This window comes from Trachemys scripta, chromosome 6 (assembly GCF_013100865.1).
Source record: "Trachemys scripta elegans isolate TJP31775 chromosome 6, CAS_Tse_1.0, whole genome shotgun sequence".
Classification (NCBI taxonomy): domain Eukaryota; kingdom Metazoa; phylum Chordata; order Testudines; family Emydidae; genus Trachemys; species Trachemys scripta.
Genome location: NC_048303.1, coordinates 70848423 through 71092930, shown reverse-complemented (window position 1 = coordinate 71092930; position 244508 = coordinate 70848423). Strand labels below are relative to the sequence as shown.

The 244508-nt window shown below is 42.4% G+C and overlaps 2 protein-coding genes and 1 long non-coding RNA gene across 10 annotated transcripts in view; 1 reads left to right on the top strand and 2 right to left on the bottom strand.

Moving 5' to 3' along the window:
- Positions 1–1040: 1040 nt before the first annotated feature.
- DMXL1 (Dmx like 1) lies at positions 1041–153067 on the bottom strand. Of its 4 annotated transcripts, XM_034774425.1 has the most exons (45): positions 152981–153067; positions 131183–131308; positions 121269–121346; positions 119705–119783; positions 118711–118843; positions 113767–113833; positions 109284–109459; positions 104904–105093; positions 100194–100362; positions 97072–97284; positions 92781–93034; positions 91993–92677; positions 91200–91321; positions 90347–90436; positions 89934–90036; positions 88224–88340; positions 82951–83178; positions 79338–81038; positions 78140–78250; positions 75089–75258; positions 70639–70736; positions 65552–65717; positions 64242–64494; positions 61191–62287; positions 60690–60881; positions 54192–54268; positions 53885–54012; positions 52702–52950; positions 52150–52263; positions 38827–39005; positions 34764–34891; positions 34293–34378; positions 33411–33612; positions 31469–31586; positions 28714–28776; positions 25600–25686; positions 16261–16382; positions 15984–16125; positions 13737–13797; positions 13161–13288; positions 11175–11267; positions 10652–10743; positions 8375–8427; positions 3871–4088; positions 1041–3492 (listed from the first exon to the last, which is right to left on the bottom strand). In XM_034774425.1, the coding sequence occupies exons 1-45, from the start codon at positions 153065–153067 to the stop codon at positions 3268–3270; spliced, it is 9270 nt and encodes a 3089-aa protein (XP_034630316.1). In that variant the 3' UTR covers positions 1041–3267. The 4 variants fall into 4 exon arrangements, with proteins under 4 accessions (XP_034630316.1, XP_034630317.1, XP_034630318.1 ...); XM_034774426.1 differs by lacking the exon at positions 28714–28776; XM_034774427.1 differs by lacking the exon at positions 52150–52263 and having other exon boundaries at positions 3268–3492.
- Positions 153068–177364: 24297 nt separating this feature from the next.
- On the bottom strand, positions 177365–183651 carry LOC117878971. 2 transcript variants are annotated; one of them, XR_004646154.1, is made up of 3 exons: positions 183519–183651; positions 179789–179876; positions 177365–178740 (listed from the first exon to the last, which is right to left on the bottom strand). It is a non-coding gene; the product is annotated as an uncharacterized LOC117878971 (long non-coding RNA). The 2 variants fall into 2 exon arrangements; XR_004646155.1 differs by lacking the exon at positions 183519–183651 and adding an exon at positions 183196–183493.
- The window catches only part of DTWD2 (DTW domain containing 2), a 187690-nt gene continuing 126773 nt past the window's right edge, over positions 183592–244508 (top strand). For all 4 annotated transcript variants that reach the window (XM_034773752.1, XM_034773750.1, XM_034773751.1 and 1 more), the window contains exon 1: positions 183592–183772. In XM_034773752.1, coding sequence (XP_034629643.1) covers positions 183624–183772 — 149 coding nt within the window. In that variant the 5' untranslated portion in view covers positions 183592–183623. The remainder of the gene's footprint in view (positions 183773–244508) is intronic.

The following is a 244508-nucleotide window of genomic DNA, read 5'->3' as shown; positions in this document are numbered from 1 at the left end:
AAGTCAATGGGGCCCTACAACCTGTGGCTTCTTTTCCTTCCTCTGGGGGGATCGCTTGGGAGTCTGTCCCCCTCTATTTGTTGGTTCTTCATCATGCTGGTTACTGTACACCGAATTGACTGTCACTGGAATTAGCTCAGACTTTAGAATCATGTGAAGGGAGAAATTAGGGTCTGAGGGAGAAACCCCCTTAAAGACCAAATATTGTAGTAACCAGCCAACTTGGCATAAAAATTATGCACAGGATGTAAGAGCTAAACATACATGTATGTTTCCCATATTTGAACATAAATGTGTTTTGAGGGAAAACAGTTTTTCAAACAAGTTGCCCCACTAATTGCTAGCAACAGGTGGCAGAATATGTATGTAGAATGATTTAAAGTTACTAACAGAGAAGAACTCTGAAAAGAGAGCTAATTTCATGCCCAGTCTGAACTGGACTAACATTAGAGTTATCCATGTGTCCCTGGGGAGCAATGATGGTTCAAAATAAATTGTTGCCATTATTTTTTTAGCTGATTTCTAGTCTGACATGTTTATACCTGGAAACACTTGGCTGTTTTCTTAACTATAAAAATATTTCCTTACTGAGGTGCCAACATGAAGTAAATAAGTGGTGGTATTGTTTAGGCTCTGAAAATTTTCACTTGTAGCAGCTTTGGTGGAATTAGAAAAATCTAGAGCAAAATACAATTACCAGTTGTGGTGTTCAGCATATACAAGTTGTGGGTATTTTAATTGTTTTAAAGCTATAAAATCTTGCTTATTGAAGTTTATAAAAACTGTTTAAAGCTTACTTTAAATTTAATCGTTTTAGCTTGGGAGGATTTTTTATTTATTTATTTTTTAATTATTTATTATTATTGTTTCGGGATAAAACTTTAAATGTTATAAATAAATTTGCAATGAAAAGTAATTAAATTGCCTACCTTTTTCCTCCCCTCTAAAGAAAAAAAAATTGTTTTGTCTGGCAAAAGAACACCTAATACACCGATTAACATATGTAACTTGCTTTTTTCGTAGATTTTTAAGGCCAGAAAGAAAGTGACAGTGAAGTTCAACATCTGAATGACTTCCATATCAAATCTGCTCAGTTTACAAGTGAAAGGATGGCTTTCCCAAATTGCCAATGCACTAAACTAAGCTGGGAATCTGAAAAGTTAAATTACATTTTCCTGGTTTGCAATTAGCTAAAGTTCTGCAAATGAAATTTAGGCCCGAATGGTGCAAATACTTAATTATGCACAGATGAGTAATCTCAGTTAATTCAATGAGGATGTAAAATTATTCACATGACTAAGCATTTACAAGATCGGGTTTTAATTGTGTTAATGGATGAGCCACTGATAGCTATGTGGGCTTTATGATTCTAACAGGAATAAGTATTACCAATATATTGGTCACTAAGCAGATACAATAATGCACACAGATCTACAGAGTAAGATGGTGCCATTTTAAGTCAGCCACTTCTCTGTTCTGTCACTGTACTGTAAACTCAGTGTCAATCCATGAACAAAATGTTAGTGAAACTTTAATTATTCTTCCTCATATTAAACAGCTGTAGCAATTCTTTGAAACGCTGCCACAGGTTTTTCCATAGCGCAAAAAAAAAAAAAATTATCACTGTATTGCACAATTTGTAAGTGCAGGTTATGTGCATAAAAACCATCTTAGTGTTCACATGGCAATTTGCTAAACATACATTTAAAACTATAATACAATTTACAAAATCTTTTTCAACAATTCTACTCTTAAAAGTATCCTGAGAATATTACAATGTTTATTTTACAAGCCCTTCATTTCTATGCTTTGTTTATCCCCTCAGTTGGACAAGTTTATTTTACATGAAATATTGTTGCTGTATTTTACTATTTATCTTTTAACAAAACAGTATACCATTTTCATTTGAGTAACTAATCAGCCTCATATCTAGCCTAATTATAAATCAAACTTTCTACATTTTTGAAATAGGCCAGGAAAAGTAACGTAAAATAATTTCAGAAACAGTTTTAGCTTGTTAAAAAAGATTCAAAGACTTTGTGCATTTTTAATATTTTGGTCAGGTATTTAGGTTATGCTGTTTACATTTTGGCAAAAAAGAAAAAGCTCCAAACACCTTCAATACATTTTTCTTTGATTTTTTTATATAATTTGCAACTCTACAATATATTTTATACAACTAAGGTCATAAAGTACTTCACTCTTGTGTTTTTATTTGCTTTTTTTCTTTTTAAAGGTGCTTAGAAAGATAGACAAGTATTGGAAACAAATTCAGCATTTTTTGGCTAAATACAAAAGTCTCGCTGGAAAAAATGTAAAATATTTCAGTTGCTTCCTCTCTTCACAGTTACTTAAATAAATACCCTTTATCTAAAGATAAATTCTAATTCCTTATCCTATACAACACCTGTCTGTAGTTTTGTCTTGTCAAGATTAAAGCTTCACACATTATCTTTACACAGTTTTATTAGGAAGATATCCATGTATTTGCATATTTTGAAAAGAGGGAGTTCAGGATTAAAAATATAGGCTTTTTTAAAGGTAAGTGCCATCTGCTTACAATGTTTCAAGCTATAGCATAGAAAACCCAAGTTATGGAATATCCTTCAGTTTCTTATCCCCTAGGTGAGAGAAAAAGGGCTCAGGTGAGTTGCAGAGGTAACCAGCTTGGATTCCACAAATGGGAGGGTAGTGGCGGTGGTTCATCATATCAGTGTCCCATGGGCCAGTTCCTTCTGTGGCGTAAGCACCTGCTTCAGAGGCAGAGATTTGCTTATTTTCTAGACAGAGGGGCAAACTTATTCATGGCTGCCAAAGAGTAAAAGTTTGTAGGGTGACAATTGTGGTTGTCAGAGTAAAGGGTTATCGTGATATAAGGTTTCCATCTGGACCTGGCTTAGGAGAAGGCCAGGTGTTCAGTGTGAGAAAAGCCCATGCTCTGAACAGAGGAGAGGTTACCACAAAAAGGGGACGGGGGGAAAACGGGACATTTCAGCAACATATTGTGTGTGTATACATTATAAATATATATAATATATATTTTACAGCGTCAGCTATGATTCCTACATTAGGCAATATAATCCAAATCTGAAGGACCTTGTTAATCTTTAAGGCATCACGGATTTAAGCTCCAGGAAATAAATATGAACACAGAAAAGCAAAAATCTTTGTGGCACCAATTGTAAAACTATCATTGGTACATGACATTTGTTGGCATTTCCATGAAAAATATGATCAGAAAACTTACACACAGTATTGACAAAAATATCAGAGCATAAATTTCACTTCATTTTTCAATACTTCATTTACTGGGCTAAATTGATCAGGCAAGATTCTCATTTTTACTGTTCCATCAGCTCCACAGGAGAATATGTGATTTGCTGGTCCTGTCTCAATCTGCATGACTCCTGTCCCAATGTTTCTGAAGATTGACTGTCGAGCATGCTCATTGATGAAAGTGTGAAGAAGATTAAAGGTAGATAAACTCCATATCTGAAAATTTTTAAAATAAATAACCAGTAATGTTTATGCTTTCTCAACTCACTGAAAATCATTAATGAAAACTCAGGACCACCTAGCTTGATCAGATGTTTCATACTTGGTCTTCATTTTCAATCACTAATATTCTCATAAATATTTAACTATAAAAATACCATTAAGGTAACATCAAGGTTGCACAGATAAACATTGAAGTCAGGAAGTACAAAAGTTAAGGCTCATCACAGTATTTTAGAAGTTAAGACCTACTGAATGATCCATTTCCCTGGCAATGCAAAATTCTAGTTTAGTATTTTTAAGAGGGATTAGAATTTTGCAAATACTTAGTATGAAAACATTATACAATGCCTTATCCCACCAAATTAAAGTTACCTTTATATTGCCTTCTGCTGATCCTGTAACAAAGTATTCTTCTGCAGGATCCACAGCAATTGCTTTAACGGGAGAATCATGACTCTGGAATAGCTGTCGTTGTTGCTTTTGGCGAAGATCAAGTATACAAGTAAAGCCTTTTCTGCCTCCTGATATTAAAAGCTGATGTTTTGGAGCATATGCTAGCACAGTTGCTCCACTATCATGACAGATAAAAGCTAAAATACAAAATAAAGAACATAATACGTTAGAGAACATAATACGTCAGCTTTAGCCTCCTTCAGCGCTAACGGTTTAACACAGTAGCAACAATAACATAGGCTACTGAATTAGATGGAACAATGATCTGATCCAGCGTAACAATTCCTATCTATGATAGTGGCCAGTTCCAGATACTTCTGAGAAAGGTACAAGAAACCCTGCAGTACACAGTTAAGAAATAACACTGCTCTACAGCCAAAATGCTTCTGAAATAAATGTAGTCAAACTTTACTAATTCTGCGTCACTGAGAACGAAAATGATGCTTCAAATTGTTGATTGGCTCTAGTTTTCAAGATGTGCTATTCGGTCAGTATATACGACCCTTGACTTGGGAATGGCGGAGGATAAGTGAGTTATAAAGGGAAGGGATCTCAATTTAAACCAGAAATGACTAAAATACATCTTTGACTGGATCTATGAATAAATCTATGACTGGGTTTGGACAGTACTTGCTTTTTAGGCAAAACAATGAATGATGCAATCTGAAGCTGGTATTGCGTCATACAGGATATGAATTGCATCATGTTATTCCTAGAAGTCATGGATGATGCAATCATAATGAAGCTTACATCACTCTGCTGAACAAATTGCCCTATATCAGCTCTAGAAATCATACAGTGTCATGCTCTCTTATTTGTCAGGGTTTGATTTTGCAAAGGGACACATTTCTGTTTAGCCAAAGTGAGCAGAGATGCCTCGTACTTGTGTGAACAGTGCAGATAACTTCTACTATGTTTGTGGTGAAGTGACTTTTGCATCACAAAAGCGCAGTATAACCACTATGGTTAAGAAAGCCTATCACCTTTATTTTGGCTGCAAAATTGGAGATCAGGACAAGAGGTGGGCCCCACACATATGCTGCAACACTTGTGCAAGAAATCTTCGCCAGTGGTTGAACAGGAAAAGGAAATCTATGCCTTTTGCAGTGCCAATGATTTGGAGAGAGCCAACAGATCATACCAGCAATTGTTACTTCTGCATGGTGCCTCCAGTTGGGAAAGGTGTGTCAAAGAAGAAAAAGTGGACTGTGCATTATCCAAACATTCCATCAGCTATTCGCCCAGTACCCCACGGAGAAGGGCTGCCGGTTCCTGATGCACTAGAATCATTCTCACTTGAGTCAGACGAGGAAGAGGATGAAACTTCTGGTCCTGAACCATCAATGTCATAGGACCCACATTTTCTCCCATCCTCCTCCTCTGAACCACACCTCATAACACAAGGTGAACTGAATGACCTTGTCAGGGATTTGGAACTACCCAAGAGTAAGGCACAGCTGTTGGGCTCCAGACTACAGCAGTGGAATCTCCCGGCAGGTGATGTTAGGGTTTCCATGTTCCGTGACCGTCAAAAGGATCTTGTCCCATTCTTCTTCATGGAAGGTGATCTTGTAGCCTGCTACAACATCCATGGTGTGATGGCAGTCCTCAACATCGTTTACGATCCAGATGAGTGGAGACTGTTCATTGATTCATCAAAGACGAGTCTTAAAGCTGTTTTACTGCATAATGGCAATGTTATGCCATCAATTCCAGTTGGTCATGCAGTCCATATGAAGGAAACCTATGACAACATGAAACAACTTTTGAGGTGCATGAACTATGACCAACATCAGTGGCAGCTTTGTGGCGATTTGAAGGTTGTGGCTCTCTTGCTTGGTCTGCAGACTGGATACACAAAGTACTGCTGTCTTCTCCGTGAATGGGATGGTTGTGCAAGAGATTCCCACTACATCAGGAAAGATTGGCCACTCCGACAGTCATTGGAGCCTGGGAGGAAAAGTGTTCAGCATCCACCACTTGTTGAATCAAGGAAGATTTTGTTACCACCCTCACACATCAAGCTGGGTCTGATGAAGAACTTTGTCAAGGCCATTGACAAAACACAAGCAGTTTTCAAGTACCTCCGTGGAACATTTCCAAGGTTAAGTGAAGCTAAGATAAAGGAAGGTGTCTTTGTTGATCCTCAGATTCGTGAACTTCGAGATGATGCATTTGACCATGCACTGCGTGGCAAGGAAAAGACAGCATGGAAAGCCTTCCAGTTAGTGGCAATAAATTTTCTCGGAAACAACAAGGCAGACAACTACAGGTTGTTGGTGGAAAACCTCCTCAAGGCATACAAAAGCCTTGGTTGCAACATGTCACTAAAGATACATTTTTTACACTCATCTAGATTTTTTTCCACCGAACTGCGGAGCAGTGAGCGACGAGCACGGCGAGCGATTTCACCAGGACATTGCAACAATGGAGAAACGCTATCAGGGCAAATGGAGCCCATCAATGCTTGCAGACTATTGCTGGACAGTGACAAGAGATGCTCCATTTAATGAATACAAGAGACAAGCCAAGAAGTGCCGAGTAGACACTGAATAGGATTAAACTATGTACATAATAGTTTTTGGCCTTTTGTTTCATAATACATTTTATTTATATAACCCTTTTGCTGATTTTTAAAGTGTTACAAAAACAGGACAGGTGAAATATTATCATGTAAAGCAACCATAAACACATGAAAAGACCTAGGTTTACAATTTATGATTAAAACTCTCCTATCTACACAATATACATAGACATAAAATATAAAAACTTAAATATCTTAGCAACAGTAGCCAGTTGTTTTGTCATATTTGAATTCAGCACATCAAAATACATAATAAATAGCACATTTTAGCTCTGAAGCAGACGACTTCTCAAAAATTGTAGACCAGTGTAATTGTAGTCCATAAGATGATCTCAAAAGCCATGTGGTTCCTACTAAGTGTGGCAATAATGCACAGTGTTCACTGTGCACTGACTAGTAGTAGCTATCATCTTAATATTCCATGCACAATAAGTAAGGCTGCAAGTCTGTCACGGAGGTCACGGATTCTGAGCCTGAGCAGCTCGGGCAGCCCCTGGGCCAGCCGCACCCACCGCTGCAGGGGCAGCCCCTGGGCCAGCCGCACCCACCGCTGCAGGGGCAGTCTCGGGCTACTGCGACCCCCTCCCCTCCCATAGCAGCAGGAGTTTGGGAGCAGGACGGGGCTCAGGGCAGGGGGCTCAGGGATCTGGGCAGCACTTACCTTGGGGGTGGGGGAGAAGAGAAGGGCTCCCTGGAAGTGGCAACATGTCCCTCATCTCCTAGGTGAAGGCGTGGCCAGGCAGCTCTGTGCACTGCCTCTGCCTGCAGGTGCCGCCCCACAGTTCCCATTGGCTGTGGTTCCCGGCCAATGGGAGCTGCGGAGCCAGTGCTTGGGGTGGGGGCAGTGCACGGAGGCCCATGGCCGCGCCTCCGCCTCAGAGACGAGGAACCTGTAGCTGCTTCTGGGAAGCCTGCCAGCCCTCTTCCCCAGCAGCAGCAGGGGTCCCGGGCTGCATGCTGTTCCGTGCCCCAGAGCACCCAAGTTTAAGTTGGGGTATATAGTACAAGTCATGGACAGGTCACGGGCCATGACTTTTTGTTTACTGCCCGTGACCAGTCCATAACTTTTACTAAAAATACCCATGACTAAAATGTAGCCTTAACAATAAGTAGGGAGTTGCCAAATCCATCTTGAAGAAAAAACAAAGCAAGGGAATTGAGTACTGATACCTTCTACTGTCAAGTCACTAAGGCCTGGTCTATACTACCCGCCTGAATCGGCGGGTAGAAATCGACCTCTCGGGGATCGATTTATCGCGTCCCATCGGGACGCGACAATCGATCCCCGAATCGGCGCTCTAACTCCACCAGCGGAGGTGGTAGTAAGCGCCGCCGACAAAAAGCGGCAGAAGTCGATTTTGCCGCCGTCCTCACAACGGAGTAAGTCGGCTGTAATACGTCGAATTCAGCTACGCTATTCACGTAGCTGAATTTGCGTATCTTAAATCGACTCCCCGCTGTAGTGTAGATGTACCCTAAGAGACCTTGCCACACAGAGGCGCAAATCCTTAGGTGGTGTAAGCTGAAATAGGTCCTATGACTTCAATGATAATTGAAGCTATGATAATTATAACAGCTGAGGACCTGCCCCAGTACATAAATATTTTTTTAAAGCACCATTCATAATGTATTTAGACACTATGAAGAAAGACACTGATGAAAGACTGTTTATAAACATATTTTGCAACTAATGAAGATATAGATAATAGTTATGGCTATGGACTATCAAAATTAAGTAAAAACTGTAATTTAAAAATCTTAAAAGAAAATTCCAGAATTATTTATAAATTTAAAAGTATTAACTTGAAGTACAACATTTTTTGTTGTGTTTTTACTTACCATGCACTAAACTATTTGCAGGTGCAACTAAGGTATCCCACAAACATATATTTCTGTAAAAGGAAAAGATATGTTGAACTTTTTAATTTAACTGACTTAACTACTAATGCAGTTTGAAGAGAAAAAGGTAGGTACTTTATATATTTGAAATAGTGCAGCCAGTATCTGAACATTTCACACAACACTGTTTTATGCTCAAATACATTAGTAGAATTAAAATGAACGTTCAGATTGACAAACCCAAAATTACTCACTCATTCAACATTACTTGCATTTGTTTACTGTGTTCTATTATAAAGAACTCCACTACCATCCTTCCAAAGCCTTATTCTTATCCTAAAAAAATGTGACTAATTAACCACCAGTTAAGATTTTTATTAAATTATAGCAGTGGTTCTCAACTTATTTATCATTGTGGGCTGCATATGCTGCCCACAATGTGTTATCTGGCTGCAGGGGGCCGGGTGGCAGGGCAGCAGCAGCAGCAGCCCTGACCCCAGATCTGTGTGGGGCCAGCTGCCTGCCTGCCTCTGACCCCGCAGGGGCAGCCGTAGGGTGACCAGACGTCCCGATTTTATCGGGACTGTCCCGATATTTCCTTGTTTGTCCCGCATCCCGACCGACGTGCGGTCGGGACACTGGACAAACAAGGAAATGCGCCGGAGCCTGGAGCCCGGAAGTGCTCGCGCCCCCCCACCCCCGCCCCGACTCCACCCCCTCCTCCCCCGATTGGCTCCCTCCACAAATCCCCGCCTCTTCCCCGGGCTCACCATTCCTCCTCCCTCCGCAAGCGCTGGAGGGAGACCCGGGAGACTCAGAGGGAGCGCGGGGCCGGGGTGAGTAAGAGTCTGGCCTGGCCCAGTGCAGACAGGACTCAGTTGGGTGGTAGGGAGAGGAGGGGGGCGGCCCGCGGGGCCAGGCGGCGGCTGTTCTCCGCCCCGGGCAGCGGGACTCGGGAGCAGCTGCTGCTGCAGCTCCCACTGCCGTGGGGGAGGAAGCAGCCGATGGCCAAGCTCGGCAGCTGCGGCGTCCCCGAACCCACCGAGCCGGGGCCTGCTGCGGGGACCCAGCAGCGCGCACGCTGCGCCCAGCCCCTGGCCAGTCGTGCCTGGGTTGCTGCCCAGCTGGTGCTATCCCGCGGCGGCCCCGGGGCGGAGGCATCGGCAGCCCAGCCCCGTTCGTTCCCCTGCGGGACCCGAGTGGGACGGGGGGCTGGGGCCTGCTGCCCCCGCTCCGGGGCCGCCGCGGGATAGTACCAGCTGGGCAACAGCCCAGACGCGACTGGCCAGGGGCTGGGCGCAGCATGCGCGCTGCTGGGTTCCTGCAGCAGGCCCCGGCTCGGGGGGTTCGGGGGTGCCAGAGCCGCAGCCGCTGAGCGCCATGGCCGCTTCCTCCCCCGCGGCAGTGGGAGCTGCAGCAGCGGCTGCTCCCGAGTCCCGCTGCCCAGGGATGAGAACAGCCGCCGCCTGGCACCGCGGGCCGCCCCCCTCCTCTCTCTACCACCCAACTGAGTCCTGCCTGCTCGGGACCAGGCTGGACTCTTACTCACCTTGGCCCCGCGCTTCCCCTGAGTCTCCCAGGCCTCCCTCCAGCGCTTGCGGAGGAAGGGTTGGTTTTTTTTTTTGGCCACACCGCCACGCGCCCCGATATTTGACTTGGGTGATCTGGTCACCCTAGGTGGCCGGCAGCCTTGACCTCGGACCCCCACCATGCAGGGTTGGCTGGCAGCCCCGACTCCACCACACTGGGCAGCCGGGAACCTGGACGCCACCACACAGGCTGGTCTTTAGCACACAGCTGAGCTGGGCTGCAGCTGTGTGCTAATTGGGCCACATGCAGCCCATGGGCCACTGGTTGAGAACTGCTGAATTATAAATATACATATAACATGAGCACATAAATATTGTATAGTCAACCCACTCATCTTTGTTCTTGCACAGGATTCACATTAATTTAATTTCTCTTGTGGTTGGAGTCGCCTACATGCTGGGTTTATTTTATCTATCAGGGTCATATTTAAAAAAAGTTTTAGGTCAAGTTTTGAGCTAGTCCAAGCCTGGACAATCTCTCAAATCTATAAAAATAGTAGCACTTACTAAAACATTTGTAAAGAGGAATGAAAGGACTTCTGTTCTATTTGATGCGACCATATCACAAGTTGGTAGGTGATAATCTTAACTGCCCAAATCCCAAACTACATAGTAGCAAGAAACACTAAAAAACAGTATTATTTATGAATACTTAGCCTCCAACTATGATCTTGAATCAAGTTTTTACCTGTTATCAGTAGCCTGTCCAGCTGTGGCTATCAAAGAGGAGGAACTGATGAAAACAAAATCATTGGCTGTTTTGTTATGACACTGCCACGTCTGGAAAATGACAGTACATGGTTAGGAAGTAGTCATGTAACATATATACTATACTAGCACGAAAGCTTATTTAAAAGATAAAAAATACATTAGAGGTTGTTCTTCAATCAACTAAAAGTGAAGGAATTCAGAGTTCAGACTGTAACTCTATACTTAGTCTACCAATAGTCTTACATTCTTAACGCCTCCAGTGGTATTTGCTTTGCAACCAACGATAACCAAATCATTTTAGATCTTATTTTGCATTCTCTCTCTTCAAATTAAGAAATATGGTTATGAATTGAGAACCTGTCTGCTAAATTTCAACCAAATAGAAACAAGACAAGGTTAGCTGAAAAAAATCCTAGTGGATTCTTATCATTTCTGGTGCTGCCAGGAGACCACCTAGTACAAAGCAAATTTATGCACTGCAAGTTTACATTTTAGCTTACCAGATATGGTTTGGGTGTGCTTCCAGTAAGTGGGCAACACTTCCAGTTTGTTTGATATAAACATATATATCCATCAGCATCAACAATCCCGAACTGAAGAGAGAAAATGTATATGTATATTTTTAATACACAATATAATACATATGCATGTATACTTTGCTAGGCATATTTAAGATAGAAAAATTATATTGCCACCACTTCAGTCCAGTAGATATTAAATAGAAACTTTATCTTCCCAGAAACACTTGTATTGTGTGCCTAGTCTAACTCTGGAAAGCAACTGCACCAGAACCAAACCCAAATCCAACACTCTCTTGATGCAACACACCAACTAACTTGGATTACAGCATTTTCAATGCACATGATATTTCTATTGTGTGTGTCATTGTTATGGAAAAGGAGCAACAGCAGCTAAAGCAGAAAGGATATTTTTTAAATTGATGACTTCTGTTAATAGACTTAAGGGCTTTCTACACTGCCTTGCAGATTGGGGCTGTCAATAGCAGTGCACACCAACATGCTGCGCTATAACACCCCATCTGGACTCTACAGGTGCAAAGTAAATAGTATCAATGGCCAATGAGGGTCTGGCTGGAGAATCTTGCCTACATGCTCGGGGTTCTACTGATCGCCATATTTGGGGTCGGGAAGGAATTTTCCTCCAGGGTAGATTGGCAGAGGCCCTGGAGGTTTTTCGCCTTCCTCCACAGCATGGGGCAGGGGTCGCTAGCTGGAGGATTCTCTGCTACTTGAAGTCTCTAAACCACAGGATTTGGGGACTTCAACAGCAGAGTCAAGGGAAAGGGGTTGGGACGGCTTTGTGGCCTGCATCATGTGGGAGGTCAGACTAGATGATCTGAATGGTCCCTTCTGACCTTAAAGTCTATGAGTCTAAAGTAAAAGGTTCCTAGTTTGCGTTAACGTAATCTTGTTGAAGAGAATATGTTAATGCAAACTAGGTATCTTAGTTTGCGCCTGCAGAATCCAAATGTGAGAGTTACAGTGCAGCATTTTGGTGCACACTGCTATTCACACCTCAGTAGTCTGAAAATGCGGGGCAGTGTAGACATAACTGTCTCTTAGAAGTTTTCTTTCACTATTCTTTGACTTAAAAAGTCTTACTGAAGCAGCAGTCCTCAGAACGGTGCTGGAACAATGGTGTTTATACTACAGCTTTTTAAAACAAATGATCTACTCAAGTCCTGTGTACCTGTATCCTGATATACCTTGGTATGTATAATTTATGTTTAGCTTTGCAAAATTTTTTTAAAACAGACACTGTTCTCACCAAAGTGTTCTAATTCTGCAATTACGAAGGGGGTTCCAGGGTATTTATTCTGGCTCATACTTCAAGCAGATATGCTGTCTGGCCCTCCCTTACCCCTTTAAAAAGATGTTTGAAAAGTGAATAGCAGAAAAGCAAGGCTTTTGAGAGTCATGCTGTCCAAGGAGTCCACTATTTTAATGCATTATGTTCAGGGCTGGTGCAAGGAAGTTTCGCGCCCTAGGTGAAGCTTCCACCTTGAGCCTTGCCCCGCACCCCTCCGGGGAGCCATGTGGCAGCTCCCCACCCCAGCTCACCTCTGCTCCGTCTCCTCCCTGAGCACGCCGCCCCCACTCTAATTCTTCTCCTCTCCCAGGCTTGCAGCGCCAAACAGCTGATTGGTGCCGCAAGCCTGGGAGGCACGAGAAGTGGAGTGGCTGCTATGCTGGGAGAGGGAGTCTGAGCCGAACGTGTCAGTGCACTGCCGGCAGCCCAGCCCAGGAACGTTGTGTAAAAAAAAAAAAAAATTGGGGGCACCGCTTTTTGGCACCCCCAAATCTTGGCACCCTAGGCAACCCCCTAGTTTGCCTTAATGGTAGCACCGGCCCTGATTATGTTTGAATACAGTGTTATTTATTGACATAGTGAACCAACAAAGAAGAGCTGTTTATACTGTTTTGCAAAAAAACAGGAAGTAGGTAGAGAGGATTTCTGTATAATACCTTATTTCCTTGGTGATTGAATCTCATTCGTGTTATCCTTGAGTTGCCACCAGAGCGGAAACATGTAATTTGTTGTGAATGGCCCCATTCAAACATTCTCACACTACCATCTTGAGCACCTGTCAAGTCTGTAATAGAATAATATATTTTAATAACTCTTTCCACATATGTTCTACTATTTGAATAGAAAATCCAAGCTTCATCTAAGGGAAAAAAGAATCTGACAAATAAAGTTTAAGTTTCCTATGGTCTTTTAGCAGTCCTATAGTAATGCCTAGAGGTCCTAACAGACTAGGGCCCCAGTCTGTCTGCTCTTTTGTTGTTTTACTGCATATTGTAGGTGAAACAGGAATAAATTTCCAATTTGGTACAAGTAAAATAGCTTTTGAAGGCCTGTCCTTCCCCAACTTTTTTTAAAAGAGTGATGGTTTCATTATATAGAAGGTTCACACAATATGTGTGTTTTCTAAAATTTTTAATATACTTTTGCTGTTGTAAATTAGTAATACATATTGGGAAACAAGGATAGTTATGAAAGTACTGTAAAAACAATATCTGTTAATACAATGAACTTACAATAAGGTAGCGTTGGATGGGAAGCCATTCTTCTGACATTATTAATAGCCTTCTTGATCAGCTGTTCAATATAAAAGATAATCAAAGACAATTAAACTACACAACTAATTAAAACCCTATTGGATTAAATTAGTTATGGGAAATGACTGGTTTCCTTTTTTAAATTCCCCACTGAAAACAAAGGCAATACCACTTTTAAAAATGTGCGTGAAAGTGAATGGAAGCTGAAGTTTCTCCCAACACTAATGCAGATTCAAATGAACAGAATTTTTATAAACTCAGATATATGTAAGCTTTATGCTTCTTAGATTTAAAGATCTAAATATAAACCCTCCTTTGCCTGCAATCGTACCTCTTTTCTTGCCAATCCCTTTCTGATTCCATTAAATTTATTGGAATATTCCTGAATAATGTAAGGTAAGCAAGAGAGGCAGAAGCATGTAAAAAAAGAGGTAAACAAAGATAAAAAAATACTAGGAGGGAATATATTGGCTTTCGTTTCTACTTAGTCATTTTATAATTATAGGTTGAAAAAGAATTGGACAGTGTAATTTGTGTCCCTCCGCTGGAGAACAAGTAATATAGTTAGCTCCCAATTTTAAAAAAAAGGGAGATTTTCAAAAAGACACCTGAGGGATTTAGAAGCATAAGCCCATTGACTTGTGCTCCTAAATACACTACCATGCCATTTCAGTCCTTTGCCTCTCTGCCAAGTGATGTGCTGATGGGAGATCTTCAGACTCCTGGGAGTCCCTTGCTTTACATTCTGCCATGAAAATGAAGGAAACGTTCAGATTATTTCCCTGACTGATGGAGTACACATCTCTCTGCTATCTTCTCTGGGGTTCATAAAATACTTCTGGAAGAGCACTTTTTGGCATTTGGAATGTACTAAATATCGAATTGCCAGGGTTTTGTATTTTAAAAAGGGGTCCTGAAAAAGGATACTCAAGATTGCCTCTCTGAACACACAAACTCCTGGTGCACAGGATTGTGTCCTATAGTGGAGATAAATGTTTGTTGGAGCTCAGCATTAAACTATTAAGACATAATTTGCTACCCTGTGTGATGGTGGATATCTGAATGTTTTAACTGGGTGCACTGGCATCAATGTATTTCAGAAAAGCCAAACAGCCAAATGGAAGTCACATTTGATTGTTACTACCTATGAGACAGATCTCAACCAGTGAGCTTGGAGGTGAAAGACTCCATGTCTTATCATTCTTGTAAGCCTGAAAGAGGTTATTAAACTAAAACTTTCTGTAGAGACTGCATAACATTGCAGCATTTACTAAAAAGTAGATAACTATGACTATTGATACAGAATTAGGCTGCCTGGCCAATTTACAAGATAAAACATTGCCAGTTTATACCAATTTGGTATATAGTTGTAAATACATGTGTTATCTGGTAATTTTTCAGTTGGTCTATGCATTTTCCTCACAAATCCTAGAATCTCTATTCCCTCCTCCCCCAAGTTTAATCCATGCACCCAAACCTCACAGCCTGCCATCCTGCAGAGTGAGATGGGCTAGACAGAACTATTTTTAAAGCTTAGTGATACCACTCCTACATAGACTGAAGGGATCACTGTAGAATCACACACCCACCCATCCACACCCCATATAATACGTCACTTTAAAATACTGTATGAGTTAGTAAAGTATCTTGTTTGTTTTAAACTAAGGTCAGCCTGGAATAAAGAGGGCCTAAATCAAAACCCCAAGATCTACTCTGAACTCCAGATCCAGACACTAACAGGCTACCTCAAAACCTTGGATCAAAACACTCCTGAATGCAGGTGTTAAAATTCTTGATCCATATCCAAACTTATCCACATTTTACAATGTTCAGGTTCAGTGTTGAGATTCAGCTCATTAGAGAGAAATTTAAGCTGCAGACTTTTATTTGAACTTGAATGTGGAGTTTTTGTTCAGGTCTCCTATTTCACTCTGAATATATGCTTCTTTCAGCATTTGCATAGTCAAACCATTTAACTATATGTGAACTAAGACACTTTTTTGCCTAGTTAGTACATCTGAAATCAGTAATAGTACGTTAACCCATCAGCATTCTGAGGAAGTGGATGAGGGAGATGCAGCAGTATGCACTCTGTGCTGCCCTGAGCTGTAGAGCACTTTCTGCTGCTCCTTCACTCTGTGCAAGCGTAATCCAGTAACTATGAAAGGCACACAAACCTTAAAGCACTAGAGATATTAAAATGTTATTCTCTGACAAGTGACTTACCACAGATGCACCTCTCCCAGTCTGTGTGCTACCAAGCCAAGGCATGTTGATAGGGGTGCCAGGATTGCTGTGTGTATAAGGTGTAGTACCCTGAACATTTGCCAGGTCATCACGAGCATGTATAACCAAGAAGTCATCAGACCTATAAATGCAACATTAGTAACCAGAGTGCTGATTAGACAGATTTTTGAAATAAAGCATTGAGTTACTCTGGATTAGTTAGTAGAACCGTAACCAAATTGCAAGAGCTACTCAAATAAAAATGGAATAAATATACCCTTTAGCCTCCACTTCTGTGTCATCATCAACCCAGGTGTAGATTTGTGTAGCTAGAATCCCAGAAACATCTAGTTCTTGAATGTCATGGCTGGAAGCTATTGCAATGCAGTTCCTGTTTGCCTGAAGAACAGTTACAAAAGAATGAATTTAAAAACAACAGTTTCCCAGAATGGATCTTTAATTTTACTGTTGTCCCTTTGCTGGTACAATCATTTGTAGACAAACATCTAGCTAGCCAATTTGCAAGTGCCCACATTTGTGTGTGCATATCATACAGGTGCTACATTCTATTGGGTCTACAACTGTGTACAAAAAGTTGCAGTGATGGAGCCGAAATCTCTTTGAAAGTTTGTCCCCTTATGCTTGCCAGGCAAAATTACACATTCATGTTACTGTATTTATAAGCCCCTTCCTCCCAGGAAGCTTGAGTTCCTTCTTACCTGTCTCCTTGTGGGAAAGTTAAACAGGTTACTGATTTAAGTTCTTATACAACAACATTTATAGCTGAGTGCCTTGCAGATGTATCGGAGTGAACACAAAAGCGCTCTCACATTCTCTCTTCCTCCCACCCTCTTCTCTCTATACAGTAGAGCTCTATTCTTCAATTGGCAGCCTGTGGCCCAGATCCAGCCCCTGAGGACATTCCATTTCACCCATGACCGAGCATTAGCTGTTTCTTCATGCCTACTGGGAAGCAGCAGCCAGAGCTTCTCAGGAAGCAGCAGAGGTCTCCCCATTTCCCCTCAGAAACTGAGCAGGGGACAGCCAATTCTTACTGGGAAAGCGGGAGGAGCAGAAAGAGCTCTACAGCTCAGGGCAACTCCATTTTCCTTCCTCCCACCTCTCCTGTGAGCAGAGATGGCTCGTCCGCTCCTCCCACTTCCCTCCCTGTAAAACCCAACCTGAGAAGGGGGAGGAGAGTGAAGAACACTTGGAATTGGCACCCCTGCCTTGATGGGGAAGAGGGACCCCACTGCAGTCCCCCTGGCCTGGGAAAGGAGAGGTGAAGAACCCCAGTAGAAGCAGAAGTGAGGCTGTAGAAGCCAGAGTTTATCAGCAGTTGGAAGCTTGTTGGGCTGGGCAGATGAGGACTGGGGCCTGAATAGATGGGAGCTGAGACGATGCACTTCAGTTTATTTTTCTGCTGTTTACTGTCATGCCATGTATTTAATTTAGAAACTTTTCATTTATATTTAAACATACTGGAACTAGACTGTTGATACATTTCCACTTGCAGAAGTAAACTTTTAATCAGGCACTTAATCAGAAGCTTATGCAACATAAAAGCACATCAATTATTGATTGCTTCGTTAGTTTACACACATCATGCAGTCAAGTTTTTTGCGGGGGGGGGGGGAGAGGGAGGGGAGAAGAGAAGATGGTGCGAGTGTCAAAATTTCAGGCAATAAGAAAGGAAAATTAGATGTCCATTTATTTCTTTAAAGTCTAATATTAATTTAAAAGTTTTAACAGAATATTAATAGTATGCTGTTTAACTAGCATTACAGTGTATTAGTATAGTTACTTGCAAGATTTCATTGAATATTGTCTACTGGCATGCTTAAGCTGAACTGAAGGAGCTATGGGAGACAGTTACACAGATGAGATTTTCAGGGACACAGTAGAGCCTAAGGAAAGGGATAGATAATAAAACAGAAAATATCATAATGCCAACTATATAAATGCATAGTAGGTCCACACCTCGAATATTGTGTGCAGTTCTGGTCGCCTCGTCTCAAAAAAGATATATTAGTATTGGAAAAAGTACAGAGAAGGGCAACAAAAATGACTAAGGGTAAGGAAAATTTTCCATATGAAGAGAAGTTAGAAAGACAGACTGTTCAGCTTGGAAAAGAGATGACTGAGGGGTGAGTCTACAACAGGGGTGGGCAAACTTTTTGCCCTGAGGGCCACATCTGGGTATGGAAATTGTATGGTGGGCCATGAACGCTCAAGAAATTGGGGGTTGGAGCATGGGAGGGGGCTTCAACTGGCGGTGCGGGCTCTGGGGTAGGGCCAGAAATGAGGAGTTTAGGGTGTGGGAGGGGTGCAGGTGGGAGGGTGAGGGCTCCCGCTCGGGGCGCAGGTTCTGGGGTGCAGGAGGGTGGGACCAATGAGTTCAGAGGGCAGAAGGATGGTCAAGGCTGGGGCAGAGGGTTGGGGTGCTGGAGTGGATATGGGGCGCAGGCTCCAGGCAGCGCTTACCTCAAGCATCTCCTGGAAGCAGTGGCATGTCCCTGATTTGCAGAGGCACGGCCAGGCAGCTCTGCACGCTGCCCTGTCCGCAGGTACCACCCCTGCAGCTCTCATTGGTCTTGTTTGCCGACCAATGGGAGCTGCGGAGGTGGCGCTTGGGGTATGGGCAGCGTGCAAAGCCCCCTGGCTGCCTCTACACATAGAAACCGGAGGGGGGACATGCTGCTGCTTCCGGGAGCTGTGCGGAGCCATGGCACCTGTGGAGCGGGGAAAGCCCCGGACCCCGCTCCCCGGCAAGAGCTCTAGGGCCAGATTAAAACATCTGAAGGGCCCGATGCGGCCCCCGGGCCATAGTTTGTCCACCCCGGTCTACAACATCCTGAATAGTGTGGAGAAAGCGAATAACAGTGTTATTTACACCTTCACACAACACATGAACCAAGGGTCACTCAATGAAATTAATAGGCAGCAAGTTTAAAACAACCAAAAAGAACGGTTACTTACCTTCTGTAACTGTTGTTCTTCGAGATGTGTTGTTCACGTCCATTATACATTAGGTGTGCGCACGCTGCGTGCACGGACTCGGAAACTTTTTCCCTTAGCAGCTCCCGTCGGGTCGGCAGGGCCACCCCCCGTCCCGCCAGAGCGGCGCCCAGCTCTAGGGTATATATATCCCTGCAGACCTGACCCCTTCGGTTCCTTCTTGCCGGAGACTCCGACAGAGGGGAAGGAGGGTGGGAAGTGTAATGGACGTGAACAACACATCTCGAAGAACAACAGTTACAGAAGGTAAGTAACCGTTCTTTCTTCTTCGAGTGATTGTTCACGTCCATTACACATTAGGTGATTCCCAAGCTTACCATTGGAGGTGGGTAGGAGTCAAGGTACAACTGACTGTAGCGCAGCCCGTCCAACCCCTGCGTCCTCTCTGGCCTGATGGTGGATCGCGTAGTGGGCTGTGAACGTATGCATGGACGACCAGGTGGCCGCTTTACAGATTTCCTGGATAGGAACTTGCGCCAAGAAGGCTGTCGAGGACGCTTGGGCCCTAGTCGAGTGAGCCCGGATCTCTGGGGCCGGTATGTTGGCGAGCTCATAACACGTGCGTATACAATGCACAATCCATGCTGACAAGCGTTGTGTCGAGATAGGCAGGCCCCTCATACGTTCCGCAACGGCAATAAACAACTGAGGTGTTCTGCAGAACGACCTGGTCCGCTCCAGATAAAACGCCAATGCCCCCCGAACATCGAGGGTATGCAGGCTGCGGTGGCTAGGGTCCGTATGGGGCTTAGGGAAGAATACCGGTAGACAAATGTCCTGTCCCATGTGAAACTGCGAGACCACTTTTGGGAGGAACTTGGGGTGCGGCCTCAGTTGCACCTTATCCTTATGGAAAACTGTATAAGGGGGTTCTGAAGTGAGGGCCCTCAATTCCAATACCCTCCTGGCCAATGTGATGGCCACGAGAAACGCCACCTTCCACGAGAGGTGCATGAGGGATCAAGTGGCTAGGGGTTCAAAGGGAGGCCCCATGAGCTTAGTTAGGACTAGGCTGAGACTCCACGCAGGGACCGGTGGGCGCGAGTAGGGAAACATCCTCTCCAGCCCCTTGAGGAATCGGGCTACTGTGGGGTTGGAGAACACTGATGCCCCCAACTCCCCCAGGTGGAACGCTGATATGGCAGCCAAATGCACTTTAATCGAGGCGGGGGCGAGCCCCTGATGCTTGAGGTGCAGTAAGTAGTCCAGGATCGATGGAACTGAGGCCTGCAGAGGCTGTATGTGCTGAAGCTCGCATCAGTGGGAGAATCTCTTCCATTTGGCCAGGTAGGTCGCTCTTGTGGAGGGCTTCCTACTACCAAGGAGAATTTGCTGAACCTGGTGAGAGCACCTGTGTTCCGCATCGTTCAGCCAGAGAGATACCACGCCGTGAGATGTAGCGATGATAGGTTCGGGTGGAGCAGGCAACCCCTGTCCTGTGTGACTAGGTCACGATGGAGGGGGAGGGTAATCGGGTCGGCTATGGACAATTCCAGCAGGGTCGTGAACCAATGCTGTCGTGGCCACGCCGGGGCGATGAGGATAATTGTCGCCTTGTCCCTGTGGGTCTTGAGGAGGACCTTGTGGATGAGCGGGAATGGAGGGAAGGCATACCTCAGGCTCCCTCCCCACGGAATCGCGAAGGCATCTGCCAACGAACCCGGGCTGAGGTTCTGGAAAGAGCAAAACTGAGGACATTGCCTCTTGTCCTTGGTGGCGAAAAGATCCACCCGGGGAAAACCCCACCTCCGGAAGATTGAACGCAGGACGTCCTGCCTCAAAGCCCATTCGTGCATGTGGTAGGATTGGCTGAGGGGGTCCGCTAACCTGTTTTGGGTCCCTGGGAGATACGTTGCGATAAGATGGACCGCATGGGCTATATAGAAGTCCCATAAATGGAGTGCCTCGCGACAGAGGAGAAAGGACCGGGACCCGCCCTGCTTGTTTATATAGAACATGGCGGTAGTGTTGTCCGTCAGAACTGCCACGCTGTGACCCTCTACGGTGGCGTGGAAGGCCTGACAGGCGAGGCAAACTGCCCTCAGCTCCTTCAGATTGATGTGAAGCAACCTGTCTTCCCTGGACCACAACCCTTGGGTCCGCAGTTCCCCCAGGTGCGCCCCCCAACCCAGGTCCGATGCATCTGTTACTAACGTCAGAGTGGGTTGTGGGGCAGCAAAGGAAATCCCCTCACAGACCTGCTGTTGATCGAGCCACCAGCGGAGGGAGCTCAACATCCGAGCCGGGATCGTCACCACCAGATCCAAGGGGTCTCTGTTGGGGTGGTACGTTTGGGTAAACCATAACTGCAAGGGTCTGAGCCTTAGGCGGGCATGTCTGACTACGTGTGTGCAGGCTGCCATGTGTCCCAGAAGCTGCATGCAGCACCTTGCCGTCATCGTGGGAAATTTTTGGACGGAGCTTACGGCCCCTTGAATTGCCAAGAACCGCGACTCTGGGAGACTTGCCCGCGCAGTCACCGAGTCCAGGGCTGCACCTATGAAGTCCAGTCTCTGTGTGGGAACTAACGTGGACTTGGGCACGTTGACCAGTAGGCCGAGCCTGCCGAACATCTGTAAGGCCAGCGTCACGTGAGAGCGGACCTCGGCCTCCGACCTGCCCGCGAGGAGCCAGTCGTCTAAGTACGGGAACACGTGCATCCTTCTTTTCCGAAGGAAGGCTGCTACCACGGACATGCATTTCGTGAACACTCGCGGTGCCGATGCTAGGCCGAAGGGCAGGACCGTAAATTGAAAATGGCACTGGTTGACGGTGAAGCACAGGAACCGTCGGTGGGCCGGATTGATGGCGATGTGAAAATACGCATCTTTCATATCGAGGGCAGTGTACCAATCCCCCGGATCCAGGGATGGGATAATAGTTCCAAGGGAGACCATACGGAAACGCGTTCTGACCAGAAACTTGTTTAGTCCGCGCAGGTCCAAAATGGGACGGAGGCCCCCTTTTGCCTTGGGAATCAGGAAGTATCTGGAGTAGAATCCTTTTCCCCTTAGGTCTGGTGGGACCTCTTCCACTGCTCCCATTGTGAGGAGGGTTTGCACCTCCTGCATGAGAAGTTGCTCCTGAGAGGGGTCCCTGAAGAGGGACAGGCAAGGGGGATGGAAGGGAGGGGGCGAGGAAAACTGGAGGGTATAGCCCACCTTCACTGTGCGCAGGACCCAGAGGTCCGATGTTATGCGTGACCATGCACGGTAGAAATGGGACAGGCGGTCCTTGAAACTTAGAGGTGGGTCCGGAATGGGATGTGGTACGCTGTCCTCGAGCGTAACTTCAAAAGCCTGGTTTACTCCCTGGCCGCGGCTTGCCCTGGCCATGACCTTGGCCTTGGCCAGGAGTATTGTTACGTCTTCGCCAGTTATCCCTGCCACGACAGCGGTACGGTTCGTGCCGGGGGCGAGGGTGGTACTGCTTCTGTGGTGGTTGAGGCTTAAAGGGCTTGTGCTGTGTCACCGGGGTATGCATTCCCAACGACTTTAGGGTCGCTTGCGAGTCCTTGAGGCTATGTAGCCTAGCATCCATTTGGTCTGAAGACAAGCCTGACCCTTCAAACGGAAGGTCCTGCAGGGTGGTCTGCACCTCTGGCGGAAAGCCTGAAGCCTGTAACCATGCCGAGCGCCTCATCACTACCCCTGACGCAATTGTCCTAGCCGCTGCATCAGCTGAGTAGAGGGAGGCCTGCAATGAAGTTTTGGCCACCGCCATCCCTTCGTCCACTAGGGTAGTGAACTCTGGATATGCGTCCGGAGGCAGGGATTCTTTGAACTTGGAGACTGATGCCCAAGAATTAAAATTGTGTCTATTTAGAATCGCCTGCTGATTAGCGATCCTCAGCTGGAGGCCCCCAGACGAATAGACCTTCCTCCCGAATAAGTCCAAGCATTTCGCCTCCTTGCCCTTGGGCGCAGGGGCTTGCTGGCCATGACGCTCTCTTTCGTTGACCGCAGAGACTACCAGGGAACAAGGAGGCGGGTGCAAAAAGAGGAAGTCGAACCCTCTATATGGGGCGAAATATTTTCTCTCCACGCCTCTTGCAGTTGGTGCACTGGAGGCAGGCGTTTGCCATACCGTCTTATAGTTAGACTGGACTGTCCGTATAATCGGGAGAGCGACTCTGGAGGGGCCCTCCGGGCTCAGGATGTCGACCATGGGGTCCTCCTGCTCTACAGTTTCCTCTGCTTGCAAGCCCAGATTGAGGGCTACCCGGCGAAGCAGGTCCTGGTGTGCCCGATGATCAATCAGGGGAGGGCCAGACACTGTCGTGCCTGCCACTGCCTCGTCCGGCGTGGAGGAAGCAGTCGGGGTCTTTTGCCCATCCTCGCCTTCTTGCAACCCTTCATCGACTGGTTGTTCCTCCGGGGCCTGTTCCACGGCGTGGGACTGGGACGGTACCGTGCTCGGTGCCGAGTCCACTCCTTCCCACTCCTGCGGTCTAGAGATCGTTGCCTCCTTGTGAGAGGGCGGACGGTACCGCGGGGAGTGGGATCGGTACCCTGATGGCCCAGATCTCGAGGCCCTAGATGGGGGGCCTTACTGGTGGTAGGCCCAGGGTGTCCAGAATGGCCATTGGCCTGGCTGGCCCCATTGGGGACGACCAGAGGCTTCGTAGTCTCTACTAGCCTGTGTCCTATGGGCATACCCGCCGTACTGGCCCGAGTCAGTCTCCGACAACATAGACGGTGATCTGGAAGGCCACGGCGGTGCCGGTCTGGGTTTGGGGAGTAGTGTCTCCGTGACCAGGACCCAGAGTAGCGTCTCGCCGACCTGGACCTGGATCAGTACCAGTGACCACGGGACCGGGAACGACTATGGTTGGTCGGTCTCGGGGAACGTGTAGCCGACGCATCCCGGTGCCGACTCAAGTATGGCTGCTGAGTCGGTGCTGACCACTTACTGAGGCCCGACGGCTGTGGCGCCTTCTGCGCAGAGGGCAACCGGGAGTCCACCAAGGCAGAACTCGACCGGGACTGGTGCCGTGAACGGTGCCGAGATGGCGACCGTGATGGGCGCACCATCGCCAGCTTGCCTCTGGACGGCAGTCTCGGCGGAGCATCCTTAGTTTGTGGAGGGCCCTCAACGGACAATTCAATGAGGTCTTTTGCTGCCTCAAATGTGTCCGGAGTGGAGGGCTGTTCCAATAGCTCCTCCAGTCCTTCTTCCTCACTCGACGCGCCTATCCCGGGGCTCAACGGGCCTTTCGGCGCCGGAGCCACTACCGGGGCCTGTGCCGGGGCCGTGCCGGCCTTAGGCGCACTCGAGGTCTTCGCTGGTGCTGCCCTCTTATGCGGGGAGCGTCCTCGGGCCTTGGGTTGGCCCTTCGATTTTGCCGGCGAAAACGACCGGTGCCGTAAATGCCCCCGTTGGGTCGGTGCCGTGGGCTTCGGGTGACCCACCGGCGCCAGTTTCCGAACCGATGCCAGGGCGCTCCGATGCCAGGGCTGTAACGCCATCTCCATGAGCAGCTGCTTGAGGCGAAAGTCTCTTTCTTTCTTAGTTCTGGGCTTAAACGCCTTACAGATCTTGCATCGCTCTTTCTGGTGAGTTTCCCCCAGGCAGCGGAGACACGAGTCATAGGGGTCGCTCAACGGCATAGGCTTGCGGCACGTGGCACAAGCCTTGAAGCCTTGGGCGTGCGGCATGCCCCGCCGCCCAGGGCCGGTGCCGACCAAACACCCACAACGAGAACTTCAAGAACTTCCTAAAGAACTGTTAACTACTAAGCTTAACACTAACAACTAAAGAACTGATAACTGTTGCAGATAACACTAATGACTATGCTAAGGGACACTCTCAGACGAGAGACAGAGTTGTTCCAACGCCGCCACGGACGGTAAGAAGGAACTGAAGGGGTCGGGTCTGCAGGGATATATATACCCTAGAGCGGGGCTCCGCTCTGGCGGGGGGGGGGCGGGGCCCTGCCGACCTGACGGGAGCCGCTAAGGGAAAAAGTTTCCGACGTCCGTGCACGCGGTGCGCGCACACCTAATGTGTAATGGACGTGAACAATCACTCGAAGAACTAGTAAATACTTCTTCACACAGTCACCTGTGGAACTCATTGCTAGAGGGTGTTGTGGAAGCCAACAGTGTAAGTGGCCAATCCCAGGTGCTTCAGATGGAATGAACAGAACAGGTAATCATAAAGTGATCCATCCCCTGTCGCCCATTCCCAGCTTCTGGCAAACAGAGACTAGCGACACCAAATTGCCCTGTTCTGTGAATTCCCTCAGAAGCATCTGGCACCAGCTATGGTCGGAAGACAGAATACTGGGCTAGATGGACCACTGGTCTGACCCAATATGGCTGTTCTTATGTTTTGTTCAGTAAGACACGAAGAACCAGGAGTGGGAGCGCTGAGTGCAGCAAGGAAGGGAGCTGTGGCAAGTTTAACCTCTAGTAACGGGGGAGGAGGGCAGAGGAAGGAACATGGGGACAATTCAAGCCATATTCGGACTGCTGGCAAGTGTGATATATTCTTACACAGTAAGAGTACTATCTATAAGAATAGTCTGAAGTATTATGTAATGAAATATGTCCAGTCTATTTTAAAACACAAAAAGTTACCTTTTCTTTATACTCACTTTATTGACTGCAAAAGCAGTAATGATGTCAGATTCTTTATGAATAATTCTTGCTTTACCTCCTGGATATCCCAGATCTGCTTCTATCTGTATTTAGGAAATAAAACCCATATTTCTGTAAGTACAAGGCTTTGTTCAACTTTTAATTCGTATTGCAAGCATAAAGGCCAAATACTAGATCATATATAATTATTACATAAATGTCTCAATAGCATATACCATATTATGTTTGCTAAGTAGTATACTTAATTGAGTCTACTGAGAAAATTAAATGGTCTAAGTATTAATAGGTTTGGCTTCTTTTTATTGTATCAAGATTGCCATTTTGGGGGATTCTACAAGTTCTCATCTCAATCACACTTTTGTACCCCATTACCTTCCTTGAACTGCTGGAGAAGGATATGGACTGCACACGTACATGAGGATGTTGACAAAAAAAAACATCAGGCACTTCATTATGTTTACACTTAATTTTTTACTAAGGATCACAAGAGATCCATAAGGGCCTTGTGAATATTTGATGCAACTTACTTCTTCGTATTTCAGCACTGAAGTAGATGAGATTGGCCAAGGGACTGCACGTGCAAGATCTAGTGCAGAGGAATAATTTGAAAATCCTGTCTTATTTTGCCCACCTGCCATCCATTCAACTATACAAATCTGCTGGGCTGTCTTGCACTTTTTCATATTGCAAAAATACACAAATTGAAGCAGCTAATAGAAAAAACTTGATTCCAAAGCTAAATCTTTGCTATCTAAGGTAGTATTTGACTCTTTTGACTGATCTGCATTCAATTTTAAAGCAGAAATCACTTTACGAAGTATTTTAGCTATTTGTCAGTGTACTGCAAGATTCCAAAGAGGATCTTGTGACGGCACTGATAAAATTGAGAAATTCCCATGGGAACAAAACCATTACCACTATAATGAGATCATGAAGTGCTACTAAACATCAATGAGGACACAGAAATTATGACCTGTATTTCAAACTTGAATTGGGTAAGTGCTCCAAAATATAACAAGTGCAAGGTTCCAGAACTGCTGTTTTCTGGCTTCTCTATCTTAGTTTATCGAATCTAAAGTCTTTACCAGTCTCAAAGGCATAGAGGCCTCATTCAGCATACGGACTCCATTGTACTAGTCCCTGTTATACAAATGCAGAGATGTGGTCACTAGTAGCATGTGGTATCCAACTCCTTGGAACAGTGTATGTAGAAGCTTCCCTTCTCCTTTTACTCTCATAAATCCTAAGCTTTCAAGAGAGTGGAACCATTATGACATGCATCCGATGAAGTGGGCATTCACCCACGAAAGCTTATGCTCCAATACATCTGTTAGTCTTAAAGGTGCCACAGGACTCTGTTCCTTTTTACAGATCCAGACTAATACGGCTACCCCTCTGATACAAGAGTGTACTGGTATTTTATTGTTTTAATTAGCTGGTTTTTCCAGAGTCTGTGCTTATCTTTGCTTCTCCTCTACCTCCACTGTTACTGTAAATGTGACACAGTTAACCAGATACTAAGTTTAGGATTTTCATATGCGCTGCAGTAAAAACAGTCTGCATTTTCCTTTCCTACTGTATACTGATAATATACTTGCACTGCTTATGTTACACCTGTAGTTATATTTTAAATATCTGGTACAGTATATGTTTGTAAGACAAAAGATGCCACTTTGAGTTTGGTCATTTTGCAGAAGTCACCTTTTAAATAAAGCTAAAACAGCCTTGAAGGTATGAAAAAAAAAAAAAAAAAGTCTATTCTTCAACTCTTACTGAAATATACAAAACAGAGTTATCTTAATTAGAAAAAATCCACATGAAAGGTTTATTCTTGATGTGCTCCCAATCATGAATTTAAAAGGCATGATGAAAGGGTTGGTTCAGTTACCTCGTGGTAATACACGGCACTACTACAGTACAGTGGAGATTAGAATCTAAACCTCATTTGCTGGTCCATGCAGAAGTTACGTAATATTTTGGCAGAAAGTGTACTTCATGGTGTTACCAGGGTGCATTCTACTGATTCATTTGGGTGATAAATAGCACACTTTCCATAGATCCATATATTTTTAAGGTGAGGTGGACCCATTATGATAATCTGCATAACAGGCCACAGATCTTTCTGAATGAAGCCCAAAATTTCTGGTTGAGTGACAATATATCCTTTAAATACAGTCACCCAATTTTAATTTAAGGAAGATGCTGCCACAGCAGGAGCTCAATGCTACAGAAGAGGCAGAGATCCCACCGAAAGGTCTTTAATCCCGGTAAGGAAGGAGTAATCCTAAGGAACATGAAATACTGCTTTTAAGGGTGAAACAATGCACTTCAATGTCTTGAAGTGACCAAGTCTTCTATCTCGATTTCTGAACCTTAGGCATGCTATGTTATGATAAGCAAATTATTGAAGAACTGTGACAGGTTGGGTAGCTTTTAGTGAAATGCTGCTCACCTGTGAAAATATATAAAAATGACTAAAACAGGCCTTTTTAATTGTGGGAGACAAAATTTTATTGCTAATAATCAGGAATTAAGCATCAGTTAAATGGAATTCTTATCTGTATCAACAATCAAATCATTCATAATTGACATCCACAAATCCACATTGTGAGGTATTAAAGTGATTAAGTGCAAAAATTGTGCTAAGTTACTGTTTCATGAGGCACTGAGGCACAAAATAGCATATTCTGCTTTTATGTGACAATATACTAATGCAATACTTACCTCTCTAACATGGCTGTTCAGTCAACTGTTTTTGAAGTGCTTACAAACAATTTTAAGTGTCATGAAAGTGCAAAATATTAGCACAGAATTAGTATTTGGCAAATTATTAATCCATATACTAATTCTGCTATGTATTCTAACTCAAGTTTCAACGCAGCTATAACGACACAGAGAATTTATTTTAGAATCAGTCTTGATTTGCAGAACTACGTCCTATACAATATTACTGATGTAACTGCTGGACTTCTTGCAAAGTTAAGCTCGCCACACTGTGCACAGCTGTAAACAGGTTAACAAAGGTGAGCATCAGTTTAAAGATTGTAGACAGTAAGTGTTTCCTAGTGAAAGAATAAGTCTAATTTCATGTGAAAATTATCATTGTGTACCTTATTGAAGATGGGCTCCTCCATCATAGTATTTTTGATGGTTTCACTGTGGTCCTCTAATGACTTCACCACGAAAGAACAATCACATGATAAAGAGTAAAGATGAGATGTAACATGCAAAGTACTGAGGAAATCCTTACTCCTATGTTAATCTTTCCAACACACAACAAAATTAAAACACTCCACACTGAATTGCACAGATACTTACATAAAAATATTTTGTTCAGCATTTACGGTCTAATTCTCAAGTTTTCTTCCTAAACTACACATTTGCTGCAAAAATGACTTTTAAGGTTATATTCTGTAGATGTATCAGTGTTTCATCTACTTTAGCAGTCAATTTTCTGTGTAAAACTTAGAACTTACCAATATGACACATTGATGTTGAATGTACTAGCAATGATAACAGGAAATCCCACAGTAGTCAAAGTAGTCATTTTAAAGTAAGGACACAACTAGCAAATCTAAACTAGTGATATTGCTTCACAAGCACTTAAGGCACACAGCAGGTGCAGCATACCAGCAGAGCTGCGTTAATTAAATTAAGAATTTTTGTCAGAAATTAGATGTCTTTCCCTCCTCTGTCTTCCTCTGTTCCTACACTGCCATTATCCTCCTCAGAGCTGAGGAGAACAGGTTAGGGCTTCCTCAGGAATGTGACAACACTGTACCATGTATTAGTCATAGAGGATAACTCAAAATGTTGCAACAGACTTTCAGCTCATAAGGAAGAAACAAGCTTGTAGTCAAAGTCTGGATCTACCATGCTGCCTCAAAACTATTTTATACCAGTAAGAATACTCAAATACTGCCAACATCCTGTACATAAATGACTACTTTCTTTCACATAAACACACATACGTGTTATTTAAATATTATCTTTTATGGAATACTGAAGAACGCAATCACTCCACATTTAGTGCAAATTCATGTATACTAGAATTATGTTCAATCTGACAACTATCTTGATTGTCCTAAAGGTGTTCCATTGCTCTCATCAAATCCTCCTGTCTGATTCTCTGAAACAGCAGTATCTCTCTGACACTAGTCATTTCTGGCACCATTACCTCATGTCTATAACGGACATGAAGTATACACTCCAGAGATTCAGCCCAAATGAAGCCATAATCAAGCAGAAGCAGAATATAAAACCTGAGGAATAAGTGGAGGCAACCTAGAAAAACAAAACCACCTTTCAGCAACATGGGATTAGTTTTTAAAACTCTGCTGTTTTTAATTCTCGGAAAGAGAATTAAAAGGAAAATGGAGAAAGGTAATAGGGTGACAGGAAAAGAAAAAACATGTGGAAGAGGAACAAAAGCAGCACATTAAAAAAAACTGCATTGAATTACTGAGAAGTGTAGCAAACGGTAACTTTTAAAAAAAGATTAATACCCTGTCCTCTGTGTGGAAATAGAGATGTACTTAAAGTACTGATGGTTTTAAAATAACATTAATTCAGAGGGCAGCTCTTTCTAAACCAATACAAACATTTCCTATAGTACTGTGCTGTTCTGAGTTCTAGTGGCTGGTGCTTGGCACACATAGTAGTTTAAGCTATTGATTACATGTGAATTTTCTCTATTAGAGTGTTGCCATGTTCAATTAAAATCTCAAATGACCCCAGGGCTGCCCAGAGGATTCAGCCCCGCTGCCGAATCGTGGCCGAAGACCCGGCGCTTTGGCAGCAGGTCCCAGGGCGGCAGGACCCCCCGCCGCGGGTCTTCAGGGCACTTCGGCGGGGGGTCCCGAAGCAGAAGGACCCCCCGCCGCCGAATTGCCGCCGAAAACCCGGAGCAGAAGCAGCTTCGGGAGCCCGGGCCCCACGAGAGTTTTCTGGGGCCCCCGGAGCGAGTGAAGGACCCCACTCCAGGGCCCCCGAAAAACTCTCGTAGGGGCCCCTGTGGGGCCCAGGGCAAATTGCCCCACTTGCGCCCCCCCTTCCCCCCCCCCCGGGCGGCCCTGAATGACCCTACGGTCATTTACCATTTATTTTTGGCAGGGCTGCCTTATGGAGTTCCATAGCAGGGGATAAATGATAAGTTTATGGGGTAGGGGCTAGACAGCAGATAGTGAGTGCTATCACCAATAAAACAGTACAGTAAATAACTATAAGCAATGAGCAATGATAGAGCACCCAAGGAAAAAAGGAAAAAGAGCTACAACTTTTTAAAAGTGCGTTTTAAGAGCATGTGGCCTAGAAAGCCAGGGTGTGGATAGAGAACCTTATTCAAGTACTATCACTGGCACTGTAAATAGGTGCTGAATTTATTTTGATGTTTTTCAGAACTATAAGGCAAGGAGGTAGGATTCAGTGGGATGCACAAGATAAACTGGTAGGGAAAGACTCAATTCTGAAGGATATGACCGACTAGGTTGCAAATTGGAATCTTGTGGGTGTATAATTTATTAATTATTATTATTATTACTATTTACAAACTAAGACTTTTGAGGTAACTCTTATTAACATCTTAGGCCAAAATTTCCAGCAATGCAAGGCTTTTCATACAATTCAAAGGTGGCCATTTACTTTTTGTTTTGAGTGGAGCTGTGGGACTTATACCAAGGTAACACCCAAAATGCAGCAAAATGTTTCAACCCATGAGATTTGGTATCTAGGGACAGCCCCCAAACACCAAACCTATTGTCCACAAATTTGCCCTGTAGAAAGCAAGTAAGCCAGCTTACATATGTTTTACCTTAAATCCAGGCTCTTAATTAACATAATTGTATATACGTTGTGTACTATACAGACCTCATTTAGGCATCTTTTCTTTGTAAATATATTTCTGATGAAGGTTTCCTGGACTTCCTCTTGTTTAACCAAGTACTGCCAAAGCCTCTTCACAGACAGTGCAACATGACTGTTAGATCTATAGATAAAAGTTAAAATAAGTATGTGTTTATTTATGCTGGTAATCACAAGAGATTCAAACTATTATTAGCATACAACTCATACCAAGTAAAATGCTGTAAAAAAGAAATGTTCAGGTTGTGACAAATTGAAAATGTGGAAATCCAGAATTGAGTCAGCCACAGATATCACTTCCTATGTCAATTAGCGAAGTACATATAATTATATATTTAACAATTAACAGAATGCTCAAGATTTCAGTATAAATGGCACACTATATTATGATATACAATATACTTTTCTGAGACCTCTGAAAACACCTAGCCACAGTTAGACTCCAACTTCAATTAACAGCTTACATTTTGACATTTCCTTAATGCATCCTTTCCCTGATGGGGGAGGAAATTTAAGTTATTGACCAATATGCTAGGAACCGATAAACACAGACAATACCAACATATACTGAAAGTGAAAACGTAGCTGTATGGGGATAATGAAGCATAGGAATTACTCCTTATCACAGTGGAGGCTTAGAATAATTGTTTTCCCCCAAAGAAACTAAACTATGTTTAAGGTAAACAGTGAAGAAGAAAAACAAAAATACCCTCCAAATTTATCCCCTCCAATTTTTTTAAAAAGTTACTATTTAACCTTAAGAACATCAAGGGTATCAGAAATTGGTTTCCCTGTTTGTACTTGAGGATCATCTAGAAGACTGACAAACTAAAATGCAAAAATAACATCAAAACAGACAAACCTGAGCTCACCCCTCACTTGAAAAGGAGGGCTTCTTGTATCTTTCACAAAACCCTTTTCTCCCAATAGTCAAGATTTTGAGTTAAACAGGTTTTAAAAGAAACAGAATAGTAGTGAACCTCAGATGAATATGCTGTAAGTAACCCAACAACTGTGGAAATCTTTGGAAAGGTGGCTAGGTTCAAAACCATAGCCATCTACTGGATACTCAACGGTGGGGGATGGGGGGTGGGAATAGAGATGTGTGTACAGTATATCATTCAAAATATTTTTTTTTAAATGAAGTCATCAAGAGAACTAAGATTACAGTTGTTAGGAACTACCAGTTTACAATGGAAAAGAAGTGCACTTAACTGCTGGCTGTGGAGCTCATGCAGATGCCATTAGGAGAAAAGGAACATATGGTTACATAAATGTGTGGTGTTGATATCCAATTTTAAAAATTGAGTTACAAATCACTTGCTGATACCACAATGTTTTCAGTTGCAAGATGCAATATTATGAGCCCATAGTCAATGCAGAGAAGAAAGTTACTGTTGCTTTTGTTATAACTAGGAGAGAGAAAGGGAACTTCTTTTACGACAATGTGCTTCTAGACCTTGCCCTGGTCTCCTTAACACCACAATGCTTCCTCAGAAGGTAGATCGAAGACCTGTCACACTCCCCCCCCCCCACAAAGGTCAGCTACTGAGATGTATAAGGCTCCTTACTCTGATTTTGGCCAAATATAGGTTTCCCGCCCCCCCTTAAACAGTACATTGACTTTTGGCATTTGAGAACTTCAAAAATGTGATTGCTTTCTCCATGTCTGAAAATCTTCATTGCTTAGGGCCAAAGTTTCAGAAGTCTACACATGCATGCTAAATTGCACACATTTGAGCATACAGTTATAACTGAGAACAAATCAGGTATGGCACATGCATACATGCCAGGCATGCGTCTACCTGGACATCTGCACTAAATCTGTGGTACTTGCATATGCAAGCATGCATTTCTGAAACTATGGCCCTTCACTTGCCTTACCAAGGAAAACTTTAATTGTTCAGAAGATGTACATTAACACATTTTTTAAAAGTCACATGCTCACTTGAAAGGAGTGTTTGTAGGTTCAAGCAAAGCTTTGTGGCGAAGGAGCGCAGGACCTGCCGATAATGCATCCTCAGAAGTATGAGCAGAAATTAAATTCTGAGGTGGACCACCATGTATCTCAAGTCGCCGGAGAAGAACTTGCTCCCAGCGCTGAAATGTCTTCAGAATGGCATGGCACAGTGGGGAGCTAACTGGAAGCTCTACAAGGACAAACCAAACAAAATAAACTATTTTATGTCTGCTAGAATCTTGATGAGAATCACTTCACTGTCAATGAAGTTGACTGTCAGTGTTTCAAATACTTTAATCTAATGTACATGTTTATTATGAATATTTTTTATGAACTTTTTAAATAAAAAATCATTTATGAACAAGTGGTCTGGGTGTAGAGAGCTGTATTGCTTTTTGCTGGCAGAAGAGCTAGATATGGGAAGAGGGCCATAGCATCTAGGCCAGTGTATGTATTTTACCAGAGATGTACTTTGAGCTACAAAAGGAAAGTACCTGGTTCATGAACTAACTTGGGGAAGGAAAGCACATGGTTCATTAACTAACTTGGGGTAGTGAAAAACATCTATATATAGCCATTGACAACTTTCTTAAATGATTAAGAGGTAAACAAAACTGATAGAAATAGGAATCAAAATATATAGGTACTAATATTTCATGGAAAAAACCTCAGTATTTAAAGTGTACCAAGGTTACTATAGTAATACTGTCAGGAAAAATAAATCCAAAACTACTGAACAAGTTATTTACAACACTCTGCTGAATGCAGAAAAAGCTAAAAGGCTGATCCATTTTTATTATGCAATTAGGTTCCTGAATTCATTGTTAGATTATTAAACATGGAAAGACATCTCCATTACTACACCATTACCTGACAGATCATGCCCAGCCAAGGGGTAGAAATTCTTCAACCTATGAAGCACCAACTGAACCATAGCCAATCGCATCAGTGACCAACTAACAACAAGAAAATACATGAGTCATTGATTGACCTCTTACAACTTTAAGGAAGTTTCACTTAAAAATAAAACTAACATCTCTACTGTAGGAATATTTTTAGCTTTTATTAACCAAAATATTGTAAACAGTTAATAAACCATGAATATATTAAAAACCTTAAGGATACCTTGTATGCCAAAACAACTATTCTACATAATAAAAAAACATTAAAATATTATACTCATGCGTTATTTACAACAAAACAAAGAAGATAATGCATTCCTAGGAAATATATGCATTTCTTGAATGGCTGCCATATTATCGCTCACACTTCTGCAGTAAGTTCCCAGAAATGCACTGTCAACAGTGTCAGAAAAAGTATGAGAATCAAAGTGATTCATACCTGTATGAATTTGAATTAGAGTGCTCCTGAAGGTGTAAATCTGATGTAAAATCGTCATCCTCATCATCACTTCCCTGACTCTCCTCTGAATCGTATTCCACTCTACTTTGTGAGGTTGGAAGAAAAGGCTAAAAAAAGCATAGAAAAATGTTTTAGTTCAGCAAAACTGTATCTGAAAAACAGTTTCAAATACTGTTAACATGTATGGTAATATTTAAAATAAAGTTATTGTTCATGAATTCTAATAATTTCAACTCTGATGGAGAAAACCAGTTGGTTCTTTTTAGAACCTCTGACTTCAGCACAATTGACTTCAAAACTACACAAGTTACTCTATTTACATAAAACTTTACAGTTTCAAAAGCTTAATTATTTTTCACTACTTGTGTTTCAGTAACACCTAAAAGCTCCAATCAGGACCAGGACCTCTGTGCTAGTAATGGTCAAAGACAAGAAGAGCATTTCTGCCCCAAAGATCTTGCAATCTGATTTAGCACTAGACATGACAAGTGAGGATAACGAACAATAGGAGAGAAGGGGTTGGGAGGAGGTGGCATGATGGAGGGTAGATGAGGTGAGCAATAACAAGATTACATAGTTACTTAAACTAGATGCAGTACACTCACAACTTGATGGTTTTAAATAAATTGAAGCTGTTTTTATAGAAGTATCAACTATTCCCAGCCATCTCTTGACATACACCTCTACCCTGAAATAACGTGACCCGATATAACACGAATTCGGAGAGAACGCGGTAAAGCAATGCTTGGGGGGGCAGGGCTGTGCGCTCCGGCGGATCAAAGCAAGTTCGATATGACGCGGTTTCATCTATAAAACGGTAAGATTTTTTGGCTCCCGAGGACAGCGTTATATCGGGGTAGAGGTGTAATTATTAGCTGGCTGATTTCCTGCAGGCATAATACAGGTGAGTTCTGAGGAGGGATTTGCAGAAAGGATAGCAGCCTTACAGTTATTCCATGATGGGTATTGCATTCAGAGACCAACATGGAAGAAGATACAGAGAGGTTTCTGGAATAAATTCATATATCATGGAATGGGTGGATGTAGTAAAAGATGAGGGCAAGTAAGTAAGGACAGTCAGAGTTATGAAGGGTCTTGAAAGTGGTGACAAGAAGATTGAATTCTATGAGATTGAGATGGAAAAGCAGTGGAGTCATTCAGAGAATGGTTGAAGTGGTCACGTCAACAAGCTAACAAGTTGATTGAGGCCAGCGATACTTAGACCTCAGTGGTTCAGGAGCCAAATTATCAATCGACATTACCCAAAAGAGCCACAGTAGTGTGAATTCATTGTTTCATTTACTCTCTATGTACATACATATATAGCCAGGTGTGGGTCAGCCCCAAGCAGCACGGAGCTTGGGGGGGGGGGGGGGGGCTTTGGTGTAGCCCCGGCCCCGGGCGAAGGGGGGGGGGGGGCGGGGGGGGGCCCGGAAGGGGGGGGGGGGGGCACGGCTTGGGTGAGCCTCTGGCTGTCCTGTTTTTACTTTTAAAATAATACTTCTCCGCTGGAGCCATCATGGGTAACATTTTTCTGTAGCCTCTTCTCTTTCCGCCCACCCCCAGCGGCAGCTTGCATTACTGTGCCTGACCTGATGTAGGTTCTCCGGAGCAGCTGATGCTATGCTGCTGCAATTAACGTGTGTTAAAAAAATTAACGCATTAATTGTGTTGTGTGTTAATCACACGCTTTAACAGCAGTTAATTGACAGCCTATATATCTATCTCACACACACACACACACACAAAATGAATGAATAAGAATTCTACAACTGATAACAGCATTCTGATTGGTTAATAATTAAACCACACAGTGTTTTCACATCATGCAAAGAGCTGCAGGAGACACATTAAAGAGCCACTTGTGGCTCCAAAGCCTCAGTTGAGTATTACTGATCTAGGCAGTTTTTAATGGCCTATAAGGGGGTGATGAGTGTGCCAGGAAAGCAGGGGTTACAGTAATCGAAGCTGAAAATGAGGAGTGTCTGTAAGAAAGATTTTGCTGTTTGGAGAGATGAAGGATCTGATTTTAAGAACTTTAGTAAATGAAGAAACAGCATCATTAACTCAGCCCACCTTTGAAACAGGTAACTATTATTCCAACCTTTGTGATAAGAAAACAGGCAAAATTACTGCACAGGAAGTCTGCCAGACCAGGATTAGAACTCAAGACTTTCTAACTCCCTACTCCACCTTCGTTCTCCACGTTATGCTGCCTTTCATATATTTCCTTGATTAAGAGGGTTTGACAGGAATTTTTACAAGTTTTCCATCTGGAGAGAAAATAAGGGTTCCTACATCTACATTGAATTCAGCCCCCATTGGCTGGTGAGGTATCACAACACATTCTTACTATGAGTCTTCCTGAGTAGACCATGTAAGCGTAATGTATCTATTGAACCGACATTAATTTTGGCAATTATTTTTTGAACTGTGCACTGCAGAGTTCACATCAGGCAGTTTCTCATTTCTGTTAAGCGTACAAGCCTCTGTGCTTAATATCTCATCTCAAAACAGAAGTTAAGCCTCTAACTCCCCCCCCCCCTTCCAGGAAAAAAAACAACAATGTGCATCTGCAATCTCAATGAGCAGCATTTTAGAACAATCTCTTCATGCTCCATGAAGTCAAATCAATTCAAGTAACAATTTTGCAAACAAAATTTTTCCAAAAAGCTACAGCCAGCATTGTTTTATGACTATTTAGGATGTTATGAATAAGAGGAAGATAAAAATTGTATAGAATCATAGATTAAGGTCAGAAGGGACCACTATGATCATCTAGTCTGACCTCCTGCACAATGCAGGCCACAGAATCTCACCCACTCACTCCTGTATCAAACCTGTGTCTGAGCCATTGAAGTCCTCAAATCATGGTTTAAAGACTTCAAGGTGCAGAGAATCTTCCAGCAAGTGACCCATGTCCCACGCTGCAGAGGAAGGCGAAAAACCCGCAGGCCTCTGACAATCTGCCCTGGAAGAAAATTCCTTCCCGACCCCAAATATGGCAATCAGCTAAACCCTGAGCATGTGGGCAAGACTCACCAGCCAGACACCCAGGAAAGAATTCTCTGTAGTAACTCAGATCCTACCCCATCTCACATCCCATCACAAGCCATTGGGCATATTTACCGCTAATAGTCAAAGACCAATTAATTGCCAAAATTAGGCTATCCCATTATACCATCCCCTCCATAAACTTATCAAGCTTAATCTTGAAGCCAGATATGTCTTTTGCCCTCACTGCTCCCCCCTTGGAAGGTTGTTCCAGAACTTCACTCCTCTGATGGTTAGAAACCTTCATCTAATTTCAAGTCTAAGCTTCCTGATGGTCAGTTTATATCCATTTGTTCTTGTGTCCACATTGGTACTGAGCTTAAATAATTCCTCTCCCTCCCTGGTATTTATCCCTCTGATATATTTATAGAGGGCAATCATATCTCTCATCAGCCTTCTTTTGGTTAAGCTAAACAAATCAAGCTCTTTGAGTCTCCTTTCATATGACAGGTTTTCCATTCCTCGGATCATCCTGGTAGCCCTTCTCTGTACCTGTTCCAGTTTGAATTCTTCATCCTTCTTAAACATGGAAGACCAGAACTACATACAGTATTCCAGATGAGGTCTCACCAGTGCCTTGTATAATGGTATTAACATCTCCTTATCTCTACTGGAAATACCTCACCTGATGCATCCCAAGACCACATTAGTTTTTTTCACGGCCATATCACATTGACGGCTCATAGTCATCCTGTGATCAACCAATACTCTGAGGTCCTTCTCCTCCTTTTACTTCCAACTGATGCGTCCCCAGCTTATAACAAAAATTCTTGTTATTAATCCCTAAATGCATGACCTTGCACTTTTCACTATTAAATTTCATCCTATTACAATTACTCCAGTTTACAAGATCATCCAGATCTTCCTGTATGATATCCTGGTCCTTATCATGCTATAAACAAATTTTAAATGAGGAAAGGCTAATTTCTGCTTAAAGTATTGCTAATGCAAGAAGGAGCAAAATGAGTTTTGTAATTGTAAATATTACCTTTGCTATGAAATAGTCCCAGATACTCAGTTCAGGAGGGATAAACTTTTCCCTGTAAGATGGAGATTCTTGCTCTACCAAAGATGATGAAGGAGACTGTGAAATTTCTTTCGGAGAGATTTTTGATGAAAGCGTAAAACTTTTTTGTTGCTTCTTACCATTGTCTACAGAAGAAGAAACTAAAAAAACAAAAAAAAATATGAAAAGGAGAAATGAATATTTATGGTAAAAGGATAAAATACACCTCTCTGTTATATATTTCCAAGATTTTCTTTTACCATCTCTTTAGAAAGTATTTCCTCAAACAGTATTTGAAACAAACCTCCCAAGTTTTCATATAGTGTTCTGTGTTAAAGGGGAAAACCACTAGTCTTCAAGCTTAAAAAATCTCCAGTTAATTGCATCCTTCAATAAATAAGTTACTATTTATTAAGTTAATATCTTTAATTTCATGGTCAGAGATAATCAAAATGTACGAATGCAAGATGACAGCGTTACAGCTTCAGCATTCTTCTGATACAAGTGCTTAACCATGCAACTTTAATGTTGCATTAAACACTTATTTGGGGGGTGTTCACAGTTGCAGAACTAACAAGCACCAGTCAGCAAAGGCAATATTATTCATTGATGTCATTAATTAACTGCACACATGTAGGCTAAACAGACACTAGCTGACAAAATACAGCTTATTTTTATAGGCTACTGGTTTTAGCCTCAATAGATGTTTGGACGAGGGAAGGTGCTAACAGAGCAAATGATCTCTCAAAACTCACAATGGTGCTCCAAATAATTAAGTAGTTTAAAAATAATATCCAATAGGAAAGATTCTGGAGCTGAAGCAGGACAAATTTAGTGCTCTAAATACACCTATGGCAGGAGGTCTAAAAATCACCCATTGCAGCTAAACAGGAGTTTTCCAGAGATGAGGAGCTATGGCCATATTCTGACAGGTCTGACCATGCCTTCTGTGCAACAAAGGAAAGAGGAAACCATCAGAAAAATAGAGAACCCAGATGAAAGAAAATGGTTTCTCGCCTTCTTATAACTGTTTATTGAGATGTGTTGCACGTGCTGATTATACTAGGTGTGTGCACGCATGTCTTGTGTACAATACCATATAGTTTTCCATAGTGGTGCCCGAGCAGCAGCCACGCCTGCTCTCTGGTATTACTTGTGCTTTGAACTGAGGGTATAATGGCGGAGCCACCTCACTCACCTTTCAGTTCCTTTGAACTGGACTCAGGAAATAGACTGATGCACTGGGGCAGGAGGGTGGGTTGTGTAATGGACATATGCAACATATCTCCAAGAAAAAACAGTTATAAAAAGGTGAATAACCATTTTTTCTTCTTCAACTGGTTGCATGTATCCATTATACTGGTTGACTTCTAAGCAGTTTGCAATGGAGGTGGAGAGCTAGGCGTCTCACCAGAAGAGGGACAGCAGAACTGCTTTCCCCACATTTGCATCTTCTCTCACTGTGGTAGTAATTGCATAATGTCTAGCAAAGGTGTGGACTGAAGACCATATTACCACTCTACAGTGTCCATGACAGGAGTATTTCCCACAAACACCATAGAGACTGAGCATGCCCCAGCTGAATGTGAAAACAGTTTTGCTTGTGTGACAATGCCCTGTAGCACGACAATACAGCTGGTGATGCAAAAGGACAGTTGTTCTGTTGCAGGATGTCTTTCATTCATTCCACACAGGAGACGGACAGCTGAGTAGGGACCCAAAAAGGTTTTGCTCATTACAGATAAAGAACGAGTGCTCAGTGTATATCCAGAGTGCGTGGCTTTGGAAAGAAGACTGGTAAATATATTTTGATTGGCGGAGATGGAAATCAGATACTACTTTTGTTTAGGCTATGGCCTATGCTGTATCTTGTCCCTGTTTAAAAAAAAAAAAAAAAAAAAAAGCATATCGAGGATCCGTCATTAGAGCATGTAGCTTCCTTACTCTTCTTGCTGAAGGGATGGCTATTTGAAGAGCCAACTTTGCTGAGAGGTGTGACAACGAACAGGTGGCTAACAGTTCAAAAAGGGGACCCATAAGGGCTGATAATAGTAAATTCAAATCCCACTGTGAAACAGGGTCCCTGATAGGTGAAAACAACCTAAGGAACCTGGTAGTCACAGGGTTAGAGAATACATGAGGGTGAAATGTTGAAATTGTGCCAGGTTCACTTTGATAGAGTTGACTGTCAAACTAAGTGTAACAAGTAGTCAAAAATATTTTGACTTGTAGACTGTATGAGACACCCAGACACACGCTTCCACTTACTAAGTTAAGTAGCCCTTGTGGATGCGTTATCTACTATTACGTAGGACATTCTGGACTGCCTCGAAACAGAGTGCCCTCCTGGGTTTACTCACTGAGGAACCGGGCTGTGAGGTGTAGTGACTGAAGGTTCAGATGCAATACCTGCCTGTGACTCCAGGATATAAGGTCTTTGACTAAAAGCAGAGGTAAGATTTGATTGATGGACAATGTGAGCAGATCTGAGAACCAAGGTTACCTTGCCCAGCCTACAACAACAAGTGTTATTCTGCCTCATTCTGGCTTCAGCTTGAAAATGACTTTGAAATCAGTGGCATTGCAGGGAAAGCAAAGCGCAAGTCCTTGTCCCAGGGAAGAGAAATGTATCTGCTATAAACCCGGAACTGTGACCTACCCTTGAACAGAGATGGGGCATTCCCTGTTCTGACTGGTTGCAATTAAGTACTTCTATTTGAAATACTGACTTTAGTACAGTCATATTGAGAGACCATTCATGATCCAAGAGGAATGACCTGTTCAGGGAGTCTACTAATCCGAACCCATGGTAGGTGTGATGCTATGAGTTAGAAGTTCTGTGTGCACAAGTTCCAGAGCCTGACTGCCTCCTGGCACAGACTGTTCAATTTGGCACCCCCAACTGTTGAAATGTAACACCACTATGGTGGTGTTGGTAAGTATTTGGATAGCCCTGCCCTGTATATATGAAGTAGAAAATGGTGGCATACTCTGGAGATGCCCCAAACTCTGAAATGTTTATGTGCAGCCTGGCCTCCTGAGCGGACCACAAACCCTGAGCATGCAGGTCTCCCAGATGCACTCCCCACCCAATGGCTAAAGCGTCTGTTACCAAAGTCATACAGGGAAGAAATTGGGAGAACAAGGCACCCCTACAGACATTGTCTTGGTTCATCCAACAATCCAGGGATGATAGGACCTTGTCTGGAGTGCATCCTAGTGTGTCCAGGGGATGTATCTGAGGGTGATACATTGACTTGAGCCTCTGTAATCCTCTGATATGTTGCCATGGTGAGGGAAGGGGTCATATACATGTACTTGCTATATGCCCCAGGCACCTGCAGCAATTCATCGTTGTGGTCTAGAATGGCCCTTGGAGAACACACAAGGGTCTCGTAAAACTACAAGACTTGGTATTGGCAAAGATTCTTCTCTAGAATCGAACCCAGGACTGCCCCAATAAATTTTATTCTCTGCAGGGGTTTGGAGGATAGATTTCTCTTTGTTCACTTCCAAGGCTAAGAGCATGAAAATAGAGTGTTCGATGAATACTTCTCTCTACCTGTTGACAGGAGCAATTCCAGACCAACCAATCCTCCAGGTACAGACACCTGTGGTAGAGATAGGCTGCCACCACTGCCATGCATCTGGTAAAAACCCTTGGTGTGGAAGACAGGCTGAAGGGTATGAACTGAAAGTGGTCTCCTCCTCCCACGAACCTTCGAAATTCCCTGTGGTCAGGGTGGATTGCCACATGGAAATATGCAGCCATTGAGTTGAGGGTAGTATACCAATCTTCTGGGTCTAGCAAAGAGATAACAGTTGCAAAGGAAACCATATAGTACTATAGCTTCTCTATGTACTTGTTTAAATTCCGAAGATCCAAAATGGGCCTCAGACCACTTTCTTGCTCTGGGTATTAGGAGGCAGCAGAAGTAGAATTCCGTACCAGTACTGAGCAGGCACTTCTTCTATGGCTCCTAAGGAATGTAGATTCTGCACTTCCCACCCTATTACAGACTTAGGAGATGGTTCCCTGATAAGGGATAGGGAGTGAAGACAGTAAATATAGGGTACATCCTGATTCCCCCCTGCTTAGCAGCCACTTTTCTGAGGTGATATATTGCCACACATGGAAATAAGATAACCTGTTTCCAAAAAGGGGAAGATTTTCACTAAAATCTGATATACTGACCAAAGGAGGAGTCCAATGGGCTGCTTTGAGGTGTGGGGCTTCTTAGCAGAAGCACTCCAGGTGGATAGCTGGGGCCTTCTCCTTTGCTTTTTGTGCTTTTGTCTATACCCATCAGTCTCTCTAGGGATGTAGCCGTACTGCCATGGTAGAAACAGGATGTTGAAACTTTATTATCTTGGGGGCTAGCATATACAGACCTAGGAATTTCAACACTGGTCTAAAGCCTTAATATATTAGTGCTCTTGTTCAAGGAGATAAAGGTACAGCCTTCGAAGGTGAGGTCTTCAATGGTCTGTTGTACTTGAAAAGGATTTCCTGGGGACCGGAGCCTTGACAAACACCACATAGTTACTGCCATTGCCCAAACTGCAGCAGCTGAGTTCATCACATCCAGGGAAGCCTGCAAAGGGGCCAGTGCTACCAGACAACCTTCCACTAGGAGAGACTGGAAATCACTCTTGGAAATATCTGGTAACTTGTTGAGGATTTTGGTAAGGCATTCCAACTGGAATAATCATAATGGGCCAAGAGGACCTGATAATTCTCTATAAAGCAGCTGTAACCCCACAGCTGACTCAAAATTTTCTAAGAGAGATCCAAGTTTGTGTCCCTTTCTTGGTGTTGCTTTTGCTCTGCTTTTGCAGTGTAGTTCATTAATTGTCACTGCTACCAGGAAGCTTGGTGTGCAGTATTGATAAAACCATTCATAGTCTTGTGATGGAACTTGGTACTTGTACTGGTGGCAAAATGCATGGAACACTAGAGATGATGGAATTTGCCATAAAGCTTTACTAAGTTGCATGACTGCCTCATTTATAGGGAGAGCAACTTTCCCTGTTGTAGCAGGGTATAAAATGTCTTGAGTTTGTGGGAATTCTCCTCCTCAAACTCTATCCGAGTTCCCAGAGACAGAGTTCTCCTTTCCAGAAGCTCCTGATAGGACTAAAAATCAATTACTGGAGAAGATGCTGCTGGTGCCAGGGTCTCATCCAGTGATGAGGATGAGGTGATCAGAGGAAGCAGAACCTTCTTGAAGCTAGTCTTGAACTGCCAGTATAGAAGGTCCTTCCAAAGCAGGCAATAGGTGGTCCCAATCCTCAGTACCCCAGGAGCTCTGTAGGAACAGTGAGTGGCCTGTCAGTACTGTGTGAAGAAACTTTCCCCCTCAGCAATATGTTTCCATAGTGTAGTGGTTGCTTGGTAACAACTCTTTGGTACTTCCCCTCTCAAGGACCAATTTCTGTAGTGCAGTGGAGATGAGGATCTAGACACTGTAGGCATCCCCCCACGGTAAACCAGTAGGGTCAACGATGGGGCTGGTATGGTATCGGAGACCAACTGATGACTTCTATGCCTTGGGATGCAATGAATTTCTGAAGTGGGAACCCACTTCAGATTCTGAGGAAGAGTATAAATACTCTGAAGGCCAGGGAGACGCAGTACCAGATGTCATCGCAGGAGATAAAGAATGTGATCTATGACAGGCCTGTGGTATGGGACTGCAACATCAGGGGCTTCTGAGCTATGTTACTGTGCATTGAGAGAGAACTGTTACCATTGGTGTCTGAGCCAAGATCTAGATTGCCTGGAGTGTTACCAGACCTGAAATCCCAGGTGCCAAACCAGATCCCAACATGGAAACCAGCATAGACACCACATGCAACAGGCTTGGACAAGTACCATCAGTCTGAATAATTGGCGAGGGTGGTTTGGAGAGCCTTAGCAGATCTTTTACAGCTACATATGCCTCCAGGGAGGTCACTTCTGAAATAGGCCTTTGCCCCGCATAAGTGGACAGCTCCAGCGTCGGCACCAAGGAAGTAGTTGGCCTCAACAGTCCCGGCATGGGAAGCCGAGTCAAAGGTTCTGGCCTGACTGAGTCACTAGGATGGAGCCCTGTGGAGTGGCAGGCCTAAGGGTGCACTCTGTCTTCAGTACCAGAGTGGCTAGTCTCTGCAGTTGAGGAGTCCCACACAGAAGGCTATGACAACATGGAAGTCATCCCCCCTCTTTGGCTTTGGAGGCAGAGAGCGCTCTAAGCACTTTGAGGAATGTCCTGGCAAGGTTATCACCTCTTGTCTCTTTCCCCAGTTAAGACCAAGGGAGCACTCCCTATAGTCAACTGAAGCTGTAGCAATGCCAGGTGAGTAGCGGCCTCTATGAGGATGGACCTGAGGTGTTTCTCTGTTTTCTAGTTCTAGTTTTGGAGCTCTGGCAAGTTGTACAGTATTCTCTTAGTGACCTTTTCACAAGCATTTAAAATAGAAAGAGTGAGGGATGCTCACGGGCATGAACTTTTGACACCTGTAGCAGAACTTGAAGCCAGGGGCCCTGGCACAGGCTCCCCCAGTACCAGGCAGAGCCCAGCATCCACTAACAATCAGATTAAACTATATAGAAGAAAAAACAAGACAGAAAGGAGGCCCAAAGGACCCAAAATGAGTATCACAATCTAATAGCTATAAATGGCAAGTTCACAGAGGGAATGAGCAAACAGCAAGTTCTGGCCACCGACGGTAAGAAGAAACTGAAGAATGGGCAGGGCCCTCCATCCTTTGTACACTTGACTTGAGGCACAAGGGATACGAGGGTGCAGGTATGGCTGCCTGTATGGGAACCACTAGGGAAAACTCTGGCAACAGTGCATGAGACACACATACACCTAGTACACAGGACATATGCAATCACTTGAAGAAAAATGTTTATAATTATGAGCAGAGCTTATTTAACGTCAGTAAATTTTCTACTATGCATTTTCATTTAAATTTTATTCTACATTTTCTAATGTTCGTAACTCTGATTAATGAAAACTAGATGTTTTCCAAGCCAATCAAAAGGCACTAAGCCCTCAAGGAGTACTGTCTGTTGCAAGTTTCAAGCTTAAGCTATTTTTTGCTACAGTCCGGTCTTAACAGTGTTTTTTGTTTGTTTGTTTTAAATGGGAACAATTTTTAACTCTTACAAAATTCAAAGTGGCTGAAGGGATTTTTTTACTCCCACTTCCAAAAAAGGAAATTTACCTTCAGGCAAAAAACAAAGCATGGAAAGTTCCCACTGAAAACCATCAGAATCCAATGATCATGTGAAAACAAGAAGGGGTTGTTTCTATTGTGAAATGCTTTACAAACTAAACTGTAATGTATGCTTAACTCAACATTTACTACAAGCGGACAACTAGACTTCATATTGAACCTAAGATAGCTACTTTTGAACTGTGCATATTCTGTCACCACATTGCTACAATAGAACAGTGTGGCTAAGTAGAAACATATTTCCCCTTATGGATGCTATTAAGAATTCACTTACCTGCATTAATGATGCAAATATATATGCTGTAATACAATGTTTCCTATTTGTTATTTAAAGATTATCAGCCAACTCAAAGAGCATGCACGTGCATCATTAAATATGTAATTTTAGCTTCAGCACAAAAAATGAAACTTACTCCAATGTTTAAATGAAGCAGAAAAAGAAAACTGTTTTATGATACAGCACTAAATATAAATTCGTAAGTTTTTAAAAAAAGTGCATTTCAAAAAGCAATTGCTATATTATTAGTTGCTATTTCTGATAATCTGTGGTGGTATTTTCCTCAATCATTTTCTAGCCCTTGGTCACTTGTCTGATACTTTAAAGAGTTGAATTTAGAATGATTTTTAACTAAATATAGGTGACATCATGCGTGACCTATTTTTGTACATTCTCAAACAATCATTTGATAATCCTTTGAGTTCATAAGTATGTTTTTTTTTAAAAAATCCTTATGTGGTAGGCTATGAAAGCTTGTCTCTCTCACCAATAGAAGTGGATCCAATAAAATATATTACATCATCTACCTTCTCTCTCTTGATTACATATAATTTAGGATCTTAAATCATTAGCTACTTTTAATAGTGAAGTCAAATTTAGTGTGTATAGATAGCTACAAAACAAAGTATGTCAATTTAAAAGAAATTTGAGATTGTGGTTTTGAACTTAATTTTAATATACTCAGAATCTGAGAAAATGCATCTTAATTCCCAATAATTTAAATTTACAACACTGAGACAAGTTAACAAATGGCACTTTTAAGGAGTAAAAAAAAAAACAAAACAATATTTTTTTTAAAAGCAGGCAAATTTAAAATAGGAAGCAGATTAAAAAAACAACAAAAAACAGTCTGTGAATCCAGATGTCCTACTTTAGATTACAGTACAGAAGTTACACTAAAACGTAACAATGGAGTACCACGAATTGGTACAGGGATAGTTTCCAGTTTGGCAACATGCTGCTCCATGTAAAATCAATGGTGTCTCAGATTACTTTTGTCTGGCTGAACACCAACCGTCGAAAATTACTACTATTTCTGGAAAAAAGGATTTTGCTCTTACCTTGTAAATTTACCACTTAAACAGCTGAAATTTGAACCTCTGTTCCTCTTTTTTTCTGACTCAAGAAGTCCCATTCCCTATCTTCCACTAAGCAACTCCCTGTAGTACACCTCTACCCCGATATAAACGCTGTCCTCGGAAGCCAAAAAATCTCACCGCGTTATAGGTGAAACCGCGTTATATCGAACTTGTTTTGATCTGCCGGAATGCGCAGCCCTGTCCCCCCGGAGCACTGCTTTACCATGTTATATCCGAATTCATGTTATATCAGGTCACATTATATCAGGGTAGAGGTGTACTTCGCTTTCTTGCTAGAGTCTGCTTTTTAGCCAAAGACTCCATTTCGTCAAAACAATCAAGACTACTATAAAACTGAACAGCATTACCTGGCTGGGACCCTTAGATTGGTTCTCTCTTTTGCAAAAAGTGAATTTACAAATTAAAACCAAAATTCTCCTTTCTTCAGCAGCTCCCACAGAGTCCCTCTCCACCCCACCCCCATCAGGAATCTGGGCTATGCCTGGCAACACCCAGCACAAACAAGAGTGGGAATAACTTACATGGGAATTTAGAGGACATTGTCTGGTATATGTTGTCATCGGTCCCATAATACATAGAAAAAATGTTCACTGATTACCAGTTTGCTATCCAGAAGACAACCCATCTGCTCAAGACACGGAGAATGACAGAATAAGGTATGACTTTCAGAAGGCAGCCTCTTATCCCCACCACTTGCAGACCTTCTGCAAAGTATATTTACATGAAGGAAGTACGTAGCCACTTGAGTATGACCGAAGATGTCTTTCCCCACTCTCTCCCCATCCAAAAGCAGAAAGAGGAAGTCAGACTGCCAAAACTCTGGTTTCTGTGCACATAGTACATAATGGCCGCAATGTCCAAGAAGGGACTCAGAAGAGGAAACATGAGGAAAAATGAACGGACTGATCCTTATGAAATCTCAAGTTCACCTCAAGGAGGAAACTGGGAACCATACCCTATGTTCATCTTATTATGAAGATCAGTTTTACTAACATTGTGTAGACAATCAACGTGGGTTTGCTCTAATGGTCAATCCTTGAGCAGTCTCGCTCAAACCCAGCCTTGTGGTACTACAAGTCATTAATGTACTACTCTCCAAGTTCTGGTAACTGACTTCAGTTACTGGCAGACACTCCTCCCCATTTAGTTCCTACTCCTCTCTCTATTCTTCCACTCTCCTCCCACCCAACTCCACCAATATGGTTGGTCTCAACAAAATGAAAGTTATTAAAAATCCCAGTACTTGAAGTGGTCTGGGAGCTTTAGATATTAGGATATTAAACACCTTAGATTTGCCTTGCAAGCTACAACACGGGGGAGGGGGAGAAGAGGAGTGAACCACAGGGTTCAATTAAAATAATTTATTAGAAATTTGGATAATGTTTCATGATGGTGGTTTTGGTACTGCTGGTGCACATGGGCACTTGCTTCATACACATGCATTAGGTCTGAAGGGATGGCAAATCTGGCATTACAGTGTGGATTCCTCACAGAGTTGCAACAGCTTGGTGAGGGATTTGGTTCTCTGAAGTCTTGTGGTCGTGGAGGCAAAGACAGTCAAAACAAAGGATGACAACTTTTTTCATTTACCTCATAGATGGGCAAAGGAGGTACTCACATTCCTTTCCAACACCTTAACTTTCCAAACAGTTCCTTAAAAAGTTTTCTGAGAACAATGTTTTGTGGTTCAGTAATAAACTAATGGAATCGTTTTAATATTCAAAATATTTTCTGGTTTTGAAGTGCGTTAGTTCATTTTCTAGCATGTCACATAACATTTGAGAACTGATGGCAAAAGTAAACCCTGATGAATAATAGTGAAGTGGCTCCATTTAATCTACAAGACAAGATGGACAGGTATCTGGGATCACGGAACTGTCTTAAAACATTTTAAAAATGCTCAATAAAAGAAAGAATTATGAACCAAGCATATTTCAAGCTACTCAGGATTTCACTAGTACTCAATGTTCAATCCAAATTGTATCATGCTGACAGCAAACAGCAAAATTTTCATGATCATTCCTTAGTTTGTGGAGACAAATTAATTGCAACAAGCAATTTAGCAATTTTAAAAACATTTTACTTGTAATCTGAAGTCCAAAATGATTATTTGAATTAATGTTAAAAATCATTCCTACAAAAGGCTTGATTTTTTATTTTCATTTACAGTAGTACTCTATAGCAACTGAGCACATGAAATGAAGTATGGATTTCTAACTGTTATAAAACAATCACAAGTATCAAAATTGTTCTGCAGAACTTATTATGAAAAAATTATTATTTCTCTATGTAAGTTGCACAGAATTCAATCAGGAATTATTCAGGAAACTAGACTGAAGCTCTCCAAATGGTCCTGGAAATGTATCATCTTTTTTCACCTACCCTTTTATCATGAAGGATAACGGAAAGACTAATGCTTTATATACACAAAACAACAATTCCCAGGGGAGGGAAACGTTTTACAAGGCTGCCAAGATATGTAAACTTAAATTAAATGAGTCTCAAAAATAATAATATTTGAAAAATATGTTCTCTCTTTACTTAATGGAATTAAGGAGTCTATTTCCTTTGTGAGAAGTGATATTCAAAACACCTAAAGCAGTGCAAGGATGCTGCTTTATGTGCTTGGGGTGTAAACTATTTCAAGGGAATCTGAATTTTGAACTATTATTCTTGGCAAATGAACAAAAGAAACTTTAAAATTTGTTTTAAAATGTAACTGACATTTAAAACTACACATTTATTTCTGTCACTAGCTCTGAGATCTTAAGCAACACTTGAAAAAACTTTTCCCACATCAGCTTAAGTATATTCCATAAAGATACATGTTTTGGACATGGAAAATATTAAACTCAACGTATGGGGAGCTCAGTATCCACATTCAGAAAAATGCTCAAAGTCAGACAAACAGCTGAACAAATATCAAAGGAAAAATGCATACTCCACTTTTCTCAGAGGATCAGAAGTCTTTTTGGAAGTCTGATTTCTTTATGAACTCTGGATGGCACAGGGGAACCAAGATGAAGCTTAAAGTGCGTGATGCTCATGTGGACACGATCTCACCTTAAAGAATGAGTTCTCCCATTACTGCAACTCTCCCCATGAGATAAGAAAGTGTCTCTTGACATCCTTAATTTGTGGGAAGGAAAATGTTGACAGGGTTCTCAAAAAGAACACTTTCAGAAAAATAACCCAGGTGTTTATCAGGTATTTCATTTTTTGAACTAGTATGCCATTACGAAGTATTTATATGCATACCTGAAAAGGTTTTTGTTTTTTTTTTAAATACTAGAAACAGTCTTTAATTTCAATCTTTAATTTTTAAATTATATTATTTATTATTATTATTGTTATTATTATTAATCTGTGAGTGAAAGCTTAACATAAAATGTAAAAGGGAAGTGATGAGAAAAAAAAGATAGGCATAATTATTGGACAACATACTTGAAAGTTACCAAACAATCCAGAAGGAAAGCTGAATGGGAGTCAGTGGTGACTGAATAAAGTGGTCTGACTAACGTGTCACTGGATGCTGGAGAGATCAGATGATGGAGATAGCTAGTATTCACTATTCAGACATTGCTTCCCCCTATATCTCCCTTTTTGCTCCCCCCATTTTAGCAGTACTTTGTGCTTGATTTCTTTGTTTTCTTCTTCCCCTACACACAACTGTTATTTAAGCATGTCATCTGCAAAGGATTTTTAGAAATTGGACTTGTGCCTTTTTTTTTTTTTTTTGGTATTATCACTATGTATAAGAAATGCCTGTATGATTTTTTCAGAACAGTTTCTGGATTTTTTGTTTTTGCAACTTACAAGAGTCAGGAGTATCTACTTCGTTGCAAGACTTTTTCAGGGTTTCAGAGTAACTGACCTCTCACATCTTAGTCGAAGTGACAGTATGTTAGGCTCAACGTGTTTTCTCCAAAATGTTAGTCAGTCACTGGAGTTAAACAAGTCTTAATCAAAATGCCTTCCCCTCCAAGTGCTACACTATTAAACTCATGACTTTTGGAAAACTAGTAGAGTTATGATATTACAAATCACTAGACAAGAGCCTTTGCAGTAGTAAGTCACTAAAATATATATATTTACATTTATATAAAGCTCTCTCTATCAAGGCATTTACATGAATATCATGTTTAAAATTATCCTAAACTCTGTATCAATAAACTAACAATTTGTGCTAAAGAAAAATGTATTTAAAAAAAAAATCAATCCATCTCAGGACAATTTAGAATTCATGTATTTATAATGTTCATTATTTGTTTGCTATTCTAAAGGATTCTCTATAATTATTAAAAATATTTTAAGTATACCAAAAAGTGAGAAAATATCACATTTGGTGTCTTGGGTGAACACTTAGAAATCCACAGTCATCATAACCCATATATCCATTTGATGCAAAACAAGCAGCCTCCATAAACAAAGATTTGAAACACTTCTGATGATGCCAAACCATGGTCTAAGCAATTTGTTATTTTTGTATTTAAAATTGGTTTAAATTAAAGCACAGCAAAAATGCTACAAATATGTCAATATTTTTGAAGTGTAATCCAATTGCGGATTAAACCAAAAAAAAATTATCAGTTTTTAAATTCAAGCTCATGGCTCGCGATCAGAAATTTTTCTTTACCGGTTTTATATTTCTATATATGCAAACTGGTTTTAGAGACCTAAATACTAAAGTTAATATCTTGCCTGCATGTTTGGTAGGACTATGAGTACTGATGGCAGCAAGGGATTTGGAAAACCCCACACATTCCATAGAGAACACTACTACCTGGTGTGGGCTAGGCATAGAGAAGTGCCTACCTGCCAAAGAGAGAAAACATACACTGTACTTGCAGTAAAGGAACACAGATATGGCTATTGTGTCAGGAGAAAGTCAGAAGTTGAGTTCTGCAAGAACCATTTTTAATATTCTATTTTCTACACTCTGGCATAACTGAAAAAGCAGTATAGAAGTTTAACCCTAAATCCGTTTCTATAGGATTAAAAATCCACAGAAGTGCATTTCATTACCATTCACTTCCCTCTCGTCTTCTATTCTACAAAACAACTGCTCCACTAAGTGTTAGAGCAATTTACTGCATTGTCTTTTGTATACATTGCTTTGAATATGAACTAGAGTAAGGCACACAATTAATTTCTACTCAACCCAAGCTATGTTGTATGGTAATCAAGAAGTTTTTTTCAGAAATATTTAAAAAAAAACCTAAAAGAGAGGTAAATAAAAAAGTGTAAGCTAACCAGCTTTTGTTGTCTGTTGCATCTGTCCTCTGCTAGGAATATGAGCTCCTCCACCAAAGACAGCAGACCACATTTTGTCGTTAAAAGGATGGGCCATAATTCTATACAATTCACTGCTGGAATGAGTTGCTAGACCATGAATGAAGAGACTAAGATAGACTGCTGTTAGAATTTCACAAAGTAAAACCGTGAGTCCTGGCTGGGCTTCCTCGCCAGCAGAATTCAAACGACGTATCAGAGCTGTTATTCCTAAAATATAAAAATAACAGAGGTAAATATTTCTGGTTTATAATCAAAGATGCATGATATAATCAAATGTATGAATCCTTTTATTTATTTGGAGGACAAAATGTAGACATTAAAGAATAATGAAAGTTACCTATATTAAAAGACTCCAGAAGGAAATAAAATTTACTTAGCTTTTGCATTTTAGTACCCTTTTACAGGTTTGTGTATTAAACATGTCATTAATCAGTAGTCCAATAATCTACTCAAATTTAAGCAAAAAGCTACGTTAAAAGAACTTTACAACTTTCAAGTCAAGCACTCAAAAGTTATGAAATGACAGAATTCAGGTTGCCCGTGCAACCTTTATTCAGCCCTCTTGCGCAGTATGTTAAAATCTTTAGTTACATAATAGCATGCTTCCCTCCGCCTAACTCCCAGAAGACCCCTACCTCATTCAGTGAAGGGTTAGCAATGGAATATTTGTAGGAAATTCCTAAATTGTAACTAAAGATTTCTCTCTCTCTTCCCCCTCCTCACCCCTGCCCCTTCCAAAAAAATCAGCATGAGAACATCCAGCATGGCAAGTTTCAGCCTGAATGGTTGAAGTTTGGCTAAGTTACAAGCAACTGAAAACAGGGTCTTATAATGGCAACTGTTGAGCATTCTCATCTTCAAGTGAGGCTATCAACTCCACCTATAATGTAAATACATATCCCTATAGACATGCACAATTTTTTGTGCAAGAAAGCAATATATAATTCAGTTTATATCTTAATTTCAATGTTGAAGACTGTTTAATCTGTTAAAAAAACAAGTGACTAGTATGCAGTATGTTATCTGATATGCAAAAATTTTTAACAATTTCCTAGTATTTGTTTAAAAGCGCAAACTGTAGTTAAATACCTGCAAGTAAAAGAGGATTGGGGGGGGGGGGGGGAGATCCACTACTAGATACCTGGCCATTGAGCTGGAGATGTATTGGGAGTTACAGTTTCATCTAAGCTTGTTGTTCTTAGAGTATGTCGCTGGGTAAGCAGCAGTGTCTGATATACTGTTCCAGTGAACTGGTTTGCTTGTAATGAACTGTGAAAAAGAAACAGCAAGCTATGTTTATATAAACACTGCAATTCTGTTTACAATTGGCTAATGCACAGTACTCACAATATGACAGAGCTACACAGACAGTTTTTAGGTGCACTGTCTATATATTAAACTGTTAGTATAGTGACCTAGTGCCCCGGCTGTGTTCCATAGTTCTTTACCTGTAGCTGTGGCCACCACAAAGGCACTGGTAGATGCAGGCAGAGAGTGATGCTGCTAAGGTATGCATTACATGTATCTGAAAGACAAAATATTTACAGTACAGATTACACTACAAATTGAACATTTGTATAGATTACTGTAGAACTCTCAAACGAGTCCGAACCCATGCATCTGAAGAAGTGGGTTTTTTACTCAAGAAAGCTTATGCCCAAATAAATCTGTTAGTCTTTAAAGTGCCACCGGACTCCTTGTTGTTTTTGTGGATACAGACTAACATGGCTACTCCCTGATATGTAGAACTCTCATTCATTAAAATACTTCAGCAGGTCAAAACCACCAATAATGTGACAAAAATTGTATGCCTAGTCCTGAATGGAAGTCTCTGATACTGTGTTTGTGTCACTTCTATGCCAAGAAAGTGACCAATAATTAAGTTATATCTGGCAGCAACTTTTAATATAATACATTGAAACAGAAACAGGTGATATATTTCTAACAGTTCAGAAAGCAATTTAGCTATGCCATTATAACTGAATTTTGCTAATTCACAATACTGAGTAGGGGGACCCACAGTGAATTAGAGAACAAGTCCAATCCTGAAAACACAAGTTTTGATGGCAACAGATCTACACAGAAGAGCAAGTTATACATACATTGAAGTGTTTGTGGAACTGAGTTCTAAATAAAAAAAAAGCAAGAACATTGCATTGCCAAATGCATATTAGCCAAGAGTAGTTTTAGTTTCTAATATTTATGGTACTTCACAATGTAGATTCTACTAAAATCATGTATATAAACACAATCAAGTTTTAAGAAAGAACCAGCTTGGAAAGCATATTACAATTAAGCATACTGCACAATCAAGTAGAAAGAATTACAATCAAGCTTATTAGTATGCTGCTTCTTAACAGTTGCCTCAGACTGGAGCTCTTGAATAAAGAACTGTAGTGACATTTAGGTTTTTTGAACTGATCTTTGCTGCAGTTCTAAGCCACATACACACAGTTTATTATGAATTGCATTAAACAGGCTCATTGTTGTCCTAGCACACACACATTTTATATTCGGTCTCAAAGTAAATTAATGATAGGGATAGGAGAAGAAAAAAAGGGTTTCCTTTTAATTTATTGTGTGATAAAAGCATCCGTTAATTAAGTTACACAAATACTATCCTTCATATAAACATCTTGTACATTATCCCATCGGATAAGAATTTTAAGATATGAGGCTGGGATTTTCCTAAGGTGCCCAGGAGATTTAAGTGCCTAGCTCCCATTTAAAGTAAATGGGAGTTGGTACCTAACACTTGTAAGCTTCTTAGATAATCACTGGAAAGTATTAAATTTAGTTTTTACTCAAAAGCAATTAAGGAGGGAATCTTGCAAAGAAAAAGAAAATGTTTTATGGGAAATATTTTATCGTTGCATAAAGATACACTGCTTCATGTCAGAGATGTTTTGTAATTTTTAAGCAGTAATTACAGGGCTTTGTGTTATTTTTTGCCTTCAAAATTATCAGCTTTATTTAAATGGAAGCAGGGAAGTAAGTTAATATAAAGTAAGATTTTATGCTGAAGTATCAGGAATTCTTGATTCATTCAAAACACAGTACAAAAATTAAAGAAAAAAAAACCATGTACCTATCTTTTGTAACTGTTGTTCTTCGAGATGTGTTGCTCATGTCCAGTCCATTCTAGGTGTGCGCGCCCACGTGCACAGTCGTCGGAGATTTTTGCCTTTCAGTATTGGTAGGGTCAGCTGTGGCCCCCCCCTTGAGTGCCACGCCTATGCACTGGTATATAGACACTGCCGGCCCTATGCCCCCTCAGTCCCTTCTTGCCGGCAACTCCGACAGAGGGGTAGGAAAGTGGGTAATGAAATGGACATAAGCAACACATCTCGAAAAACAACAGTTACGAAAGGTAGGTAACCGATTTTTCTTCGAGTGCTTGCTCATGTCAATTCCATTCTAGGTGACTCACAAGCAGTTTCAATGGAGGTGCGCTTGGAATTCACCGTCTATTGGCTTGTAGTACTGCTCTACCTATCTGTACCTATACAAGTATCATCCTGGGCCTGTTGGGTAAGTGCATAATGGGACGTGAATGTGTGGCCAGACTATCAAGTGGCCACCCTACAGATGTCCTGAATAGGCACTTGGGCTAGGAAAGATGCCGAAGAGGCTTGCGCCCTGGTTGAGTGGGCGGTGACAAATTGCCTGAAGTGGCACCTGTGCCCGATCATAGCAGGAGCGAATGCAGGCAGTGATCCAAGAAAAAATTATTTGAGCAGACACGGCATGACCTTTCACCCTATCGGCCAACGCAACAAACAATTGCGTCTATTTGCGTAATGGCTTGGTCCTTTCAACATAGAAGGCTAGCGCCTTCCTGATGTCTTGGGAATGCAACCTATGCTCCAACTCCGACTTATGCGGTTTTGGAAAAAAGACAGGTAAGTAAATGTCCTAGCCCGTATGAAACTGAGACCACTTTGGGCAGGAAAGCCGGTGAAGCCGCAGCTGGACCGTCTTTGTAAAAGACTGTATAGAGGTAAGCACCCTAAATCTCAGAGACCCAGCAGGCAGACATTATTGCAACCAAGAACATAACCATCCAGGAAAGGAGAAGGAGAGAGCAGAAAGCCACAGGCTCGAAGGGGGACCCCCCATGAGTCGCAACAGAACAAGATTCAAGTCCCACAGAGGGACGGGTTTCCCTGACTTACAGGTAGAGATGCTAGAAGAACCTGGCAGTCACATCCTCGGTGAAAACCGATCTACCCTGGAGCAGCGGATGGAAGGCCGAGATAGCGGCCAAGTGGGCCTTGACAGATGAAAGGGACAGATCTTGGAGCTTGAGTTGCAGAAGATAGTCCAGGATTAACTGCAGCGAGGTCCACTCAGGCCGAATGCCTTTATCTGAGATCCAACAAGTGAACCACTTCCATTTGGCCAGGTAGGTCACTCTAGTGGAGGGCTTTCTGCTGCCCAACAGGACCCACTGGACACCGGCCGAGTATTCCTGTACCTCTGCATTTAATCATGCAGCAGCCAAGCTACCAGGTGCAGCGCCGCCAGGTTCGGATGCAGAAGATTGCCATGGTTTTGTGACAGCAGGTCCAGACTGAGCGGTAGCTGTAACAGAGCAACCACCGAGAGGTCCAGCAGCATGCTGAACCAGTGCTGGCATGGTTAAGCCAGCGCTATGAGGATCACCTTTGCCCTGTCCTGCTTGATCTTCATGAGGACCCTGTAAATTAACAACACTGGGGGGAAGGTGTACAATAGAGCAGGATGTAACTTGAGGATATTACTTCGAGCACCCAACAGTCCGAGGTCAGCCAAGACCAGGATGACCAGAAGGGGCGGAGATGGTTGAGGAAAGAGTGGGAGGGTGAATCCTGTGAGGTGACTGGGATGTTGTCCTCAAGTGCACCCTCAAAATGACGGCTTCTGGCCTCCTTGGTTTCTGGAAGGGCCAGGCTGAGCAGATTAATGGGAAGACCTCTTGTCTCTATCCTTTTTCCAGTAGGTGCCCAGCCGGGGAGTCCCCCAGGACCTAGACTGTGGTGGTGGAGGAAGCAGAGGGCGGAATGGCTTCCTGGCCTGGTAAGGAGTATGGAGGCCAAAGGAGCAGAGGATGGCATGGGAATCTTTAAGGCCACGGAGTCTTGAGTCTGTGAGCTCGGAGAAGAGCCCCGTCCCTTCAAACGGGAGGTCCTGTATAGTGGCTGCATCTCCTGGGATAACTCAAAGGACTGCAACCAGGAGCTGTGCCTCATGGCCACCGCAGAAGCGACCACCCTGACTGCTGAGTCAGTTGCGTCACAGGCCATCTGAAAGGCCCCCCTTACCATCGCTGTGCCTTCGTCCACCAAAGCGGTGAACTCCTGGGCTCAGTCCTGTGGGAGGGCCTCCTTGAATTTGCTAAGGAAGTCCCACAGGTTAAAATTGTACCAGCCTAACAGGGCCCCATGGTTAGACACCCAAAATTGCAGGCTGGCTGTCGAATAAATCTTTCTGCCAAATAAGTCCAGTCTCTTGGCGTCTTTGTTTTTCGGCGTGCCACTCCCTTTCATTAACAGCAGATGTGACCAGTGACACCGCTGGAGGGTGCACGTACAAATATTTGAACCCTTTTGCAGGGACGTACTACTTCTTTTCCGCCTTCTTAGAAGTAGGCGGAATTGAAGAGGGGGTTTGCCACAGCGATTTGGCAAACTTAAGGAGCCCTGGGCGGACGAGCAGCATGACCCGGGCCGGGGCAGAGGAGGATATAAATGAAAGAGGTCATCAGACTCCTCCACGTCCTCCTCAGCTTGTATGTTCAAGTTGGTAGCCACCCGCTTAAGGAGGGCCTGGTGCTCCTGGAAGTTGTCGGGGGAGAGCAGGCAAGGGAGGCTGCCCGTTTGGGAGGGACCGCCACTGCTTTGTCTGGAGACGATGACAACAAGTGCACTGTCAGAGGAGGGGCAGGTTCTCCTTCCTTCTCCAGGGATGGCTTCTTAGGAGCTGGAATCCGATGCGCTGCCCCCGTGTTGCATTTGGTACCATGTTCTGACCCCGGTGCTGACAGCGCCAGGGACACTTTGTCCAAGGCTGCCAGGGAGGACTGGTGGGAATACAGGACCAGCATTACAGGAACGCCCCACAGGTTCTAGTACGGCCATTGAGCAGGCCACCGTCTCTGCTGCCATGCCGTCGCTGCAGGCACCGCGCCAGCTTTGTGGGTTGGCGGCGAATCACCCCTCTTAGGTGAAGGGCTGAACTCCTGGTCTGAATTCAACCACTGCCCTTCCGGCGATCAGGGTGGAGCCTTCGAGGTCTGAGTCTGCCAACTGACTCTGGTCAGCAACTGGCAAGATGAGGGTGAGGATCAGTGCCTGCCTGATGAGCAGTATGGGGGGCGGTGGGAGACCAGTCCCATGCCTGGAAGCGATCCCGTCCTAGTGGGGACCGACATCTGGGAGACCATCTGGGCAAGGGTGACTTGCGCCGTGGTGATCTTTGACGGGAAGCTCATCGGTACCGGTAGTACGGGGACTGGGGCCCTGACTCCAGTGTCCCATGTGTCGAAGGGGGAGAGCGCAGCATCGGGGACCTGGGTCTTCTGGCCGGAGATGGGAATACAGTGCCAGGGTTCTAGGCCACGGAGACGGGGATCTACACCTGTGGTCTGGGGACCGAGGGTGCTCCACTGCCCTATGGGGCCGTCCTTAGGCGTTAGGGCCTTAGCTGAGTCAGGCACCTGGCCGGCATGTTTGTTCTTTAGCTGCAGGGGCCGCATCAGGCAACGAGAGCTCTGGGAGAAGCTGGGGCCCCCTACTGCTCACGGGACTAGGAGATGGATCCTTGGCTGGGCGGGTCCGATCTCAGTGGTACCCCCGTGAAACCCCAGGGCGGGCACATGCATGGCATGGGTCCTTTGCCCAAGGCCCCTTTCCCTTCCAATGTCGGGGGGCTTTTCTTTTTTTGCTGCTTCTTTGGCACAAGTGAGGGAGAATAGTGCCGGGCAGAGCCCGGTGCTGGCAGTGCGCTCTGCACCAATGCTGAGGTGCTCGGTGTAGGATCTGAGTGGAAGGGCTCTGACGCAGGACAAAGCGCAGCCTCCATGAGGAGGGTCCTCAGGCCGCTCCTTTTGGGTTCTAGGGCAAAAGTTCTTACAGATTCTGCACTTGTCCTTTCTATGGGACTCCCCCAAGCACTTCAGAGACGTGTCATGGAGCTCACTAATAGGCATCGGCCTGTTGCCTGACGAGCATGGTTTGAAGCCGGGGGAATGGAGCAAGCCCTGCTCCGGGGCAAAGTCCCATTGGGGACTCTAACTACCAAACAACCCAACACTTAACTTAAAGGTTAACTAAGTACAAAGACGACAGATAATGGGCTGTTCAAGAACTGCTAATGCTCTTGCAATTGCAAGACAAGGCGCTCTGAGCAAACTTCACGGGCCTTAAGAAGGAATTGAGAGGGCGTAGGATCGGCGGTGCCTATACACCAGCGCATAGGTGCAGTACTCAACGGGGCACCACAGCCTACCCTATGGATTCCACTAAGGCAAAAATCTCTGAAGACTGTGCACGTGGGTGTGAGTACACCTAGAATGGAATCTACACAAGCAAGTACTTGAAGAAGAACTGTGTATTGTACAACTCTTTCAAAAATTCATACTCCTCTGCAGACATCACATGAGGGCCCAATCCTGAGAGGTGCTGATCTACCTCAACTCCCATTTAAGTGAGGAGCTCAGTACGTCACAGTAGCTGCCCACTATCAATAAAAGGAAATATTTTATTTCCAGTGATTTAGCAATTTTTAATCCAAAAGGTGCAGAGCATAGACAACATATCTATGCACTGCATTAATTTATTTATTTATAATTTTAGTTATAGACGTGAAATGTTTCCAAGCTGTCAAAGAATCTGTTAGTTAACTTTAAGCAAACTGTATAAATATGCAAAATGTACAAGCTTGCCTTATTATAATAAAATACTTACCTTATTGTTCTGGATATCTGGGTGAGGTGGTGAATCAAGGTTTATTACTGCATGTAATATATCATGAGTCAGGTTGCTGAGATGCAGTAATGGACTGGCCACAACTGTTTTGGCACTGGCAGTGCAGGCAAATAGTAGAGGTATAGAGTTCTGTTCTGGCAGAGGACTAGGAAGTGTTTGTATTGACTGTTCCTTTAAAAAAAAAACAATTATAGTTGAGCAGCTGTAACTTCTTACTTCTAGGTTAACATTGTCTAGTTAAGAACTTTAAATCCAATTGATAGGATAAATTATTTAGAAAAAGAGTAAATTATATTTACATGAATTCCTACATAATTTATGTTACAAAATTACTGCGATATAAGAGGTAATAGCACAGTTATTCATTTTTAATTTTAAAGCATGAAAAAGAAAAAAGTTTAATATTGTGCATGTTTTTAGACAATTAATATCTGAACATGGTATTTAACATACCCTGTGGAACAGGATGAAAGCACATACCTGCTGAGATTCTTGTAAAAGCAAAATCAGTTCCATCCTCACAGATGCCAACCCCCCACCATGAGATCCATGAAGTATACAATAACTAAGAAACATCCTCAGGAGTGACTGGTATTTTAGAAGCCATTGTCGCCTTTTCTGAAAATTCTCTCTCTGCAGCATGGCTTTTGATTGGTCAGATAATTCTTCAGGGTTTTCACTTAATGCAATTTCATCAACAGTCACGCTAATCCCAGGTTGAACCTCCTCTATTTCAGCACTGTAGTCACAGGTTTTTTGAAGAGCTACAACTTCTCTTTCAAGCCAATGGTAAAGCTGGTACCGCAGCTTCCCACCATCTACCTCATAACCAGTGGATAGTGTACGAAGCTCTACTGTGAGAATCTTCAAGCATGCTCTAAATTTCAATTGTGCTGAGATCACATCTTCTGATGGACTTAAAAGATAATTTTCATCACCTGCACTGAAAGACTCCGAATAGTTAGAACTAGTTTCATCTAGCTTTTCACTCGTCATCTTCTGCAAAGGTTTCAGCTCTTTCATTACAAGAGAAGAATCTTCACTTTCTTCATCTTTGTCACTTTCCCACTTTAGCTCCAACGGTTCATCTTGGAATACTAGACTTGGTTGACTCCAATCAAAAGAAAGAGCAGAGCTTGACTGTTTGTCTGATGAACAATCTGAAGACGATCCCAAACCATTTAGTACTGGTTGTGCCCAATCAACAATGGAAGCTTTATCTTCCTTGGTCTCTAACCTTATTGGTGAAGAAGGTGAAAAATCTTTACTCGTGTCCATTAAACTAGAATTTGTACAAAAAGGCTTTGACTTCTTGACCACTTTTGGCATTTTTGATAACACTTCTAGAGCCAACATGGGACAGCCAGCTTTTAAATGCGCATGTGCTGTAGTGAAAAACAATCTTCTTTCACTTAAATTTATTTTGTCTGCCAGTCCATTTTCTACAGTTAGGCAAATGCGTGTTGAAGATGTTTCAGAAGAGCCAAAATGACGTCTCAGCAGGAGAGGATGCGTCCTTAGATAATTATAAAAGTTGAACACTGAAGGGTCACAACTTGGGGAGGCACCATTTTCATCTGTAAAGAAATGAGAAAAATCACAACAGAAGAATAATTCATATTGAATGTTAATCTTTACCTTCTACCAGCTCATAAGCTAATTAGAAATCTATATGACCAATATAATTAATATAGGACAGCTATGTATTTTCAAGTTTGCTGTTTCTCCCTTTTCACCATCACTTCAATTTTTAGCAGTAAAGAGCAATAACTGGTTTTAGACAAAGTACAGCAACACATATTCATTGCCAGATCTGACTGCTGTTGAAGTGAATGGTAGAGCTGTGCTAGTTTGAATGAGAGCAGAATTTGGCCCATAGTTTGGACGGAATATTACTCAATTTTTCATAGTGAGATCAGTTCGGCTGCAGTAATTAAAACTCTGAATCCTAGACTTTTGTACCATCTATAAGAACATACAGAATTCTCCACTGCCCACTGTCAATCTGAGCTGTGTAATTTTTGTACTATGAGAACAACAAACAATTTAAACTGTAACCTTTCGTTTCCAGTATGTCTTACCAAAGATCATGTTAACATCTAAAATGAAAAAATAACGTAGATGTGGTTTTTTATCCATCCTGTCCCTCACAGGAAAGACAACTCCAAAAAGCACATCTTAAAACAAGTTGTTAAACAGTTTTATGACAACTATAGTACACAAAGAAGCGATTACATTGATAATGTTTACATATATTTATATATAGATATAAATATAAAAATGTATACAATTTAAAAGTACAACTATATAAAAATTATACAAAATTATATATATTAATAGCAGTATTAGACTAGAAGAAATTAAACTTGCACTGGTATATCAGTTCTGTGTTTAGTCCAATACTAAAGTAATTTCAGAGACCAGTGACCATTTTACTCTGTTATTTTATGAGCCATAAGGTCTAAACATGAATGCAATACCACTGGAATATTGGGAACATAGCATGTGCAAGGCATCCCATAGCTTAGAACAGATGCTGGCCAGCGAAGCCTTACTGTCTTGGATAGCAGAAGCCATGACATGACCTAACCACAGATCTGTCAGACTACAACATTACAAAATACATTCAACTAGATATTTAGACCTGCCCTCTTAGAGGCAGCTGAATGTATTGAGAGTCAAACAAAATGTCAAAAGAAGTCCACACCAAGTAGAAAACACATGCTCTTTTAACACTACAGAGAAGGACCTAAGAAGGATATTGGCAAACAATAGAATAACTGCCTCATTAGGTGGAATTACATCAGCAATTTAGGAAGGAACTAGGAAACCACTTTGTAAAACATGGTATGCAGTTTTATCAGCCATTACAACCTGAAATACAGTACTTTATTAAATGAAATCATCATTAGTTCAAAAAGTGCTTTCAACAGCATTGTTGGGATCAAGACATTGTCCTGTGACCATTAGGGTGTTGGTGTACTTGAAATTCCATAGACTAATACTTTGTGACTTGGGCTGTAATCTAACCTTGAGCTGGTTCACAGTGGACTTAAAAGGCTACAAATTTAACAGGTATGAAGTTACTTTCAACATCTTTTAAACCAATGAATGCTAGCACACAGTGTACATGGAACACTCAGGAGTCCATATGAGTCCACGACACCAAACAATTTCCCAATTTTCGTTTCCCTGTGGTAGACATTTCCTGAGAAGACAAGACTATCCACACAATCTAAGAATCATCATCTTGTCTCTGGAGCTCTACTCTGCAGCAATCAGGAAAATGGTTCCTGGGTCACAAAGAAGTGGCCAATTAAGTTTGATTATATTTTCATTTTACAATTGCTGTTACAAAAAATAGCTGAAGAACAAGACTTGGTAAAGGTAAGCAATAAAATAGGCATCAAGTGGTCTTTTTGGCTTTACAGGAGTTGACTAAAGTCAAAACAGACTTTAAACTGTGGATTAAATTTAAGTGCAGAAATACTAGCAACTAATTTCATAGCTAACATATTTAGAGACTCTTACCTTCTTCATTTCCAGCAGGTTGCTTAATTAGAGTATCAAGAGCCCTGCTATAATCTTCCAAAATCCAAAAAGCCATACTTCGTAGAAAAGGGTCACAATGCATGTTTGATGAACTCTCCTTACCAGGAAAGGCACTTCCCAAAATTCTCTTCTGCAGTATGGATTTATACATACTAGATACTTCAAATTCTGACTCATAAAGCCTTGATATTACAAGAGCCAGCTGAATGTCACCCAATTTTTCAAGGCAGACCTAATTAAAAAAAAAAAAAAAAAAACACCACATTTTTTAAGAGACTAAATATTCATTTCTCCTTAGGTTAAAAGGCCTACACCAAGAATACACCATTTTATGACAGGACAAAAATGTGAAATGAGCCTGCTGAAATATGGTTTCACTGGAAGTGTCAATTTTTGCTCAATTCTGCAAACTCTCTGACAGCAACTGCAAATATGTGATAATAGCAAAGTGTCATCCAGTAATGTATGCAGGGTTTAGAGTTCCTGCATATAATTTACCCTCCATACATTCACTCCATACAATCTTCCAGCATGATGCATCTGGATGGACCAACTATTTTTTGACACGATGTTGTCAGAACAGCATTTGCAGAATTTTGACATGACATTGTACCTTTGATTCACAGGAGACTAAGTTCAGCTAGCCAGTGAGATGTGCACACAACACTTCATCAAGTTGTCCATGCTGTCCAATAAACTATACTAAACAAACTAGATATACCCTCACTTTCCACCAACCTTCCTCCTAACTATTCAGCCAGATGGCTTTTTTCCTGGTAAAGGGATCTCTATGCTTTGACTCCAGCAGCACCCAAGGACCCTCCCAGATCTATCACCTCCTGGGTTTCCTTATGATAGATCACTGGAAGCTTAAAAGCAACAGTTATTGGGCAGACTGTCTACCACTACTATTACTGAGAAATCAATTGTAGCTTGAACTTATTAGGTGAGAAATGATAAAAACAAAACATTTTTAAATCCAAGTGCAAAGATCAGGAATAGTTGTGCATCAAAGCTTCATTAATGACATGAAAAAACAAAAACAAAAAGAATTTCACACTGTGTAAGAAGCTTTTCAATAATGATCCAAAGGTGCAGTAATCACAAGGTACAAATAGAGAGAATTTCCAACAGTTGTGTCACACTAGATGACAAAAATTCAGATGCACTGTAAACCTATTTAAGAAGATACCTGTAAATTTAGGAGACAAAAAATATTAAGAAATGACTAAAAACTATCATAAAATTAGCACTATTTAAACAAATAGAAGAATCTACTATTTTATTACCTCAACTGCATCCTTCAAGTGACCAGCCAACAAGAAAAATGCTGCAGAATGTTCAAAGCGCTGTTTGCCTAATAAAGAAAAAGCATTCTTTAATGCTGCTTTACGCCATCTATCTTCAGTAAAATTGTTCCCAAAGAACTGTGTCATCTTAGTTTCTTTTTGGGACCTGCAGATTTAACAAGATAGATGAGGGAAAAAACTTGTTTAATATTAAAATTTTATTAGATTAATTCTAGATATCTGACTCAAGATTTGATTTAGATAGCTGTCCAAATGTGTATGCATAAAGCCATTACGTTTTTGAAGTATTTGTTTATCTAAAAAGTACCAACACAATTATATCTTTTTAAAATTGAAGTGGTGAGTGTTTAAGATAAATAAATGTTCAGTCTTTAAATTTTCAAATATCAACAGAACTGATAAGCACCTTCCCATGTACCCTGGAACTGTCTCATACTAGTTATTCGATGGTTATATTTTCAAGTTAATGGTGGGTTTTATACACTAGTACAGGGGTCGGCAACGTTTGGCACGCGGCTCGCCAGGGTAAGCACCCTGGTGGGCCGGGCCAGTTTATTTACCTGCTGACGCGGCAGGTTCGGCCGATCGCGGCCCCCACTCGCTGCGGTTCGCCGTTCCGGGCCAATGAGGGCGGCGGGAAGCGGCGCGGGATGTGCTGGCCGCTGCTTCTCGCTGCCCCCATTGGCCCGGGACGGCAAACCGTGGCCAGTGGGGGCCGCGATCGGCCGAACCTGCCGTGTCAGCAGGTAAATAAACTGGCCCGGCCCACCAGGGTGCTTACCCTGGTGAGCCACGTGCTAAACGTTGCCGACCCCTGGACTAGTACAAACTTACTCTTAGGACATTATCTGAACTGAGAGGATGTGCCTCATTTTCCAGTTCTACAGAGAATATATCCACTTCTGATGAAAATTGGGAAATCAGCAATAGCTTTCAAAGGAAAATACTAGTGCTGTATGAGGACATGCTTTTAAGAAATAGTGAAATAGAATTTCTTGAAGATAATGTTATATTTCAATTGTTAAGGCAACCACTGAATAAAACAGTTACCTACCTTTCGTAACTGTTGTTCTTCGAGATGTGTTGCTCACGTGCATTCCATTCTAGGTATGTGCATGCCCATGTGCGCGGCCATCAGAGATTTTTGCTTTAGTGGTACCCGTAGGGCCAGCTGTAGCACCCTCATGCCACAGTATATCAGGTGCTGTTGGCAAAACATTTTTGCCAACAGCACCTGATGTCGGACTTGTCGGCATTTCCTTCTCCCTCAAGAGCTAGGAGAGTCCTCTCAGCTCCTGGCTTCACTGGGCTTTTATAGGGCCAGCTGCAGTCTGACTGGGGCATGGCCCAGCTGCGGCTGCTTCCCCAATCAGCGAGCCTTTAGCTCGCAGCCCCAGCCCTCTCCCAGGGCTGGCTTCAAGCCCTTTCAGGGCAGTGACCACTCCACCACAGTGAGATAGAGGAAGGGGTCTGCCACAGAGCCTTAGCAATCTTGAGAACCCCATCACATACAGGTAGGGCAATCTGGACGAGTGTGGAGGCTGAGAGGACATTGAAAAGGGTGTCCTCCTGCTCTGCCATCTCCTGCATTTCCAGCCCAAGTTCTCAGCAATCCACCTGAGAAGAGCTTGGTGTTGTTTAAAGTCATCCGGGAGGCTGGCTCTGGAAGGTCCTGTGACCACCTCGTCCAGGGAAGAGGCGGCGGCCCTGAGGGCTCGACAGCCACTGGAGAGGGACGTTTGGGGGGTAGCCACTGGATCCTCCATCCCAACCTCGAAGTGAGCTTCCAGTACCTGGCCCGGTGCCAGTGGGGTCATTGATTTTCGCTCCGACACAGCCACTGAAGCGCGCTGCAAAGGGGACATGGTCATCAACGGAATGCCCCATGCTCCCAAATACAGCCACTGTGTTGGCCACTGGCATTGCTGCCACTGCAGTGCCATGAATGGTAGAGCAGTTTCCGGTGCCTAATCCCATCGCGGAGACTGGGGCGATGGGCTGAACTGGGCCTCCGCAGCAGAGGAACCACTCTCCGGCGACCACAGAGGAGTTGTCAATGCCTGGGTCTGCCTGCTGGTTATGGCTACCGGTGAGCGCTGAGCAGGGAGAATGTGTCTGGTGCCAGGGAGATTGGCATCAGGGGAACAGTGCTGCAGAGACCGGTAACGTCAGAGGGAGCAACGTCTAGATGCGGATTGGCAAGAGGGCAAACGGCATTGGTCTGAATATGGGGACCGTCGTTCCCACACTGGGAAATAATGTCTCGGCATCCAGGGGGAGAGTTTGGGCAACCGGCGGAGCGGTTACGACTTGCCATGGGATTGCATGTCCGGCAACAGACGGCCCTCCCCTGCCCCCGGAGAGGTCTTAACAGCTGCCTTGCCCTCTCGGGGAGCCTTAAGCCTGGAGGGTGGTGGGGGGAGGGATAGCTCAGTGGTTTGAGCATTGGCCTGCTAAACCCAGGGTTGTGAGTTCAATCTTTGAGGGGGCCATTTAGGGAACTGGGGTATGTGTCTGGGGATTGGCCCTGCTTTGAGCAGGGGGTTGGACTAGATGACCTCCTGAGGTCCCTTCCATCCCTGATATTCTATGATCATATGGTCCTGCGGCACCGGAGAGGTCATAGTGTTAGAACAAAGGCCAAATACTCGCCTATTATTTCAGCTGTTCCCCATGGCCATAAACTCCCTTTCCCATATATGAACATATAGCAAGACAATCAATCAAAGAGGCTCAACAAATGTATCCTATTTACGGCCCCAACAGATGTATTCTATATACCCCTAAAAAGGAATTTAAAAATTCCATAGGTCAGCAGAATGTATGCACGTTAAGTCATTTGTTACTGGGTATAAAAAGGCTTGCTCTATGCTTGTAAGGTGTGCTCCTCCCTCTGGCATGAGTCGAGGGGGACACCCGCTCAGCTGACTGATCAATAAAGAACTTGAAGCCGTCTTCTAGACTCCCGTGCCTCCTTGGGGTAATTGGGCAGCTCCAGGGGGAAACGAGCCCATTTGGCTAACAATAGGAACAGGTGGAGACCTGCGCTCTTTCTGCACCTGGGCTTGGGATGACAATGGTGCAGGCAGGGTGGTGGGTCCCATACCGCTCACCAGAGTCAGTGACGGAGCTTTAAGAGGGCTAAGAGCCCCAGCCACGGAGGCATGCTCACGCTGCTCCGGAGAAGGCTGGCTGACAGGCCCAGTCCCTCTACCGGATGACCCTGGGGCCTTTTGCTTGGCACCGGTGAGCACTTCTTCACCTTCTTCTTCAGCACTGGCGAATGATGCTGAAAGGAGTGGGCACCGGCAGTGCATTGCACGTGGTAGTTGAAGTTCTCTGTGTCCTGTGTAGAGGGCTCAAAAGCCGGGTAGAGAACGGACTCCATCAATGTCCCTCTCCTTCTGGGCGTGAGGTTGGAAGTTCTTACAGATCTGGTAATGCTCCTTGTTGTGTGATTCCCCCAAGGACTTAAGGCAGCTGTCGTGGCCTGCCACAGATCGAACAGGTCTTAAACCTGGGAGCTCAGGGCATGCCCTGCTTGGGGCGAAGTCCTTGCTGGGAGCTTAACTATCAGCTAACTATGCACTTAATTACTTTACACTAACTACAATCGAACAAAGGCCCGAAGGCATGAAGTCCAATGGAAGAAACCGCTAGCTCTTAACAAGCAAGAGAGGCGCACCAAGTGATCACCATGGGCGGTAAGAAGGAACTGAGAGGGCATGGGCTGGCAGCACCTGATATACCGTGGCACGAGCGTGGCACTCTAGAAGGCGCTACAGCTGGCCCTATGAGTACCGCTAAGGCAAAAATCTCCAACAGCCGTGCACATGGGCGCATGCACACCTAAAATGGAATCGACATGAGCAAGCACTCAAAGAAGAATACAACATGCTTTGGAAGCTTTACTGCTCTGTTGCAATACTACTTACCAAAAATATCCTCACATAGTACCAGTCATTTGCTTGAAAGCCTCTATTGTTGGTTTCCTCATGTGACAACAAGTGCAATAATCTTTCCAGTGGTAAACAGAGGCTCTTGTCTCATGGTTTTGATAACATCCTAAGAGATTTGCTATTTTTAAAAAAGTGACAGGCAATACTGGAAGCTACTGACAATTTAAATCAGTCTGATCAATTTGAATAATGAACGTGGAAAAGTTCATTTGTCCCAAGACAGTTCTTAAAAATAAAAGTATGTTACATCAAAAACCTACATTAAAAGAACATCAAGATGGCAAAGTTGATCACTCAAACATTAGAAAGTGACTGAATTAAGGATGCTATGTGACTTCAATCCAGCCCCCATGTGCATAAGCATTATGGTACAGTCTTTATTTATATGATCACATGCTATTTTTCCCTCAGGACCCCTAGTCTAAATTCAGTACACTCTCAGAATAGTGCTCTGGAATGACTCAGAGTTGTGTAGTAGTGGATGAGGCTGCTACGGGTTTAAGAGACTAAACTTTAGACATTCACTTTTGGAAATCTTGACTAATATGTAATCTAACATGTAAATTAGCCACTGCACATGTGCAATACAGTTTTAGAATTTGCATCACACTTCTTAAGGCCCGAATGTACAATTTTTAAAATATATTCTGGATTAAATTTATATCCTGTATGCATTTTAAGATCAAAATAATCTCAAACACACATTTTTAAATACCACAATGTGTGAATTATAAATACATCCTGCTGAAATTGAAGTTTTAAAAGAAAGAATGAATTCTGAATTATAGGAATGAAAGAACACGAACCAGGCAGTCTTTTTAAACATACAGAGATTTAAAGACTGAAGAGCATCAAAACATTTTTGGCTAAAATACTTGTGTGGCAAAAAAAAACCCCCAAAATGAATACAGACTTCAGAACACATTATGATTACCGTAGTATGTGTGTCAGTAAAAGGAATTTCTGGAAGTTTTTTACTGCTTTTGAATAGAAGAGACAAATAAATTATTTTTATCAGATGGACTGGACAATATGGTATTGTACTTAAGAGCAAATATTTACAAATCTTAGAATTTATAAATAACTGTTTTCTTGTATGTTTCCTACCTGTATAATCCCCAAATCACAGCCTTCTTTTTCATTGCAAGGTAAAAAATAGCTGCATCAAGTGGATCGTTGTTTCGTTGAAAAGCTGCTTTGGCTACCTGTGAATATATGGGGTTTTGTTAAATTTGTGACAGATTTAAAAGTAATCTGAAAGCACTATCCCTAAACTGATTTAGTCATTGTTAAATAAATTCAGTTTAAGTAGTTCTGATACACATGGCAAAGATCAATTAGGTATATTTTTTGCTTACAATTAACAAAAACCAGTTCCTCATCAAATCAAAGTTACATTGATTTCAGGTTTTTATGATAAAAGTCAGTTATGTAAATAAAAAAACATTTATTTACTTAGTCTACATTAACTCTTTTGCACTGAACATTTGGGCAGAAACTCTGATAGATATGAAAAAAAGTTCTAAGTCATCAGGAAAGGAAAAGCAGAATGGACTGATTTAAATCATAATGATTTAACTAATTTTAACCGACATAAATCAGAAAACAGGAAACCTTGATTTAGCAACTAACAGTCTTTACGCTAAATGTGGTGCTTCCTTTTGCTAATCAGAATACATCTCTCCCTCTCTCTCTCTCTTTCTCACACACACACACACACACACACACACACACACACACACACACACACACACTTAAGCAATTACAGGATTTAATATACATTTAGTCAGATTCTTAATTTGGGGATTTTGTATTTCAGAAAAATGTTGAATGATCCATTACTTCTTTATCAGATGGCGATTTTTTTAATCCAAAGTTTATTCGCATGAAAACGCAAGTTCAATTAAAATGCACAAAACCAGCATTGTAAGTTTTTTATTAAATAAATAAGTGTGCTGCATACGTTAAAAAAAAGTTTACTAAAACATGTTTTGCACGTTTCACTAACTGATTTATTAAGCAAAGAAAATATCTGTAGTTAGTGAATAGAACTGATTTCTGATACTATATCCTTCAAGATTTTAAAACCAATAGATCTCATCCTCTCATACCTGTTTTTTATGTGCAGATCGGAAGAGGAAGGCAAGCTTCAAGTATTTAGCCAGTGACTTCCACCAGTTAAGTGGTCTGACTTTTTTTAAAACTTGGTAGCAAAATATGTACTAAATATTATTTTTTGTCTTTAATTTACCTTTTTTTTTAATAAAAGGTAAGTTCAGGTCTTAACAGCTTGTCAATTTCAAACTTAAATGTAAATTAGTTTATTTTTTTTAAAAGTAAATCTGCATTTAATTTAAATTTAAAAAATCCAATTTAAATAAAAAAACCCTTTTTAAAAATCATCGATTTTGTCCACCCTGAGGATAAGTAAATCATAGAGGGCCAAATTTCCAATACACCTGTCATAGTCGTCCCACAAAATACACTTGTACAAATGCAGATTTGTGAAGGTCCATTTTAGAAGCTCTCAAAGTTTGGCTCATGTTGTATAGTAGAGGTTTGCATCTCCTCAACTTCCCTTGTTACTATGTTTGGTCTCCATAGATTTTAACGGAATCCCCTCAATATTGGTTATCAGATTGTCCTATATCAAGCAGGGTAAACTAAGTCACTAGATAGCATCATTCAAATGATGGGAGGGGACATGCATGCAAAGTTGTAGTTACCAGTTTTTCTATTAAATGCAAGTAATTGCAATTGGCTTCTGAGGGAAATGGTTTCACATACTAAAATTTGAGGGCAGTAGAAAAGGTTCAAGTGTATGCTGAAGCAAATCAGTCAGGTCAAGTTGAGCTGGATTATAGTGCAACAAAAGCCAGTCATTTTCCTAGATGACTACATCTTGTGTGACATTATTTAAGCTTTCATTAAAGCAATAATCAAGGACCAGACCATCATGTGGTGCAAATCACCATAGCTCTATTGGCTCCAATGAAGCTATACCATTCTATACAAACAGAGGATCTTGCCTCATATCTAGCCATATGGTAAACCAAATATAAACTGATGCACTGCTGTCTGCCTCAATTTCCAGACAGCCTGAAACAGGTGTGAAACACTATTGTTAATGTAAACAATGTTAAATAAGCACAGTAGGCTTAGACCTAAGTTTCAATATTTACCATTTCACTGATATATAAAGCTTGCAAGGTATAGGAGCCATTATGAAAATTATGGGCACAGAATGTTAGGAAATGTGATACCAGGGTCTAAACCAGGGGTCTCAAATATGCGGCCTGCAGGGCTATTTCCTGCGGCCTGCCAAGCAGCCTGCACTCGCCCCCCCGGCCTACCTCCAGGCCAGGGGTGGGCAAACTACAGCCTCAGGATTGCCCCACCTCGAGCCCTTGTGCCGCTCCCTGAAGTGGGGGGGAGGGGAGGGAGAAGAAGCAGAGGGCTCTGTCCTTCCAGGCACCGCCCCCCCACAGCTCCCATTGGCTGGGAACGGGGAACCGCGGCCAACAGGAGCTTCGGGGGAGGTACCTGGAGGTGAGGCAAGCAGCATGCGGAGCCCTGCGTCGCCCTCCCCCAGGAGCCGCAGGGACATGGTTCCAGCTACTTCCTGGAGCGGAGCAGGAGCAGGGCCGGGGCTGGCAGCCTGCCCTGGCCCCGGTGTGCGGCGCTGCCACCCCGGAGCCCGAAGACCTCCTGTACCCCGCCCGCCAACTCCCTGCCCTGAGCCCCCTGCCTGCACCTCAACCCCCTGCCCTGAGCCCCTTGCTGCATCCCACACCCCCTCTGCACCCCAATCCCCTGAGCCCCCTGCCTGATCCCCAACCCCATGCCCCGAGACCCTTGCTGCATTACACACCCCTCCTGCACCCCAACTCCCTGCCCTGAGCCCCCGCCTGAACCTCAACCCCCTGCTGCACCCCAACCCTCTGCCCTGAGCCCCCTGCCACACCCCACACCCCTCCTGCACCCCGACTCCCTGCCCTGAGCCCCCTGCTGCACCCCACATGCCTCCTGCACCCCAACCCCCTGCCCTGAGCCCCCTGCCTGCACCCCAACCCCCTGCTGCACCTCAACTCCCTGCCCTGGGCCCCCGCCACACCCCTGATGGACCCTCTGGGGACAGGGAGGGGGTGGAGTTGGGGTGGGGACTTCAGGGAAGGGGTGGAGTGGGGGCAAAGCCGGGGGCAGCGAGGGAGGGGGTGTCAGTGATGGGGCCCTCAGGCCAATGAACTAGCCCTCATATGGCCCTCGTGATCATTTGAGTTTGAGACCCCTGGTCTAAATCAATTTTCTTCTTAGACAGTTCCATAAGATCCATGCTGCCCCTAGCTTCCAGTGTCCTGCAGAGCTTCCGACTTCTCACGGATAGCAGACTTACCTTCTGACTTCATTAGTATTTTTCACCTGCAGTCCTCAGGAAGCAGAGACTGTAGAAAATATCTGCACCACTTTGGTGCCCTGAACATACTATTTATAGATGTTAAACTCACAAAAAAACAAGAATATAATATGCACAGGCATGCAAGTGAAAGAAAACACGTTTCCTAAATAACTGAACATATAAGTAGATTTATTTACACCCCATTTGTTAAAATAATAAATAATGTGTAAGTTGAGCCTTGGTACCTCATTAATACTTTATATCTGCCATGAGAACATGTAACTTAACAGTGCCTTTTTTGTGTGCTGGATTTACCACAATGAGAAATCACTTCCATACTGGGCTCCATTTCCTAACAGTCATTGTGTGTGCCAAAGTCAAGCAAGGCTCTTGTGCTAAAAATTATTTGACTGGTTAACTCCAAATACTGAATGTTCAATAATGAGACTTTGCAGAGTTTAAAAGGACATTTATACTCCCTCACAGCGCAGAATTAAAAACCAAATATTTCTACAAGATGAAGATGAGCCAAAAGTCACAGAATCATAGAAATGTAGTGCTGGAAGAGACCTTGAGAAGTCATCAAGTCCAACCCTCAGCACTAAGACAAAATCAAGTAAACCGAGACATCATTAACAGGTGTTTGTCCAACCCTGTTCTTAAAAACTTCAAAAGACTACTTCCCTTGAAAGCCTATTGCAGAGTTTAACTGCCCTGATAGCTAGAAAGCTTTTCTAATATCTAACCTAAATCTCCCTTGCTTCAGATTAAGCCCATTACTTCTTGTCCTCGTTTATAACTTCTTGTCAAGTTTATAACTTGAACGACCTCTTTCACAAAATGCAGTGAAATTCAACACTTAAAATCCGTAAAGTGACAAGAAATGAAGCAACCCCCCCCACCCCATGGTAAAAAAAAAAAAAAAAAAAAAAATCACGTCCTTCAGGAAGCACTGAATTCTTCTCCATCCCACTGCTGTTAAATTCTTGACCCTTAAGGCCCTCTAATCATAGCATCCCTGTAACTGAACAAGAGTTAACAGGACGCTAGTGTACTTCAACCATTTTCGTATAAGGAAACTGGGTAGCATAATTATTCTAGGATATATGAATAACTGGTAATATGCTGTAAGCTAATTTGTTTTCAGTAAACTATATTTACCTTTTCTATGCATCTGCGCAAACTATGGGTATTCCGAACCCACCATCCTACACCCATAGCTCTGAGTTCTGACCAGGTCGGATCCCCTTTCTGCACAGCAGGGAGCATGTTCAGTAGTTCTTCTTCTGCTACTGAATGAAATGCCCAGGCAAAGTGACGAGTAGACAAGCCTATACAATAATCCACAAAAGAAAAAAAGTACTCGTTCAGTGACAACAAAACCTGAAAGACAAACTGCAAGTTCAGAAGGTTTTGTCTTTGATTTTTAACTGTGAAAGCACAAGACCAGAAACTTGGTAGGCATTAAAACAACTGCAGGCCTTGCATTCCTAGTTTACACATATGTGAAAGTTAAGTACTGTCTTACAAATGGACAACCTGTTTATTATTCACTTATAAACTGGCCATTTCTAGTTCACGGACAATAGATGTAATGTCCAAAATATAAACTACTAAACACAAATATCTGCAGAGAAATGCCCTTAAAGATAGCTAGTGGCAATGTCATACCTATGTGAAATTTTGCATATTTAATTAAGTGAAATTTACCAAAAAGTTCAGAAAGTTTAGCTTAATTTTGATTAAATGCTAAATTCCAAGGAAAACTAACAATACCGACATGTTCAGTGAAAAGTTTCTCCCCCCCTTCCTCTTTTTTTTTTTTTTTTTTTTAAATCATGCCAAGTTTTAATGTCTAAATTGTAAACATTCTGGGGTTTTATTTCTCCTGAAAAAATCATCTTCTCACACTTCATCAAATTCCAAAATAAGAAGTCAAATTTGGAAACAGCTTTCAGGAAACAAGCTTTTGTAATCTTTTGGCACAGAGTATTATTTACCCAAAGCAAAAAGGAAACATGGAAAATTCTGTCCTAATTGAGCATTTTACAGATAAAAAGGACTGTAGCTACAATACGTTCATAGTTGGCTTTTTTAAAGTTTTATGAAGTATCAAGCAAATATTTCCATCATTAAAGCATTTGGCTTGATGAAAATACCCTTTAACTTTCATGAAATACACTGTCATTTTTATTTTAAGAAAGAACCATACCAAACAGACCCACCAACTAAATTTAGTATGGAATAGTACGAGACTCTCAACCATTTTCTTTCTGAGGCCCCCCAAACATGCTATAAGAACTCCACGGCCCGCCTGTGCCACAATATTTGGTTTTCTGCATATAAAAGCCAGGGCCGGCATTAGTGGGTAGGAAGCAGGGCAATTGCCAGGACCCCATGCCACAGGGCTTCACTGAAAGCTAAGTTGCTCAGGACCCCAGACTTCAGCCCCACGCAGTGGGACTTTGGTTTCTGCTCTGGGCCCCAGCAAGTCTAACACTGGTCCTGCTTGGCGGATGCCCTGAAACCTGCTCGCGGCCCCCTAGGGGACCCCGGACTCCTGGTTGAGAACCACTGACATAGTACTCCTTTAAGTCTTCTGTTCTGGTGTGGTTTGAACGAAGTGAGTTTAAATTCAGACTTATGATCATATTTTGTGCCTGTACAGTCAATTCGGCATGCACTTTCTAAAACTACCTTGCTGCATTTCAACATTCAGGATAATCTACTGTGCAAGTTTACTTCTGAATTTGCTTATTTTCTTTTAAGTATCATCAGGACCTACAAACTTACATCACATTTAGAAAAAATCAGTATTGTTATTTTTAAGTTACAGGTAATCTTCAGCACGTTAAGCTACTGGATCAACCATATCTGTATTCAGCTTTGAACTGTGCTCAACTAGGAAGTTTACACATGAATAACTCACTAACCCAAACATTACTGAAAAACAGAAATTGCATCCAATCTTGGTTTGCTTTACAGAGCTCATCAAGAAGTAGAACCTAAACCAAGGCTGTTGAAGACATTTAAAAATAAATAAATAAATAAAATAATATATAGAGCCTTTGCATTTGGCCAGTCTTTAGCAAATATGTCTTGCCTCTTTAACGCTGACAGGAATATTTTACTTTAAAGTACAAAGCCAAACGTTTTTGGTTTTGTTTTTTTTAAAGAAATTCAGCACCAAACGGCCTTGCGAAGTGGCAATTTTCAAGTAGGTAGCACTAATGACAGTCGTGAGTTAGATAAATACTATAAATATCTGATTATGTCAATTCTGTAAAAAACTTTTTTTGCAGCACATTTTATACTATACGTTACTGTTCAGACTGTAATAGTGTTAGATGCTACAATGCATATGAAAGTACTAGTTTGTCCTTTTTTGTTTTAACTTGATAACAAATTAAACACACCAAAAGAAATACTGAAATTGTGAAAGCTATATATTAATTTTATCCAAGAGAAATTGCAATTAAACATATGTAAAGACTATCATAGAACTGAAAGTAGTTGCTGAAAAGGATTGCTATAATCACCAATTAAAAATAAAATCAGTTCAAGTTTGGTGATTTATTCTAGCAGCACTGCTCCTCAGCAGAAGTTTGCTGGAAGCATGGAAACAATCTAACTTGATTATGGGTAAAATTTTCCAGAAGCACCAAAAGTGACTTAAAAAGCCTAAATCCCATTTTCAAAAGTTACTAAGGCACTTCAGCTCCTAAGTCACTAATGTTTTCTGAAAATTCTTACCCTATGCTGTGAGTCTTTCATGCTAAAATAAAATAAGCACTAAAATGAACTGTTCTATACAATGTTCAAATAATGTCTTGTCATATTACTCATTTCTAAACAAAGCTCTTTCCAGTATTTTATAACAGAAATTCATAAAAGGATATCTTTACCCCAAAGAGATTAATCAAGAAGCATGCACACAACAAGTTAACAAACAGCTATGTTACTCTTCAGCATGAGCATGCGCAGGGCTTGCAAGGCAAATGGGCTGTTAGAACTTACTGCAATGCTCTCTGCAATTCTCTCATACTACAATTCTGCATGTATTTCAAGTCTGCATGCGGAACTGTAGTATGTAATAGATAGAAATCATTTAAATTGTTAAATCACGCGAACACTGTCTCCCCCCCCCCCCCCCCCCCCCCCCCCAAAAAAAAAAAAAAAAAAAAAAAACCACAACCCAATCTGTAGAGTTACCTTGGTGAAGTAGCTGGGCTCGATGGACAGGAGGAAGTGAGGTTGTCAGAAATGTGTGCAGCTGAACAGCCAGAAGGAATTTTAAGCCACATTCATCAAGCGTTTCTCCACCTATAAATAAAAATTGAGTCATATTTTCACAGAAAGAAAATACATATGAAAGGAACTTGAAAAAATGGAAAATGACTATAAATAGCTCTCTGATTTCTCTTTGCTAGACCACTATCTATGACGTCACATTTAAAAAAGAGCTCATGAATTCAGTGATTTAGTCAACTCTTAAACCCCAAACTAAAACACTAGTGACAAAGAAACGAAGGCAATCTCAGGGTGGACTAGTGGCAAAAAAGGATGCATGCCCTGAGCAAGTTATGCTTTGCAGAGTAATCTAGAACTCTAAGAAAAATCATACTTTCCCTATTCTTTCAATCAGTAACTAAAAACAATAAGCTGCTTATTGTATCAAAGTATTATACAACTATTATGTTGGATAAAGGGAAAAAGCTTGTTTGATAAAGGGAAGTGCATTCATAGGACGGTGAGAGTTAAATTCTCAGGAAGAAACTCTTCTGATTGTTTCTTTAGATTTAAACAATAGCAACCATACAAAAAGCTCTTTGGATCCTAACAACTGGATTTATAATCCAACTACAGCCATCCAACAGTAAACCAACGCGCATCTCATCCCCACCTAACCCACAAAAAACACCCATACAAATAACGAATCAATTCAGCTAGTTATTACATCAAAGCTGCAAAATAACCTTAGTGTCCCCAGAACATACCCTCAAACCTTCCCAAAAAGCCTGTTAATTTCCCCCGCCTTCTCCCAGCATGCTTGGAAGGTCACGTTTGAGTTATTTCTGACCAACGGCAAAGCACGTCTCAGTCTTGGGCCCCTCAAAGTGAACACACATGGTTCATGATTATATCAGTCAACAATAACAAATGAAAATACTTCTGAAGTTCTTAACTTAATTTCTGTAATAAAAGTGTTATGAAGAAGTTTGCAATTTTAAAAAAAGGACTGTTTACCTAAACAGCAGATGGTAAAATCTTGTTCGATAGTACATCATACTAGTACAACTGAATATTTAATACACTTATCTGGAAAGACATTTGCAAGACAATAAAAATCCTTACAAAAAGGCTTGTGAATTACAAGAGTATTGCCTATCACTTAAAATATATAGCTTACCCTGGTTTCTGTCTCTGCTTTCTCCAATATCAGTACTGGTAGTAGCAATTGTATCTGCCAAGGCCATCAATGACATTTGCTCCATCCTGGTGAGACCTGGTAAGCTAGAATGCATCAAGTGACGAGAAAGAACTTGGGCATGCTCTGGTCCAAAGTAAGTTGGGCTGTACTGAGAAAGATCAATGACCTTTGGCTTTGTATTATCTTCATCTGCTTCAAACACGGTAAGATCATCTGTATTTAGGCTGGAGTTTTGAAAAAGATCTTCATAATTTTCATCGGGTAAACCATTTTGTTTGTTTAAGTTATTTTGATTGTTGGATTTCTCTAAACAAAAATGTGAGCAGTCATCATCTGCAGCAAGCAATGCATACAAAGGAAGTGGTGGAACAGAGTCTATTTCTGTATAGTCTGTATTCTCAGTTTTGTTGAATGTCTTGGGGTCTCTTGCAGTGCTTCCACTAGCACTAATTGTGAGAGATCTAAGTCGCCGATCATGATTAGGTTCAGATTCATTTATAGCAACAACTTCCCCAGCAATACATTTCACCAAATGAGAGAGGATGGCTTTTGCTCTACGTACTTTACCAAGGTCCATAAGCTCTAGAAGCTGGAAAGGGTGGTACTGAGGTAAAGTTGGACATAATGCATGAGCTGCTTCAAAAAGACCAGAATCTTCCATTTCCACAGACAGATCAAATGCAGTTCTCTTTCCACTAAGTTTCTGTGCAAGACTTGTCATGGATCTGGTTAAGGTTCGCTTTGGTGGATGCAGGCCAGAACCAGCTGACTGGCTTTGTTTCATTAAGCTAGTAATAGATGGTGTGCTTCCACTGTAAGAATCACTCGTAACTGACTCTTGTTTTGAAGGGGATTGCCACTGAGAATAAACATGCATTTCACAATCCATCCCAACTACAAGGATGCCATCACGTACCCAAGATAAAGAAACTGGCAGAGGAGGTGATCCTTCTACTGAAGAAACTAAGTCCACGCACCGTAGCAGTACAAACCTACAAAGGGATGTAACTTTTGCATTTTCCCACAGTGGCAATGCAGACATCTCCTTACTACTTTGGTCATGCATGTTCCCAACCAGTTGGCCAAACATATAAAGCTTTGATCCAATTCCTACTGTTAGGATATGTGATCCATCTTCCTTAGACATCCAGTCTAAGTGAACCAAGTGCTTTGTGCTGGGCAAAATCCTCTCATTATTAGATAAATAAACTTCTTGTTTATTGTATGCCATTAAATTACTGTCAATACTAATGGCAGAGTCCAACATTATGCTTATTTCATCTAAATGAAGAGTCTGTTCCAGAATCCAACATGATCCTCCTGTAGATTCACATTCAAAAATACTAACATGCATCATGAAATCCTGAGAACATCGACTATTTTTAGATGTCATCTGCTTGTATGCTACAGCTAATCTATTTGTATGTGCGCAACTAACTTCTATTGGCCTGCCTGGAACATTCACAGTACTACTACTAAGAAGTCCATCCTCAACAAGTAGTGGCCATTCTTCCCATATATACGTAACATTACTATTTATAGTATACTCTGGCGTAGAAGAAACCACTGCCTCAGGAGTCACTCTGCATCTCCAGAACCTAACTTTTCCATCTGAGCAAGAAGTTGCCAGTAGATAAGGGGCATGACAAACTGGATATACGGAGGAAGAACTCAGGTGTCCTAAAATTAAAACAGAACAAAAACAAACCAAGTTTTACAGCAGGGTCAAATAATAAGTAACCATACATAAGGGTTTTTTTTTGTTTTTTTTTAAATACAAGGGCCGAACTAAATTCACTCAATTTTCTTAAAGCTAATACAGTTTGGTTTTGGTTCATCCTACAAAGTATCTAGTGCCTATTATTTTACTGACACAGAATAATGATTACAAGCATTCAGAGAGAGAAGAGGTGAAAGGAACAAGTTGAACACAGTTCTACAGCGACACTTGGGGGGAGGGGGAGTGTCAACCTATGTAAACAGGCCCAGTTAAATGTTTTAAATTATTTCACTTCAAAATTTTAAAAAAACTATCACCAATATGAATGGAAAGAAGCATTATATAAACAGTAACTTGTGGCTCCAGATATGTTAAGCAATAAAAGCAAATTTTAATATCGACAACACAGATAATCAGTGTTGGAACCTGATGACACACAAAATATGGATCATTTGAATTGTAAGCTCCAAAATAAATTGTGCACTAGTGACAAGTCATGACATGGATTTATAGACCTTTAATTAAAAATGGATTTCTCTGTCCATGTATATACATGGATCCATACCCCGCTTCCCCAATGGCCACCAGAGAAGCTCAGACACGCTGCAGTTGCTGAATCTTTGAACATAGCTGGAGCTTTCATGTTGGTGTATTTTCATAATCCACGTATGTGAAGTCACACAATTATGAAGTGTGTGCACTTCACACTGCAATCCAGGTACTATATGCTAGCTAGTGTGACAAAGTTCTGTCCTTGACTCCATGGGTCCTGTGTTTCCTGATGGATTTTGCTAACCTCAGAGGCTCACTGTGACCCTCCACATAGCCCTTCTCTCTCTAGAGGCAAGGGTCACATCTACTGAGCCATTTTCATCATAAGCCAGCAAGGGAGGTGAGGAGAAACAACCCTCCCTCGCACACTCTGTTGTCTCCCAGTATCAGTGATAAATCAGGGAGGGCACGGGGGAGCCCGGGCCCACCCTCTAGTCCGGGCTCCAGCCCAGGGACCCTAAAATTAGCAGCTATGGAAGCTGACTTTTTGGAAATAGGACATGTACAATTCCCTGGGCTACTTCCCCACAGCAGCCCCCACTCAATATCTTCTTCACAATTACCTCAGGGTCTCCTTCCTTGCACCGGATATGGATTCGTACTACTTTGTTCCTCCAACAGCACAGCTCCCTCCTATAGCTCCTGACAACCACACCAAACTGACTAACTGGGAGGCTTTTAACTAGTTCCAGCCAGTCCTTGATTGGCTTCAGGTGTCCCAATCAATCTAGCTATCTCCACTGTCTTCTAGAAGGATCTTAATTGGCCCCAGGTGTCTTGATTAACCTGGAGCAACTGCCATTTCATTACTATGGTACCAGGGATTTTTTTAGCCTGGGGCTAACATACTTGTTCCTAACTACTTTACTGCAGGCATCTGGCCTTGCTCCTTCACACTAGCTCAAAACACATGCTCCCAATAAAGGGTCTGAATATCCTAAGTAGTCTTCATAGGAGATGTATGTTGATGGACTTAACATTATTTTTTAATATAAAGTCAATTTTCCTGACAAACCACATTTCACTACTCGGGACTGCATATTGCCTTTTACTTGCAGAAATCCTTGGTCTAGAGCAACATTTTTCACTGACTAGCTTTGGCAGGAGCTCTGTTGCAGCATTTGGGCCCCAGGAGTAAAAACCAAAATTTTAAAGGACGATGTATTTTAGTATTCCTTTCAAATCTGGTTTCCACATATTCTTGAGTTCACTAGGTATTTGTTAATTTGTTGTTGTTTTAATTCTAACAACGCAGGAAACTTATAGAATACAGTATACCAAGATATTTACTAGTTCTTTATTTCTTTTAAAATTACAGACCTGCTGATGGTTTAACACTTATTATTTCCACTCCTTCTGGTAAATTCAACTCTTGACTATAAACCATTTCCGAAGAGAGAGTCAGACGACTGGTACTTTGAAGGTTTGCTCTACAGGCCCGATATTTCTGCGTGAAGGGAGATTGGATCTTCTCTGGATCCGGAGAGGAAGAATATAGCTCTTCATGATGTGACACTGCTTCAGCTATATTTGAGTCTATTTTTTCATCTAAAAAAAAGTTTGCAATGTTAAGTGAAAGTTATCGTAACATACGACAATTGTTTTATGAAAAACACAGCTGTCACTGAAACAACAAGAGGGGATACAATTTTAAACTTGGTTTTTGTAAGAAGTGAGAACATCATAAAAGAGCTGGTTGTAGGACATAATCTTCGATTGAGTGATCATGAGTTGATTCAGTTTAAATGTAATGGCAGGTAACCAAAAACAAGTCACTAACTCTGGTATTTTACTTCAAAAGGGAAGTCTTTGGGAAATTAAGGGAATTAGTTGAAGAAGTCAACTGGACTTAACAGCTCAAGGACTTAAATGTGGAGCAGGCTTGGAATTTCTTCAAATCAACCATACAAAAATTATTTGCAATTTGCATCCCAACCAAGGGGGGAAAATTGTAGGAAGAGACATGGCTGGATGAATAACCACTTCAGAAAGATTATTAGGAATAAGCAGAGAACATATAGGGAAAGGAAAAAGGAATTGATTTGCAAAGAAAGCTGTATCTTGGAGGATAGAAAATAGGGGAATAAAGAGAACTGCTAAAAGTCAAGCTGAATAAGCTCTTGTCAAGAAAATTTAAAAAATAAGAGGAAAGAATTTGGTAGTTATATAAATAAAAATAAGATGCAAAGATGAGATTAAGCTGCTATGCAGTGCCAACAGGAAGGATATTAATAATAATCTAGGTATGTCTCAAAAACTGAGTGAATACTTCCCCCCCCCCATCTTTCAAAAATGATAATATTGAACATGTGCCTAAAGGCAGAATGACTGGTGGAAACGAGTGTACAGAAATGGAAATTGCCACATCAGAGGTGCAAGAAAAACAAAAGTTTAATGCACTCAAACTGTGAGGACTAGATAATTTCCACCCGAGAATACTGAAAGAACTGGCACATGAGATTGCTAGTCCAATAGGTAGACTTCTTAAAAATCCTTGCATTCGAAGGCAATAGCATATGATTGGACAATAGCTAATGTCTTACCTATATTTAAGAAAGAGAAAAAAGTGATACAGTTCTGTGAGCCTGATCTCAGTATTATGCAGGGCTTAGAACAAATTATGAAGGAAAGAATAATTAAATTAATGGAGGTACAGGGGATGTAATGCAACACGGGTTTACCAAAGGTAGATCATGCCAGACTAACCTGATTTCCTTCTTTGAGAAAATAACTGACTTTTTAAATTTTAGATAAGGGAAATGCAGTAAATCTTACATACTTGGATGTCAGCAAAGCAAAGCCAAAGCACACATGGAAAATGATTATTAAATTAAAAAAAAAATGGGGATTAGTATAAGATTTGTAAGGTGGACAAGGAACTAGATAAAGGGGAAAAGGCAATGGATTGTTCTGAAAGGCGAACTATCTGACTGCAGGGAGGTTACTAGTGCAGTTCCTCAAAGATCAGCCTTGGGACCAATCTTATTCAACACTTTTATTAATGACCTTAGCACAAAGAGCATGAGTGCTAATGAAATATGCTCACGATACAAAGTTGGGAGGCATCATAAATATTGTATTGGAAGATCAGAATATTGTATAGGAAGATCCGGATGATCTTGAAGACTGGAGTGATGGAAATGGGATGAAATTCAATAGTACTAAGTGCAAGCCCCTGCATTGAGGGTCTAAGAGTAAGAATTTCTGCTGCAGCCTGGGGGCTTATCAGTTGGAAACAATTGAGGAGAGAGATCTGGATGCATTGGTAGATCACAGGATGACTATGCGTCACCAATATAATGCAGACATGAAAAAGGCAAATGTGATCCTAGCCTGTACCAGGCAAGGCATTTCCAGTAGAGAGAGAAGTACTAATTCCTCTGAAAGAGGCAATGGGGTAAGACCTCATTTGGAATACTGTTAAATTCTGGTCACCCATGTTCAAGGAAGATAAATTCGAACTGGAACAGAAGCAGAGGAGAGTTACTGAGGATGATCAGGGGAATTGAGAGCCTGTTTTATGAGGGGAAACTGGAAGCGTGTGGTTGGTTTAGCCCAGCAAGGATAATATGACTGTTCTTGATAAATACCTTGGGGGAGGGGAAAGGGTGAAGAGCTATTTACTGTCTTGCTATACTGAAAGGAGGACAGGACGGACATGATACGGTTTTAATCAGGCTGCAATTTTTATTATTAGATGTCTGGGACTACCCCGTCAAATTAAAATATACAGTGCAGGTAACTCCGTGTTCAATATCTACCCGGGGTGACTTTTACCACCCCCGCTTTTTTTAATCCAGGCCCCCCAGCCAACCTATTGCTGGGACCTTACCATTCCCTCCATCCCCAAACAAGGATTAACGCAGGCAATAAGAAAGGGCGGTTGGCTGCCTGCTGTACCACTCATAGGAACCCGAACCCCCTCATTCCACTCCTTTAACAAACACCTTTTTAAGCCCTTTACCAAACCATTTATCTGGTCACTGCATACCTCCCCTGTGGAGTACTTGCACTGGACATCTGCCTCACACTTATATGAGTTGCAACATCATAGCTTAACTCCCTTCTCTACTCACAATAACAAAGCCCTCCCTGAACCCGCTGTGGGGAAGGCAAATAACGCCCCCACTCCACCTTAGCCAATCTGGTGGTGAGGAATAACTCCTCCCAGTCCCCTTAGAAAGGAGTGTGACTAGCATGACGCCCACAGCAGGTCCTGACCAAACCTGGTATTTTGCCACCTCCATGAGGAGGGAGGTAAGGAGGAAGGGTGCTGCTCTGCCTGGCATGGGAAAAGGGGTCTTCTCCCACCGGCCTTGCTCCTTTTCAATTCCACAGCCATTCTGGTCCCTAGGGGGATGAGTCAGCACCACCATGCTGACCTACTACCCTTTTGCAGCAGCCTCTGAGCCTCTCTCTCCCGCTCACCCCTAAAGCGTAATTTCCTTTCCTCTGGCAAGTTGGACAATGCATGTCTCTCCTCCTCCTCCACTTAAAGGTGCACTGCAGTCAACCTTAAGGACAATGCTGTCACAAGAACAAATGTGTATGAAACTGGCCATGAAGAAATTCGGGCTGGAAATCAGAAGAAAGTTTCTAATAATTTCCCTGCCATTGCCGAGGCCTCAAACACCTCAGTCCCTCCTATTCTCTGCCTCCAGAACATAACAGTCTAGTCTCCTGTGGGCTGTAATATTTTGATCTAAATTTCAGTTGTTGGGTTTAGGGTGAAGGTGCTGCGTGATTTTGGTGGCCTATGATATACAGGAGATCATACTAGAGCTGGTGGCCCTTTCTGGACCTAAACTCTATGATTACATTTGATTAAAAAATTCTATGTGTCCTGCGAGTAAAAATCTTAACGATCCCTTAAAAGCAGAATTTAACGTAACAAATTAACTTAACATGGATCAACCCTTGTTACATGGATCAAAATGGATTTGCAGAGTAGGGATGGATCAACCCTTACTGGACAAGCAACAAGTTCTACATGTCAAGTCCCTCTCTAATTTCTGAAGTGGTTGGAACTGCAAGCTTCAAACCCTGTATAATATAAAGCAATGAAACTATACTGATCCAAAAAAAATTAAATCTGTCAAAGAGGACATGTGTACACTAGTTCTCACAATAAGTTAACTCTACATGTATTTTCAGATAGAGTGTTAAATGCATATCGTAACATGTAATATATATATATATATATATATATATATATATATGCAAAATGGCACTAGTTTACTATGAACATTTTAGAATTTGTAACTTTAAAGTTGCATGAACGATTTTTCCCCCCCTTCTTTTTAAGGAAATAAGTGCATGAATCAATAGAAAGTAGAGACTAGGACAGAATTTACCTGGAAAAGCAGAAAGGAGACACAGCTAAGGTATGAGTTTGGAAAGTGAAGGAGGAGTAGAAATGAGACACTTACCAACCCTGCTGGAAGGGAGTGCATCCAGCTTCTCCTTTACCAGGCAGGGCTGTTGTGGTTTGAAGATTGGTTTCCCTCTCCTACATACACAGGCTGTGACAGTATAAAACTACATTGTCAGAACACAGCTTGAAGAAATCTTGCCTCTGCTGCACCACCATCTTTGTTATTGCCCAAGTCTGACTGTGGGGTCAGGAACATTCAGTTATCCTCAGTTTAATAACAGCAGTCACAGAGGGCAGAGAACCTGGTTTTAGGCTTTGCTAATTTTTAAGTGTTAACAGACACTCAGCCAGACATGCCAAACTCATGGGGGAAGGGGAGGAGGTGAAGGAGAGGTGAGAACAAAACAGAAATTGGGCTTGTTTTTGGCTTAATTGGCTTGTGAGCTGCTTGTTACCTAGTTTTTTGGCTTGTAGCTTGTTGGGCTTGTAGCAGCTTGTTGCTTTTTTTTTTTTGATCGGCTCCCGGCAGGCGGGGGGGGGGGGGGGGGGGGGGGGAAGAGAGTCAGGGTGCACAGCAGGCCCATCAAAGTCCCAGACTGCACGCCGGGGGGATCTAGTCACAGAGTGTTGGAGTTCTTAGGGGCTGGCTTGTTTTGGCCTTGTTTTGAAATGGGATTAGCTTGATTTTTGGTTTATTGTAAAAGTCGAGGTGCTTATTTACCACATGAAAGTTGGCAACTGTGCAACTCAGCAGTGCACTCCAATTCACTTAAAACTTATTTTTAAACCCTCAGCATTAATGCAGTCTACCATTCATGATTTAGAACTAAAGACACAGAAAATCTGAAGAAATTCTGTGCTACCATTTCTGAACTGAGGAGCAAAAGTAGTCTGAATCCCTACCACTAACAACTTAAAACAGCTGGATAGATTTTTCTCAACTACTAACAAAAAATAAACACAGTTTGGGCTAAGACTAAGCTCCAGAGCAAAAAGCAAAAAGCTCCAGAGCAAAAAGATGAGAGACTATTGAGCAAGAAAGAACAAGTTGTGATGGAAACCCAAAAGTAGCCTTCAGTGTAGCAATTGCTGATTGCTTTTTAGACAGTAGCTTCTTAAATATCTAAACAGTAAATACAGTTAAAAATAGGAGGAGTATCAGACAGTTACAAATAATTGATGTTTAACAATATTTTTACATCATAACAAAAGAACTTACCCACTGAAACTGGAACAGACTTCAAGTGTAAGTTCCACATGTGTAATAATGAGCGGTTTTGAGTACATTCAATTACTATTAAGTAAAATTTTTCAGAGAATCCATTTTGCAGGTTTCCTGTTGCAATTTAAAGTAACAAAGTTTTTAGTGCAACATCTAGTGCAGCAATAGTTAGCTACTAACTTTTTTCCCTCTCCCACTATATAAATATAGGCACTACTGCCTTTACAATTAAGAGAGTATATAGATTCCAAGTAGTCATCATCTTATACAGAAAATGTTTCTTCTGTTTATTTGGTTGGGGTTTTGTTTTTGTTCCCCCTCTGAACCTGTTATTGAAAAGTTAAATGAAAATACTATCACTGATACAATAAAACAAATTCAAGGGAAGAACACCACCAGCTATGTTTAAAATCTTAAATCTATGCAACAGCTTTTATTTTATACTGTAGCATACAAAGTGCTAATGAGCAGCATTATATTTTCATTTTTCAGGTTGAAAGCATTGTGAACTATATAACTGTAGGCTCAGTTTTTAATCAAATATTATGGATAAAGAAGTGTTAAATGTAGGAACAGTCACTAATTTCTGAGGCACCAGAAAAGAATGGCAGATTAAAATTTATACAAATTATTTACATCTGGTTTACAATTCACTGCTGGCTTTAGTAACAACATAAGTCTGCAGACATACCATATTTTACACCTTAGCCCTTTTGGTCTTGTTTCTGTGGGCATGCAGTGGAGCGGTATTTAATTACTTAATATATATATTTTATATATCTTTTTAGACACAAGTTTAAAAAGGAAGCTGTCAGACTTTTTTTAGAACCCTGTGTCCAAAGGAAGGGTTTAGCTGGTTGTAAGAATGATTGCTCATCAGAAAGGAGTGTTGGAAAGACTTACAGCCACTCCACTTTCTAGTGTCATCTGGCACCATTCCCCTAGCTTAACATTAAACATGGGACTCAGCTATCTATTTGCCTTTCATACCACCACAAAATAGTATGGGAAGCTACACATCCTGCATCTCCCAGATCCTGAAAGAGGGCCTACTGTACAAGAGACTACTGTTTTCAACAGGTGCCTCTCTCTGTACTAAAAGCCATCAGTCTTATTCAACATTTCCTACAGTATACAAAGGGTACCTCTTGGTAAAATGCTTCCTCGCCTTAGACCAGGGGTTGGCAACCTTTCAGAAGTGGTGTGCCGAGTCTTCATTTATTCACTCTAATTTAAGGTTTCGCATGCCACTAATACATTTTAACGTTTTTAGAAGGTCTCTTTCTAGAAGTCTACAATATATAACTAAACTATTGTTGAATGTAAAGTAAATAAGGTTTTTAAAATGTTTAAGAAACTTCATTTAAAATTAAATTACAACGCAGAGCTCCCCAGACCGATGGCCAGGACCCGGGCAGTGTGAGTGCCACTGAAAATCAGCTCACGTGCCACCTTTGGCACGCATGTCATAGATTGCCTACCCCTGACTTAGACCCTTAGTCTGTTTCCTCAAGGAAGAGGAAAGTAGTTTGTGTTCTATTTGTAATGTTGTTCCATTCATTTGAACTTCTATTCCAACAAAATCAAGCAGATCTTTGGCCTCAAAATATAACTGAAGTGCAAAAAGTCATTATATCCAAACAAAACAATATCTCTTTGATACATTCTTCACCATCTTGCTGAATTAAACAGTTAATACTGCTTTACCAGAGTCTGCTAAACAGTTGTTCTTTTCAGGTATTTTCTCATCATCGTTATTCAAAATGAAGTCTTCTTGAAAAACATGAAGTAACTGTGTTTTTCTGCCATGCTAAATTAAAAGACAAACAGTAAATAAAATGAAGAAAGACATGGAATCTCTTATTTCTAAGAGAATATTATTAAAAAATTGACAGGACCAAGCAAAATAATGAATTTTGAATAAAATTTATCTGCGATACCTATAATTCTCTCTGCATATGGGCAAAGGGATAGTCTGTACATCTCACACAGTACCGGTTTCATCATCAGTGAACATGGAAAGTTACAGATGTAATGCTCAATTTTAATGCCTTTTTAAATCAAGTAAATTAATGTTCTTCTCCACCATAAAATGTGTACAGAAAAAGTATCTTACTTACAAGCTCTGTAATAGCATCCAACTCTACAATGCACCCTGGCCTTGCAGTAGACTGTTGACTTATGATGTTAAAAACTTCACCCACATATTTCTGAAAAAAATACAGTAATGTAGTAATTTTTAGTTCAACTCCTAAAGTTGATTAAAATATTACCTGATGTTTGGCATTTTCATTTTGGCATAGTGTTTTTATTTATTCGTGGTTCACTTACTCAAAGTCAGGGTTGAAAGAAGTTCAGTTTAATAAAGTGAGATATATTAAAGCCAAAGAGATTTGTTTTCATTCTATGGAAGTCTCCAGAGACTCAGAACTTTTACAGAACTCTCTCTTACTGCTAGGCACTTGGTTTTGTTAATTCTGTAGCAATAGTACACACACAATTAAAATTATATCTAATTTACAATGTTATGGGAATTTAAGTAAAGCAGTTCTGTGAGGACACAATAGGAGTAAGAATGTTAACACTGAAGTGCCACAGAATCTTTAAAGGCCAAACATGAAAGATGCCTCCTTGCACTAGGCTGACACAGCAGTTCAGTACTGACTCAGAGGAAAGTGCCTCTTATTGAATCATCAAAACTACTTCTTACAGCATTAGGTGTTTCTTGGAGATTTTCCAGCCAAGCAGTAGCGACTTGCCTCAACAATGCTGAGCTTTGGAGTTCTGACATAACAATGGAGTATGGCTGCAATGTTGTAAAATTCTATTATACTTGCAGATTGACTTTACAACAGAGATATATTTTGCAGAGTTCTTAATGTTCTTCACTAGTCTGACAAACCAATTTATGAGTTATTATGATGATGATGTAATTTACATGTTTAAGTAAAGTTAAGTTAAGTTTTTACTTACAGAAATTTCAGGATTGGATAGCTCACACAAAAGCTTTTTAGCATCTATTATAGCCTGATATAATCTCAGATACTGTCCATCACTTGCCACAAAGCAAGCACTTGGAGAATTGCAGTATGCACCTGAAAAGTATTTATGAACAATCAGTTCAATATTTAAGTGAATACATACTAGCTCCTTCCATATTTTTGGCAAGAAGCAAATCACAAAAATTTATTATTAAAGACTTAAAACAGAAGAAAGCAGAACTTATTTCTCATTGATCTAATTTGTATTTAGATATTTAATAAACGTGGCCATATGCCAGAAATATGAAGATTTAATACTGAACTTTACCAAAAGGAAACTAGACTCCAATCTGCCTATTGAAGGCGACACTACCCTCAAGAATAGTACTCTCCTTGTCTGTATTAATATTTTTCAACCCCACCCACTAACATTAACATTTTAATGCATTTTTAAAAAAATGTTTAGATCTAAGATTTTAAAACGAAGGGCAGTGACCTTCTCCTTAACTTGTAAAACATATCTATAGTGCCTTATAAATAAGAGGGGAGAAAATATCCAGTGGCTTTTTTTAAGCTTACCAAAATTAAGGGGACATTTTTCTTAAATTTTAGTCTAGGTTATTTTTCAGAAAATCCACACTTTGGAAACCAACCAGAGATAATTTAAAAGTTCCATCATTCAACATATTTAGATTCTCCATACTAATAGCATCATTTTTTTCCCCTATTCTTGTTGTTTTAACAATTGAAGATTTTAAATATTCTAATTAACTCAGAAAACTTACCAAGACAGTAACTGGGTATAAGTGTAGGCAGCCATGCCACATTAGAAAAAGCTGAAACATGGAGAGAATTAATTCGTGCAAGTTCAGAAACACCTCCAGAAAAGGATAATGGACCAACTGGATCAACTCGCCAAAGAATAAGCTCACTATAAACTGCATTGGGATCCTGGGACGTTACACTTGTAGTGCCTCTATTCTGAGATCTTAAAGGCGAATCTCCAGAATTTGAAATATCATTTGTCTGTTTTGTGCCGTCAACATCTGGTGATCTTAAAGCATTATGATGAGAAGTTGTCAGCAGCAAAGGTAACACTGAATGACAAGCCAAGTCATTAAGATGAAAACGGTGACCACAATATCGAGATTTATGTGAAATACTGAGCACAGTAGAAAAAGCAGATTCCTCTGCAAAACTAACTAGCCACTGGTTTAAAGACCCATCTGCATGTTTTGAAATCATCATAACATTTGGGGTGAAGATACTTAATTTTAAACTGTTAGTTGATTTATTGTGGGCAGAAGAGATAAGCATAGATGAGGAACGTGTAAGGCCAAGGGGCTTCTGTTTGCCTTGTTGAATAGCGAGGTCAACATTCTTGGTGCAGGCATACATCACTATACTTCTGCAAAGAGAATTTGCATCACCTGTTGGAAATGCTACTGGAATTCTTGAAACAAAAGACACCTAGAGTTAAAGGGGGAAAATAATATGTATTAGAACAAATAAAGAGGATATTAATGTACTCATTGAATAAAATATATATTTGAATCCAGAAAAATCATAATACCTGCACCTGGCGAAACATACCAGGCTGATATTCATCTAGCCAGTCCACATGCCATACCAGCAATGAACCATCCATGGAATGAATACTGAATAGCATGTCCGCATTTTTGCTCCACTCAGACAATAGTATTTCAATCTCATGATCAATAATAGCAGAAGATAAAGGAACAAAGCCAGAATTTGGAACAGTTTTCTCACTACCCAGTTCTTTCTTCTCTTGATTTCCTTTTTGCTCTTCTCCACTATCATCAGCTTCTGGCAGAAGAGCATATAAAGTAAAGAAACCCATGAATGAAAGCTACATTTGGAAATTAAAATCTTATAGGCAACACTGCTTGGTTATTCAAAACTTCCTTTTAAGCCTCTTCTAAACCATTCATACAAACATGGATTTCAACAAACTGAAAGGGTAATGATTTAATCTCTAAACCAAGTTAATGCTACATAATTGAATATATTTCTATATCTGACTGAGAAAAGTGTAGTAAGTTACATTATGTACGTCAAGCTATTTTACAACACCTTCTTACACGCCTAACAAAAAAGGTACGATTAAACATGGATTGGTAATTATACCAAATGGAATTAAACTGACTATAACTCACTTATAGCATTTTAAAAAACAAGTTGTAATAGCTTATTCATGAAAGTACAGAAAATGAAATATTTTTTTAAACCCAGAATCTGGAAGTTCAGAGGAGTTCAGCAATAAATGCATCAAATTCCTTCCAACTGGCTTCATGTATCCCAAAAACTAGACACTAGGCTTCAGGCTTTGTGAATACTACAAAAATTAAGGTCAACATGTTTTCCCGAGTTTTTAAAATGGCAATGTAAAGAGTTTTGGTTCTTTTTAAATATTCTATTGCAGAGGTTACTAAAACACTGGCTGCATTTTGCTAGCACAAGAGCCAGAAAATAAAAGACCCATTTTTTAATTGTTTAAGGCAAATAATGAAAACAATCATGAAAGTACATTTTTAAATGTTCAGTTAAAAAAAAAAAAAATTATGTTGACGGAAGTCTCTCTCGAAAAGCTTCATTTTTAAGTTCTGCCTGCAGCAATCTGCTGAGTAAAGAGGAATATAGATGGAATAATGCACAGCTTTTATGTAACCTCAACTCCAAATATTTGGTGCCAGAACAACATGTTCATGTGATCCCTAATGGACACTACTTTAAAGAAGAAAGTTGCAACATTCTGCTGTGTCCAGGCTAGCATCCCATAAGTGGAAGTGTGCAGAAGCCTCCTGAAGGTGTCTGAAATTTCAAACAGCCTCTTGGGTTTTTTTTTTTAAACTAACAACCTCAAAACAAAAGACCTACACTTCTAGAAACAGTCAGATGAATTCCCCATATTCCCAGATGGATTCAGTCACAATAGTGAGTGCTGGCGACTTTACACATTAAACCACACTTCACTTATCACACTACTCTATTTCTAGCTGGCAGGTGTCTACAGCACAAAACCACCATACACAGTTGCCATTAGAGGACTATAATTGGCAGTATCAGCAAAAAGGCAAAGAATGAAAAAGCACAAAGCTTGAACTACCCTCTCCCCACTACAGGTGATCCGTTCAAAACAGCATAAGTATAGTAGAGTACAGAAGCCTGTATTAGCACTAGATAACATCTGTTCTGTGGTTAGAGAGATAGGTTCAGTTGCCAGGCCTGCCAATCAGCTTCTTATTCAGGCTGAGAGAGAGAAACAGGTCCATGTGAATAAAGCTTGAGACACAAACTTCAATTTTCTTTAGTAGGTATAAGATTTAATCCTTCTTAGCTTAAGTAAAATTTTATATTAATGCAATCTAAACTGGCTCTGTCTCTAGGCTCTGTCGCAAGGTGACCTTTCACCCAGTTAAGCCTGAAAACTCCTGGCTCCCCAATTCCTTGATGGTAAAACAAAAACCCACAAGGGCAGATACAGAGGTGCTCCAAAGTGTATTTTAAGAAAGATGTGGTCCTCATCAGGCCATAAATCACATCTTTTAATGTGTAATTGCCTTAATGAACCCAAAGCAGTGCACCACTAACCATTACCCCAAAAGGGATTTGGGGGGAGCAGGGGGAAAAGGCGGTCAGGACACTGAGATACTTCCACTAAGTTATGTCCCATTTATCCACATGCTTTTATGATTTTGGAGTACACATGCTTGTGGTCTAATGATAGATATTTCCACTATTTCCAAACTGACCAACGACTGGATCACGCTAATCGGGATGCAGGACCTGCGATGCACTGATCTGCTTGGAAGTCTTCTGGAGAATTGTCATGAGGTACGGCCAATGGTTCATCTAGCCCAGTCATCTATCTTCAGACAGTAGTTGGTGCCAGATGCTTCAGATGGAACGAACAGAACAAGTGATCCATCTCGTTGTCATGTCCCAGCTTCTAATAGTCAGAGGTTTAGGGACACCCAGAGCTTGGGGTTGCATCCCTGACCATTTTGGCTAATAGCCATTGATGGACCTATCCTCCATGAACTTATCTAACACTTTTTTGAATCCATTTATACTTTTGGGCTTCCCAACACCCCCTGACAAGGAGTCCCACAAGTGGACTGTGCACTGTGTGAAGAAGTACTTCCTTTTATTGGCTTTAAACCTGCTGCCTATCAATTTCATAGGATAACTCCTGATTCTCATGTTACGTGAAGTGGTAAGTAACACTTCCTTATTCACTTTCTCCACACCATTCATGATTTTTAGCACTCTTATCATATCCCCTCCGAAGTCGTCTCTTTTCTATGCTGAACAGTCTGAAGTCTTTTTAATCTCTCCTCACATGGAGGTTGTTCCATACCCCTCATCATTTCTATTGCCCTTCTCCTATTCTACTGTATCTTTTATAAGATGTAGCCAGCAAAACTGCATGCAATATTCAAGGTGTGGACATATCAGAGATTTATGCAATGGCATTATGAGGTTTTCAGTCTTATTATTTATCCCTTTCCTATATGGTTCCTAACATTGTTAGCTTTTTTGATGGCCACTGCAAATTGAGCAGATGTTTTCAGAGAAGTATTCATAATGACTCCAAGATCTCTTTCTTGAGTGGTAATAGGTAATTTAGACACCATCATTTTGGATGTATAGTTGGGATAATAATATTTTCCCATGTGCATTATTGCGTAGTTATGAACATAGAATTTCATCTGCCATTTTCTTGCCCAGTCACACAGTTTTGTGAAATCCCTTTAACTTTTCACAATCAACTTTCAACTTAACTATTTTGAGTAATTTTGTATTGTCTGCAAACACTGCCACCTTGCTGTTTACCCCCTTTTCCAGATCGTTTATGAAGATGTTGAGCATCACTGGTCCCAGTACAAATCCTTAGCGGACCCCACTATTTATCTCTCTCCTCTGTAAAATCTGAGCATTTATTCCGAGCCTTTGTTTCCTATCTTTTAATCAGTTGCTGATCCACGCCAGGATCTTCCCTCTTATCCCATGACTGCTTAATTTCCTTAAGAGCCTTTGGTGTGGGGGTCCTTTGCTTTCTGAAAGTCCAAGAACACTATACACACTGATCACCCTTGTCCAGATCTTTGTCATGCACCAAAGCTGGGCTTACCAGCCTATAATTGCCAGGATGGCCTCTGGAGCCTTTAAAAACTGGTGTTATATTAGCTATCCTCCAGTCATCTGGTACAGAGATTGATTTAAGCGATAGGTTACACTGCAACCTTAAAGGTCAAGGTAAATGTGGAAGAAGGTCTTATTCTTGAGCAACCAGAACACCAAGTAAGTATGCTGCCCTTGCTTTCCCTAGGTTAGTTCTAAGGAAAGAGGAGCCCAAGATTATGCCAGGCTATGTCAGCCTGACCAGTCAAGTGGCCAGAAGAAGCCTGCAGGCCAGTGTAACATACTAACCAGAGACATCACATGGTCCCCTGAACTGTACACCTGACTCCAAAGACCACTCAAGCTGAAGAGTCACTCCTTTTATTTTTGTTAACCAACATTTTTTTCTAATTTGTTACTGGATTAATGATTTCATTCAAATCATGTCTGGAAATCAACCAAGTTATAGCAAGCATGAAGGACCAGTTCATAAGCAAAAGAAGATTGATTTAGAGCAGAAAACGTAATTGTTTGTTTTTTATGCTTGCACAATATACGTTTCCAACTTATGTAAAATTCGGGTTACACAAGGCTTTCTGGAATGGAATGATTGCATAAGTTGGGGAGCATCTATATTAACTAATTTAAACATTAGGTTTGCCCAACAAAATTATAGCACATTATAAAGAATAGAAACATATCTATGATATGCATTTTACCTTCATCTGATTTGCCATCCAACTGATTTGACTCTTCAGTGCTGGTCTCTGAAGAATGCTGCTCAAAGCTCTTTTTAAGATGCTGCAAAAATACTTCCATGGAGAGGGTAAAATGCAGTTCTTTATTGTTCAGCCAGTGCACTACAAATGGCCCACTTTTCTCTTCATTCTCACTGAGACTCAGAGACGTGATAGAAGGGAGTAGAGGAATGTCTGCAACACCAAGAAGTTAATGTGATTTCCAAAAGAGAAAGAGGTAGTGGTAATGTGTTTTTTCCCATACCAGTGAAAAAGGCTAAAGTTATACAACCACGTGCAAGCCTAACCCTGCTTCACCCTGAGGGATTCTACCACCATCCCCTCTGGGCAGATATTCTGCTCCAAAAGGCCCTATATGTCCTGGTTTACACCAACGGAAGCCACCACAGATCTCAGGTAATTTTAGCCCAATGTACATTGTGTTTTGTAGAATAGAGAATTCACAAACATACCCATCCCCAATACTTTACACTATTTGTTAGAGCACCACTATTACACATGCAACAAACACAAGTAAATGATACAAACAAATTTCAGATGGGTATATAATTTTGTACCATCTGAAATATAGGATGCAAGAGTGCAGCCACTTGTGACGTGCTGAGAATTCTCACATGGCGCACCTGGCAGCAGCAGGCTCTTCTTATGTGTAACCCCCCACCTACAAGTTTCCCATACTCCCATTTTATGCAGCAGTACAATGTGCTGAGGCAGCTGTAAATTCAACATCCTGTCAGACAAAGCACTTTTGAGTGCAAATATACTCTTTTCTCCACGGAAATTGGTACTGTCTTTAAACTGCTCAAGCAGGTAGTTATGCCAGGACCACAACAAGGAAATGGAGAACAAAGAAATATAGGAAGACTGAGGGAAATGGAGGAGAGTGCACAGGGAATAAAATTATGAAAAGAGAAATGCGGAAGCAGACACAAGAAATTTCAATTCTTCCAGAATAAGCTTCTCGTTAGTTAGCTACAGAGGGCCAGCTCTCAAGATGATGAATCTGGCATTAAGATGAGTTACAAGGAAGAATTAAAATTAGTTTAAGAAAGGAACATACCAAACAAGAACATGATGTGCAGGCTGACTTTTGACATTCGTATACATTTATTGAACTTTCAATATTTTTTACAATATTTTTTAAAGGAACCCTCTTCTTCCCCCTTCTTCCCAGGTTAAAATGCATTATTAAAAAGTCTGTCAAATGGAGTATTGTCTCTTCTTTCACTTTAGCTTTTATTCTGAATCAGCTGTAATCCTGGTTCTTGTGAGTTCTAACAGTTCGCACTAGGACTTTACTAATGATTCTTAAGGAGCCTTCAAATAACTCCCTTCCTCCAATTAAATACTATCATTTCTAGCCACCTTAATTTGTAATCACAGCATGCACCACAATGACACTTACCCTCCTTTGTAAAGGATTTTAAGAACTATGAGTGAAGAGGGCTATGTAACAGATACATATCATTACTGAGTCTTATGTGGTTTCATGATAAAAATGCTTATATAAGTGTACACACCCTGTATTACACACATGAAAAAATATTTAAAAAGATTAAAATTGTAATGCTAAGCACTCAAAAATGAAGTACAGTAACTCCTCACTTAACATTGTAGTTATATTCCTGAAAAATGCAACTTCAAGTGAAACGATGCTAAGCGAATCCAATTTCCCCATAAGAATGAATGTAACTTGGGGGGTTAAGTTCCAGGGAATATATTTTTTTTTGCCATACAGTACAGTATTACAGTGGGGAGGTGCCCCCGCCTTACCCCACACAGGCACAGCCCACTGGCACTGGAGACAATGAGGCAGGCAAGGAGGCTGAAGGTGCTATAGACTAGGAGAAGCACATTGCGCAGCAGCAGCTTCCCCTACTCTGCAAGCACCAGGGGCGAGGGCTCAACCCTCAGCCTGCCCACGCCCCCCTACCACCAAACCTTCACCCTTAACCCACCTCTTCTTTCCGCTCCCTCCTCCCCCTTTACTCTGCATGCCCCTCCTGCCCACAGCAATCAGCTGGTTTGTGGCGTTCGGGAGGCAGGGGGAGCCTGCACGCTGAGTCCTCGCTCCTCCCCCTTCCCTCACGAACGCTGCAGGCCAGCTGATTGCCGCGGGCAGGAGGCGGGGGCAGGAGGGGTAAGGCGCTGATCCGCCGGGTCTGCCAGCGGGCGGGAGATGCTGTGGAGGGGTGGGGAGAGTAGGAGAGCTGCCAGCTGTGGACAAAGCAGGCAGCCAAACAACGTTATAGCGAAGCATTGCACAACTTTAAATGGAGCATGTTCTGTAATTGAGCAGGGACATAAGATCAAAACAACATTAAGTGAGAGGATGTTAAGTGGGGAGTTACTGTACCAGAATTAAGGTTTCCTCTGCAACCTTTATTTGGACCTACTGTACACATGCATTGTAATACTGTAACATGATCACATACCACTGTTTTTTCCCTGCACAGACACCTGCATTATCCAGGACGCAAGATGGAACTGCTCTGGGATAGCTATTAATTGTAGGTTGCTCATTTTCTGGGTGCCTGACTTGAGACATAAGGGTCTTATTTGCAGAAGTGCTCATAACTCACAGCTGATATCAAAGCTGTGCTTTGATCATATAAAAGGCCACATAATGCTAAGCACTATGAAAAAGTCAAGTCCTAGGAGTCTCAAACTGGGCACCCAAAATGAGTGGATACTTTTGACCTTAATCTGTCAGTTCCCCACCTGTAAAATGGAGATAATACACCCTCACCTCACAACGTTGTTGTGAAGCACTCCAATAGTATGGCAATGAGCACCAAAGAAAGCCATGAGGAATTGGTAATTCTGTCTTCAGAGCAGGATTTAAATAGTGTGCAATGTATACACATAGGGTCACATATTAAACCATGAGCAGAAAACAAAATATTGAATAGTTGCTCTTTAAGTCAGCACCATCCATCCTGTGCACTGAATGAGGCAGAGGTCCTGTGCTCAGATAAATAAAGTCCATCTGAATGTATAAATACAAGGAGGCAAATTAAGGGTACACAGAGAAAAGTCTGTATTGCGTTCTTGTATCATAAATCTTAACTGCTCATGATTACCTGTGGCTGGGTTGATGCTGGCAGCAATATGAAAGTGACAGAGTGCATTTGCATGCAAAGGAGTGTTCCTATGAACTTCATGAGGATCTTGCTGATGTGGGGAAAATCCAGTATGTGCTATGAGGGCAAGTGACCTTCTCCTTCCTCGTCGAAAGGGCCTTAGATTTAACTGTGTGGAGAATAAGTCATTTTAATTTTGTTTCCAAAGAAAAAAAAGGAGGATTTAATCTATAAATTATTTTCTAGAAAAGAAAGCATGCAAAATTGTAACCTAAAGGAAGTAGCTTTTACAGTTAAAAAGTGCACTGGTGAATTTACCAACTGTATTGTTCATAACGTATCTTCCATAGAAAAGGGACTACATATTAAAGGATGTTAATGTCTTTAGAATCCTGTAGAAAGCTTGTATGTAACACAGTGTTGCCTTGAATGGGAGTAGTAAAATTCAGAGAGCTTTGTATTCCAATGTACTGGGCTGTATCTGTACAGCCTTCATGCTCAGACCAAATCAAATGCTGTGTCTATAGCATTTTTCAAGTGGAACACAAACCATGCACATTCAAGTTATTAAAAAAAAATCTTGAATTGGCTACTATCACCAAGTCTCCATGACTGGATCAATACTTCATTTTCGACCCCATAAGCACAATCTCAGACTCAGACTTTAAAGCCAAGAAGGACTGCCACGATCAACTAGTCTGACCTCCTGCACACTGCAGACCACAGAACCTTGCCCACCCACTCCTGTAATAAGCCCATAACCACTAGGTGAGTTACAGAGGTCCTCAAATCTTGATTTAAAAGACTTCAAGTTACAGAGAATCCACCATTTATTGTAACTCAAATCAGAAAACGGCCCATGTTCCATGCAGCAGAGGAAAGCAAAAAAAAAAAAATGAAAAACAGGATCTCTGCCAATCTGACCTGGGGAAAGATTCCTTCCTGATCCCAAATATGACCATTGGTTAGCATGCAAGATTAACCAGCTAGACACCTGGGAAAGAATTTTCTGTAATAACTCAGAGCTCTGCCCACCTAGTGTCCCACCTCCAGTTGTTGGAGATACTTGCTAATAGCAGTCAAGGATGGGCCATGTGCCCTTGTAGGCAACCTCATCATATGACTCCTCCATAGCTTATCAAGATCAGTCTTGAAACAAGTTAGGCTTTTTGCCCCTATTACTGCCCTTGGAAGGCTGCTCTAGAATTTCACTCCTCTGATGGTTAGAAACGAGCGTCTAATTTCAAGTCTAAAAACATTGTTGATGGCCAGTTTATATCCATTTCTTCTTGTGCTAACACTGGCCCTTATCTTAAATAATTCCTCTCCCTCCCTGGTATTTATCCCTCTGATGTATTTATAGAGAGCAATCATATCTCCGGTCAGCCTTCTTTTGGTTAAGATAAACAAACCAAGCTCTTTGAGTCTCCTCTCATAAGGTAGGTTACTTATTCCTTAGATCATCCTAGTAGCCCTTCACTGAACCTATTCCAGTTTGAATTAATCTTCCTTAAACATGCAAGACCAGAACTGCACACAGTATTCCAGATGAGGTCTCACCAATACATTGTATAATGCTAACAACTCTTCCCTAACTCTACAGGAAATACCTCACCTGATGCATTCTACAATTGCATCAGCCTTTTAAAAAAAAACAAACAAAAAAAAAAACAGCTGCATCATATTGGTGGCTCAGTCATCCTGTGATTGACCAATATACCCAGATCTTTCTCTTGCTCTGTGGCTTCCAACTGGTAACTCCTCAGCTTATAGCAAAAATTCCTGTTGATAGTCCCTAAGTACCTGGCCTTGCACTTTGCACTATTTCATTCCATTGCTATTAAACGAGTTTTCAAGGTCATCCAGATGTTCTTGTATAATATTTCAGTCCTCTTCTATATTGGCAATACCTCCCAATTTTGTGTCATCTGCAAATGTTATTAGCACACTCCAATTTTTTGTGCCAAGGTCATTAATGAAAATGTTAAACAAGATTGGTCCCAAAACCCATCCCTGAGGAACTTCACTAGTAACCTCACTCCAGCCTGACAGTTCACTTTCAGCATGACTCAGTCTCCAATTTAACCAGTTCCTTATCCACCTTTCAATTCTCATATTAATCTCCATCTCTCCAATTTAACTAATAAATTCCCATGTGGAACTGTATAGAATGCCTTTCTGAAATACAGATAGATTGCATTTACTGGATTTCCTTTGTATGGAAAATCTGTTATCACAAAGGAAGATCAAGTTGGTCTGGCACAATCTACCTTTTGTAAAACCATGTTCTATTTTATCCCAATTACCATTTACCACTATGCCCATAATTACACTCTTTCAAAATTTATTTTAAGTCCTTGTGTACAACTGAGGTCAAACTAACAGACCTGTAGTTTCCTGGATCACTTTTTTCCTCCCCTTTATTAAACATAGGTGCTATATTTGCAATTCTCCAGTCACAGGATATGATCCCGAGTTTGCTGATTACTTAAAAATCCTTGCTATTGGGCTATTTCATGTGTCAGTTCCTTTACTATTCTTGAATGGAGATCATCCAGCACACACACACACACACACACACACACACACAGGGTGCCACTGAGCTTGGCTTCCATCTTGGAGGTGGTCATTTCTTCTTCTATATCTTTGTTTCCATTAGCCATACTGCCACTGTCACCAAGTTCCTCATTAAAAACAGAGGCAAAATATTTGCTTCAAGTGTTGTAATCATTTCCTTACACACACACCCCGAAAAACTCTAGTCAAGTAAGATTCAAATTTTCATGAGGGGACATGGTCACCTATATGATATTGCTGAAGTCAAACTTTCCTATGTACTAGTCACCTTAGTGTTGTCACAATTTAATACCCCATTGGCATGAAAAACTGTACAAGCATTAATAGTGTAAAAGGGTAAAGAAACAAACCTCAGATATCTGTCAGTTCAGTTCAATCTACCCAGATTCTGATTACCTTGTATGTTGGGGTTTTATCCTCTCTCAATTTGTCATTCTTGCTCATTTCTAACTTTGTGGTAGATAGGCTGTTACGTAACATTCTCCCAGTTTTTTCTTCACTTTTTTTAAATGAGAAAAAAAGTCTTGTCTCTTGCACTCCTTTTGACTTAGAACATATGAGTAGATAGTTTCTCCCCATTTCAATGTCTTCTTTGGTTACATGGTTACCAACACTGGTTGAATAGCTTTTCTTCTCTGGGCTTGCACTGTGCTGTCTTCTAGTTTCCAATTCTACGTTATTGTCACTAATTCCAGACTTGGTAAAACTGCTGCTTTAGCATGTGGTAATACCTTGTTTTAGTAAGTTTCTTCTCTGTTGGAGTTATACAGATCCTGCAAAGCTCGTCTGCAGGCACTGGAAGAACCCCCTAGAGTTTCATTATAAGATTCTATTCTACAGAACTTGAAACGTCAAACTTTCCCATTCAGACCATCACCCACACCATATCCTCTGCTTTATGCTCTTCATCTGGGAGACATAAAGACCATCCATCTAATCCTACCACTAAGTTTGTGTAGGAGCTGGCTGTCCTTAACTTCTCTCCACAAGTATTCAAAGGTACCTCAGGACATCATTTTTACTTAACACTTTTTCATGAGGGAGGGAGGCAGGCAGGCGGGCAAGGACCACTCTCCACAAATACATAAGGCCTTACAGAAAGCAGTCTGCTCTAAACCTCAAGCAAGGTAGCAAGAGGGAAAAATATAACCTTCCACAGCATCACCATTGCTTTATCAAACAGGCAAGAGAACATCCCGCAACTCCTGTGGTAACCAGAGAACCCCTATCTCAAAGCACCATCCTAACTGGGGTTCCATAGCATCTACACCCTAAACGTAAAGCTGTTCTCTATCATACACCATATTTCCCACATTAAACTAAAAATTATGGAGTACTCTACCTCAGTCCTCAGAACATGAGTACTGGTAGATGAGAGAATGAGGGGAATATTTCAAACCTTTTCCTGCTGCCCTACATAGGTGTATGGAGGAGTACTATTTTACTTTGTATCTTTCCGCTCCAGTGACTTATCGATTTAGTGCAACAATAGCCTTTATCTTCCCAATCATTCATCCTGGCTATTGACATTTGGACATAGATAAGTTTGTTCAAAAGTATGGCCAAAACCATACAGCATGACTTCAAGGAGAGGGTTCTGGCCATAAGACAAGAGGTAGTGAAACTATCAAGCCACTGTCGTCCTTTTTGCCTGAAGATGTCCAAGGTGGGCTGTTGTGCAAGGAATGTGATCGGGACTGACATGTTCTAGCACAACTGACACAGTTTTCAAGAGAACTCAAACTTCTTCTGTATTTTAAGTGTCTTTACTCAATATATTGTCTCTCCATTTATGTGACTAATACCCTCAGAGATGCCAAACTTTATCTGCAACTATTGTATTTTTCTTTAAATAGCTCATTTTCAAAGCTAACATGCATACTGAAAGCTGAAACAATTAACTTTAAGAGAATACTGCAGATTGTTCAAGAAATCAAGTTTTACTTCATTTTAAACATTCACATCATAAACGTAACTCTAAAAGTTACTCTCAAACCTATCTGTATTTTAAACACTCTTTCCAAAGAAATTATAAAACATGAATTATTCTCAGAATATATTCAGCAAGTAATTTTTTTAATAAATACAAAAAAGATGTGGTTTGTAAAAAAAGTACTATCCAACAGTTCTCACCTCTAAAGCATTTTGCATTCGTTCCTTACTAGAAGCATTTCTTTTGAAGTTATTGGTTAAGTTCACTGGTTCAGTCCAATGGTTGTATCCACCAGCGCATGATAAACTATCATTGGGTAACAAAGTCTCTGCCCAGAGACGGCATACATTATCCTTGCAGCAAGTCAGCAGTACATTGCATACAGCACCACTGAAAGAAAGTTTTAGCCAGATTGAAAAAAAACCATTATATTCGGAGTATACAAATACCCACATAAAACAATGAAAGGTAAGAATTTAAGTATAAATTTCCAGAATTATGCATGACACTATGCCTTAGGTAGCATATAAAAAAATTACAAAACTAAGTTCTTTAATTAACCTGATAAATACCCCCAGAAAAATAGGTGAAACTTTGGAACCCGAAATGGACTAAATGGTGCAACTATTTTAAATATTAGAAGTTTAGTGAACGGTCATGAATACAGCACTGTTATGTGCCTTCCACCACCTCAAACTTACAGTTATGTAACTATGCAATATTGGATCTTTGGTTCCAGCATACAAAACTATCCATTTGGATGGAAAAAAGTGAACTGTATATTGATAGCCAATATTTTATTATTTTTTGTTCTTTGAAGCATTCTACAATTATTAATAATCCTCAGCATTCCCTTGTAAGCTAGGTAGGTAGGTATCCTCATTTTACAGATGTGGAAATTTGGACATAGATAAAAGTTTGTTCAAAAGTATGGCCAAAACCATACAGCATGATTATACAATAGACAGGACTATATAATAAGTTCTTTGTGACCACTTCTATGCTTATTTCTCTAAACATTATTTGCATTATAACAGCATCAAGAAATCCCAATCAAGATCAGAACTCCATTGTGCTAGGCACTATAAAAACTACGTAGACATTCAAGTTCGCTTCCCAGACAAGCTTACAATTTAGTTTAAGACAAGACACTACAAGGGGATGTAACAAAAGACGCACGAACATATTCTGATTATATATCTAATCTGTGGGCATAATTTTGTGATTCCATGTAAGAGTTGCCAGGGAAATGGTAATAGGTATTGTTTTGTGTACACACACACACCTTAAAAATTATCAGATGGCAAATTCCGGGTGGCATGATAGTAAAGATGAATTTGACAACTTCCAAGGCAGTAGCTGTATGGAGGACATTCAGTATATGAGAGGTGGAATTCAAGTGAGCAGTTAAGGCTGACATTCTTAGAGCACAGGAAGTGGAGGGCAACATAACATACAGAATAAGTAAGGAGCGCACAGTTGTGAAGGGCCTTAGGCTGCTGCAGTTGCACTCACTGATAACTGACTTAGAGGGGATTCAAAGAAAGCCAATTAGCAGATGACAGCAAAGATTGTTAATTTAATAAATGCTTTGTATGACAAGTCTGTGTGCTGTATCAGGACAGACACTGGAGAGACAGAATGGTTTAAGATTGTTCCTGGCATAAGGCAGGGCCGCTTACAATCCCCACATCTTTTCTGCATTGACACAGATTTTATGATGAGAAGGGCAGTAGCTGCTGCTGAAGACACAGCTTCACCTGCCTAAACAATACTAGTAAGACTTATATTTTGCAGATAATATAGTCATACTGGAGACCAGCTTGGATTGAATGAAAAGACTATTTGTGAACATAAAAGCAGAAGGTGCTAAAGTGGGACTTTATATCAGTATGCAGAATACCAAGCCCATAGTGATAGAAGAAAATGATGTCAACACCAGTGGACATGTGATTGATGAGCAAGAGTACAAGAGAGTCGATGACTTTGTTTACCCTGGAAGTACACTATCTGTTAATAACCAGCTCACTGAAGTAGTAAAGGCAAGAATTGGCAAAGCCCATAGATCATTTTCCCATTTGCCAAACATCAAGAAGATAAATCTACATGCTAAAGTGAGATTATACTACTTGGAAACATGTTAGATGGTAGAAATACACAACAGGAGGCTGAAAGCATCCCACCAGTGTTGTTTAAAAAGCATCCCAGGAATGCTTTGGAGAGATCATGTAACCAAGACAGAAGTGCTGCTCCAGACAGGTCAGTAACCTGCTCACTCAGTAATTAGACAGATATCTTACAACACAGGCCACAGGATCTATCCCAAATAATCCCTAAAACATATGTTTTAGAAAAACAACCGCTCTTGGTTTAAAAATTGACAGTGATGGAGAATCCACCATAAACCTTGGTAAATTGTTCCAATAGTTAATTACTCTCACCATTAAAAATGTACACCTTATTTCCAGACTCAATTTATTTAGTTTCAGCTTCCAGCCATTGGGTTGTGTTGTACCTTTCTTTACTAAAAAGAAGAGTTTATTAACTACTTGTTCCCCCATGGGGAAACAAACTGTAATCAACTCATCTCTTTACTGTCCCTTCATTGAGCTCATCGAGTCTAAGACATGTTTTCTAACACTTTAATAATTTGTGTGGATCTTCTCTGCACCCTCTCCAATTTATCAATATGCTTCTTCAATTGGGGACACCAGAACTGGACAAAATATTCTAGCAACGATCACACATGTGACCAATATAGATGTAAAATAACCTCTACTCCTATGTGATATTCCCCCCCTTATGCATCCCTGGATCGCATTAGCTCTTTCAGTCATATTATCACACTGAGAGCTCATGTTCATCTGATTATCCAGGGCTCTATGAAATCTGTGTTAATGAGAGCATGGACAGAATCAAAACATTAATGTGGAATCCTGCTCTCCCCAGCACTAAGAGAGTAGCAGGAGCAGCAGGCGGCAGGCAGGGCAGGCTCATGGCTGTGCTACATGGAGCCGCACATAAGAGTCAAGCTGCTCTGGATCAGGAGCCTCCTGATCTGCTGTCCAGAGCCGAAGGGAGGTGGGCTGATGTCAGGGTGTCCCTCCTTCCCCTGCCGGCGTACCCGGTCTCTGCTGAGCTGGGGTGGAGGACAGGGGAGTGCCTATTTGTGCACCAGCTTCTGGTTCAGGAGCGGTTGCTGCCAGCTGCTAGCTGAACAAGTATTCAGGCTGGTGAGTGCTTTGCTTAGAGACACAGCATGCTGACACACACACTCCCTGCCCCCTTCCCCACCCATCTCTGTGGACTTCTTGTGTTACTTTTCATCCATGTCGGTTTTGTCATATTACAGAGTGCTACTTTAAAAAGTGATTTAAAATGTGTTACTTTAACCGTATACTGAATATCTGCAGGGTGTTCTGGTTTTTTTGTAAAATCAGTTTTTTCCATTGCAATCCAATTCTGAACATTTTAATGCATTTATAGTAGGGCTATTTAATTGTTGTTAATGATTCAAACAATTGTTATTAAAAAACCATAAAGATGGAATTCATTTTTTTTTAAATGGAAAAAAATGAAATCAGAAAATAAATCAGAAAATGCAAAATTAAACATTTCATAGGGCCCTAATTATCCACCACAACCCTCAAATCTTTGCCAGAGTCACTCCTAACCAGGATAGTCTCCCATCCTGTAATTCTACATTCTTTGTTCCTAAATGTATCCATTTACATTTAGGTATATTAAAATGCATACTGTATGATACAGACAGAAGGAAACTGGGATTCAGTGTGAATGACCATTTTATTTAGGTCCTAACATGCCTGTCACCATGATATGTTGGGTCTTCGGGACAGGATTTTGATTTTGTACTGGATCCTCAAGTAAACGGAGAACCAGTGGAGATCTTTCACACCACAATGAGGTAACAGCATTTGCATACATGAGCAAGAAGCCATGCACAAATGTGAGTTTTGTTATAATCAGATTCTGGAAGACCATAAAGAGAGGAGGTGCAATAATAAAATGCACAAATGGCTATTTAGCTAGAGTGCTTAATTACTGTTGGATACACACTGTACTGCAGAAGTCAGAACATTCGCCAGGTCTGCTTGTTAAGACCCAAGTAGGAATATAATTTTGTTAGCGTCTGGACCAAAAGATGAGATTCCTGTCCAGAGCTAAATGCAAAACCTCTCTCTCTTCACCCAGGGGTTTCCCACCCTCACATCTTTAAAAAAAAAAAACAAGTCTGCCTTTTGCCAGCAGGGTGGTAGGAAATAACTTTTTACTCATAGGAAGTGCTCAAACTGTGGTAAACAGGTCATAAAAGAACCTTGACAGAATGTACAATATAAACGTGAGGTGTATGAGGCAGCTCATCGTAAATACAGAAGTAGCAGAGCAGCCACAATTTAGTATTGTTGAATTAGCACAGTAGGAAACTGGATTTAAACCAAGGTCTCCAGAGAAGAGCAGCTAGGGTAGTTTTAAAAAAGAAGCCTATTACAAACGTTGGAAGGAAAGTTTATCAGGTAATGAACAACAATTTACAGATATCAAGCAGTTAAGCTACTGACCGTGGCATGTATTTGCTTGTCTTCCTCCATGAAAATCCATTTACAGATCGAGGATGGGCCAAGTAAACAAATGAAAAATCAACATCTTGTGCTTGTTTTTGTGGACTTGAACTTTGAGGTGTTACTGCTGATCGCCAACTATCGGTATTATACCACACTTTTACAAGACAGTCGTCCTGAGCAGAAAGTAGGAAAACAAAAGAAAGTTTATCCTAGTAGAAATTCCAGGGTGAATAAAACTGGGTTTTTTAAATTTAAATAGGAATATTTATATTAAATCCTGTTAAACCTATTTAAATTAAATTTTAAATGACAACTTATTAAAATAATTTGAATTAAATAAAAAATATAATATTCAAGCAGCATATTTGCTGCTGAAGTTTCAAAGAAAGTCCAACCACTGAACTGGTAGAAGTCACTGGCTAAGCACCTGAACCAGAGTCTGTTGAAGTGCTAAACAAGCTTTTGACAGCAGTAAAGTCTTATGCAGGTGTAGAGTATTTTCTTCCTTTCAGTTTATTCCACTATTTTAGTTCAATTACATGTTCATAAAAAGTTGAAAAACCAATTGGGAGCTGAAAAAGCAGAAAAAATTGTTTCTCTCTTTCAATGTACAAATGAAAATGAAGGGGGAGGATCAGATCTACTAGTTCTAAAATCTGGAGGAAATGGTACGCAGTTCAATTCACTAACTACAAATAGTGCTTCTTCTGTTTATTAAATCAGTTTCAAACATAACATTTTGATAATTTTCTTCTTATATATCCAGCACATTTAAGGTTTATTTAACTAATAAACAAAGGTTTTTTAATATTTTGTGCATTTTTAATAGAATTGCAAATCTCCAAATGCAGCCTGACATTAATTACAAATAAAAAGTTGATCTAGTAAATAAGTGCATCAATCACCATTTTCTAACACAATAATATAAAAATACAGAATATAAATAAATGTAAATTTTACATAATTGTTTAAATAAATATGTATAGGCATAGTGTATTCTCCTAGCTGTCAAGTACTCAGTTATACCAACCACTAAAAGTCAACCTTGTTGGTAAATAAAAAGTTCAAATGTAAAACCTGATTAAATTGATGTAAAAATCAATAGTTCTCGCTCACAAATTCCAATAGATGATTTACATCACCACACACTTTGGGAAATTTCAGCTGAAAATTTTCAACTAGTTCCAACAGATTCTAGATGATATTAAGTTGATGCATTTGAAAGCCTCGAATATCACCTGACAAGGCTTTTTACATAGAGTATCATTTGTCTGGTGGCAGTGAATTAAGTCACTCAGTAAGCTTCAGGCCTTCCTTGTCTGCCCAATATAAAAAACTTTTCAAAGACCAAATGGTGCTATAGAAATCCTAGATTCTATCCTAGATGGTGAGAGAATTCCCTTTTAGGGGTACTCTACACTACATCAGTGAAGCTGCACCGCTATAGTACATCTAGTGAAGATACTCTATGCTGACAGGAGAGAGCTCTCCCATAGCCATAATAAATCAACTTCCGCAAGAGGTGGTAGCTATGTCAGCAGGAGAAGTTCTCCCACCAACGTAGCGCTGTTCACACTGGTGGTTAGGGTGGTATAACTTACATTACTCAAGAGGGTGGCTTAGTCACACCCCTTAGTGACCTAAGTTATACCAAAGTCATAGTGTAGACTTTGCCTTAGTCTTGCTCATGTCAAATCCCCACCTCATCTTGGTTGTCTGAACATCCTAACAGCATGGAATTCCTGGAGGAGCTGCTGAGATATTCTGTCATGGTTTCAACTTGTGCAATTCCATCAACTTCAGCGGAGTTAATTCTGACTTACACCTGTGTAAACAGGAGAATCCAGGCCACTGACTTGAGAAAACTACACAAACACCTAAGACATTCAGGATAATGAAGAAATTTAGGCACATCTACTGTCCAGTTCTCCAGATTGTCTCTAACTATGCCTATAGAGACAGGATCTTCGGCCTAGTCACAAACAAAGGGCTCAAGAACTGTACCATATCTTGGTCAGACAACACCTTCCATACAGTGAAGACTCAAGGGCCCAGTTAATCTTGGGAACATCCCAATGAAAAAAAAAAAACAACCCAGCCAAAACGTCAATGTTCTAGGTTTCTAACAAGCAAGTCCATTATGATCACACTGACATGATGGCAGTAAAGAACCCTCTCCTCATCCCTATAGATCACTTATTCTCAGATGATCTATGAAAGAAAAGCCAATGCAAGAGAAAGGAAATGCTGGTGATGGAAAAACCTCAAGAGACTCAAACAAAGCTACAGTACATGGACCATTATGTCCATGAAAGACAAGATCCTTCTCCGCTCTAACAGTCAGAGAGTCTCACTCACCAGAACTATCCTAGATTTGGAGCCACATTATTGCAGTGACTGAGTGGTTGCATTTTTATCAGCTTATTTCACAGAAAAAGTGACCAAAAGGACTTCTATTTTGAACACCAGGAATATAAGGCAAAGGTAAATTAATGACATGATAAGATACTCATTAAGTCCACTGTGTGGGGGAAGATACCTGCCTCCAGAACCTGTCCCACCAAAAGGACATTTCATTTTATGCATGAGAACACACACACATTTAACATTATGGGCTGATCTAAAATAAACAAAGATAATCCAAAAACTGAATATGAAAGTCATCAGTAAGCATTTCCTTAAGGATAGAGCTGCCACTGAAGCATTTTGTGCACACTAGGCATTTCTAGCATCAAATAACCTCCCTGATCAGCATCTTGTGTGAGAAAGAAGGAATCAAACAATCTGCAATGACCCAGTTCTCCTGTTTGAGATCTTCTCCAGTGTAACTAAGCCAGAGATAAAAGAAAATAAAAAAAGATTAAGATTTAGAAGATTCTGCACTTACATACGGAACTAGGTTAGTTACGGTCAACTTTCCAATATTATTCTCCTCATATTGCTTTAACAACATGACAAACTGGCTTTATCCCTTTTGTTTTTTGAATTTGCAATGTGACATTATACATTGATTTCTTTTGGTCACAATTTGTACATCAAAAGCTTTTATCCCAGTAAATCAACTAGTATGTCTTAAGGATTGCAACATGCTTTAGGGAACTATTTGTAGCTGTAAAAATGTCTGCCTATTATACAAGAATATACTACAAATGTTACACTTCGGTATTGGCAATCATTTATGGGAACAGCTGTATTACTGAAGTCAAGCAAACTGAGTCAATTTACTACCAACCATACACATACTATGGGAGCCTTGTTTCATTTCCTGAAATCAGAAACTTTTTATCCATAACCTTAATGTTATATGATCTTCACTGTAAGATATTTTGAGCAACTGATTTCCAAAATTATCAATTCTCAGAATATGGCTCTGGACATGGTTCAAGAACATTCTGACAGGACCTTTTTGTGATGTCATGTCAGTATTTAAGTCCCCTTTGAACAAGAATGATAGCATTAATAGCATCAATAGATAGCCTATGTACATACTCTCCACAGACACTGCAGGCTCCAACATGAACAAACAATACTGTTTTCCAGTGCACCCATCATACCACCTTGAGTTCCCTTCTCCCTGATTCCACAGCATTAAGTTTTGTATTCTCTTTTGAAGACTGAGTAAGGAAAATTAAATAGCTTTTCTAGAAGTAGAAGTTGGCAGATCATGTGGTTAGCACTGTTAGAGATGGGACAACATGGTGGTTTCGCCTTGAATACCATTCCCAAGCTGCTGCAACCAATAAGTGCTTTAGTAGCTTGAACTTGTTCACTACCAAGTTTTCAAAGCTAAATTTGTAAGCTGCCACAGACATTTGACACTAACATGGGTACCTATTAGAAGACACTGATCATGGAGACATAAGGTTCTTAAATAAGCCTGCATGGAAACTTAAGATTTAATGCTTACATGTCAAACATTCAAAAGTTTCAGCCAGTCTGATTGCTCAGCCAACTTCCAGAGAGTCTATATTTTAATGGGATAAAGAGATACTTTTTGTGCAACAGATTGCTTAACTGGTGCTGTCACTCATGTTAGCACATCAGCTTCTCTTCGAAAATGTATTTTTAAACATTAAGAAAAAGCTCCAATATTTTCCATTTACTTTTTAGTAAGGAATCACATCCAATTTTCATTTCATGGGCCTACTCCTCTGGTACAGACTGTTCACCTCCTAATGTCTTATGTTTTGGCACTGAACTATTGTCTACTCAAAACAGAAACAAAGGTAGTACTCTGCTAGAACTAAATCTGTAGCGTTTCCTGTCTGAATTTTAGCCCTCCCAATTACTCAAAGCGGTCACTAAACAGCATTAGGAGATGCATAAGAGAATTTTTGGAAGCTACTGACATTCTGAATTATAAAAAAGAAAAAAACAAGTATTACTTCTCCTGTTTTTCAAAAAACGGATGCAGTCAAGTTCTGCATTATTTCATTACCTTTCTAAAGGAACATAATTCTGTCATACCAAAGTTATTTACCTTTCCTGCAGTAGCAAAGAATTCCCCATCTGGTGAAAATTTCATTAGATAAACTTGGGAAGCAGTTCTGTAAAATAAAGAATTAAAAAAAACATTAATTTGATAATTCAAAAATGTAGCAACATAAATAAGGTAAAAAAAATTTCAGAAGCACAGAATACAGAGTTATTTCTTTGGTGTTTTATGAAAAATTCTTTGTATTTTAGGTTTAGTTTCATATTCTGCAGTTGTATCATCAGACTCAAGCACTATTAGCGCAAGCTATGGGGCGCTGTGAGGAGACTCTTCTACAGCTGAAGTGTCAAAGGAAGGCTGTGGTTAGCAGAGACATGGGGTTCAGATGACCTGCTGTCTCCTGCCAGAGACAATGTGATTGTGATGAGGTGGGTCCTAATGGTTTGGTCTTAAACTGCTTCTCCCAGATGCGCTCAACCCTCACCTCACGCATACTTCAAATTCAATTCCACTCAACTTTTTCCATGAACAAACCATAAGAACACTTCTCCTCTTCCTGCACCATACATCCCAGAGAAATACATTAAAGCAGTACTCTGATTTTTTCTTTTGTTTTTAAAATCTAACACACTATTTGAAGTATTCCTCATTACTGTTTGTTAGCCTGATAATTAAAACAAAGATATTTTTGTTTAAATCTAGTTAATTAGGTTGTGCTCTCACTGCACTTCACTTCACTTCCATTGAAAAATATGTAGGCTTTCACTGTTTGTGCACTCAGCTACTGTATGGATGTTGGAATTGTAAATATTGAGGTTTTAAAAATCAGTGATTAAAATTTCCATTAACCTTGGATTTTTATAAAAAATGAAAAATCTAAAATGTAAGGCTTAACCAATGATAAATCTATAAGTGACAAGCTGGTCATCAATTCATCTATATTGTGATGAATACCTATCAGAGCATAATCATAAGACAAAACTCAGTGATGCAAGTCAGAAAGCTTTATAACAACAAAGCCACAATTTCAGTAGTTCAGTGTCCAACAGTACTCAGTTTAGGGTGGGCTCCAATAGGGGTGGACACCATTAGAATTTATGTGATGTCTCCATCAGATTGGCGTTGATTTAGACAAAGGTACATATCCATGTTCTAGATATATTAAATCCCACAAATCCTCTTGCACACTCAAAATTATAAACTTTCCATAATTAAAATAGACAGTTACCCAACAGGAGTGTATACACATTATTGAAGATTGATTCCTGACTGTGAAATCTGAAAAGTTTTATGAGGGGTGAAATAAGATACTGAAAAAAAGGGATGCTTCCATAATGTACCAGTCACCATCTTTATACTGTGGTCAGCAATGCAGATGCTCTGTCTAGATTTATTTCCCAAACCATTTTGGTTATTTGAAGAAACTGGGTAACACACATATTGATACAAGCACACAAGACAGAAAGGTGACATCCCTCTTCCAATGTCATGATGCAACTATCTGAGCTGACTATTGGAAGAAAAACAAAAAAAAAAGTTTAAAACCAGGAAAATGATCACTTGATAAGTCTTAAAAATGAGCTCAAAAGATAGGCAAACTCCAGAGATGGTATTTGTGTTTTAGGTTTTGAATCAATCTAAGACAGACCTAAGTACCCTCTTTCTAGATGTGACCTAATAGCCTACATGATCTTAGACACCATTATACATTATATTCCAAATAAAATTAAAATTAATAGCAGGAAGTGAGAACTACTGTGACCAGATCTCACATTTTTGAGATTTATGAAACAAAAAGTAAAAATTAAGCCTTTTCTTGAAAGAAAGAGTATTTTCTATGTTTTATCTTATTTCTGTTACACACTAAAATAGAACAGAATCCACTTGTTTTCACAGGAACTATAAACAACCTGAAAAAAAGCATCTGGATGATGCAGTGAGATGTTAGAACTTATATTTGAAAATAAATCTGTGCAAATGCAAGTTCATTGCCATAGTAGAAAGGAGAGGGGAAGAGAGGGACTTGCTGGAAACTCTACAGAATACTACAATTGAACTGGTCCAAAAGTAGAAAGAAAAACATTTCATTTTATTCTTAGTCTGAAAGAGTCCTAAACCTTTTGTTTACCTTCTGTTTCAGTTGCTGGAGTATCTGGGTTGACCTCTATCCTGGAAAGTTGGAAATAATACCTCCTGGAGCCAGGAGAAGAAAATGGCCAGAAAGATTGCCTGTTATGTTGAGAGTTCTTGCTGAGTACCTTGACTGGGAAAGCAGGTAGTTCCATTTTGAATTAATCCTTCAGATTTTTCTAAATGGATTCTCCAAGATTATCAAAGACATGGGCATGAATGAAGCCACTATTATAAAGATCTTTGCGAAACATCTCAAATTCTGATCCCCCCTACCCTTACTGCTTTGAACAAAAATACGATTGTCAGTTACAGATTGTTATGTTCTGCACAACCTCAACTAATTTAGCTATAAAATTTATAAAAGGAGCAACACTGCAGTGTTTTCCCAAAGACAGAGTACCTGCTCCATATGCTACAATAATAAAAAAAAAAAAAAAAAAAAAAAAAAAATCTTTGGGACCCAACTGCATTATGTGTTGAGAAAATCTCACTTCTGAGAAAATTTCCATAACAAAACTAATTCATACTAAAATCCATTATTTTTATGTCCATGAAACATTTCAAGATGTGATGTTGAAAATAATCTAGCAGCAAAAACACTAAAATATATTTAACAGATCCCTTCCCCTAATAGAAGTGATCTTCAGGTTTTAGTATAAGACTTCTAAACTCCTCATCTGGGAGGCATGAAAATTTGGGGAGAAACTTCCGTCTGCAGCAGAACAAGTAGATGAAACCCTAAATTAGAATTGGTGATTCTCTGGGACCCTAACTCTAATTTTCAAATGAAGTATTACCTGAGAACAAAGAAGGCCTTATAAATGATCTGCTAGTATAGGCTAGACCACTGCTGTGTTGGTGAGAAAAGCCTGTGAAAAATGGGTTGAAATGGCAGCTGGGCTAAGTTACACTGAATAGAGTGAGGGAGCCAGAAGAAATGCAGATTTAATACACAAGCTTCTAGAAAGAAGGTTAAATACATTCCCATTTCTGGGCATCAAAGTCACTTTAAGTGCTCAGCAGACAGAGGGGAAATTCTCACATTCTAAAGTGCTCTACTGTAATCCTAAAGCTCCTCTCCCAGAAAGGCAATGTCAACTATTGATCAAGTTCTGTGCTGCAGCAGTCCAGTAAAGGGAATTTGACCCCAAAGGAACAAGGAAGGGAAACGATGTTTCTAAATTCCTTGTTTTGCACTGGAATAAGCAGTTTTGTCAGGGTCTAGACACTGGCAGCAAACCTGCTACCGGGCAAAAGATGCAGATTGTACAGCGGTGGAATAAGAGCTGGAGGGATGTCAATGGAACCTCTCTGCTTCTCTCTCTCTCTCTAACAGACCTGGGTAAGGGGATGCTGCCTGAAGCAATCCTGTGGTATTACTTGCTTCTTAATTAGTGATGACCTAATATCCAGATCTAAAAAAAGCCCTGCAGTCCTTCAACAAGTGGAAGGTCTCCTCTGTTTTAGAAGTTACCCCCAAAGGGAAGGTCTTAAATTGTGGTTGAACCTCCAGTCTTCTGATCTCCACAGATATGACTATGGCATGTGCTGATGAATTGGATGCCTCCAGCTCTGGAGGGAAGCGCAGGCTCTCAGTGGTCCTTAGTCAGGGTGGCTTTTAGTTCCTCAAGGCAGGGGATTAGGGGACTCAGGGCAGAGGGTTGGGGTGCAGAAGGGGGTGCAGAGTGCAGGAGGGGGCCCAGGGCAGGGGATTAAGGGGCTCACGGCTGGGGGTTAGGGGGTTCAGGATGCAGGAGGTGTTTGGATGTCTCTGGCGGTGGCTCCTGGGGGTGGGGTGGGGCAGGAGGCTCCGCCGCGCACTGCCCTCACCCGTGGATACCACACCCCGAAGCTCCCTTTGACTGTTGAGCCTGAGTCAAAAGCAGCACCTGTGGTATCCATTGTTAAAACTACATTAAGTTTCACGGGGGGACAGGTTTTGAATCTCTGGGATTTAGCTAGGAATGTGTCAGTAGATCCACAGCTGGAAAGGGGTATCATCTAGCCTATAAACTAAATATATGACTTACGGTTTTTTGTGCCAATGGATGAAAAGACTAACACCTAATTAACAATATTAACACCACAGTAATGCTAGCAAAGTGTGCGCACAGAACAGGTGGACATTGCAGGGATTCCATCTCACTGCCATGAATGGTAAGAAGGAACTCAGGGGCAGCTGGGTCTGCTCAGCCCTTCATGTTGTTAGATGGGAGGACAGAGGACATCTACGGTGTAGCCTTAATGCACATTACTGATCTAAAGAATCCAATATCATGGCGATGTGAACCAAGAGAGGAATTCGTGTGGACAAACATTTGAAGAACCTTATTTATAAAGGATCTAGATAGGGAGCCAAGTTTCACTTAATTCCCTTAATTATAGTAAGCCAGTAGTCCCAAAATAGTTGTAAGTTACCTAAGATTTCTGTTCTTCTAGCCTTTATGATCTCACACATTAGTACTACTTCTATTTGAATTCACCGCTTCCCACATTTTCCTTGCTTTTGCAGGAAGTGAGAGATACCTGGTATAACTGGTTTTATCAATATATTTCAGTAGGGCAAACTACAATTTTTGATCTTCTCCACAAAAAAACACACACCACACACCAACCACTTTCAAGCAGCCAAACTAATCTGGGAAGCAGAAAGAAATGTGTTTAGTACCACCCATATATAATAATTTGAAGGACGGAACAGATTCATGTCTTCAGTAATATTTCAGAAATTTCATACATAGCAGGATGACACACCACTGTAATTCATTAAGAGTTTCATGTGGAAAAAATGGACAACAACAAAAGTCAATTTTGCTTTTATTGAGGTTTCATGTTTTTTGTAAACTCGCTTCTTACTTGCATTGCCATATACACCTCCAGTCCCCAAAGCTAACATCTGTTCTTTCAGGATTGCCATCTTCAGATTGATTTTCCAAATTAACATTGGACCAAAGCCGCAGACAGCTGGAACCAGTCAAGAGACGAGTGCCTACAAGAAGTTTAAAATTATAACATGTACAAATCAAATTATGAGGCATAGCTTTCTATACTGAAAAAAAGGCCAATTAATCTGTACCACAAACACTGGCAAGAGTCAAAACATACTACAAATAATGTCTCCTTTTCTATACACAAAAGAAACTAATGCAATGGGCATAATCCTACAAGGTGCCATATGCAGCAAAACCTTGTTAAACTGGATAGACCTTACAAAAGACGACAACATTTATTTTTACATATTAAGTCATGTTTTATGTTTAATTTGGACATCTGTGGTCCAAATACATAAAAGCACACTTGTTCTACACTTTTTCCAAAGTAGGTTGCATTTGTTCAACAAAAGACATCTAGGCACTTCTGTAATAATACAGCTAATGATACTAATATTTTGAAAGAAGAGTATATGAAATAATGAGGATCTAATTACAAGAGCTATCAAACCTGGCACCTTGTTATCACTACCCCCAATTGCAGTAAAGGAATGAAGTGTTCAAACGTCCCTCTTTCATACCATTTTTTTAATGCCACCATCCCACTTTTTTTTTTAAAAGCAGCCCGCACTGGACACTTCTAAAGGATAGGACAACATTATAGACCATTGGTTTGTTGGGATATGAGTGAGATGCAGACACTTTTTTTTTTTTTTTTAAATAAAAAGTCTCTCATTGAAAATACATATAAGCGTCTTAGAATGCAGGTGACAAGTGGCATTCACAACACTCTCCTCATATTCCCTGGACATATCATGTTTTGCTATAACAAAAGGAAATCATCTCTTCTCCCTAAAAAAGAATTCAAACTTAACGTGTGATATTAAACAATTAGAAGTTTTAGTTAATTCCAGTCTTACCTGTGGGATCCCATGTTATATTATGTGCTATAGAGTCCAGTAAAATTTGACCACACTTCTGCCACTGGTAATACACCCCCTATAATCAGAAGTATTAGCAACTTCATTAGCTTAAGTGAGATATTTACAATACAATACATTTAATGATTTCCCATTTAATATATAATTACTGAAATACTATGCCTATATGGCATTCAAAGTTTTACTAGGCAACAGACATTTGGCATTTCTCGGAATGGATAAGTCAAGGCCATACAAGTCACAGCTGTGATTTCCTGTTTCAAGAAATATGAAGAGATACGAAGGGTCTAAAAACTGAGAGACTCACTTGCATCTTGATTTGTTAAAAATTTAGAATTCAGACAAATTAGAAGGATTAATAGCTTTATCTAGAACATTAAATCTTATTTTAATCTAGTCTTAGTGAAAACTAGCATCCTTGGCTAATTTTGAAGAGCATTTGGAGGGTGGAGTAATTAAATGGAATGTCTACTAATATAAAACCTTCCAGACTTTTTAAAGCATGCACATCTTTTACAAAGTGTAGGAAATCTATATCAGCTGGAAAAGAGCTTTCTGAATTACCCATAGGTACTATGTATGTCTTAGAAACTTCATAAAGCAAGCATAGTTCAGGAAGTAGATTTCTTAAATCCCCTAGGCGATAGGAAATTGTGTTGCAACCTCTATAAGCCATATGGATCTGATGGAATTCACACAGATGGAAGCTAAATTCACTGTGTTGTATTTGTACCCTTGTATCATCTTAATACTTTGCACTTACATGGCATTTTGCATAGGCTCAAGTAAGACTCAATACTCTTGTAAAGTATGCTAAGAAAAGGGGATTCAGAGATTAAGTAACCTGCTCTAAATCACATAAATCAGCACCTAAAAGAATCAAGATTAGGATCCATGTCAAACTGATAAACACAAGGCTAATCAACAAATTTGCCCACACCAAAGGAAGTCACACTATGTGGAATATGAGAGTACAGTTTTTACCAACCATTATAAATCCCTTTGAAATCTACAGATAAATATATTCTAAAAAATGCTTTGCAAAATAATTAGTAGAATTTTTGAAAGTACTTAAGATGCACATAAGGATAAAAACAACCATTATAAATCCATATGCAGCAGGGTGTAAACATATCATTTACTAGCTGGCTTAAAAGCAAACTTCCCTGTGCACAGGTTACAGTACTCCATTTTGAGCTTTTTGCACCTTCTTCTGGTATTGGCCAGGGTCAGAGAGAGCGAATCACAGACTTGCACAGATGAATCACTGCACAAATGAAACAATTACTATGTATTGTTATTATGGATTGGTCCAATGTATTCCCTTCTGATGTATTATGAAGAGGTATAATAAAGTGGCATTTTAACTAGCATGTGCCCCACCCCTTTTTCACACAGTAAACATCCTATATCCCAATTTTAAATTGGTGTCTCATCTTGTATTTCAGAAAAGGCAACTCCCAAGGAATAAAAGTAAACCATAGCAATTATTTAAACTTTTCAAGGCAGCTTAAGTTTCTATTAAGACAGTTCATTCACTTACAGCAGGATGATTGCTCTTCTGTTTCAGGACAGTAACTGGTTCAAAAATACAAATCATGTTTCCATAAGACGCTGCAATCTAAAATAAAAAGTTACATAAAACAAAACAAAAATATTAATTTAAAATTTAATTTGAGATGTGGATTATTGATTCTACTTTCATTCATTCTTTGTAAAAATATTTCCCTCTATATTCTTGAGCTTGTCTCTCTATTTCCTTCTGACTCAAGGACCAGAACTTGAGGAACATACCAGAATAAGAAAATCTTTAAAACATATTGCAAAGTTTGAAACTTGAAGTACTAGAAAAAACTGTTCGCCTACAACTATATTTCTGGTTAAGACCGGAGGATCAGCCACCATAAGCGTAAGTGTATTGGATACCAATTTTAATATGAATCGTCAGTCTAGTATCAAGAGTTTTTCCACACGCAATTTAGGTAGCCATTTTAAGAAAAGTTGTTGGACTCCATTTTTAATACGCTGTGGAAAGGATGAAAATCATTTCATCAATCAATCCGCTTTTTCACTGTTAACGTATCGCATTGTGCCACTGAGTGTCTGAAAGCATGAGAGCCACTTAAATAGATAGTCATATAGAGCTACAAAATATAGTACAATCATGAAACAATAGTTAATATTTTTATCAAGAGTACTAAATAAAGCTTACAATAAAGACAGCCTTATTTGGGGACCAATGAGAGTCTTGGTGCTAACCACACGTATAAGCATATTTGCTCATATGTTTTCAACCATTATTTTCCAGGGTGGATAAAAGTCAAGGGGGGGGGGTGAGGAGGGGGAAAGAGATAAAAATTGTGTTTATTTAAATCAGATTTTTTTAAAATTTAAATTCAATACAGATTCTTAAATAAATAACCCTATTTGAAATTATGCCAACTTATATTAAGACCTGAATTTATTCTAATCTAGTAAAACCATTTAAATTAAGTTTAAAAAATAGTTAAGCAGCATCTATTTACTGCCAAGTTTTAAAGAAAGTCAAACCACTGAACTGATGTAAGCAGGAAGCCACACGTTAAGCTCCTGGAACCAGAGTGCTTAAGTGATAAAACAGCTTTTGACAACAGTAGCCTCTTCTGCTGTAGGTGCACAGAGAACATTTTCTTCATTTCAGTGTGACTAGTTCAGTTCAATGAAAAATGAATACCAAATAAATAAATAAAAAGTTGAAAGAGCAAGAACGCTTGTTTTTCTCTTCCAATCTATGAATAAAAAGTAGGTATGAGAGAATGAGATCTACTAGTTGTAAAATCTTGAAGAAACAAATAATCAGTTCATAATTCACTAACTTCCTTTGTTTAAACAATTTTCTTACGTATCAAGCACATTTAAGGTAGTTTTATGTAACTAATTAAAAACTTTAAAATGCCTTTTTCTTTTTTTTTGCATTTAATTGCATTCAAATTTCCATCTAAACATATGACAAATCACAAGTACAAAATCTAGTAAATAAGAAATGCATAATTCACCATTTTCCATTTTAAATAAAAATTTTAAATAATTAAGCATCTGTCTAAATGTGAGTTAAGCTATAGAATTGCTTAAACATGTGAATAGATATAGAGTAATCGTCCTCATGTGCAAAAGGCAGCACCAATTTTAATATAAAGGCTATATTTAATTGCAAATCAGCATGTTTTAATGGTTATCAAAGCAATTATTATCAAACTTTCTTTAGCAAACTAAATAAAGGACAAATGCAAAATACAAAATAGATTTAGATCAAGATTCCCTGGTTAATTATTTAAATCTCACTGATTTAAATCCATCCACCCTATTTTCTCCCAGGACAAGTTATCAGAACAAATATAGGAAAAGTTACATGCAGACCTATGAACACTTAAATGCCCCTTAAAAGCCTCAGGCTGAGAGTCATCACACTACCTAGAGCTTGTCATAAAAACAAGAACTACTAACTACAAATATGAGAGACCCCCTACCACTGACTAATTCTGACCTCTTATTAGACTATATAGACAGCATAATAGTCCATGTCCATAAAATTATGGCTCAAGTTATTTCTGTAAAATCATCATAAGAATGTGGATTACAAATAAACCATTAACATTATATGATATCTTTTCATTTCTAGTATAAAAAGCAGTTTAAGTAGCATTTTACAGAATGTGATTTTGTCATACCTAAGTTGCAAGTAAATTTAAACAAAAGCTAGAGGTTTAAATTCTGAGAGGAAAAACCTCCACATTTAAAAAAAAAAAAGAAGCCTGCATCAGACTCTTCAAGTAACTTACATGTCAGCATGACCCAAATATGCCAACTATAATTCTGTCAAAGCTGCAAAAAGCCTAAAGAAGCCATGTTTTTAAAACACATCTCTAGCTAATATTTGCCCTACGTTTTCTACTTAATCTTTATCATTGCCATATTTTTGTGATTCTGCAAATACATATACTATTCTGAGAGTAGTTAGAATAGTTTCTTCCACAGGAACTCAAAGTAAAATACTGAGATGGAGATGTAAACTTAAGAATTGTAATTCTTAACCCAACAATGGTATAACCAATATTGTGGTTTAGGATAACATTATAGCATCTTGCTGTAAGTGGCTGCCCCACACATGGCGCGGGCGGGGCGGAGGGGGGGGGGGGCAGGGAAAGAGAGAACAGGCAATCCAAATGTGCCTACCTTTAAAGATGCAGTACAGTATTGGCTTTTTTGTTTGTCTCTGCTGCTGCCTGATTGCTTACTTCCGATTTCACATGGTGTCTGGTTGACTGGTCAGTCCGTAACTCTGGTGTTCGTATCTTTGAGGTTCTACTGTAAGGACTACTACTACTGTGTGACCATCAGAAAAGTTATGTATGTTCACTGCACCCCTGGCATCATAATAGTGAGAATACTTTGGGTGGGGAGGCACTGATGAATTTTAAAGAAGGCCCATGTAGCTCTACTAAGTTATTTCTGTAACTCACCCAGAAAGAAGAGGCTGCCCTCAGGCAAAGGCTTTGCTCTCCCTTGCCACTTTCCCCAAACCAAAACTGTAACAGGGAATGTAAGGGGCCCCCTAACATACTGAAGGTAGCAAATCATGACTTAGAACAATCAATGCAACCTGCATTGTTTCCGAGCACACATTTATTTTGGTTGTACCTCTACATAAACCTTAATCCTCTGAATTTCACAGGAACCATCCATATTGCACTCACCCAACAATGGGGTCTATGCCCTCTTCCTGGGTTGTATTGTCGTCCACAAGCAGATAAGAAGCAAAGGTGAAAATGCAACAAAAGCATCACATTTCTTCTGGAGACAAAGGGAATCACTGAAAAGGCCATAGATTTGCTGTTAAATGCTATTTAGCACACAAAGACAGAACTGACCTTCCATATGTTTACTGTATTCAAAAAGTATGTTAAAGTACAGTTTACTGTATTCAATTAAGGTTCCAATGAGATGAACTCAAAAAAGTCGGAAAAAGTTACGAAGTAAGGCTGCATATGCATTATGACAACATAAATTACCAGTTCATGCTCACATTTTTTAATCCATTAGGCAAAAATACTCTTCTCACCTCCATCCTGATTTCACATACAAATACCCCCTTTCTTTTGAAAAAGAAATCTCTCAATATTCTATTCCCATTGTTCTTATGCATGAACTGAGTGGAATTCTGTGAAGATGGGTATGGAATAAGGCAGGGATCAGTAAAATAAAGTATTATTTTAAATAAAACATAGGATGCATGTGGGAAGGCTATTTCTAACCATTAGACTAATCAATTCTGAACTGATTGTCACCAAATGACACATCTGATCTAGGAACCATCTTCCTGCTCAATGTCAAAGTTTGTACCAAAAATTTCTGATGCACTAGAACGATTAAAAAAAAGAAGTACTTCTTCTCTTAGCATATAAACAGCTGAATCACTTTTACTCAAGCTTTCCAAATGTATTCCCCTTCAGAAGGATCAGGTATGGAAAATCTCAGCAGGGATGATGAATAATTGAGAAAGTTATCAATTGGAACACACCGAATATGACTGAAGTGTCTAGATCAACTTAAGTTATAAGTGAAGCACAGAGTGACACTGGTACAATTCAGCTAGCTGCAGGAAATAATATTTTGTTGAAATTCAAAAGTAACTAACATCCTGTCTAGACCAAGAAAATGCTAGCTTGCCAAGGCAATCATTACTCTTTTTATGCTAATTATTTCATGACTGTAGGGAATCCTTTTTCTGAGCGCAGAGGAACAAGACTGTGTAGAAACATCTGCACTCATGCCATCAAAGAGCTCTGAAAGGCCGATGTCAACGCAGGAAAGAACTGCAAAAGAAAATTTTTGCTCTGCCATCAAGATTTGGTAAAGTGGAATAACCCAGCATTACCAAACCCTATGGATAATGAGATTTTCATAGACATTAGAATTCAGAATTTGAACTGGGAAGATTTAAAGTATACTTTCAAAATCTTGGTCTTCTAACTAATGATTTGCGGCTGCTATTGCAACCTTGCAGTTGAACTGATTAAAGAGGAAAACTGCAGCACTTTGCTAATGTGCCGATCAGTAGCTTTATGTGATATTTATCACCTGATCGTACTTCACAAGATTACTCCTCACATCAAAACAAAATATGCAAATGTATCCTCCTACTGCTGGTCTCCCAGTAAAACCAGAGGTGCACAGGTAAAAGTAGATAAAGATAAAAGCAAATTGAAGCAACAGTACTCTGAGCTTTGATTTGCAGAATTCAATATAACTAATGAAATAATAAATTATCAAAAGTAAGTGTTAGACTCATTGACTTTAAGATCAGAAGGGACCATCATTATCATCTAGTCTGACCTCCTGCACATTGCTGGCCTCGGAACCTTACGCATTCCTGAAATAGATCTCTAACCTCTGGCTGAGTTACTGAAGTCCTCAAATCATGGTTTAAAGACTTCAATTTACAGATAATTCACCAGTTTACACTATTTTAAACTGGCAAGTGACCCGTGACCCATGCTACAGAAGGAGACGAAACACACACACTGGGCCCTCTGCCAGTCTGATCTGGGGGAAAATTCCTTCCCGACCCCAAATACAGCAGTCAGTTAGACCCTGAGCATATGGACAAGACCTGCCAGACAGAGGTTTGGGAAAGAATTCTCTGAAGTAACTCAGATCCCTCCTCATCTAGAGTCCTGTCTCCAGCAGTTGGGAATTTTTGCTACTGACGGGCTACATGACATTGTAGGCAGTCCCACCCTATCATCCCCTCCATAAATTTATCAAGCTCAGATTTGAAGCCAGTTAGGCTTTTTGCCCCCACTGCTCCCATGGATGGCTGTTCTAGAATTTCACTCCTTGGAAGGTTTATCAGAATCCCCTCATATTTGGGTTTGTTGTTTTTTTTCCCTTAAAGCTCCAGCAATCATGTTGTGTGACTCAGCTTTTGGTTTTTAAAAATTTATCCTGGCTTTTCAGAAACCAGAAGGCAACCTTCTTCCTCACCCCCAAACTCTCCAATTTTATTATTTAAAAATGTGAGGATTTAAAGTCAATTTTGTGGGAGGGGAGCACCAGGGGGTCTGAGTCATGACTTTTGAATGCTTGGCATTGGCAATATACAGAGGTATCTGCAGGCATATTTGCTTAGTCATCTTGACCAAATGGCTGACACTTTACACTAATGCTATTTTATATGCATCTGTACTGTTTGTACAGTGCTTAAAAAGTGACAAATATGACCTGTAAATAAAATTGTTAGAGGCTATTTACTGATTATATATATTTAAATAAAAATAATTATCCTAAATGTGCACATTGGTGTGTATATATAGACACTGTGTGACTGTTAACCAGACAGTGGATATAGTTGCATAATCACTGAAGGATGAAATGTCTTTGAACAGGAAGCTATATTTCAGTTTCTCCACAGGATTCTAGTGCACTAGACTAAAATATAATATGTAGATGTCCAACATAGAAAGACAGTCTGAGAAAATCAAGAAACATTATAATTCATTAACTGTCTCTAAAGCAAAAAAGTTAATGCTTCACCTAGATTTCAGGGAAGTCCTGCTTTTGCATTTTAAAATTGTGTCTTACTGTACAAGACTACATCCAATATATTTTGGATTGTTTACAAATCTAGTTGTGTCCTCTGCTAACCACCTGGTCCTAAAACTTAAACACTTCTCCCAGGCAGGGCCGGCGGTCACCTAGGGCGGCAGGATTTGGGGGGCGGCATTTTGCTGCCCTCGGCGGAAATTCGGCGGCAGGTCCTTCACTCGCTCCGGGACCCGCCGCCGAAGTGCCCCGAAGACGTGGAGCGGAAGAACCCAAGCTGCCGAATGCTCAGAGGAGGAGCGCTGCTGCCTAGGGTGGCAAAAACCCTGGCGCCGCTCCTGCTCCCAGGGAAGGACTGGTCGATTCTTCCCAACTAGGCTACCAACACTTATTCTTTGTTTAAGTGAAAGAATGTATAATACAGAAGGCTAAAACCCGTTTCTAATTTAAAGCATCTAAAAACAGAAATGAACTATCAACACATAGCTTTGATCCAACATTACCTTCATTATACTGAAGTCAAGGTGAGATTATCAATTTAAGATTTAAAAGAGTATACAAGAAGGTTGCAGTTACCAAAATGACAAGCCCAAAACATTAGAAACTCCAATTCAGAGTAAAGAATAAAATTGGGGGGGGGGGGGGGGGGGGGGGGGGGGGGGGGCAAATCACACATTCAGAAGTATAGAAATATATAATTTATCAAACCTTCAGTAGACAAATACACTACTGAGGGCATTCATACCACATTCTTTGTGAAGATTTCTGTGCCACTGATTATACTGTATCAGTAAAGACCACATACATACTTCCTTGGTCTAGACTCTAGACCAAAGGTGGCCAAACCGCGCATGCAGCTCTTTTATAGTTGAAGTGTGGGTGACGGAACTCCCCACCCCGGCATTCTCCGCTTACCAGACTGGAAGGGAGTTTGGGGCTTTCTGCCCTGTGGTGGGGTGGTAGAGCTAGGGATTTCTACCCAGCGGGGATGGGCATCTAGAGTTTTTAGCCCCTAGCCCCACCACCCTGCTGCACCTGGCTCTCAAACTTCTGAAGATTATCTTTTGCCGCTTGGAGGGTCACTAAGTTTGGCCACCCATGGCCTAGACTATGAAGTTAGAACACTTACATACATGTAGCAAAAGTTAACGTAGTGACAAGACACATGCTTACACAGACATTTAGGGGTGGCATCACAATGTCTTTAAATTTAAGATTTCTGCTTACACAGTCTGCAGATTGTCTAAGCCAGGGGTAGACAACCTATGGCACGCGTGCCAAAGGTGACAAGCAAGCTGATTTTCAGTGACACTCACACTGCCTGGGTCCTGGCCACCAGTCCGGGGGGGGCTCTGCATTTTAATTTAATTTTAAATGAAGCTTCTTAAACATTATAAAAACCTTTTTACTTTACATACAACAATAGGTTAGTTATATATTATAGACTTATAGAAAGAGACCTTCTAAAAATATTAAAATGTATTACTGGCACGTGAAACCTTAAATTAGAGTGAATAAATGAAGACGCGGCACACCACTTCTGAAAGGTTGCCGACCCCTAGTCTAAGTCCTTTTGGAAAAATTAATATAGGAGGACATCACAGATATGATCATTTTATCAGGACAGCAACTCTTCCATAGTTTGACAAATCCTTAACCCCAGGGAGAGATAATGATTAACCACCAGGCTATGGTCAGGGTTCTCATCTGGGATGTGGGAAGCCCAAGTTCAAATCCCTGCTCCACATCAGGCAGATGTGGGAACTGAATCCTCATGTCCCACATTCCTTGTGAATGCTGAACCACTGGGCTAAAGTTATGAAGACACTACTACCTCCCTCTTCCATCTGTTTTGTGAATCTAGGCCTCTAAACAAACATGCCCAGAAACAAGGAATTTCAAGGTCAAGTGACAGGGAATCATAGAAATGTAGGGCTGGAAGGGAACTGAGGAAGTCTAGTCCATCTCCATATGCTGAGACAGGATTAAATATACTTTGATCATCCCTGACAGTTGTCTATCTAACATGGTCTCAAAAACCACCAACGATGGGGATTCCAGACTCACTTGGTAACGGTCATGCTGTCTGAGATTGGCACTCAGTAACCTATTCCAGTGCTTAGCTATCTTTACCATTAAAAATTGTTCCTAATACATAATCTAAATTGCTCTTGCTGCACTCTAAGATGATAACTTCTTGTCCAAACCCTTGGTGAACATGGAGAACTACTGATCCATTTCCTCTTTATAAACAATCTTTTGCATATCTGAAAACTTAGGTCCTGTCCAAGGCTCCCCCTCCAGCCTTCTCCGCTCATGACTAAATATGCCCAATTCTTTCAGCCTTTCCCCATAGGTCATGTTTTCAAAATTTCCTATTTTTGTTGCTCCCCTGTAGATTCTCCAATTTGGTCACATCTTTGTCTTGTTCAACCCAAAAAAACCCCATACTTTTTCAGTTTGTTGAAACTTTTGCGAATTTTTTTTATTCAGTTCAACCCAACCATTTCCCCCCAGCTTTCTGGAACTGAAAATGACCCAAAGAGTCAATTATTTGTCTGTTCTACTTGCAGCACACCAATTTCATTGCTGGAGATCAACTGGAGTCAGAATCAGGTATTGTGTAATTTGTTCGTTTACATTTACACCTGTTATTCTTAAATCAAAACAGACCTGGCCATAGAAGTAAATCTGGAAACCCCCAGCTCAGTTGCACCAGAAGCTTCTCACTGCTTCCCACCCTTATTGACAGCCATTCTCCCACAGATCTTTCCGAGGCTGCTCTATTAGCTTCCAATCAAAAGACAGCACCAGATTAGTCCCCTCTGTATCCTGGCCTATCATTGCTTAGCAGATTCATCACTTGACATAGTCATCACATAAATGAGCAGTTAATCCACATTAGAACTTTCCACTTGTGCACATTATTTGCTTGGAAACATTAGTGCTATGTAGTTAAAACTTTCTAGGTTGGACTGGTTAATACTTAAATATTTTGATTAAAATGACTAACATATGCAGAACATTTGAGCCAAATGAACTTAAGTTATGTTGCGTAGCAAGATGTCAAGATCATCCATGAATGACAATTTCAAGAATGTAATCTGTTTCTTTTTCATAAAAGTAGCTTGTTACTGTGGTAGTATTCAAAAGCTCTAGATAAGATCAGGGCCTTCTTGCGCTAAGTGCTGTTGAAACACAGAAGACATGGCCTCTGCCCGAAATAGTGCTTTAGTAATAGAGGTAAAATGCAGCAGGTGAAAAGAAAAGGAAGAGAGGACAAGGGTAACAATAGTAAGATCATCCAATTATACAGACTAGTAGGTTCAGAATAGGTTTTCTTATATTTAATGTGAGTAAATAATGAACAGTCTCCTTTTACCAACCTGTCAACGCTCTACTGGGAATACAAATCTCTGTGTTGCTTATGCACCATGGCATCATATTCACATATTTACTAACATGAAGTTAGTATGTGTATATATTATATCTATATCTATCAATACACACACACACACACGTAACAGGACCTTCGCCAATACTCACAACCTCCTCAACTTGTCAGATTTTCACAATCCCCTCTGTGCCTTCTTCCATGCAGCTACCTATGCATTGTACGACTTCCTGAGCTCATTTGCAAGGTCCCTCTCCCCAAATGCCATTAATTCTTTATTTGAGAGGCACTTCTGCTATGCTGCCTACAGTAAATTCAGTAAATTAAGTTTTGTCTATTGTTATTCCCTTGACCTCTGTCTACTTGTTTGTGCTTAAACTGTGAGCTTTGTAACTACCTGGAAAGCACTATTATGTGGTGATCCCTCCCATAAATTAACACTACAACGTGGTCTGAGCATTATTAGTAACATTACTACATACCTTCCCTTGCTGCATTGAGCAGTCCACACATCCCACTTGAATATTCCCATGTTTTGCTCCAGGGATTATTTGTAATCTTTCAAAATCAGTCCCCAATATAACGATATCACATCCTGATGCATAAGCCTGTAAAAAGAAACAAAACAAGAGTTACAGCAAATCTACAACCTCTAGATACTATATGAAGATAAAATCAGTAAAGTACAGATATCCCTTTTGATGCACTTCTTTATAGAAGCTATCCTTGGTTCATCATCATTCATGTAGACCAGTGGTCACCAACCAGTAGATCGTGATCGACTGGTTGATCCTGGAGCCTCTGCCAGTCGATCGCAATCTCCGGCTGCTAGAAGTCCAGCAGCGCAGCAGGTCTAAGGCAGGCTCCCTGCCTGCCCTGGCCCCAGAAGCAACTGGCAGCATGTCTCCAAGGCCCAGGTGGGAGAGGGGAGCAGGCTGCTCCACACGCTGCCCTCACTCTGCAGTGCTGACTCCGCATCTACCCCGCGGGGGTGGCACTTGCGGGCAGCACGTGAAGACCCGCTGCCCCCTGCCCAGGGCCACAAGCACTGCCCCCGCAGCTCTGGAGGGGTTGGCGCTGGGGGGCAGGGGCAACAGTGGCGCACGGAGTTGCTTGCCCCCCCACCCAGGGGCCACAGAGACATGCCAGTCGCTTCCAGGAGCGGTGTGGGGGCAGGGCAGGAAGGGAGCCTGCCTTAGCCCCACTGCGCTGCCAACCAGGAGCTGCCTGTGGTAAGTGCCTCCCGGCTGGAGCCTTCACCTTGCACCCCCTCCTGCACTCCAATCTCCTGCCCCAGCCCTGAGCCCACACCCAAGCTGCCTCCCAGAGCTTGCACCCCTCACCCCCTTCTGCCCCCCAACCCCCTGCCCCAGCCTGGAGCTCCCTCCCACACTCTGAATCCCTCAGCCCCAGCCCAGAGCCTGCACATCCTCCCACACCCCAAGCCCCTGCCTAGTGAAAGTGAGGGGGGGAGTGAGTGATGGAGAGAGGGGGGAAATGGAGTGAATGGGCAGAGCCTTGGGGAAGTATGAGGCTGCAGTGCTGTCTCGCGGCCACAAGAGAGACTGTGTGCTTCTGGACCTATGTGCGCTGGTTGTTCAGTTAATACAGAGAGTAAGATAATGGAGGGTTGGATATACAGGGTTCTACTGTATTGCTTTATAGATATAGCTTTACAAAGCTCCTTCTCTTAGGGTATGTCTACACTACGAAATTAGTTCGAATTTATAGAAGCCGGTTTTATTGAAATCGGTTGTATACAGCCGATTGTGTGTGTCCACACAATAAAATGCTCTAGGTGCTCTAGTCGGCGGACCGCGTCCACAGTACGAGGCTAGCGTCGACTTCCGGAGCATTGCACTATGGGTAGCTATCCCACAGCTATCCCACAGTCTCTGCCGCCCCTTGGAATTCTGGGTTGAGATCCCAATGCCCGGATGATGCAAAACAGTGTCGCAGGCGGTTCTGGGTACATGTCGTCAGGCCCCTCCCTCCCCCGTCACAGCAACGGCAGACAATAGATTCGCGCCTTTTTACCTGGGTTACCTGTGCAGACAACATGGAGCCCGCTCAGCTCAGCTGAGCTCACCGTCACCATATGTCCTCTGGGTGCTGGCAGACGTGGGACTGCATTGCTACACAGCAGCAGCTGCTAACTGCCTTTTGGCGGTAGACGGTGCAGTAGACTGGTAGCCTTCATCGGCGATCTGGGTGCTGGCAGCCGTGGGGCTTGCCTTTTGGCAGTAAATGGTGTATTACGACTGTTAGCCGTCCTATTACAAGTCGGGTCATCGTACGTTAGCAGAGTCTTCCCTGAGCAGCCGATTGTGCAATAGGCCTGAAGACCATCGTCATACACCGCCCCGTATTTGCTGCCAAGCACCCAGAAAGATGCCGAGGGCTATCAGTCACGCTGCACCGTCGTCTTAAGATGTAAAAAATAGATTTGCTCTGTATTCATTTGCTTCCCCCTCCCTCCGTCAAATCAACGGCCTGCTAAGCCCAGGGTTTTCAGTTTAATCTTTGGGGGGACCATTCTGTGTGACAGTTGTTTGTGTTTCTCCCTGATGCACAGCCACCTTTCTTGATTATAATTCCCTGTACCTGTACGCCATGTCGTCACTCGGCCCGCCCTCCCTCCATCCCCTAGTCCGTCAGATACTATGTTTGCGCCACAGCTCATAGAGCCGAGAAGCGCCTTTCGCGCCTTTTCTTTGAATTCTGGGTTGAGATCCCAATGCCCGGATGATGCAAAACAGTGTCGCGGGCGGTTCTGGGTACATGTCGTCAGGCCCCTCCCCCCTCGTCACAGCAACGGCAGACAATAGATTCGCGCCTTTTTACCTGGGTTACCTGTGCAGACAACATACCACGGCAAGCATGGAGCCCGCTCAGCTCAGCTGAGCTCACCGTCACCATATGTCCTCTGGGTGCCGGCAGACGTGGGACTGCATTGCTACACAGCAGCAGCTGCTAACTGCCTTTTGGCGGTAGACGGTGTAGCATGAGTGATAGTCATGGGGCTGGCAGCCGTAGGGCTGCATTGCACCAGCCCCTTGCCAGGAGATGGTATATTGTGACTGGTACCCATCATCGTCATACTGGTATGGCTGTCAATCATGGCCACCTGGGCAGACATGCTACTGTTTCGATGATGATGGTTACCAGTCATAATATACTGTTTTCTGCCAATTGCCCAATATTGTCTGCTAAGCACCCAGAAGAGGCCGAGGGCGATGCTGGGTGCTGGCGGACGTGGGGCTGGCAGACGTGGGGCTGCATTGCTACACAGCAGCAGCCCCTTGCCTTTTGGCAGATGATGGTATATTACGATTGGTACCCATCGTCATCGTACTGGAGAGGCTATCACTCATGCTGCACCGTCGGCTGCCACCTTAAGATGTAAAAAATAGATTTGTTCTGTATTCATTTGCTTCCCCTTCCTCCATGAAATCAATGACCTGCTAAGCCCACGGTTTTCAGTTTAATCTTTGGGGGGACCATTCTGTGTGACAGTTGTTTGTGTTTCTCCCTGTTCCTGTACGCCATGTCGTCACTCGGCCCTCCCTCCTTCTCCTGGTCCATCAGATACTACTTTCGTGCCTTTTTTCAGACCAGGCGCCATAGCTAGCACTGGGATCATGGAGCCCGCTCAGATCACCGCGGCAATTATGAGCACTATGAACACCACGCACATTGTCCTGGAGTATATGCAGAGCCAGGACATGCCAAGGCGAAACCCGGACCAGGCGAGGAGGCGATTGCAGCGCGGCGACGAGAGTGATGAGGAAATTGACATGGACATAGACCTCTCACAAGGCACAGGCCCCAGCAATGTGGAAATCATGGTGTCACTGGGGCAGGTTGATACCGTTGAACGCCGATTCTGGGCCCGGGAAACAAGCACAGACTGGTGGGATCGCATCGTGCTGCAGGTATGGGATGATTCCCAGTGGCTGCGAAACTTTCGCATGCGTAAGGGCACTTTCATGGAACTTTGTGACTTGCTTTCCCCTGCCCTGAAACGCCAGGATACCAAGATGAGAGCAGCCCTCACAGTTGAGAAGCGAGTGGCGATAGCCCTGTGGAAGCTTGCAACGCCAGACAGCTACCGGTCAGTCGGGAATCAATTTGGAGTGGGCAAATCTACGGTGGGGGCTGCTGTGATCCAATTTGCCAGGGCAATGAAAGACCTGGTGATAGCAAGGGTAGTGATTCTGGGAAACGTGCAGGCAATAGTGGATGGTTTTGCTGAAATGGGATTCCCAAACTGTGGCGGGGCCATAGACGGAACCCATATCCCTATCTTGTCACCGGAGCACCAAGCCACCGACTACGTAAACCGCAAGGGGTACTTTTCAATGCTGCTGCAAGCCCTGGTGGATCACAAGGGACGTTTCACCAACATCAACATGGGATGGCCGGGAAAGGTACATGATGCTCACGTCTTCAGGAACTCTGCTCTGTTTCGAAAGCTGGAGGAAGGGACTTTCTTCCCGGACCAGAAAGTGACCATTGGGGATGTTGAAATGCCTATCGTGATCCTTGGGGACCCAGCCTACCCCTTAATGCCATGGCTCATGAAGCCGTACACAGGCAGCCTGGACAGGAGTCAGGACCAGTTCAACTACAGGCTGAGCAAGTGCAGAATGGTGGTGGAATGTGCATTTGGACGTTTAAAAGCGCGCTGGCGCAGCTTACTGACTCGCTCAGACCTCAGCGAAAAGAATATCCCCATTGTTATTGCTGCTTGCTGTGCGCTCCACAATCTCTGTGAGAGTAAGGGGGAGACCTTTATGGCGGGTGGGAGGTTGAGGCAACTCGCCTGGCCGCTGATTACGCGCAGCCAGACACCAGGGCGGTTAGAGGAGCACAGCAGGGCGCGGTGCGCATCAGAGAAGCTTTGAAAACGAGTTTTGTGACTGGCCAGGCTACTGTGTGAAACTTCTGTTTGTTTCTCCTTGATGAGCCCTCCAACCCCCCCCCCCCCCGCCGACCCGGTTCACTCTACTTCCCTGTAAACCAACCACCCCACCCCACCCTCCCCTCCCGCTTGCAGAGGCAATAAAGTCATTGTTTTTTCACATTCATGCATTCTTTATTAGTTCCTTACAGAGGTAGGGGGATAATTGCCAAGGTAGCCTGGGATGGGTGGGGGAGGAGGGATGGAAAAGGACACACTGCATTTTAAAACTTTAACTCTTATTGAAGGCCAGCCTTCTGATGCTTAGGCGATCATCTGGGGTGGAATGACTGGGTGGACGGAGGCCCCCCCACCGTGTTCTTGGGCGTCTGGGTGAGGAGGCTATGGAACTTGGGGAGGAGGGCTGTTGGTTACACAGGGGCTGTAGCGGCGGTCTCTGCTCCTGCTGCCTTTCCTGCAACTCAACCATACGCTCGAGCATATCAGTTTGATGCTCCAGCAGACGGAGCATTGCCTCTTGCCGTCTGTCTGCAAGCTGACGCCACCTATCGTCTTCAGCCCGCCACTTGCTCTGTTCTTCCCGCGATTCAGCCCGCCACCTCTCCTCTCGTTCATATTGGGCTTTTCTCATCTCCGACATTGACTGCCTCCACGCATTCTGCTGTGCTCTATCAGCCTGGGCGGACATCTGCAGCTCCGTGAACATCTCGTCCCTCGTCCTACGTTTTCTCTTTCTAATGTTCACGAGCCTCTGCGAAGGAGAAACATTTGCAGCTGGTGGAGGAGAAGGGAGAGGTGGTTAAAAAAAGACACATTTTAGAGAACAATGGGTACACTCTTTCATTACAAGGTCGCATATTTCGGCTTGCAGGCAGCCATCGTAGGCCACAGTGTTTTGGCTTTTTTAACCTTCTTAACATGCGGGAAAGGTTGCAAACAGCAGCGCATTTCCCATATCAAGGATGAATTGGGTTGTCCATTTAAAATGGGGTTTCAATGTAAAAGGAGGGGGCTGCGGTTTCCCGGTTAACATGCGGCACAAACACAAGTAAACCACCCCCCCACACCCACACACGATTCTCTGGGATGATCACTTCACCCCTCCCCCCACCGCATGGTTAACAGCGGGGAACATTTCTGGTCAGAAGAGCAGGAACGGGCGCCTCTGAATGTCCCCCTTAATAAAATCACCCCATTTCAACCAGGAGAGCTTTCTGGAGATGTCCCTGGAGGATTTCCGCTCCATCCCCATACACGTTAACAGACTTTTCCAGTAGATGTACTGGCCGCGATTGCCAGGGCAAAGTAATCATTAAACACGCTTGCTTTTTTTTGTAATGTTTACAAATATTTACAAAGTTACACTCACCAGAGGTCTCCTGTGTGCCCTGAGGGTCTTGGGTGAGTTCGGGGGTTACTGGTTCCAGGTCCAGGGTCACAAACATATCCTGGCTGTTGGGGAAACCGGTTTCTCCGCTTCCTTGCTGCTGTGAGCTACCTACAGTACCTCCATCGTCATCTTCCTCGTTCCCCGAACCGTCTTCCCTGTGTGTTTCTCCAGTGAGAGAGTCATAGCACACAGTTGGGGTAGTGGTGGCTGCACCCTCTAGGATCGCATGCAGCTCCGCGTAGTAGCGGCAAGTTTGCGGCTCTGCCCCGGACCTTCCGTTTGCTTCTCTGGCTTTGTGGTAAGCTTGCCGTAGCTCCTTAATTTTCACGCGGCACTGCTGTGTGTCCCTGTTATGGCCTCGGTCCTTCATGGCCTTGGAGATCTTTTCTAATACTTTTCCATTTCTTTTACTGCTACGGAGTTCAGCTATCACTGCTTCATCTCCCCATATGGCGAGCAGATCTCGTACCTCCCGTTCGGTCCATGCTGGAGCTCTTTTGCGATCCTGGGAGGACTCCATCATGGTTACCTGTGCTGATGAGCTCTGCGTGGTCACCTGTGCTCTCCACGCTGGGCAAACAGGAAATGAAATTCAAACCTTCGCGGGTCTTTTCCTGTCTACCTGGTCAGTGCATCTGAGTTGAGAGCGCTGTCCAGAGCGGTCACAATGAAGCACTGTGGGATAGCTCCCGGAGGCCAATAACATCGAATTCCGTCCACACTACCCCAATTCCGACCCGCAAAGGCCGGTTTTATCGCTAATCCCCTCGTCGGAGGTGGTGTAAAGAAACCAGTTTAAAGGGCCCTTTAAGTCGAAAGAAAGGGCTTCGTTGTGTGGACGTGTCCAGGCTTAATTCGGTTTAACGCTGCTAAAGTCGACCTAAACCCGTAGTGTAGACCAGGCCTTAGTCCCATATTATAGTTACTCTCATGAACAATGACCTTTCTCCACTTCAACTGCATATGACACTAAGCAACACCACTCTGATATCCTTTCTGTGAATTGTAGATGCACCACTGTCTTACCACTATGCTCATACGTTCGTTAACTCCATTGCTAAGATTATTATAAAAAATAGTACTTTTCAATTCACCTCATACAAGAACAGTAACTCCTCACTTAACGTTGTAGTTACGTTCCTGAAAAATGCGACAAAGGGAAACGATGCTAAGCGAATCCAATTTCCCCATAAGAATGAATGTAAATGGGGGGGTTAGGTTCCAGGGAATTTTTTTTTTTGCCATACAGTACAGTATTACAGTGGGGAGGTGCCCCCGCCTTACCCCACACAGGCACAGCCCACTGGCACTGGAGACAATGAGGCAGGCAAGGAGGCTGAAGGTGCTGTAGGCTAGGAGAAGCACGTTGTGCAGCAGCAGCTTCCCATACTCTGCAAGCACCAGGGGCAGGGGGCTCAACCCTCAGCCCACCCACTCCACCCCTTCCCCCAAGCCTCCACCCTTAACCTGCTTCTTCTCCCCCCCTTTTACTTTACACGCCGCATCCTTGCTCCTCCCCGCAGCAATCAACTGGCTTGCAGCGTTCAGGAAGCAGGAGTGAAGACACAGCGCACAGGCTTTCCCTCCCTCCCATGCCTCCTGAACACCACAAGCCAGCTGATTGCCTTGGGCAGGAGGCAGGGGATAGAGGGGGGAGGTGCGCAACGTCCTCGCTCCTCCCCCCTCCCTCTTGCCCATGGCAATCAGCTGGCTTGCAATGTTCAGGGGGCAGGAGGAAGGGCGGAGGAGCGAGGACTCAGCACGCAGGCTCCCCCCTCCCTTTCCTGCCTCCCGCCCACGGCAGTCAGCTGGCTTGTGGTGTTCGGGAGGCAGGGGGAGCCTGCGCGCCAAGTCCTCACTCCTCCCCCACCCGTGAACGCCGCGGGCAGGAGGCGAGGGGGAAGGCAATGATCCGCAGGGTCTCCTGCAGGCGGGAGGCACTGTGGGGGGGGGGGGGGGGAGAGGGTGGGTAAGGGGTGCCCTGATAGGGGGGCTGACAACTGTGGACAAAGCAGGCAGCCAAACAACCTTATAGCAAAGCATTGCACAACTTAAAATGGAGCATGTTCTGTAATTGAGCAGGAATGTAAGATCGAAATAACGTTAAGCAATAGGACGTTAAGTGGGGAATTTCTGTACTGTAGTGCAATCTCTGTGGTGAAAGTGCAATTTACAAATGTAGGGTGTTTGTTTGTTTTTAACATAACTGGACTCAAAAACAAAACGAAGTCCACTCAGTCCTACTTTTTGTTCAGCCAATTGCTAAGACAAACAATTTTGTTTACATTTACAGGCGATAATGCTGCTGGATTCTTATTAACAATGTCACTAGAAAGTGAGAACAGGCATTTGCATGGCACTTTTGTATCCGGCATTGCAAGGTATTTACGTGCCAGATATGCTAAACATTTGTATGCTCCTTCATGCTTTGGCCACCATTCCAGAAGACATGCTTCCATGCTGATGACACTCGTAAAAAAAATAATGCGTTATTTAAATTTGTGACTGAACTCTTCGGGGGAGAATCGTATGACCCCTGCTCTGTTTTACTCACATTCTGCCATATTTTTCATGTTATAGCAGTCTGAAGTGCATTCCAAAATCTGAGAGGGGTGAGGTGTGGAGCATGCTTTCTTATGTCTTAAAAGAGCAACACTCCGATGCGGAAACTACAGAACCCGAACCCTCAAAAAAGCCATCAACCTTCTGCTGATGGCATCTGACTCAGATAATGAAAATGAACATGCGTCAGTCCAAACTGCTTTGGATTGTTATCGAGCAGAACCCGTCATCAGCAGGCACGCATGTCCGCTGGAATGGTGGTTGAAGTATGAAGGGACAGATGAATCTTTAGCGCATCTGGCACGTAAATATCTTGCAATGCTGGCTACAGCAGTGCCATGAGAATGCCTGTTCTCACTTTCAGGTGCCATTGTAAACAAGAAGCGGACAGCATTATTTCCTGCAAATGTAAACAGACTTGAATGATTGACTGAACAAGAAGTAGGACTTAGTGGACTTGCAGGCTCTAAAATTTTACCTTGTTTTATTTTTGAATGCAGGGTTTTTTTTTTATATATAATTCTACATTTGTAAGTTCAACTTTCATGATAAAGAGACTGCACTACAGCACTTGTATTAGGTGAATTGAAAAATACTATTTCCTTTTTTTTTTTGACAGTGCAAATACTTGTAATCAAAAATATAAAGTGAGCACTGTACACTTTGTATTCTGTGTTGCAACTGAAATCAATATATTTGAAAACGTAGAAAACATCCAAATTATTTAAATAAATGGTATTTATTAACAGTGCGATTAATCACATGATTAATCGTGATTTTTTTAATGGTGATTTTTTTTAATCATTTGACAGCCCTAATTATTATTAATTATTATTATTATTGAGAATCAAATATAATGTTGAAGTGCATATTTATAATAGCTTTCAGTGTAAGACCAAGGTCAATGTACTTTCTCTGCCATTCAAAATTTACACTGATTGGCACATACCACACATTTGAAACCTTCTGCTAGCCTCACAGTAGGAGTAAGCCCTATATTGGCATGATTGCACCTTGCCAAAGATGGCTGGTCCCAAAGAACCAATGGCTGACGAGGCCTTGAGAAAGCAGTTGCCAATTACCATAAAGAGAAAAGTCTTCAGCTTCTCAGCTCTCGGAAGACCCTACTATTTGGTTTTTGTACAGTGAAGCTGATGGGGCAGTATTCATTCCCAAGAGTCTGACTAACCACAAAGCTGATGGTGCCAAATGTGTAGGCAGGAGTACTCTGTTCTTTGGCCCCTTGACTAACAAACACATACAGGGGAGCTCTGCTGGTGACAGGCCTCTGACGTTCCTTTACTATTGCTGTCTCAGTTTGACGAGACCTGTTTGGAGGAGCTACAGTTATGCCATAGTCTTGTTGATGTGGCAGGTGACAAGTACTGCCAAAGAGGGTTATCTGTAGTACTGAACTACTCTGCACTCACCAACATTTATCTGAAAGCAGGGAGCGCATGATGCTGATCTAGTCAAGTGAAAGCTGCAGTGCAGTGGTCTTCTGCTGTATGTATGTTTCAAAAAGCACTAACCAATGCAGTGCTGACAGTAACATGAGGTGGCTTAAACTTGCCTGCCCTTAGAATATTGCTCAGCATAAAAGATTACTTCCAGTGCTGCTCCTTGTTAACAGGTTGAAACGAACACCTGAAAGGAGAGACTTGAGCACATTTAAGAGGAATTTGTCCCAAACAAGCAGAAATAATCTTCTACACACTTTTGGAAGAACACCGCTCAGAAGCATCTTCTGCCTCATGCTTTGTTTTGTCTTCCCACATCAATCTGACTGGAGGACACTCCTGTACCTCAAAGAGGCAAATTAAAAGAAATCGTAGGGCCAGACGTGACAAAAACTTGAGGGTCTTTAGAACAAGTCTAAGGCTGCTGGAAGCAAAACAACTTATCTCCTGATGAAGAGACCCTACTCATGTGCCAGTAACCCATAGGTCTGGTCTGTCTCAAGAACTGCAGTAAAAGAATGAAGACCCACATGCTTGGTTATGTAGATGTGACAAAGAGCATACTTTAAGACATCTAATAGAGTAACAGATAGTTCTGAGCAAAGCAGTTCTGTACTTTAGAACCATAAGAATGTACAAAAAGGGGTGCAAAGACCTGTGGTAAACTTTAAAACTTAATAGGAAAAAATGAATATTGACGCCACCACATATGGGGTATTTTGCTCCTTGGAAGATGCCAACCAGTACACTGTGTAGGAAACATCTGATGCCATAATTATTTAGTTAAGAGAACTTAGTTTTGACTTGAGAAATATCTATTTACACCCTTCCAACTACTCTGGAAGAGGATAAAGCTAAAATGAGTAGGGAGAAGAATTTCATAAAATTAGTAACAGATTTAAGACGGCATTCTTTCTACACAGTACATCTATGCTTAAACTCTTCAAGACTCAGAGAGAATTAAATCATTCGCTGCCTGCCTTAATTAACAGTACATTACAGTCCTATCTATGAGACTCTCTAGGGTGGCTGACACCATAGTGTCTAGCCACAGAATAGTAATTTTCCAAGTAGTAACAAGCCATAATCAGAGATCTAATTTAACAGCACCAAAGCTAGATTTGTGACAGTCTGTTCTATTGGCAGGAATTATCCATTAATTCTAGGAACTGTTAGTTTGAGGAGCTATAGGCAGAACTTCCCTGTTTCATAAGTATCAGACTTGCATTTCCAAGGGAGAAGCCACATACAAGCATAATACAAGATTACAGATTATATTATATTTGCTGTTCAGACATTTTGTTTTAACTAGTTAATTTTTTACAAACTATTGCAAATATAATATACATGTACATAGAGCTTTTACTTTTCAAAAACATCTAAATTTAAACAAGGGTGGTACTATTATAGATAATGCGAGTAGCAAAACCTAAAGGATGCCCAATACTTTCCATAATAAGACCTTGTTTTCAATTTCTTGAAAGTTTGACAAATTTCAACCATTTAGGCTGATTTTTTTTTATACTGTTTGCTTGCCTCAGACAATTTTTTCGGATATGTTTAACACTATTCAGCCACTTTTCAGAATGAGAGTGAAAAAGTAAGTTTTGCCCATCTAAAATATTTCTCAACAAAATGGCTGTCAGAAGCTCTACTGACTTTGTGCTTTGGAACAGGGACTTGAAGTTGCCCTGATGTCAGGGATGTGCCTTTTTTCCATTGCCATGAAAGTGCACCTAAAGTTGCTCTTCGTGCTCCTCTTTCTGGCACCCATGGGCCAGCAGGAGTTGACATCTCAATAGTAAATGAGCAATAATAGGTTATGCAGGGATAGGCCATAAATAGCCTTTGAAGTGAAGACAAGAAGCTTATGTTTGGCATAAGCAAGAAGGGGGAGTCAGTGGAAAGATGAAAAAGGGGGGGGCCTCATATGTGATGGGCTAGGAAAATGATCTTTGAAGCAGCATTCTGAATGGATAAACTAGTCTCCAATTAAATGTTTTGAAGCTTGTTTGAAAACTTTTTACATGTGGTGAGAAAAGAAAATTTTCCCCATTTTAAAAAACACTCACCTAGGAGTGATTTTGTTCAGACCTCCATCTTTGGGAGATCACGGATATGAAAAATAAGCAAAGAAGTTAAGTGCCTGGGGTGACTGTGGGGATGGGAAGCGGAAGGGGGATGACTGTGTGTAAAAAAAGTGAGTATGTGAATTAGGACAGTAATGGAAATTGTTGTGCAAGTGGAACTGCAACAGGCTCTATTCCCACCTATCCACTGTTGCATCTTACTGCTTCATCCTTTCCCACTCTGCCAAATACAGAACTATACAAGGAGATGGAGACGGGCTTCTTCCACAATTGTATATGGAAGAAGGGCTGAAGACATGTTGCAGCATGGAAGACTCTTACCAAATCCCTCCATAAAGCAGCTATTATATCTCTAAAATGACAACCCACTCCTGTGGGTTATAATCCTTTAACAAGTGAAACAAAACCAGCTTTAACGTGTGGATGCTGGGTGATGTTGGCGGACTGTGATATGCAGGATGTTAGACTAGATGATTTAGTGTTCCTTTCTGGTCTTTAACTCGGAATACTACAGTAAACTACCACTTGATGATGGTTAGCTGCCAAAGACCGGAATGTGGGCACTCATGCCTAGTGGTTAGAGCAGGAATCGGTAGTCTGAAATTGGAGCTGAGGGTCAGAGCTAAGTTACCTGGAGTGGGGGATTCCAGGGGCCAAAGCTATCGTGACCTTGGATGAATACTTTGAGCAGTCTGCTACTTTTGCTGATCTTAAGAGAAGGCCTGCTGATCCCCTGAGCCAATTGGGCAGGTTAGACAATCAGGTGGCCCGACTGGGGCCCAGGTTTGTTTGTTAGACTGCTTGGGGGTGGGAGGGGTGTTAAGCTAGCAGGTAAGCAGGCTAGCTGCAAGACCTTACACCTGACACCAGCAGGTGGCCTGCAGAGACTTTAGTATCTCTAGTCTACTTATAATTTACAAATAGATATGTAATAAGTATGCGTAACATCACATTCCTTTTATTGCAACTTTTCTCCCTTTCCTTCTCTTCTACACCCACCCCTTGATTCAGCCTTGATACAAGCTCTTAATGGCAGGACTGTACATCTGTATAACACCCACCACAAAGCCTCAATCCTGATTGCGTTATGCTAGCACACAAAGGTCCCCAAACAACAACTAGCTTCCTGGTATATTTTTCTGGGATTATAATAATTATCACAATGAAGTGATGGGGTAATTTGTAAATCACAGATTACAAATAAGCATAAAGTTTTCATACAGTTTTCCAAAAAGAGGAAGTACCTTTATCAGCATATGTATATGGAATGTAATCTAGAAATATTACTCAGACTTTAGATGATCATGATGGTGACTTCTGCTCTTTAGTCTGACCTCCTGCACATTGCAAGCCACAGAACCTTACACATCCACTCCTGTTATAGACCCCTAATGTTTGGCTGAGTTACTGAAATCCTCAAATCACAATTTGAGGACTCCAAGTTACAGAGAATCTATCATTTATTCTAATCTAAACCTGCAAGTGACCCAAATCCCATGCTACAGAGGAAGGTGAAAAACGCCCAGGGTCTCTGCTAATCTGATCTGAGGGAAAATTCCTTTCTAACCCCAAATATGATGATAAATTAGACCGTGAACATGTCAGCAAGACCCAACCGCCACACACCTGGGAAAGAATTCTCTGTAGTAACTCAGAGCCCTCTCCAGCTAGTGTTCCATCTCCGGCCATTCGGGATATTCGCTACTAGCAGTTGGAGATGGGCCACATGCCATTGTCGTCAGTCTCATCCTACCATCCCCTCCATAAACTTATCAAGTTCAGTCTTGAAGCCAGGTAGGTTTTTTGCCCCCACTGCTTGCTTGGAAGGCTATTCCAGAACTTCACTCCTCTGATGATTAGAAACATTGATCTAACAAGCCTAAACTTGTTGATGGACAATTTATACCACTTGTTCTTGTGTCAACATTGGCCCTTATCTTTTAAATAAGAACTCTCCCTCCCTGGTATTTATCCCTCTGATGTATTTATAGAAAGCAATCATATCTCCCCTCAGCCTTCATTTTGTTAGGCTAAATAAGCCAAGCTCTTTGAGTCTACTCTCATAAGATAGGTTTTCTGCACATATTCCAGTTTGAATTCATTGTTCTTAAACATGTGAGACCAGAACTGCACACAGCATTCTGGATGAGGTCTCACCAGTGCCTAGTATAATGGTACTAACACTGCCCTATCGCTACTGGAAATATCTCGCTTGATGCATCCTAGGATTCCATTAGCTTTTTTCACAGCCATATCACATTCACAGCTCACAGTCCTCTTACAACTGACCAATACACCCAGGTCTTTCTCCCCCTGTCGCTTCCAACTGATAAGTCCTTAGCTTATAGCAAAACTTCTTGTCGTTAGTCCCTTGCACATCTCACTATTAAATTTCATCCCATTTCTATTACTACAGTTTTCAAGGTTGTCCAAATTCTTGTATAATATTTCGGTCCTCCATATTGACAATACCTACCAACTTTGTGTCAGCCACAAATTTTATTAGTACACTACCACTTTTTGTGCCAAGGTCATTAATGAAAAGGTTAATTAAGATTGGTCCCAAAACCGATCCCTGAGGAACTTCACTAGCAACCTCTGTCCAGCCTGACAGATCACCTTTCAGTATGACCCAGTGTAGCCTCACTTTAACCAATTCCTTATCTACCTTTCAAGTCTCATATTAATCCTAATCTTCTCCAATTTAATTAATAATTTCTCATAGGGAATAGTATCAAATGCCTTTCTGAAATCCACATAGATTGGATCTACTGTATTTCCTTTCTCTAAAAAAAAAAAAAAAAAAAATTAATCGGTTTTCTTAAAGAAGATCAGGTTGGTCTGGCACAATCTATCTTTTGTAAAACTATGTTCTATTTTATCCCAATTACCATTCAGCTCTATATTCTTAACTACTTTCTCTTTCAAAATTTGTTCCAAAAGCTTGCATACAATTGAGGTCAAACTAACTGGCCTGTAGTTTCACAGATCACTTTTTTCCTTTCTTAAAAAGAACTATAGTAGCAATTCTCCAGTCATAGGGTATGACCCTCGAGTTTACAGATCATTAAAAATCCCTACTGTTGGGCTTGCAATTTCATGTGCTATTTCCTTTAATATTCTTGGATGGTGATTATCCAAGCCCCCAAATTTGATCCCATTAAGCTGTTTCAGTTTAGCTTCCACATCCTTATTTTCGTTAGCCCCCCTGCCACCACCCCAAAGCTCAGTACCCTTACTAAAAACTGACCCAAAGTATTTGTTTAGGTGAAATCAAGGAACCTAATTGCAGACTTATTTTTGTTTACCCTTCCATTTAGTTGAAACTGAATTAGTTCATGATCACTCAAATCAAGGTTGTCCACTATAACTAATTCTTCTTTGAGGTCCTCGCTAGGCAACAATACTAAATCTAAAATGCCATCACCTCTTGTTGATTCAGCTATCCCATCCAGGAAAATCTTGGCCCTATCATCATTAGTAGCACTTGTCCTCCAATCTATATCTGAGAAGTTAAAGTCATCTTTAAAGATTAAAATGTCCTAGGTTATTTGTGGAGTAGTCTGTGCAATGAAACAAGCAGATATTGTTGACCTTATCATGCTCTTGGTATGTATGTTAAACAATGTTTTTAAAACCAGCAAACAAAAGCAAACAGGGTAAAACCAGTTACAACTACGGAAACAAGGATTTTACTAGCTGATGTCTTGCCACCACATATCTGGATTTAGAAAATTAAACATTTTTCTGTGCACCTAAGATTGAGAGAAGTGAATTTGCATCTGGTATTGGATTTTCACCTCCTTTCTATTTGCTTCTTATCCAGCTTTTAGCTATTTTATCCCTGCATCCTAAGTTTCTTGAGAGAGGATTAGCAAATGTTTTCCTTTGAAGATAACACTAAGGCAATTTTACAGAACTGTTAACAGAAGATATTACAGCCAATAATTTAACTGCTACAAAATTCTTATTTTTTTCTAAAGTGAAAATTGTACCTAAATAACTCCTTAAACATAAGAAAATAAATCTTCTATTGGTACAATCACGTATCTGTAAGAGTTAAGAATTATGTGCAGGATTTTTTTTTTAAATTATAACCCTGAATTTGCACATAAAAAAATGTAATTTACTAAAGCAGCTAATTTCTGCTAAATCAGGAAATATGGTGCACAAAATAAAAGGCTCCTTTCCTGCACATGTATGGGACTGACAAGTAAAGGCGTTACAAGCAACAAGTCAGTTAGACAGGTTATTCCCAGGAGACTCTCAACAGAATCTTTATGCCAAGCCATGCATTGTGTCTATTATCTTTTTAAAAAAGAGTTTTTACAAGCATTGCTACTAATTTTTACATGCATGTAAAAAAAAAAAAAAAAGAAAAAAAAAAAAAAGAAAACTGCCTTAATTACCAGACAACAACTATACATATCTTAAAGGAGGATTCTCCTCCCCACCCCCTTTTTTCAAATGGAACCCCGAATTGTATTGAAAAGCTATTGCAAGTAAAAGTGTAAAGATTTTAAAACATAATGTACTTGAACTGGGAACAAAGCTTTATACCAGAATTCCCCTATCTATTGTGCTTTCAAATAGCATGAAGTACCTATTTTTGTTGGGCTGAACAAAATGAACCTTAAAACTGTCACTTGTCCTGCACCAGAGATGAGTCCAAGTGTGGCAGAAAGTTTAAAAATGTCTCCGTTCCACAAAAACACAAAGAAGCTAGCATTAATGTTCCAAAGCTCAGTCATGATTAACTATTGGACAGAATTCAGGCAAGGCTATTTATTAAATGGTTCTCCTCAACTATATAGTAATTACATGTACATTTTTTATTTCATGTTTTTCTCCTCATACCCAATGTCAGGCAAGAAAGTAAACATTTACCTTGCAGCATTTATCACCTGTCTTTTTTTAGTGATAAAAAAATATTTCATGAGATTATTGCTGCAGCATACTCTTTCCTCCAAAATTTATTACTTTTTAAACCTGACATCTTAACATTAATAAATTAACAAGTTTGTAAAAATTTATCTTTGAAAGAAATAACTAAATAAATGGAGCCACACCAACAATATTTTCTTTAAGTGACAATTCGAATAATTAAGAGAAAACAATGGAACAGAAGTTTCTTCTCCAGTAAAGTAACAGCATTAGATTAGAGAAATGTATAATATGCATATTACCAAGTCATTTGCTTTTTTATACTTCCCTGAAATTTTGTAATGACTATTAGAACTTCCAAGTTCCTCCAAACTCTAGCTTAAACTATTTTTATACATTGTAGAGTCAACAACTATAAACTCACAACACAAAAGTACAAGTTATCACAGTATAAAGATTTTTTAAAAGGACTGTAAGAGTCACTAAAGCAAAAATAAATAAGTAAACATCTGCAAAGCCATTCAACAAAGACTGTGGTGACAGTATTGATTACACAATTCAAAACAACACCCTGAAGAATGCTTCAGATATTAAAGTAGCATCCATGACGAGTGTGGGAGGTAATACTTAAACTTACAGATCAAGTTGCTTTAAACTCAAATACTGCAGATGTGAGAAAAAGACATCTTACCAACACAGTTCTCAAGTCTCCGCTGGATATGCACATATCCACATAGCATAGCCTCCCTCAACTTGTCTTCAATTGGAACAACCTTTATTGGATCCCTTACAAGATCACTTCGTTTCCTATCATCTCAACAGCTTCATTTGGACAACATAGCCAGTCACTAGAAAAGAAATGGGTAAGTCCCTGTTCTGTACATTAGGATTGTATAAAACTGTGATTTGACCACCCTTAACCTTATTGGCATTTTTTTTTTTTTTAAATCACAAAGAACTTGGGTCAGCTCCTACCATTTGCACTGAGCAACTTTACTACAATGCCGGGCATCACTCAGGAGGGCACCATTGTCAGCAAGCACTAATTCTAGGTACTTAAATTCTCTTTCTCCCCCTAAGCTTTCTTCCCATGACAGGGATCGACAACCTTTGGCACGCGGCCCGCCAAGGTGAGCACCCTGGCAGGCCGGGCCGGTTTTACCTGCTGCGTCCCCAGGTTCGGCCGATTGTGGCTTCCACTGGCTGCGGTTCGCTGTCCCAGACCACTGGAGGCTGCAGGAAGCGGCACGGGCCGAGGGATATCCTTTATGCTGAGTCTTCCTTCAGTTCTCATAGAGTGAATGTTGGTAAGACCAAAGTGAAGTCCAGCCTGCTCAAATCTATGTTGCCACTGTTCAAAGTTGGCTTACAGTCTTAATCTTCTGCATATATCACTAAGTCATCAGCAAACAGCATGTTCCAAGGTGCATATATTCTCACTTATCACATGCAAGACAACTGAAAACAAAAAAGTGCTCAGAACTTCATGTTCAGTAGAACTTAGTAGGTTTTGAATCACTAATACTAGGAGCATACAATGAAGACTTGTATTGAGAACCCATGAACTAGAGTATAATCCATCGGGGTTTCCAGGTGTTTGAATCCAACTACCATATCATTTTTGTATTGTTACTATGAGGGAGGTCCAAACTTGAGGCCGACTAGAACTTATGCTTCCATATGATCACCAAGGCCATTTTCCTGAAATCTCTTCTAAACAACATAGGTAGTCTTCTTGTCTATTTTGACAGTTAACATTAAGATTTATTGGGGTAGAGTGGAAGGGTTAGAAGAACACTGTCCATGGACTAAACACAAGTGGTACAAAAAACCCACAGCATTTATGAGCTACTTCTATTTGTAGCTATTTTCATTTTGTTTTGCATGACATTTTAAAAAACTTCCAATGTTTAACTAAAATTTCAAGTAAAGTTTCATATTTCCCATACATTTAACTCTTCATTTCTAAGTGATCATGGTATAAGCACTAACTGGTAATGACATAACTAGGGAGAGAAGAATGCTTATATTCCAACCCTTGTACATCTATTGAAAGATCAGCCATTTCTTTGTAGAAAAGTAACTAGTGGGATCAACTCAACTTATTTACAGTACCTTTTTTGTACTCATTCAAATAGGTGTGGAGAAATCTGATTAAGTTGTACATCATGAGAACCACCACCACACCCCCGCAAAAAAAAAAAAAGGCAATGAAGGACATTTTTGTTCTCCGGGTTTGCAACTACTGGCTAAAAATTCCATTAATAATATGCTTTCCTGCACACCACAAATCTATAAAAGATTTAATACACATATAGAAATTCCTATGATTATATTTGTGTCAAAACTGCTCTTGAAAACAAAGGTCTCTCAAGGTAGTATTACTCAAAACAGTACAGTTTGGCATATTCCTCCCTCTCAAGAGAAAGCTACCACTTCCAGGTCATTTTAGAGTTCTAAACACTCTTCTAATCAGACAGGCTGCAATACTGGACAGAGTTGCTCAGCAGTCATTCTATGGAAGTGATCCTGATAACTTGAAGTTTTAAAAAAGGAACCTAATGTTATTACAAGACAGATCTAAACTTTAGTATAAGTAAAAGATAAGAGAATTCTGGATTTGTCTCGCTTCTTTACTTTGCACAATTAATGGCGCTTTGCTGTAAAGGAAATTACATTGTTTTTCACGTACAGTTTAATGCTGTTTGAGAGTCACACACACACCACAGTAGGCAGAGAAACATTTAAACAAATGGGAAAATCTGAAAGGTGGATCCAAAAGCAGGTGTAGTACTGTTAGTTACTTTTAACTTTTTTTTTTCCCCGAAACTGATTGAGCTGACTGTCTATAACCAAGCTTTATTCTGATTACTTCCTCTTTTGAGCAGCAACTTGCAGGGTTCTGAATCTGCAACTACTCAGGAAGATTCCTGTGATGACATCGAGCCTCCATTACTTCAGCAGAGGTCCCCCAGATGGAACACCTTGCAGGATCAAGGTGTCAGATAGTGAACAAGTATTTTGTCTTCCAATGTTGTATTTGTTAAAAAAAACTCAGCAGAGGAGCATAGAAGTGTGCCTACTATGCACAAAGACTAAAAATAAGTCTAGCAGTCACTCTCCAACAGATTAGGCAGTGAGTTAAACTGGGTGCAAGACTGAAGATATCTCACAGTTTATAGCACTACCTTGGGTGCTGCTGCTCCAGAGCGAACCTGACAGAAATCTGTTAAGTTCTACTTTGGGCCCCTTCTGATATACTGTGTACCAAGCAAAACTGACTAGGTTCCCGACAGTTTCATCCAGCCAAAGACTTAAGCACAACAACGCCACCACTAGCATCATTTAATATGAAAAGATAGGAAAAGAATGAGGATAAGATACTCAGATGATGAGGCACCCCAAGAAAGAGGGAGCCAAACCAGAGAGAGAAGAGAAATAGAAGAGAATAGTTTAAATTTAGACTCAAGACTGAGTCTTTTGAACTCCATAGTCTATTATGATGAGGATGCTATTCACGTTTATAGACAAACAAAACTCAAATAAAACTAGTCACTCTATTGAATAAAGGCAGGGTGGAATAGTGGGCTTTGGAGAGTGAAAGGATAAAGAGAAAAAACCTTCTTATTAACAAAAATTAAAAACTGTACAGAAGCCTAATTTGTACTTAAAGTGCTGTGCACAGTTACTTTCCAGCAGCAGGGTGCATGCAAACAGGAAGTTCAGAAATACTAGATTTAACTTCAAGATTTTAGAACATAATTCAGAGTTACTACATGGCAAAAAAAAAGTGCCTTGCTGAACTTTAAGTGTGCTAAAAAAATAGCTCCATCTTTAAGGGTTTTTTTCTGTGCCACTCTCAAGGACCTCTTATATGTCTCACAGCAGGTCTACACTATTGCTTAAGTCAATCTAACTTATCTGCTCAGGGATGTGAAAAAGCCTCACACCCACACCCCAAGCAACGTAAATTTCATACTGTCCACTCCAGCTCTATGTCAGTGAGAAACGCTCTCCCAGACAACATAGCTTCTGCTTCTAGCCAAGATGGAGTAATTATGCCGACGGGAGAGGGCTCTCCTATCAGCATAACAAGTCTTCACCAGATGCAATACAGATGTGCAACTGCACAGATGTAGGGCTGTAGTGTCGAGTTGCCCTTAGCGTCATCTACTCAAAATGCAATAAAACTCAATTGTTAGCTTATGCCAGTGTAAGGACTCTAAAATATTTTACTCATGTTTTCAAGTTGACATTTATGAAATCTGACATGTAGATTCACTTTAAGGCACCACATACTTACACTTGCAAATCTCTAAAAGACACTATATGACATGTATTTTAACATAACATTGCTCATATATATATATATATATATAAAAAAAACACTATGGCTTATTGCTTATAGCTTTTTCATCACAAGCATCATTAATCATGATCTTAAAAAAGGTGTGAATACTTCTCCTCCAATAGGAGTTCTGAACAGGTGTACTATAGGCCTTAAACTGTGTATTGTGTCATCCTGCGTGTGTACGTGGACACACCATGGGTGTGCGCTATTGTAATGTACGATAATATTATCAGCAGCAACAGAAGGCAGGAAATGAAGCGCCCCTACTCATCACACTTTGATCTCATCAGCTGCGTTGTGCTGCTCCTCCGCCTCTCGGGTCATGTGTCCTCTGTGCACCTGAAGCAACCCATGCCAATCCCACCCCTCCCGGACGCATCCAGTTAGCGACCTGGCTCCCGGCTAGTTCAGGCCACCCTGTGCCTGGTGCAGGGCGGATGGGACCGGGAGAAGAGTCGCCGCGTCCCCAGCGGGAGGGCAGGACGGAGCGAGGGGGCCCGAAGGGGCGGGGGGTCAGCACCCGGGAGTAGCCCTGGGAACGCTGGGGGGCTGCCCGGCAGGCTGCAGAGGCCCCGCCACGGGGTGGGCGTACGTCGGGACAGCCCGGCCCGGGACTCACCGTGAGCGGCTGGTCGTGGAGGCTCCCCACGGAGAAGCAGTTGTCCCCGGGGTTCACGGCGCCCGTCAGCACCTGGTGCAGATTCATGGCGCAGAGAACGCGGGGCCCGGCTGGCCTCACTGCAGGGGCCCGGGCGCGAGGCTCATGCTCATGCTCCGGCCCCCGGAGCGGCAGCGAAGGGACCACAACTGCTCGGCCGCTCTAGGTCCCGCAAGCGGCGAAGGCAGCAGCACATAGCTCGGGGCGGAGCCTCATAACCCCGCCTCCCCGCAGGGCGGGCCACACACGTAGTCCCGTCCCCCCCCCCTTGCTCAACGCCTCCGCCGGTAACAGCGAAACGGGAGGAAAACGAAATATCGCGAGCCTCTGCTCCATGTGACGTCACCGTTTTTTCCTGTAACGGCGCGTGTGCCAGCCCTACCCCGGGACTGAATGTGCGGTGAAGGGTGGTTTGTGCGCGTGCGTGGAAGTAAACTTACCTAGAAAGGAACGTCAGGGAAGGCTGGTTGTGCAGGGACGTACGTATGGGGGTGTCTGCGCATGTTCACTGGGGATTTCGATACTGTTGTTGCAGCTCCCCCAGAGCTGCGAGCGGGCCCAGGCGGGATGGATGTTAGAGGGATGGAACGGGAGCGTCACCACGGCACGCGCTCGCTCCAGCCCTGTGCGGTTAACGAGCACAGTGACAGTAGATTTACCCAGCCTGGCTCATTGTGAGAGGGGTTACCGGCCAGAGCGATTTGAAAGTATCTCTGTCAGTGACGGCTGTTGCTGTGCTTTGAAGGGTTATTCAAAAACCCATTTCCGAACGTCTGAAGTCTCTCTCATTCCATTTGCCACACACTGAAAGCTCAGTGCTAGAAGGGCCCTGGGAACGATTGGAGGGATGTAAATGGAAAACAGTGTTTTCTGTTGGTCCATCTTTAGACCAGATCGTTGATCTTTGCTACTAAGCAGCCTGGGGAGCTTCCTTCCACTTATGATATTGGTAATTTGAATATTCAGTATGACAGTTATCACGTAACTTCAGTCCAGCTCAGACCCATCTCCTTAATAAAGGCTGTGAAGCGGAGGTACTCGAACTTTGCCTACTTAGTGGAATCACTGGTAATTTGCCAAGAGCCTGGTGGGCTGTAACATATCGGGCTGCAATCCAGACCAGTGAGAGGCTGTGTCACCTCTGTCCTGCAACATTGTGTGCCTCACAATACCTTGCTGCAGTAGCACCTACCTACGCTGCTCACAAACATTCTGAGATTCTGTGCCCTGCCAGTCACACTTGGGTTACACTTTGGGACTCCCCAGCCTTGGTTATACTGCAAGGGAACCCCAACACAAGCCCAGTCTGAGATTTCCCCCCAGAAATGCATATCGTGTACTGCCCAGCCCTCTCCTGAACAGTCCAAATATATTAAGTCTGTTATTCCTTTAAGGGAATCGTATACACCAATTTAGCACCTTCTATGAAGTTGCCCACACACTTAAACAGTGATTTATAAAAAAAATACAAGTTTTATAACTACAAAGAGGTAGATTTTAAGGGAGTACAGGCATTGAGGCATAAAAGTAAGAAATGGTTACAAGAAAATAAAGATAACAATACCTTCTAGTGACTAATTTAACAAATTATATTACATTTAAAGCTAAGTTTCTCACATGCTTCCAACATAATTACTGACCATACTTCAAGGTCAGGACCCCTCCCCAAGAATCAGGGCCAGCTCTAGGTTTTTTGCAGCCCAAAGCAAAACAATTTTTGGCTGCCCCCCACCCCAGCCCTGGGCTCTCATCCCCCACCTCACCTGCACCCCCTGCTGCCCCAACCCTGGGCTCTCCCAGACTTATCTGGGAAACACTTCAGTCATGATTTCAATTTATGTTCATAAGTTTACATCATGTTGCTACATGCATTTTACCATAATATTACTGATCAGCAAATTATGAGTTTTCAAATGATACATCACAAGGCATGTGTAGGGTGTGAATACAGGGGTGCATTCTGTCACATTTCTATTGGTTGGTATAGACAGGTGCAGACAATAAAAACACTAGAGCACATGTAAAGTTTGCCTGGTTTGCAGTAGGTGCTGTAAGTAATGGTGATCATGTACAATCTCACTTCCCCAATATAAGTAAACAGTATTGGCTACACTAAGGGTACGGCCGGCGGGTAGTAATTGATCTATCAGGGATCGATTTATCACGTCTCATCTAGACACGATAAATCGATCCCCGAACGCGCTCCCCGTCGACTCCGGAACTCCACCAGAGTGAGAGGCGGAAGCGGAGTTGATGGGGGAGCTGCTGCTGTCGATCCCACGCCGTGAGGACCCGAGGTAAATCGATCTAAGATACGTCGACTTCAGCTTCGCTTTTCTCGTAGCTGAAGTTGCGTATCTTAGATCGATTCCCCCCTCAGTGTAGACCAGCCCTAAATGTTCAAAAATCATGAGTCAGGCTCATCAAAAATCATAAGATTTAAAATCACGAGATTATGTAAAGATTTAGATTTTTTTTCCTCCTGCTTTTTGAGCCTTTAGACTATACAAGGGTCACATTTTGAAGCTTTATCCACAGCTCTGAAGGCTAGAAACTTACTTTTTCTTAGGGTTGTCAAGCGATTAAAAAAAATTAATCACGATGAAGCGCAGTTTTAATCACACTGTTAATAATAGAATACCATTTAAATATTTTTAATGCTTTCTACATTTTCAAATATATTGATTTCAATTACAACACACCATACAAAGTATACACTGCTCACTTTATATTATTTTTATTGCAAATACTTGCACTGTAAAAAAGCAACAAAATAATAGTATTTCAATTCACCTCATACAAGTAATGTAGTGCAATCTCTGTATCAAATTGTAGAACTATTTTCTTATAGAACTTCACTCATAAATAAAACAATGCAAAACTTTAGAGCCTACAAGTACACTCAGTCCTACTTCTTGTTCCTTCTTTAGAGGAGTCTTGGCTTATTGAAGGGGAAAGGTTTTTTTTTTTATCTCAGAAAGTCAGTATTCTGAAGATGGGAGGGGTGTGAGTTGTACAGGAGAAGGGTGAATTCTTGATGATGCTCCTGTTGGGTTGGGTTTCTAAGCTTGCCAGACTTCCCTAATTTCCAAAGAGGGAGAGTTTCATCTTAGAAACCTGCATTCAGTGTTCATGGGGTGGGGGGGGGGCGGGAAGGAGGGGAGGAAGCAAGCAATGAAAGGATGAGGGTGAGGAAGGAGTCTTGTCTCCATGTGGCAGGGGAAGAGAGGCTGGTGCAGGGAGGCTGAGCTCACCAGGCCTCTGTGTTCTATGGGGTACCCCCCGGAGTGAGGGCCTGGTCAGGGGCAATAGGGCATGATGCAGGTGGTGGTGGGGGGGGGGGGGAACGTTGATCCTCAGAGCAAGAAGCCAGCCAGGGGCAATGAGGCATGGCATGGGGGGGGGGAAATCAGTTCCTGGAACGAGGGGCTGGGTGGGGACAAAGAGGCACAGCGTGGCCAGGATCCCTATTTCTCACCGGAGCTGGGATGGGAGCCACTTCCTCTTCTCTGCTCTTCTTTTCTCACCCTCTGGAGGTGAAATTGGGTTACTGCGCCTGACTGGACATGGTCAGGTCCCTTCCACAGCCGATGCCTCCCTTCCCGCCCAGAAGTATGCAATTAACGCCGTTAACGGGTTTATTTTGTTTTCAGTTAATCACAAGCATTAACTGCGATTAATTGAAAGACCTACTTTTTCTTTAAGAATGAAGGCTGAAATCATCACATATCCACTTGACTCCAGGAGTTCGGGCTTTAGGGGCCACAATAATTATCATGAGACTCAGGACAAAATAATGAGAATTGGCAACACTGAGTAAATATTATAATAGGTTGGGGGAGGCCACCTACTTATTGTGAATTTATAATCACTACCAATCTCAACACTTCCATTTGTTTTAGGAAGACACAACATCAGTATAACCCATTTAAACTTTCTCGGGGTGGGGGGGGGAGGAGGGGAGGAAGCAAGCAATGAAAGGATGAGGGTGAGGGAGGAGTCTTGTCTCCATGTGGCAGGGGAAGAGAGGCTGGTGCAGGGAGGCTGAGCTCACCAGGCCCCTGTGTTCTATGGGGTACCCCCCGGAGTGAGGGCCTGGTCACTTTGGGACAAGTGATTCAGACGCTGGGTCTGTGTTGGAGCAGATGAGAGTGTCTGGCTCAGCAAGACAGGGTGCTGGAGTCCTGAGCTGGCAGGGAAAACAGGAGCAGGGGTAGTCTTGGCACATCGGGTGGCAGCTCCCAAGGGGGTTTCTGTGATCCAACCCGTCACACTGTGCTCTTGTGGTGGGGGTCTAGACTGTGTTTGTGAGACACAGGGGGTGTGGCGTGGAGCCTGCCCCCTGGTCCGTCTGTGTCCCCTCCTGACCCCCACCCCCACCATCATGGTTGCCCCCTCCACCACCCCCACTGGCTACTTACCATCTACCTCAAGCTCCTGCCTCTGGGATTTCAGCTGCTCACCTAGGCTTGCTACGCCCTGTTGCCACCATTGGGCCTGATACAGCAGCCAGCTTCCAAGGACTTTCTTTTTGTTGCAAGCGCACATGGGTGCACGTACCCCCCCTTTTGACTGACCCCCTCCCCCCTGCAACAAGCCCCCAGCTTTGCCCCTGCTGCCTACCCATTTGCCCCTTGCTGCCTTTTGCCCCTCCCCCTTGCCCCAGCCTCTCGCTAGCTCCAGTTTGTTTGCCTGCCCCGCCCTTTCCCTCTGCAGCCTTTGTTTGACCCGCCCCAACCTCCGAAGCTAGCCCCGTGGTTCCTCTGCCCCATTTCCTGCCTGGTTGCTCCCTTCCCCCTGCGGTCCCCTTGCCCTGATTAGCCCCTCCCCTCATGCACCCATGTCCCCTCCTATGTGCTTGTGCCCTTCTCCATTTTAGTTTGATTCTATCTCACTGCACCCCCCCAATGCTGTTATATCCTCCCTTCCTTGGTGCAACAAGAGGAGCCGGAAACCTTCCCTGAGTTGGTGACTGACCCCTAGCCCTTGATAGCCCCCCCATCCACCTCCCCCCCTTTTTTTGGCACCCTCCTCCCCTGCCTACAGCCTAGCGGGGAGAAGTGATCGACCTGCTTCCCCTTTCCCTACCCCCCCTCCAGTGTTTGCTCTCCCCCTGTCCTCATTATGGCAGGGGACGAGGAGAGTGAGACCCCTCGGGCAGACCCTGCTGCCCCTCCTCCACCCGCCCCACCATCATCCCCCCTAGCCTCTACCTCAACTGCCGCTGCAGAGCCACCTACTACCACCCCTGCTGGAGCACCGACAGCGGTGGGTAACGAGGTAACCTCCGCTGCTGCCACGTCCCTCGCCCCCTCTGACTCTGGGGGAGTCCCCCCAGCTGGCAGGAAGGGCCAGGGCATAAAGAAGGGTAAAGGCCCCGCTAAAAAAGCCAGGCCCTCCATGGCAGGGGGTGCCCCCACTGCCGCAGCCCCACAACCGGCTGCGGCATCCCTCCCTGCTGTTCCCTCCACCAGCTCTATGGGTGTCCCACTCCCAGCTCCCAGGGCATACGCCCAGGTGGCGGCGGCCCCCCGCCTGCCGCTACGTCATCTCCCCCATCCACCTCCTCTGCTACCATCTATAGCGGCCGGGGCCCCTTCCCCACCTTGACCAGGAAGCATGGCGTCCGTTGCCTCCTGGTACCCGCCTCGCCCCACGTGGAGACCTACGTGCGGGTGTTGGCGAGGGTGGTGGGGCCCACGGCCATTGTGGCGGCCTCCAAGATGTACGGAAAGGTCGTCTTCTTCCTAGCATCGGAGGGCGCCGCCCAGAAGGCAGTGGAGAAGGGCCTGGCGGTGGGGGGGGGTGTACGTCCCCCTGGAACCGCTAGAAGACCTGGGCGCCCAATTGGTCCTGACTTTCTGTCCCTCCCTTCTTTCCAAATGCTGCCCTGTTACCCGCCCTCTCTACCCGGGGGAGGCCGATCTCTGTGGTCAGCCCTCTCCCACTGGGCTGCAAAGACTCCGCCCTCTGTCATGTCCTCTCGTTCCACCGGCAGGTACAGTTACAACTGCCGCCGGCGGCACGTGACGGTGAGGCACTCGAGGGGTCCTTCTTGGTCCCCTACCAGGGGGCCCGCTACCGGGTGCATTATTCAACAGGGGAGGCCCGTGCTACCTCTGCCGGGCGATAGGACACGTCCGGTGGGACTGCCCTTTGGCCCGGCACGGAGGGACATCAGGGACCCCTGAGCCCCGGCAGGGCGCCGGCCCAGTCATCGCCGGCACCCCTAGCTGCCCAGCGCCTGAAGCTGCCCCTCCTCCTTTCCGGCCCACTAACGCTCCTGCTCGGGCCCAAGGGGTATCTCCCCCAGTGCACCTAGAAAAGCGAGAGGGCCCCGCCTCTGCCGCCTGCGATCTGGCGGGGCCTGTGGAGGAGGGTGAGGTAGGGATATCGCCGGGCATAAAGGAGGGCATGCGCCAGAGAGAATCCTCCCTCCTACATGCTGCCCCACCGTTGCCTCCCCGAGTCCCTAAGCCTTCGCTCTTGCTCCCTGACCCAACTCCTGTTAGCCAGCCCCCGGATGATGCCATGGAGGGCTGGTCCTTAGTACAGGGGAAGCGGGGCAAGCAGAAGGCTCGAGCTCTGCTCCTTCCATCTGATGCGGTAGCCCCCCGGAAGACCAGGAAGGGGGGAACTGATGCTGAGCCTTCCGCTTTGCCCCCGGGTGGGTTTTGTCCACCATTGCCGGCTAGGGAAGACGTGGCAGCATCGGAGGAAATCACAACCCCTCCTCCGGTGTCCCTTCCTATGGACACCCCTGATGGAGGCCCTCTCACCCCCTTACAATCTGAAGCCCCTGCACGCACCACGGCGAGCGTCGCTTCAGGTGCAGGCGGGGAAAGCCCTGGGGTGATGGACGGCGATCTCCCCTCCATTTATGAGGAGATCGAGGCCCTGGGTCTGACCCCGGTTACCCAGGGGGAGGACGACCCTCTGCCAGTGGACCTCGATCTGAGCGACCTCGCCTCGGCCCCTCTTTCCCCATCTTCCGTCCCCTTACCCACTGCTTCCGCTCCCGCCTCCGAGGAGCCCCTGGACTCTTCCACCCCGCTAGCAGGGGTGCTGCAGATGGCACCCCGCTAGCGGCCGCCGAGCCTCTTGAGGCGACGGCCAGTGCCATGCAACCGGAACCCGAGTCGCCAGGGGACTCCCTCATGGCTGAGGGACAGCCGACCTCCTTTCCGGGTGGGGGCCCCATCGTTGATTCTCCACCTACGGATGCCGTGGCCTTACCATCTGCCTTGGAGCACAAGTCCGGCATCGCCGAGGGCCCACCTCCCTCCCTGCAAATCCCTGAGCCCATTTGCGGGGTGTTACCCCCCCCCACCCAGTGGCCTGACTGCTGGGACCCCCGATCCCAATATTGCCCCTTCCCCTGTCCCTATTCCTGATTCCAGCCCTACCCCTGACACCGACCCCGTCCCTGTCCCCTCCACTTCCCGTGATGCTTTTGCCACCCCTGGGGCTGTCTCCTTCTATATCCCAGAGGATGACCCCCGAGGAGCGGCCTTTGTTTTTCCCTGTCCCGACCCACCAGGGGCTGCTATTTTCCCTCCGCCGCCCCCCCATTGAGCTAGGATCTGAGGTGGGCCACGTGGCGTCAGCCCATCGGACGCCACGTCGAGGGTCTGCCCCCTGTTTGCCCGTCTCGGTGGGCCACGGGGCTGTGATAGGGGCCCCACTGGGGAAAAGCCATAGATCAGTGACCCCACCCCCCCATACGCTGAGAGAGGAGCTACGGGAGTTCCTTGAGGACATCCGTGGCTCCCGCAACAAGGTACAGCTTGCACTCCAGCGATGGGGGGATTTCCATCAGATCCTCCAGGCCGCAAGGGCCCTCATGGGGGAGGGTAAGAGGACCGGGAGGCAGGCCGCCGCGGCCTACCAACGGGTCCGCCTCTTCTGTGACTCCTTAATCGCTTATGGGGTAGGTCACGGATTGTTGCGCGGCCCAACGGAGGCCGTGGGTGTCTCTGCTAGCGAGGATCCCCCCCAGCCCTCCTCATGGCACCGATCATCTTCGCAACATTAAACACCCGGGGCCGTAGGATGGGTCTCCGCAGGAGCCAGGTGCTCTCCTTCCTTCGGGAGGGGGGTTACTCTGATTTTCCTGCAGGAGACCCATACGGATCCGGCCGCTGAAGCTAGCTGGCGGCTGGAGTGGGGGGACAGGGTCTATTTTAGCCACCTCACAGTTAGTACGGCTGGAGTGGCGACCCTGTTTTCCCCCGACCTATGGCCCGAGGTGCTGGGGGTCGCCGAGGCTGTGCCAGGCCGCCTGCTGCACCTCCGGGTCCGCATGGAGGGGCTTGTGGTCAATCTCGTCAACGTTTATGCCCCGACATTGGGCCCGGAGAGGTTGTGTTTTTATCAGCAGGCGTCCGCCTTCCTCGGCACCTTGGATCTTCGTGACTGCCTGGTCCTGGGCGGGGACTTTAACGCCACCCTTGAGGAATGGGACCGCTCGGGGACCGAGCAGTACCAGGCCGCTGCGGATGTCCTCTGGGAGATCGTCGAACATCACTCCCTGGTGGACGTCTGGCGTGACCACCACCCGGATGACGTTTCAACATTCACTTTTGTCCGGGTGGAGGTCCATCGGTCGTACCACTCCCGGTTGGACCGCATCTGTATGTCACGCTTCCATCTTTCCCGGGCCCACTCCTCCAGCATCCGGCCGGCCCCTTTTTCAGATCACCATCTAGCCACCGTGACAGCCTCTCTCTGCGCGGAGAGGCCGGGGCCGGCCTATTGGCACTTTAATAATAGCTTGTTGGAGGATGCGGGCTTCGTGGCGTCCTTCCGGGAGTTCTGGCTGGCCTGGCGAGGGCAGCGGCGTGCCTTTCCCTCGGCGCAGCGGTGGTGGGACCTGGGGAAGGTGCGCGCCCGGCTCTTCTGCCGTAACTACACCCGGGGCGCCAGCCAATGGAGGGATGCGGCAATAGGACAGTTGGAACGGGAGGTCTTAGAGCTGGAGAGGCATCTGGCCGCCAGCCCCGGTGATCCATCCCTCTGCGGAGCGTGCCGGGAGAAGCGGAAAGAACTGCGGACCCTCGAGGACCATCGGGCCCGAGGTGCCTTTGTTCGATCCCGCATCCGCCTCCTTCGGGAGATGGATCGCGGTTCCCGATTCTTCTATGCCCTGAAGAAAAAGAGGGGGGCCAAGAAGCACGTCACCTGCCTTCTAGCAGAGGACGGCACCCCCTTCACGGATCCGGCGGAAATGTGTGGGAGAGCCAGGGCCTTCTACGCAGGTCTTTTCTCCCCAGATCCGACCGATCCTAACGCTTGCAGAATGCTCTGGGATGAACTCCCGACGGTCAGCGCGGGCGACCGAGACCGGCTGGAGCTACCTCTCACTCTGGCCGAGTTCTCGGAAGCCCTCCGTCGCATGCCCACCAATAAATCTCCGGGCATGGACGGGCTGACCGTGGAGTTCACCGTGTGTTTTGGAACATCCTCGGCCCAGACCTTGTCACCGTCTGGGCCGAGTCCTTGCAGGGCGGAGTCCTCCCTCTTTCGTGCAGGCAAGCCGTGCTCGCCTTATTGCCGAAGAAGGGGGACCTCCGCGATTTACGGAATTGGCGTCCCATCTCGCTCCTCAGCACGGACTATAAAGTCGTAGCGAAGGCCATCTCGCTGCGGCTAGGGTCCATGCTGGCGGACGTGATCCACCCAGACCAGACCTACACCGTCCCGGGCCACACCATCTTCGACAACTTGTATCTGGTCTGGGACCTCTTGGAACTCGGGTGTAGGGATGGTCTGTCGTTCGCCCTCCTGTCCCTGGATCAAGAGAAGGCATTCGACAGGGTGGACCATGGTGTGACGTTACTGATATAATCTGGGACCATATAGATCATTGTTGCCACCAAGGTCCTGTAGTGGCATGCAAATCTTGTATAAAGGGGGTCAAATGGGGTGTCTAAGACAAGGTTATGGTTTACTGGTTATGATTATGCTGTCTATATGTGTGTATCACTTTTGTAGTTGAAGTTATGAATATCGGCTCTATACTGTCTGTATTTCAAACTTATGCTATGCTGCTGGGTGACATCCCAGACAAACTGGTGTTAGCTCTGCCTAGCCTGCCTGATGGCCCATTAAGGACCATCAGCTATACAATGGACCCATTGAGAGAAGGCAAATATGCTTTGAGACTCAGCAAAGTATGCAGGAACTTGCTCATGTGACTCCAGACTCCATTTTCCTGTAATTTTCCACAGTAAGAACAAAGAGGTGTTCTTACACCTGGAAAAGACTATATAAGGCTGATGCCTCATCTCCATCTGGTCTTCAATCCTGCTTCTTACCTCTGGAGGAACTTTGCTACAAGCTGAAGCTTTGAACAAAGGACTGAGGACCCATCCCAGCAGGGGATGTATTCCAGAGACTTGATTTGAACCTGCAGTTTATTCTATCACTGCTGCAAGCCTGAACCAAGAACTTTGCCATTACTGTATGTAATTGATTCCATTTAACCAATTCTAACTCTCATCTCTATCTTTCTCCTTTTTTGAATAAACCTTTAGATTTTAGATTCTAAAGGATTGGCAACAACGTGATTTGTGGGTAAGATCTGATTTGTATATTGACCTGGGTCTGGGGCTTGGTCCTTTGGGATCAGGAGAACCTTTTTCTTTTACTGGGGTATTGGTTTTCATAACCATTTGTCCCCATAACGAGTGGCACTGGTGGTAATACTGGGAAACTGGAGTGTCTAAGAAGATTGCTTGTGAGACTTGCGGTTAGCCAGTGGGGTGAGACCGAAGTCCTCTTAGTCTGGCTGGTTTGGTTTGCCTTAGAGGTGGAAAAAACCCCAGCCTTGGGCTGTAACTGCCCTATTTGAGCAATTTGTCCTGAGTTGGCACTCTCAGTTGGGTTCCGCCAGAACTGCATTGTCACACACGGGTATCTCCTGGGCACTCTGCGAGCCTTTGGCTTCGGGCCCCAGTTTGTGGGTTTTCTCCAGGTGCTGTACGCCTCCGCAGAGTGTTTGGTCAGGCTCAACTGGACCCTGACCGAACCGGTCAGCTTCGGGCGAGGAGTACGTCAAGGGTGCCCCCTCTCGGGCCAGCTGTATGCTCTGGCGATCGAGCCTTTCCTCTGTCTCCTCCGTAGGAGGTTGACGGGGTTGGTGCTGCGGGAACCGGAGCTGTGGCTGGTCCTGTCGGCGTATGCCGACGACGTGCTCCTCGTGGTCCAGGACCTGGATGACTTGGTGCGGGTGGAGGCTTGCCAGACCATCTATTCGGCAGCCTCCTCTGCCTGGGTCAACTGGGCCAAGAGCTCTGGCCTGGTGGTAGGGGACGGGTGGCAGGCGAGCTCCCTCCCACCCGCGCTTCAGGCCGTCCGGTGGAGCGCGGGTCCGCTGCTCTATCTCGGCGTTTATCTTTCTGCCACGCATCCGTTTCCGCCGGAGAACTGGCTAGGTTTAGAGGGCAGGGTGTCGGAGCGGCTCTGGAAATGGAGAGGACTGCTCCGGTGTCTCTCCCTTCGAGGGAGAGCACTGGTGCTCAATCAACTGGTCCTGTCCATGCTCTGGTACCGGCTCAACACCCTGGTCCCGGCCCTGGGTTTCCTGGCCAACCTCCGGACGTTGATTCTGGAATTCTTTTGGCCAGGACTGCACTGGGTCTCTGCGAGGGTTCTCCATTTACCCCTGGAGGCAGGCAGGGCCTGAAGTGTTTGCACACTCAGGTCCACGTCTTCCGCCTCCAGGCCCTGCAGAGGCTCCTTTATGGTGCAGGTAGTCCAGCATGGAGCGTATTGGCGCACGCCTTCCTGCGCCGCTTCCGAGGGCTCCGATATGACCGGCAGCTCTTTTGTCTCCATCCGAGAGGTCTTCTGCGAGACCTCTCCGGGCTGCCGGTCTTCTACCAGGACCTCCTCCGGACCTGGAAACTGTTCTCCATGACCAGGTTTGTGGCGGCCACCGTGGGGGCAGATCTCCTTGCGGAGCCCCTGCTACACAACCCCCAGCTCCGTGTGCAGGTGGCGGAGTCCCCCATGGTGCGCCAGAGGTTGGTCCTGGCAGAAGTCACCAAAATCGGAGACCTCCTGGACTACGACCGGGGACACTGGCTGGATCCCCTGACGCTCGCTCAGCGCATGGGGCTCTCCAGACCTCGTACTCCCCGGTGCGTGCTTCAGGAGGTGAGGGCCACTTTGCTGCCCGCTGCTCGGGACTATCTCGTCCGGGTCCTGCGAGAGGGCACGCCCCGCCCACCCTCCACTCCGAGCCCTCCAGACCTTTTCATCGGGCCCCCCCACGTCCCTTCGCCATGAGCCGGCTGCACAATCTGCAGCCGATTCTGTTTCGGACCGCGCCAAGGAAACATCTATACACGCTCGTGCTCCATGTTCTTCATGTCCTCACCCTTGCGTCCCGCCCCGATACGAAGTGGCGGGACCTCCTGCCACCTCTGGAGGGTGAGGAGCCCCAGTGGGCCAGTCTTTATTCTACTTTGATCCCGAAGCCCACTGGGGACATCAGTTGGCGGCTCCTTCACGGAGCCATGAGCACGGGCGTGCACTTGGCGCAGTTTACCCCTATCCCAGACACCTGCCCCTTTTGCGGCGTGAGGGAGACCCTGGTGCATGTTTACCTGGAGTGCGCCAGGCTGCAGCCCCTATTCTGGCTCCTCAAGGATATTTTGTTACGTTTTTGGTTGCACTTTTCCCCTCACCTTTTTATTTATGCACTCGCTATCCGTCGCCCCACAAAGTCACGGGACCTCCTGGTCAACCTTCTCCTGGCCCTAGCAAAACTGGCCATTTATAAAACCAGAGTGAGGAGGTTGGCCGATGGATTTTCCTGTGACTGTGGGGCCTATTTCCGGTCCTCCGTTCGATCACGTATTCAGGCAGAGTTCCTCTGGATGGCGTCCACTGGCTCCCTTGACGCCTTCGAGGAGCAGTGGGAGCTGTCCGGGGTTCTCTGCTCGGTGTCCCCGTCAGGTTCCCTTCTTTTGACACTTTGACCTCACTCCTGTCCCTGTTCTTTTATTAGTTGTCCCCCATAATTTTTTGGTCTCCAGGCCCTGTGGACCCCCCCTTAGGCTGGGGGTATCCTTTAGCAGTGGGCGAGCTAAAGTGATTCCTTAAATCACTTGTTTATCTCCCAAAATGTCACCTTTATCAACTCAGATTTCACCATTCCAAGTAGTGTCCCAGAGATCTGAATTTCACTTCTTTTTCTACTCCTGCCACTATGCCTCTTAGGGCTTCCAACCTGTTTTCCAATTTCTCTATCTGTTGCTTGCCTGCTTCTCTGGGCCCGATCCTGCTTTTTCCAATGAACTGATCCTTTCCATGGGCACAAGCTTTGTTCCACTACCAATTCAGCAAGGAGGGTGAGCTCCTCAACTAGCACCCACCCTTCCTGGTCCCTTTCCTTAAACATTTATTTCAAAATTGTGAAATTAGCACAATATCACTCACAAAAAAATACTACACTGCCCAAACTCCGATATCCTTCAGAGTTTGGTTTAACAGAACAAGATCTGTATCTTATGTTTGCCCGTGCCAGTGCCGGGGCTTATGATTTTAACACACTCTGGGCCAGAGGGAGAGACACTAAACTTCCCTCTGTATTGCTTGGCCTTCTACCACTGAGGGTTCAGACACCAAATATAAAAATCCCTCCCAGGGGCAGAGTGAGAAACTCTAAGTTCTCCTCTTATGCTCAGTCATGCTATGGCTGAGGGTGTATGCACCTATAGTTTTTTTTTCTTTCCGTTTGGAGTGAGGATCTCTCAGTCCTCCTCCTATTGCCCGACCATATTATGACTGGGGTATACACAACTTCAGTTATTTCCCTCCAGCAGTCTGGGGTGGAGAGAGGGATGCTAAACCTCTCTCCTGTCTCTCAGCCCTGCTACAACCAAGTGTGCGTATACCTCTTAATCATACAAATTCTCAATTCATAAAATACCAACAGTGAATACAATATTAACCATACCTCGTTCCCTTTTTACTGCCCGGTATCTCTATGACCGGGGGTGTGCACACCTGATTGATCAATCATTTAGCAGTATTGTCAATAATTACAGTGTATATAGTCTTCCCCCTTTCGCAATTCTCCACCAAAAATGTTATGCTATGCAAAGCACATGGGATCTTTTCAGGGAGAAAAGGCAAATACGCCACATTTATTGAAAATACATCAGTTAGCATATGCTTTTCAGTCTCTCTCTCTCTCTCTCTCTCACACACACACACCCCAATTAACAACTCAAACTCAAACATATAAATAAATATAAACTAAGGACCCATGTTATGTGTCTGTGCAGGGAAGTAAAAGGGTAAAAAGTGCCCCCTTAAATCCTCTGGGGGCTACCCATATTGCAGCACTGATGAGCCAGTATGGAGGGGGAAGTAATCTGTACTAGCCCTATATGTAGCACATATTACTTCCCTCCCTTGGAGCAAAGGAGAATGAGTGACTGAGTCACAATCTGACTCCTGGAGCAATACATCTGCATACTGCTCTTACTTGAGGTTTGTGACAAAGGCACAATCTAGTCTTAAAAACACAGTACCAGATCTTCACCTGGTATAAATCAGTGTAACACTACTGTAACTTCAATAGAGCCAAACTAATTTATACCAGCTGATATTTTGGGCCATAAACCAAAGTCAACTGCTTTGTATATAAACAATTTTAGCAGATGAGAGCTTCCCATCCTGCTAAATCTTTTCATCTCTCTCTGAAGTTTCGAGGAGCAGGCTGGAAACAAAGCAGAGGAAGGGTTGTGCTCAGATACTGGAGATTACTAGGATCATGGCATTTCTCCCCCCTTTTTTATGACAAGCCTGACTTGAATCTGTTATGATACTTTCTGCAACCAGGTGCTTTAACTCAAATATTTGGCATAGGATGACCCATTCTTGTGCAATACTAGCTTTTGTATAAAGAGTCGGAAAAGCAGATATGTGGAACGGATTGTGAAGCTATTCCTGAAGGTTGGGACACCTCAATCTATGCAGTGGCAGCATGCTTTTGAGCCTATGGACATGAGTAAAAAGCGCACTACTTATATTCTCCCTCAGTCCTGTCATTATTTCCAACTGGTCAGGAAGCTTTGTACTCAAGGAATGAGTTGTTTCCCTTTTGTGGAGAGAAACTATTACAGCCCAGAATAAGTCATATTAGACAGAACTATTTACAGTATATGCAGTTCTTGCAGAAGTAGCTTTGAAGAGAGCTGAACATTATATAGCATATTTATAGCAGTTTAGACTATTTTATTCCCAAAGCTGGAACAAACTGCTTGTCCTCACAGCCAATCCATACTCTCACATTGTGCTGTAGGGGTTTGGAGGGCAGAGTGCAATGGATGCATGGCCATCACTATCTGTATCCAACAGCCAACACCCACCAGCTCCACAGAGGGAAGTGTACAGCTGTGTGGAAGGAGGAGCAGGAGGTGTTCAAGATTCTGCAGCCCTGAGAACAACCTCCACTAAGGGTATGTCTACGCTACAAAATTAGGTCGAATTTATAGAGGCCGGTTTTATAGAAATGATTGTGTGTCCCCCCACATAAAATGCTCTAAGTGCATGAAGTACCGCATTCACAGTATCGAGGCTAGCGTCGACTTCCGGAGCGTTGCACTGTGGGTAGCTATCCCACAGTTCCCGCAGTCTCCGCCACCCATTGGAATTCTGGGTTGAGATCCCAATGCCTGATGAGGCAAAAATAGTGTTGCGGGGGATTCTGGGTACATGTTGTCAGGCGCCCCCCCCCCCCCCGCCCCAGGAGAGCAATGGCAGACAATCGTTTCACAGCTTTTTTCCTGGGTTACCTGTGCAGATGACATACCATGGCAAGCATGGAGCCTGTTCAGCTCAGCTCACCGTCACCATATGTCATCTGGGTGCCAGCAGATGTGGTACTGCATTGCTACACAGCAGCAGCTAATTGCCTTTTGGCAGTAGATGGTGCAGTATGACTGGTAGCCATCATTGGCTATCTGGGTGCTGGCAGATGTGGGACTGCACTGCTATACAGCAGCAGCTCCTTGCCTTTTGGCAGTAGATGGTGTATTACGATTGGTATCCATCATTGTCGTACTCCTCAGTGAATTCGGTCAGAGGCGCCTGGGCAGACATGTTTTGTCTCCTGGAGACTCAGTCCTGCCGGCAGTCCTATTGCACCGTCTTGACAATGATGGCAAACAATCGTAATGCAGCATCTTCTGCCAAGCACTCAGAAGATGCCGATGGCTATCAGTCATGCTGCACAGTCTGCTGCCAGCCTAAGATGTAAAAGATAGATGGACCAGATTTGTTCTGTATTCATTTGCTTCCCCCTCCGTGAAATCAAGGGCCTGCTAAACCCAGGGTTTTGAGTTCAATCTTTGGGGGGGGGGGGGCATTCTGTGTGACAGTTGTTTGTGTTTCTCCCTGATGCGCAGCCACCTTTGTTGATTTTAATTCCCTGTAAGCCATGACGTCACTTCTTCCCTCCGTCAGACAATAGTTTCACGCCTTTTTTCAGCCCAGACGTCATAGCACTGGGATCATGGAGCCCGCTCAGATCACCGCAGCAATTATGAGCACTATGAACACCACGCGCATTGTCCTGGAGTATATGCAGAGCCAGAACATGCCAAAGCAAAACGAGGCGAGGAGGCGACTGCAGCGTGGTGACGAGAGTGATGAAGAAATTGTCATGGACAAAGATCTCTCACAAACTACGGGCCCCAGCAATGTGCAAATCATGGTGTTACTGGGGCAGGTTCATGCCGTGGAACGCCGATTCTGGGCCCGGGAAACAAGCACAGACTAGTGGGACCGCATCATGTTGCAGGTGTGGGACGATTCCCAGTGGCTGCAAAACTTTTGCATGCGTAAGGGCACTTTCATGGAACTTTGTGACTTGCTTTCCCCTGCCCTGAAGCGCCAGAATACCAGGATGAGAGCAGCCCTTACAGTTGAGAAGCGAGTGGCGATAGCTCTGTGGAAGCTTGCAACACCAGACAGCTACCGGTCAGTTGGGAATCAATTTGGAGTGGGCAAATCTACTGTGGGGGCTGCTGTGATCCAAGTAGCCAACGCAATCAAAGACCTGCTGATATCCAGGGTAGTGACTCTGGGAAACGTGCAGGTCATAGTGGATGGCTTTGCTGCAATGGGATTCCCTAACGGTGGTGGGGCGATAGATGGAACCCATATCCCTATCTTGTCACCAGAGCAGCAAGCCACCGAGTACATAAACCGAAAAGTGAAACGTCCCTTGTGATCCACCAGGGCTTGCAGCAGCATTGAAAAGTACCCTAAAATCAACGTGGGATGGCCGGGAAAGATACATGATGCTTGTATCTTCAGGAACTCTGGTCTGTTTCAAAAGCTGGAGGAAGGGACTTTCTTCCCGAACCAGAAAATAACCGCTGGGGATGTTGAAATGCCTATAGTTATCCTTGGGGACCCAGCCTACCCCTTAATGCCATGGCTCATGAAAGCGTACACAGGCAGCCTGGACAATAGTCAGGACCTGTTCAACTATAGGCTGAGCAAGTGCCGAATGGTGGTAGAATGTGCATTTGGACATTTAAAAGCGCGCTGGTGCAGTTTACTGACTCGGATAGACCTTAGCGAAACCAATATCCCCATTGTTATTGCTGCTTGCTGTGTGCTCCACAATATCTGTGAGAGTAAGGGGGGAGACATTTATGGCGGGGGGGGAGGTTGAGGCAAATCGCCTGGCCGCTGATTACGCGCAGCCAGACACCAGGGCGGTTAGAGGAGCACAGCAGGGCGCGGTGCGCATCAGAGAAGCTTTGAAAACCAGTTTTGTGACTGGCCAGGCTACGGTGTGAAACTTCTGTTTTTTTTCTCCTTGATGAACCCTTTCATCCCCCCCCCCCCGCCCGGTTCACTCTACTTCCCTGTAAGCTAACCACCCTCTCCTCCCCCCTTCGAGCACCACTTGCAGAGGCAATAAAGTCATTGTTACTTCACATTCATGCATTCTTTATTAATTCATCACACAACTAGGGGGATAATTGCCAAGGTAGCCTGGGATGGGTGGGGGAGGAGGGAAGGAAAAGAACACACTGCAGTTTAAAACTTTAACTCTTATTGAAGGCCAGCCTTCTGATGCTTGGGCAATCATCTGGGGTGGAGTGGCTGGGTGGCCGGAGGCCCCCCCACCGCATTCTTGGGCGTCTGGGTGAGGAGGCTATGGAACTTAGGGAGGAGGGCTGTTGGTTACACAGGGGCTGTAGCGGCGGTCTCTGCTCCTGCTGCCTTTCCTGCAGCTCAACCATACGCTGGAGCATATCAGTTTGATGCTCCAGCAGCCGGAGCATCAACTCTTGCCTTCTGTCAGCAAGCTGACGCCACCTATCCTCTTCAGCCTGCCACTTGCTCTCTTCAGCCTGCCACCTCTCCTCTCATTCATATTGTGCTTTTCTGCACTCTGACATTGACTGCCTCCACGCATTCTGCTGTGGTCTGTCAACGTGGGAGGACAGCTGGAGCTCCGAGAACATATCATCCTGAGTCCGCAATTTTCTCCTTCAAATCTTCACTAGCCTCTGTGAAGGAGAAACATTTGCACCTGGTGGTGGTGAAGGGAGAGGTGATTAAAAAAGACACATTTTAGAGAACAATGGGTACACTCTTTCACATTAAATTTTGCTGTTCACATTACACAGCACATGTGCTTTCGTTACAAGGCCGCATTTTTCCTCTTATATTGAGTGCCTGCCGGTTTGGTGTGAGAGATCACTCACGCAGTGCCAGGCAACAGAATTCGGCTTGCAGGCAGCCATGGTAAGCCACAGTCTTTTGGCTTTTTTAACCTTCATAACCCGTGGGAATGGTTTCAAACAGCAGCGCCCTCATTTCCCATACCAAGCACCCGTTGGGTTGGCCATTTAAAATGGGTTTGCAATATAAAAGGAGGGGCTGTGGTTTCCGGGTTAACATGCAGCACCAACCCAACTAACTTCCCTTCTCCCCCGCACCCCAATTCTCTGGGATGATCACTTCACCCCTCTCCCCCACCGCGTGACTAACAGCGGGGAATATTTCTGTTCAGCCAAGCAGGAACGGGCACCTCTGAATGTCCCCTTAATAAAATCACCCCATTTCAACCAGGTGACCGTGAATGATATCACTCTCCTGAGGATAACAAAGAGAGATAAGGAATGGATGTTGTCTGCATGCCAGCAAACACCAGGACCATACGCTGCCATGCTTTGTTATGCAATGATTCCAGACTACGTGCTACTGGCCTGGCGTGGTAAAGTGTCCTACCATGGCGGACGGGATAAGGCAGCCCTCCCCAGAAACGTTTTGCAAAGGCTTTGGGAGTACATCAAGGAGAGCTTTCTGGAGATGTCCCTGGAGGATTTCCGCTCCATCCCCATACACATTAACAGACTTTTCCAGTAGCTGTACTGGCCGCAATTGCCAGGGCAAATTAATCATTAAACACGCTTGCTTTTAAATCATGTGTAATATTTACAAAGGTACACTCACCAGAGGTCCCTTGTGCGCCCTCAGGGTCTGGGAGCACGCCTTGGGTGAGTTCGGGGGTTACTGGTTCCAGGTCCAAGGTGATAAACATATCCTGGCCTTTGGGGAAACCGGTTTCTTCGCTTCCTTGCTGTGAGCTATCTTCATCATCATCATCTTCCTCGTACCCCAAACCTGCTTCCCTGTTGCGTGATTTTCCATTGATGGAGTCAAAGCACAGCGTTGGGGTAGTGGTGGCTGCACCCCTTAGCATGGCATGCAGCTCCGCATAGAAGTGGCATGTCGGTGGCTCTGCCCCGGACCTTCCGTTTGCCTCTCTGGCTTTGTGGTAGGCTTGCCTTAGCTCCTTAATTTTCATGCGGCACTGCTGTGCGTCCCTGTTATGGCCTCTGTCCTTCGTGGCCTTTGAGACTTTTTCTAATATTTTGCCATTTCGTTTACTGCTATGGAGTTCAGCTAGCACTGATTCGTCTCCCCACATGGCGAGCAGATGCCGTACCTCCCGTTCGGTCCATGCTGGAGCTCTTTTGCGATCCTGGGACTCCATCATGGTTACCTGTTCTGATGAGCTCTGCATGGTCACCTGTGCTCTCCACGCTGGGCAAACAGGAGATGAAATTCAAAAGTTCGCAGGGCTTTTCCTGTCTATCTGGTCAGTGCATCTGAGTTGAGAGTGCTGTCCAGAGCGGTCACAATGAAGCACTCTGGGATAGCTCCCAGAGGCCAATACTGTCAAATTCCGTCCACACTACCCCAAATCTGACCCAGAAAGGCCGATTTCAGCGCTAATCCCCTCGTCGGAGGTGGAGTAAAGAAACCGGTTTAAAGGTCCTTTAAGTCGGAAAAAAGGGCTTCGTCGTGTGGATGTGTCCAGGCTTAATTCGATTTAACGCTGCTAAATTTGACCTAAACTCATAGTGTAGACCAGGCCTAAGTAACAGCCAGTCCCGTCTCCGTGAGGATTGCAGCTCTCTCTAGATGGATTATCACTGTAATGTTGGGCCAAGCTGCATACAGAGATAATAAAGGTATTTTCCAAACTGGGAAGGTCTGTGGCCATTATGAAACTGTCACCAAAATCCTTGCTCCAGACAACTGTGCTGGGAAGTATGGGATAGGTGCTTCAGATATCCCAGATTACACTAGTAAAAACATGATTGCATGGCATATTGAGTTGCTATGATCACATGCTGCTCTGTTACAAAGCCAAGCCATACAGTCAAAGATTTCATCCAGCCAACATCCCTGCAGCAGTGCAATTGACTGCTATAGCTGTGTACTGTTCAATCCTGGTTTAACAAGGAGAACAGACTAAGGGGAATTCTCCAAAACTTCACTTAATACATAGGAATTACGCAGGAAATGTACCAGAGCTACAAACAAAACAAAATTATTCCTCCCTCCCCTGATACTACAATTAATTTTATAGCAGATGCCATTTCAGCTATCACTCAATCATTTCATTTAGGCTATGCTCTTTTGGTTTTTCAGTTACCTTTTTTGGATCCAGCTGCATTGTACCTATCCCAAAATCTCACATATTGCATAGCTATAACTTTACCTTTATGGTGCTTTGGCTGAAGGTTTTATTTTAACGTGTAAGTATGTTTTTCTAAATCAGATGGTATTTTCCAGTCAACTTTCAGTTTATTCGAGTCTGTTACAGGGTGGCTGGCCCCCTAAAATGAAGCAAGTCCAACTCCCTTGTGCTAGAACAGGTGGTCCCAGTTTGGTCAATTAAGAGGACAGAGCAGCACCTAGGGCTATAAAGAGCCAGGCTGTCAGTTATGAAGGGGAAGCACTGTGTGAGTGATGACATATAGAATTTCAATAATAAAGGGGATAAAAAATTAATCGCACTGTTAAGCAATAGAATAACAGTTATTTAAATATTTTTGGATGTTTTCTACATTTTCAATATATTGATTTCAATTACAAAACGGAATACAAAGTATACAGTGCTCACTTCATAATTATTTTTGATTACAAGTATTTGCACTGTAAAAAAAACCAAAAGAAATAGTATTTTTCAATTCACCTAATACAAGTACTGTAGTGCAATCTCTTTATCATGAAAGTTGAACTTACAAATGTAGAATTATGTACCAAAAATGCATTCAGAAATAAAACAATGTAAAATTTTAGAGCCTGCAAGTCCACTCAGTCCTACTTCTTGTTCAGCCAATCACTCAAAAAAGTTTGTTTACATTTGCAGGAAATAATGCTGCCCGCTTCTTGTTTACAATGTCACCTGAAAGTGAGAACAGGCATTCTCCTAGCACTGCTATAGCCGGTATCGCAAGGTATCTACATACCAGATGCGCTAAAGATTCATATGTCCCTTCATGCTTCAACCACCATTCCAGGAGACATGCGTCCATGCCGATGACGCATGTCTGCTCGATAACAATCCAAAGCAGTTCGGACTGACGCATGTTCATTTTCATTATGAGTCAGATGCCATCAGCAAAAGGTTGATTTTCTTTTTGGGGGGTTTGTGTTCTGTAGTTTCTGCATCGGAGTATTGTTCTTTTAAGACTTATGAAAGCATGCTCCACACCTCATCCATCTCAGATTTTGGAAGGCACTTCAGATTCTTAAACCTTGGATCAAGTGCTCTAGCTATCTTTAGAAATCTCAAATTACCTCCTTCTTTGCGTTTTGTCAGATCTGCAGTGAGTGTTCTTAAAATGAATAACATGTGCTGGGTAATCATCCGAGACTGCTATAACATGACATATATGGCAGAATGTGGGTAAAACAGAGCAGGGGTCATACAATTCTCCCCTGAGTTCAGTCACAAATTTAATTAACGCATTATTTTTTTAACGTGTGTCATAAGCATGTACTCTGGAATGATGGCCAAAGCATGAAGGGGCATACAAATGTTTAGCATATCTGGCACGTAAATACCTTGCAATGCTGGCTACAATACAATAGTGCCATGCAAATGCCTGTTCTCACTTTCTGGTGACATTTTAAAAAGAAGAGGGCAGCATTATCTCCTGTAAATGTAAACAAACTTGTTTGTCTTAGTGATTGGCTGAAGAAGAAGTAGGATTGAGTGGACTTGTAGGCTCTGAAGTTTTACATTGTTTTGTTTTTGAGTGCAGTTACGTAACAAAAAAACTACATTTGTAAGTTGCACTTTCACGACAGAGATTGCACTACAGTACTTGTATGATGTGAATTGAAAAATACTATTTCTTTTCATTTTACAGTGCAAATATTTATAATAAAAATAATATACACTGATTTAAATTACAACACAGAATACAATATATATGAAAATGTAGAAAAACATCCAAAATATTTAATAAATTTCAATTGGTATTCTATTGTTTAACAGTGCAATTAAATCTGTGATTAATGACGATTAATTTTTTAAATTGTGATTAATTTTTGAGTTAATTGCATGAGTTAACTGCAATTTATTGACATCCATAATTATGTTATTGAGTCAAAATATTGGGAAAATGGGCTAGTATTAAAAAGGCATTGCTACATTACCTGAAAGACACCGGGCAGAACAAGAGAATAAAAACTGCTAGAAATTAGAAATTATAGTTGGTGGTAGTAGACTATTCAGTCAAGTCTGCTTTGCCCTGGGGGGAAAAAAAACTGAAAAGGGGAGTAAAAACAGCTGATAGTCCCTCTTGGCAGGGAGGCAGTGGGAAGCTGTTTGGAGGGGTGGGGATGGGTCTCCAGGGAGACTGTCAATATTAGGGAGAGTGTCCATCCCATGGCCTATACCCTCCAAAACACTGGGCCCATAATGGTAAGGAAATCTTGCAAAGGGATTTCCGTGATATAGGATGAGAAAAGGTCTGATGCTGCAAACGATTTTGGACAGGGTTATGCTGATTTCATTTCAGCCTTCACTGGGAAGATATGAAGATAATATGGTATGAAGATATGAAGTAAGAAGATAATAATCACACTATTCTGCTGCTGTGCTAATTTATGCAAGGGGCACTTTCGCTTACAGGGTAATAGCTAAAATACTTTAAATTAATTATTTTTCTTTCAAGTCTTATGTGATCAATGGTTGAAATGTATGACATGAATTTGAGCGACAGCAATTTATAGACTTGCAGCATAGGGGCTGGATCTAAAGGGTGCTTATAAAATTATTAGGAGCCATAACTGTAAATAATATTAAATACAGCACATGAAAAGCTTTGGAGATAACATATCATGTTGTTTTTATACTGTTGCTTACTATACAATTTGATTTTGTTCAGTGCTGGATGGTGAACTCATTCTTATTATTTTTGTGTAATATGAATGTAATCCTTGGCTGGCCTGAGGGAATGCTAGCAGTACACTATTCCATGAGGCAGACATTCAGCTTTAGGAGCCACCTAGTCACAACAGAGATCAGGCACGTGGTAAGGGTTTGGAGTTGTATTATTCTGTTCAACTACTCTGCCTCTCTAAACCACTCTTTTTACTTAGGGTATGTCTATACTACCTGCCGGTTTGGTGGGCAGCGATCGATCCAGCGGGGGTCGATTTATCGCATCTCGTCTAGATGCAATAAATCAACCCCCAAGCATTCTCTCGTCGACTCCTGTACTCCACCAGGCCGAGAGGCGCCAGCGGAGGTGACGGCGGAGTGTCGGCAGTCGACTCACCGCAGTGAAGACACCGCGGTGAATAGATCTAAGTACGTCGACTTCAGCTACCTGTTATTTATGTAGCTGAAGTTGCATAACTTAGATTGATCCCCTCCGCCAGTGTAGACCAGGGTTTAGAGAAAGGTTCCTGCACATATCGCTTAGCTGCAGCAAGAATGGAGCAAGCTGGAAAACCGGTGTAATGTGCAACAATGCACTCTTCAGTCACATAGAAGAAAGATTCTGGTTTTATTTTGGAAGGACTTCTCAAAAATCATGTTAATTTAAATACATGTTTAGTAGTGTCAAACTGAGGTTCTCAAACTTTTTCAGAGAATGAACCATACATTGTAGTAGTGAGATTGTCTCACAGGACACCTCCCTGCCCATTCATGATCACATAGGCTTCTTTACACATATTCCCTCACAATAAAATACAGTAACTGATCACATGCAAAAGTAATATTAAGAAAGAAAACAAGAGGAGCCAGCACCATAGCAGCAGCCAGCTCTCTATGAACCACTAAGCCCACAAACTACAGTGGTGAGGAAAACATAGTGCAGAACAAATGTTCCCTTAGCTAACAGAAGTCGAGTTGTGATTAAACAGACATGAATTGAAATCCTGGCTCCCGTGAAGTCAATAGTAAACTCCCCTTGACTACCTTGTGGAAAGGATTTCACCCTTAGTCTTTTTTTGTAGCAGGGAAGAGAGGAGAGATTGACTGTAACTTTGTACAAGAGCCTTATTGCCTCACTTTAAGGAAAAGTAATAACTGCAGTTAAATGCTATGTCAGTCTGTCCAATCAGTTGGAAGTGAAGGGGGCTCTTTAAATCTAGGGTTTTTATTTCTCAGCTCTCATGGGAGCTCTTCTGACAAGTAACACAAAAAGAATCTGTAACAATATCTCACAGACACAGAAAATACTGCCTACTTAGAATTATATTAAATTAAATTTGTTGGCCTATTATATATATAAAAAACAAAACAGAAATTGGATTGAGTCAAGGATGTTAATTATTGCCTTATAAGCACCATTGCCAGAATTATTATGACTGATTTTCTGACTGTTTTCCTAGAAAGTTTCTATTTGTCATCTACAAGAGGAGCAATATATAAAATTAAAAATACAATAAAAATAGATTATGGGAGCCCACAGTAAGGGTGGGGTGGCAACCACTTCCACAGCAAAAGTTTCTGACAAGTAGTTGCAGAAGGGATGCCTGGGAGGCTCTAGACTACCCATAACCTCTGCTTCATTAGCTGATCACTGCAGCAGAAACCTCTAACTCAGGGGCTCTCAAACTGGTGGTCAGAACCCCTCAGGGGGTTGCGAGGTTATACCTGGGGGGTCGCGAGCTGTCAGCCTCCACCCCAAACCCCGCGTTGTCTCCAGCATTTATAATGGTGATAAATATATAAAAAAGTGTTTTTAATTGATATGGGGGCGTCACACTCAGAGGCTTGTTATGTGAAAGGGGTCACCAGTACAAAAGTTTGCGAACAACTGCTCTCTTTTGCTAAACATTTCTGTCGGTCATGGAACTAAAAATCTGAAGCCAGGTGGATAACTGAACAGGAAGTCTGTGTTCTGACATACAGTTATCTGTAAAAAGAAAAGAAAAAAAAGGAAATTATGCAGATATTTGTTTTATTAACCAAGTGGCGTACATTGGTGAGGCTCCAACAAGCTGCTGTTAACTTGTGGCTTGGGCAGTGAGTCAGGAAAACTGCTATTCACAGTCAGGCTGATAAAACATAATGCTGGATCATTTCCCACTTCACTCTGATATTATATATATGGTTATCTCCTAAATGCTGCCCTTCACCTCTCTCAAACAAATGCATATCTACTCTGAATGTCTCATTTGGGACCTCCCTACTGAAAAGGGGGTTTTCGGTAATTGCAGGCTTAGTAGTTGTTAAGCACACAGAGAAAGAGAGGGTTTAGAGATAAATGCAGAAGAGAATGTGTGGGGAGAAAAAGGGTAGTTTCCAGCACAATTAGTGGACTTTCCATGTGAGAATGATATTCTGGCTAGTCACTAAACATGTGATAAAGCAAAACCTCAGAAAAGGGAAGTCTCGCATGAAAAATTGCTATCAACATATTGCTCAGCTGCGAAAAGATGCAAATGAAAGTTAACAATGCAGTATATCAGAGAGTTCTGTTAGTAAAAATGAAATGCCAAACAGGAGCCTCCAATTCTAAAACAATTTTTTAAGTAACTTTACACACTGGACTTCTTACATGAGTAGGGTTACCAGATAGCAACTGTGAAAAAACGGGAGAGGGGTCGGGGGCAATAGGTGCCTGTATAAGAAAAAGTCCCAAAAAATAGGACTGTCCTTTTAAAAACGGGACAGCTGGTCACCCTATACATGAGTAAAGTAACTCAAGTGTATTTGCAGGATCAGGACCTTAATAAATGTAACTGTTAAACTAATTGTAAATGCACAGAACTCAGGAAATTCAAAGTTATGGTTCCCTAAGCAGCCATAATCTAACCACCTTGTGCATTCACAGCATTTTGTATAGTGTTAATTTGTACTTTAATATTGTAAAATGGGTCAGTGTATAAAATATACTATTAAAATATTGTTATATTTGCACGTTCTGCTTTTATCAAATAAACACAGAACTATATAATTACCTGTATGTTCTAGAAACTTCTGCTCTCATATCCTCCACAGGGTTGCTGTGAAACTGTATTAGTATAAATCCACCTATGTCCAGGGAGACTAAGATATAAACAATATAACTTTATTACTTTTACAGATTATCTAAACAATGTAACCAATTTATCATTTATCTTTACATTGAATTTCCTGATAATAAAGATTATATAAACTAATTATGTCTTATTCTAACATAGCTGCAATACTACTATCTTTCATCTGTTTCTTAGTTTTGGTCATTTTCCACCATTTAAGTTTTAGCAATCTGGGATGCTGGCATATCACTTGTTACCTTAAAACCCTATGAAAACTTAGTTTGTGACTATTATTTCCATTCCCTTCTTGATGAAAATATTCTGCAAAAACATGTTTATTACTTTTCTTTTACTCAACTCTCTGCACATCATTTTCCCTTTCCATATAGTTTGAAAAATCATAAGTACAGTAAAAGCTGTGTTATCCGGCATGTTGTGGGAATGGGTGGTATCAGTTAGTTAAAAATTCCAGTTAACTAAGAGGGAGAGAGTTTGGGTGCAGGAGGGGGCTTAGGGCTCGGGGTGCAGGAGGAGGAGCTCGTTTCAGGCTCTGGGAGGGAGTTGGGGTGCAAGAGGGGGCTCGGGGAAGGGGCGTGGGAGGGTTGTGGGGTGCTGGATCTGGGCAGCGCTCAGCTCGGGTGGCTCCCCAGAAGCAGAGACCTGTCCCTGCTAGTCCTAGGCGGAGGCACAGCTAGACTGTTCTGCGTGCTGCCTCCGCCTGCAGGCGCTGCCCCTACAGCTCCCACTGGCCACAGTTCTCGGCCAATGGGAGCTGCAGAGGCAGTGCTCTGGGCGGGGTGGACGCAGTGCACAGAGCCGCCTAGCCACACCTCCCCCTAGGAGCAGCAGGGACATATCACCGCTTCCAGGGAGCCATGTGGGGAGCCTGCTGGTCATATACCAAGCAGACTATAATCCAGATTTTCAATGAAGATCAGAAATGCCTTTATAGAACTTTCTGGTTGGTAAAGTGCCAAATAACACAGCTTTTACTGTATATTACGAGAAAATGGTTAAAAATAATTTTATTTTAAACTTATACTAAGATCCAAGCTGAGGTTTGAGATTTTTCCTGCAAGATTTGAGAATATCACAGATAAGTCTCATCCTAGGTTGGTACAGACCCTGGTGTGAAGTTGTGCAGGTGGTTGTCATTAGAGGCTGCAGAAAGGCCTTGTTATCTGGAAGGGGCACTTAGCAGTGTGTGTGGCTTAGTCTGCAAAGGTTTGCCAGGACAGTTATGTTGATTAGGAGTGTCCAAAAAAATCACACTCCCTAGTTAACACAGCTAACCTCCCCTAATGTAGACACAACCATGCCGACAGAAGAGTGCTCTTATTGGCATAGCTAATGTCTGGAAATGGTTAAATTATGGTAGGAGACAAATGCTGAGTCTCCAGTAGGGGGCTAGGCCAGCATAGTTACACCGGCAAAGCATTTGTAGTATAGACAAATCCCTAAATGAGTATGAGAGACAGACAGACAAGGTGTGTTTATATACTAGGTGAGGGCTCTTTTCACTGAGGTGAGATAGGGAGGGGACAGTGTGGACTAAGACCTGGTCTACTCTTAAAAGTTAGGTTGACACAGCTCTGGCACTCAGGGGGTTGAAAAATTCAGCTCCCTGAGCACTGTAACTATGCCGACCTAATCCTTAGTGTAGATGTGACTAAATTGACTGAATAATCCTTCCATTGACCTAATTACTGCTGCTCAGAGAAGTGGATTACCTATAGCAATGTAAAAAAACCCTTCTGTCCGTGTAGGAAGCATCTACATTATAGTGCTGCAGCACCGTAGCTGGGTTGCTGCAGTGCCCATGGTGTAGATATGGCCTCAGCTACCCATACTTTACTTCTTTCACCTATGTGGCTTACTAGTAAAGCAGTGTAAGGAATAGTGTTCCTAACTCACTTTTTGGTATTCTTTCAAGTTGAGTTGCCAGGAAAATATATCAACCACATAAAATAAATGACTGCTTCATTTTAATTTATAATTTAAATAGAAATATTTAGCATTTTTCTACTAAACAAATACACATTTGCCCTGTGGATTTTGTGCATCAGCTTTAATGTAAAAATACTAGCCATTATGAACTAGGGCTAATCTTAGAACCACACATCCCTGAGTTGTGTCTTGCAGGTAAAAAAGCAATTTAGTTCATATTTAATAATTAGGTACAGCTACGACCACTGACAAATAAAGGTGTGGAAAAAATCTGAATGTATTTACAGCCAAAGAGAAGCACCTGGGGAATGGTGCTTGATGCCATAAAAGCTATTATGAGGCACTTTAAAGGGGGAACTATCAATTTAAAAGTCATATTATAATTAGAGACAAGGTGAATGAGGTAATATCTTTTTTTTGGGCTGACTTCTGTTGGTGAAAAAGACAAGTTCTTGAACTTACAAAGAGTTCTTCTTCAGGTCTGGGAAAGGTATTCAGAGTGTCTCAGAAAAATACAAGGGTGGAACAGATATGGGTAGGAGTTAACCCACGGTGCAATTAATCATTTCAGGTGACATTGGTAGTAAACACCTCTGCAGTCATAGGGTACGTCTACACTTACCGGAGGGTCCGGCGGCAGACAATCGATGTTCTGGGATCGATTTATCGCGTCTGGTTTAGGGATAAATCAATCCCGGAAGTGCTCGCCGTCGACGCCGGTACTCCAGCTCGGCGAGAGGAGTACGCGGCATTGACCCGCGGTAAGTTCGGACTAAGGTACTTCGAATTCAGCTACGTTATTAACGTAGCTGAATTTGCATACCTTAGTCCGAAGTGGGGGCTTAGTGGGGACCAGGCCATAGGAATAAAGAGGGTTAGTGGGTTAGATTGTTGTAATGAGCTACAAAGCCAGTATCTTTTTTTTTAAATCCATGATTTTTAGTATCTAGCAGAGTTATGAATTTAAGTTCCCAGGCTCATCTTTTGAAGGTGTTGTTTTATTAAAAGTGTTTGCCCACTGGGTGTTTGTCTTTCATCATTTTATGACTATTATAAAGTTACTTAACTTTTAACAATAAGCTGAACTTATCAAAAATTAATTAAAAAAAAACCCCAATCTACTTTTCACTAATGGCCTGATCCTGCAAAGATTTGCACATAGGGTATGCCTAAACTACAGTCTCTACCAGAATATGCTATAGCACAGTTGCAGACGTATGTATGTCTACATAAAAATGCTAAAATGGAATAAAGTCAGCTTTGAATTAGCTCCAGTTGTGGACTACGCTGATACAAATTAACAACAAAGCGAATTAAACTAATGCAAAATAACGCAGCCTGCTTCCAGAACCACACGTGGCATTAAACCGGAGTAACGCTGGGCCAATGCAGATACGCACACCTGCCCAGGATGTCTGGTCAGTTTCACGGTAATGGGCGCTCGCAAACAGCGTATCCCGGCCTCACAGACGCTGCACGGGAACCTTCCTCCAGGCGAGTCTCTGGCGCAATTCGAGGGAACTGCACAGCCCCACCCCACCTCTCCTGTTCGCTCGCCGATGGCACGGCACCGCCAGACTGGAACAACCAGCTACCGCTCCTCCCCAAGGCGGGAATAGTGATCCTATCTGGCCTTGTGATTGGTTGAGCAGCCCAGGGGGGCGCTCCCGCGATAGGCGCTTAACCCCCCCCCACCACACGTGACGGGGCCCCGCGGCCTTACCCAGGCTCCCAACCTACCGTCGCCTTTCGCTGCCTCTTAGCGCCACCTGGCGGCTGCCTCCCACATCGCAGCCTTGAGCCCCGGCTCTGCCTAGCCGGCGGCGAAATGGAGACGGCAGTTACTGGGAGCGAGGAGTCGGGCGTCGCGGAAGGGCCCGTGGAGGCAGCAGCGGGGCGGGAAGATGGCGGCTGCGAGGGTCTGTGGGAGCTGCCCGTGGAGCGCTGCGTGAGGCGGGCCGAGTGCGGGCGCTGTAGGTGAGGAGCGGGGCGTGGGGTCAGCTCGAGCCGGGCAGCGGGGCCTGGCAGCTGCGCCCCCTGCCGTTGTGGAGGGGGAAGCGCCGGGACACGGGCTGCAGCTCTGCCCGCACCGCGCACGGGCCGCAGCGCGGGGGTCCGCCGGGTCCGCCTCGGGCGCGGGGCGGGACATGCCTTCGGGAGTCCTGAGGCGGGTCTTCTCGGGTGTCACGGGCCGCTGTTCTCCGCCTGTTGCTGCTTGGCAGGGGGCCCGGCTCAACCCTCGCTCTCCGCAGGGGGAGCGGAACCAGGGCGGGGGTTGCAGGTGCAAGTGTCTCTGCTGAGCCACCAGCCATATGCTTGTGTTTGCTTAGGGACCGGACTTCAGCAGCTGGGGAGGGGGGCTGCAGCTCTGCCAATGGCTGACCTTGGCCAAGTCACTTCCCCTCTCCGTGCCTCAGTTTTCTCCTGTCTAAAAAACCGGGGTGGGGGAGAATGATGTGCTTATGTTCTTTGTAAAGCACGTTGAGCTGTACAGGTTGTACTCTGATTGGTGTTTTACACCGCAGGCTTCACTGTAGCATCTGCGCACCTTCCCCTGGTGCAGTAAGTGAGGGGGCTCCATTTTTGTTATGTATGTTCCCTTAGCCCAGTGGTTCTCAAACTTTTCTACTGGTGACCCCTTTCACATAGCAAGCCTTTGAGTGCGACCGCCCCTTATAAATTAAAAACACTTTTTACGTATTTAAAACCATTATAAATGTTAGAGGCAAAGTGGGGCTTGGAGTGGAGTCTGTGAGCTTATGACCCCCCCACGTAATAACCTTGCGACTCCTTGAGGGGTCCCGACCCCCTGTTTGAGAACCCCTTCCTTAGCTTTTCCCCGGAGGGAGATATGTGAATACATATGGATGGGCAGGTACAAGAAAATAATGAGATAGTATTAGTCAGTATTACAGGCAGCGGTTGAGGCCCAACTCTTATATGTGAAAATATAGTATATATAGTTGAAATTACAGCAATAGCATTATAACCCCCACCTGCTACAGTCCTGCTGGTAACTCATGAGCCAGAAAGCTCAATACCAAATGGTACATAAGAACAGCCATACTGGGTCAGACCAAAAGCCCATCTAGCCCAGTTCCTGTCTTTCTACAGTGGCCAATGCCAGGAGCCCCAGAGGGAATGACCAGAAGAGGTAATCATCAAGTGGTACAAAGCACAATATTCTAGCTCCACAACTTGAGTTTTAAGTTTATGTACATATTCCTAGGAAATACAGTTTAGTTGCCTTGAGTGGTCATTTCTACCAACCTGTGCTCTCCTGATTTTGATCAGTTTACCCAAGTAGTATCCAGTAGATGCTGAACAGCTGTGACAAGGACCTTAAAGCCCCAATCCTGCATGCACTTATGTGCATGCTTAATGTTCAGTGTACGTAAATGTGCAGGATTGCCCCAAAGCCATTAAGTCCTAAATAGGTGGATCATATAGTAGTAAAGTCAGAAAATAACCCTGTGTCAGTGGAAAAATAACAGGGAATGACATTTAAAAAAAAAAGGCTTGGCAGAACTTAGTTTGTGTGAAGTCTAGATTAGTGCAGCGAACCTTGATTCTTCTATTTAGTAGTTCTTGCTGTTATCACTTTGTCTTGTTCTTGCATTATCTTGTTACCCCTTTCTCAGTGTCCTTTACTTGTATTTCCTTTTAAAGAAACACTGATATTTTTAATTACCGTATATACTACTTGTTCATAGTCGAATATTTTTGGTAAAAAAGTGACACATCAAAGAGCGGGGGTCGGCTTATAAATGGGTCTACACCAAAATTTGATGATTTTAAACTCTATGGAATCATTGAATTGAATATCTAATACATTGTTGTTTTGTTTACTTGGAGCGTCTGCAGGCATGGAGCCCCTTAGCTCCCTGTGGCCACGGTTCGCCATTCCCGCAGCTCCCATTTGCTGCTCCAAATAACGCTCCAAATAAACAAAACGTCCCGACCCGCCACTTGCTTACTCCAACATCCGGGAGTCAAAGTTTGCCAACCCCTGAAATATAGGATCGGCTTATGAAAGGGTCATACAGTTTTTGCTATTTTTACCTAACCATCTTGGGGGGTCGGCTTATAAACGAACGGGCTAATGAACGAGTATATACGGTAACTTGTTTTCTTAATAGAGCACCTTTGAAATAATGTGAATCGGTATTTTAAAAAAAATCTTAAAAACACTTTCTTTTTTGTTGCCTTGGTGTGTTTAGAAATATCTTTTGGGTTGATTCTGGGCCAATATTGCCAAACGTGCTTGAGCTCCCACCTAACAACACTTTTTCCTCTTTCTCTCTCTTCACACCTGCTTGCTGTCTCTTCAGTTCATATCACAGGGTCTGATTAAAACGCTGTAGCAGCATGGCTGCACTATTGTGATAGGAGGGGTTCTCCTATTGGTATAGGCAGTCCACTTCCCCAAGAGGCAATAGCTAGGTTGATGGAAGATTTCTTCTGTTGACCTTGTGCTGTCTACAAGGAGACTTAAATTGGCTTAACAACTCTGCTCAGGGTGTGGATTTTTCGCACCTCTGACCAATGTAGTTAAACCAACCCGATTTTCTGTAGACACTTAGTTTTGCTGTGTTGATGGATATAGTGTATTCACAACTAGGACTGTTGATTAATCACACTTAACTCAGGTGATTAAAAAAAATTAATCGCGATTGAAAAAATTAATCGCGATTAATTGCACTGTTAAACAATAAAATACCAACTGAAATGTATTAAATATTTTAGGATTTTTTCTACATTTTCAAATATATTGATTTCTGTTACAACACAGAATACTAAGTGTACCATGCTCACTTTATAATTATTATTTTTTATTACAAACATTTGCACTGTAAGAATGACAAAAGAAATAGTATTTTTCATTTTACCTCAAACAAGTACTGTAGTACACTTTCATGATAAAGAAATTGTAACTTACAAATGTAGATTGTTTTGTTTTTGAGTAGCAAAAAAAAAAATGTAAAACTTCAGAGCCTACAAGTCCACTCAGTCCTACTACTTGTTCAGCTAATTGCTAAGACAGACAAGTTTGTTTACCTTTACGGGAGATACTGCTGACTGCTTCTTATTTACAATGTCACCTGAAAGTGAGAACAGGCATTCACATAGCACTTTAGTAGCCAGTGTTGCAAGGAATTTACATGCCAGATATGCTAAATATCCGTATGCCGCTTCATGCTTCGGCCACCATTCCAGAGGCCATACTTCCATGCTGATGATACTTGTTTAAAAAAAAAAAAAAGCCTTAATTGAATTTGCAACTGAACTCCTTGGGGGAGAATTGTATGTCTCCTGTTCTGTTTTACCTGCGTTCTGCTATATATTTCATGTTATAGCAGTCTTGGATGGTGACTCAGCACATATTTGTTTTAAGAACACTTTCACAGCAGATTTTAAAATCGTGAGATGAGCATGATTAAAAAATTAACTCTCAGTGGTGAAATGATAGTTAATATTTATTCAGTGGTTTAAGTTATAAGCACTCATTCTTATATCAACAGTATTGGAAAATCTTTCTGTAGTCAGAAGTCAGTTTGTCTTGTGTTCTGTATGCTTTTGAATTATAGTGACAGGTTTCAGAGTAGCAGCCGTGCTAGTCTGTATCCGTAAAAAGAACAGGAGTACTTGTGGCACCTTAGAGACTAACAAATTTATTTGAGCATAAGCTTTCATCGGATGAAGTGGGCTGTAGCCCATGAAAGCTTATGCTCAAATAAATTTGAATGATAGTGTACTCTTTACTTCTGAGGGAATTCTGCACCACTGCACATGCGCAGAATTCATGTCCTCTGCAGATTTCTTTGCTTCCCCACGGAAAAATGACTCTCTGATAGGGAAGCTAAGGGAAGCCACAAGAGCAGTCATGCGACCCTCCCCAGCAGTATGTTTTGGGTGCCTAGGGCAACTGGCAGAGTAGTAAATCAATGTGGGGCAGGGCGCGGGACTGGGGAAGACCCTGCTGGTGGCTCTTACCCTGCACTGGGCTCAGCTGCTAGGTCTGGCTGGGCTGGGGAGGATGGGACTTCCTCTTCCCCTGCACGGCCTCTGGGGCTGGGTCAGACCCACCCCCAGATTTCTCCCCAGGCTACAGGAAGCTCTGCAAACTCCCCACCCTTCACTCCTCAGCTGCAGGGGGAGGGATCACTGTACGGGGAGCTGCTCCCCCATTCGCCCAACCTCCATGCATCCGGAGCCCCTCATACCCTGACCCTCCCACCTGGACCCCCCCTGCAGAGCCCCATTACCATTGCACCCAGAACCACTCAACAAGCCCCTGTGCATCCAGATCGCCTCCCGCACCCAGATTGCCCCACACAGAACCCTCTCAATGCACACCTGGATCCCCCCACACTAAGTCCCTCCACACTTAGATCCTGCCAGGCTGAGCCTGCCTGCCCACACCTGGTGCACCTGGTACATAGGGGCAGGGCCCTGGGGTGCTGTCTGGGAGAGGCTCGATCCTTGTGCTGTGTCAGGATTAGGTGCAGCCTCACTGCTGAGCCATGTCCCGATGGGAGGCGGGGGAGAGCTGCAGAGTGATCTCCTACCTCTGTGCAGGCAGTTGCCTGTGCTCCCCAATGCCATGCTGGAGCCTCCACATTTATATGACAACATTTGCAGAATTTTAAAATATTGTGCGCAGAATTTTTATTTTTTTGGTGCAGAATACCCTCAGGAGTAACTCTTCAAAATCACTTCCAATACCACTGTAAGTTAGTAGAATGTTTTGAAGTCACTTTAAGTCATTTATTGGGAGAAATATTCAATTATTCTTGGTGGTGTTGTGGATAATGATATAATACTGCTATCTAATGCCTCATGGTGTATTTTTCATACAAAGAAATTTGTTTAGATTTATAAAATGTGCTTTATTTACAAACATATGCTTTATTTACAAACAAGTTACACTAATTTAAAAGTAAACTATACGTTGCTCAAACCTATTTATGCATTTTTAGGCAAGGTGTTGTTTTTGTTTTCACTGAACTATTCAGAAACAGATTTAGTTAAAACATTTCAATGCTTCTGTATAGACAAGGCCATAGCTAAGAACACCTGTAGAAATAAAATACACAATAATTGAAATCTAAGCAAAAAGCAGGAGTAATCACTGGAGCTATTTGGCTTTAGATTCAGGAAGACAACTTTGTGTCAGTTTACATATAGAATACCAACTTCACAAACAGGACTGGATATGTACTTTATTTTAAAAATGAAAATATAAGGTATACATACATGCAAACTCCATAGAGTATTGGTATATTAATAATAGATATTTATGATCTTATTATGAGATGATGATTAAAGACTGCTCTAGGTTAGTGGATTATTGGTTTGTTGTATGTTTTTTTGATGCCAGTTCACAAACTGAATTTTACAATCCCCACTCAACCAAACACATGTTTTGGTCAGAGAAGCTATCTAAGCTTGTTATAGGCTCAAAATATAACTCAATTGAAAACATGTATGCCTTGTTTTAAAACATGCCTATGGTGGTTCTGGCTGGGTAAACCACTAATTAAACTACAATACTGGATTAGCTGGGATCATGGATGCATGGTTAATACAATGTGAACTTGCCTGTCATGCCACCTCTCTGCGAGTTCTAGTCCAGTGAGCAACCAGATAATTGTAATTGACATGAGTGCTGATCTCTGAAGCCTGTCCCTTTTTAAAAATACAGGTTATCTATTTTGTATTAATATAAAGTGATTGCTGTCAATCAGACTAGCAAGTGTCTCAAGAAATATTTAATAGAACTGACTTTGCTAATTCTAAACAAAATGGAAAGTAACAGACAGCTATTGTATGCATTGATTGTATTGTATTGATATGCATCCGAAGAAGTGGGCTGTAGTCCACGAAAGCTTATGCTCTAATAAATTTGTTAGTCTCTAAGGTGCCACAAGTACTCCTGTTCTTCTTTTTGCAGACAGCTATTGATTTCCCTCACCACCCCCACCATCCGGCCCTTTTGTTTCATCAACTTGGAAAGAGTTTAACATTTAGATGTGATTTCCTCACATATATATTTTGAATTTTTTGGTGATTGCTGAGTAGCAATTGCCTTGTCATTTTTAAAGATTTTTTTTTCTGAAGATTTAAACAACCTGCTCAATAGTTTTTGTTTTTCTGTTGTGTGGTTTTTTGTTTGTTTGTTTGTTTTTAAATTGTAATCAGGAAATGTAGACCCAATTTAATTTCTATGTCATTCTTGATAGCTGTAATAAAAGAAACACACAATATTCCCCTTTGAAATTGTGCTTTATATTTAAACACAATTTCAATTTAAAAGACCTCCTGAGGTCTCTTCCAAACCTAATCTTCTAAATGAGACCATGTAGATATTTTAGCATTATAATCTTTGAGCAACATTAGGGTTAGGAAATGGTGCTCTTATGTACACTAGTGCATCACTGTTCCCTAAATGTAGTATGCTGCTTTAAAAAAGGCTGTTGGTCATATAAAAGAGGATGACATAAAGTAATATATAGTAATTTGTTGGCACAGATCTTGGTTAAAGGTCTGTAAATGCTATGTGCACAGTTCTTCCATAAATTTCAAAGGGAATTGTGCATGAGAAGTATTTGCAGGAACAGGCCCTATGATTTTAACCAAGGAAAACTTAAATTATCTGGAATATCATCTATAATAGATCTGTGTTCATGTGTTACTTGTGTGCTTGTGAATTGAGGTCTAGCAATCTGTGAAAGCAGTATGTTTGCGGGACTAGGAGTAGTAATTCTTGCTGATGTGAAAAAGACATTTTTAAGACAGCCATTGCAATAAAACAGCTATTTCCCTGCATTTTGTTCAAGGCTACAGAAATAGGCTTCAGGGTACTCAGCATGTGTTCAATGTTTCTCTTAATCCCAATGTTGAGAACTTTGGCTGTGACAGTGCCATCTATTTTTTCACGATTTTGTTCACAAACTGTCATTAGATTAGGCCAGTTCTTGATATAGTGCTCAAAACAGTCCACTACTGAGTTACATCGCACGTCCTGTGGGAGAGTTAGCTTGGTTCCTCCCACTTTTTTCAGAGCAGCTGCTGCAAGTGGTTGTTACGGAAGTAGTTTGCCATTTCAACAACATTAGCCTTTATTTCTGGAACACTGAAGTCTTTGGCTAGGAGGTGCATCAAATGAGCACTGCAACCGTATGTTATTAGCTTGGGATTCTCTTCACTCTCTTCTAAATAATTTCTTCTTATCTTGGATACGTTTGCAGCATTGTCTGTGACCAAGCTGCGCACTAGACATTTGAATTTTTTTTTTTTCAGTTTGTTCTAGCTTTTACTGCTGCTACTTGTAAGTATTCTGCTGTGTGTGCATTTCCTGATGTATTAATTGTTTCTGTAAGGAAGACATTCCCTTCTTCTGTTTTCACACAAGTACATACAACAGGATCATTGAGGACATTGCTCCACCCATCAGGACTCAGGTTAATAATTTTACCCTCTAGACCTTTTGCACACTGCTCAATTTGTCTTTCATACACTTCTTGCAGCAATTTACCTGCGACATTTGCTCTGTTAGGTGGACTGTATCCTGGTCTTAATGACTGAACCATATTAATGAAGTGTGAGTTCTCAATCATACGGAAAGGAGTTTGTTGCATAAACAAACTGGGCAATTTTTTCATCAATTACCTCTTTTTGTAATCTGCTGGTTCTTATCACAAACTTATCTATGGTTGATTTTTTTTTTTTTTTTTCTTTTTGCTGCAGGTGATATACTGTGGCTATATGACATACGTGATGTGACTGAAACACTATCATTGGCAGATAACTCTGAAACTATAGAAAATGATGGTGATCTTGAAGGTGGATAGTCTTCAGAATCCTGTATGTTAAATCAATGCAGTTATTTAATTATTATTATCATACTGCTCATTTAGTATTACTCATTGCATTCACTGACACTCAGTACTACTATAAAGGGGAAATTGTAAAAGGAAGATCTGCCTATTTCAGCTACTTATTTTTTATCACAACTGCATTAAAATGATAGTACCATAGAGTAACAACTATATTTCTTGCTCAAAAACATGAGAATTCAAGACTAGTTCAGAAGGAAGACTGGCATTCCTTAAGAAAGAAGTATGAAATAAAAGTTTACCAACTTGAAGATCCTGCATGTTCAGACATATTCCTTTCATCATCTTCAAGCAGCTTTCTCCTGAGAAGGAACACTTCTCATGATGTTGTTTCATTTGGGCAACCAGGCCTTGCATTTCTTTGTTGCACTGTTTGCATTTTGCATGCATGTCTGTCTTACCCACAGATAGAGGACCTTCATTAAAATATTCCCAAACTGGGTCTCTTTCATGGCTTGCTGCCATTATAGGTTTTCCCTTCTAGTGAGAGAATGGTATGGTAGATCTCAAATCAATGAAGGCTACACTCAGAAAGGCCTCAAGACTTCTGGAATATGCTGCTCAAACAGTTTCTTTTGTTTCTACTGCCTGTCCCTTCCTTCTCACATTTATCTCTAGACTTCTTCTCCTTGTCCAGATCTATTCCGCCCCCAACAGTCTTCTATTCATTGAGCTTTTTGAAACTTTTCACTTTGAGAGAGGTAAGGGATTGTCTCTGTGTACACAAATTTGCAGAGGGACATTAGGATTGAGGCCTGTTATTTCTCATCTCTATATTTTATTGTATTTATGTATTTACTTATTTACTTACATTTTTGCTGTTAACAAGCATGTTATCTCTGGAGACATAAATCCACAGTTTGAGAACTGCAAAACTAAGCATCTCTGATGATATCTTCTAGAATGAGCACTGAGTCCCATTGGGTAGATAGAAAGATTAACCTAAATAATCTATACAGAAGCCCCTGGAGTCTCATAAAATTGGGTCCCTAATCCATGAACTACTGGAACTCATTTAAAAACTTTTCTTAAACATTCCATGAATATATTGTCTCAACTATAGAATTAGAATTTATAATCCCTATTCCATGATGAGATATATTTGAGCTATAATGCACCTTAATTAAAACTATCTTTAGATAGGTTTTTTCCTCAAAAAGCATGTTATCAAAAAATCTGATTTTAAATTTTTTTTAAATCATTGATTTTTATCCACTCTGTTTTGTTTTTGAGTGCAGTTATGTAATTAAACTACATTTCTAAATTGCACTTTCATGATAGAGATTGCACTACAGTACTTGTATGAGATGAACTGAAAAATACTATTTATCATTTTTACAGTGAAAATATTTGTAATATAAAGTGAGCACTGTGCACTTTGTATTCTTTGTAATTGAAATCAGTATATTTGAAAATGTAGAAAAACATGCTGTAAAATATTTAATAAATTTCAATTGGTATTCTATTGTTTAACAGTGCAATTAATTGCTATTAATTTTTTTAATAGCAATTAATTTGAGTTTATTGCGTGAGTTAACTATGATTAATTGAGAGCCCTAGTTGTGATAAAACATTTATACTTTAAAGGATGGCTGTTGTAAGAAAAACTAAATCTGAAATGATCAATCTATGGTATGATCATTGTAACTGTACATCAATGTTTTGGTGTACTATACTTTATCCATGTGCTTGATGAAGGCTCTTCATCTAGATGAAGATAACTGACCCATTGGTGAAGAAAGATAATACACAACACCCCTGCATGCTGTATAGCTTGTGAAGAATTTAGTGTGCTCAGTAGTATCGATAGTGAAGAATGTAGTGTGCTCAATGGTATCGATAATGAATATGACATCTTCTGCAAGTTTTTTGATGAAAAATTAAGTGTGAAGAGGCAGCACACTTTTCCTGAGCACAAAGATATCTGCAGTTTCCTTATGGCACGTTACTGAGCTATATGAACTTTATTTCAAATAAATACTTAACGTAAACATGAATTTTAACAAATTTGCTTTAATTATTTAGAAAAAAATCTTAAGTATCCAAATTTCTTCAGAACCTTCTTTTCGCCCTTCTTCTTAAAATGTGAGATGTAGGTACTCATCCTAGCTGCTCTAAATTCACAGCAATTCTGCCATCACTGAAAGTAATACTTCTGTATCCGTGACTCCAGTTTTTAAGTTTTGTGTGTGTGTGTGTGTGTGTGTGTGTGTGTGTGTGTGTGTGTGCGCGCGCGCGCAGCTATTGATACAGAGACTCCTCTGTGGTTCATAATTTTAAACAAATGACTTACTAGCCTGTTGAGCAGGTGTGGGCAAACTTTTTGGCCCCAGGGCCAACATCTGGGTATGCAAATTGTATGATGGGCCATGAATGCTCACGAAATTGGGGTTGGGGGGGGGGGGGGCACTGGCTGGGGATGCAGCTCTGGGATTGTGGCAGAAATGAGGAGGGGGGAGGGGTCTCTGAGCTGGAGAAGGAGGTTGGGGCACGGGAGGGGGTCAGGGCTGCAGGCTCCGGGAGGCGCTTACCTCAAGCAGCTCTTGGAAGCAGCGGCATGTCCCCCTTCCCCGTCCGGCTCCTGTGTGGTGGTGCGGCCAGGTGGCTCCGTGCTCCGCCCTGTCCGCAGGCGCCGCCCCGTCCGCAGGCGCTGCCCCTACGGTTCCCATTAGCCGCAGTTCCCGGCCAGTGGGAGCTGCGGGGGTGGCACTTGGGTGGGGGCAGCGTGTGGAGCCCTCTTGCTACCACTAAGTGTAGGAGCTGGAGAGGGGGACATGCTGCTACTTCCGGGAGCTTTGGCATGCGCGTGTGGACAGGTCTCCGACCCTGCTCCCCGGTTGGAGCATGGGAGCAGGGCAAGCCCCAGACCCCACTCCCCAGTGGGAGCTCAAGGGCCAGATTAAACAGGCTGGAGGGCCAGATGTGGTCCCCAGGCTGTAGTTTGCCCATCTCTACTGTAGAGTATAATATTTTAAAAAACATCTTGCACACTTCTTTAGCATTATGTTCTCATTGGAAATATTAAAAAAGAAATAGAAACAGAATGACTAGTTGAGCTACTCTAGCCCTGAAAGCACCAAAGAGTCCTGTGGCACCTTATAGACTAACAGATGTATTGGAGCATGAGCTTTCGTGGGTGAATATCCATGTCCGACGAAATGGATATTCACCCACAAAAGCTCATGCTCTAATATGTCTGTTTAGCCTATAAGGTGCCACAGGACTCTTTGCTGCTTTTACAGATCCAGACTAACACGGCTACCCCTCTGATACTCTAGCCCTGAAGAAAGAGTTTTTATTGTCTTTGGTTTTTTGATGGTGCAGCAAAAAAGAAAAACCTTTTAAAACAAATGATTAATAATTTTAGAATTATTTTTCATGTGACAGCAATATTTTTTTGTTAAATTGCCCTCGTGATTTCAGCTAAATGTTAAAAGTAAGTTTTCCATCTACACACTGGAGCTGCCAAATGTCAAACATTATATTTGTCTGGTCAAATATGTCAATTTCAATAGTTGCAAAAAGTTCAAAAGCCTTTAAAAAGGCAGAGTAGATTTTCAGCAGCACCAAGAAACATTAATCAAGGAAGAGGCTGAGCAGGTATAACATGAATAGAGTTGTTCATTAGAATTTTAACAAGTTTGTAAGGTTTTTTGTTTGCTGCTCCAATCAGATTGTTGCAGTAATTCCTTCCCCATTTCAGGGAGGTGCAGATCTGGATTGCCCTATTGGGAGCACTGGGAATCACTATTCCATGATGCTTCCTAGAGCTCCCTGTCTGTCATGACGAGGGACAAGTGTATCCCTTTCTCTGGATAGTTAGCTCTGGTGGCTAGTACAAAGGTGAAAATAGGGCTATGATCCTGCCTCCTTCTCTGGTGGTCTGTACTCCAAGTGGTGATTAAAGGGAGGAACACTTTCTTCCCCTGTTGTGCACCCTGTCACTTAACATCTGAAGCTTGGAAAGAGACTATTTTCTTTTCCCTTTTGAAGCTAGAGAAATCTTTTTTTCAGATGGTCTTGATAACTTTACATCCATGTGAGAAAGCTTTGATGGGTTTCCCTTGGTATCTCAGAATCAGCTAGGGTTCTGTAAAGTTAGTCATTTGTACCCTCCACGTGATCACATAACGATATCACTGCTGCCTTCCCTTGCCAACATAGTGAATGAGAAATAGAACTCTGCAGTTGGCTTAGGTTTTTGCCATGTGATTTGTGTGTGTGCATGTCACGAGGCCTCTTTTTAACCCTGGCAAAATTTTCAGGTTGCTTTAAAGCTAGATTCTGTGGCCAGTGGAGGGTTTTAGACAAAAAAAACATGCTCGCGTATTTTTATTACAGTATTATACAATTCCTTCTCATAACACTGGTCTACAATTTTTGAGAAGTCATCTGCTTCAGAGATAAAATCTGCTATTTATTATGTATTTTGATGTGCTGAATTCAAATATGACAATTAAAACAACTGATTGGCTACTGTTTCTAAGATATTTAAGTTTTTACATTTTATGTCTATGTATATTGTGTAGATAGGAGAGTTTTAATCATAAATTGTAAACCTAGGTCTTTTCATGTGTTTATGGTTGCTTTACATGATAATATTTCACCTGTCCTGTTTATGTAACACTTTAAAAATCAGCAAAAGGGTTATATAAATAAAATTTATTATGAAACAAAAGGCAAAAAACTATTATGTACATAGTTTAGTCCTATTCAGTGTCTACTCGGCGCTTCTTGGCTTGTCTCTTGTATTCATTAAATGGAGCATCTCTTGTCACTGTCCAGCAATAGTCTGTAAGCATTGATGGGCTCCATTTGCCCTGATAGCGTTTCTCCATTGTTGCAATGTCTTGGTGAAATCGCTCGTCGCTCACTGCTCCGCAGTTCGGTGGAAAAAAATCTAGATGAGAGGCAAAAAATGTCTCTTTAGTGACATGTTGCAACCAAGGCTTTTGTATGCCTTGAGGAGGTTTTCCACCAACAACCTGTAGTTGTCTGCCTGGTTATTTCCGAGAAAATTTATTGCCACTAACTGGAAGGCTTTCCATGCCGTCTTTTCCTTGCCACGCAGTGCATGGTCAAATGCATCATCTTGAAGAATTTCACGAATCTGAGGACCAACAAAGACACCTTAACCTTGGAAATTTTCTACGGAGGTACTTGAAAGCTGCTTGCGTTTTGTCAATGGCCTTGACAAAGTTCTTCATCAGACCCAGCTTGATGTGTGAGGGTGGTAACAAAATCTTCCTTGATTCAACAAGTGGTGGATGCTGAACACTTTTCCTCCTGGGCTCTGTTGCCAGCACAGAGTGCCCGAGGCAAAGCAACAGCGGGGTTCGTTGCCCGGTGTGCTTCGCGCCAATAAACACACCAGGGGGAGAAGCAAACAAAGTTTATTTGGGATCCCAAAGCGGTGCTAGGAGACAGGCACGTCTCAGATCAAGCACACTAACAGGAACAGTTTTTCTTGTTTTATACATTTTGCAGTTAAGCCTCACCCCCCCCCTTTTCCCTCTATCCCTCCCTTTCTCCCCCCCCCATTCCTTCCTCTACCCTCCTGTCCCTGGTAATAGTTACTAAGCAAATAACGATTACATTTAAGCAGTTAAATCATTCTTGGCAGCTATAAGCCTAGCTTGTTAGTAACTTCTTTAAACCGTTTTCTTGTCCTTTTTCTCTTCAGCCAGAAACATGCAGGCCTCATTATTACCGCTTGAGCAGGGGGTTGCACACAGATAACTGGTTGCTTACATATTCCAATTGCACCTGGCTTTTGAGGTTGATTAGAGTTTAAACATGGAAGGATAGAGTTTGGTTCACTTAGGCCTAGTGCAGGAAGGCTTCATTGACACATAGTGGCCTTCCACCCTCCCAAGTTACCTAGGGTGAGGCCTAGTGACGTCAACAGCTCCAATGACTGTCGGAGTGGCCAATCTTTCTTGATGTAGTGGGAATCTCTTGCACGACTATCCCATTCACAGAGAAAACAGCAGTACTTTGTGTATCCAGTCTGCAGACAAAGCAAGAGAGCAACAACCTTCAAATAGCCACAAAGCTGCCACTGATGTTGGTCATAGTTTATGCACCTCAAAAGTTGTTTCATGTTGTCATAGGTTTCTTTCATATGGACTGCATGACCAACTGGAATTGATGGCAAAACATAGCCATTATGCAGTAAAACAGCTTTAAGACTTGTCTTGGATGAATCAATGAACAGTCTCCACTCATCTGGATTGTGAACGATGTTGAGGGCTGCCATAACACCATCGATGTTGTAGCAGGCTACAAGATCACCTTCCATGAAGAAGAATGGGACAAGATCCTTTTGAGGTCACGGAACATGGAAACCCTAACATCACCTGCCAGGAGATTCCACTGCTGTAGTCTGGAGCCCAACACTCTGCCTTACTCTTGGGTAGTTCCAAATCCCTGACAAGGTCATTCAGTTCACCTTGTGTTATGAGGTGTGGTTCAGAGGAGGAGGATGGGAGAAAATGTGGGTCCTGTGACATAGATGGTTCAGGACCAGAAGTTTCATCCTCTTCCTCTTCCTCGTCTGACTCAAGTGAGAATGATTCTGGTGCATCAGGAACCGGCAGTCCTTCTCCGTGGGATACTGGGCGTATAGCTGATGGAATGTTTGGATAATGCACACTCCACTTTTTCTTCTTTGACACACCTTTTCCCAACTGGAGGCACCATGCAGAAGTAACAATTGCTGGTATGATCTGTTGGCTGTCTCCAAATCATTGGCACTGCAGAAGGCATAGACTTCCTTTTCCTGTTCAACCATTGGCGAAGATTTCTTGCACAAGTGTTGCAGCATATATGTGGGGCCCACCTCTTGTCCTGATCTCCAATTTTGCAGCCAAAATAAAGGTGATAGGCTTTCTTAACCATAGTGGTTATACTGCGCTTTTGTGATGCAAAAGTCACTTCACCACAAACATGGCAGAAGTTATCTGCACTGTTTACACAAGTACGAGGCATCTCTGCTCACTTTGGCTAAACAGAAATGTGTCCCTTTGCAAAATCAAACGCTGACAAATAAGAGAGCACGACACTGTATGATTTCTAGAGCTGATATAGGGCAATTTGTTCAGCAGAGTGATGTAAGCTTCGTTATGATTGCATCATCCATGACTTCTAGGAATAACATGATGCAATTCATATCCTGTATGACGCAATACCAGCTTCAGATTGCATCATTCATTGTTTTGCCTAAAAAGCAAGTATTGTCCAAACCCAGTCATAGATTTATTCATAGATCCAGTCAAAGATGTATTTTAGTCATTTCTGGTTTAAATTGAGATCCCTTCCTTTTATAACTCGCTTATCCTCCGCCATTCCCAAGTCAAGGGTCGTATATACTGACCCAATAGCATATCTTGAAAACTAGATCCAATCAACAATTTGAAGCATCATTTTCATTCTCAGTGACCCAGAATTAGTAAAGTTTGACTACATTTATTTCAGAAGCATTTTGGCTTTAGAGCAGTGTAATAGGAACATCTGCACAATAATTATAGCAGGAATGCAATAGAAATACTTAATTGCAACTGGTAGGATTTGAAGGAGTCCATATGTTTAAAATGTGAGCTAGAAATGTATTTAGTATTTTTTGAACTTTTAATATTGATACTAAAACACTTGCATCTTGTGAAATAAAGGCAATGTTATATTATGCAACAGTTACAATAGAAAATAAATTCAACTCAATTCTAATAAACCTCTTTTGTGGGATAAATAAACATCAACATCTAATTATTGATGAGAGGGCTCTTTAATGCTGTCATTTGTGGGCCTCAGTTCAAAAGCAGTGGGTTAAGAATTAAGCATAATAAAGAGGAGTTCAGCTTGGCAAAATTGTAGACTAATAATGAGACTTTGGCGCACCTGAGGTCTGCAGATGGAGCACAACTAATTATGTGATAAGTTAGTCTGATGACAATAATAAAATGGTGAAAAAAACTCAGTTGCTTTTAGAAGTACATTATTGAGCCAGCTTTCCAGTTCCCTTCAGATATTGCTGGGCAGTGTCCATCTTGTACTTGTTACAGTAGTTCTCCAATGGATGTAGCCCAAGAAGGTGTCAATGCTGTGCCAACCAGAGAGTAATCTGCACATCAGCAGCTGACAGAGAGGATATATTTTAAAAGTGTATTTGAGTTTTTGGCTGACTTTCCTAATATAATGGACGGGAAGGACTTTACAGCATGCAGAGAATTAAGATCTTAATGCTTTGATCCTGTAGTTTTTCACCCACCTGGCTCCAATTACAGGAGTCAGGCCCTGGTGAATATGTGCGGGATGCACCTTAGAGGCACCACAATTAAATTTGAGTTGCTTTTTCCACATAAAAGCAGCATAAGAACAACATGCAACCTGAACCTGATTATTATCCAAAATCTACCTTGCCAATAAGAAGGCAAATGTCAGTTTTCTAGGTAAACTTCACTGTCAACGTAATGCTCTAAAAAATAATAAAAAGAAAATATTACACATTTGAAACAGTCCTTTTTGGAAATCCTCCAAATGAGAGACACGTTTTTTGGTTTGTTTTTTTGGACCCCTATAGTTGAAGGTGTAACACTAGCAATCGTAGGGGTGGATGCCTGGGGTACGCTAATCAGCTAGGTTGCCTCTGACATGTAGATCACCAATTCGAATCAAGTCCAGCTCAACAGGGATTAATAGTTGTTCCCATCTAATGAATGTTTGGTAGCCCCATACGAAACAAGTTCAGTTCCCACATCAAATGCACCACTATGTTTTGCTGTAGATTGTAAACTCTTCCAGACAGGGACTAACACAGTGATGTCCTGGTCTTCATTGAGTCTTGTAGTGAGAGCTTCTGCCACGGGGGCTGAAATTGCCTTGCTTAGTATAAATCTGCAAGCGTTTGAAGCATTGTTTCTGTCACATATGCATTGGGAGTGGGGAGAGGGAAGAATTGGAAAACGGACCTAAACATAATTTAATCTTTTTTAAAAAAACAAACAAAAAAAACCTTCATGACTTTTTGGGTCTGTCTCATTAGTTTTGAACTTCCAGAATTGACAGAATACTGTATATGCAAAGTACACAGTTCATATAGACAGTGTGGAATTTTGATTTGATAAATCAGAGAATGCCCAAAACTAGTTTGGACCAGTGGTGTCTTAGTTCATCTAGTAATGACTCATAACTTTGACTTTAAAAGTATGAGATGATCCTAAAGTTTGTTTTCATGTAAATCAAGATCATTATAGCACCGAGAGAAAATTATTAAATTTGTTCTGCAAGATTTTTGTCAGTTTTAAAAAGGAAAAGAAAGAGTTTATTCTTTGAAGTTGCTAATTCATAATTCATGAGAGAAAGCCAATTTGCCTTAGAGAATTAATGTAGTGGCTAATCATATGTTAGGTAGCGGGAGTAGACTTCTGCATGGCATGAGGTAAATGTTTTTTTCTGTTTCTTAATTAAGTCCCTAATGAGTAGGGTCAGTTTACAAATTCTTATCAGTGCTTTGCAGTATTTTGCTAAGAAACTTTTTGGAGGAAAATAGGGATGATTACAGAGTAAGACCTCTGTGTAATCTTGGTCTTTCCTACTATACCACAGGGCATGCTTACATACATCCTTTGGTTAGGAAAATATCATACAGGAATTTGTAAATTTTGTGGAAAGCCCCTTTATTCTTTTTATTGATATTTCTGTTCAATAATCCATGTTTTAAAACCTTAAAATGTCCATTTTTTCTTGCTATAGTATCTAAATCTTAATATTCCCAAGTATGTTTTATTTCAAAGTCCTTCCACTGCCAGATGTTAAGAATCATTATAATATTCCTCTTATCTATATATTTCCTCGCATATGTTAGTCTTCACTCTGAACTCCTGTAATCCCTTTCTGTACATTATTGTGAAGCTCTTTATATCCAGGAGCAAAACTACTTATCTCTTCAGCTTTGTTCTGCTCACCAATTTTAATTCTCATCAGAGGAGTGCACTCAGTCTCTTTCTTCTGTTGACAGTGACTGGGTTCTACAGAATTTACTGGGAGGTATTCACCCTTTTTTACCCCTGTGTCAGAAGGTAACATTTCCCAAACAGTTCTCTTTTCTGATCCCTTCCAACATCAGCAGTTATTAATGGATGAGCAGCACACACATTACACATGCTGCTTTCGCTCTTATTTCTGGCCAATTGTCCTTCAACTGCCATGGAACCATTGGCATTCTATTTGCTTTGTAGTCTGTTTTCTATGCTACTTTTTTTCTAAAATTCCCTATTGTTTCTACCACCAGGGTAGCTCTGCTGGGGCCATGTTTACATTAGCAAGATTCGCCGACTGAACTTTTGTCTGCTTACAGCTTCCGATGTTGCTAGAGAGAGTGCACACTTGGCCGCTCTTGTCGGTGCTGCATGTCCTCATAGTGAGATGTTGTGTTGGTGAAAGATGTGGTGCAACATGTGTAGGCATTCCAGTATCCCTGGGCCACTATTCTGCCTTGTGAGAGACTTTTGCAGTGCATTGTGGGAACTAGACTGTCCAGCAAATTATGGGAGCTCAGGGTCTAGTTCCCACAAATTCCCTTTCCTCCATTCCATAACATTTGTGCCATTTTTAAAAATGCCTGTAGTCCCTCATGCTGCCTCTTTGTTCTATGCATTGGAGTAAAAGAGCTAGCACAGCTAAGTGCAGCGCTGGTGGCTGTTTTAGAGACCAGGTGCACAATTTTTCTGTATTTGCAGAACTTCAGTGACTACCACTTGAAGGATTGTGGTGGTGCTGTAACGAAGCATCTGAGACAACTGAGGAGAAGAAGGAATGGATGATGCAGATAGCGAATAAAAATTAGAGTGTTACAGGCATGTACTGACCAGCTCCACATGGTGGAATGATGTTTTTCAGCCTGTGGGATGGTGGGCTTGCAGCTGGGACTATCAGCAGTAGCTTTAGAACTTTTGGATGCAGAATGCTGTTCCCTTCAGCACAGTGATACCAGAATGAGAGCTGCTGGATAATAGAAAAACAGGTGGTAATCACACCCTGGAAGTTTGCAACTGGAGACTGCTATTGGTTGATGGGCAGTCAGTTCAGGGTTGGAAAAATCACCTGTGGGGGGTGGCGGTCATCCAGGAGTGCAAGGCCATTAAGTGTGTCCTGCTTCAAACGATTGTGACTTTGGGTAATGTACAGTAAATAATAGAGGGTTTGAAAAAAAGTGAGCTTCCCAAACTGTGATGGGGCAATAGGTTGCATAATCAGATCCTTCTTCCATGCCCACCTTGTGTCTGAGTACCTAAACAGGAAGGGTACTTTTCCATGGTTATGCAAACACTGGGAGATCACTAGGCTGTTTCACTGACTGTGCTGGTCAGGGAAGATGCATGATGTGTGCAATTTTAGGAATACAGGATTTCCGAAAGACATTCTTCCTGGACCGGCACACTCACATTAGTGAGGCTGAAATGCCAGTAGTGATTTGGGGGAATGTGGCTGCTTGCTTACTTGGATCATGAAACTGTACATGACACCTGGACAGCACCATGGAAAGATTTAACTACCGTCCAAACTGGTCAGGATGACTATTGAATGTGTGTTTGGTAGGTTGAAAGAACTCTAGCAATGCCTTATGACTACACTGGATATCTGTGAGGCAAATATTCCTGGTATTGCTGCTTGTTATGTATTGAGTAATATTTGTGAAGCTAAAGGGGAAGCATTACTAGTAGGATGGAGTGATGAAATAGACAAACTGCTGATTTTGAACAGCCAGGCACCAGGGACATTACAAGAGCCCATCAAGGAGCTGTATGGCTGAATCAGCTCTTAAAAAATCACTGACACTGTGCCATAGTATTGCAGTGTGCTGCTTTTGTGTACTGCTGTCAGTACTTGGCTTGAACATGGATTTATAAACTCCTGATATGAATTTGGTGGGAGGGATGCCACTTTGGTCTCTGATATTTGTTTGGTGACACCCAATAAATATACTACAATTTTCAAAAAAACATAAATTTATGGAGTGCAAAGAAACAGTGCCCATTCTTAACAGTCAACTTTGAGGCTATCAACACTGACAAAATCTTAAAATAAAACCTTTATAAGGTAATAAACGAAGTGCAAGGTGCTTGCTGACTGATCCTGTAGTAATCGCAGGTCATTGAACATATAGTTCTCCTTGTTTTCCACTGGTGTGGAGTGGTAAGGATAAGACTGCAAGCTATGCTGGCGCTTTGTTTGGTGTGTGTGTGTGTGCTGCACAGGGCTAACTGTGACTGAAAGCCATGGTGTCCTTCCCATCCCCTTTAAAGTTCAGACTCTTTTGAAAATAGTTGCTCTCCTTCTCCCCACCTCCCCCCGGTAGTCCACTTTGGCATGAAAACAGGCAAGGATCAGTGCAAAGATGGAGCTCCAGCTAAATCTCATGCTGCTCTATGGGCAAAGAAAGAAGTCCTGCATGTCTTCAGTCTGTAGGGAGAAGAGGCCTATGCTAGGGTTACCATATCTCATAAATAAAAAAAGAGGACCCTCCACGGGCCATGGTCCTGCCCATTTCCCCACCCCTAGCCCCGCCCCAACTCCGCCCCTTCCCCCACCCTAACTCCGCCCCCTCCTCCCTCCCACTCCCAGCCAGGGGGAAAGGGCTGCCCCAGTGCTACCAGCATCACGGTTTCCCGGGCAGCCCCCAGACCCTGTGCCCCCAGCCGGCGCTTCCCCAGCGCAGCTGGTGCCTGGGAGGGGAAGCGCCCAGCCGGGGGCGCAGGGTCTGGAGGCTGCCCAGCAAACCGTGAAGCCGGTAGCGCTCGGGCTTTGGGCAGCCCCCATGCCTCCGGACCCTGTGCCCCCAGCCGGGCACTTCCCCTCCGGGGATCCGGCGGCTCTGCGTAACTTACACTGTATAAGTTACACAGAGCCGAAGAGGAGCAGAGCCCCCGCAGCTGGAGGCTCTGCTCCTCTTAGGCTCTGTTTAAGAGCCGGGCTGCCCCAGCGCTACCGGCTTTGGGCAGCCCCCGTGCCTCCGGACCCTGCGCCGCCGGAGCCCGGGAGGGGAAGTGCCCGGCTGGGGGCGCAGGGTCCGGAGGCACGGGGGCTGCCCGAAGCCGGTAGCTCTCGGGCAGCCCGGTTCTTAAACAGAGCCTCCAGCGGCTGGGGCTCTGTGTAACTGACACTGTGTCAGTTACACACAGCCCCTAGGCTGGAGGCTTTTCTCCTCTTTGGCTCTGTGTAACTGACACTGGGTCAGTTACACAGAGCCCCGGGGGCTGGAGGCTTTTCTCCTCTTTGTCTCTGTGTAACTGACAGTGGGTCAGTTACACAGAGCCCCGGGGGCTGGAGGTAGCGCTTGGGCAGCCCGGCTCTTAAATAGAGCCGCGGGGACTGGAGCCTCCAGCCGCCGGGGCTGTGTGTAACTGACATGCTTGAAAGGTAACTGATGAGCTCCCTGACATGCTTGAAAGGGACTCCACCCCCACCAAATGTGATGATGGACACATTGTTGGCCCCAGAGAAGGGAATCTCAACAGTGTCCAGCAAGGACAGGAAGGAAAAGGGGCATAATGAAGGGGGTACACACCTGTGGAGAGCCAGGAGCTCTTTGATACATGGCCAGACCCAACTCGGACCCAGATGAGTCCAGTGAGGAAAGGAAAGGGAAGGGAGTTCAGGTAGATGTATTGCTCCTGATTTTTTAAATGCATGATTTCCCCCCAGCCCCTTCATGGTGCCCAAAACCTTCCTCCAGATGTTCACCCCCTCCTTTCAAAATGACAATTATTCACGGTCACAGAACAAAGAAACTGCCTTCTTTAAAAGTCAGTTGATCTTAAAATGATGCAATAGCAATAAACAGAATATTGAAATCATGTAGTAGCCAACATGTTTTGGCATCAAGATAAAATTTCAGCTGTCATAAAACATTACATATTAGAAAAGTAATTCATTATAAACAAATAGAAAGATACTGGAGCATAAAAATATATATACTTAAGAAATTTTAAAATACTCTTGCAAACAATCAGTGACTGTCCAGTCAGAATACCTGATTTTTAAGAGTATAATGAGGACATTGTAAAAGATAGTCCCTTGGTTTTGAAATCCGATTTCCCCAGTGCAATACAAATCACACTCATTCTGTGCATGGATGGAGGTAGAAGTGGTGGTCTTGGATTTGGGAGGAGGGGGTTCAGTTTTCTTTTGGCTTGCAGTTCTGAGAAATGGAGACAAGCCCTTCTCTTGGGTAGTATTTTGTTGATCTGTACACAGATGTCCCTCTTGTCTTTTGGAAAACTCTCAGTGAAATTTTCTAGGGGGTCCTTTTGGATCATTTCCTAGATATTTCTATAAGGGGGGCCACGTTTCTGCCCCTGCAATATGAGAGCGTCCCACGCCCCTTCACTGTGAGCAGCCTGGCAGCGTATGAGCAATGTCGACCTGAAGCTGTCTGGAGCAGCTCCCTTCTCTGGAAAGCAGAGGTCAAAAACTGACTGAAGCTGTCACTGTCATGGAGTCAGATGCACTAGACAATAGCACTGTTCCTGGAGGATTTTTTTTGTAAGCAACACCGGTAATGCAGCATCCACATTGGTATTTTGTTGGCAGAAGTATGTTAACTGAGGACTTGCTTGGGGAGGTGATTTTATTTGGGTGACTGGCTGGGTTTTGCCAGCTTACATAGATTTTGGGTGTGGACGCATGCAAAGCTGTGGTGACAAAAGGTGATTTTTGTTGACAAAGCTTTTTAAGATACACCTAGGTCTATGGGCTTGGCTACACTCGGGACTTCACAGAGCTCTCTCGCAGCGCTGCAAGTACTCCACCTCTCCGAGGGGAATATCTTGCACCGCTGCGAGCGAGCGTGCAACGCTGCAGGCGCTGATTACACTGGTGCTTTACAGCGCTGCACTCGCTGCGCTCAGGGGGGGTGTTTTTTCACACCCCTGAGCACAGCAAGTGCAGCGCTGTGAATTGCCAGTGTAGCCAAGGCCTATATTAAGTGGTCGCTGGTGTTTAAACCTTGGCCTTGGCTACACTTGAGAGTTACAGTGCAATAAAGCTGCCCACAGCGCTGTAACTCACTCCCCGTCCACACTGGCAAGGCACTTACAGCGCTGTATCTCCGTGGCTACAGTGCTGCATGTACTGCACCTCCCCGAGAGGATTAACAGCCGGTGCGGAGTGGCTGAGATGCTGGTGCTCCAGCGTAAACGGGGAGTAACCTTATTATGCAGTAATTGACCTCCGGAAACTTCCATAACAAGATATTAAACAGGTACTACTAGACTCCAGGAAGTGTAAGTCTAGATGGGCAACACACAGCGATTGTTAGACATGGCTGTTTGCATTTCACATATCCTCTGTACCTAGGGCTGCCAACCCTCCTGGTTTCGCCGGGAGTCTCCCGGAATCAGGCCATTTTTCCTGGAGGCCACTGAAGCCAAACCGGGAGATTTTAGGCACTGAAAGTCCGGCAGCACAACGGGGCTAAGGCAGGCTTTCTGCCTGCCCTGGCTCCGCACTGCTCTTGAAAGCAGCTGGCATGTCTGTGTGGTCCCGGGGGGAGGGGGGGGGGGAACAGCTCCGCGCGCTGCCTCCACCTCCCTTCCCCTCCCAGCCCCCCAGACCACAGGGACATGCCAGTTGCTTCTGGGAGCGGCGCAGGCCCAGGGTAGGCTCGCCTTAGCCCCACCGACCGGGAGCCGCCTGAGGTAAGCGCCTCCTGGCCGAAGCCCACACTCCCTCCTGCACCCCAGCCCTGAGCCCCCTCCTGCACCCAAACTCCCTCCCAGAGCCTGCACCACGCACCCTCTCCTGTACCCCTGCTCCAGCCTGGTGAAAGTGAGTGAGGGTGGGGGGAGAGTGAGCAACAGAGGGTGGGGGGATTGAGTGAGTGGGGCGGGGCAAGGGTGTTTGGGTTTGTGTGATTAGACAGTTGGCAATCCTATTTGTACCTGACAAAAATGTATGTGTTCTCACACACCATATTCAGTGCTCTCTCAAAAACTGTACTTGTCACTATCTTTCCTTCTCCAAGTTTGTATATTTTAGGGGAACTGGATGAGTTGGTATTACCAGTTAGCATTAAGAAATGGATTGCAGTAACTATTTTAGTGGCCAAGGGTTATTTTGAGAAAATGGAAATCTGCAGTTCCTCCCTCATACACAGACAGACTTAGTGAGAGCTCTACTATTCCATTAACAGAAAAAATGACTGTCTAATCAAAATGTTTGGGGAAAAAATGAGGATATCTGATCAAACATGAAACTATTGCATACTTTTGCAGTTTAGTATGTATAGTCCCTGATACTCCTAGGTTGTGTTCTCATGTATCTATTTAGTCACTTTAATAGTTAACACCATGCATGACCTCTATAGGTTCAGGTATTTTGGTTTTGTTTTGTTCCCAGGTTTTGCAAATAATTAACTTTGAATTTTGTTATTTATATGCTATTTCCATCTTGTGTGTGTGGATTTCTGTATGTTTTGTTTTATGTAAAAATATAAAAATGAAGTTTAAAAATAAAAAAATCTTTAGTTTGTTCTTTGACTAGGCTGTCTCTAGGAAAGACTTTCAATCGATAGGAGTTTTATTATCTCTTCACATCATTTAAAAGAAAAAAGTAGTCAAAAAACGTGTTGCCTACTGAGTCAGTGTCTTTATAATTCGATATATATGGTACAATGTAAGGAAAGATAATCATAATCATTCTCTGCTCACCTTTTCTTTATAAGTCCCTTATGCACATGCAAATGTTTAAATCCACATTTTGATTAGAAAATAAACCTGGTTGGAAAAAAATTGGGAAAATTTATGCACAAGTTATGTATGTAAGTTATTTTTAATGTAATGAATTATGTAGTTTTATTTGTATGTGATTACAAACATTTACAATGATTACAGCCTTTGCATTGGATGAGCAGTAGCACATCTGTTGCCACTGTTGAGGATCATTTTGTCTCTGATTTCCTTGCACCCTATTCTCAGTTAGTCTGTTCTGTGCTCTGTGGCTTTAAGCCACTTTTGCTCTTCTGTATACTGGGGCTGTACAGGGCTCTGTCTCAGGGCTGCTCCAACTTGAGGCTTGTCTACATGCTATTTTTATACTACTTTATCACTTTGAAACTAGTATGGTTAAAGTGGTACAAACTCCATGTGGACACAGTTGTACTGTTATACAAGCGCTTATATTGCTACAGTAACTCCTCGCTTAACGTTGTAATTATGTTCCTGAAAAATGTGACTTTAAGCAAAACGATGTTAAGCAAATCCAATTTCCCCATAAGAATTAATGTAAATTAGGTTCCAGGGAAATTTTTTTCACCAGACAAAAAACTATATTTTATTTTTACACACACACACACACACACACACACACACACACACACACACACACACACACACACACACTATATGATGATTGTGAAGCTTGGCTGAGGTGGTGAAGTTAGAGGGTGGGCTATTTCCTGGGAAATGCCTTACTGCTAAATGATGAACTAGAATTCGGCTGAGCCCTCAAGGGTTAGCACATTGTTGTTAATGTAGCCTCACACTCTACAAGGCAGCACGAATGGAGGGAGGGGAGACAGCATGGCAGAAACACACACACACACACACACACACACACACACACACATCCTGTGTGTGGGAGAGAGAGAGAGATTTGCATTGCTCCTTTATAGCTGACACCACTCTAAGTACATTGCCTTTAAAAAGATCAGGAAGTTGAGACAGCAGCTGCGGCCAGCAAGCTCTTTCCATCCTGAGCCCTGTCCCGTCCCCACCCTGCTCTATATGGAGAAGGGGTAAGCGAAGGGCAGGAGTAGGGGACACCCTGACATTAGTCCCCTTCTTCCCCCCCCTCCCCTGCACAGCAAGCAGTAGGCTCCTGGGAGCAGCTCCAAGGCAGAGGGCAGGAGCAGCACACGGCAGTGGAGGGAGGGACAGCTGAACTGCCGGCAATTGGTAGCCTGCTGGGCGACTGCTGCACAGGTAGTGGGGAGCTAATAGGGGGTCTGCAGGTCTACCCTGGTTCCAAGCCCCCACCAGCCAGCTGCAACTGGCTACTCTTTCTGCAAGCAGTGGACAAAGCAGGCAGCTTTGCACAACTTTAAACGAGCATGTTCGCTAATTGATCAGCAACGAAACAATGTTAATTGGGATGACTTTAAGTGAGGCGTTACTGTATAAGGCACCTTTATACAGACATAAACGAATAAATGGACACAAATCAGACATCAAGAATTGTAACATTCAAAAACCAGTAGGAGAGCACTTAATAACAGACTTAAAAGTAGCAATTCTTCAACAAAAACAGACTTCAACGAGAAACTGCGGAACTAGAATTAATTTGCAAATTTGACACCATCAAATTAGGCCTGAATAAAGACTGGGAGTGACTGGGTCACTACAAAAAATAATTTTTCCTCTGTTGATACTCACACCTTCTTGTCAACTGTTGCGAATGGGCAATATCTACCATGATTGAATTGGCCTCGTTAGCACTGACCCCCCCCCACTACTCCGTAAGGCAACTTCCATCTTTTCATGTGCTATGTATTTATACTTGCTTACTGTATTTTTCACTCCATGCTTCTGATGAAGTGGGTTTTAGCCCACAAAAGCTTATGTCCAAATAAATTTGTTAGTCTCTAAGGTGCCACAAGGACTCCTCTTTGTTTTTACAATTATAACTGCAGCTGCACTAGGGTTTGTGCTGAATTAACTAATTTGGTTAAAAAATTACATCCCTAACTGACATAGTCATTGGTACAAAAGCTGTATGTATACCAGGCCAAACAACCTGCTTCCTCTAGCCCTCTGTGAACCCTGAGAGAAGCTGAAGTGCAGTGAACTCAGTCCAGGCCCCTTCCCTGTCCTGGACAAACACCCAACACACCTCTTATGCCAGGTGTTCCCACGCATATGGGAAGAGGGAAATGGCCTCCCACCCCACCCCAAACTCCCCCCACCTGCCTCAGTTCTACACTGACCAGAAAACCTCATTGCACAGGGTGGAATTTTCAGAGAGCCCTTTCTATTTCCTTAAAGGCCTCTTTACACTGCCAAGTGATAAGCATAACTAAGAATCAGGACCATTGTTCATTGTTTTGGCCTGAGTGAACCTAGCCATACTTACTTAGGATGCCACATTTGCTTCTACAGTTAAGTTCCTTCCAACCATTCTTCTGTTTGGCAGACAATTACTTCAGCAGATGACTCATACAGCTGAATCATTGACTGGTTTTGAATCTGAGTACTATCACATAGGAACACCTTTGTCAGAACCATTGCAGATTACTATTCACTATTTAACTGAGACCAGCTACCTCACCTTCTGGAAGGAGAGCCTTTACATTAATTAAGGCTCTAATTGTAAACTTGTGAGAACAAGCTCAAAAAATTAGAATCCAGCTTTGTTTTACTTAACTGATAAGAGCTTTAGCTGTTCACTGTCCATTTAACCACAACAGCTAGGATACTTCCTTGGATATTAAAAGAATACTTGCACAAAATTTATGGGTAAATTTTCATAACATGAAATTAAGTAATGAATATGGCCAGAGTAAGTCAGGCACCGCATCACGGCAAGAGCCCTGTTGTAACTTTAATAAAACAAATATTCTTAGGTACAGTATCTGGTAGATCCTCCATCTCAATCCATTTGCCCCCACTTCCTTTTATCTGGATGCCACAACAAATCCTTCAGATAATTGCCAGATAAGGAAATATGGGTACATTTTGGCACATAGGAATATGAGTTGGCATGTTCTCCCAGACTATGACATTGTTTGAAGAGGGATCCAAACACAAGCACTTAGGAGTCTGTTAGGAACCATGTAAAGAAGTTGGGAGAAATTTACCATTAGTGTAAATAAGATGGTACAACTTCACTAAAGTTAATGGAAGTGTTACACCAGTGGTTATTGTGGGGTATATTTATTAAACTTGAAATTCTCATTCTCAAAATCATGTTTACTAGCTGTGGGTCAGCAATAGGTTTTCTTTATTGTTCTATAGAGGGACAAAATTATTATGGATACTGTCATGCCATAATTTTGAAGTTGTTGACTTGTTAAGGGTCATGATTAGTTCTATGGAAAACCACGCAGAATATCAATGCATATTTATGTACTGCAGTTTGTTAGAAGAGATGATGGGAAGCTTGGGGAGTTCAGCAAATTAGTAGCCATTAGAATAAAGTATTTTCTGTTCTGAAGTGTTTATGGTTTATGGTTTTTAAAATGACAGTAGCTTCTTCTGACTAGTATGAAGGGATTTCAGTAAGCTTTGAACAGTTGATATGATTTATATTGGCTAGAATTTGCTTACAAGTATCAGTCTAAATATGGGTAAATTAGTGTGAGGTTGTTTGTCTTCTATAGCCTGCAATAATAGTATCTGTAATAGTTAATTTCTCAGACGCTCTTGTTTCTTTAGCTTATATTAACACTAACGAATTGTTAGTAGCTTGAAATATTAGTTTAGATTAACTAGAAATCCCAGGAACCAGATCATTGCTTATTTCTGCTGAGCTAAGCTTCTAAGGCATTCATTCATTTCTGTTATAGCATGATTAGATTTATGAGTTGTGACTTTTTTAGGCCACTCATTCTGTGCCTCATCAATTTGGCTAGTAACTGTTTTGATCTGCTGGCATAAAAAAAGTTGTCAGGCCATTGGATAGCCACATCCCTTGGCTGTGGCTAACTACTGGTGAGTAACATCACAACAGGAGGCAAGGACTGCAGCAGTGACTAATCTTGTTAATTAAAGTAATGTCAGTACCCTTTGATCAGCTTCTTCTGTAATTACATCACATGCAACCTTGCCTTGGGGAGTGTAGTTTATTGAGAGAGAGAGAGAGAGAGAGAGAGACAGGATATTTCAATGGAGATTAAACATGAAAGGTATGTTCATAAGAAATGGTTCAAAGAAAGGAAAATGGTTCATATAAAAGAATCACTATTGACTTTATAAATATAACACAAAGGTAAAACATAAATAGGTTTCTATTTTACTTTTTGTTTTATATAATGGTAATGAAATTATAGTAAAAACAAATCCGAGGCCTATATCCATATATTCAAATGGTAATCTTTGTTTAATTGCAAATAATTTCTAGTCTTTTTTGTAACGCATTCTATTGAACATTGTTTTTTACATATATACAAACTACAATGTCCATTGTTCAGAGGTAGGAGGGGATTTCTGAAATGAAGAGCTTACTGATTAAAGAATAGTGCCATCTTTAAGAAGAAACTATGGCTATGTCTACACTACTGTGGTAAGTTGACCTACACTACGCAACTCCAGCTACATGAATAATATAGCTGGAGTTGACGTACCTTAGGTCGAGTTACCATGGGGTCTACACTGTGGGGGGTTGTTGAGAGAAACTCTCCCGTTGACTTACCTTACTCTTCTCGTCAGGGGTAAAGTACAGGGGTCGAGTGGAGAGCGATTTGCAGTCGATTTGCTGGGTCTTTACTAGACCGCTAAGTCGACCGCTGGTGGATCGATCTCAGAGCGTCGGTCCTGGCTGTAGTGTAGACCTGCCCTGAGTGTTGGGACTCTCACTCCATCTGTTTGCTTGGGGTCAGGCAACTTTAGTGTGGAATTAATACCAGAATACTGCAGCCAGTTCTGTTGTCAGCATTTAAAAAGGATGTCGGAAAATTGGAGATGGTGTGGAAAAGTGCCACAAGATTATTGGAGGGCTAGAGAAAATGCCATACAGTGAGAGACTTAGGTTATGTCTACATTGGCAGAGTTACATCGCCAGCAGTTACAGCACCACTCAGAGAGCGCTGAAGAGAAACTGCTATTGTGTGTTCACACTGTCAGCTGCCTGCGCAATAGCGTGTTCACACTTGCGGCACTTGCAGCGATATTCGGAGCAGTGCACTCTGGGCAGCTATCCCACAGAGCATCTTTTCCTCTTCTGCCGCTAAGAGTTGTGGGAAGGCAGAAGGGGTCATGAGGCATCCTGGCTCCTGTCCCAATGCCCCATGATGCATTGCTTCGCATCCCAGCAATTCCTGTGCTTCCGTCTGCATTTGGCGCCATCTTCAATGGTTTGTGTACAGTGTGCTCTGCCTCTTCAGTCTGCAGGAATAGATCCTGCACTGTTGACCAATATTCTGCTCACTCTCAGTAACATGTCATGAGTGACAGTGGAGTTTATTCCTTTAACCACAAAGGCAAGAGGAGTTTGACGTTGATCTTGCAACACGTAGTAGCTACAACACGAGATTGCTTGTGGCATTCACTGAGGTGCTGACCACTTTTGGGCTTGGGAAACAAGCACTGAGTGGTGGGATCACATTGTCATGCACATCTGGGATGATGAGCAGTGGCTGCAGAATTTTCAGGTGAGGAAAGCCACATTCATGGGACTGCGTGGTGAGCTCGCTCCAGCACTGTGGCGCAAGGACACGAGAATGAGAGCTGCCCTGCTGTTGTAGAAGTGTGTAGCGATTGCACTGTGGAAGATGGCTTTGCACAAATGGGCATCCCTAACTGTGGAGGGGCAATAGATGGCACACACATTCCAATTCTGCCACCAGACCACCTACCCACCAAGTACATTAATTGGAAGGGGTATTTTTCTATGTGGGGGTGTTATTAATAAACTTGGAGTTCTCATTCTCAAAATCATGTTTATCAGCTGCGGGTCAGCAATAGGTTTTCTTTATTGTTCTATAGAGGGACAAATTTATTATGGCTACTGTCATGCCATAATTTTGAAGTTGTTGACTTGTTAAGGATCATGATTAGTTCTATGGAAAACCACACAGAATATCAGGCACTTGTGGATCACCGTGGGCGTTTCATGGCCATTAATGCAAGCTGATCCGGAAAGGTGCATGACGCATGCATCTTTCGGAACACTGGCCTATTCAGGAATCTGCAAGCAGGGACTTGCTTCCTGGACCAGAAGATCACCGTAGGGGAAGTCCAATTGCCCATTGTGATCCTGGGAGACCCTGCCTACCCCTTAATGCAGTGGCTTATGAAGCCATGCATGGGGCATCTTGACAGCAGCAAGGAGCGGTTCAACAACAGGCTGAGCAAGTGCAGAATGACTGTTGAGAGTGTGTTTGGCTGTTTAAAGGCCTGATGGCGCTGCCTATATGGGAGGCTGCACTTGGCTGATGACAATATTCCTATGATTATAGCCGCATGCTGTACATTCCATAATATTTGTGAAGGGAAGAGTGAAAACTTCACTCAAGGCTGGACTGCTATGGCTCAGTGCCTGGAGGCTGCATTTGAACAGTCAGAGACCAGGGCTATTAGAGGGGCGCAGTGCAGGGCCATAACGATCAAGGATGTGTTCAGGCAGCAATTTGAAGCAGAAATCCACTGATATTTGTTGCTATGCTCGGAGTGCAGTGCTTGTATTGCTAGGAGGTGATTGTGAGTGGTGCAGACTATACATTATGAAGGTTTAAGAAAATTGCCTGTTGCTTTGCAGGGCTCTATTTGCTTTCAATTAATGGAATAAAGATCACTTTCAAACCAAAACAATTATTTTATTAAAAATCAACAACCGGAGGAGAGAGACAAACAAAAAAACACATCAGCACTGTGGGGGATGGGGGATGGGGGAAGGGAGGGTCCAGGAGAAGGTGGGGTCCCTGGATGGTTAAAGATTTGTGTTTGTCCAGGTATCCTATGCAACCTCGTCCTTGGGAGTACAGTGCAGTGGGTACTGAACTTCAGCAGGGTTAAACTGCAGAGGGACTGGTGTTGAGTGCGGTGGGTACTGGGAGTCTGCAGGGTTTGCAGTGCTAGTAGCATACCTGGAGTGTGTCCGCTTGGTGCTTCATAACTTTAAAGAGCCGCTCTGTGGCTTCGTTCTGGCACATTGCGTTCGCCTTTCGGTCCCTCTTCTTGCTGTCCTGCCACTACTTCAGTTCTTGTTTTTTGGCTGTGGAGTGCATCATGACATCACGCAGAAAGTCCTCTTTAGTTCTTTGTGGCCACTTTCTAATTCTGCACAGCCGTTCATCCAGCGATAACAAAGAGGGAGGCTGGGCTCCCACGGTCATATCTGCAAAGCCAAAATTCAGCATTTTACAGGAGCAATATTGTTTGCAGCACAAACCACTGATTCAGTGGTTTAAAACACAAGCAGTATTCACATACCTGTCACTAACTGGCTGACCCCAGGCAAGCACACATGAGCCAAAAGACCCCCAAAATGGTGAGTAACTGCAGGGGCAGGGGAAATCAGTGTTTCAGGACCGTACTGTGCATTGGGCATGAGGCTCTTGGGGAGAGTCAGCTCTATAGATGAGGCCTTATAATCATTACTGTCCCCATGTTTTCCACAGGCTGTGTTCATTATGGAAGATATCTCAGTGCTGAGGGTAAGCAGGGAATCAAGGGAGGGTCTTCTCCAAGACTATGGCTTCCACCCTGGCCCTTATGCGGTTCATCTGTGTGCAGCAATGGTCCCCTCGCCCCAGTGATACAGGAAAGTTAACCTTAATGGGACAAGAAACAAGGCAGCTCTGCCAAAGAACCTATGGCAGCGGATTGCCCAGTATCTCCATGAGAGTTTCATGGAGATCGCGGAGGTAGATTCCTGTGAAGTGAGGGAGTGAATCAACACCCTGTTCAGCGATTCCCAAATTCAAAGCCACTTTCCGGGGCCTCCTCTTCTGTTTGCGCTTCGCCAAGCTCCGACAGCTGTGACTAGCTAGCCTCTTCCAGGGTAGAGAAGAGCTCCTGGATGCATGCATCTCTGACCTCCGAGTCGTCCTCTGCCTTTGGGTCCCCCTCCCCCATCACATCCTGGTCGAAGATTTCCTTCTCCTGACTCGGTCCACACTCGACTGGTATGCAAGCCACCGAAGTATCCACAGTGGCCTTCGCAGTGGAGGGGGGGTCGCCACTGAGTATCGTGTCCAGCTCTTTATAGAATCGGCAGCTCGTGGGCGCAGCACCAGAGAGGTGGTTTGCCTCCTGCGCCTTGTGTTAGGCGTTCTGCAGCTCCTTTACTTTGACCCTGCACTGCACTGTGTCCCAGTCATGCATCCTTTCTGTCATGCATCATGAAATCTGTCTGTAGGTATCATAATTCCTACAGCTGGAGCGCAGCTGTGACTGCACTGCTTCCTCTCCCCAAAAGCTGATGAGGTCCAGCAGCTCGGCATTGCTCCAAGTGCGGGATTGCCTGGTGCATGGAGCAGGCATGGTCACCTGTAAAGATGCACTGAGACCACTGCATGCATCACCAAGCAAACAGAAAGGGGACTTGAAAAATTCCCAAGAAATTCAAGGGGTGGGGTTTACGGTTGGTCACCTGAGGGCAGGACAGTAGAGTTCAAATCGATGACCAGAGAGGTGAGAACAGGCACTGTGGGACACCTCCCGGAGGCCAGCTGCAGCGCTGTAATTGACCAGGGTGTCTGCACTGGCACCGCGGCACTGTAGCCCCGGTGCAGAAAGCTCTACGCCTCTCATCAGGGTGGTTTTTTTACAGCGCTGCAACTGCGCAGTTTGTGTGCACTGAGTGGCCTGGCAGTGTGTACACTTCGGGAGTTACACCGCAGAAAGCTGCTTTACCATGCAGAAAGTTGGCAGTATAGACAAGGCCTTAGAGGTAAATCTGTGTATTTTATCAAAAAGATAGATTAGATGAAATAATAAGTATCAGAGACAGGCATAAAAAGAACCAATGGCTGGAAGCCCAAGTCAGATTTTTTTTTTTTTTTTTTAAACAGTGAAGTTAATCAATCATTGCAACCAGCTACCAAGGGAAGTAGCGGATTATCTGTGTCGTGATGTCTTCAAATTAAGAATGGATGTCTTTCTAGAAGTTGTACTTTAGTCAGACACAATTTATTGGGCTCAATACAGGATAAGTAGGTGAAATTTAATGGCCTGTCGTATACAAGAGGTCAGACTAGATGAACATGATCCCTTCTGGCTGTAAACTCTATGAATCTATGCAAAATTGGTCTTTCTGGCAACCTGTGTGTGGAACCTGAAAGATTACATTAGTTTGCCTTCTCTGTCCCAATCCTTTTGACTGATAGATTGCCTTCCCCAAAAAACCCCCAAAACCGGAATAAACCTCCCTCTTAGCCTAGGGAAAATTCACAAGCTAAAACAAAAGATAATCTAACGCATTTCCTTCCTATTACTTATAATTTGTAATCTTAGATGCTTAGTTTAGGTAGACTTTAGGAGATGTATTTTCCCTGCCCTGGTTCCTCGCTGTCCCGGAGAGAACACACAAAGAGAACACAAAACAAAAACCTTCCCCCACAGATTTGAAAGTATCTTCTCCCCTTATTGGTCCTTTTGGTCAGGTGCCAACCAGGTTATTTGAGCTTCTTAACCCTTTACAGGTAAAGGAGGGATTTTATGCTACCTTTAGCTGTATGTGTATGACCGCTTAAAAGCAAAAAAAAAAAAAAAAGCCGTTTGAGGACACCTGTAAGAAGGAATATTGACACATACTCTCAAATACAGGCCTCTTAATACCAGAAAAGAGATTTCTCTGTTGGAGGATGATGGAAGAGATTAAAGTGGTGGCAGGGCCTACACCAGACATCACATCAAGTCATCACTGTCACATGTTCCGTTTTTTTTTTTTGTAATATTCCCCCTCTCTCTCTTCCAGTGGCCTTTACTCTTTCTTCCCTTTGTCCTGGCAAGGGAGCCACTTCCAATATGGCATACAGGATTGATGCAGAGAAGACAACCTGTTCATGCTCCAAATGCATAATTTCCTGGCAGAGTACACAGAAGTGTGATAGTACCAGTTCTGTTCAGATGTGAGAAGCTGAGAGCAGCCAAGAGTCCCACATAGCTTCTCACAAAGACAGATCACACAGCTGGGTGTGCTGATTCTCCTGCACAGGCAGTAGCCCCCACATACCCAACATATCTGCTCTTTAAAAGACCCACAGCAGGATATGAAATTTGAGGTAGGAGTCTTTTTGTATCTGACTTTTGAACTCCCTCAAAAACTCATTTTCTCAAATAACTTAATCTTTGGTTCCTGGGGCATACACAAGAATTGTATATACAGCTCTTCACCAAAGTATTTCCCTAGGCAGAATTTGCAGGATCCCTTAACTGGCATTTGTTGCACAGTAATTGGCCTTAATGACATCCAAAGTCAATCTGAGGTCATCTAGTTTGACAGCACCCATTGTTCCAATTTAAGAATTTCATTATCTCAGTACTTTGCTGAGTTGATCTGAAGTAGTTAACCCCTTATTCTTTCCACTTTAAATATGACTTATGAATATGTTTGTCATTTTGCCACAGTAGATATTATTGTTCCTTAATTTATATGCGGTTCTACCTATTTAACAAACATGTCCAAGCTGAAATATTGGTAACAGAATGTTTGAATAGGGGAACCAAGATATGCCAAACCTTTCTCTAGCACAATTGAAATGTATAGATTTATAAATACATTGGAATTTTCTAGATCAGGGGTTCTCAAACTTCATTGCATCGCGATCCCCTTCTGATAACAAAAATCACTACATGACCCCAGAAGGGAGGACTGAAACCTGAGCCACATGGCCCCAGGCTGGGGTGGGGAGGGCAAAGCCAAAGCCCAAAGCCTTTAGCCCCAGGCAGGGGGCTTGTGACCTAGCCCTGCCGCCCAGGGTTGAAGCCCTTTGGCTTCGGGCCCTGGGTGGTAGGCCTTGGGCTTTGGCTTTGGCTCCGGGCCCCAGCAATTCTAAGCAAGCCCTGGTGACTCCATTAAAATGGGGTCTTGACCCACAGTTTGAGAACTGCTGTTCTAGTTTTTCCTTGCAAAAACATTGAGAATTGTAGGGATGGGTTGTCTTTTTATTTAATTTAATTTAATTTAATTTAATTAATTTATTTATTTATCTATTTTAATAATTTAAAATTATCTGTTTTTTATTTTTCTTATTATTTTATTTTATTTACTGGGACCTGGAAATCTCAATTGCTTTATTTGGAATCAGATAACCGAGTTTGTCACTCTCTTGTGTTGCTGTTTTTACAGAAGATAAAAGATATATTAATAACTTTATTATATGAAACAGAGGTACAGTATTGTATTTGGAATCTAATTTATAGATTAAATAGTTCCAGAAATTTTCTTTATTGAATAGCTTAGTATTTTCTGAAATTTTTATATTTTACATATTTCAAGTTGTGTTTTTATGCTGAATCATATTTGTAAGATGTACTTTTAGAACAGTATTGGTACTGACTCTGAGTCAAAAAATTCAAGCTTTTATAGTAAAAGCAAGGCACTTAATCTTTGTAGCTTATCAAAGAAGAAGTTAAAGGATGCCTTGATCAGTCCCTGTAGAGAACAGAAATTACAAAATAGAAAGCTCTTCAATCTAGCAGAGAAAGGTATAACAAGATCCGTTTGTTGGAAGTAAAGCTAGTGAAATTTGGACTAAAAATAAGGTGCAAATTTTTAACAGTGAAGGTAATTACCCATTGGAACAACTTACCAAGGGTTGTGGTGGATTCTCCATCACTGAAAATTTTTAATTTTTCTAAAAGCTATGCTTTGGTTCAAACACAAATTATTTCAGGAAGCCCTATGACTGCACTATGCAGGAAGTCAGACTAGATGAACACAATTGTTCTTTCTGGATTTACAATCTATGAAGCCCATTTGTCTCAATTGTGTGAATTTGGTATCAGTTATGAATGTTGAGGATATGCTTGCTGAATCTGTTTTTTTTGACCTTTTCATAATCAAATAGGTCATCACTTGGGATAATTTTGTGGGTATTTTTAAATAAATAGTGAAGAAACTAAGATTAAAGAGAACTTCATTTAGAGACTTGGAATGTGTTTTGAGTCCATAAGGTTATTTAGGTTTAAATACGTATACTTGAAAAGTAACTTTGTCTTGTTACTTTCTTGATAGAAGAACAGGTTAATTACACACTCTAATAGCTAAATTCTTCATTAGAATAGCAAAATAGGTTGTGTATTGAAGGTCAGATATGTTCTTTCTGCTAAAATCCTATAAGAAATTATTTTTATTATGTGAACTTTGAAGTCATATTGAAATCATTAATGTATGAAATACTGAGGCTCCTCCAGACAGTTAAAGCAACTTATCAAGTTGATTTTAGGTGTTTTACAAAATATTCATGAATAGTGTAAAATATGAAATATTTTGGATATTTTTTCTTCAGTTGAAATGAAGTCCGATACCATACAACCCTCTTATGCATTGTGTAACCTGCTATTTTGTGATATCTTTGTAACAACTAACACATCTACAAAATTTGAATGCAGTAATCCAAATTTGGTGCTCAATTACACTGTCAAACCGCACTAAAGTTAGTGGGGCTGGCTGGCTTGCTTATTTATTTATGAATGAATGACCCTTCTGGCCACTGTTTGTTTTGGTTTTTGGAGATATTGGTTTAATGTTTGCAATGCAGGTTAAATAGCAACTTCAAAACAAATGATAGGAGAGGCAGTAGGAGAAAATGAGTGTGCTGGGAGGACAACCAAAAACTAAAATAAGGTGGGAAAAAGATTGAATAGAAAGAAGAAAAAAAGAAAGATTTATGAATATAGGTTAGGGGAGGAAAGGAGGTGAGGAGAGCTGGGTTGGTGGGGGAGACCCAAAGAGTGGGGGAAAAAGGGAAGAGTACAAAAGCAAGTTAAAGCTTTGTTTTAGTTAATGCTCATGACAGGTGTAGGTTTGACAACTTGAGACTGAATTCTTTAATTTATATAGAAAAGTTACAGCATGGGCAGAAGCAGTGCAAACTGTGTCCCTGTTTTTGTTTCTGCATTGCCCTGACATCTCTATAGTTAAGGGTTAAAAGAGAAGGTCACACTAGTTCACTGCAAAGAACTAAGAGGGAATGGAGGGCAGGATGCCTGCAGGGCTACCTCCAGCCCAGAAGGGTTACTCTGGGTTGGAACCCATCCACAGGTAGTGCCATTTAAAATGAACTCCATTGTACTGGTCTTCATGCCTGTAACTGAGGAAGAGGACACGAGATATATTTAGTCTGAAATACCACTTTTTTTGGATTACCTTCTTGGAAATTTTCCTATCTTTCTGAGAGAAACTTGAAGTTTGGGGGTGGGAAAGTCACTTTTTTGGACCTTCTAGGAGAACTGTGGTAACGAACTAAACTCAACTTTTCATGCGGTGAAGTGTATATCTTCCCTTATCTCCCTATACTTCTGTATAGATTATAGAGGAGTGATAGGAAAGCTACAAACACATAAGTAGTTGGTAGAGTGGTAGCCATGTTAGTACTCCTCATAAGTAGTTGTGTTTGTCAGAGAAAATGAAGGGAGATCTTTGCACTTACTCTAAGAGAAGCCTACTAACTAACTTGTAAAATAGTTCAGCAAACTGGTAGCTATTAGACTTCTGAGAAGGAGATCATTGTGAAAATTGATGTCTTTGGTAATGGCTGAAAGAAGTTATTGAAATACTCCATTTCAAAATGCCTGTAGTGTAGATGATGCTTCAATGATAAAGGAGCTTTACCATCTCTCCCATGTTCCTTTTCCAGTAGCCATGATATTAAGTCACTTGAACTACTTCACACTGCTGATTGGTGAGGAAATGATAAAGAAGTGAACTGAACAGATGTTACCGAGATAGCAGCACTTATTAAGTGCTTGGATCTGCTGGATACAAGGAGTCTTATTCTGCTTTGTTGTTGATGTAATGGAAGTGACTTCATTGGAAGTACAGTTGTGAGTGTAAAATTAGCATATGGGAGACTTAGTGTTCAGAATATTACACTGTCCCTTTTGCAAACTTTCTTGACAAAGTACAATAATTATGAGAGCTGAGTGGAGAAAGGTAATTCACTTTGACAAAGAATTTTACTCTTTTGAAATTTTGCTACATACAAATTTAAAACGAAAACTAAAAATTTTGGAAGTCTCTCTCCCTCTCTGTAAAAGGAAATGGAGTCCTAGCTCTGGGGCTATCCTGGAGCTCTGGACCCTGGGAGCCCAGACTGCTGAGGGACTGTGTGGGTTAGCTAACAGGAAACCTGACAGGTTTCAGAACCATTTGGTCATGAGAATGTACTCCAAAGCAAATTTCCCTGCCTCTGTTTGATTTGAATAAATTGCAAAATAAACTACACCAAGTAAACTAGAAAGTGCTAAAATACTTAGAATTTTTCATTTTTTATAGCTTCTTTAATGGATACATTGTGAGTAAATTGTTGAACTGGCCTGAGTGGAATTATGAAGCAGCGGTGCTAAAAAAGGCTAAAGGATCTGCTGGCAATGCATATATAACTGAACCTGATGTGTTTGCAGAGTGATGACTGAAATAGATATTACTCTCTTGCATCAGTCTAGTGTACATCATTCATTTCACATAGTACAAGTGCTATGAAGTAAACATTTGTTTTCCTGGGTAGAATATTGCTTCAGCTGGTAACAAAACAAAGTAATTCCTGTCCATATAGAAACTGACAATTAGTGATCCACATTCTCAAATTTCTACAGCTATATGTAGTTGTCACAAATTTTATATCTAGACACATGAATATTAGCAGAGCCTATCACTAATGATTATTAGGAAGCATTCCTGGGAAATGCCATGAACTTGTCTTGAATCTAAGCTTTTGTTAGAAAAATTGGAAGTTTCTAGCCTTTGCAACTGTGCAGCTCCCCAATAAAAATTAAGCAAACAAAACCATTCAGAATGTGAACTCTGTGTAACAATGCAATGCTGTCTTTCCCAAGTTTTCTTAGAACTCGAGTGTCTCTGCTGCTGCTAATAGCTTTGCCAAAGTTATGAAGAATAACAATTCACTGAAATTGTTGTCTCTGCTTTTATGGGCAGGCTTGTGGGCAAGACTCCATGTTAATCCTGACCTAAATCTTGACCCTGGTTTGTATGGCTGTCTGGTGCAGCAGAATGGAAATACTGCTACAACTCCAAGTACCTTCAAAGATATGCTTGTTTTTTATTTAAATATTTACATCAATAGTACAGTCTTGTTGATTATCCACCTAATGAGATCCTGCCCCATCACAGCTTCCATTTTCCAAATTCCACCAAATTCCCATCCCTACACCTGCACAGATCCTGCCTCCCATAGAGAGCCCTCTGCAGGATTCTAGAGTTGGAAATGGTAGACACGATGCTCTAGATATATTTGAACTTTTTTTTCTGCATGAGGCTGGGAAAATCTACCTGTGAATCCTGGAACATGATGTGAGCTCTTTATGCTGCAACTCCCTGACTTGATTTCAGTTGCAGAATCTAGTGGCAACTAAGACAAAGGAGGGACCACCATACAACATTCATCTAATGAAAGATATATTTTTTAAGTACTCTGCATAAATCTTCTAAGCTATTTTGTCTTATTAAATTTGTTATATGTTACTCCCCTAATGTGCTTCTAATACTTGAGTAGAAGAGCTGATTGTATATCTGACTGTTTGCTGACTTGAAGTGAAAGGAATTGTTGGACTCTGTCAAGTTCTTCTGGGACAAGTGGCCATGTGACACAAACTGCCAACTCCGATACTAATCAGTATCCTTTGTTGGTAGTCTCAGTGGAGAAATCAAGGATTATATGACTCTGAAGAGTGAACTACCTTTTCCTCCTTCAAGGCAAGTATGAGGCATATTGATGAGGTTGTATGGAAAAACTTGCTTTGCCACTGTTCCTGCTGTTCCTTTTCTGCAGCTGAAGGGGAGATTTCAGTTTCCAGTACTGTCACTCCATCCATTGTGCAAGACTCAACTCAACTCAATTCAAAGAGACTTGATTCTTTTGACAAACTGCACAACTCTTTCAAAAATGTAAAAAAGAAATCACTCTGGTATTGGTCAGAGAGAGATTTGATCCACACAGGATATGGCTATATAGTGTGTTTTGGGTTTGATCTTCAGTCTGTTTGCCATAATGTTCATTCCTGATCCAGTGGCAGGTTGCTACCTAGCACGATGCTATTTCTACCATCTCTCTCTCCTTTTTCCATCACTTTTTCCTCATTGCTATTTAACAAAAAGCCTCTTGTGATGCCTGGTAATCTGATCAGATATCTTTTGGAGCATTGAAGTGGGAAGCATCTTTCTTTCTGTCACATTGGTTGCACAATCGTTCTTTTAGAGGGTTGGACTCTGCTTTTTGCCTCCTAATTTCCACAACTAGTGTATGGTCAAACTCCCTGATTTTATATTTGGTGAGTTTGTCTTAGTTTTCCATATTTAACACTTGTATGGGACCAAAAATCACCCAGCTATTTCTGTATTGAGGTCTTGGAGATCTCTAGTATGTTAGAATTGGGAAAAGACACATGTGATACATTTAAAACTGACTTTATTGTAACTAGTGAACTATAAAACTGTGAACAAATTAAAACTTTCCTAGATTCAGAAGCACGCTGCACAATACTTGTGTTGGGATCTAAGGGCATGCCTACATTAGTCAGCTTACACAGGCTACCCGCAGATGTTTTATTGGTGTTTAGACACCTGCTAACTGACTCCTTGATCAAAAACGTTTTAAAAAGAAAAAATGCTACACACTATACAGGTGTTGGGATCTAAGTGACCTATGAAAATAGAGAACAATAGCAACAATATAAACACAATAAAGTGGCAGTAAATAGCTTACTACTTTGAAGAAATGGCGCAAATAGGTGATGTTTTTAATATATAAAGTTTTTACACTTTGCACATTTTTTGTGTGTTTTTGTCTTGTTCTCTGGAACAGATGTAATATCTTCCCCATTTCTTAGGCTCTGGATCAGTACCCAACACACTAGATGCTTCTTCTTTAGAAACCTGAGGCAAGGCTTCATTGTTCCTTTTCGGCACCATTTCTGTACCCAGGTCCCTGAGAAACATCCATCTCTTACTCAAAGATTTATTATTCCACATGCGAGTCAACAAAATCCAAACAATATGTGCTGTCAGACATGCAATGTTCATGTGCAGTGCAACAGAGAGCGTTTGCCCCAGCAACAGAATCTGTGAAGTGTGAACTTGCCAGAAAATCTATCTGATAATTGTGGCTTTCCCCAAAAACTCTTCCTAGCAAGCATAGGCTTCCCAGAAAATCACTGACAGTGCTATCTACAAAGAAACTCAATTTGCTGGACAGTTATGATACATGAGGCAAATGTTATCTGCTATCTCAGATCCCCAGGTCCATTTTGGTGTATTTTTTTGAAATACAAAAAACATTGACACTGATGATGATATAAACCAATGCTGAAAAATTCATATAACCATATCATAACTTCTGCTTCAAAATAAAAACACTCTGATGCTAGAATACCTGCATAATTAATTGGAGGGGGGGTCTAACTGATCCCATTACATTTTGTGTGACTTTTTTCACTAAACTGAAACCACAATGGATATGCAGATAAAACCAATGCCAATAGGTTATCCTCACTGTAGTTTGAGAACACTTAAAGAAAGAAGAAGCAGTGGTTTGCATCTCATGTTTTATTTAAATTTTTGTATGTGTTAGGGTCCAAGAGACCTCCAAAAACCTTGGAAGTGTAGTATTATCACTTTCCTCATTGACTAACATTAATGAATCTAACTGATCCCATTAGCTGTTTAGTGACTGCTTTGCTACTCAAAAACCAGAATAGGTAGGTAGGATGATAAAAACCAGTGTGGAAAGATTTACTTAATCCAAGTTTTAGAATACTTAATGTGTGAAGTGGCAGAGGTTTGTCATGTAAATAAAAAAATTTCATTGTTGTGAATGTTGGGGTCAGATAGACCCCATAATATTAGGAGGGTTAACTGTAATGAGAGAGTTTGCTGGTGTGATTGTTCAGTACAAAGATCTGTTGTAGTCTAGATTGTTGCTATGTTTTTGTGTTTTTTTTTTTTTTTTTTTTAATCTGTTCTTTGCAGGGACTTGCATAGTAGTGTTGTAGGTGCACTGTGTGCCTCCACAAATGCAGCTGAAAGTTTTTGTTTTCTGAATGTATGTTTGAGAAATAATCCTAATCATAGTGTGGGAGATGGTATGTGGCATATATAGAGCAAAAAGGTAGATATACTGCAGATGTGAAGAGGTCTCTGAATATTATGACCCACAGATTGGCTAAGCTTTCATTACAGGAGTGATGTATTTTGCTACTTCTACTTGGAGTCGTACTAGGTGATCACAACTGTCTTCCACTTTTTGTTTCTTTAGACTGTCTACTTGCAGTTCCTTGTAGCCACAAGGGCAGTATTTATGAGCATATTTGCCTGCTCAGGTGTTTAAAAAATACAGTGTGTCATGGTATTAGATCTCCTGAATGAAGTTTGGTGTTTATTTCCAGACATTGGGCATAAGCCTTGTATATCCCAGATACTTGAAGTAGAAGAGGTCATTGTCACAATGTTATAGACTGTGTTATGGCTGGAGTTCTGAAGAGTGTCCAGGATATGGATTTGGGAGTTGGTTACATATTATATTAAATGTCTTATTTCTGCCTATCTGAATCACAGTGCTTTAATTTCCTTTTTCATTTTACAATGATTAAAATGTAACTAGATTTAACGAGAGTTTGAGACATCCAGGGCGATCTGCATTGTAGGTGATAAGCAAAATAAATGGAAATGGAAAACTAGCCCTAAATATTTAGATTGAACATCTTTAGATAACCAATACTAAAAATGCTTCAGCGTCCACTATGTTAATTATAAAACTAGTCATGCAAGGAATTTCACATACAAAGCAAATTTGACTTTTCAGTCTTTCACAAAAGGGAAGCATTGTTACTTTTTTCTTCATACAACTTTCACTTGAAGCAAAAAGTAAATTTTTTTCTGAGTAAACTCCTTTCATTACACTACAGCTAACCGCACAGGCTTCTGCAACCAAAGATTTATTATATCTCTTGCAAGAATGGGGATTCCACTGGGAAAATTACAGAGAAATGAAATTGTCAATACACTGTTTTTAAAAAAAAAAGTTGATTGTGGCTAATGTAGCTTAATTTTATTTATATTTAATTTTTTTTGTAATATTCAAAGTCAGATGATAAATATTTTTTATTAGCCTAGTGAACTGTAATTTCTCTTTTGGACCTTGGTTGAAGACTAGAATATTAGATCTCAAAGAAGCTAAACCAGAATATCAAATAAGTGCCTGCATTTTTCAAAAAGGACAGTAGATGGTAGTGAAACATCTAGTTATAGTACTGTAGTTTCCTTATTCAGCATTTTGACATTTTAATGTCCTTCAACATGATGGTTCATACAGCTCTATACAATCCTATAAAACTACTTCTTCACCATTTTATACAGTATTAGCGCTTTAAAAAACGCTACATACTTTAAACATAATGGACAAAAGTATTTTCTTCTGCCATTTTAAAAACAATTTGTTTCCTTTTTCGCTGATTATAAGGGTGTATGTTGAATAAAATAATTTGCAGAACAGACAAAATTTACGACTAGGTGAATTTTAAATCCCATCATCTCTCATAAAATAAAGATAATATTTTAGTCTTTTGTTGGGCTATATAAAATGTCTCTGGAAGAACTGTGCATAACCGAGAGCTCAGTGAGTTAAGGTGTCTATTTAATTTTTAAATGTTTTCCTATTTATTGTTCGACCATGTCTAGCCTTATGTGAGATATAATTTTGATTGCTTACATGCTGAGATGAGCAAGGAGAGGCTGCCTAGAAGGACAGTTTTCCCTTCTTATTTAACAACACCTTACCATAAATTTAGTAAATTTTAGTCATTTAGAAAGTATCCATATTTATTCTGCTGATAAAATGTGCATTAGAATAAGCAAAATTTCATAGCAGAAAAAGCTACTTCTCCCAGGTAACGTCTATCAAAATGTTAACTTTCCTCTTCAAATGTAGCTTAAAATGAATGTGTTGTATAGAATTTTAATGATAAGCTTGTGGTTTAATAGATGGGATGCAGCATGGCCTGGCTGATAGACCACACAACTGGGAGTCAGAGAGCTTCATTCTGCCACTGGACTTTGAAAGCCATTTTGGTCCTGATCCTGCTCTCACTGAAGTCAGTGGCATAGCTTCCATTGACTTCACTTATGTAAATGAGCCTTTAATCTTTGACTTGCTTTCCTCGTTTTTTTATTTAGCAAAAAATATTAAGATAACAATAATAGAATTATATAACCTTAGAAATATAGGGCTGGCAGGGACCTTGAGAATTCGAAAGTCCAGTTCCCTATGCTGACACAGGATCAAGTAAACGTAGGCCATCCCTGATAGGTGTTTGTCCAATCTGTTCCTAAAAACCTCTGATGGTGGGGATTCTGCATCCTCTCTTGGAAGCCTGTTCCAGAGCTGAAGTCACCTTACAGTTATAAAGTTTTTCCTAATATCAAACCTAAATCTCCTTTGCGACAGATAAAACCCATTACTTCTTGTCCTGCCTTCAGTGGGCACAGAGAACAATTGATCAGTCCTCCTTATGACAGCCCTTAACTTATGGGAAGATTGTTATCAGGTCCCCTCTGTCTTCTCAAGATTAAACATGCCCAGTTATTTAACTTTTCCTCAGGGGTCAGGTTTTCTAAACTTTTAAATCATTTTTGTTGCTCTCCTCTGGACTCTCTCCAGTGTATCCCCCTTTCTTCTAAACTGTGGCACCCAGAACTGGGCACAGTACTCCAGCCAAGGCCTCACCAGTGCTGAGTAGAGCAGGACAGTTACCTCACTTGTCTTTCTGTGATGGGGTACAAACCCCAAACTGGAGAGCAAGAGTTAAGGAACAGTTCTGGGCTAAGGCAGCCCCCGCCAGACACACCTGCAAAGCCTGCAGAAGCTGGAGGCAGGGCTTTAAAAAGGAGATGAGAGCATCTCAGAGGGAGGCAATGAAAGGGAGCAGACAGCTGCTCTGAACTCCTTATGGGAAAATACTGCCCAGGAGCTCATTTTCTGAGACCTGACAACACAGAGGTGTGCAAACTTACAAAGGAGAGGCAGGTGACTGAGAGTGCAGGTCAAAGACTTGATTGAAGTGATTTACTTCAGGAAGCTAAAGGAGACTGGGGTAGGAAACTCGGGGAGTGGGGCACTGAAGGACAGGACTGTGTTTCAATGGGGAGACAATCTGCCAACCCCCATCTGACCGCAAGGCAGCAGTGTTGGTGGTTGTGCACCTTCTATACTTACATATAACACTCCTGTTAATACATCCCTGAATATTAGCCTTTTTTTTTGCATCTCATCACATTGATTCATATTGAGTTTGTGACCCTCAGATCCTTTTGAGCCAGTTATTCCCCATTTTGTAGTTGTGCATTTGATTATTCCTTCTTAAGTGAAATACTCTGCACTTGTCTTTACTGAATTTCACCTAATTGAATACAGACCAATTCTCCAATTTGTCAAGGTTGTTTTGAATTCTAATCCTGTCCTCCAGAGCGCTTGCTGCTCCTTCCAGCTTCATGTAATCTGCAGAATTTTATCAGCATACTCTCCACACTGTTATCCAAGTCATTAATGAAAATATTTAATAGTACCAGGCCTAGGACTGATCCCTGAGGGACCTAGGGTGACCAGACAGCAAGTGTGAAAAATCGGGACAGGGAGCGGGGGATAATAGGAGCCTATATAAGACACAGCCCCAAATATCGGGACTGACCCTCTAAAATCGAGACATCTGGTCACCTTAGTGGGACTTCACTAGATACGCCCTCCCAGTTTGACAGCGAACCACAGATAAGTATTCCTTGAGTGTGGGCTTTCAACCAGTTGTGCACCCATTTTATAGCAATTTCATCTAGAATAAATTTTCTTAGTTGGCTTCTGAGAATGTCATGTGGCACTACTGTCAAAAGCATTACTAAAATCCGGTATATCACATCTACTGTTTTCTCCCAATCCTCTAGGCCAGTAACCCTGTCAAAAAAAGAAATTGGGTTGGTGTGGCATGATTTGTTCTTGATAAATCCATGCTTGCTATTCCTTATAATATCCTTATTATCCTGTAGGTGCTTACAAATTGAATGTTCAATAATTTGTTAATGATGCAGTCCTTTGTAAAAAGGCTTTGATAATTATGTATGGAAGGTGCTGTGTAAGAGGAAAATATTATTATGAAGCCATGCTTCTGGTAGAAAAAATGATCTACATGCAAATAAACTGTATATTGAAAATAATGGATTATTTTCACTGTATGAGGCTAACCTCAGAATAGGTGAGCTGCCACATAAAATCCTTATTCTAGAAATTGTTGATTTCTTATATAGAGGTAGTAACATTTAATTATGAACGTCCACTTGCATTGCCCTTTGCCTTGCACTTTTTTGTAACCGTGGTTTTAAAGGATATTTTCTAGATATCTAATTTGATTTTTTTTTTTAAACAAACTTTCACAGAGCTTGACATTAAAGCTCACAATGTGTCCATGAAGTTAAAATGTTTTACCTCCATGTAGACCACTGCAAGGTTTCTCTAGACCATGACCAAGTTGTTATAAATTTGTCAAACCAAGCCAAAATTATATGTAGGTTTGGGGGCACTAAATCCTCCACAAGCGCTACGTGATCACCCAGATCTTTCTGTCTTGGAAATGGGACTTCAAAAATAAATAAATAAATACAAATAAAAATCCTGCCAGCCATGTTCTCTAAGTGTTGTTAGAATCTTACTAGCGCTGAGGATACTGTCAATCAGGCATCAAATGGGAGGAAAAATAGTGGTAGTATTCTCAAGCTCCATGCACTGAAGACACCAGAACAAATTGATATTTCCAATAGATTGGGAAGATATTTATATTATGGTCATCTCTCTTTTTTGCATATTTTGATCAATGGAAAAATAGTTAACAATATTGACACTGAAAACATGATTCTAGACTTTATAGTTAACAATGGAGATTTCCCAGTGTTACTCTGACTCAGGAAGATATTGCTGTCAGCATTGGTTATGTTTAGTTCACAATGTGAAGGTTTTCTTCAAAACTATAAGGGCTACAGCCTTTTAATTAATTAATAAAAAGTTTAGAGTCTCTGGGAGCACAAGATAGTAGCCAACAACAAAAGCACTGACTTGCCAATGAATTGTGAGCCAGCACAGTTCAACCCCAGTGTCAGTCATCCTCTGACTAACCCTTTGTCCTCTCTTTCAAGAATCCATATCTTTGCACTCTCTTACCACATTCAGATGAATACACATTACTTCATTATTGTACATCATTTTTCTTCTGCACTCGTGTGGGAAGTGGATATGTTTACTCTTCGAAGCTGAGTGTTCCAGAAGTTTTCAAACAGAGCTTTGGAGTGGCTTCTGTTGCTACTAAACATGAAAGCCTCTTGGGTGTGGCGGGGTTTGTAGCAAATTTATTTGCAATTGGATTTGTTGGGTTCTGTTGCTGAAAAGAATCAGTTTTTGTTATCCAAATACATTTCTGAAGCCTTTGAAGTTTTACTTTTTATTTTGTTATGCTGCGATATGTTGGTAATTATATAAAAAATAGTAAAGATTAATAACAGGAATAGGGTTGCCAACTTTCTAATCCCAGAAAACCGAACACCCTTGCACTGCCCCCTGTCCCACCCCTTCCCTGAAGCCCCAACCCTGCCCCGACCCTTCTCCGTGGGCCTCCTCACTCCATACACACACACACACACACACACACACACACCCTGTCGCTCGCTCTCCCTCACCCACGCTCACTCATTTTCACTGGGCTGGGGCAGGAGGTTGGGGGGGTGGGAGGGGATGAGGGCTCTGGCTGGGGGCGGGTGAGCTCTGAGGTGGGGCTGGGGATGAGGGGTTTGGGGTGCAAGAGGGGGCTCCAGGTGGGGCTCAGCCATTCAGAGTGTGGGAGGGAGCTTAGGCAGGGGGTTGGGCTGTGGGAGAGGCTACGGGCTCTGGGCTGAGGGTGTGGGCTCCGGGGTGGCACCAGAATTCAGGAATTCGGAGTATGGGAGAGGGCTCCTGGCTGGGGCAGGTGGTTGGAGTGCGCGGGAGGAGGTGAGCTCCGGGCTGGGGCTGAGGCGTTCGGAGTACAGGAGGGGCTGGGGGGGTGCAGGCTTTTCGAGGGAGTTTGGGTATGAGAAGGAGCTAAGGGCTGGGGCAGGAGGTAGGGCACAGGAGGGGGTTAGTGGTGTCGGCTCCGGGTGGCGCTTAACTTAGGCGGCTACTGGAAGCAGATACCATTTCTGGCTCCTAGGAAGAGGGGTGGCCAGGGAGCTCTATCCACAGGTGCCACCCCTGCAGTTCCCATGGGACATGGTTCCCGGCCAATAGGAGCTGCAGAGCTGGCTCTCAGGGTGGGGGCAGCACACAGAGCCCCCATGGCCACCCCTAGATCTTGGAGCCGGACATGCCAGCTGCTTCTGGGAGCCACATGGAGCCAGGGCAGGCAGGGAGGCTGCCTTAGCCCCACTATGCTGCGAACTGTACTTCCAGCGGTCTGGTCAGTGATGCTGACTGGAGCCGCCAGGGTCCTTTTTCGACCGGACATTCCGGTCAAAAACCGGACACCTGACAACTCTAAACAGGAAGAGTAAATGGCTGAGAGGACTTTCATCAGTGACAGTGTAATGAATTCCACATCAACTGGACATGAATTACCTGGACAAAAGCTATTTTGTATGTTTTGGGCGTTTGGTTAAACTGCATAGAAAATAATTTGTGTTGGCAGGTTTTTTGGATTCCAATCTGTTTCATAATGTTTCCTGGGACACTGTGCACTTCTTCTGGAGACTTCCAATGGTCCCCCTAAAATAGAACTCTGCTCCCCGTTTCCTGTGTCACTTCTGTCCCCTGCACAATAGCTCCCCAGTTATCTCTCTTCTCTGTTAATGACCTCTCTCCTATGTCAGATGGTTCCACAGTAACACAGTTCCCTCAGGGAAATCCACTGTTTGCTTAAAACAGAGATTGAGTGAGAAGGTAATCAAGTTTTTTCCTAATTAGGCCATGTTAACTGTCTTTCCATGTTTATGGAAACTTTAATAATCTAATATTTTTTAATATCAGTGGTCTTGGCTCCAGAGCATATTGAGACACAAAAATGTTACAAATACATTGCATTGAAAGAAACTGTTTTTTAAAATATGTATAATTGCACATGTGCAGTAAGTATGTTTACTAAAAACCTTATGAAAAGCACTGAAATGAATGTATATTAACTGCTTTTGAATATCTTTCTACACACAAACCACACTCGCTTAAAAAAATTCAGTTCCATATTATGAAGTAACAATACAGCCTACAAAATGTCACATGTTCATTGAAAGCCATGTTGACTTGTATGAGTACAAAGAGAATTTGATAGCACATATCACTGAACTGATCTAAACTGAACTTGATGGGAGCACAAAATAAAGTAGTATATATTGTTCCCTGACTGAGACTTGGTATGTGAAGTTTCCATCTGGGACAAGTGGAAAACTTGCTGAAAATCAGGTTTATTAGCAAATATGCTGACAGTCCCTCAATTAATTTAGCACTGTAACAAGTGCTACTGTAACAAGCCATCTATCAAGTCATAACAAAGCATGCACTTTGAACACATAGGCTTTCTATGTAAACATATACAAAGATGGCACATAATGAAAAATGTAGATTAGATGTCTGCTAATGGAAAAGCATACATTAGGAAATAGCTGTTGTGTGGATATTCCCCATATTATGCAGCATGGATAAAAGCATTTTTACTTGTCTTTTCTGTTGTCAGACTCTCTGATTAGTTTCAGTTCATGCCCTCAGAAAAAGTCATTTTCTGCTTTTCATTGTCATTTTCACTACATCAGTTTCAGGTGACGATAATACGATAAGGGAAATGTATGTCACACCCTACTGGGTGAGTGTAGACCTAATCTTAGAGAGGTATAGGTATTCATTCCTCTAATTCAGGAGAAATATATAACAGAGGATATTGAAAGTCTAGTTAGTCAAACAGATGTTCACAACATTTATTCAGTCCTATGGAAGCGCATAGGAAATGTTAATTAGTCCATAAGGACCTGTGACACAGAAGCCCATTGGTGGTTCACTACTCTGTAAGCAACTCTTGTCAGGCCTGACATACTCACTATACCTAACACACTGCTGTCATAATATATACCCCGAAGGTGGCATGTAATAGATATTGGGGAAAAGTAATAATATCTGCTAATATGCTGGCATGATGTTTGTACGGGGTGTGTACAAAGTTATGGGTATGTGCTAGAATCATGTTCTTAAAATTAGGCAGTCTGCCTTAGACAAAGGAATGGGTATATACCTGTTTGACCAGCCTGGTCATCAGGCAGAGACAATGAAGGTATTTTTCCATGCAAGGTAAAGCAATCCAACTAGTGAGTGGGGGAAGATAGCCTCTTACATATAAAGACAGGAGTCTGAACCTAAAATATTGAATCAACTGATTACCTTATACACTTCTATAATACAGTAACATTGTATGCAAAGTCTTTTATGAAAGCCCTTGACATGCTGGTGATTAATAATAAAGTGAAATGTATGCATTAACATGGTATGAGGAATTATGGATACTCACTGATATTATGCTTTAAAGATGGTGAACAAGCACAGGAAGAAACAGCTGCCTTCCCTGGTGTCTAGGATAAAACCTAGCTACCTGTCTCCAATGTAAATTACACAAAATGGAATCAAAACAATGGAAACCCTGTTTACAGACAAATCAGCTGGGAGATGGGAAGTCAGCAGCAAGGGAAGAACAGCAGGAAGACTTCCTGGCTCTTGAAATAGACTGTTGAATTTTGGGGTGATATAAGGTGGGCAAAAAGACAGTTGAGTGCTCCATTACTTGGGGGGTTCAAGTGGATGGAGCTTTTGAAATCACAGAATGTTGGACTCTTAAGCAAAGGGCCTTGAAGTCTCTGGGAACTATGTTTAGGTAAGAAACCTGCTGAGGCTAAGATTGTACCTTGTTGAAATTTAAGTTTTTTAGTTTTAGAAGCGTATTTTACTCGCTTGTCTTTATTCCTTGTACTTGAACTCACGTAAAACCGATATCTTTTTGCTTAAATCAGTTTTTTACTTTTAATCTAAACCAACCCATTACTGTGTTTGAATTGAAGTGACTGTTATAGTTTTAGGGAAATTCAGTACTGAGACTGTGATGGGGTTGCCCTGGGAGTAGTAACCAATGCTGGTGAAGACTTGGGCGGGGGAAGGGGGGGAGCTGTTGTATGCAGGCTGTTGTATCAGAGTGCTGAACCATGGCTGCACAGCACACAGACGCTCAGAGCACTGTTTTTGTCTGCTGGTTCTTGGTGTCTGGGCTGTGAGCCAGAGTTGTGCAGAGCATTTCAGGCACCCAGGGTTACAGGCAGGCAGTGACCCAATCTCTCACTGGTCTTGGTTGAACCCCAATACGTTACAGGCTCTATCTATGCTATGGGCCTGATTCTGTCTCAGTGGTATACATTAGGACTAACTCCACTTAAATTAATGGAGTTACACAGATTAAAAATGGGTGAGGGGTGAGAAGAGAACTTTGTAAGTACAGCCGTGCTTTTATAACCAGGTTGTACCATCTTCATTAAACCTGGATATAACAAACACTGCTGAGTTGCGTCCACACAGGAGTTATTTTCACAATACAACCATATGTCATTAGTGTTTCTGCATCCACATCTAAATGCCTTTATATCAATGCATTCTGGGAAAATCTTGGTAGCTGCTTCAGCAGAAAAAGAGAGTCTAGCGGAGTGCACAGAGTGGCACCAGATGCATGTTGGGCAATGGACTCTAGGACATCCTGCTGAACAGAAAGCTGAGAGGAAGGAGGACCGGCCAACCTAATATGAAAATATGGTTAGAGAAGGGCCTGCCTGACCAACAAAATAACTGTTATGGCTCCGTTATAGGAAGACATCCAGATAGCAGTCTAAGGCCTTGTCTACGTTGCCACTTTACAATGCTGAAACTTTCTCGCTCAGGGTGTGAAACCCCCCCCCCCCCTTCCCCCTGAGCAATACAAGTTTCAGTGCTATAAAGTGGCAGTGTAGACAGTGCACCAGTGCTGGGAGCCATGTTCCCAGTACTGGGAGCTACTCCCCTTGTGGTTTGTTTTATTTATTTATTTATTTATTTATTTACAGTGCTGGGAGAGCTCTCCCAGTGCTGATGCCACAACTACACAGCTGCGGCAGCCTTTTAACGTTGGTAGTAAAGACATACCCTAAATCACTGCTAAGGATGATGTGGTTAGCTACCATACTAAAATGTTTAGACCCGGGTGTGTTGCTTAATGGTTACAAAGTTAAAAATTATAGAGTAGGCTGACTTTCTTCAGAATATAGGCATCCATTTGAGAAACTGAAGTCTTCGATTCTTGGGTTTGAAGATAACCTTCCTTGTATATGTCAATGTACTGTTAAAGCTGTGTGGATTTTTTTTTTTTTTTTTAGAAGATTAGTTTATTTGCCAAAAATGTATTTTTGGGTTGAATTTCATGTATAATTTTGGCCAATTTAAAATGGAGACAAATTCTGAAAAAATGAAAATATTTCATTTTGACACCTTCAAAATTGTGTGGGTTTTTTTTTGTTTTGAAATAATATTTTGTTTCAAAATTTAGATATACTTAGCAGCAACAACAAAAAACCCATAACAGGATGAAAGTGAAGCAACATTTTTTTTTATTTTGCTGGGAAACCAAATGTCAGTTTTGATCAGATTTTTCGGTTCAACCATGAAGCTGAAAAATCAATTTTTTTGCCTAGCTTTGTCTACTGTTGCCCCTTTAAAGCGCTGTTGCAGAAAACTGTCTCCAAAGAAATGATAGCCTCAGAAAAAGGTTTCAAGTCTGTCCTCCCTTGTTCAGTTCAATGAAGGTAATTACTTCAAAATAGAAGGCCTGAAATAAATAAACCTGCATTGCTACATTATATTGCAAAACCAAGTACTCGTGCTTGCGCAAATGGTTGAAATACCAATGGAATCTTTGCTACTGATTTGGTGGTGCTGTCAATTGTTGAGCTTTTTTCCCTTAACTTGAATCATAGTATTTTCTATTTTACTAGCCCCACTGGACTCTTAAAATCTCTCATGAGATCTGTGATAAAAAATAATCCAGTGTATTTATGTTGCTTGTGCCTACTTCCAAGCTTCTGAGGCACAGATGAGGAACTATAACACTGGCAAGGTAAAACTTCAATTTAATGTCTTAATCTTAATGGCTCAGCTTAAAAACCATTGCTACCACCCCTGGGAGGGCATGGATCAGTGTTTGTCACGCTCCCTATCAGTACCTTGCCCAAGATGGGGAAGCTAATGATCCAACCAGTGAACCAAATTAGGTTATGAATCCTGGTCACGTGCCACTTGAGGCATGTTACGCATATGCTAAGAAGAAGACTACTACTCCTTATTCAGCAAGTTTAAGGCTCCGTTAACTCTCTGGAATCAAGCTTGTCAATAAGCCAAATATCTTGCCAGGCTGTAGACCCAAGATGCATGAAAATGTCAAAAATATCAGGCTCATTAGTTCTTGGCTTCACTGCCAATTTTATTTGAGTCCAGGTCTCTGTAACCACTCTAATGGTATATAAGCTAAACCCCATTGATTTATTCTTTCTTATTAGTTAAAATTGGCTGCATTTTCCCATCTTTCATTATAATATGAACATAATCCAAAATTTTGGAAGTCTGATCTCCTATTGATTTGTATGGACTTTATGTTGTTAATTCCCATTATTAATGGGAACTATCCACATAAAGCCTATTCTCTTCAATGGGTTAATACAATCCAGAAATCCATTCTTTATGTTCAGTATCCTTTTCTCCTTATTGCCTTTTTTCTGTCTACTGCTAATCGGAGAAGTGAGATGCTTTAAAACAAATATATTTAGATCAGTCTTACAAAATGGTCATGAACCATTACAGGCAAATCTACTAGCCTGCCCTTTATTGTAATGATTACATATTTTACTTGCCTGTAAGAACAGTTATTTGCCCTGGAGAATTAGAGTAGAATATTGGCGGCCCAGGTAATACATATGCTAGGATAATGGGCACTATACAAAGTCTAAAATAGGGTCTCCTTGCCTAAGTTACAGTATATGAAGTATGTGATTAATCTACCATATCTAGCTGCAACTCTACATTATGTGTAATTTAGGCCCTTGCTTTTAGGTTCTTACATATGTGAAAATATTAATAATGAGAGAGTTTTTTAGGGCTAAATTTAACACCCTCCTCCCAAACATCCTAATGTCAGAATTCAGACTGTCATCTTCTCGCCTCTTCTCTCCCCCAATTTCTTTAAGCATTTTTCCATGCAACTGGACGTCTCTTTGGAGAAATTATCAATTCCTAAATAAAATCCAACCCACTTCACTGCAAAACTTTAATTCTACAAATAAAAATGTTTCCTAAAAATTGGAAATTGCTATCACATTGTTTCCCTGGATTTCTTCAAAACTAAATTTAACGCATATGTATGTGCACGCAAAAACAGAATACCTATTTAAAAAGAATGCATAGAGTATGAAATGCTAATAAAAGGAAATTCAATAATGATTTGTAAATTATTATTAAATAGGAAACATGGATACACATCTTTGTTTTGTTCTTTGCGGGAAGAGTGCACTTTATCTGTCTACATTTTTTTTTTCAAGCTGTATCCTAGCTGGCTTAATTCCTCCCTCCTCCCAACCTGCACCCCCCCCCCCCCCAAAAAAAAAGTGGGAGGAGAAAAGAATATTACTGTCCTTAAACAGAACTCTGCATTTATCAGGAAATAAAATTTCTTCTTCCAGGCCCTCATGTACAAATATGTGATTTTTCTTGTCCTGTTTGGGCTTAAATCGGAAAAGAATGATACTTAATAATCTTTGTAAGTAATGCTTTCAGATGTTTTGCTACAGTAGTTCAAATTCAGACTAGTTCAGTTGAGATTGAAAATCATTAATATCTGATGGCTGTTTGGTGCCATCTGGGAAATGAATTCACAGGGTCAGTCCACTTTCTATTGGACAGGTGTCAACAGAAAATCCATGATCAAAATTGGCACTAATTGACACACTCGTTTGTAGTCCTTCAAAGAGGCCATAAATAGGAATGCACGCAGAATCTGAATGAACAACCCTTTCTTTGTTTGAGATTTGGACATTTTAGGCTAGATTTTCGGAAGAGCTCAGTACGTTGGGGGAAGAGCTTACTTCAAATGTGCTGAATTACTTTGAAAATCTAGCTGTTCATACAGGGAACTGCTGTGTGCTGAGTGCTTTTGAAAATCTGGCTCCAATTGTGGGTTCTGAGCATTTGCAAATCTGGCCCTTTGTATTAGAATGGTTGCATAGGTAAATTGTTCTATAGCAGAAATGTAGCAACATTTTTTACTTGACGTACTGATTCTTTCCTTGACATGTAATGTTAATCTACTTAATTGGCCAATTTTATTTTCATTACGCTGGCATTGATTCAGAATTAACTTGATTGAAGTCTATGGAGTTACTTTGGTTTCCACTGATGTAACTAAATGCAAAATTTTGTCCAAGATTTTGATGATTTCTTTAAAATATTATTTCATCATGCCTTTGCCTGGAACTGGTTGGGTCAAGATGTGTGTTAAAATTAATACAACACTTAAATGCTAGTCAGTGATTCAAATGTACTGGGTTGATATAGTTCCAAATGTGATGCTATAAGAAGATGCCATCCAGACTTCTGACCAGGACTTTGGAGCAATTAAAGAAGAAAGCCGATAATTATGTATCTCAATATCAAGTCTGCGTGCTCTGATTCAAGACACTTCAAATAAGCTGGGGGACTCAAAAATTAAGCCTCTATGAAATGAGATAGTGGTTCGTTTCTGTGTAGCGCGTTTAGATGGTACCAGCTTAATAATCAGAATTTGACCTTTCTGTAGGGTGACCAGACGTCCCATTTTTCAAGGGATAGTCCCATATTTAAGCCCTCCGGCAGGTATCCCAACTTTTTTTTAAAATGGGCAAATTGTCCCATATTTTTTGTCTTACCCTCCCATCAGTACTGGCAGTTCCTGCTGCTGGCCAGATCTCTGCTCACCAGCCGCCCACCCACCAGCAGTGAGTGGGGAGGATCCAGTGGCTGACGATGGGGGTGGGTGTACAAGGCTAGTGGCGGGGCGAAGATGCAGCGCGTAGGGCTGGTGGCTCCCATGCTGGTCTGTCAGCGCTGCCCCCGCTGCGTGCTGGCTCTTGTCCAGCAGGGCCTCGACTATTTCCGGCTGTGGTGGCTGGTGAGTGCGGGTCCATATCCCCCCTGGCAGGGCACATCCCTCTCCCAGCGCTGTGCGGAGAACCCAGCCCCTGGTCAAAGTACTGAGCTCACCAACAGCCTGGCTGGTAGGCTCCTTCCTTCCCCCACTGCCTCTGGCTGGGCCAGCACCCTAGGAAAGCCCAAGATCCTCCGGCCCAGGGCACTGGCCAGGAGGAGCCGGGCCCTGCACATGCCAAACTCCCGCAAACGCTGGCATGGGAAGCCTCCCCCCTCCCTACCCCCCCAGCTAAACTCTGGAGTGGTGGAGGGGAAAGCAGTTTACAGCCTGTTCATGACCTGACCCTGCAGGCTCCACAGCATCCACTGCCATCCCCCCCCAGCCCTGGGTCCTGCCCCCAGGGAGCGCAGGGCTGCTCCGACCGGTAGGCACCCTCCTCTGCTGAGCCACCTCTGGCCAGGTTCGCTGAAGCCCTGCAGTTAGGTTCCCTAGGCTATGGTGCACAGTGCATCCTTAGGGCTTAACCCCTTCCTGCCCGTGCTGTAGCCAAGGGACAGACGGAGGCTGGAGGTGTTAGCTGCCTTTCAACACTGTGAGGGCAGGAAGGGACAATCCTCTTCCAGCCACTGGGGAGTGGAGGGTGGAAGAGATGAGCTCTGCAAAGACATAGGCCAGGTCGTCTCTCCGACCCTCTCCTCCCCTGTGACTGGAAGCAGCTCCCGTCCCTTCCCTCCCACACAGTGCCGAAAGTCCAGCAGGGCCAGTTGCGAACCCTGACAGAAATCAGCGGGGGCGGGGAGGAAGATGCGACCCTGCATGTCCCCCACCAATGTGTTGCCTCAGGGAGATGTGGCACCAAGTACCAGGAGAGTTGGGTCCATCCCCTGGGCCCAGCCAGGCATGGAAGGCGAAGAGTGCCGGTCAGAGAGGGTCGGATTGGTCGGCCACCCCTCCTGTGTGAGAGAGGTGCATGGGAGTGTGTGTCACCTTTCCCCGTGTAAATCCTAAAGCCTTAAAGATAAGAAGATAAATGAAAAGAATCTAACTAGGCAGTATTTCTTTTTAATGGGCTCAGTCAACTTGATGTTCATTTGAACGTTTGTATTGCATAGTTCTGATTGCCATTGAACTCTCTTGAATTACTTGAATAAGAGTAATTTTACCAGGTATCCCGTATTCAGCATAGGGAAATATGGTCACCCTACCTTTCTGTCATGTTGCAAAGCCATTTATTTGACAGTGTTTTTGTGGTGGTTAAAGGTTTGTTTGTGGAAAAGAAAGATGTGGATGAAAGATGTTTTTTTTTTTTGTTTTTTTTTTTTTGGATAGGGGGTGACTTATTTATGTCAGATATCTAAAGTTTCCGACTCTGAGTTATTATGTTAGCGTTATTGATCATTTAATGCTGCTGGCTGGTCATCCTTTTTATAAGTTGAATTGCTAGGTCACTTAGAGCTTTTGTATGGGCCATTTTAAAAATTATTATTTAAATCTAAATAAATACATTTTCTCAGAGGAGATCCCTTGGGAACATGGTTGAGACATGTTGGCTGAATATCACAGAAAATCTTGCATTGCTACTGCTTGTGTGTGTGTGTGTGTGTGTGTGTGTGTGTGTGTGTGTGGTCGTCTTCATTCTTTTCATAGGCCAAGTGTCTGAAGTCATCAGTCTGTCATCTTTTATGCACACAAGACTTGTTTAAAAATATTTAAGGAGTGATGAAATATTTACCTGAGTTATAGGGTTTTTTTTTGTTTTTCAGTTAAGGCTCCAATCCTATAATCTGAACCATGGAAGCAAGCCTTCTGAAGTTAATGAGGCTTTTCATTGACAAGTCCTCCTACGTGTATCAGATTTCAGGATCGGGGCCCAAATTAGTAGACAGTTGTCATGGGTTTATCTGAGCAGGGCATCCATGCAATGGGCTCACCTTAATTTTACAGTAAATAAATTTACACTTAACTTGAAATGGCCATGTGGGCATTAAAGACCATAGAATCGTAGGACCTGAAGGGTACCTCGAGAGGTCATCTAGTCCAGTCCCTTGTACTCAGGGTAGGACTAAATATACCATTGCTGACAGGTGTTTGTCTAACGTGGTCTTAAAAATCTCCAATGACGGAGATGTCCCAGCCTCCCTAGGCAATTTATTCCAGTACTTTAACTACCCTGACAATGTCCAACGTAAACTTCCCTTGCTGCAATTTAAGCCCATTGTTTTTTGTCCTATCCTTTTCTAGACCTTTATTCATTTTTGTTGCTCTTTTCTGGACTTTCTCCAGTTTGACCACATCTTTCCTGAAATGTGGCACCCAGAACTGAAGACAGTACTCTGGTTGGGGCGTAATCAGCGCAGAGTAGAGCGGAAGAATTACTTCTTGTGCCTTGCTTACAACACTCCTACTAATACAGCCCAGAATGATGTTTGCTTTTTCTGCAACAGTGTTATGCTGTTCACTCATATTTAGTTTGTGATCAACTATGACTCCCAGATCACTTTCTGCAGTACTACTTCCTAGGCAGTCATTTCCCATTTTGTATGTGTGCAACTGATTTGTTCCTTCCTAAGTGGAGTACTTTGCATTTGTCCTTATTGAATTTCATCCTATTTACTTCAGACCATTTCCTTAGTTTGTCCAGATCATTTTGAATTTTAATCCTATCCTCCAAAGCACTTGCAACGCCTCTCAGCTTGGTATCATTCGCAAACTATAAATGTGCTCTCTATGCCATTATCTAAATAATTGCACAGACTCGGACCGAGAACTGATCCCTGCAGGAGTCCTCGTGGTATGTCCTTCCAGCTTGACTGTGAACCATGGATAACTACACTCTGGGAACGGTTTTCCAACCACCTATGTACCCACCTTATAGTAGCTCCATCTAGGTTATATTTCCCTAGTTTGTTTATGAGATGGTCATGCAAAACAATATCAGAAGCCATACTAAAGTCAAGATATACAACATCTACTGCTTCCCCCTTATCCACAAGGCTTGTTACCCTGTCAAAGAAAGCTATTAGGTTGGTTTGACACAATTTATTCTTGACAAATCCATGCTCACTCATTTATCACCCTATTGTTTTCTAGGTGTTTTGAAATTTTATTGCTTAATTATTTGCTTTCTGGGTACTGAAGTTAAGCTGACAAGTCCATATTTCCCTTTTTATAGATTGGCACAATATTTGTCCTTTTCCAGTCCTCTGGAATCTCTCCCATCTTTCATGACTTTTCAAAGATAATCACTAATGGCTTAAATATCTCCTCAGTCATCTCCTTGAGTATTCTAGGATGTGTTTCATCAGGCCCTGGTGACTTGAAGACATCTAACTTGTCTAAGTAATTATTAACTTGTTCTTTCATAGAATATCAGGGTTGGAAGGGACCTCAGGAGGTCATCTAGTCCAACCCCCTGCTCAAAGCAGGACCAATCCCCAGACAGATTTTTACCCCAGTTCCCTAAATGGCCCCCTCAAGGATTGAACTCACAACCCTGTGTTTAGCAGGCCAATTCTCAAACCACTGAGCTATCCCTCCCCCTCCCTATTTTAGCCTCTCATCCTACCTGAGTTTCACTTGCATTCTCTCTGTTAGATGTTCAATCTCTACTAACCTTTTTGGTGAAAATGGAAACCAAGTCCTTTCCACATTCTCTGTTACTGTTTTTCCCTCCTCATTGAGTAAAGGGCCTTCCTTGTC

Coding starts and splice junctions, on each gene's coding strand:
- DMXL1 (XM_034774425.1), bottom strand. CDS start 153,067: ATGAATCTGCACCAGGTGCTGACGGGCGCCGTGAACCCCGGGGACAAC. Junction 119,784..121,268: donor AGAAGAGCAATCATCCTGCT/GTAAGTGAATGA, acceptor TTCTGATTATAG/GGGGTGTATTACCAGTGGCA. Junction 4,089..8,374: donor TGCAAATAGTTTAGTGCATG/GTAAGTAAAAAC, acceptor TTTGTATTTTAG/CTTTTATCTGTCATGATAGT.